Source organism: Neoarius graeffei, chromosome 25 (assembly GCF_027579695.1).
Source record: "Neoarius graeffei isolate fNeoGra1 chromosome 25, fNeoGra1.pri, whole genome shotgun sequence".
Taxonomy (NCBI): Eukaryota; Metazoa; Chordata; class Actinopteri; order Siluriformes; family Ariidae; genus Neoarius; species Neoarius graeffei.
Window position 1 is genome coordinate 21,611,390 of NC_083593.1, and position 279,360 is coordinate 21,890,749.

The 279,360-nt window shown below is 42.2% G+C and overlaps 2 protein-coding genes across 10 annotated transcripts in view; one reads left to right on the top strand and one right to left on the bottom strand.

Annotated features, from left to right (window-relative positions):
- nbeaa (neurobeachin a) overlaps window positions 1–72,069 on the top strand; it is a 460,126-nt gene extending 388,057 nt beyond the window's left edge. For 7 of the 9 annotated variants that reach the window (XM_060908447.1, XM_060908439.1, XM_060908441.1 and 4 more), the window contains 27 exons: window positions 2,804–2,930; window positions 3,577–3,696; window positions 12,839–12,966; window positions 17,051–17,112; window positions 23,609–23,673; window positions 23,930–24,038; window positions 25,493–25,659; window positions 26,105–26,229; window positions 30,495–30,641; window positions 31,164–31,300; window positions 31,418–31,535; window positions 40,146–40,248; window positions 40,445–40,560; window positions 42,121–42,233; window positions 42,410–42,550; window positions 43,059–43,178; window positions 43,304–43,456; window positions 45,828–45,995; window positions 46,631–46,720; window positions 49,731–49,923; window positions 53,695–53,766; window positions 53,967–54,122; window positions 55,948–56,118; window positions 60,411–60,512; window positions 62,256–62,452; window positions 62,539–62,690; window positions 70,848–72,069. In XM_060908447.1, coding sequence (XP_060764430.1) covers window positions 2,804–2,930; window positions 3,577–3,696; window positions 12,839–12,966; window positions 17,051–17,112; window positions 23,609–23,673; window positions 23,930–24,038; window positions 25,493–25,659; window positions 26,105–26,229; window positions 30,495–30,641; window positions 31,164–31,300; window positions 31,418–31,535; window positions 40,146–40,248; window positions 40,445–40,560; window positions 42,121–42,233; window positions 42,410–42,550; window positions 43,059–43,178; window positions 43,304–43,456; window positions 45,828–45,995; window positions 46,631–46,720; window positions 49,731–49,923; window positions 53,695–53,766; window positions 53,967–54,122; window positions 55,948–56,118; window positions 60,411–60,512; window positions 62,256–62,452; window positions 62,539–62,690; window positions 70,848–70,938 — 3,443 coding nt within the window. In that variant the 3' untranslated portion in view covers window positions 70,939–72,069. The remainder of the gene's footprint in view (window positions 1–2,803; window positions 2,931–3,576; window positions 3,697–12,838; window positions 12,967–17,050; window positions 17,113–23,608; window positions 23,674–23,929; window positions 24,039–25,492; window positions 25,660–26,104; window positions 26,230–30,494; window positions 30,642–31,163; window positions 31,301–31,417; window positions 31,536–40,145; window positions 40,249–40,444; window positions 40,561–42,120; window positions 42,234–42,409; window positions 42,551–43,058; window positions 43,179–43,303; window positions 43,457–45,827; window positions 45,996–46,630; window positions 46,721–49,730; window positions 49,924–53,694; window positions 53,767–53,966; window positions 54,123–55,947; window positions 56,119–60,410; window positions 60,513–62,255; window positions 62,453–62,538; window positions 62,691–70,847) is intronic. The other 2 variants (XM_060908440.1, XM_060908448.1) reach the window with 1 other exon arrangement.
- Window positions 72,070–78,386: 6,317 nt separating this feature from the next.
- Window positions 78,387–232,092, bottom strand: dclk1a (doublecortin-like kinase 1a). Its single transcript, XM_060908449.1, has 16 exons — window positions 231,735–232,092; window positions 218,964–219,310; window positions 160,164–160,263; window positions 144,850–144,948; window positions 100,564–100,652; window positions 94,113–94,197; window positions 93,567–93,742; window positions 91,885–92,004; window positions 91,155–91,301; window positions 87,876–88,009; window positions 86,157–86,234; window positions 85,623–85,719; window positions 85,278–85,358; window positions 84,867–84,980; window positions 79,917–79,990; window positions 78,387–78,616 (listed from the first exon to the last, which is right to left on the bottom strand). The coding sequence occupies exons 1-16, from the start codon at window positions 232,090–232,092 to the stop codon at window positions 78,559–78,561; spliced, it is 2,157 nt and encodes a 718-aa protein (XP_060764432.1). The 3' UTR covers window positions 78,387–78,558.
- Between the last annotated feature and the right edge of the window lie 47,268 nt (window positions 232,093–279,360).

The window sequence follows — 279,360 nt, forward strand, 5'->3', positions numbered from 1 at the left end:
CTCGCACAGGTCTCAACGAATCTCGTTTACGGCCATTGCTTTGACATATGGACTGATATATTCATCCATCCATTATCTCTAGCCGCTTTATCCTGTTCTACAGGGTCGCAGGCAAGCTGGAGCCTATCCCAGCTGACTACGGGCGAGAGGCGGGGTACACCCTGGACAAGTCGCCAGGTCATCACAGGGCTGACACATAGACACAGACAACCATTCACACTCACATTCACACCTACGGTCAATTTAGAGTCACCAGTTAACCTAACCTGCATGTCTTTGGACTGTGGGGGAAACCGGAGCACCCAGAGGAAACCCACGCGGACACGGGGAGAACATGCAAACTCCGCACAGAAAGGCCCTCGCCAGCCACGGGGCTCGAACTCAGAACCTTCTTGCTGTGAGGCAACAGTGCTAACCACTACACCACCGTGCTGCCCTGGACTGATGTACAGTATTACATAGCATATTTCAAACACTCATAACTTGCTATGACATAATATAGCAAAAATAGCTGTCAAAAATGCAGCTAATTAATAAAATGAGATAAATAGAATTTTGATAATAAAAAATTTGCCTTCAGTTCTCCTTTAAAGACTTTTTCTTTGAATGTAGAATTCAGCTTCTGGACTATTATGCACTCTTTATGGGAGTTTAAAAAAAAAAAACTTTTTTTTCCCCACATCAGTTATAAAGGTGTTCATTGTTAGGACTCTAGATTACCAATAATATTACATTTACATTTCCAGCGTTTGGCAGGCACCTTTATCCACAGCGACTTACAGAAGTGCTTTAAAGTCTCCATCGATATCGTGTTATTAACTTCCGCTTGTAATAACAAGGATGTGAGTTCAAATCTCAGTCCCAGCCATCACCAGTGGGCCCTTGAGCAAATTTGCTCCAATTTGTTCATTCAGACTGTTCGCTTTTGCCTGTAGTAACAGTGCAGACGTGTGTACACTGAGGACTGTGTGGCAGACGGAAGTCTACTGGTTATTCAGCTACTAAGGCAATGTGCAGTCCATGTCTTAAATTCAGTACCAGTCAAAAATTTGGACACCTTCGAATTCATTGATTTTTCTTTCTTTTTATTACTTACGAGCCACTTCATGTCTTAAAGTAATGATGGATGTCGTTTCTCTTTACTTACTTGAGCGATACTTGACATAATATGGATTACGACAGTTGTGGAATAGGGCTATTTACTGTATTTTTTGTTTACTGTTTGATCTCAAACACATTAAAAATGCAAAAAATTGCACTAATTACCTTTTGACGAGGCATAGCTGTTGATTGAAAAGCATTCCAGGTGACGACCTCATGAAGCTGGGTAAGATAATGCCAGCAGTGTACAAAGCGTCATCGAGGTAAACGCTGGATACTTTGAAGAATCTAAAATATGAAACATTTTGTTTTATTAGCACTTTTTTTTTTTGTCTACCACATACTGTAATTCCATCTGCATTCCAGATATTATTTCATAGTTTTGATGTCTTCAGTATCGTTCTACAATGTAGAAAATACAGAAAAAGCACTGAACGAGTAAGAAAGAAAGAAAGAAAGCCCAACTTTATTCATCACACACTTGTGAAATTTCTTCTCTGCATTTAACCCATCTGAAGCAGTGAACACACACGCACATGAGCAATGAGCACACACACATACCCAGAGCAGTGGGCAGCCATGCTAACAGCACCCGGGGAGCAGTTGGGAGTTAGGTGCCTCGCTCAAGGGCACCTCAGCCCAAGGCCGTCCCATATTAACCTAACCGCATGTCTTTGAACTGTGGGGGAAACCGGAGCACCCGGAGGAAACCCACGCAGACACGGGGAGAACATGCAAACTCCACACAGAAGCTTGCATGTTAGGGGTAGGGGTGTCCAAACTTTTGACTGATGCTGTGTATTTAAGCTGACCGTGAAAGTAAGCAGGTCAGCTCTTCACTGCATCAAGCCCAACAGGAGACGAATACGCTCTCCTGCTCTGTCTTTACGTTGGTGGTGATGGTGCCACTTTTGCTCCACATTTCTGACATCAGGAAGAGGCGTGCACTGACTTGTGAAAGAATAAGACAAAATCTGATTAAACTTGTCACAAGTCACATCTTTAACCCACATGATTAAAAAAAAAAAAAACTGTCAAATCGTTCCTGCTCAAATTAGATATGCCAAAAATGGAATGGAAAAAATGTCACAAGAGCAGTAAGTGCTCGAGCTCAAGAATTGTACAGCTTAATCTACAGCGTTACAAGTGGAAGTGAATAATGCAGTAACATTTCTAGTACTAATGTGCAATTACAGCGATAGAGAACACAACCATCAGAAACACTCTGATGGGCTCAGGGGGTCCGTTCATTAACATGAACGTGATCTTTTTAATATTTCCACAATAACCGAGTCTCCGGGTTGTTTATGAAGTTCATCAAGAAATGTGCTGTGAGCGAAGGTGTTACGTTTTAGACATATTCCCTTGTAGGTGCTGTTTAAATGGTAAAGATTACACTGCAAAAAAAATTGAAAACTGAATTTGAGGAGAAAGTTACTTAATACTACTGAACTGATCTTGGTGCATGGACAGACATTTTTACTTGATAAGACAAGTTGGTTGCAATCTAGAACTAGGTTTAATAATCTCAAAATCGGCGTCTTGTATTCTTCTAATAGGAAATGCTAGATCGTTTCAACTATTTTCACTTGCCAAGTGATTATTTTTTTGCAGCGTATGACGGTGTCGCTTGTCAGTGATGTCCTAGCCGTACGTCAGCGTTCGTCTAACCCAGTGTGTTTGGCTCCGTCGTGTCCTGCAGGTGCCACGGACTCGGCCTCGTCATCCTCTGCCTCGTCCTCCAGCTTTGTGAACGGTGCCACCAGTAAAAACCTGCCCGCTGTGCAGACTGTGGCACCCATGCCCGAGGACACCGTGGAGAACATGAGGTACGCCTCCCTGTTCCTCGTCTCTCCTCTTCATCTCCGCACACCTCCACTCATCCTCTCTTTGCTTTCACAACTCTTCCTGCTCTCCCTTTTGATGCACATTTGACTCCCTTGTCTCACTCACACACACCTCTGCTTGTTCATTTTCTCCTGTCGCTCTTTTCGTTTATCTTGATTTCAGCCTTTTTTTTTCTGTTTCTGATTCACTCAACTGCAAACGCTTCATGCAGTCACATTCTGATGAAAGCAAGACGGACACTTTGGCTGTGTGTGTCAGAAAGAAAGCCGTCAGACACTGTGGGCGTGTTGATGTTTTCTGCAAAGCGTAGCAGTCCGTCCTATCCTCCACTGGGTGGCGGACTTAACAACACCTCAGTAACGTGTGTGTGTGAGAGAGAGAGAGAGAGAGAGAGAGAGAGAAATTGTGTTGTGTGAATGGTTGTAAACTGTTTATAAAGTATATTTATAGTATAGCATATAATAATTATCTACATGTTGTAGAAAGCTGACTCCTCCTATATGGGCTCCATTACCCTTTAATTGATCAGAACAAAGCAAGCAGAGCTCATTAACCCCCTATTAATACGTAGTGTCTGACACTATAGCACCTGTAATTGCTGTGTGTTTGTGCCCGTTTGTATTGCAGTGCCTTTTGTGAGGTGGACCCATGTCCACTGCGAAGTGGGTTGACCCCTGCAGAGCTCAAATCCTTTAGCTCACTGGCAGGATTCCACACAGCCCCCAGAGATGAGGGACAGTTTCTTAGGCAAGGAAGCATCGACAACAAACCTAACAGTTTCCACCTCCTTCTCTTCCTCATTTTCTCATCCTCTCACTCTCTCGTATTCTCTCTGTCTCATACAGTAAGATCGAAGCTACACTACCCAGAACTGTTTTATATTTGTTGTTTAGTACAACTGCATATTAATACTTATTACTGAATAATGTACAGTACATATATTTTTTTTTTTTTACTCCTGATTCGAATATTTCAGATTGGAACTATTTGGGAGAAAGAAAAATGCATATCTGAATAAAACTCTTGTACAGGTACATTTTTATATCACAAACGATGTAAATTTATCCTCAAAATTACAATAGTTATATATTTATATAACGGGATTAACCCCTGAGGTCGTCTCACATGCCAGACGTGAAGCATTTGCTCGAGATTCTACAACGTTTCGTTAGAAGGACCTGCTTTTAAAGCAAGAAGCCATTCAACTGACGTTTTGACAGATGTTTCACCGCAGCTCCTGACGAACTAACTAACTAAAAGTCCATCATTTCAAAATAAGATGCTCTGAACATTTTGTCAATCCAGTGACTATATGTTTTTAGCATAAACACAGGTGATTATAGAAAATCGAGCGCGCCGATTGGTCGAGAAATTCAGACTATTTCTCGATAATCGCCTCGAGCGACTCGGCAAAATGGCGGCCGATCGCTTTGTCGCCGTAAGTGAGGAAGAATTACAAATGATGAAAGAAAACGCTGTTCCGAAAAGCACTAAAGATGCGACGAAGTTTGGTTTGAAACTATTCAAATGTAAGGTGGGATTGGGATTTATTTTATAGATTCCAAAACAGTATTTTCTGTGACTCGGCAACGATAAGGGGGACAAGTCTGCGCCACGCCTTTTATTATATTTGAATGCCACTTTTGAGGATTGAAATAAATGATTTTTTAAAAATAATCACTTGTGTATTTATACTAAAACAATTACCCGACTCAAGCTCAGTGAATAATAACCTCGACTTCTTCTCAGTTATTATTCACTGATATTCACTTCGCCTTCGGCAAGTAATTGTTAAATACTCTCGTTGTACATCGGTATTCAGAATGTTTTGATTTCCCACTTGAAACCACTGAACAGAAGGGTGCGTATGCACAGAAATGCAGAGATCCTGTATAAGTTAGCAACATTCATGATTCTGAAGCTTGTGGACAGAAAATTGTACAAGAGATAGAAGGCCCTGTGGGCTGAAGCTATGTTTTAGGATCCTATCCCACTGCCTAGCATATGTACAGAGCCCTATGTAATTATTCACCCCATTGAACCTTTCCACCATTTATAGTGTTAAAACCTGGAATTTTAAAATAGAATTTCCTTGAATTGAAATGGATTTAATTGGGATTGTCTTTACTATTTGATTAACAGAATATCTCTAACATTTTTCTCTAACGTCTGAAGGTGCATAAAAGTTTTTTTTTGTTTTTTAATTGAGACACAAAATGAATTGATTTAATTAATTTAACAAAAAAAGCAGACTATTCATAAATATTTATCCTCTGTCTGAGTAAGCACTTTTGGCTGCAGTTAGAGCTGCAGGTCTTCTTGGATGTGTCTCTATTAACTACACATATGAATCTGAATACAGTTTAATTTCATTTCAGTTTGCAGCACGACAAAATGTGGAAACTATCAAGAGAATGAATATTTATGCAGGGCACTGTACCTTACCTCTGGGCCACACCGGCTGCGTCACATGCACATGGCAATCGTGGTACATCTTGATTTTCATTTCGGCGCCCATGTTAATAAGTTAGAGCAGCCACACAGCCTGTGTGAGACATGGATCTCGGGCACGGCTCAAGCGTCAATGCAGCGGCACGTCATCTAGAGTTTTGGTGCAGCGCCTGTTTTTCCACACGTGTGGTAAATAGTACCTACTCGGGGAAAATACAGAGTAAAAAGATCCGTTTTTAGTCGTTTTGACATTATACCAGCAACATTACATAACTGACATCTTTTACGATACTTTCAGTGTCTCGGCTATATGTCACAGACATGGGGGGAAATATATACACATTTTTTTTCATACAAACTTTGTTATAGATTTCTATTTGATGACTTCTACATTTTAGAGTTCCAAATATTCATTTTCCAGCACAAAATTAAATGTAACAGAAAAAAGTTTGTATCAGAGCAGCATATTCCATAAGAGAGCACTTTTCAGATTAAAAAAGCAAACATAATGAAGGCTGCTGGGTTTTGGTGCAAAATTAAGAAGCGAGTGTGACAGTCAAAGTGTCCAGAAGAACTGTGGCTTGTTCTGTAAGATGCTCCGTAAAACCTACAGCTCATTTCCTTATCAAACTGCACTCATTGTACCTGAGACGACGATTTTTTTTTTTAAAGCAAAGGGTCGTCTCACACCAAATATTGACTTTGTTTCATTTATTATGCCTTACTGCTGTTTATAGTATTTTTTTTTTGAAACATTTCATTTCATTATTTTTAAAGCCATTTTTGGTCGACAGCATTTCTTTACATGTGCCTCAGAATTTTACACGGTACTCTCGGGGTGTGTAAGCGCCATTTGATTTACACAACATGCCTACAACTTTAAAGGTGAAAATTGTTGTTTTATTGTGACACAAACAATAATTAAGATGAAAAAACAGAAATCTGGAGAGTGCATAGGTATTCACCCCCTTTCGTATGAAACCCCTAAATAAGAGCTGGTCCAACCAATTCACTTCATAAGTCACATAATTAGTTGATTAAGATCCACTTGTGTGCAATCAAAGTGTCACATGATCTGTCACATGATGTATGTATAAATCAACCTGTTCTGGAAGGACCCTGACTCTGCAACACTACTAAACAAGCAACATGAAAACCAAGGAGCCTCCAAACAGGTCAGAGACAAAGTTGTGGAGAAGTATAGATCAGGGTTGGGTTATAAAAAATATCCCAAACTTTGAATATCCCAGGGAGCGCCATTAAATCCATTATAGCAAAATGGAAAGAATATGGCACCACTACAAACCTGACAAGAGAAGGCCGTCCACCGAAACTCTCAGACCGGGCAAGGAGGGCATTAATCAGAGATGCAACAAAGACACCAAAGATAACACTGAAGGAGCTGCAGAGATCCACAGTGGAGATGGGAGTATCTGTCCATAGGGCCACTTTAAGCCGTACACTCCACAGAGTGGGGCTTTATGGAAGAGTGGCCAGGAAAAAAATTAATGCTTAAAAAATCACGTTTGGAGTTTGCCCAACAGCATATGGCAGACTCCCCAAACACATGGAAGAAGATTCTCTGGTCAGATGGGACTAAAATTGAACTTTTTGGCCATCATGGGAAATGCCATGTGTGGTGCAAACCCAACACCCTGAGAACACCATTCCTACAGTGAAGCATGGTGGTGGCAGCATCATGCTGTGGGGATATTTTTCATCTGCAGGGACAGGAAAGCTGGTCAGGACTGAAGGAAAGATGGATGGTATTAAATACAGGGCAATTCTGGAGGAAAACCTGTTTGAGTCAGCCAGAGGTTTGAGACTGGGACGAAGGTTCATGGTCCAGCAGGACAATGACCCTAAACATTCTGCTAAAGCTACACTGGAGTGGTTAAAGGGAAACATTTAAATGTCTTGGAATGGCCTAATCAAAGCCCAGACCTCAATCCAATTGAGAATCTGTGGCATAACTTGAAGATTGCTGCACACCAACGCAACCCATCTAACTTGAAGGAGTTGGAGCAGTTTTGCCTTGAGGAATGGGCAAAAATCCCAGTGGCTAGATGTGCCAAGCTAATTGAGATATACCCCAAGAGACTTGCAGCAAAAAGTGGCTCTAAAAAGTATTGACTTTGGGGGTGAATATCTATGCACACACCAGATTTCTGTTTTTTGTTTTTTTCCATCTTAATTATTGTCTGTGTCTCAGTACAAAAACTATTTGCACCTTTAAAGTGGTAGGCATGTTGTGTAAATCAAATGGTGCTAACCCTCCAAAAATCCATTTTAATTCCAGCTTGTAATGCGACAAAACAGGACAAACACCAAGAGGGATGAATACTTTTGCAAAACTAAATATAAATTAAAATGATAATGAATTTAAACATTCTATTATTGATGGCCATTATCAAAGGCTAACTCAGTGTAGTGCTATGCTGGTGATGTGGACAAACGTACACATGAGTCGCAGCAGTTCAGCGACAAAGCCATCACGCACACGCAACGCAGCCAGTGTGGCCCAGGCCTTAAACACACTAATACGTTTATTGTGTGAGGAACTAATTTGTCATATTTTACACTTCCTAGCTAAAATGGTAAATAAAATTGTACTAGATCTAACAAATCACAGTGTATGATAATGAATCGGTAAATAATGGCCTCTGTGATATGCAAGATCTTTTTTTTTTTGTCCTATATTTAAAAAAAAATCATAATGCAATCTTATGTATTGTACTATTTGTCAAAAACAGTTCTTGGTAACTGATACACGTTATACATACACACTCTCAAAGATTCACACTACTTCCTTCTGCTCTGCACACTTTCTCTGTCCTGATCCTCTTGTGTGTCAGGGAGGTGGATGCTGATGGTGCAGTGCCACACTGTGCTGCCCTCTCATCTCTGAGGCAGTTCCACTCTCCAGTCCAGACAACACAACTCTACATGTTTGTGTAGAACAGGTGTAAACAACTCCAGTCTAGCATAACTGGGTGATTTTCCTGTCTGAACACACACACTCAATCTGGTCATTAAATGGTTAAGTTGAATGCAGTATATTTGTGTAAATGATTACTTCTGGACTCTGGCCCTCCAGGACTGGAGTTGTGCACACCTGACGTAGAAGAAACGATGAATTTTGAATTTTGTTGTGATATTTGTAGAAGATTATGTCACTCCAAATCGGGACTGGAGCATGTCTTTTCACTTCCTGCTTAATAGCAATGGCCACCTCTGTGCTCAGTAAGGATGCTCACTACCCCTGATGCTACTGACCCTTTCCTCAGCTTTGTGTCTCCTTAGAGCCCCTCAAGCCCCTGAGCCTCGTGCTGTGTGTATCCACTAGCTGTAGCATTAGCCTTAGTGTAGGTAAGCTTGTCGGGGTGTGAGTTCTGTTCTACGAGTTGAGTTATTGAAATATAGTCTCTGCAGAAATTGACTGGTCATCTAACTAAACCAGTTCTGATACTTTCTGCTCAGGGGACATATTTCAATAAAACTCGTGTTTTGCGTGTATAGCCTTTACCTCCTGTTGGTAATAGAAGCCAAGTCTGGTGCTTGTAAGCAGCATTAACACTACACCGACCCACTAACTCTCATTCTAACCAAATAGTAACGAAAGGTATGTGCTGTAGTTTTAATCATACAGTAGCATCCGAGACTCTGGCTCCACTCCCAAATGCTATTTTTATTTCTTATATGCACCGAATTATCCAAGACTAAGGCAAATCTGTGCACTGAACGACAACTAAATATCCTCAAACTATTCTCCTCTCTTCTTATCGTTAACTCGGTGACAAAAAGCAATTAATGGCAAGTCATTTCTGTAAGTTAGACCAATATTGATGTAGCCTCGTTGTCCAGTGCTGCTGATTTTCCCACATTGTGCCAATTTTTCTTGCTTTCTCCCAAAATTCAGCATCGAGCCTTGGAGCAATGGCAATTTGATCAATAGAGGACATTTTACATTAATTATCCTAAACTGTATCAAGCTAACACGCTATACTGACGCATTTTTTGTTTAAATTGTAGTATTCAACAAATTTGGAATATTCATGTTTCTAATGCATGCATTACCAAGGGTTATATTGTTACATAATAATCCGAATGACTTGCAGCTCCTCAGATGCTATCAATGCTAATGCTACTTAAAAAAATGTTAGAAATCCAGCTATATGAGTAAATATCAATAAATATTCATAAGTCCAAGCTTTTAATAAATATAGCAGCAGATTTTGTAAGGATCAAACATTGACGGAAAGTAAAATAATCAGTCGTTCTTTAAAGCTAGACGGCCTTTCGATTTCATAAAATCGGTGAAATTTAGTTCTGTCTGAAATTTGGTCACTGTGATATGTTTATTTCTGTAATATCTCAAGGGAAGTTATTTAATTTGAGGGGATTCCCTAGCAAATAATATGCATGAGGAAGACAGAGGAAGTCCGTGTGCACATGCGCATGTTTACCTTAGTTGCATTACTTCCATCTACAGGTTTGCAGTGACCGTTACATCATTCTGTCGCTAAATGAACAGCTGATCACGCCAAGGTTCTCGCTGACCGCCGATATTTATTAGTTTGGTCCTGCGTTTCCTTTCCTTCGCAGCATAACGTCTTTTCTTCTCGCTTTCCATTACTGTAGTCGCTCTTTCACGTTTCATTTGCGTCCTCCATTTTTCTCTCCTGTTTCAAATATGTATCCCACAATGCCTTGCGCGAACAGGGAAGGCCCACCCACCACGTGATACATAACGTAGTATCTTGAATTGCGTCATGGTGAAGCAGGAAAAAATAGCGGAGAATTTAGGGCCACGTGGCCTTAAATTCATTAATTGTTATATATATTTTTTTTAAATAAATAAAATTGGAAGTCTGTGATTCAAATTCAGTAGCTTTTGGTCCACTAAACAAAAATAATTAGCTGTCAGGGAATTTTTTTTTTTTTTATGACCAACTTGAAAAATCTGAAAGGCAGTCTACCTTTAAACTCCACACAAAACCGAACCTGTTATTGAAAGCTGCCACTTACCCAACTAAAGATGGGAAACAAATATGTAAGGAATAAAACATGACAGGGTTTTATTTTTTATGACAGCTAACACCCTGAAGCTCATTATTTTCCAATCATAAAGTGTGCTGTTCCTTTTATACCACAGCACTTTTGCAGTTTTTATCACGTCGTAGTTTTATTAATTTATATTTATGTTTACATTCGAGCTTGTCATGTTGGCAAGAAAGGTTAGAGAAGCAGCTTTGGGACCAAAAGGTCGCCGATTCGATTCTCTGGATCAGCAGGAATGGCTGAAGTGCCCTTGAGCAAGGCTCCTAACCCCCAACTGCTCCCTGTGGGTATGTTAGGGTCTTGTTGTACGTCACTCTGGGTAAGAACGTCTGTAACATAATGTAATAAAACCGTAAACTCCTTTGCCCTGAAGATTTCCCCGTGTCTGAAACCATGCAAAGCAATGACACTGGAGCCTCCATCCAAAAATCCTCTTCATAAAGATTCACCATATGAGCAGTCACGCACACATACACACAAGTCCCTGTGTAAGTTGTTGCTATATAAACAACCACCTATAAGGACGAGGATTAATATAAACCTTACAACCTAAAATGCAGAAAATGAATCAGCAATATCTGAACTAAGCATTCAGCAGTGCTGTGGTATAAGTGGAGATAAACCTTCTGGCGGTCTACATGATAAATCTAATGAGTGAGTGTGTGCGATTAAGGGTGTGGTTGATGGCCACAGTTACACAATTACATTGTAGAAATTATGGATACTGGTTCATACGAGTGAAGGTTTTTGTGTTATGTTTTGCATCAGATACCGTGTTCTTGTTATCAAAACCTTGGAATTATTAGGTTCTCGTGAACTTTTTGGCAAAAATGAGTTAACACTGCTTAACCAAAAAAACATTTACAGCCTAAATATCACTTAAGTATAGATATATTGCTGGGCTTCATGTGACGTCACATCCGCCTCATTAGTTATTCAGAACTTTAGCTGGTGGTCTACCAAAGCTCAGTTGACAAAGCGTTTGTACGGAGAAGGTGCATTGCTTGCATGAAAAATGCCTTATGCCTGTGTTGTTTTAGGTTGTTCAAATCGATCAAACCATGAAACTGATAAAAGTTTCTTCAGGGTTCCCCGTGAACTAATAAAAAAAAGGGTGAACGAACACAGGATTTCACAAAAAGACGTCGAAAAAGGTGGCTTTTGAACCTCTCGCTGAAATCGAAAGGAGCCAAGTCGAAGCATGCTCGAGTTTGCAGTGATCACTCCATGAAAGGTTTGTATATCCCTCTCAGCTATGTCCTTAGTGTTTTCCAAGTACTTTTCTTGCTGTGTTTTTTTTAGTCACAAAGCACTAAAGTCCCCAGCTGTTTCTTTGTTTACTCCTCACTCGATGTCCTCCATACTGAAAACAATGTGTGTCTCGCTTCCTTTAACAGGGTGTCCTAGCGGTCTTTTCAACGAGTCTTTCAGCACATGATCAAAACAACCACGGATAATAAAATCCATATGCATGAAGGCTGCAACAAAATTCTTACCCAGCCATACAGTTACAATGCGCCGTGATCACTTCTCCGTCTTGTTTAACTAAGATCCAGGTCTTTAAAGGGGTTTCTGATGATCTTTGTGAATGATTTACCTGAGAGATAAGAGCCAACACAAGTGAGAATCAAGCCAACTGTTGTTTGTTTCCACTTCAACTTGCAGCGCTTTGTTGTAAAGACGTGAATGAAAAGTTTTTAAAAAAAAGTACTTACACGGGCAAAAACAATACAGGATTCATTCGGCAGCGACTTGATACTGCGGTCCTTTACCCGGCCACATTCAAAAAAGTTGTAAGCCTCCATACTCTCCCACGCTTTCATCTGTTTTGCGGTGTAGAAGGATGTCTGCAACACCAGATAGTTCAAGATGTCGGGGAACTCGACTGAAGGGTAGTTTTAGAGATCGTATGACAAATCCTTCTTTCCCAGACTGTAGGGGTCGATTCCATTGCACATAGCAATCTTCTGAATATATCTAAAGTGAGCAGTGGCTTCTAGATTACGAGCATAATCTGAAAAGTTATCGCTAGTTGTTTGTACTACGGCAGCCGTTCAGACCACCAGCTATTTCACTTCCAGTAAAACCACTAAGAAAAGTCACGTGACTGAAACCCAGCAATAGGGGGTCAAAACTGTAAGTCTCAGTACCTGAAAAATTACAGAATTGTCAGATTGAGCCTTATTATACAAACCCATGGTCTTGTAATGAAAAACAACGTGATATAAATTTAAACAGTCGTTGATGGAGTGGACTCAGCGTTTCGGACCCGTCTGTATGTTTAGGCAAAGCTTACAGGATGCTTGTGTTTTCCTGAGTGTGCACCTTAACAACATTGCTGCCTCTCTGTCTGTCTTGCCCTCTGTTTCTCCTACAGTATAACCACTAAGTTAGAACGTGCGCTGGAGAAGGTGGCCCCACTCTTGAGGGAGATCTTTGTGGACTTTGCCCCCTTCCTGTCCCGGACCCTGCTCGGTAGCCATGGGCAGGAGTTGCTGATTGAAGGTACAGGTGCTGTATTGTGCTTCCTTTTTCCTCTCTAGCTGGCGTCTCTGTGGAGTCCCTCACTGTCTGCTGTCTGTGTGTGTACGTCTGCTGCCTCATACACACACAACCCCATGGGCCCAGGTATAAGGACAGGAGAGTTGCAGATGCAGGCTAGTGCTCTGTATCAAACAGAGAAAAATCTTTCATGAAGAGGGAGTTGAATACATTGTTAAATGTTGTATTCTTCACTGGGTTTTGGGGTTTTTTTTTTCCCCCCAGTTTATTTGTTTAAGCTGGTTTGAAATTGTATGATCCAAAATGAGGAGTTTATGATTAGAAAAAAGGACTAGGAAACAAGTGTGAGCCCATAACCTGCTATATCTATGTGTCTACAGGGCTGAACATTAACTTTTAAGCCCACTTGCCCTTGGGGGCAAGTGGGGGTTAATTTCCACTTGCCCCCCAGTATTAACACTCACCCCCCATTTTGCGAGTACTACTTTTTTTTTTTTTTTTTAGGAAAACCATAGAATAGTTGTGAATTGCAACATAAAATGAAGATCACACATCGAGTTGAAGTTTGGTTATTGATTAAGTTTATTATTAAGTTAGGTTATTGGTTACTTTTTACTTGTAACGGACAATAACAGTTTTAGCCAAAATAGTTTTTCCTGCCTTAGTTGATTTATTTCCATTTCGCATGCAGCTGTTGTAAAGTTCAGTGTGTTTGTGTAGAACTCTCTCAGGCTGTAGGTTCATTACTAGAAATCATAAAATAGAAATCTATAACAAAGTTTGTATGAAGAAAACAATAGGGTGCCAAGACTTTTGAACAGTACTGTGTTTGAGATATTTATATATCGGGGGGGTTGTTATATCATGCACCTCTAGGTTTAAAAAAAAAACGCGCTGCATGACAGACAGGATAATGTTGGAGTTTAAAATTATTTAGTGTGTAGATTGTGGATGTTTTATACAGACCTGGCAACCTGTAACTGAATCCGTGCAGCTGGTCTGTCATGACGCAGCGCGTTTTTTGTTTTGTTTTTTAAACCTGGAGGTGGATAATTTTTAAAAAATGATACCGTATATAAATATTTTGCACAGGACTGTGTTCCTCTGATAACAGAAACAAAGCTCCAGCTCTCTCTGCTCTTATTCTGTTCTGTTCTTTCAGGATTTATCGCGCATGTCACTCCTTGTTGAGTTTTTTATGCCCAAGTTGTTTGAAACCAATCTGGGTTTTCTGTGTCGAATAAGGAAGCGGCTTCACCTGTAAGAAAATCAAACACTTTCATGAAGAAGCTAACTCGAATGCAAGCAGAAAAAAATAAAACGAGATTCTTAAGCAAACTCTACTATACTCACTTCCGACTTTCTGTTTTTGTAAAATCCATTTTAAATACAATCGTGAATTTCTCTGGAGTTTTCAGGCTGAGCTCCTCTCTTCATATTCTTTAACCACTCATTTCCTCATTGTTCTTGAAGCATTTGCTTCTATTTGTTAACATTTTTCTTGATAGCGGGGAGACGGTAATGCCTTTTATCTATTTCTCTGTTTGAACAAGCAAAAACAGTGCAAAAATTAACCATATTGAAGACAGATTAAGCCTTGCTTGCATGAAAGACGGTGTCTGTCTGACCCCAGCTGTAATTATCACGTGATGCGTGGTGTCATGCACAAGGGGTCTATAAACAGTACGTGTACCATTCTACAACAGCGGGAATATATAAAATAACTTGCAAAGCAGTAAATGAAACTGAAACTAAGAAAACAGCCAAGACATATTGGCGGATACGTAGTGAGGGCTGTTTTTAGGAACTGAAATAAAAGACCAAAATCTAATTTTTGTTGTGCTTGTTTATAATACATGCTCATTCCAACTTGCCTGGTCGGGCATGTCGGGGACATATCCCACTTGCCTGAATGCATGTTTCACTTGCCCCGGGCAATCGGGCAGTCCTTAATGTCGAGCCCTGGTCTAAGTGCAGCTCTAAGATCAGCTTCACTGATCATTCCTATGTAAATAAATACACTAGTTAGTAAAAGGGGGACATATAGGTTTTAGATTAGCTCCTAGATAGGATTTGATCACAGGAAATTCAAGGAAGCTGGAGATCGCACATGTGTAGATCCCATTTGTTGTTTTCCCACTGTCCTTCGTCTTGATCACAATCTGTCTCTGTGTCCTCACACCTCCACCTCCTGCTTTCTGTTATCTTTCCTTTTTCTCTCTTTTTCTGCCTGTTTTTCACCATTATCAGAGTCCTCTCAGGCTGCAGTGTATGTGCTCCCATCCTGTTTGGAATGCCCCGTCCTGACTGTTTGTCTTTTATGGTGGTTTTTATGGTATATGTTACTGGAACACTGTTATAATATAAAACTATCTGTAGATCATAAGTAACAAACAATGCCCAGCTTTGTGTCCCAATACAGCATCAGAAATAATGGATAAAGTGGTGGCAAGTTAGTTATTCTGTGAGATCAAGACGCTTTGTTGGGCGTTGTCTGGTTTATACCATGGCCACTCGCCAGCGTGTAAAAAATAGAGGTTTTCTGGCCATTTTCAAAACCAAATAATATGAAAGTAGCAAAGTCATTATTTTATTTAGCTAATTTTCACACACCTTTTCCCATACAGTAGCCACAGGAAAAGGTTTTCATTGGACCAACACATCCTCCAACACATTTTGCAATCACATTAATGACCGAAGGAATGCAGCTACTGAAATGTATAACGCACAGCCGATACGCTCTGGAAAGGTGAGTGTGTATGTCAGTGTAGGTACACGAGTGTGTGTGAGGGATCAGGACACTTCATCCAGTGCCATTTCGTCCAATAGTTGAGACATTTCATCCAAAGCCTTTTTCATACGCACTATCTCGCGTCTGTCCCTTTGAGTTACATGTCAGTCCTGAGATCGAGATGCTGATCTCTTCTGCTCATCGGACCTGCCTGATCCATCCCGATGCCCTGTGTCTGGTCGGAGTCTCATCACAGCGCTCCTGTGGAGGACGGCCCCATATGGACAGTTGAAAGTCACACTTGGAAGATGCTCTGGACACTTACAGTAATGCTTTTATGGCTGAGGACTACAGTTGACTTGCTAACTTTAGGACTGCAGTTGTCATGAACAGTTTTGCACTCAAGTTTCCATCAATAAACAGTTTATAACATCAACGAAACAGACTTCATGTTAAAACTGTTAAAAATGTTATAATCACGTTGTCTGTTATCCCCCAAATGAGGATGGGTTCCCTTTTGAGTCTGGTTCCTCTCGAGGTTTCTTCCTCATGTCGTCTGAGGGAGTTTTTCCTTGCCACCGTCACCACAGGCTTGCTCACTGACTATTTCTGCCTACTTTTTTCAAACTTTCCTAATTGCTATCAAAACAAACAAAACTTCTGGCTTGATTACATCAGCATTCGAAAGAGGGCGCGCACGTCTTTTGACAACGTTGGCAGATGTTGGTCACTTTGATTTCCGCTGTATGTTTGTTTGCTACGACGTCTCGCACAGGTCTCAACGAATCTCGTTTACGGCCATCGCTTTGACATATGGACTGATATATTACATGGCATATTTCAAACACTCATAACTGGCTATAGCAGTGACAAAATAGCTATCAAAAATGCATTCTTATATTTAATAAAATGAGAGAAATAGAATTTTGATGATGATAAATTTGCCTTCAGTTCTCCTTTAAGACAGCTATCCTGGAGCTGCAACAACTCTCACAAAACTCTCATGATTTTATTACAACAATGGAAATTTGTCTGTGACCGTGAAATCACTTGCAAAAAATTGTTTGGTGTAAATGTAAACACAGGCTGAAGCCTAAATTGTCCCGTGTCCCCCCCCCTTGACACTATTGCAAGAACACTGATTAAAAACTGTCTTAATTTTTTGCTGGGATTTAGTGTTGTAAGTGTCCCAGTATAAGTAATTAATGTACACTTGTGAGTCAATCCAGAACTGGCACCTCTATGGCCATGGTATAGAAAAGAGTGTAATACTACTAATAACTTTTTCTAAAACAAATCTGTGTATCTACCGTGTGTGTGTGTTAAATTTCGTCTTTTTGTTCCTTTCCACCGCAGGTCTGGTGTGTATGAAGTCCAGCACGTCAGTAGTGGAGCTGGTGATGTTACTGTGTTCACAGGTAAGAGTGCAATCGCTATTGATCCCACTACCCATGACTTCACTGCTATTATTGCTCCACATCTAAAAATACAGCTTCTAGGATGCAAATAGCAAGTTTCCATCCTTCACGCACTATTATGGAGGAAGGCAATATTGTATAATTACCTCCGCCAAGGAGGATATGTTTTCGGTAGCGTTGGTTTGTTTGTTTGTTGGTTTGTCTGTTAGCAACATTACGGAAAAAGTTATGGACAGATTGCTCTGAAATTTTTTTCCAGAGGTGTGACTGGGCACAAGTAACAATCCATTAAATTTTGGCGGTGATCCAGATCACCTTCTGGATCCCGGATTTTTTTAAAGGATTCTTGGTGGAGGTCTGCGCTCTCCGAGTGCTTTTCTAGTTAATATTGCAACATTTCACACGTAAGAGTGATTTACACTGAATATCAGCACAGACGCATTCAGCTCAATAACTGCAAGCTTGCGAGTGCGATATTACTTTTATGCTACAGTTTCAAAAATAAGAAATTAATATCGAGTCACATTTTGGACACACTGTAACCAGATAATTTGTTTATTTTTTCTCCATGAACAGAAATAACTCCAGTAGAAGTCATACTCACTGATGGCTCGTCGGCCAGCTGGCTCGCTGCAATGACTTGCAAAAGTATTCATCCCCCTGGCGTTTGTCCTGATCTGTCGCATTACAAGCTGGAATTGAAATTCTTTTTTGGAGGGTTAGCACCATTTGATTTACACAACATGTCTGCCACTTTAAAGGTGCAAATTATTATTATTTTTTTATTATTGTGACAGAAACAATAATTTAAGATGGAAAAAATAAATCTGGAGTGTGCATAGGTATTCACCCCTTTTCGTATGAAACCCCTAAATAAGAGCTGGTCCAACCAATTCACTTCATAAGTCACATAATTAGTTGATAAAGATCCACCTGTGTGCAATCAAAGTGTCACATGATCTGTCACATGATGTTTGTATAAATCAACCTGTTCTGGAAGGACCCTGACTCTGCAACACTACTAAGCAAGCAACATGAAACCCAAGGAGCCTCCAAACAGGTCAGAGACAAAGTTGTGGAGAAGTATAGATCAGGGTTGGGTTATAAAAAAATATCCCAAACGTTGAATATCCCACAGAGCACCATTAAATCCATTATTGCAAAATGGAAAGAATATGGCACCACTACAAACCTGACAAGAGAAGGCCACCCACTAAAACTCACAGACTGGGCAAGGAGGGCATTAATCAGAGATGCAACAAAGACACCAAAGATAACACTGAAGGAGCTGCAGAGATCCACAGCGGAGATAGGAGTATCTGTCCATAGGGCCACTTTAAGCCGTACACTCCACAGAGTGGGGCTTTATGGAAGAGTGGCCAGAAAAAAGTCATTGCTTAAATAAAAAAAATCAGAAAACATGTTTGGAGTTTGCCCAACAGCATGTGACAGACTCCCCAAACACATGGAAGAAGATTCCCTGGTCAGATGAGACTAAAATTGAACTTTTTGGCCATCATGAGAAACACCATGTGGGGCGCAAACCCAACACCCTGAGAACACCATTCCTACAGTGAAGCATGGTGGTGGCAGCATCATGCTGTGGGGATGTTTTTCATCTGCAGGGACAGGAAAGCTGGTCAGGACTGAAGAAAAGATGGATGACACTAAATACAGGGCAGTTCTGGAGGAAAACCTGTTTGAGTCAGCCAGAGGTTTGAGACTGGGACGAAGGTTCACTTTCCAGCAGGACAATGACCCTAAACATACTGCTAAAGCTACACTGGAGTGGTTTAAAGGGAAACATTTAAATGTCTTGGAATGGCCTAATCAAAGCCCAGACCTCAATCCAATTGAGAATCTGTGGCATTGCTTGAAGATTGCTGCACGCCAACGCAACCCATCTAACTTGAAAGAGTTGGAGGAATGGGCAAAAATCCCAGTGGCTAGATGTGCTAAGCTAATAGAGACATACCCCACGAGACTTGCAGCTATAATTGTAGCAAAAGGTGGCTCTACAAAGTATTGACTTTGGGGAGTGAATACCTATGCACCCTCCAGATTTCTATTTTTTTTTCATCTTAATTATTGATGTGTCACAATAAAACAACAAATTTCCCCTTTAAAGTGGTAGGCATGTTGTGTAAATCAAATGGTGCTGACCCCTCAAAAATCCATTTTAATTCCAGCTTGTAATGCGATAAAACAGGACAAACACCCCTGGGGATGAATACTTTTGCAAGACACTGTAGCTCACAGTGATTTGTGCATTCCTGTTAAAGGTGCATCAGCTGAAATTAGCTTCGCTTCTTCCTTTACCACTTCATCTGGTCAGCTTTCATATTTTAAGTCCGTAGCTATATTCATGAAAAATGTCTCGTTTGCCATGTCCACTGATGATGCCACTAACTGGACTGTAGTAATAGTTTCAGTGGGATTTTTACTAGAAGTGGAATTTCATGTAGTGAACACAGACCAGTGGACTGATATGGTACAAACAGTGAAACATCCCAGTGTGGCAATACTAAAAATAAGCATTCTTGGAACACAGCTCATCCAGTTTCACCTTGGACAGTTTCAGAGGCACTTTTGTCTCAAATCTCTGTGGAAGATTTAAATATTACACAACTTGACTGACTCACACACACTACACACACTGCCATACACTGTCTGGTTTGGACAGAAATACTCCTGAATAATAATGAAGACACTAAGAATACAGCATACAGGGAATTATGTAGTGACCAAGAAAAGTGTTCAAAAAATGAAAACAGTTTTACATTCTAAAATATTAACAGTATTCTTGATGAAGCTTTGCACACACTTGGCATTTTGCCAACCGGCTTCATGAGGAGCTTCGCCCAGGAGCCTTTTCTTATGTTCTCAGACAGGCCGATCTTCTCGCTGTTTCTCATAAGTTCTAAATCCATACCACTTCTCTGGGACAAATAAATAAATAAATGAAGCTCTTTGAGTTAGAGAAGCCATGGCCTCATGGTGAGAGAAGCAGCTTTGGGACCAAAAGGTCACCAGTTCGATTCCCTGGACCGGCATGAATGGCTGAAGTGTCCTTGGGCAAGACACCTAACCTCCAACTGCTCCCTGGGCTGCTCTGGGTACGTTGTGCGTTGCTCTGGATAAAAGCATCTGCTAAATGCCGTAAGTGTAATAAGTTACTGTTGACTTCCTGTCAGCTGACCAGCCCAGCAGTCTGTTCATTCTCCTCTAATCTCTCACCAAAAAGGTGTTTCAGACTGTAAACATTCCACAAGCAAGATGTTTTTTGTTTTTTCGCACCATTCTGTATAAACTCTAGAGACTGTTGTGTGTGAAAACCCTGGGAGATCAGCAGTTTCTGAAATACTCAAACCAGCCCTTCTGGCACCATACCATACCACAATCGAAGGCTCAAAGATCACATTTTCCCTCATTCTCATGTCTGATGTGAACATTAACTGAAGCGCTTGCCCTGTACCTGCATGAGCACGTGTTCCTAATAAAGTGACCAGTGAGTGTGCGTCTATACACATATTTGAATAATGTAGAAGGACTGAATTTTACATCCATATACCAAGCACCTGAAGATTTGATAGGTTTAATGGGAACATTTCAGAAATGATGCAACGTTCCGGATTCCGAATGTGACGGTTATTTCCACTCGAGCCACAAATACAGCTGGAGATTTCCACATTCACACCCATTAGCACAATCTCTCCCAGTAACTTTAGTGGAACGAATTGGAAATTTATGTAGGTACAGAAGTGAGGAATGTAAATCTTTTGTGAATAATAATAAAACGTTTGCGTGTTCATAAGCAGCATAGATTCTTTTCTTACCTTGAACCGATGCCATCTTTCTCCCCGTTTAGCGCCTCGATCTATTCCTTAACTTAGACATGTTCTCGATAAAATCTTTACGAATACTACACCTCTATTTAAAGAAATGTGGAAAGTTATGCTTGTATAGCTGTGAACAAATCATAGCCTGAGATAGCCTTAAATAAATCCTAGCTCTCCAGTTCCCTCTCGGTTCTTGACTCTTGATTCTGCAGCAAGAGTTTAGAGCTATGATTCGTCCCATTACCATGTCCTCTCCCCTCCTCCCTTCTTTTCCCGTCATCCTTAATGCCTTCCTCTCCCCAGCAGATAGTGTTACACTGGTTCCACACTGGCCCTCCATTAGATTCTCTGGGGATGAAACTGAACCCAAAGTATTGATCAGCAGGAAGGGATGGTAACTAGAGCCTCTGATGTGTCCTTCTAGAACCATCAGCAGCCTGGGCTAAAAGCTTCCTGCCCTTTCCTGCCATTTCTCTGCGTCTGCTGCTAACCTGGCAAACAGCCATTCTGGACAGATTCTCAGTATGTCTGTTGTTTTACAGTGGTGCTTGAAAGTTTGTGAACCCTTTAGAATTTTCTATATTTCTGCATAAATATGACCTAAAACATCATCGGATTTTTACACAAGTCCTAAAAGTAGATAAAGAGAACCCAATTAAACAAATGAGACAAAAAAAATTATATTTCGTCATTTATTTATTGAGGAAATAGTAGTAGTAGTAGTAGTAGTAGTATCCAGTATTTGATTATACTGCTGTGGGGGTCCCTGACACAGGGGTAGGCAGCAGTTGGCTAGTCTTCACACCGCGTTTCCAGGCAGCTCTGTCCAGCGGATTCTTCACCGCTACATCCCTTCAAAGTGCCCACATTTAAAGAGCCAACCCTGAACTTCAACTTCACTGGGTGCTTGCATGATTTGCCTTGATGGCCGGACCCTGCCTTCCGCACCCGAAAGTCAGCCAAGCCCGAGACACGACCGGCGGCAAGTCCGTGACTGCTACCGGCACTGCCTATACTTTTATCTGTATGTCGACTTGCCATTTCAGTATATTGGATAAGGTTTTACAGCCAGAAAATGATCCAATATTACATGTCTGTGAGTGGCAAAAGTATGTGAACCTTTGCTTTCAGTATTTGGTGTGATCCCCTTGTGCAGCAATAACTGCAACGAAACATTTCCGGTAATTGTTGATCAGTCCTGCACACTGGCTTGGAGGAATTTTAGGCCATTCCTCCGTACAGAACAGCTTCAACTCTGGGATGGTGGTGGGTTTCCTCACATGAACTGCTCGCTTCAGGTCCTTCCACAACATTTCGATTGGATTAAGGTCAGGACTTTGACTTGGCCATTCTAAAACATTAACTTTATTCTTCTTTAACCATTCTTTCGTAATACAACTTCTATGCTTAGTGTCGTTGTCTTGCTGCATGACCCACCTTCTCTTGAGATTTAGTTCATGGACAGATGTCCTGACTTTTTTTTTTAGAATTCGCTGTTATAATTCAGAATTCATTGATCCATCAAAGATGGCAAGCCATCCTGGCCCAGATGCAGCAAAACAGGCCCAAACCATGATACTACCACCACCACCATGTTTCACAGATGGAATAAGGTTCTTATGCTGGAATGCAGTGTTTTCCTTTCTCTAAACATAATGCTAATCATTTAAACCAAAAAGTTCTATTTTGGTCTCATCCGTCCACAAAACATTTTTCTAGTAGCCTTCTGGCTTGTCCATGTGATCTTTAGCAAACTGCAGACAAGCAGCAATGTTCTTTTTGGAGAGCAGTGGCTTTCTCCTTGCAACCCTGCCATGCACACCATTGTTGTTCAGTGTTCTCCTGATGGTGGACTCATGAACATTAACATTTATTCCAATGGGAGCGAGGCCTTCAGTTGCTTAGAAGTTACCCTGTGGTCCTTTGTGACCTCGCCGACTATTACACGCCTTGCTCTTGGAGTGATTTTTGTTGGTCGACCACTCCTGGGGAGGGTAACAATGGTCTTGAATTTCCTCCATTTGTACACAATCTGTCTGACTGTGGATTGGTGGAGTCCAAAGTCTTTAGAGATGGTTTTGTAACCTTTTCCAGCCTGATGAGCATCAATAACACTTTTTCTGAGGTCCTCAGAAATCTCCTTTGTTCGTGCCATGATACACTTCCACAAACATGTGTTGTGAAGATCAGACTTTGATAGATCCCTGTTCTTTAAATAAAACAGGGTGCCCACTCACACCTGATTGTCATCCCATTGATTGAAAACACCTGACTCTAATTTCACCTTCAAATTAACTGCTAATCCTAGAGGTTCACATACTTTTGCCACTCACAGATATGGAATATTGGATCATTTTCCTCAATAAATAAATGACCAAGTATAATATTTTTGTCTCATTTGTTTAACTGGGTTCTCCTTATCGATTTGTAGGACTTGTGTGAAAATCTGATGTTTTAGGTCATATTTATGCAGAAATATAGAAAATTCTAAAGGGTTCACAAACTTTCAAGCACCACTGTACAGCACATTACTGAGGTCTTAGTCCAACTGTACTGCATGTGCATTGTTATAAGCAAAAGTAGTGCATAATAAAGTTTTTTTCCCGTATAATTAGCCAGTCTTTAAAAATGACCCCAAACTATCTCTTGTGTCTCAGGAGTGGCAGAACTCGATTCAGAAGAACGCAGGACTCGCCTTTATTGAGCTCATTAATGAGGGCAGGTGAGAGCACATGAACAGCGGAGGTTTTGTGATCAGTACCCAATGTAAAATCCTTTTTTTTCTTTTCACATGTATGTAGAAACCTTTTACAGTTGCTGTTTATTTTAGGATCTTCAGGCTGCCCATGGATTAATTTTGAAGATGATGAAATAATTATGCTGTTTTTTTTTGTTTGGATTTATTTACTCCTTAAATGTAAATACGAACCCTATGCTAGTTTCTTGTTCTTTCTATCTAACAGCATGTTTGTTTTCAGGCTCTTGTGCCATGCCATGAAGGACCACATTGTGCGAGTGGCCAATGAGGCGGAGTTTATCCTCAACAGGCAGAGGGCTGAGGACGTCCACAAGCATGCCGAGTTTGAGGTCAGCTGATGTGTGTGACTGTGTTTGTGCCTGTGTATATGAGTGTGTTGTGTCAATTTCTCAGTCTTGTTCTGCTATTGTGGGCTGTTGTAGTCAAGTCACTAAACCTCGAGTCCAGTCTCAAGTCCCCAGTGTTCAAGTCCAAGTCATTAAAGAAAATTTTGAGTCGAGTCCACTATTGATCCGAGTTGAGAGCAAGACTCCAACTCTACCATTTGATGGGGGCTGTTGCTGCCTTTATGTGAAAGCGTCTCTGCTACTATGTTGGACTAACGTTCCTGCTCGACTGCCCCATTTTAGTTAACAGGCTACAGATAAAAAGCTTGTTCATCGCTCAGCAAGCCCTGCCCACTATCAACAGGGCAAATAACATGAGAGAGGGTTAACACTAGCTAGTTCATCGCTCAGCAAGCAAGCCCCGCTATCAACAGAGCAACGAACACAGCATGTCACTTCCTTCTCTGGGTGGAGTCTTGCCAAATGACAATTGAAGTTCGAGGTTGTCTCCATCGTCTCCTCGATAGTTCTTCTACATATGGAACACATAGCAGTGCGTTTTTTCCACTGCACGAGAAGTCTATATGAGCAAAGCGAACAATCCTAGGGGCATTTTAGTGCCATTAACATTAGTTTGTTCCTGAACATGACTTATGAACAGGTGAATGTGCATTCTCTTTATCAGGGAGTGCAAAGTATTCTGTCAGAGATGGTTGAGAGATAGATGTAAGTGCAGAAAGTGTGTTTATTAATACAAGTGAAGACAGGTAAACAATCCAGAACGGCAGGCAAAATCGTAAAACGGGCAGTAGGTCGAGCGAGGCACAAACAGGCTATCGTAGAATCAAAGATGAGAAACAGGAAAACAAGCAAGGAAGGAAAAAAGGCTCGGTAATGTGTCAGCAACACAACTCAATACTTCGTAAAGTAAGTGTGCTTTCACAGTTTTTATACAGGTGCACCGATTGCACCTTAATCCTGTGCAGGTGCGAGGAGTTGTTTATGTCCAGAGCGTGCCCGAGAGTCTATCTGATGCACACGCCAAGGCACGCAGGTATGACATTCTTGCATGAAATTAGTACAAAATTAATGTCGATATAAATATCTTATGCCAAATTATTATGGCATGTTACAAAAAAATAAAGAAAAAAATCCGAGTCCTCGTCTCCAGTTTACAAGTCTGAATGCAGTTAATGCACGAGTCCAAGTCCGAGTCATCAGTGCTCGAGTCCAAGTCCGAGTCATCAGTGCTCGAGTCCAAGTCAAGTCACGAGTCCTTAAAATTAGAGCACGAGTCGGAATCAAGTACTACAAGCCTGTTGGGCATGCTGTACGTGCTTATCATTTGTGAACCGCAAAAAGAATCAGTTTGCAATGACATGTTTTCTAAGTCTTACAAAGAAAAAGGATCCTGAAGACCGATGCTGACACACCCTTCTTTGTCCTGCCTCCCTCAGTCCAACTGTGCTCAATATGCAGCAGATCGGAGAGAGGAAGAGAAGATGTGCGATCACCTGATCAGTGCCGCCAAGCACAGAGATCATGTGACCGCCAACCAGCTGAAACAGAAGATTCTCAACATTTTAACGAATAAACATGGAGCCTGGGGTACCATGGCACAAAGGTAGACATGAACACTGCTCATAGAAAAGGCTGGGGAAAGCAGCTGAGGAGATTTACTGCAAATGAACACAAGAATATTCATTATTCACACCAGTATTTAAAATATCCTTTCGAAAATGTTGAAACAAAGTAAAAGACAGACCCGGGGTGACATCAGACATCCACCACCATCGGCTTAGCCCAAGAAATTTACTGAATCAGTCATCTGGATTTCTTTGTTTCGTGCTATTATAAACACAGGGTGAAGCTCTTTGTAATAACGATGTTAACCATCTGCTTATAGACACACAACATGATCACACTTCTGGTATATTTGATATAGCAACGTTTGAAATGGTAAACTGTAAACAGACACACCAGGGAAGAGATGATTAAAAAAGACTTTATAACAAAAGGTTACTGAATCAAGTTCTATAACATGTATGCACTCTTTCCTGCCCTGGCAGCCATTTACTTGATTTCTGGCGTTTGGACTACTGGGAAGACGACCTGCGTAGGAGGCGGAGATTTGTTCGAAACGCATTTGGCTCCACACATGCTGATGTTTCACTCAAATCACTGGAGGACTATGGTCAGTGCCTTTATTTCACTGTTCCTACTTAACCTGTGCGTACTTTCCATAAATTACTTGACAATACATTTTGTGCGCAACTACCAGAAGTGGACAGTAACGAAGTACATTTACTTGAGTACTGTACTTAAGTGCACTTTTTGAGTATCTGTACTTTACTCGAGTATTTTTTTTTGGAAACTTATGACTTCACTACATTTGAAAGACAAATATCTTACTTTTCACTCCACTACATTTCTATCAAGGTCCTCGTTACCATGAAGCAGCTTTGAAAGTGGATGGTTTTTTCTTTTCTTTTCTTTTCTTTTCTTTTCTTTTCTTTTCTTTTCTTTTCTAAAACGTGATTGTTTTTTTCGCAGGTGGCACTGAGACAGCCTATCAGTAATCACTAGGGTCATGTCACGTCCATAGACTGTATAAAATCAAGCTCAGTGATTTCTCTGCAGCATTATTTGAACTCGATCAGTTGATGGCAGACCGGAAGGAGGCGGTTCTTCTGTGGAATGTACGCACCTGTGGCCCATGAACCCATGTTTCAGTTTTCTGAAAGGATTAAAGCTTAATTTCGTTTTAAACGTTTGCTTTGTTTGCCTAAAACGCACCAGATCACAGCCAACAAAAACTCGTCATCCAACCTGCAGAAGCATATTAAGATGCATTATTTTTTTCGCAGTCCAAATCCTGCGCTCTGATTAGCTGGCAAGCGAGTCCATATCCTACGGTACGGACCCCAGTTACGGACCCTGGTTACGGACCTCTGGCGACTCGCTCGTACACAACAACAAACATAGTAGCATTTTTTTTGTCAACATTTATCTTTTTTTTTATAAGATTTATTTATATTATCATCAAAAATGGGCGGCACGGTGGTGTAGTGGTTAGCGCCGTCGCCTCACAGCAAGAAGGTCTGGGTTTGAGCCCCGTGGCCAGCGAGGGCCTTTCTGTGCGGAGTTTGCATGTTCTCCCCGTGTCCGCGTGGGTTTCCTCCGGGTGCTCCGGTTTCCCCCACAGTCCAAAGACATGCAGGTTAGGTTAACTGGTGACTCTAAAGTGACCGTAGGTGCGAATGTGAGTGTGAATGGTTGTCTGTGTCTATGTGTCAGCCCTGTGATGACCTGGCGACTTGTCCAGGGTGTACCCCGCCTTTCGCCCGTAGTCAGCTGGGATAGGCTCCAGCTTGCCTGCAACCCTGTAGAACAGGATAAAGTGGCTACAGATAATGAGATGAGATGAGGTCATCAAAAATCTTATACATTTTTGCCAGCATTTCTCAGGAGAATAGCATTAATTTTACAGCATGGATAGTGATGACGACAGTGTTCACAGCGAAAGCGAGTTTTACTACCCTGAGGAAGAAGAAATAAAATAAAACATTTCAGGAGAAAGCTAAAACCTGTAATCTGCTAACACCGAACAAAAACATGGCTGAATCCTGAATGACTCAATTTTGTATACATAGAGGACTACATAGGCGGCAAAATGTTGCTCTTTAAATGTTGTTGTTTTTTTTTTCCTGCCATGGAAGTGCACTTCTATACTGAGGAGGAAGCAATTTGCATTACAGCCGTGAATGAGGATTCAAAATGGCGGCTGGGCTCGGTTTTCCCTTTCGGGCGCTCTCGGTTTCTGTTAGAATTTGGGAAAGAAAAAAATAAATATATTATTTACCAGCTTAAGGTCGGTCCGTATGGTGAATTACCGTGACCTCGGCCTTGAATACTGACCTCGGCCCAGAGGGCCTCGGTCATTACTTTCAAGACCTTGGTCACGGTATTTCACGATACAGACCTCCCAGCTGGTAAATAACATATATGTATGTAAACGTTTTATTCCAAGAGAAAGCTTGCAATGAAGCTGTCTGTGCTTTTAGAGCGAGCGATAACATTGCAATAGCTATGCAGTCTGGTTAGTCAACTGAATTTCTACAGATTTGCCCGCCAAGTTGCCCTAGCCGTGTCCATGGCTAACATTAACTTGAACACTGTTAGTTAGCATGTAAAAACGGAGTTATGCTAATGTCAAGTCAAGTCAAAGTCCTTCATAACGTTAATTTATCTGAAGTCCTTTCACAAATGTTTTAGCATAATCTTGCCAAATAAACAGAATGTAGAAATCTTTTCTAGTAACGTTAGATACCCAATATGATTTCAAGTTTGAAAAGAGTTTGCTAGCATGTCAGGTGGAGCTTCACTGACTAGCTAGCTTAACGGTAAACCACCATGATGGCACAGCATGCGTTCATTTTGTAAATCCAGTCGGTTGCTTCAGAGGCATTAGGTTTTGTAAGCATTGTAGCAATAATGCAACAATGCACTGACAAAAAATTTACTTTTAATACTTAAGTATTTTTAAAAACAAGTACTTCAGTACTTAAGTAAAAACTTGACTGGACAACTTTCACTTGTATCGGAGTGACATTTGACCAGTGGGATCTGTACTTTTGACTTAAGTAATGAAGTTGGGTACTTTGTCCACCTCTGGCAACTACCCTGGCTTTCTAGGGAACGTAAGTCTTGTTTTATCTGCGTATATAATGAACAGTGTATCATAGAGGTCTAGCACCTCTGCTGGTTCGTTGCAGTACAATTCTTAGCTCCGCCCATTCCCATGAGTTTCAGTGACAAAATAGCCTTTATTTCCATTTCTTTTCTCTTGTCTAAACTGTCTTTCCATCTACAGCGTCTGATTCAAACAATTACTTTTCCCTCTGCTGATATCTGCACATTTCTTATTTTCCCCCAGAAATGAAATGTTTTTAAAATGTTGCTCTATTATAAAGTAAGAAGGCATGGCTATACTTGACCGACACTGTTCCCGGAAGAGACCGGCTGCAGCTCAAGTATTGTGCTCTGTCTGTTTATTACATATACTTACTTATTTGAACTTTTCTGGACACATGCACTAATGCAAACTATTAGCAATTTCTATTAAAAAAAACTTTTGAAACATCAAGAGGCTTCGTAGGAAAATTGCGCGAGCTACCTAGCCATATTAAAGTAGAGTTCCCTCCCATGCCAGAACCTGGTCTTCCCAGGCAGTTTCCCATCCCGGTACTAACTAGGCCTTTAAGGCACATTGGGCGGTGCCAATCTCGGTTTGTATAGCCCTCAGCCTCTCGCTGATTACAGTGGGGGGCCAGTCCTCTGGTACCTACAAGAGTTTGACTCCCTGCTCACATCTGTTTTGTGGCCTGTCTCGCCAGATGGCAGCAGGTACCATTTTAATGATGGTCTTCGGTATGACCAGACCGCGAGTAGAACTACCTAGCCATATAGCGACCTTTATTTCAGTATTAACGACATCTGGCCAGCCAGCTATTGAAATTTGCACAAAAGCCATTTGTTTGTCACATACACTACCTACCAGTAACATTTGGATGGATTTTATACATAGGAGTTTAAAATAATGAGAGTAACTCACCCTGCACTGCCGACTGTGGTCTAATCCAGCTGCTCTTCCTGAAACCACAGTTAATCTGTCGGCAAATTTCCAGCTCATGTCCAAGTGATAAATATCCTTATTGGACGCATCTGTATTAATGAAATATCCATCCATTCATTATCTGTAGCCGCTTATCCTGTTCTACAGGGTCGCAGGCAACCTGGAGCCTATCCCAGCTGACTATGGGCGAGAGGCGGGGTACACCCTGGACAAGTCACCAGGTTATCGCAGGGCTGACACAGAGACACAAACAACCATTCACATTCACACCTACGGTCAATTTAGAGTCACCAGTTAGCCTAACTTGCATGTCTTTGGACTGTGGGGGAAACCGGAGTACCCGGAGGAAACCCACGCGGACACGGGCAGAACATGCAAACTCCGCACAGAAAGGCCCTCGCCGGCCACGGGGCTCGAACCCAGACCTTCTTGCTGTGAGGCGACAGCGCTAACCACTACACCACCGTGCCGCCCTAATGAAATATGTCTAATATAATAAAATAAAGAGAATGTGACCATTGTCTAATAATTTGTACCAGAGAAAGGGAAAGGAGCGATGTTGCCCCTCAGCTCTACTGTGTCGAATCTGACAACATGGCAGAGGGATTTCACCTTCATTTCTATAGAATGGGAAGCAATGGAGCCACGCCATCCATTCAGTATACAGCTGATGGTTACAGTTCACTTAGAATTAGTTAATTATTTAATTAAGAGCAACGTAGTTTATTGACAGAACGTTATTCAGACTTCACATAGCCCTGCTCTCAGCAGTATACATGAATGACAGACACGGAGGTCACAACTCCTGTTTCCTGTCTCTGCAGCCCCAGAGGAAGAGGAGGGCATGAAGTCGAAGAAGACGTTCAGGAGCCAGTCTGTGGTCAGTCAGAATCCTGAGATGGAGCTGATGCTGGAAGGAGACGATGATGCTGTCAGTCTGCTGCAGGAGAAGGAGATTGACAATCTCGCAGGTATCCGTCACACCCAGGAAAAGGGAAACAGATCGGAGTCCTGAATGGTGTTTTATGTATCCCTGATACAATTTGTGTGTTAATGTGTATAAATGTACTTTATTTCTAGTGCCTTTTCATCCTCGAGTATTTACCTCCAGAGGCAAGTTTCCTCTTAATTTATGGATAGTTTAACAAATCTGAGCAGCATTCGAACGGGGTTTCGGAAGGAAATCTTGAGTTCTTGCTGTCACAGCTGCAGAAACCTCCTGCTGATGAAACTCTTTGCATTTAAAGCCTGATTTACTAAATGAACTAATTAAAATCATCTAGATCCATCAACTCAATTGAACCACTGACTGTATAACATATTCAGCCCAATTTAGCTTCATTTGATCAAATTAATGAACTTCTGGATCTTTAATGTACAATATCGTTAACATAAGTGAAACACTTGATTTAGAAAATGACAGAATACAGGTAGCATAACTCACTGTGAGTACTGTGTGGAACTAATGTAGTAAATGGCTTGGTCTCTCTAAGGTCCTGTAGTTCTGAGCACGCCGGCCCAGCTGGTCGCCCCTGTGGTCGTTGCCAGGGGGACGCTCTCCATCACCACCACTGAGATTTACTTTGAAGTGGATGAAGATGATCAGGCTTTCAAGAAGATTGATGCAAAGGTGTGTGTTCTTCCTCCAAAAGCCGATTGTCTTGGTTTGTGAATGAGATGATAGAGGAATGTAGCTGATATCAACTCCATTGCTCTTATAGTGCTTCTAATGTGCGTGTGTGTTCAGGTGTTGGCGTATTCTGAGGGGCTGCATGGGAAATGGATGTTCAGTGAGATCAGAGCTGTGTTTGCCAGACGTTACCTGTTGCAGAACACTGGCTTGGAGGTCTTCATGGCCAACAGAAGTAAGAGCATGGTCCCATTTTATTAGAAATAGTACAGTTATGTCCATATATATTTAGACACTGACACAAATTTTGTTTTTTTACCTGTTTACAGAAACATATTGAAGTTGTAGTTATATAATGGACATGGACATAAAGTCCAGACTTTCAGCTTTCATTTGAGGGTATCCACATTAAAATTGAATGAAGGGTTTAAGAGTTTCAGCTCCTTAACATGCGCCACCCTGTTTTTAAAGGGACCAAAAGTAATTGGACAATTGACTCAAAGGCTATTTCATGGGCAGGTGTGGGCAATTCCTTCATTATGTCATTCTCAATTAAGCAGATAAAAGGCCTGGAATTGATTTGAGGTGTGGTTCTTGCATTTGGAAGATTTTGCTGTGAAGAAAACATGCGGTCAAAGGAGCTCTCCATGCAGGTGAAACAAGCCATCCTTAAGCTGCGAAAACAGAAAAAACCCATCCGAGAAATTGCTACAATATTAGGAGTGGCAAAATCTACAGTTTGGTACATCCTGAGAAAGAAAGAAAGAAAGAAAGAAAGAAAGAAAGAAAGAAAGAAAGAAAGAAAGAAAGAAAGAAAGAAAACTGGTGAACTCATCAATGCAAAAAGACCTGGACACCCACAGAAAACAACAGTGGTGGATGATCGCAGAATAATTTCCATGGTGAAGAGAAACCCCTTCACAACAGCCAACCAAGTGAACAACACCCTCCAGGAGGTAGGCGTATCAATATCCAAATCTACCATGAAGAGAAGACTGCATGAAAGTAAATACAGAGGGTTCACTGCACGGTGCAAGCCACTCATAAGCCTCAAGAATAAAAAGGCTAGATTATACTTTGCTAAAAAACATCTAAAAAAGCCAGCACAGTTCTGGAAGAACATTCATTGGACAGATGAAACCAAGATCAACCTCTACCAGAATGATGGCAAAAAAAAAGTATGGCGAAGGCGGGGTACCCCATACGAAAAAGAACAGTAAAGAACTTATAAGAGTTTACCACTGTATTAGTAGTAAATCCTTATAAATATAAGGATAAATCCTTAAGGATTTATAAATAAATATATATGCCATGTATGATTTACTCCTGAAAGTGGGCCATTTTGCATTTTCCTCATACAAATTTTTTATGAAAATCTAGTATGTATGAAGTGAACATTGTGCATGGTTTTTACAGATAATGTGTATGATGAATTACACCGTCTTTGTATGCTTCATGTAATGTTTGTAGTTTTAAATTATATTTTACAGTTTAAAATGTATATGCCTTTTATATGTAAATCCACATATGTTTGTGTTGGATTTACATATAAAAGACACAGAACAGAAGCAGCCGGATGAATTCTGTGGTATTCAGAGACGTACTGTGTGCTCAAATCCAGCCAAATGCAGCCAAATAATAATTGGCGTTTCATAATACAGATGGACAATGACCCAAAACATAAAGCCAAAGCAACCCAGGAGTTTATTAAAGCAAAGAAGTGGAATATTTTTGAATGGCCAAGTCAGTCACCTGATCTCAACCCAATTGAGCATGCATTTCACTTGTTAAAGACTAAACTTCAGACAGAAAGGCCCACAAACAAACAGCAACTGAAAACCGCTGCAGTAAAGGCCTGGCAGAGCATTAAAAAGGAGGAAACACAGCGTCTGGTGATGTCCATGAGTTCAAGACTTCAGGCAGTCATTGCCAACAAAGGGTTTTCAACCAAGTATTAGAAATGAACATTTTATTTACAATTATTTAATTTGTCCAATTACTTTTGAGCCCCTGAAATGAAGGGATTGTGTTTAAAAAAATGCTTTAGTTCCTCACATTTTTATGCAATCATTTTGTTCAACCCACTGAATTAAAGCTGAAAGTCTGAACTTCAACTGCATCTGAATTGTTTTGTTCAAAATTCATTGTGGTAATGGACAGAACCAAAATTAGAAAAATGTTGCCTCTGTCCAAATATTTATGAACCTAACTGTATATTTATATGATGAACATTGCTATAAATATGCCATGCATCCTGGAAAATATTTAAATGTAATGTCCCAGAGCTATGATTTCTGTGTATTATCCCTTCAAATTTCATTACCCTTTTTCAAAGGAAACTTGCCTGAATAAGTGAAAGTCTGAGTAGATTATTTGAATACAATTCTTGGTTATTACTTTGATCATTTGGTACACTGCCTTGCAAAAGTATTCATCCCCCTTGGTGTTTGTCCTGTTTTGTCGCATTACAAGCTGGAATTACAATGGAGTTTTGGAGGCTTGGCACCATTTGATATACACAACATGCCTACCACTTTAAAGGTGCAAATAGTTTTTGTATTGAGACACAGACAATAATTAAGATGAAAAAAACAGAAATCTGAAGTGTGCATAGGTATTCAGCCTCCAAAGTCAATACTTTGTAGAGTCACCTTTTGCTGCAATTACAGCTGCAAGTCTCTTGGGGTACGTCTCTATTAGCGTAGCACATCTAGCCACTGGGATTTTTGCCCATTCCTCAAGGCAAAACTGCTCCAACTCCTTCAAGTTAGATGGATTGCGTTGGTGTACAGCAATCTTCAAGTGATGCCACAGATTCTCAATTGGATTAAGATCTAGGCTTTGATTAGGCCATTCCAAGACATTTAAATGTTTCCCTTTAAACTACTCCAGTGTAGCTTTAGCAGTATGTTTAGGGTCATTGTCCTGATGGACCGTGAACCTCTGGCCAACTTCCTCCAGAATTGCTCTGTATTTAGTGCCATCCAGCTTTCCTTCAGTCCTGACCAGCTTTCCTGGCCCTGCAGATGAAAAACATCCCCACAGCATGATGCTGCCACCACCATCATGCTTCACTGTCGGAATGGTATTCTCAGGGTGTTGGGTTTGTGCCACATATGGCATTTCCCATGATGGCCAAAAACATAAATTTTAGTCTCATTTGACCATAGAATCTTCTTCCATGTGTTTGGGGAGTCTGCCACATGCTGTTGGGCAAACTCCAAACGTGTTTTCTGATTTTTTTTTCTTCAAGCAGTGGCTTTTTCTGGCCACCCTTCCATAAAGCCCCACTCTGTGGATTGTACGGCTTAAAGTGGTCCTATGGAAAGATACTCCCATCTCCGCTGTGGAGCTTTGCAGCTCCCTCAGTGTTATCTTTGGTGTTTTTGTTGCATCTCTGATTAATGCCCTCCTTGCCCGGTCTGTGAGTTTTGGTGGGTGGCCTTCTCTTTTCAGGTTTGTAGTGGTGCCATATTCTTTCCATTTTGCTATCATGGATTTAATGTTGCTCCCTGGGATATTCAAAGTTTGGGATTTTTTTTTTTTATAACCCAACCCTGATCTATACTTCTCCACAACTTTTGTCTCTGACCTGTTTGGAGTGCTCCTTGGTTTTTATGTTGCTTGCGTAGTAGTGTTGCAGAGTCAGGGTCCTTCCAGAACAGGTTGATTTATACAGACATCGTGACAGATCATGTGACACTTTGATTGCACACAGGTGGATCTTAATCAACTAATTATGTGACTTATGAAGTGAATTGGTTAGACCAGCTCTTATTTAAGGGTTTCATACGAAAGGGGGTGAATACCTATGCACACTCCAGATTTCTGTTTTTTCTATCTTAATTATTGTTTGTAATAATTAATAATAGAAAAAAAATTAATTATTGTTTGTTCTCCTGTGGGTTCACCACCCACAGAGGTAGCCGTAAGGGGCTGGTGCAGTGTGGATTGGGCGGCAGTCGAAGGCAGGGCCCTCGACGACCTGATCCCTGGACACAGCAGCTAGCTGTTGGGACATGGAATGTCACTTCGCTGGGGGGAAACAAGCCTGAGCTTGTGCGGGAGGTTGAGAGGTACTGGCTAGAGATAGTCCGGCTCACCTCCATGCACAGCTTGGGCTCCGGAACCCAGCTCCTCGAGAGGGGCTGGACTCTCCACTTCTCTGGAGTCGCCCATGGTGAACGGCGGCGGGCTGGTGTGGGCTTGCTTATAGCTCCCCAGCTCAGCCACCATGTGTTGGAGTTTACCCCAGTGAATGAGAGGGTCACCTCTCTGCACCTTCGGACTGGGGAGAAGGCTCTTGCTGTTGTTTGTGCCTACGGGCCGAATAGCAGTATAGAGTATCTGGCCTTCTTGGAGTCCCTGGGAGAGGTACTGAGAGGTGCTCAGACTGGGGACTCCATTGTTCTACTGGGGGACTTCAATGCTCACGTGGGTGACGACAGTGACACCTGGAGGGGCGTGATTGGGAGGAACGGCCTCCCCAATCTGAACTTGAGTGGTATTTTGTTATTGGACTTCTGTGCTAGTCACAGTTTGTCCATAACGAACACCATGTTCGAGCATAGGGGTGTCCATAAGTGCACGTGGCACCAGGACACCTTAGGTCAGAGGTCGATGATAGACTTTGTTGTCGTTTCATTGGATCTCTGGCCCTATGTCTTGGACACTCGGGTGAAGAGAGGGGTCGAGCTGTCAACTGATCACCACCTGGTGGTGAGTTGGATCCGTTGGCGGAGGAGGAAGCCGGACAGACCTGGCAGGCCCAAACGTATGGTGAGGGTCTGCTGGGAACTTCTGGCCAAGCACTCTGTCGGGGAGGTCTTTAACTCCCACCTCCGGGAGAGCTTCTCCCAGCTTCCGAGGGAGGCGGGGGACATTGAGTCTGAGTGGACCATGTTCTCTACCTCCATTGTAGATGCAGCTGTTCAAAGCTGTGGCCGCAAGGTAGAGCCCTGCACTCCCGCGGGAGTCCCGCGGGACCCGCCGCAAAGCAGTGTGGCGTGGGACAAATTTTGAAAGCTCATTGCGGGCACGGGCGGGACCGGAAGTGCACATATGCGGGTGCAGGCGGGAGCGGGAGTGCACATATGCGGCGCGGGCGGGAGCGGTGATAAGCTGCAGTCCCGCTAACTAAAAACATGTTTGAAATAAAATTTATAAATTATTAATTTACATCTATCATATATAATTTGTGCTGGATATTTTATTTGGCATTAATAAAAACATTTTAAGATGCCTAAATTTGCAGAGAGAGTCAGATTGCCAGATTGAGTGAGGAATGGCATCTTAAATTTGCCATTGATCACCCTAACGGGAAATCATTTGATCACTCTAATGACTCGCCGTTCACACCCAGCTAGCAAGAGAACCATGAGTGAAGTGATTTACTGCTTGAGTTAGTCTACAACTCTAATCAGAGAGACAGGTTACACAGTGACGGTAGGCTTGACTCAATGCTATCCCAGAAATCCTTCCTGTAATATGCAAATCTGGCCGCCTCTGATTGGACAGCCAAATTTGCATATTAATCAGAGGCGGCCAAATTTGCATATTACAGGAAGGATTTCTGGGATAGCATTGAGTCAAGCCTACCATCACTGTGTAACCTGTCTCTCTGATTAGAGTTGTTCACTCATGGTTCTCTTGCTAGCTCTGCTTTGCAATAAAAAAAAAAACATTGGGACAAAGCAAGCCCATTCACTTTTTTATGCTGATCGGAGAATTACAATGGTTTCTCATGTGACAAAAATGTGCGATTTGCTATTAAATATTTTAATCGCTTGACAGCACTAATTATTATTATTATTATTATTATTATTAGAGACACTACATGCTGAATTCAGAAACAAGGTAAATAATAACAAACGTGAACGTGAGCTGTAGATATTTATGCTCAAATCCACTCAAAGTAGGGGGCGGGGCACCATCACGCTGTGTCAAGACAAGAACTTTCCTGAGAAATAACATGAACGTCTGCATCATGCGGGATTTGCGGGCGGGAGCGGGACAAAATATGGCAGGCGCGGGCGGGAGCGGGACTGAAAATCATAATTCTTTGTGGGCGCGGCGGGAGCGGGACTGAAAATCATAATTCTTTGTGGGCGCGGGCGGAAGTGGGACTGCACAATGCCGGCGGGAGCGGGACTGAAAAATCCGACCCGCGCAGACCTCTACCGCAAGGTCTCCGGTGCCTGTCGTAGCGGCAATCCCGGAACCCGGTGGTGGACACCGAAAGTAAGGGATGCCGTCAAGCTGAAGAAGGAGTCCTATCAGGCCATGTTGGCCTCTGGGACTCCTGAGGCAGCTGACGGGTATCGGCAGACCAGGCATGCCGCAGCTCGGGCAGTTGCGGAGGCAAAAACTCAGAACTGGGAGGAGTTCAGTGAGGCCATGGAGGAGGACTATCGGTCGGCCTCGAAGAAATTCTGGCAAACCGTCCGGCGCCTCAGGAGGGGGAAGCAGTATTCTGCCAACACTGTTTACAGTGTGGGTGGGGAGCTGTTGACCTCGACTGGGGACATTGTCGGGCGGTGGAAGGAACACTTCGAGGATCTCCTCAATCCCACAGTCACGTCTTCCATTGAGGAAGTGGAGGCTGATGACTCAGGGGCGGACTCGTCCATTACACAAGCTGAAATCACTGAGGTGGTTAGCAAGCTCCTCTGTGGCAAGGCACCGGGGGTGGATGAGATCCGCCCCGAGTATCTCAAGTCTCTGGATGTTGTGGGGCTGTCTTGGCTGACACACCTCTGCAACATCGCGTGGCAGTCGGGGACAGTGCCTCTGGAGTGGCAGACTGGGGTGGTGGTCCCTCTTTTTAAGAAAGGGGACCGGAGAGTGTGCTCCAATTATAGGGGAATCACACTTCTCAGCCTCCCAGGGAAGGTTTACTCCAGGGTACTGGAGAGGAGAACTCGGCCGATAGTCGAACCTCGGATCCAGGAGGAACAATGCGGTTTTCAACCTGGTTGCGGAACACTGGACCAGCTCTATACCCTTCATAGGGTGCTCGAGGGTTCATGGGAGTTTGCCCAACCAGTCCCCATGTGCTTTGTGGATCTGGAGAAGGCATTCGACCGTGTCCCTCATGGTGTTCTGTGGAGGGTGCTTCGGGAGTATGGGGTTCGGGGCCCTTTGCTAAGGGCTGTCCGGTCCCTGTACGAACGGAGCAGGAGTCTGGTTCGCATTGCCGGCAGTAAGTCAGACCTGTTCCCAGTGCATGTTGGACTCCAGCAGGGCTGCCCTTTGTCACCGGTTCTGTTCATAATTTTTATGGACAGAATTTCTAGGTGCAGCCAGGGGCCGGAAGGAATCCTGTTTGGGAACCACAGGATTTCATCTCTGTTTTTTGCAGATGATGATGATGTCCTGTTGGCTTCTGCAAACCAGGACCTTCAGCATGCACTGGGGCGGTTTGCAGTCGAGTGTGAAGCGGCTGGGATGAGAATCAGCACCTCCAAGTCTGAGGCCATGGTTCTCGACCGGAAAAGGGTGGCTTGCCCTCTCCAGGTTGGTGGAGAAGTCCTGCCTCAAGTGGAGGAGTTTAAGTATCTTGGGATCTTGTTCACGAGTGAGGGAAGGATAGAGCGAGATCGACAGGCGGATCGGTACGGCCTCCGCAGTGATGCGGTCGCTTTACCAGTCCGTCATGGTGAAGAAGGAGCTGAGCCAAAAGGCGAAGCTCTCGATTTACCAGTCGATCTACGTTCCGACTCTCACCTATGGTCATGAGCTTTGGGTAATGACTGAAAGAACAAGATCACGGATACAAGCGGCCGAAATGAGTTTCCTTCGCAGGGTGGCTGGGCACTCCCTTAGAGATAGGGTGAGAAGTACAGTCACTCAGGAGGAGCTCGGAGTAGAGCCACTGCTCCTCCACATCGAGAGGAATCAGCTGAGGTGGCTCGGGCATCTCTTTCGGATGCCTCCTGGACGCCTCCCTGGGGAGGTGTTCCAGGCATGTCCCCCGGGAGGATGCCCCGGGGAAGACCCAGGACACACTGGAGGGACTATGTCTCTCGGCTGGCCTGGGAATGCCTCGGTGTTCTTCCCGAGGAGCTGGCCGAGGTGTCTGGGGAAAGGGAAGTTTGGGCTTCCATGCTCAGACTGCTGCCTCCGCGACCCGGCCCCGGATAAGCGGAAGAAGACGAGACAAGATGAGAATTATTGTTTGTGTCACAATAAAAAAGAATAATTTGCACCTTTAAAGTGGCAGGCATGTTGTGTAAATCAAATGGTGCTAACCCTCCAAAAATCAATTTTAATTCCAGCTCGTAATGTGACAAAACAGGACAAACACCAAGGGGGCTGAATACTTTTGCAAGACACTGTATATTCATTGATGGAGATAGTTGAATTAAATTAAACTTCTAAACTCAGTCACTGCTGTCTAACAGTGAGTGACTCTGTTTAATTCCACTCTTATATTTAAATAAGAAAATCATCATCAAGGTTCTATTGGTCTGTGTCTATGTGTCAGCCCTGTGATGACCTGGCGACTTGTCCAGGGTGTACCCCGCCTTTCGCCCATAGTCAGCTGGGATAGGCTCCAGCTTGCCTGCGACCCTGTAGAAAGATAAAGCGGCTAGAGATAATGAGATGAGATGAGATGAGGTTCTATTGTCGACTAATGTGAAGGAGATACATTATGAACTGTTCTAAGATGATCTAAGATAAACCTCCATGAGAAACACTGTTCATAAAAAAAATCTGCAGAATGGTTTCCTTAAAAGAGATCTGCCCTTATTTTAAATATTATTTTAAATATTTATTGTTTCATGCTTTGCTGTACAAATTATCCATTCCTTGTCTGTTAAATTTCGTGTTCTCCTCCCCATAGCATCCGTCATGTTTAACTTCCCGGACCAGGCAACTGTCAAAAAGGTGGTGTACAGTTTACCCCGAGTTGGAGTCGGCACCAGCTACGGCCTTCCTCAAGCAAGGTAAGACATGGTCAGATATTCATAAAGAATCTCCACATATCCTGTAGGTACTGATCTGAGAACAGATTCACCTTCATTCATGTGAATATATTCAGATCTAGGATAGGTACTTTAATTTTCTCACTTCTTTAGTGGCATTTGCTTTTGAGCAGTTTGCCCTAACTAGAGTGTGCAACTTTTATCATCTCATTTGCAGACGAATTTCTCTGGCCACCCCTCGACAGCTCTTCAAGTCCTCCAACATGACCCAGCGCTGGCAGAGGCGGGAGATCTCTAACTTTGAGTACCTCATGTTTCTCAACACAATTGCAGGTGAGAACAGACACCACATGTCAGGAGTGAAGGTTTATGATGGTTCAAGAGCTGGAAAAACATCACTTCCAGTGCTCACAGGCATTTTGGGCAGCTTTGTGACTACTAAATGACAAAAATCAGTGTTCTCCCCAGGATTAAAATAAAGCCCTAACTTTTGGGTGGCGCTTGGGGAGAGAGTATGGGGGGGGTTCCCCAGAAAATTTTGAAAAAAGGGAGCCCATTTGGTGGCATCTGATGACTTTTAGGAGCATTTTATGGGAGTACTGACATGGTCACTTTTTACTGTTAACATGGTTGAAAAGGTTGCTACAACAAGTGGAGGTCTGTGATTCTGTGGTTTGCAGCATGGGGTTCACATAAGCAATAAATAAAGTCATCATCTGACAACAATGTAGTATATAATAATGCTGTTATATTACCTGAACCACTGCCAGAACACCACTAACCAAAAGTTTAAATGAGTTCTGTTGCAGTTCGAAAAAAAAAATAATACCCCCTGCAGACTGCATTTACTGCACAAATGCCACAATCTTGAGTAGCACCTTTTATTACTTAATACCTTAAACACCTTTCAGCATCTTAACAAAAGCACCTTAGAATAAACAACATGTTTGAGCAATAATAATGCTACTAGTACACTTACAGACAGTGTAAACCATAAAGGACGGTTCTTGAAACAAGCACTAAATCTTGGGTAATTACAGGGTTAGTCAAAATGATGTTAACACCTCAGTGGTAGAAACCATTTATTCACAAAACATACATCATATGCGCAAGATGATTTACAGGACGGTCTCAACCTGTTCGCCATCGTGTTCAACACACAAAAACCAGCGAGCAACAGTACCATTTAATCTGTCACCCATGGCCTACGTCTATCTGCAGAAGAAAAATAATCCATTAGTGTTAACATAATTTTGACCAACCCTGTATACAATACTTGGAGGTGGTCGGACAGATCTACCGTGACAATAATGTCTTTGGTTTCACTTCTCTTTCTGGCTCTTCTGTTCTACTCTCAATTAGCTGTTGAAAATATGAATCTATGGGACGCTGAGCGCTATTCGCACCTATTTTCGGCATGATTGAAACGTGGAGATGTATGCCCACTACACAAAAACCATAAACCACGATCTCGCCCACGCACTGAAGCATCATGGTACCAGTGCAGCAGCAAAAGTGATTAAGGGCGTTTGTTGTGATTAGGGATTTCCCAGGGGTATTTCCGGTCTGCTGAGTGCATCATGGCAGCAAACCAGCCCAAAACACTGATTTTCCTTCAAAACATGCCCCAAACATTGCAAGGTAGGAATCTGATGTGATTTTTCAGCGAGTGTCGGAGCAAAAAAAAAAAAAAGCACGTAGGCAAATTTAAAGCATGTTGGCATGAAATTAAAGCATGTCGGGTCCAACATGCAAAAGCACTCTGGGGAGAACAATTAAAATATTGTTCTCTGAGCAATTTATAGAAGTAAAAAGTGCAAGTCTGCATAGACATTCATGTTGTGAATTCACATAATTCATGCTGAGGCATAGCATTTATTTGTGTGTGTTCAGGGAGAACATATAATGACCTTAACCAATACCCGGTCTTCCCGTGGGTCCTCACCAACTACGAGTCTGAGGAGCTGGATCTCACTCTGCCTGGCAACTTCAGGGACCTGTCGAAGGTAACGCTCTGACTCCTGATTTCCTACATTTAGCACAAATCAGCACAGAGATCAGTAACATTCAGCATTGCAAAGCAGGCTAACGAGAGTGGTCTGTTTTATCATTGGAAATCAGTATTTTGCATGTTTTGTAGCACTCACGCTTGCGTTTTTTTGTTTTGTTTTGTTTTTCTCAGCCAATTGGGGCACTGAATCCAAAGCGTGCAGCCTTTTACGCAGAGCGTTATGAGACATGGGAGGAGGATGGAACACCACCACATCACTACACATCTCTCTACTCCACTGCTGCTTCTACTCTGCTCTGGCTCCATAGAATAGTGAGCACTTTCACTCGACATCGTTCTACGCTGCATCCTTATACTCAAACACATTTATACCATCAAAGCATGGATTATAATTGATTATAAGTCAATTATTATAAGAATGGACATATGGCTGTTGTGTAAAATATAATTCATATTTTTAAACTGATGCGTAAATAGACTATAAGGCTACTGAAAATCTCTACATCATTATCCATGAATTAACAGTAGGCCTTACCCCACATTCTGAACAACACATATTAATGGTCATATATTGATTAGAGGCAAAAAAAAAAGTTTCTGGGGCAGCTTTAAACACTAATCTTCTTGCAGAATTATTTTTAAATTTAAAAAAACCCTAAAATTGTGCATAAAATTCTACTAATGCACCAGTTTTCTATCAGTTTTGTTTAAATTAGCCAGGTCAAAATGGCCAGAGTGTTACACATGGTCAACAATGCACAATATGGCTTTGTTATGCAAATCTTCTTTATAATTCCCTGTGTATTTTTGCATACATTAGGAACCCTTTACTACATTCTTTCTGAACGGAAATGACAATAAGTTTGACCATCCAGATCGAACGTTCTCCGGCATCATGCGCTCCTGGAGGAGCTGCCAGAGGGACACGTCTGACGTCAAGGTGAGACAGACTGATGGAGTGATGAGCAGTGACATCTGAACTTCTGTGTTTGAAAATTCATTTAAAAGAAATGATGGCATGTTTTGATCATTGTTTTCTAACTATGCTTTCTCTTTGTGGAACAGGAGTTGATCCCAGAGTTCTACTACCTGCCTGAGATGTTTGTGAACAGTAATGGTTATGATCTGGGTTTGAGGGAGGATCATACGCCGGTCTGTGATGTGGAGCTTCCTGCTTGGGCCAAGAAACCAGAAGACTTTGTTCGCATTAACAGAATGGTAAGTGTTATATAAATATGTTTACAGTGTTAGACACTTAGTTACCTGTACTTTGTAGAGTCTGTCTTTTCTCAGCTTCAAAATAGCTTGCTTTTCTCCCATGGACAGCTCTCTTGTCTTCATGTTGGTTTATCCTTTTTAACAACAAACACAGTCTTCACAGGTGATGCCCAGAGCTCAAACCAAGAGTAAAGTTTCAGAGCTATTAACTGTTTAAGCAATTAATCTAACAGGGCATAACTGGGGCAACAAGAAACACCTGACAGTCCTATTTTTGATCACTTGTAAAATGGGTGGGTTCAAACAAAAGGTGTCACGTTCGAAGTTGTTTAACACATCTAGATGTAAATATCAGGAAACGAAAGCTGAAATTCTGATCTGTTGTCTCATGCTCATCTTTCTCAAACCCAAAGGTCTTCAGTGTTTATCAAAAAAAAAAAAAAAACCCTGGCCTTGCTGTTCCAATAATTTTGGAGGGCACTGTTAATACATTCACATGGTAAAAATTTTGCTTGTTGAAAATTCTGAATAAACATCCAATACTTTTATGGTAAGACTAAAAAACAACATATGACAAGAAGTTACTAAATTACCTGGTAATCCAGATTGGTGGTGGTGGGGGGGGTTAGTCAAAGCTGTAAGCTCTGGCATGAGGTTCCACAGTATCCAGAGCAGAACAACCAGGTTCTGTAACAGCTTCTTCCCCCAAGCCATCAGACTCCTGAACTCTCAATAATCCCCTACCATACACATCTGGACAAGAACCTCACTATCCGGAATATGTGTGATATCCTACATGCTGCTATAAATCCTTTATTGTGCAATATCTGTATGTAGCATAGTTATTTTATTCAAGCTTTTTTTTTTAATTTAAAGTATCTAATCGTAAAATTTGATATTTTGTTTACCGGACTATGTGCAATAGTTATATCTTCTTCTTGTTCCTTTGGCTGCTCCCGATTAGGGGTCGCCACAGCGGATCTTTCGTCTTTATTGCTCCCTGTTTTCCGCATCCTTCTCTACCACACCTGCCACTTTCATGTCCTCTCTCATCACATCCATGTATCTCCTCTTTGGCCTTCCTTGTTTTCATGTGCCTGGCAACTCCATCCTCAACATTCTCCTTCCAAAATGCTCTGCATCTCTTCTCAGGATGTGCCCATACCATCTCAGTCTCATCTCTCTTAGCTTAATTCCCAAGCTCTCCACATGTGCTGTCCCTCTGATGTGCTCGTTCCTTATCCTGTCCAACTTTGTCACTCCCATTGCAAACCTTAACATCCTCAACTCCGCCACCTCCAACTTTGCCTCCTGTCTCTTCATTAAGGGTACGGTCTCCAATCCATCCATCACAGCTGATCTCACTACTGTCTTATACATCTTACCTTTCACTTTTGCTGGGACTTTCCTATCACAAATGACTCCTGAAATCCTTCTCCAACTGCTCCACCCTGCCTGCACTCTCTTTCTCACCTCACTATCGCAGCCCCCATTTTCCTGCACAGTTGACCCCAGGTACTTGAATTCACCAACTTTCTTTACTGTATGTCTACTCCTTGCATCTTCACTACACTCTCATCCCCATTCTCACTGATGCACATGTATTCTGTTTTGCTCCTGCTCACCTTCATTCCTCTTCGTTCCAATGTACACCTCCATCTCTCCAAACCCAACTCAGCCTCCTTTCTACTTTCACCACATATCACAATATCATCTGCAAACATCATGTTCCATGGTGACTCTTGCCTCACTTCATCCGTCAAGCTATCCATCACTATGGCAAACAAGAAAGGACTCAAAGCAGATACTTGATGAAGTCCCACCTTCACCTTGAACCATTCAGTCGTTCCAACTGCACACCTCACTGCTGTTTCACTGTTCTCATACACGTCTTGCACCACTCTTATATACTTCTCATTCACTCCACACACGTTATCCAGCCCCTGTATAAGCGTACTCTTGGTGCTGGTCCCAAGCCCGGATAAATTGGAGAGGGTTGCGTCAGGAAGGGCATCCGGCATAAAACTGTGCCAAATCTAACATGCGGAATGTGCAGCAACGAAATTTTGTTCAAATGTGCATTCTGAATGTACAGGTGAATGACAATAAAGCTGTCTGTCTAAGATGTAGGATTTCAACCTTTCTTGTAGTAAAACACTACTGAGAGCTGCATGCAGAAGAATGTGTTCTAATGTGCTTTGTGGTTCATCCTTCATCATGCGAATAAATCTCACAGCTGCAAGTCATGATGATGGCTGATACCACCGCACACTGAATCATACGCACTTATAAAACGAAGCACTTCTAGCACAAAAATCTGATATATTTAAGGAGCAGTCTTACTAACAACTCCGGCACCTTGACCTTTCAGGCTTTGGAGAGCGAGTTTGTATCATGCCAGCTGCACCAGTGGATCGATCTGATCTTCGGCTACAAGCAGCGAGGACCGGAGGCAGTGAGAGCTCTAAACGTGTTCCACTACATGTCCTATGAAGGCTCTGTTAATCTGGACACCATCACAGACTTGCAGCTCAGAGAGGTGAGTCACACACTGCACACTTTTTCCACTGCCTATATTCATTTACGGGTTTATGTTCATCTTCCAAGTGGATGAAATGTTTTGGTTCTGAGTCACTGCGCCACTTTTTATGAATGCGGCAATATCGTTTTAGTCCAGTTGAAGAACACCACAGAGGTCTTTTTTCCGTCATGGCCTTCATTCGTTCAGCCTCGCAGGCCATTAAGTACTGTGCAGAATGTGCTCTCGTGTTTGTCTGTACATTGGCTGTTATTTTTTGCTTCCTGTTGCTGTTTTGTTTTTGCCCATATATGGCCAGCTCTAAGCATTGCTCTAAGCAGTGTCTCATACTTCCTCTCTGGCCTTGAGTGACAGCTTGGTTTTGTGTTCACCTCATTAGGCAGACAAGACTAAAAAAACACCTGTGAACTGTTCAGCACTTCAGCTCTAGTGTCAATTTGAGCTGTCCACTTAGACAACTAACTGTCCCTCTCTCTCCCTCTGCCCCCCTCCCTCTTTCTCTGTCTTTCACACACTCACTCTATCGCTCATGCTCACACACACACACACACACACACACACACACACACACACACACACACACACACACACACACACACACACATTTTCACTCTCTCCTTTCTTTCTCTCTCTAGTCCATGGAGGCTCAGATCCAGACATTTGGTCAAGTTCCCTCCCAGCTGTTAATTGAGCCTCATCCTCCCCGCAGCTCGGCTATGCATCTGGTGAGACTGTCACAGCTCAGCATTTATTCTTTACAGCATTCACACAACATACCAGAGCTGAATGTGGAAAAATTGTGATGATCATTACAACCCCAATAACAAAAAATTTGGGGCCTTGTGTAAAATGTAAATTAAAACAGAATGTGATGATTTGCAATCAAGGAAACCCTATATTTCATTGAAAATAGTCCAAAGACAACATATCAAATGTTGAAACAGAAATTTTGTTTCTTGAAAAAATTATGCTCATTTTGAATTTAATGCCAGCAACACGTTTCAAAAACGTTAGGACAGGGGCAACAAAAGACTGGAAAGTTGTGTAATGTCTCGTCTCGTCTTCTTCCGCTTTATCTGGGACCGGGTCGCGGAGGCAGCAGTCTAAGCATGGAAGCCCAAACTTCCCTCTCCCCAGACACCTCGGTCAGCTCCTCGGGAAGAACACCGAGGCGTTCCCAGGCCAGCCAAGAGACATAGTCCCTCCAGCGTGTCCTGGGTCTTCCCCGGGGCCTCCTCCCGGGGGGACATGCCTGGAACACCTCCCCAGGGAGGCGTCCAGGAGGCATCTGAAAAAGATGCCCGAGCCACCTCAGCTGGTTCCTCTCGATGTGGAGGAGCAGCGGCTCTACTCCGAGCTCCTCCCGAGTGACTGTGAAGTTGTGTAATGTTTAAAAAAAATTGGTTAATTGGCAACACGTCAGTAACATGACTGGGTATAAAAAGAGCATCCCAGAGAGGCAGAGTCTCTCAGAAATAAAGATGGGGAGGGGTTCACCACTCTGTGAAAGACTTTTGGGCAAACAGTGCAACAGTTTAAAAATAATGTGCTTCAGTGTAAAACTGCAAAGAATTTGAGGATCACATCATATGTGGTACATAATATCATGAAAAGATTCAGAGAGTCTGGAGAAATCTCTGTATGCAAGAGACAAGGCTGAAAACTGACATTGGACTGACTCCGTAGACAAGGCTGAAAACTGACATTGGATGCCTGTGATCTTCAGGCCCTCGGGTGACACTGCATTAAAAGCAGACATGTGCCTGTAGTGGAAATCACTGTATGGGCTCAGGAACACTTCAGAAACCCATCGTGTGTGAAAACAGTTCATTACTGCATCCACAAATGCAAGTTAAAACCAGATATAAACAATATCCAGAAACACCGCCACCTTCTCTGGGCCTGAGCTCCTTTACGATGGACTGGGGTAGAGTGGAAAACTGTCCTGTAGTCTGATGAATAGAAATTTGGAATTCTTTTTAGAAATCATGGACACCACGTCCTCCAGGCTAAAGAGGAGAGGGACCATCCGGCTTGTTATCAGTGCACAGTTCAAAAACCAGCATCTGTGATGGTATTTGGTGTGCATAAGTGCACATCTAGGAAGGCACCATTAATTCTGAATGATGCATACAGATTTTGGAACAACATGCTGCCATCCAGACAATATCCTTGTTCCTTCCTTCTTTCAATGCCAAACAGCTTTCTGCACATATTACAACTGCATGACTCCGTAGTAAAAGAGTCCAGGTGCTAAACTGGCCTGCCTGCAGTCTAGACCTGTCTCCCATTTAAAACATTTGGCGTATTATGAAGTGCAAAATAAGACAAAGGAAACCCTGAACTGTTGAGCAACTGAAATTGTATATCAGGCAAGAATGGGACAACATTTCAGTTTCAAAACTACAGGTCTCCTCAGTTCCCAAACATTTACAGTGTTGTTAAAAGTAGAGGTGATGCAACACAGTGGTAAACATTCCCCTGTCATGCCACTTTTTTGAGATGTTTTGCTGACATCAAATTCAAACTGAGCATGGGGGAAAAAATGTTGCTTTCACACGTTTTCATTTTTTAGTTTCATTGAAACTGATTTTGATAAAATTGTTCTGCTTTACAGTACACATTCAGTAAGATAAAAGATGGTGGTTCATAGTGCGATAGGAAAATAATCAGTGAAGGGGTGGAGTGACAGAGGTGGCAACCTGAGGTTGATTGTTTTTCTATAACAGCAGATCACAAAGAGTTTTATTCCTCTTATACACAGCGAGTTGCCAACAATTGCTTTTTTATTAGTTAAATAATGATGTTGTATGTTTGTTTATAGTTGCTCTTTAGTTACTCATTAGTAATTAGTTGCTCTTTAGTTACTCATTACTCTTTATTGTCATTACTCTTTTCCATTGAAATTACTGCCATATATTTGAGATCATGTGATCACGTCCAGCACTTGGGGAAACTCCTACATGATTGAGGAGCATCTGTTTTTGTTCTGCAGAGGCTTAAACGGGATCTGATTGGCTGTTCCCAGCTAATAACATATGCAATGAAATTATCGACGATTGTGTTTTGGAGATGAGATAAAACTGTCTGTTGTAGCTATTAAATTATTGGTTACCTAATAGAGTATTAAAAACTGACTGGAGAATTGTACTGTTGAGCCATTTCTTAGTTGCTTTTTAAATAATCTGATGCTAAATCTTTACAGTATGGATAGACCTCACACTAGGAGGGTTGTGGTAGACTAGACGAGGTCTGGATTGATGAGAGTTTACCAGAATAACTGATTCATGTAATTTAAAGAGGCTCTCCCTGAAGCTTTACTATTCAGGACTGAGTCTCCAAAAGGTTGTTGTGGTATAACGACTCTCTCTAGAAAGCATCAGATTGAACACCAATCTCTCTACAAGTTCGGATTATTGTAATGCTTTTGGGAAACACAGCTCAGCTGGATCGGTGTTCAGATAGTGTTTGTGTTGAGAGAGCTGTTTCAAAAAGCCAGTCTCTGTTTTCCTGTGACCTGAAACAGACCTTATCTCTCATTCTCTGCATCACAGTGCCTTTCATCCCTCCTTACACTTCCTCCTGTGATCCTGATGGTTTCACTCTAACGCACCTCTCTCCCTCTTTTTCCTTCATCCTTCCTTCATTTTCCTTTCCTTCCCACCTCCTTTTGTTCTCCTCTTCCTCTCTGGCTGTGTCTGTCTCTGTCTTTCTTGCTATCTTTCTCTTCATCAGTGTTTCCTTCCTCAGAGTCCACTCATGTTTAAGGATCAGATGCAGCAGGACGTGATCATGGTGCTGAAATTTCCCTCCAACTCTCCGGTGACGCACGTGGCCGCCAACACGCTGCCCCACCTGAGCATGCCCGCTGCCGTAACGGTCACCTGCAGCCGCCTCTTCGCTGTCAACCGCTGGCACAACACTGTTGGTGAGCACTGACATGCTGCCTGACCTGATTCATCACCCATAATCACACACCCAACTGTGTCAGCCTTATACTTTAAAACAGAGGCGTTCATAAAAAACCTGTACCCAGTTCTGTTTCGGTTTTAATAACGGGGACGTTTTTGCAAGTCTGACTGTCTGACTTTTACATGAGACGGCAAAATGACGTGATTATGATTATTTCCTTGAAATGTATTTAAAGTATAAGGCATGTTTTTGAGGCAGTGTGGTGGTGTAGTGGTTAGCATTGTTGCTTCACAGCAAGAAGGTTCTGGATTCAAGCCCAGTGGCTGATGGGGGCCTTTTTGTGTGGAGTTTGCATGTTCTCCCCGTGTCCGCGTGGGTTTCCTCCGGGTGCTCCGGTTTCCCCCACAGTCCAGAGACATGCAAGTTAGATGCAGGTGGCTCTAAATTGACCGTAGGTGTGAATGTGAGTGTGAATGGTTGTTTGTCTCGATGTGTCAGCCCTGTGATGATCTGGCGACTTGTCCAGGGTGTACCCCGCCTCTCGCCCGTAGTCAGCTGGGATAGACTCCAGCTTGCCTGCGACCCTGCACAAGATAAGTGCTTGCCCGCGACCCTGCACAGGATAAGTGGTTATGGATGGTGGATGAATGGATGGCATGTTTTTGTCTTTCATTTAACAGGTGATGAAATTTATATAATTTTTTTTTTGGCATTACCCTACTTGTAATTGGCACAATTGCCTATCTTTTTACTGTAGGTTTTTTTTTTTTTTTTTGTAGTAGTAGTAGTGCTACCTTAACAGTTATGGGTATTGAATGAATGGTACCCTACCATTAGCCTGACAGAACCTGACCTTCAGGCCTGACAGAGAGTCTATGCTAAGAAATATTGTAAAATCTTCAGCACAATAAACAGTACTCAACACTGGAGCACAACAACTCTAAAGTGACAAAAACTAAACCAAATATGTTTTCATGCATTGTAACAAATAGCTGTCATTTTGATTCTTAGTTGGTTTTATTTTGTATACTCTAAATACAGGTAATGATCTTTCGGTAGGAGTGCTTTTATTGAACTTTTAGTTGAAGTTGTTCCCAGGACCTTATTTGTGTTCTTCATGTTAGAAAGAGACAAAGTTGTGATAGTTATCTTGTCTTAACCTGTACTGTGAGAGTATGTCTTCATGTATCATATCACATACACTCTGTGGACACCTGACCATCACAGCCATATGTGGTTCTTCCCGAAGGTGTCGCTACAAAGTTGGAAGCACACAGTAATAATAAATAGGTTAGATGTCTTTGTATGCTGTAACGTCACAGGTTCACTTCACTGGAACTAATTAGCACAAACGTGTTCCAACATGACAATGCACCTGTGCACAAAGCGAGGTCCATAAAGACAGGGTTTGCCAATATTGGAGTGGAAGAGCTTGAGTATCCTGCACAGAGCCCTGACCTCAACCCCAGTGAACACCGTTGGGATAAACTGTAACACTGACTGCACCCCAGGCTTCATCACCTGACATCAGTGCCTGAACTCTCTAATGCTCTTGTGGCTGAATGGATAAATTTCCAAAATCTAGTGGAAAGCCTTCCAAGGAGAAGAGAGTGGGAGCTTATTATAACAGCAAAAGGCGGTGTAATTCAGGAATGGGATGTTCAAAATGCACATATGGATGTGATGGTCAGGTGTCCACAAACTTTTAGACATGTAGTGTATTTTACCTTTATACAGTGGATATAAAGTGTACACAACCCGTTAAAATGAGAGGTTTTTCTGATGTAAAAAAATGAGACCACGATAAATAATTTCAAAACTTTTCCCACCTTTAATGTGACCTATAACCTGTTCAATTCAATTGAAAAACAAACAATCTGTTCGGGGGAAAAACATAAAAGAAATAAAAAATGTACAATAAGCTGGTTGCATAAGTGTGCACACCCTTAAACTAATACTTTGTTGAAGCACCTTTTGATTTAATTACAGGATTCAGTCTTTTTGGGTTCACGCCTGCGATCAATTAAAATGACTGATTAACCTCAAATAAAGTTCAGAGATTTACTCAGTCGCATCCTCCAGCAAAAGCCAGCGATCGCAGAGAGCTTACAAGGCATCAAAGGGATCTCATTGTTGAAAGGTATCAGTCAGGAGAAGGGTACAAAAACATTTCACGGCATTAGATATACCATGGAGCACAGTGAAGACAGTCATCAAGAAGTGGAGAAAATATGGAACAGTGACATTACCGAGAACTGGACGTCCCTCCAAAATTGATGAAAAGACAAGATGAAAACTGGTCAGGGAGGCTGCCAAGAGGCCTACAGCAACACTGAAGGAGCTGCAGGAATTTCTGGTAAGTACTGGTTGTGTACTACATGCGACAGCAATCTCCTGTATTCTCCATATGTCTAGACTACGGGGTAGGGTTGTAAGATGGAAACCTTTTCTTACAAAGAAAAACATCCAGGCCCGGCTAAATTTTGCCAAAAAAAAAAATACATCAACTCTCCCAAAAGCATGTGGGAAAATGCATTATGGTCTGATGAAACCAAGGTTGAACTTTTTGGCCACAATTCCAAAAGGTATGTTTGGCACAAAAACCACACTGCACATCACCAAAAGAACACCATACCCATGGTGAAGCATGGTGGTGGCAGCATCATGTCTTGGGGTTGTTTTTCTTCAGCTGGAACAGGGGCTTTAGTCAAGGTGGAGGGAATTATGAGCAGTTCTAAATACCGGTCAATTTTGGCCCAAAACCTTCAGGTGTCTGCTAGAAAGATGAAGATGAAGAGGAATTTCATCTTTCAGCATGACAATGACCCCAAAAAAAGTTTTGGAATGGCCCAGCCAGAGCCCAGATCTAAATCCAATTGAAAATCTGTGGGGTGACCTGAAGAGGGCTGTGCACAAGAGACGCCCTCGCAATCTGACAGATTTGGAGCGCTTTTGCAAGGAAGAGTGTGCAAATATTGCCAAGTCTAGATGTGGCAGGCTGACGGACTCCGACCCAAAAAGACTGAATCCTGTAATTAAATCAAAAGGTGCTTCAACAAAGTATTAGTTTAAGGGTGTGCACACTTATGCACTTATTGTATGTTTTTTATTTTTTATGTTTTTCCCTCTAACAGATTTGTTTGTTTTTCAACTGAATTGTACACGTTATAGGTCACATTAAAGGTGGGAAAAGTTTTGAAATTATTTATCGTGGTCTCATTTTTTACATCAAAAAGAAACTTATCATTTTAACAGGGTGTGTACACTTTTTATATCTACTGTACGTCCTTAGGTATGACTGTATGAATTTATTTGTATTTATTATACAAATAAAGGGGGGGATACTGGTTTACCTCTGTCCGTCCATCCGTATCTCTGTATCTCCGTCCATCCGAAACACCCTTTTTATCAGCAAGCACAAATCATAGCTACTTGGTACCAAGCTTCAGCTTGGGGTTCTATACCGTTTTCAGGTCTGTTGCACATCAACTTCCTGTTTACCGACTGAATGCATTTACGAAATATATAGGGTGGATTTTGACGCTATTTCAAGAAGCAAAATGCTGTTTCAAAATGACAGTTAACCAGGACGCTATTTGAAATCCCTGGGGAGAGACACTGCTCTTTACTTACTTGTTTCAGGGTTAATTATTTGTTGAAGTCAACATTCATAATAAGTGTCCTATTCCTTCGATTACTTGCATTCTGATATAAGGAAGAGCGGGGGGATACGCAATTTGCTCACAGTTGATCATCTTTTACCTTTTAAAACACGTGTGTCCTGCAGGTCTCAGGGGAGCCCCAGGCTACTCGCTGGAACAGGCTCATCACCTCCCAATAGAGATGGATCCTCTGATAGGTAACGATTTGTTAACTCGTACACAACAGTTACAACTACAATGCTATGGTAAAATAAGAAAATACAAGCATGAAACCTTATATACCACAGATCAGGTTAAAACACATTCATACAGGACATTTTTTGTTTTAAGGAGCAGCTTCACGTGTGTTTCTCCGTAAGTGTTCACTTGCCGTCATCTCTTCTTCTGTTCATCACAGCCAATAACTCTGGAGTGAATAAAAGGCAGATCACTGACCTGGTTGACCAAAGCATTCAGATCAACACACACTGTTTTGTAGTCACTGCTGACAATCGCTACATTCTGGTGTGTGGCTTCTGGGACAAGAGTTTCCGAGTCTACTCCACAGAAACGGGTCTGTCTCTCTACACGCACTTAGTACTGTGTCCTTATTTAAAGTGTAGGTGCATTTGGTAATTATTAAGTGATCAATCTCATTAAATCAGTCTCATTAATTAATACCATTAATTAATACCATTAATTTTGGTGCTTAATAACAAATTACCAAACAGCTAAATTATGGTATATTCCAAATTATTATGATCACTTACTGTATTACATAACTTGTATGCACCTTTTTAGAATTCTTTGGCGATTGGGCAACTTCAGAAATATTGGAACACAAATAAATACACAGTTTCAATAATAATGGAATTTATTATAACAAAGATAAAAATGGATAATAACAGTTGGAATCATTATATACAAATATGATATGGTGTGTGGGTGTGCGTATGTGTGTGAGAGGCCTTGTGTGTGTGTGGCCTACACAAAAGAATTAGCTTTGTGTGGCTAGCTAAGGAGGGTGTGTCACCACGTGGGGTTTGAGAACAAAGGATTTAGCTCTGGTTGGTAGCTAAAGGTGTGTTTGTGTGTGGCCACGTGGTGGAGGCCTAGATTAGCCTTGCGTTGCTAGCTAAGACAAAGGAAAGCTAGGTAAGGTGTGTTTGTGTGTGTAAGGCCTGGTGACCACGTGGTAAGGCCTATGGCCTTGCAAAAGAAAGGCTAGCGTGGGAAGCTAACTGAGGTGTGTTTGTGTGTGTCCACGTGTTTGTGGACGCCTAGATTAGCCTCGTGTGGCTAAACTAAGGCAAAGGAATGCTAGCTCATAACACTACTAAATCCACTGAAATCTTGATGAGGTCAAGATGTGTGATAAGGAGATTAAAGTGTTAGTGAGGAATAGAGAAGCATGCACAGCCTGTCTATTAAACAATTGAGAGATTAACACAAAACGGAACAATCAATTCAGTTCGACACGCTGCGTGTCTACAGTGTAAACAAACCGTTCCTGAGTTTAAATTCACACTACTTCAATAAAAGCTAATTCCTAAGACTAGGTTTTGCCCAAATGCCAAGTCTTACTCAGTATCTTGCCTCTAGCAAGATTATAGAGAAGATGTTCCGAGACTTTTGGAGTTTCGCCGTTGTGGAGCACGTGAGTCGCTTCCGTGAGGCGCAGAGAATTTCTTGGTCCGACGCGTGGTCACTCGTGATGAAACGAAAAGTCTCTGATCAAAATAATATGCACAGCTTTTGAGTTAAAAAGGATTCAATCGCTTCTTAACTTTAAATTAACTGCCTGGGCTGCAGTGTTGTACGTACTCATGAGGAATAACTGAAAACCGGTTGTAACTCAAGCTGAGTTTAAAATCACGCTATTCTGGATTTTTACCGTGGCCAGTGGTAAACAAAGAAATCGCGCTGAATCGTGGATCTTGCAAGAAAGAAAAGAAAAGACGTCTTATCTGGGTGCTTGGCGGAGCAAGCGATCCTCCTTGTGTCCGTGTTGGATTCACGGCACCGAAAGAGGAGGAGCTAGGAGTTTCCGGGTTACTTATGCCTTCCTGTAGGAAGTGACGTAGATGATCCCGCCCACGCGTGACGTAGATCAACGCGGAAGTTGGCTGATGGGAAATGTAGTTTCTTAAAGAGACGGGCTGTTGTAGTTCTTAGACGGACTATGTACCTACAAAAGACTAACCTCAAGTTTGTGTCTCTCCTTCTGCTTTGAGATGCCTAATTAAATACGTGAAAGAAAAAACAATCAATGCTCTATAGTGGTGTGTGTTCTGGTATACAGATGCTTACACACTGGCACCAGCAGAAATTAACAGTGCACCTGATTAGTTTACATTTTTGAATCCTGATGTTGACCCTGTGGTTCTGTGTGTTCTCAGGTAAACTGACTCAGATTGTGTTTGGTCACTGGGATGTAGTGACGTGTCTGGCTCGCTCCGAGTCCTACATCGGCGGAGACTGTTACATCGTCTCAGGCTCACGAGACGCCACGCTGCTGCTGTGGTACTGGAGTGGACGACATCATATCATCGGAGACAATCCCAACAATAGTGAGTTCATGCAATGCTGCGTTTATTAAAAGATCCTAATGAACGAACACAACAAGAAACAGATCCGATTCCTTCTTGTATTTCACCCACCAAAAGACCTTTGGGACAGAGGTCATGAACCCTGATGGGTAACTGGGGATGGATGGACGGATGGATGGATATAGGTTGTGTGTAAACTTGCTGTTGCGACATGTCTCGATGCTGTAACTGTAGAGTACGTTTATGAAGCCCACCATCTGCCGCACTACATACATTGTCCAAGGAGTGATCTGGTTGTCGGTAGCAATATTTTTACTAGGAGGATTAATTATTGTGCACAGATGCCAGACAATCTTTTCTGAATCAGGAACAGGTACGAAAACAAAGCAAGATAAAATCCGATATATAACTATCCTACTTACTTCATCATGTATTGAGAAAATAAAGACAATAAACGAACATGAATAATATATTCTATGCGTGTGGACAATCTCCGTGAAGTTGGCACGCCATATGATAAGAACGTGAATGAAAGTTTTTTTTTTTTTTAATTTCTGCATGCAAAATAAAAATTTGTGCTCAAATAGCTTTTGAGACATCAACCGTTAAATGTTTTAATGATGCTTTAATGATCAGCTGCTCATTAACACCCAAAGAACTCCAAACATGTCTGATTCATTTGTGCACATAAATTAAACATATGTGCTTCATTATTTAAGTTATTAAACGTTATTTTCTTGACGTGTGACATCAGTCAGCACCCCATTAATGAAGCACATGTTTATTTCCCGTGTGCAAATGAAACATTTTGAAAACGTTTAATGGTTAATTTCTCGAAAGTTGTTTAAGCACGTTTTATTTTGCGTGTACAAAGGAAATGAAATACTTTTTATTCACGTTCCCGTCATATGGGGTGCCAACTTCACAGAGGTGCACGAGCACCCTGTGTACACCACAGCTCATCATCACAATGTTGCACAACAAGTTGGTGACTTTTTGTCATGGATGCAAACACAATGGGACTATATTAGAAACTTTTCTTAAGGTAATGATTATATACTAGGCATGCAACGATTCACACCATTCGATTCAGGATATTGGGTTCACAATTTGATTCCCGCAATATTTTTGAAAGAAAAAAATGAAATGAAGAAAATTGTATGACCAAAAAACGCAACACTTATCTTCCTATACTTTATCAACTAAATATTCCTTTTGTTAAATTAAAAAAAAAAAAAACTTTAATTTTCTTACTAACCAACACTACCCACATTTTAAAAGGTTGGTGTAAAATAAAATAGCCTATTAACAAAAATATTCCTTTTATTAAAAATGAAAAAGTTAATAACAAATAGGCCTTTTCTTGATAGCTATTGATGAACATTCGTGAAGGCTGTAGTCAGTTTAAATACAGAACAACTACCTCTTATTATTTTTTTTTTCTTGAGCTTTTGGCATTTTCTTGCTGTATCTGTTTGTACAGTCAGTCGCACAGCAGCTCTTTCCCATTTTAGATCTTTTTTTTTGTTGTTGTTCTTGCAGCATTAGAGCTGTGTTACTTCCACTTACAGTGAAGTCACGTGTATTCCTGCTATTTTAGTGTGTTCAGCTGTCTGAGCAACACAGTTACAGCTGGGAAAAACTAATAGATTATGCAGCCTGATGATAATCGCAATTCATTTGTTATTTCATTGATTCGGATCATCATAAATTTGTATCACGATTGATCATCAGACGATATAACGTTACATGCCTATTATACACGTTTACAGTTGAACTCAAAATTATTAGCCCCCCTTAAATTTTGGAACATTTTCCCAAATATCCTCCAAATGTTTAAAGCATTGATAAAAATTGATATACACAAAGAATCACCAGTACTATTCATATGTTTGTGGTGCATTTTGGAATATGAAATTAGTTTTAGGCTGTCTTTATATGAAATATGGTAAAAATGAGTTGGTCAAAAATATTAGCCCCCATGTGGATTCTTGCTTTTAAAACACAGTTAATTAACCAATCAGCTTTTAAACAACACCTGTGCAATCAGTTGGCTTCCTAGCAACACCTGTAGTCAATTGGCTCCATTCAACAGTTTAAAAGGACTCCAAGGAACAGGGCATTTGAATGAATGAGGAGGATTACTATTTGTCACAATGCCGAAGACTAAAGAAATAAGTCTTGAACTCCGACAAAAGATTGTGGAGGCTCATGACAAGGGCCAAGGCTACACTGCCATTTCGAAGAGGTTTACAGTCTCCAGAACTGCAGTTTGGTGCATCATTGCCAAGTACAAGGAGACAAATTCGGTCAAGAACAAACCTGGTCGTGGACGCAAGTGTAAGATCTCAAGAACTCTGGAAAGAAAAATTGTCAGAGATGTCCGTAAAGAGCCCCGTACATCTGCAAAGGAAATTGTTGCTGACCTGGCCTCTTCTGGAGTTTGTGTGTCAAGGCACACTGTTGTGAGGGCTCTTCATCGGAATGGGCTTCGGGGCTATCGTCCCAGAAGAACCCCCTTACTAAAACATCGTCACATCAAAGCCCAACTAAAGTTTGCCTGTGAGTACTTGAAGAAGAAAGATGAGTTTTGGAAGTCTGTGCTTTGGTCAGATGAGACGAAATTGGAGCTGTTTGGGCATATGGACATTGCCTATGTATGGCGAAGAAAGGGAGAGGCCTCAACCCTGTGAACACAGTTCCCACAGTTAAACGTCGTTGGGCAGCATCATGCTGTGGGGCTGTTTTGCAGCCTCAGGTACAGGCAGTCTGGTTCGGGTGCATGGCACCATGAAAAAGGAAGAGTACCTAAAAATACTGAAGGAAAACATGCAGAAGTCTGCTCTCACTTTGCGCTTAGGTCGTCGTTGGGTCTTCCAGCAAGATAACGACCCAAAGCATACATCTAAAATAGTCCAGCAATACTTCAAGGATACCAAGACCAACGTCATACAGTGGCCTGCACAGAGCCCAGATCTCAATCCAATAGAAAACCTGTGGCAAGTGCTGAAAAAGAACGTCCATGCACGAAAACCATCCAATTTGGGCCAGTTGGAACAGTTTGCAATGGAGGAATGGGCCAAAATTCCTCAGGAGACCTGTGCCAACCTAGTGAAAAACTATTCCAAGAGGTTGTTGTCAGTTGTGGGTCAAAAAGGGTACACAATTGACTACTAATGGTCAGGGGGCTAATAATTTTGAACATCTCACTTTTGCTGTTTTTGGTTGAAACTCAGTGTGATAATAAGATATCGTAATGAAACTTGTTGGACAATGTCTTCATAGTGCATTTATTTCAAGAATAAAAACATTTGTTGTCAATGGTCATTTTCATGGAGAAATCAAGAATTATGTTCAATTCCACAAGGGGGGCTAATAATTTTGAGTTCAACTGTATTTCCCTAACTAGTAATGCACTAAATTACCAAACAATGTTGGCCTTATATATTGGCCCCATGGTGTGTATTCTAGTCTATGGATTGACTGTTAGCCTAGTAACTTCGGTTTCTGTGCGACTATGACATGAGAATTGGTAGCACTTTGGAACTTTTACTTGCCATGTGGGAAAGCTAATGAATTAGTGATTTCTCCACCCCTGAATGCATATTTCACCAATTTGCACTCTTTTAAGTGAATAAATAACGTACAAATAAATCCCAAAAACTCACACAAAGGTATCCCTCATGAAAGTGCAGCAAATATCAATAACAACAACTGAGCTCCAACAAAGACACCATAAACAAATAAAACATATAATCAGTAGTAATAAGCATCTCATCTCATCTCATTATCTCTAGCCGCTTTATCCTTCTACAGGGTCGCAGGCAAGCTGGAGCCTATCTCAGCTGACTACGAGCGAAAGGCGGGGTACACCCTGGACAAGTCGCCAGGTCATCACAGGGCTGACACATAGACACAGACAACCATTCACACTCACATTCACACCTACGGTCAATTTAGAGTCACCAGTTAACCTAACCTGCATGTCTTTGGACTGTGGGGGAAACCGGAGCACCCGGAGGAAACCCACGCGGACACGGGGAGAACATGCAAACTCCGCACAGAAGGGCCCTCGCCGGCCCCGGGGCTCGAACCCAGGACCTTCTTGCTGTGAGGCGACAGCGCTAACCACTACACCACCGTGCCGCCCAGTAATAAGCATCTTGTTTCTTATTTTGTTCCACATATGCCACATATGCCACGGTGATGAAGTGCAAAACTGTTTTGAATATTGACCAGTAAATACATCACAGCGATGAGCTGTTTGCTCTGTCAGGATCTGAGTGTGTGGTTTGTCTTGTGTCACGCTGTAGGTGATTATCCTGCACCGCGGGCCGTTCTAACGGGTCATGATCATGAGGTGGTGTGTGTGTCTGTGTGTGCTGAGCTGGGATTAGTCATCAGTGGAGCCAAAGGTCAGTACAAACCCCACTTCCTTCCAGTGTGTAAAAATAATAATAATAAAATGCGTTAATAAATATATACTTCTTTTGGTTTATTTATTAATCTGTGTGACAGAATGTGCGAAACAGTTGCACCACTCAGTAACAATAACAGAATTGCACGCCATCATATATTACCTTACTGAGGTCACCTCAAACAGAACTATCCCATCTGGAGTACCAGAGATGGGAATCTGGATGCATCTTTGACTTTATTTAGGGACGTCCTACTGTAGGAAGAAGGGGTTTATAGATGCTCAGGCATGTCAAGTTTATTTTTAGAGTGCTTTTAACAATAGATATTGTCGCAAAGCAGCTTTACAGAATTTTAGTGACTTTAAACCTGAGCTAATTTTATCCCTAATCTGTCCTCAATGAGTAAGCCTGTGGCGACGGTGGCAAGGGAAAAACTCCCTCGGACGACATGAGGAAGAAACCTCGAGAGGAACCAGACTCAAAAGGGAACCCATCCTCATTTGGGTGATGACAGATAGTGTGATTATAACATTTTAACAGTTTTAACATGAAATCTGTTTTGTTGAAGTTAGAAACTGTTCACTGATGGAAACTTGAGTGCAAAACTGTTCATGACAACTGCAGTCCTCAAGTTAGCAAGTCAACTGTAGTCCTCAGACATAGCTGCATTACTGTAAGCGTCCAGAGCATCTTCCAAGTGCGACTTTCGACTGTCCATATGGGGCTGTCCTCCGCAGGAGCGAGGTGATGAGACTTCAGCCAGATGTAGGGCATCAGGATGGATCAGGCAGATCCGAGGAGCAGAAGAGGTCAGCATCTCGATCTCAGGATTGGGTTGGGGACAGACTGGGTTGGGGGTAGAGAACATAGGTTGTTAGGTATACCCAATGTCACCTAATTAGTAAGAGCAGGATACATTTTGCACTGAGTGTAAGCAGGGACCAACTAAGACAGCATAACTAAAAGGGGAGAGCCAGAAGGTAACACAGACATGAGGGAGCCCCGGGACATAAAGCAGCCAGCCACTACACCATCAACAAACCCGAGTGAGTGGGGGGCCGACAGCATCCATGCATCCCAGTTTACCAAAACACACTATGCCTGAGGACCCTCCAGATCTACTCCTTTACTTCATAAACACTATTAACAAAAAGCTTGACTAAACAGATATGTTTCCAGCCTAGACTTAAACACTGAGACTGTGTCTGATTCCCCGAACACTACTTGGTGTGTATGGGCCTACACAGACTGTGGTTACCAGCTGTCTGATGTGATGTAACCAATCAGGACAAGATATATATATATTTTTTTTTAAAATGTCATATTCATATTTATAATCTTCACTGTTAACACAAACTAGATACCTGGCCCACATTAACGTGACCAGAGTTTTGAGAGGATTATTACTTACAGTATGTTCATTTTTACTGCTAACTTTGACCAAATAACTAGGATGCGCTAACATGACAGGATTGCTGAGGGGATTTCTAATTCATATTTATAAACGTTCATTATTTTCACTGTCAGTGTCAGCCAGCTAATGAGACTGAGCTAACCTGACAGGGTTTCTGAAAATACTGAGCCGTATTCATTGAGAGTGTGTGTGTGTGCTTGAGTCTGTGTCTGCAAAACTCAAAGACACACTCGCTGTTTTTAGGATCTGTAGGCAAAGTGACATGTCCTAATATATATATATATATATGTGTGTGTGTGTGTGTGTGTGTGTGTGTGTGTGTTCAGAGGGTCCATGCTTGGTACACACCATTACAGGGGATCTGTTACGGGCTCTGGAGGGTCCGGAGAACTGCCAGCAGCCACGGCTCATCTCCGTCTCCAGTGAGGGTCACTGCATTATATACTATGAGAGAGGCCGCTTCTGCAACTTTAGCATCAATGGCAAGCTTCTTGCTCAGATGGAGCTCAATGACTCCACCCGGGTAAGATCTCATACCATAAAGCTATTACTCATACACACTGATGCCTTAATTAGTTATAAAACTCAGCACTGATGTGTGTGTGTCAGGCTGTGCTGCTGAGCAGCGATGGACAGAATCTGGTGACTGGAGGAGATAACGGAGTGGTCGAGGTGTGGCAGGCCTGTGACTTTAAGCAGCTCTACATCTACCCAGGCTGTGACGCAGGCATCCGGGCCATGGATCTCTCTCATGACCAGAGGTGAGCTCACTCCTAATCCGTGTATTAATACAGCATTTAAATGTGCAGATTGATCACATGACTCCTTAGGATACTAGAGTCCTCCATAATAATGATCATAGTGACCGTGTACTCACAAGAAAAAGCTATAATAATGACCATAAAGACATAGCTTCATTGTTAACGGAGCAGTTCTTCCAAACAAAAACGTAACTAGTAATTTAAGCCAGTACTCACTGGGCTGCGACAGCTTGCGACAAATTGCGAACGTCATTCACGAGAGTGTTTCAAAAGTGTCTTGAAACATTCGCGGGGCTTCTCAATTTCTCCGCATGAGTCGCAAAGTGTCGCTCTTTCGTCGCTGAAATTTTGAACATGTTCAAAAAATTCGTGCGACAAAATTTCTCTCAAAATAGCCGCAAATGCGTCGCTGGTGTCGCAAAGCCATCGCAAACCCTTCTCAAGTCAGTTTCCGTGAGACAGGAAGTGCGAGTGTATGGGTAGTATCTCACTGGGCTGCGACAACCTGCAACTAGTTGGAGACACAACAATTACAATAAAATATGCGAATATCAATTCAGTGTGATTCCAAGTGAAAATTGTTGCTAATTCGCATATTTTATCACAATTGTTGTCTCCAACTAGTCGCAGGCTGTTGCAGCCCAGTGAGATACTACCCTTACTAACTTGCTTATTTTATTAATAATCAGAGATATATGTATAGTGGGGCCTGAAAGTTTGCCATTCACCGATATGTAATATTAGATCATTTTTCTCAGTCAGTTTATTTATTTCTTCTAGCAGTAACGACGGAATTACAAGGAATGCCAACAAGATACAAACAACCCCATTAAGAAAAATACACATTATATATACAGTAAATAGGGAAATTCAAATCGGGTGATATTAATCTGCTTTATATCTTGCCCTGTGTCCAAAATCACTCACTCGTTCACTACTCCCTACTCACTATATAGGGAATTACTATATAGAGGACTATATAATGAGCTCATTGATAAAATAGGAAAAAAAAAAACACTTTCAGACACTAGTGCTGATATTTACGTCATTACTGTCACACAATTAAAATGTGCCAGATCAGTCGGCTGGTGGGTTTTCATTCAAAATAATAAATGCATGCATGTATTTTTGTGATAAATCCATATTATACTGAACGTATTTCCCACATTAATCATTACAAAGTACTTTGTGTCCGCTGCATCTTTCAGTTCTTTTAAATCAAGGCTGAATACTTTCTTCTTTGCTGCTGCCTTTTATTAAATCAAATTTGAGACTTTTGATTTCTTTCAGCGTGACCGCAATGTATGATGGTATATATTACTTGGTTAGTGACCATTGGTTGTACACTACTTTTCATGGTGCATTGTGGGATACTTTGAGTGCACTATATAAGGTGTAATAATGCTCACTATACATTCAGACAGCACTACAAAATGGCGAACTCACTATATAGTCCACTATAAAGTGAGTAGTGAGTGATTTCAGACACAGGGATGGCATCTTGGTATACCCTAACCAGAAAGCGCTTTTGGTGGCGGATGGTAATCAAATGATTAAAACGCTTGGTTCTCGCTACCACTTCAACTACTTTTAAAGTGCCCTGACTTAAATAAGGTTGATGGAATTCCGGAGGGAAATAAGGTACTTTATGAGAGGGACCCCACTGCACTTCTTCATAAACTTAATATATAATTCCTCACGTCGATCTCTGAGAGGAGGTCATTTAGAAAGCTGTAAGGCTTCTTTATAGCTTGAACTTGGGAAAATAATATATAAAACTTTCTTTTGAACTGACTCAATAAAGTCAGAAAGATAATCGGGTAAGGCAGCTCAGACCGGGGACGCATATTCAAGAATGGACCAAGGGAGGGAGACCACTCTTCTTAAGCAATTTAATGACATAATGTTTTGTTGGCTTTCCTAACTATATACAGTTAGGTCCATAAATATTTGGACAGAGACAACATTTTTCTAATTTTAGTTCTGTACATTACCACAATGAATTTTGAACAAAACAATTCAGATGCAGTTGAAGTTCAGACTTTCAGCTTTAATTCAGTGGGTTGAACAAAATGATTGCATAAAAATGTGAGGAACTAAAGCATTTTTTAAACACAATCCCTTCATTTCAGGGGCTCAAAAGTAATTGGACAAATTAAATAATTGTAAATAAAATGTTCATTTCTAATACTTGGTTGAAAACCCTTTGTTGGCAATGGCTGCCTGAAGTCTTGAACTCATGGACATCACCAGGCAATGGCTTGCACCGTGCAGTGAACCCTCTGTATTTACTTTCATGCAGTCTTCTCTTCATGGTAGATTTGGATATTGATACGCCTACCTCCTGGACAGTGTTGTTCACTTGGTTGGCTGTTGTGAAGGGGTTTCTCTTCACCATAGAAATTATTCTGCGATCATCCACCACTGTTGTCTTCTGTGGGCGTCCAGGTCTTTTTGCATTGATGAGTTCACCAGTGCTTTCTTTCTTTCTTTCTTTCTTTCTTTCTCAGGATGTACCAAACTGTAGATTTTGCCACTCCTAATATTGTGGCAATTTCTCGGATGGGTTTTTTCTGTTTTCGCAGCTTAAGGATGGCTTGTTTCAACTGCATGGAGAGCTCCTTTGACCACATGTTTTCTTCATAGCAAAATCTTCCAAATGCAAGCACCACACCTCAAATCAACTACAGGCCTTTTATCTGCTTAATTGAGAATGACATAACGAAGGAATTGCCCACACCTGCCCATGAAATAGCCTTTGAGTCAATTGTCCAATTACTTTTGGTCCCTTTAAAAACAGGGTGGCACATGTTAAGGAGCTGAAACTCCTAAACCCTTCATCCAATTTTAATGTGGATACCCTCAAATGAAAGCTGAAAGTCTGGACTTTATGTCCATGTCCATTATATAACTATAACTTGAATATGTTTCAGTAAACAGGTAAAAAAACAAAATTTGTGTCAGTGTCCAAATATATATGGACCTAACTGTAGATCATTAGAAATCTACATGCCTAGTAACTTGTTCCAAAGGCACAGGGCCCATCAGTAAAGGGCTTGGTTCACGAGGCTTATAATGTAAAAAGTCAGTAAGCATGTCTTTGCATTTTTTTTAATTTAATTTCATGCCCCTTTCACTAGCATATCTTTCCATATTGTAGAGGTCAAAGAAAGTCCAAAAACTTTAGATGCTGTTTAGTTGTTACACGCTTATCTCAAACGCTGTGTTCGGCTGTTCCTCATACTTGTGTTCAGTGATGGCAGGAAGAGGGCAGGCGGTCAGGCAGGCAGTCAGGCAGGAAGAGGGCAGGCGGTCAGGTAGGAAGAGGGCAGGCGGTCAGGCAGGCGGTCAGGCAGGAAGAGGGCAGGTGATCAGGCAGGAAGAGGGCAGGCGATCAGGCAGGAAGAGGGCAGGTGGTCAGGTAGGAAGAGGGCAGGCGGTCAGGCAGGAAGAGGGCAGGCGGTCAGGCAGGAAGAGGGCAGGTGGTCAGGCAGGAAGAAGGCAGGCGGTCAGGCAGGAAGAAGGCAGGTGGTCAGGCAGGACGAGGGCAGGCGGTCAGGTAGGAAGAGGGCAGGCGGTCAGGTAGGAAGAGGGCAGGCGGTCAGGTAGGAAGAGGGCAGGCGGTCAGGTAGGAAGAGGGCAGGCGGTCAGGCAGGTGGTCAGGCAGGAAGAAGGCAGGCGGTCAGGTAGGAAGAGGGCAGGCAGGAAGAGGGCAGGCGGTCAGGTAGGAAGAGGGCAGGCGGTCAGGCAGGCGGTCAGGCAGGAAGAGGGCAGGTGATCAGGCAGAAAGAGGGCAGGCGATCAGGCAGGAAGAGGGCAGGCGGTCAGGCAGGAAGAGGGCAGGCGGTCAGGCAGGAAGAGGGCAGGCGGTCAGGCAGGAAGAGGGCAGGCGGTCAGGCAGGTGGTCAGGAAGGAAGAGGGCAGGCGGTCAGGTAGGAAGAGGGCAGGCGGTCAGGCAGGCAGTCAGGCAGGAAGAGGGCAGGCGGTCAGGCAGGCGATCAGGCAGGAAGAGGGCAGGCGGTCAGGCAGGAAGAGGGCAGGCGGTCAGGCAGGCGGTCAGGCAGGAAGAGGGCAGGCGGTCAGGCAGGAAGAGGTCAGGCAGGAAGAGGGCAGGCGGTCAGGTAGGAAGAGGGCAGGCGGTCAGGCAGGCGATCAGGCAGGAAGAGGGCAGGCGGTCAGGCAGGCGGTCAGGCAGGAAGAGGGCAGGTGATCAGGCAGGCGGTCAGGCAGGAAGAGGGCAGGCGATCAGGCAGGAAGAGGGCAGGTGGTCAGGCAGGAAGAGGGCAGGCGGTCAGGCAGGAAGAGGGCAGGCGGTCAGGCAGGAAGAGGGCAGGCGGTCAGGTAGGAAGAGGGCAGGCGGTCAGGTAGGAAGAGGGCAGGCGGTCAGGCAGGAAGAGGGCAGGCGGTCAGGTAGGAAGAGGGCAGGCGGTCAGGCAGGAAGAGGGCAGGCGGTCAGGTAGGAAGAGGGCAGGCGGTCAGGCAGGTGGTCAGGCAGGAAGAGGGCAGGCAGTCAGGTAGGAAGAGGGCAGGCGGTCAGGCAGGAAGAGGGCAGGCGGTCAGGCAGGCGATCAGGCAGGAAGAGGGCAGGCGGTCAGGCAGGAAGAGGGCAGGCGGTCAGGCAGGCAGTCAGGCAGGAAGAGGGCAGGCTGTCAGGCAGGAAGAGGGCAGACGATCAGGCAAGAAGTGGTCAGGCAGGAAGAGGGCAGGCGGTCAGGTAGGAAGAGGGCAGGCGGTCAGGCAGGCGATCAGGCAGGAAGAGGGCAGGCGGTCAGGCAGGAAGAGGGCAGGCGGTCAGGCAGGAAGAGGGCAGGCGGTCAGGCAGGAAGAGGTCAGGCAGGAAGAGGGCAGGCAGTCAGGTAGGAAGAGGGCAGGCGGTCAGGCAGGCGATCAGGCAGGAAGAGGGCAGGCGGTCAGGCAGGCGGTCAGGCAGGAAGAGGGCAGGTGATCAGGCAGGCGGTCAGGCAGGAAGAGGGCAGGCGATCAGGCAGGAAGAGGGCAGGTGGTCAGGTAGGAAGAGGGCAGGCAGTCAGGCAGGAAGAGGGCAGGCGGTCAGGCAGGAAGAGGGCAGGCGGTCAGGCAGGAAGAGGGCAGGCAGTCAGGCAGGAAGAGGGCAGGCGGTCAGGCAGGAAGAGGGCAGGCGGTCAGGTAGGAAGAGGGCAGGCGGTCAGGCAGGTGGTCAGGCAGGAAGAGGGCAGGCGGTCAGGTAGGAAGAGGGCAGGCGGTCAGGCAGGAAGAGGGCAGGCGGTCAGGCAGGCGATCAGGCAGGAAGAGGGCAGGCGGTCAGGCAGGAAGAGGGCAGGCGGTCAGGCAGGCGGTCAGGCAGGAAGAGGGCAGGCGGTCAGGCAGGAAGAGGGCAGGCGATCAGGCAGGAAGCGGTCAGGCAGGAAGAGGGCAGGCGGTCAGGCAGGAAGAGGGCAGGCGGTCAGACAGGCGGTCAGGCAGGAAGAGGGCAGACGATCAGGCAGGAAGAGGTCAGGCAGGAAGAGGGCAGGCGGTCAGGTAGGAAGAGGGCAGGCGGTCAGGCAGGCGATCAGGCAGGAAGAGGGCAGGCGGTCAGGCAGGAAGAGGGCAGGCGGTCAGGCAGGCGGTCAGGCAGGAAGAGGGCAGGCGGTCAGGCAGGAAGAGGGCAGGCGATCAGGCAGGAAGAGGGCAGGCGGTCAGGCAGGTGGTCAGGCAGGAAGAGGGCAGGCGGTCAGGTAGGAAGAGGGCAGGCGGTCAGGCAGGAAGAGGGCAGGCGGTCAGGCAGGCGGTCAGGCAGGGGGTCAGGCAGGAAGAGGGCAGGTGGTCAGGTAGGAAGAGGGCAGACGATCAGGCAGGAAGAGGTCAGGCAGGAAGAGGGCAGGCAGTCAGGTAGGAAGAGGGCAGGCAGTCAGGCAGGCGATCAGGCAGGAAGAGGGCAGGCGGTCAGGCAGGAAGAGGGCAGGCGGTCAGGCAGGCGGTCAGGCAGGAAGAGGGCAGGCGATCAGGCAGGAAGAGGGCAGGCGGTCAGGCAGGTGGTCAGGCAGGAAGAGGGCAGGCGGTCAGGTAGGAAGAGGGCAGGCGGTCAGGCAGGAAGAGGGCAGGCGGTCAGGCAGGAAGAGGGCATGCGATCAGGCAGGAAGAGGGCAGGTGGTCAGGCAAGCAATCAGATGAGTAGGCAAGCAAGGCAGGGATGGAGAGCGGTAGATAGCGGGGAGGCAAGCAGGTGGCACACAGTGGTGTAAAATCCAGTTGTTTGTAGAGATCCACAAAAGGGTTATTCCAAAGGTGTAAGTTCCAATGGGTGAAAGCAAAGTAATCTAAAAGTTAAATCTAATTGTTCAAGCATAGCTTTGAAACTTAATGTTCAAGCATATCTTGAAAACAGTAAAAAAAACAAAACAAAACAATTGGGTCACCAGCATCATCCATTGTCTAACTGAGACTAGATTGAGCGCATGGAAGACATCATCTTTACCCGAACAGGTGGCCTAAGGCTATTTCAAAATAAAAGTTCCAAGCTAAGTGCCAGTCAATCTAAAGCAAAAATGAGAGTCTCAAAACCAAAGCAAGTTTAAACTAAATCTGGGAGTGCTGGAGCGTAGATCATTAACAAGAACACAGAACAAAAGCAGAGTGAGCTCACTACCCTGTGGTATTCAACCATTAGAGCATACAGGAGGGTGAAGTATATTATCAGTCTTAACCCTCTGGGATTTGTTGTATACAAGGGAGGCTACCCACCTAATAAGAAAGGGGTTAATACAGAACTTATCTAACTCATGAAATAAAATACTGTGATCTACAAGGTCAGAACCCTTAGTAAAATCAGAGGAAAAAATTTCTAATATAACATTGTTCTCTATCCAGGCTTGTAGTACTCGAGTCCGACTCGTGCCCTAATTTTAAGGACTCGTGACTCGACTTGGACTTCAGTACTGATGACTCGGACTCGTGCATTAACTGCATTCGGACTCGTAAATTGGAGACGAGGACTCGGATTTTATCTTTATTTTTTGTAACTTGCCATAATAATTTGGCATAAGATATTTATATCGACATTCATTTTTGTACTAATTTCATGCAAGAGTGTCACACCTGCGCACCTTGGCGTGTGCATCAGATAGACTCTCGGGCGCGCTCCGGACAACGCATGCGCCAAGCGGACTCTCGCGCGCACCGTAAACAATTTGCACCTGCACAGGATTAAAGTGCAATCAATGTGCTGACATAAAAACTGAAAAGGCACTTACATTGCAAAGTACTGAGTTGCGTTGCTGATATGTTACCAAGCCTTATTTCCTTGTTTGGTTTCCTGATCCCTGATTTCCTGTTTCTCGTCTTTGATTTTGCCGAGTCTATGATAGCCTGTTTGTGCCTCGCTCGACCTATTGCCTGTTTCACCGTTTTACGATTTTGCCTGCCGTTCTGGATTGTTTACCCGTCTTCACTTGTATTAATAAACACTCCTTCTGCACTTGCATCCGTCTCCCAACCATCTCTGACAGAATACTTCGCACTCCCTGACAAAGAGAAGCACATTCACCTGTTCATACGTCATGTTCAGTAACAAACTAATGTTAATGGCGCTAAAACAGCCACCGTCAAATGGTCTTGTTCTCGGACTTGACTCGGATCAATAGTGGACCCGACTCGAAAATTTTTTAAATGACTTGGACTTGACTCAGACGTGAACACTGGGGACTCGAGACTGGACTTGGACTCGAGGTTTAGTGACTCGACGACAACACTGTCTCTATCTAATGTCTCTAAGACGACGTAGAAAAAAGGTTAATTCCTGTGTAGTTGATCTACCAACAAAAGCAAATTGCTTACTGTGAAGTTTATGAAATACAGACTTCAGCATGGAGTGAAGCGTGATGTCTCAAATGACCAAGATTGTCTCATTTGTTTAATCGGGTTCCCTTTATCTACTTTTAGGACTTGTGTGAAAATCTGTTGAGGTTTTAGTTCATATTTATATAGTAATATTAAATTCTAAAGGGTTCACAAACTTTCAAGCACTGAATAAGGAAAGAGACTTGAGTGTAAACTGTTTTCAGGAAGTGCAGTAGGCTCTCCAGGTGAGACCGTCCACAGCCACCAGAATAAGTGGGTCTCAGGGAATCTAGTGCATCATTAGAAGGGTGGTTTTTTTTTCCCCTTCCTGATTTATATTCTCACTCCATGTATTTACAGAACTTTAATTACTGGCATGGCATCAGGCAGCATCGTGGCATTCAACATTGATTTCAACCGCTGGCACTACGAGCATCAGAACAGATACTGAGAGCGGACACACGCGCACACAGAGGAGTGTGAGGAACGAGGAGGCCGACTGCAGGCTGTTGCCAGACTTCAGCTGGGAGAACTCCGACTAACTCATGACCTGTTCGAGGTTTCTGGAAACACCAAACCCGTCTCCGTTCTGGAATAGACTGGACCGTCAGACTTTGTGAAAAGATTACAAACATAAGACTTCGTTGTTGTAAGCTAGAATCTTTAGGATTGTTTTTCACACCCCACATAGGTCACGTAAAGTCGTCTTGTTTGCAGACTGTGAACATGATCAGAAGCCACAACTGCTGTGGACTCGAAAGTATCTCAACCTCAGAGGCTTCAGAGACGAACCACCAAATAATAAAATCAAAGAATGTTTTACTCTCATTTTAGTGGGTGGGTTAGAGAACCGGGGCTGACACACACACACACACACACACACACGCAGACACACACGCACGCGCGCGCGTAGCAGAATGTTGGTGAATATTAAACAGGTCTTTGCTCTAAGGGCGGAGCTTACATCCCTCAGTTTCCCCGTATGGACGGTTCCACCACCTTAAAATCGTTAATGACTTGCTGTATGTAAATTATTGTGTATTATTAATAAAATATTGGCGCTTTTGATGAGTTGATGGTGGCCTGAGATGAGAGCAGCCAGGTGTACATCCTGGTGATAATGTTCTATCAGAAGACGAGCTTCATTTTCTTCTTTGTATATTTGGTAATTGTTTTGTCATATATGTACATAACTCGGCAGCGTGGGCAGACAGGCATGTAAGAGGAGAAAAGAATTTAAAAAACACTGAGTTAAAAATAAAATGTAACCCTCTCACTCTCACACATTTTCTGATTATTTATGATTAAAAAAAAATGTTGAAGATTTTGTATTGGCACTTTGCACCAATAACATAATTTATTAGCGGAATGGTTTTATTTTTGGTTAGAAATCACCAGTTGTATGATTTGTGCATCGATGTTCATTGTATTTGTTCAATATTACAAACATGTGTAACGATTCTGTTGTACCACCGCAGTAAGCAATATCACACCTTCGTAGTTAGGAGAGAACTAGAAGTCATAAAGCTTTTGAGGAGGAAAGCTTGGTTTATATGAGTATTAAAATATGTAAACACTTCAATATGCAGCAGTTTCATTTTTTCCCCCTCAACCTCTTAAGAGTAAGAAGAATATTTTTGGATCTACCGTGAATTCAACCTTGTTTCCTTGCAAAGGTGTAAATAACAAAAAACTCAAACAAAAGAACAATAAATTATGCAAAAGGTTTGCAGATTTTGCCTTGTTATTGGCCGGGGACGTGTATGTGATTGAGACAGAGGTGCAGGAGTTAATGGTCACAGCTGTCTGGGATTAGACCACTGGTTAGTGCTGTACATTTGATTTTGATTTAATTTGTACATTTATTTGTTCTTTTATTTTTCCATGGTGGCTTGATTATTGCATATGTTTATAATTTATTGTTTTTGTTTATAGAGAGGAGAGGTACAGTTATTGGTGAAAAAGGAAAGAAAGAGCTTTTAATCTAACTTATGAACTCGAGCCCCATCTGCTGATTCATGCATTTACAGCAAGGTGAATAAGGCAGAAACTGACAGGAGGCGTCTCTTCAAATGTTCAAAGTTCATTCATGACAATATATAAAGATCAATAACTGTAAAATAACAATTGTTTTCTTTTTGTCGTATTTACAATAAAACCAACCGAAACGTGCCTGTCAGGTGTGTCTCCATTTTTGCAAGCTGCTGAGGCTCTGTATCTGAAAGACATGGCATCAAAATCAAACACAACTTGGTTATTCTTCGTGCGTGGCAAACTGCATAGTCTGTGCAGAACATTGTGCATACATTTCAACATTAAATATCCTGATTAAGTGCAAATTCAGTGTGCTTTTAGCCATCTGGTCCATCTCAAGTTCAAAGTAACATTACATTGCAGCTTTGCTTTGGGATTTTTAAAAATCAAAGCATATTTTAATATTTGTTGGAATATGTACATTTCAGACCCCCCCCCCCGAACACTAGTTTCAAAATGATCTAATGACAACCTATCTGAAGAACGTTTTACTTGTGTTTGGACACTTGCAACTTGGTGATTAAAAGAAAAACCTACACAGTGTTAGGCGTTAAGCCCCTGATGAACAGCTCCAATGCATCATGATGCGGATTCTAGTCTCAACACCATTTTTCTAAACAACGTGTTTTGATAAAGGTGGTAGAGAGCGCTGTCTAACACATCAGGCAATTGGGTTAAGATCTGGTGACTGTGAAGGCCATAACATGGCATTCACATCATTTTCATCCCCATTAAACTATTCAGTGAGTCCCTGTTCCCTGTGAATGGGGGTGGAGTCATCCTAAAAGAGACCAGTCCCATCAGGATCGAAAAGTTTCATTATAAGGTCTGAAGAACTCTGTAAAAGGAGAAGTAGACCCAAACCAAAATATGTTACAGTATTTTCTTGCACTAATGATTTTTGTGAGGGGAAATATACACCGATCGGCCATAACGCTATGACCGCTGACAGGTGAAGTGAATAACATTTGATTATCTCATTACAGTGGCACTTGTCAAAAGGTGAGATACATTAGGCAGCAAGAGAACATTCAGTTCATGAAGTTGATGTGTTGGAAGCAGGAAAAATGGGCAAGCGTAAGGATCTGAGCAACTTTGACAAGGGCCAAAGTGTGATGGCTAGATGACTGGGACTGAGCATCTCCCAAATGGCACATCTTGTAGGGTGTTCTCGGTATGCAGTGGTTATCCATCCATTATCTGTAGCCGCTTATCCTGTTCTACAGGGTCGCAGGCAAGCTGGAGCCTATCCCAGCTGACTACGGGCAAGAGGTGGGGTACACCCTGGACAAGTCGCCAGGTCATCACAGGGCTGACACATAGACACAGACAACCATTCACACCCACATTCACACCTACGCTCAATTTAGAGTCACCAGTTAACCTAACCTGCATGTCTTTGGACTGTGGGGGAAACCGGAGCACCCGGAGGAAACCCACGCGGACACGGGGAGAACATGCAAACTCCGCACAGAAAGGCCCTCATCAGCCACTGGGCTTGAACCCAGGACCTTCTTGCTGTGAGGCAACAGTGCTAACCACTACACCACCGTGCCACCTATGCAGTGATTAGTACCTACTAGAGGTCTGCGCGGGTCGGATTTTTCAGTCCCACTCCCGCAAAGAATTGTGATTTTCAGTCCCGCCCGCGCCCACAAAAAAATTATGATTTTCAGTCCCGCAAATCCCGCCCGCAAATCCCGCATGATGCAGACGTTCGCGTTATTTCTCAGGAAAGTTCTTGTCTTGACACAGCGTGATGGTGCCCCGCCCCCTACTTTGAGTGGATTTCAGAATAAATATCTACAGCTCATATTATTATTTACCTTGTTTCAGAATTCAGCATGTACTGTTTCTAATAACAATAATAAGTGCTGTCAAGCGATTAAAATACTCAATAACGAATCACACATTTTTATCATATGAGAAACCATTGTAATTCTCTGATCAGCATTAAAAAGTGAATGGACTTGCTTTGTATCAATGGGTTGCGGTTTTGTTCTTTAATACAAAGCAGAGCTAGTAAAAGAAGTAAATTGATTTATTGTTTAAGTTAGTCTACAACTTTAGTCAGAGAGACATGTTACACAGTGACGGTAGGCTTGACTCAATGCTATCCCAGAAATCCTTCCTGTAATATACAAATTTGGCCGCCTCTGATTGGACAGCCAATTTTGCATATTACAGGAAGGATTTCTGGGATAGCATTGAGTCAAGCCTACCGTCACTGTGTAACATGTCTCTCTGACTAAAGTTGTAGACTAACACAAACCGTAGATCACTTCACTCATAATTCTCTTGCTAGCTGGACATAAATTGCGAGTCATTAGAGTAATCAAAGGATTTCCCGTTAAGATGATCAATGGCAAATTTAAGATGCTATTCCTCACTTAATCTGTCTCTCTCTACAAATTTAGGTATCTTAAAATGTTTTTATTAATGCCAAATAAAATATCCAGCACAAATTATATATGATAGACGTAAATTAATAATTTATACATTTTATTTCAAACGCATTTTTAGTTAGTCGGACTGCAGCTTATCACCGCTCCCGCCTGCGCCACATATGTGCACTCCCGCTCGCGCGCGCATATGTGCACTTCCGGTCCCGCCCGCGCCCGCAATGAGCTTTCAAAATTTGTCCCGCGCCACACTGCTTTGCGGCGGGTCCCGCGAGACTTCCGCGGGACTCCCGCGGGAGTGCAGGGCTCTAGTACCTACCAAAAGTGGCCCAAGGAAGGACACCTGGTGTCATGGGTGTTGAAGGCTCACTGATAAACATGGGGCACGAAGGCTAGCCCATATGGTCCAATCCCACAGAAGAGCTATTGTAGCACAAACTGCTGAAAAACTGAATGCTGACACCTTTCTGTTTTAGCCAGCATTAAACACCAGTGGCTTGGAGGAGTATGGAGCACTTGCATGTGACGTCACAGCCGATCCAAATTGTGACAGACGCCATCTTGTCGGTCAAACACCATATTTCCGCCTTCTACTTCTACTTCTGGTTCTACTTCTGCTTTTACTTCTACCTTTTCTTCTGGAAAACCCTACTATATACAATTCTACTACAACGGCTGTGGCTACAAGCTCTCCCTACCTGTGCACGGTTTTTATGTTTTTTGTGTATATTTTTGCGTGTTGTTCGTCTGTACCGGACTTCAATATCCACTACAACCGTATGGACTTACTGGACATTGGTTTCCAGCAGAAAATGACGGTTTGTAGCGATTTCCATCACATGCACAACATTCCGGACGAGATAGCGAGACCAGCGGGGTCTCCGTGGATTGTTATCGGAAGCAAAGTGAAGGAGGCGGCGTCGGGAGCGGAAGCAAAAGCGAGGCTGCAGAGCCGGCCTGTTGACTAAGCTCAGAAAACAGCCACTCAAACCTCCACTGCTAAGCCTCTACCTCTCCAACGCCAGATCCATGGTAAACAAAACGGACGATTTGGAATTACAGCTGGAATTACCTTATTCTATTCTATAATCGGCTGGTCAGTGCTATACTCAATACTTAAGTGACTTACCCGTCCAATGAGGATTGTTATTTTCTTGTTTACAAGATGCCACATCTGAGTCGCTGACAAATCCTGAATTTCTGTAAAGAAAACTGTCCAGAGATTTATAAGCATGCAGTGCTTCACCACTGAACAGCGAGGGAAAGTTAATGAGGTAATTATACACGTCTAGGTATTCCGCTGGCAGTTCAAAATCCACTGACATGGTCGTGAAAACTACGTCCGGTAAGCCATAAGGGTCACTAATCGGTAGATCGTTTATTTTAGACATATATCTAGTTATCTATTCATTAGAAAAATGAGCCGTGTAATCCGTCGGTTGAAATTGATCCATTCTGTACACCAGCGCAGCAGTATTCAGCTGTGTTTTTTACCAACAAGATGGCGGCTGTGTACTTTCCGGTCACGTGACTGCAAGATCTCTATTCCCACTGATCTTGCTGGGTTCCCTGGCAATCCCACCTCTACATGATACCACATGGTGGTCCATCCTATACATCTGCATGACTCAGCCAACTCCACGTACTTGCTTATCTTTCTCTCATGGGCTTCCTCACAGTTTTCTTCCCATAGTATCGTTAAGTCATTCAATAATGATGAAAAAAGTCATTCTTACTAACTTTAAATGGTTGTGTTTTTGTAAAACATACATATGGGGAAGCCATGGCCTAATAGAGAAGCAGCTTTGAGACCAAAAGGTTGCCAGGTCGACTCCTTGGACCAACAGGAATGGCTGAAGTGCCCTTAAGCAAGGCATCAAACCCCCAACTGCTTCCCCGGCTGCTCTGGGTATGTTGTGCATCGCTCTAAATAAGAGCATCTGCTAAATGCCTGGAATGTAATGTAATGTAATGTAATGTAATATACAGCATATGCTTTAAAAAGCGACAGATCAATTCCGTTTAAGGAATCCATTCAGCTCTCAATGAAAACGGGATAAAAGAAAGAAAAACAAATACGCAAAATCACATTTTTTTTTCAGAAGTATTTTGTCTTTATTGATTTTTGGTGTGAACCAGGCACACAGTATAGCTGATTTCATCATGTCAGACAACGGTGCAAATTATGTAAATACAAGTAAAATCAGTCTAGCAGTGTCTGAAGTACACAAAACTAGGGATTTTTTGTATTAATAATATTGTTTCTCATTATGAGTAATGAACAGAAGCAGGTACGGTTCTTAAAGCCATGGCACTGTCGCTGGTGTAAAGGCAGGTTAGATGCATTTTTGTTGATTTGACAGACAGATTGGTGCTTCTCTCTTTCTCAGTTCAGTTTCTTTTCACTTTCTCATCGAGTCCTAACCAAATGCTCAGTTTTAATCAATCAAAAAAAAAAAAAGAGAGTGGTGCGAGAGTGTAATATATGGCTATTGGAATAAAGCTGTGATGATAACTGATTTCCATGCACTGATGCGACCGAGAGCTTCACTAACTCTATTCCCAATACAATTTATCACTAATATTTCAAATCAACTCTGCCATTCAAACCCAAAACTTCTGCCCCTGAAGCCTGAATCTCAGCTTCCTTAGACACTCCACTATCTCTATATTGATTTCTGTGATTGAGTTCCCACATAGGAACAGCGACGCACTGTATATCACGGACGCAAGCGCTTCTGAGGAAAGTTACAGACAGCTTTCCCACAAACTCACTGCTTTTGTGCTTGATACAGTTATGTGCAGTGAAATGATGACATATGCAATTGCTATACTTGCTAGTTACGTTAAAGAAATATAGTGTCAATATCAAAATAATTGAAATCATATTATTTACACCGATTACAAAAAAACCATTCCCCATCTCACGTGCGAGCCTGCTGTCTGTGCTAGGTAGCACCTTCAGCTGCACTTTCGGAGAGAAGGAGATCAAAGTGCTGAAATAATGACATGGTGTTATTGTGGTGAGGAAGAAAGAGTTTTTCACACAAAAGACATATGCTTAGCTTCCAGACTGCAGTGATCAGGTGGACAAAGTCAATGTGTTTGTGGCTCTGCAGCTTCACATAATTACTCATTAAAAATGACCAATTAACTGCTAATGAATTGCGAAGTAGCTGCTCCATCCACAAAATCACCTTGGAACATTCAGCAAGACTGGACCAAAGATACATTAAATCAGTGTAAGTGGGGGGGGAATCTGAATTAATGAAGTGATTCAATTCAAAGAATTCATTGCCAGTCCTGACAAACTGTATTCCCAATTCCTAGTTGGAAAACAAAGTCCACAGTTTACAAAATGGCTCAGATGAATTCCACACTGCCGCGTTCTGAATCCTCATAAACCCTTCTTCTCTTTCTGCACTCACCACCTTCACTCAAACCCAAGAAGGGGGAGCCGGGGGAGCAGACAGTCTCGCTGGTGCAGCCAGAAAAGTCTTCAGACTCAGGCGTGGATGTGGACGAGGTGGGTGTGGTGAGACTGAAGGGGGCCACTTGGAGAGCAAGACAGAGAACGGAGGACGAGAGTGGAAAGGGGAGGCTACAGAACGGCTAGGTGGTGCAAGGCTCTACGCTTACATTCTGGTTGCATCTTCGTCTGAGAATCTGCCTCTCCTTATCAAGAGCGGTGGCCTGGAGGAGGAACAGAGAGGGCATCTTAGTCATCAGAGCCTAACCATGGTATAGAACAAGGCTACAGCTTAAAAAAATTCATCAATAATCATAATGTGGTTTTACCAAACAGCATTAATGCTCATGCCTGAGAAACTGTGTAGAGCACCAAGAGTGATGCACTGATAATGAGAAGATCCAGAATACATAGTGTTTGGAAAGGTGATCGTTTATGGGTTGCTATATACAGTATATTGATCATTTGTGTGTGTTCTTTATAATTTAAAGGAGCAGTTGGTCATTTTAGAGCTGTGCTCAGCCTGCAAAGCAAATACCAATTTCCCTAATCTCATCTCATTATCTCTAGCCGCTTTATCCTGTTCTACAGGGTCGCAGGCAAGCTGGAGCCTATCCCAGCTGACTACGGGCGAAAGGCGGGGTACACCCTGGACAAGTCGCCAGGTCATCACAGGGCTAACACATAGACACAGACAACCATTCACACTCACATTCACACCTACGGTCAATTTAGAGTCACCAGTTAACCTAACCTGCATGTCTTTGGACTGTGGGGGAAACCGGAGCACCCGGAGGAAACCCACGTGGACACGGGGAGAACATGCAAACTCCGCACAGAAAGGCCCTCGCCGGCCACGGGGCTCGAACCCGGACCTTCTTGCTGTGAGGTGACAGCGCTAACCACTACACCACCGTGCCACCCAATTTCCCTAATAATAATAATAATAATAATAATAATATGTAGACAATCACTATACAAACTGCATCTGTAATGGGTTTTCCATAAATAAAAAATAAATATAAATTCTAAGATATATTGTATAAATTAATAAAAGTAATTCCAAATTATCTCGATACTAAAGTGTGCTAGTATTAAAAAAAAACAAAAAACAGTATATCAAACCCTCTCTAAAATGTGAACTCCCTGTTCATGGTTCTACACAGAACACTGAAGGGATTCCCCAGGGGGACAAATGTAAAAACTGTTTCTAAGTTTGATATTTTACCCTGCAGACAAAGAAAGGGAAAACGAGAAGGGCAGGACAAACAATGCCATAAAGCAAATATTTAGAGCATCATACTAAAATCATCATGAAGCAAATGTTAGCGAAATAAACTGATGGTGAATTATCCATGGAAGTGTGCTTAAATGACATGACACAGAACACAGGCAGTACACACACTGTGAAGCAGCCTCACAGTTACAGAGCTGATAGTTAAGCAAAGAAGTAAATGAGGTTCGGATGTTTGTGCTTTAGCAAAACAAACAGGTATGACAAGGGCTTCTGTTCTCAGTCTTTACCTTATCCAGTACATTCCTGGGTGTTGATAGAAGTCCAACGACCCTGATCTCTGGATACCAAAGTCATGGTTGAGCTACGCAGAGAGAAACCAGTACAACTCAGCACAAAGCCTTAAGACATGACTTTTATTTTAACTTAAGACAGGGCTAAAGTAATTTATGTTATATATATATATATATATATATATATATATATATATATATATATATATATATATATATATATATACACAGTGGTGCTTGAAAATTTGTGAACCCTTTAGAATTTTCTATATTTCTGCATAAATATGACCTAAAACATCATCAGATTTTCACACAAGTCCTAAAAGTAGATAAAGAGAACCCAGTTAAACAAATGAGACAAAAATATTATACTTGGTCATTTATTTATTGAAGAAAATGATCCAATATTACATATCTGTGAGTGACAAAAGTATGTGAACCTCTAGGATTAGCAGTTAATTTGAAGGCGAAATTAGAGTCAGGTGTTTTCAATCAATGGGATGACAATCAGGTGTGAGTGGGCACCCTGTTTTATTTAAAGAACAGGGATCTATCAAAGTCTGATCTTCACAACACATGTTTGTGGAAGTGTATCATGGCACGAACAAAGGAGATTTCTGAGGACCTCAGAAAAAGTGTTGTTGATGCTCATCAGGCTGGAAAAGGTTACAAAACCATCTCTAAAGAGTTTGGACTACACCAATCCACAGTCAGACAGACTGTGTCCAAATGGAGGAAATTCAAGACCATTGTTACCCTCCCAGGAGTGGTTGACCAACAAAGATCACTCCGAGAACAAGGCACGTAATAGTTGGCGAGGTCACAAAGGACCCCAGGGTAACTTCTAAGCAACTGAAGGCCTCTCTCACATTGGCTAATGTTAATGTTCATGAGTCCACCATCAGGAGAACACTGAACAACAATGGTGTGCATGACAGGGTTGGAAGGAGAAAGCCACTGCTCTCTAAAAAGAACATTGCTGCTCATCTGCAGTTTGCTAAAGATCACGTGGACAAGCCAGAAGGCTATTGGAAAAATGTTTTGTGGACAGATGAGACCAAAATAGAACTTTTTGGTTTAAATGAGAAGCGTTATGTTTGGGGAAAGGAAAACACTGCATTCCAGCATAAGAACCTTATCCCATCTGTGAAACATGGTGGTGGTGGTATCATGGTTTGGGCCTGTTTTGCTGCATCTGGGCCAGGACGGCTTGCCATCATTGATGGAACAATGAATTCTGAATTATACCAGTGAATTCTAAAGGAAAATGGTCAGGACATCTGTCCATGAACTGAATCTCAAGAGAAGGTGGGTCATGCAGCAAGACAACGACCCTAAGCACACAAGTCGTTCTACCAAAGAATGGTTAAAGAAGAATAAAGTTCATGTTTTGGAATGGCCAAGTCAAAGTCCTGACCTTAATCCAATCGAAATGTTGTGGAAGGACCTGAAGCGAGCAGTTCATGTGAGGAAACCCACCAAAATCCCAGAGTTGAAGCTCTTCTGTACGGAGGAACGGGCTAAAATTCCTCCAAGCCGGTGTGCAGGACTGATCAACAGTTACCAGAAACGTTTATTTGCAGTTATTGCTGCACAAGGGGATCACACCAGATACTGAAAGCAAAGGTTCACATACTTTTGCCACTCACAGATATGTAATATTGGATCATTTTCTTCAATAAATAAATGACCAAGTATAATATTTTTGTCTCATTTGTTTAACTGGGTTCTCTTTATCTACTTTTAGGACTTGTGTGAAAATCTGATGTTGTTTTAGGTCATATTTATGCAGAAATATAGAAAATTCTAAAGGGTTCACAAACTTTCAAGCACCACTGTATATATATATATATATATATATATATATATATATATATATATGTGTGTGTGTGTGTCCCAGATTTTCAGATTATGGATTTGGAGTTCTACCTCTGTACGCAGGAAATACAAACCAAAGTGAAATTGGACCAAAGGAAGTTACTGTAAATCTGACATTAAATCATGCGCGCAGCCCCAAATGGTCCATTTTCCAGGCAGAAAACCTTCAAAATATCCATGATGTACATGATGTTTCAGCTCGGTCTAAAGTATATTTCTGGGCCAGAATGACACTACTTTTACTTTGGATTTACAAAACAGCTAATCAATTTAATTTGATGCCTCACTGATTGGTTGGCACCATGCCAAATTCATTTTTGGCACTGTACCAATCATGTCAGACTATTAATTGCTGATATTCCTTTTCTAACATGGGACCAACTTTAACCTGTGCAAAATGTTACCAACAAAGCTAGAACTGTTGTTGATACAAGATAGTCAGTCATAAAATGTGTGTTTATTCTTTTGAACCTCTGAACATGCAGTGTTGAAAACATGGAGACCAGGACTCCGAATCAGTCAGTGCATGGACAATGAGCGGACGCTGTCGAGTCGAGTGTTAACTCATTTCCGGTTCTGGACAGTAACTAAACTACACGGTAGTCATTTAAAACGAGTCTCTGTCCCAAGTCCTCTCGAGCCAACCTCGGTCCAACACAGTCGTGGATGATGTTAAAAGTGGTAAATGTATCCTGTAGGGGCGCTATTGAGGTGATTATTCGTTACTGGATCAGCCAGCGAAAATGGTGCAAAATATTGCGTACTTTTCAACACCATTTCTCTGCATTCTGTAAACAAAGCATCTGGTTCAAAAACCCTGTGGCGTGACACACACACTTGTCTTTTTCATAAAATGAAACATGGAGAACCAAAACCGTGACATAAATCTCTATATGTAACTCATGAGGAAATCAATGAATTGTTTTGATAAATTTGGGTACTTTTTGTTTGTGAATGTGTCAATATAATAAAAAGAAAATCATACGTTGGTTTCAAGATATGATGTTTATCTTCTCGTGTTGAAAAACTCATATTTTTCATATGAAATACATCGCTGATCTGAGTGACATATTTCTCGATGTTTCACTCCGAGGATGTCACTCCCAGAGTTTTCGCGCTGACTTGATGCGCGTTTTCAAAATGGCAAACCGGTTCAAAATTAAAATTCTTTTGAATAACTTGCATATTTTTTTGTTGATGTGTCCATATAATCTAAAGGACATTACACAGTGGTGTGAAGATATGAAGTTTATTTTCTTGTGTTGAAAAATATAGCAGTCATTCGCTCACTCGTGAATATGTTCAACACTCATCTCATCTCATTATCTCTAGCCGCTTTATCCTTCTACAGGGTCGCAGGCAAGCTGGAGCCTATCCCAGCTGACTACGGGCGAAAGGCGGGGTACACCCTGGACAAGTCGCCAGGTCATCACAGGGCTGACACATAGACACAGACAACCATTCACACTCACATTCACACCTACGGTCAATTTAGAGTCACCAGTTAACCTAACCTGCATGTCTTTGGACTGTGGGGGAAACCGGAGCACCCGGAGGAAACCCACGCGGACACGGGGAGAACATGCAAACTCCACACAGAAAGGCCCTCGCCGGCCCCGGGGCTCGAACCCAGGACCTTCTTGCTGTGAGGCGACAGTGCTAACCACTACACCACCGTGCCGCCCTATGTTCAACACTCAAAGATAAATTTCATATCTTCACGCAACCATGCGACATCCTATATTTATTTATAAACCCATTTCCTGAATGCACTTAGCACTTTCCACAGTAATTCGTAAACACTAAATGACATAATACTGTAGCAGTACACGGTTTAGAGGTTTTGTTATTGACACCATTGATAGCAGGTGACTAAAACTAAGGGAAATGCAGTTTTCTATAAATTTCATTTTGTTTTCTTTTTTAACAACTTCTAGTATAATTTTAAGTAGCACACCACACAACATTTTGCTGTGGTATATTTTTTTGTCATTAATGCTAACAGTTTCTTCAGTATCATTTATTTATTGTATCATCATAGCTCTTACAACAGCTTTGAACGATCCTTTCCTCATCAGTCTCTGTTTTATTTTCTCTTGTCATGTTACCAAGAAACCGGAACGTGTTAAAGCGGAAGCGGAAGTGCTAACTCTAACCCTAACCATCCTGAAGACTTTGCCGTGGCGGAAAACATACTAACAGTTTTGATGCTGGATATTAAACAAACATCTCTTTCCAGAAAGCTTCACCATATGAATGATTTTGAATCGGTTTATTAGTCATCTTAGATTATGTGGAGCTCCACCATCGCCTCTTTTAATAAGTTACTATCGGAAACAGTAAACTACAGGGTGTTTCAAAAATTTTTTATATCATTTCGCAATCTAATAACTTTGCCAATTCTTGTTCAATTGACCTCAAATTTTAACAGCATGTGTGGAAACGGGTCAGGTTTTTATGTTGAATGTTTTTTGTGTTTATCTTTTTAGGTATAGAAATGCCAATCACTGGAAAAGAAAAGGCGTTTTGTGTGTTAGCATACGCTCGAACAAGACTGTGCAGCGTACATTTATGAGAGAATTCTCTAAAAATGCACTGTTACCAGAAAAGACTGTTACCAAAGACATGCTGCAGCGTGTTTGGCAGGAGCTGGACTACTGACTTGACGTGTGTTCGTGTCTCAGGTGGCATGAATATTGAAAATTTGTGAAATCGTTCATGGAATCCACATACCTTTGAATTTCTCATTCAAATTTTGAGGAATAAATCTTATATTGCTCAACATTAAGCCTGTTCAGTTTCATTTGCCTAGACTATGTAGTTTCTGGGATGTTTACATCTCAAATAATATCAAATTTTTTGAAACACCCTGTATTCGAATAAACATTAATGCGAACCTGTGGTTTGAATTACTGCTGGAATTACTGTCAGAATTGCTGTTATAGAAAATTAATTAACCCTCTTTCTAAAATCGAGGACAGTGCTATGGGATAATTACTGGTGTGACATAATATGATGTCTTCGTATGCCTATTTCAAGTCATCGAGCTGATGAGAGAGCAGTTCTCACCATGATGACGTTCATTTCTGACGTGCTGTCACTGGGCTTGGGGCTTGTGTTAAAGTGCTTCTTGATCTTTCCTGCCACTGACAGCTGGTGCTCGTTCTCTGATAAACCGTCATCCTGTGGATGCAATGCGCAATCTTGTAAATGTTGTCATGTAAAACAAAAGCTACTTGATATGTTACTAGTGTGGCTGAGTTTTATGAATGGACCCAAGTCAGTGCGTTTGTGCATTTTTCATATTTGTCACACAAGCTATAATAATGACATCTCTGATCTATTGGATGCTATTCACTGATTGAGTTCTGATGTATGTAAACTATTTTGAGGTAACTCAGGTACAGTGAATGTGATTTAGCGTTAATAAAGCTACTGGTTGTTTTCCTCTACAGAGCTGTATCATCATGAGGTACTCACAGTGACCCAGGGGTGTTCCAGCACCTGAAGAGCCGTGTATCTCTGATCCACTTCCACTTGCAGCATGGATATAATCAGCTCCTGCACACACACATACACACACAAAAGTGGTTAGTGCGTATCTAAAACATTTTTCAGGTTCCTGATCCGTTTGAATTTCCAACAACAATTCAGAAGTTTTTCAGACATTTCTAACTGCTAGCAACATAAAACTGAGCACAGCTATTATACTTATCTCATGCAGCATTGCATGTTTGACAGAACCCTATTTGCAGCTAACTAAAGTCCCAAAAAGAAAAAGTGATTGACTGATGAAAGTGATTAGTGATTGTTCCCATCACACACCTTGGCTGAATCTGACACATTGTCCCAGTATGGGAGAGGGAATTCTAACTGACCCAGCAGAATCTGGTCAAACAGTGATTCCTGGTCATCTGCACTCCTGTGAAAAAGAAACAAGTTGCAGAAAATCACAGTTCAAAAGGAAAAAGCAATGAACTGTAGTACATCCAGTAAGCATAAAGGGGCTGTGCTGCTCCTGCTGTCTTAAATAACTCACGTCTTAAATAACACATCACACATCATATTTAAAACTGAGGGCCCACAAAACAATTCAAAATAGTTCCGATAACCGGCGATGCACCACATTCGGCGCACGCCCTCAGCCTGGTTTGAATAGACGCAGCACAATGTACACATTCCCACATTTCAAATCAGTTTGTGTCAAAGGTGACGATATGGTGCCTTGTACAAGTCGAGCATAATCAGCATGATGATCCTGATATTATAAGTGATTAAACTATCAGTCCTGAGAACATTGAACGATATTATGAATAATTCATGATTGCGTTAACATAAAACAACACTCAATAAACTCACCCTCGGAACGGTGGGAAGCCGCACAGTAGGATGTATGTGATAACTCCAGCTGCCCAAATATCTACCTTAAGGCCATAGCTACAGTGAGAGAAGAAGAAGAGCTGAGTCTAAAAAGTAACAGTCGAAATAATAATGCTGTACAGCTAAATATGCTACACTATATGGCCAAAAGTTTGTGGACACCTGACCATCACACCCGTTCTTCCAGAAAACCAAACTGTTGCCACAATGTTGGAAGTGCACAATTGTAGAGAATGTCTTTATATGCTGTTGCTTTATAATTTCTGGAAACTAAGAGGCCCAAACGTGTTTCAGCATGACAATGCCCCTGTGCACAAAGTGAGCTCCAAAAGTTGGAGTGGAAGAAATCGAATGTCCTGCACCTCAACCCTACTGAACACCTTTAGGGATGAACAAGAACACTGACTGTGCCCCAGGCCTCCTCACTCAAAATCAGTTGCCTGACCTCACTAACGCTCTTGTGGCTGTATGGGTAAAAATACCCACAGCTATGCCCAAAGATGAACTAGTGCAAAGTGTGTAGTTTGTGTGTGTTGGTCAGGTGCCTGCAAGCTTTTGGCCATATAGTGTGTATACATACTATTAAGACTTTGTATTTATTTATTCATTCATTAACTTGGTAAAACATTAAATTTTCCTATAAAATACATGAATTCATATTTATTACTTAATTCATTATTAATAATAATTCTGTATAATGATAATATAGAATTTTGTATAAAGATATAGGAATTTAACACAAGATTTAAACAGTAAAAACAATACAGTGAAATAAATAAATAAATAAATAAATAAATAAAATAAAAAAAAAAAGACAGTGAGTTGGCCACTTAACAGGCCTTTTAAAGCTAGACCGCCTTTCAGATTTTTCAAGTGTAGGTCATAAAAAGAATCCCCCCCCGACACCCAGTTATTTTTGTTTAGTGGACCGAAAGCTACTGAATTTGAATCACAGACTTCCAATTTTATTCGCTTTTTTAATAGAACAATTAATGAATTTAGGTCCTACCACGTGGCTCTAAATTCTCCGCTATTTTTTCCTGCTTCACCATGATCCAATTCAAGATACTACATCATGTATCACGTGGTGGGCTTTCCCCGTTCACATAAGGCATTGTGGGATACAAATTTGAAACAGAAGAGAAAAATGGAGGACGTTGAGTGTGCGAATGAAACGTGAAAGAGCGACTACAGTAACAGAAAGCGAGAAGAAAAGACGTTATGTTGCAAAGGAAAGAAAATGCAGGACCAAACTAATAAATATTGGTGGTCAGCGAGCACCTCGGTGTGATCAGCTGTTCGTTTAGCGACAGAATGATGGAACTGTCAGTGCACGCTCAAAGCAAACCTGCGCATGCGCACACGGACTTCCTCTGTCTACTTGACTGCGCAAAGTGAGCAATTTCATGCACATTATTTGCTCAGGAATCCCCTCAAATTAAATAACTTCCCAGCCACAGAATGGCCTGATATTTTGTGAGATATTACAGAAATAAACATATATCACAATGACCAAATTTCAGAGGGAACTAAATTTCGCCGATTTTATGAAATCGAAAGGCCGTCTAGCTTTAATACATTTAAGAAATTTTGCTCGTAATATAGTAAATGTAGTATATCTTCAAAATGCTTGACTGAGAATTAAAAGCAAAGCCTAAGCTCAGATATGAGAAGCGTCATCAGTGAGCAGAGTCTTACCCGGTCTCTGCAATAATCTCAGGTGCTACATAAGTGGGAGTCCCGCAGACAGTGTAGAGCGGCCCATCTACCACTGTGGCCAGGCCGAAGTCTCCCAGCTTTAGAGACTTACTGCCATCCTGGTGCTCATACACCTGAATGAGAACAACACAGTGTTCATGTTTAGAGCAGACAGGTTTTAAACATCCACCATTTCTACACTGACAGAAATAGGGGTACAGTAGGAGTCAATTTCTGTCTCCTAAGGTACACTCTACACTAATATACCCCCTAGGGCTCATTATTGGACCTCAAGGTAAATACATGTACCTTTTTAAAGTCAAAAAGGTACATATCAGTATATAAATGGTACAAATAAGTACCTTAGAGGGTATCGCCCCAGTGACAAGCTGTTGTACCTCTAAAGGATGTACTTTATCTTCTGAGAATGTAATGAACTATTTCAAACAGGAATGTGACTTCAAAACACAAACCATCTGAGGCGATATTCAAGTGTTCTTATCAATAGTTGAATCGCTGCTGTCTTTTTAACCCCCACCCCTTTCATCTTCGTGTGTTTAGTGCAGTAATATGTGTTTTTGCTTTAGCTGGAGTTTGACTTATGGTAAAGTTAAAAAAAAAAAAAAAGACTGCTGCCACTAATACATCCCACTTTCTCTGTTCTGTTAGGTTACATAATGTCTGAAAGAGCAGCATTTTGGGGAAAAACCCATTTGGAGTGAGGATAGTAGCGAAGTACTGTATTTTAGTAATACATGCAATTACCACCAGTATGAGTGTTGAGGTGAGTGCCACTGACTCAGTGCCCATTTCACTTTGCACTGATTAAATTTCACAGCCCCAGTGAAGATGTGCCCACAATCACATATACCATGGAACTAGTGCATGGTTTAAATGTAATGACTATAATTCTCATCTTTTTAATTATAAAACCAAGCCATGTTTATCATTGTGGTAGAAAATTTGAGTCTAATATGCCCACGTACATTTCTCTGTGAATAATGTTGCAGCAGAATTGCACTTATTTATGGCCTTTCTCTCTCTTAATCATCGTTGGGTGCTGAGGCCAGGGTACACACACTCGCACACTGATTTGGTTTCAGAGTGACATGTGTTTGAAGCGATTTCGTCTTTGCGCAGGGTGCAGTATGACTGTCAGTCTGTGAGTCATGTCTCACTTCCTCCCCTGTGACAGTGAGATCACACACTCAGGCTCCAGGAGAAGGAGACAGGAAGGACGGCACTGACAGTCAACGAATCGTCCTCCTGCTTTCCTGCATTCCGTTATTCTTTTCCTTCATTCATCCACTCATCTATTCAACTATTAATTCAATTACTTTCACTCACATCTATCTACCTATCTACAGTTGTGGTCAGAAGTTTACATACAGTGACATGAATGTCATGGCAATATTTGGGCTTTCAGTAATTTCTTTGAACTGTTCTTTTTCTGTGGCAGAATGATTGTACAGCATACAGCTTTAATTAAAAAAAAACACTATAATTCAGTGCACAAGTTTTAATTTTCTTTGGGTTTTCTGAAATCAACACAGGGTCAAAATTATACATACAGGGTCAAATATTTACATATGCTCACTTAGATTATTAGTTCAGAGGTGCTGAAACTTCCAAAACGTCTCTTACCTTGCCAAGGCCGAGGTCTCTTAACTTCCTGTTAGTGATCATGATTGACTACAGCTGGTAGCTTCTTTGTGCCTTCATAAAAAGGGTTTGCTTACAAGCACTCACTGGATTGACCAACACACAGTAAAATGGGAAAGTCCAAGGAGCTCAGTGCAGATCTGAGAAAGAAGATCACAGACGTACACAACTCCGGAATGTCTCTTGGAGCCATTTCTAAACAACTGCAAATTCCAAGATCAGTTCAAACAATTGTATCCAAGTTATTGTGAGGTGTAGGTCACTTTGCCAAGCCACTTTGCTTCAAGAAAACCCAAACTGTCACCCTCAGCTGAAAGGAAATTGGTTTGGATGGTCAGGAACAATCTGGAAACCACCATGCCACAGCTCTGCCATGAACTGGAAGCTGATAGATCACTGTCTACAGTTCAGATCACCATGGACTAAGCGGCTGCTATCCAAGAAATAACCCCGTGCTCCCAAATTGACACCTTCAAGCTTAACTAAAGTTTGAAGCTGACCACATGGACAAAGAAAAAGCCTTCTGGAGGACAGCTGTATGGTCAGATGAGACAAAGATTGAGCTGTTTGGCCACAATGACCACCATGTACAGAGGGACGCTGTACCAGCTAGTGGTGGTGGTAGGATCATCATGCTCTGGGGCTGTTTTGCTGCCAGTGGAACTGGTTCATTGCACAAAGTGGATGGAATAATGAAGGAGGAGGACTACCTCAGAATTCTTTAGCATAAACCATCAGAAAATTGAACACGGCTTGGGACTTACAACAGGACAATGAACCCAAACACGCATCAGAGCTGGTTGTGGAAGATAAAGCAGGCTAATATTAAGCTTAAAACAAGTCCTGACTTCAACCCTATTGAAAATATATGGACTGTGCTTATAAGTCGAGTCCATGCCATTAAGAAAAAAAAATTTTAATTGAACTCTCCCAATTCTACCATGAAGAGTCCTGGAATACCCAACCAGAATTCTGCCAGAAGCTTGTTCATGGTAAACAAAAATGTTTGGTCAAGATGAATCTTGCGAAGACATTTTACCCAAATATTAGGTGTGCTGTATGTATATTTTTGACCCTGTATGTATCAGTTTGACGCTGTGTTGATTTCAGAAAACCCACAGAAAATTAAAACTTGTGCACCAAATTCTAGTGTTTTTTAATTAATTTTTTTTTATTAAAGCTGTATGCTGTACAATCATTCTGCCACAGGAAAAGAACAGTTCAAAGAAATTACTGAAAGCCCAAATATTGCCATGACATTCATCTCCAAGATGACATTCATGTCACTGTATGTAAACTTCTGACCACAACTCTATCTATCTATCTATCTATCTATCTATCTATCTATCTATCTATCTATCTATCTATCTATCTATCACTTTCATAGATAAGACTTGTGCTGCTCACAATATCTCACCACCGTGTATGCTGTTGTATAATCATGATTACAAAAGGACTTATATTGATATTGAAGTCAAATTTGCCAGTAAATGAAAGAATCACATGTTCAATTATCTACTGAATTAATAATTAACTGAATGCCATAATAAATGTATATGACTGGGTGTATAATACCACAGACTGGGTGTATAAGTAAAGTTCAAACGATCCTCTTACCAAAAGGTTCTCTGGTTTAATGTCTCTATGGACGATGTTAAGGCTGTGTAGATATTTAATGGCGTTGGCCAGGTTATACAGCATACCACTGGCATCCCTCTCTGTGTATCTGGTTGCAGAGGTAATAGCATCAAAGAGGTCGCCCCCCTGTGGACAAGCAACACACAACACCACCACCACCACAATAAATACCTGCAAAGTTTTAGACCAACAGGAAAGCCTCCATCTGGCCACCTTTTTTAAACCAGTTATAACCCAAAAGCCTTTCAAATACACACGTCAAGTCACTAGCTCATTAGTTTTGTACTTCACGTTAGCTTACTGTTGATAAATAACATGAGCAGAAAGTTTACAGTGGCCTGGTTTGCTGAAATCCACTCATAGAAGTAGAGCAGCAGCTTTATATAGAGCTGCACTGGACTGAGCCAGCTGTACTGTACGGCCCAACGAAACGAGACATCAAACACAAAAGGCCCTCCAAAATCTGTGTGCTCCTTTCTGTCCTGTTTCTCTAAATTTGTCGAGACGTGATGTTGGGATTTAGACTGAGGGAAGGTTACTGTATAGCCTTTTGTTGCCCTGAATTGCAACAAAAAAGTGAGTATTTCACTTAACTAACCCAAGTACTGTACTATGAACATGCAGGATCATATCTGACGTGCTCCTTGTGAATCGATCCTTTACTTTCTGAAAGTACCACTAAAAGGAGTACATCATATAATGTGCACACCTTGACAAGCTCCATAACAAGGTAGAGCTCGCTGTACGTGTCCATCTCCTCAATCAGCAGCACAATGTTGGGATGTTTAACTCTCCGCAGAATAGCCACCTCATTCTGGATCATTTGCTCCTGGAAGAGGGGGCACAGAGAAAAGCAATAGAGTGGCGGCTACAATTATCGACACCGTAACAATCTTTTGGCCATTGCAAAAGTTAAGACTTTCAATACGTAAATTGTGCATGAATAATTACTCAGACTTCCACTGGAAAAAAATGAGTTGATTCCCGATTACTGAGCGTATCAGATCACGTGACACCGTTCCACAATTATCGACATCTTTGTCCACAATTATCGACATCCAGATGATTATTTATAAAAAAAATAATCTGTATGTGGTACTAAGTTAACAAAACATAGACTTATATTTAGTACAAGATCTTTTTTATATAAATATATTGATGTCGGTGCTTACGTAAATTAGGAAGTAATTCTAATGTTTGTCAACAAATGAACTGATAATGTTTAACCTGTGTCAGAAAATCTTTTTGTTCCACTTTCTAAGTATTTCCGTAGATCACATTTTGTTAATCATTCGCTGTTGTTTGTATTAATTTCTAGTTTTGTAGTTTACCAGTAAATATCAACAGGCAATTGACATCGTAACCGCATAAAAATCCAGGTCAAAGTTTGCGTGTCATTCCTCGAACCAAAATATAAAATGTCTACTGATATTGTAATATGTGGTAGACAACAAACTGAAAAAAAAAAATCTGAATGAATAGAAAAATCTGAATATTTCAAACGTAATTTTTTTATATGTAGGAATTTAAATCTGGTCTAATTCTATTTCTTGCAATAGGATTCAAAATACTCTATAAACATTCCATTCTGTTATGGATCAGGAAAAAAATTACTATAACTCACAGCACTTTTTTTTTTTTAAAGTTCCTCATCGACTTCAACAATGTTACACAAAGATCGATCCATAACAGTTGTAAATGTCACTTAATTCCACAGGGTGTCGATAATGGTGGACACCAGTGAAAGTGATCACTATTATCGACAACTCACGTGACTTTTCAAACGCGCGTTTAGATACAAAATGGCGACTGTCAAATCAAAGAAAAAGAAACAAAGTAGGTTGAGACAAGAAGATCATGAAATATCGGTGAATTTGAGAAGTAAAAACATGTCCATGATCTTTCCACCATGCTTCCCTGCAATGAGAACATCCAGGTTTTCCTCAAATTATTGATTAATTTGTGCTGAAAAAAAAATCCATCTCAGGTAACGAGCTGCGTCATCAGATGACAAGCTCAAAGAGCAAGGCGGGTCTTCCGGTTGATTAATTAACCAATAATAACTGTTGTAACTGAAACTCACCTTTGTAAAAGTTTTTTTTTTATTGGTAAATCTGAAAGTGTGTCGATAATTATGAGCCATCGATAATTGCAGCCGCTGCTCTATTAAAAATTGACAGTATTAAAGCTTGACCCTGAACTTTGAAGAAGCTCTGCGATGAGAGGAAGAGCTCTCTAAAAGGAATTTCAGTCAGGGCCAGAGCTGAAGAGAATATGTCGTCTTGACTTACTGCTTGTAAATATTGTACCTGACGTGTCCTTATGATTAGGACATTAGTGCAGAACCTCTGTAAAAACAGTAATGATTTTCACTGTGATTTTTCTACTCACTTTTCCTCTGCATTTGCCTTTATTGATGATCTTCAGAGCATAGGCCCGGCCAGTAGAGCGCTCCACACACTCATGCACTACCGCAAAGTTGCCGTCGCCGATCATTCGGCCTACTGTGTATCGATCAGAGATGGACGCCGGGACTGCAGGAGCTGTGCTCTCCTCCACAGGCTCAGCTAATCAGAAAATAACCAGACACATGAAGACTCAAACTTTATTCATCTTACATGGAGAAGTGGCATTATGTCTAAATTATAAGCACCCTTCATAGCGGACAGGTGAGGTGATCTCACTGCATATCAAAGGCTTGCAAATTCTGACATTTGCCCTTAAAGCATACTGTCACTGCACAGCTGAAAGAACTGTATAAGTCGAGAAAAGATGACATAATAAAATAGCTCTTTTATATACGACAGATGAAATTACGCTTTGTTAAAGAATTCATTCCTTTTTTAAATCTCAGTTAGAATTCCGAATGACATTAATCTATATTATTATATGAACAGAGACGTGTTACAAATGATGCAGGATGTCAAAGCCTCGTACCATCACTGACAGCACCATCACCCTCATCCAGACTGCAGAGCTTGGTGGAGGCCAGCGAGGTGGAAGAGCCGTTCTCTTCAGAGCCCTGAGAGAAGCAGAGCGGTCATCATCTACATGTTCACTTCATCACAAATGGTGTTGCAAAATGCGAAAATGACATGAGTGATGATATACGTGGCAAGTTTAATGTCGAAAGCACTTTGCTGGCAGCTGTTTCACCTCAATATCTTTACAATTATTTCCTCCTCTTCCTTTGTCTGTTGTTCCTACCGCTGTGACACCACAGCTGTTCTCACCTTTAAATCTAAAACTCAACACTTGGCTGAGGTAAAACCCTTGGGTGGCTCAGCGGCTGGTTGTCATGACAGCAGTGAGTGAGCTTGAGAGAGACTGAGAACGAAAGAGCACATTGGAGGCAAAATTATTTTTTCTTCTCTCTCTAGGACCAGCTTTGGGTCAGTGCTGAAATGTAGCATGCTGGGACTGCTGGGAGAACCACAAGGCTGGGACTGGACCATGTGTGTGGAGGACAGTGACCAGTATGGGGCCTGAGAAATATGTGTGTGTGTGTGTGTGTGTGTGAGAGAGAAACAGACAGACAGAAAAACAGAGAGAGACAGAGAGAAACAGACAGACAGAAAAACAGACAGAGAGGGAGAGAAACAGACAGAAAGAGAGAGAAACACAGAGAGAGAAACAGAGAAAGACAGAGAGAAACACACAGACACACACACACACGAGAGAAACAGACAGACAGAGAAACAGACAGAAAAACACAGAGAGAGAAACAGACAGACAGAAAAACAGAGAGAGAGAGAAAAAGACAGAGAGAAACAGACAGAAAAACAGAGAGAGAAACAGAGAGAGAGAGAGAGAGAAACACAGACAGAGAAACAGAGAAAGACAGAAAGAAACAGACAGAGAAAGAGAGAAACACACACAAACACAGAAAGAGAGAAACAGACAGAGAGAAACAGAAAAACAGAGAGAGAGAGAAAAAGACAGAGAGAAACAGACAGAAAAACAGAGAGAAACAGAGACAGAGAGAAACACAGACAGAGAAACAGAGAAAGACAGAAAGAAACAGACAGAAAGAGAGAAACACACACACAGACAAACACAGAGAGAGAGAAACAGAGAGAAAGAGAGAAACTGACAGAGAGAAACAGAAAAACAGAGAGAGAGAAACAGACAGACAGAAAAACAGAGAGAGAAACAGACAGACAGAAAAACAGAGAAACAGAGAAACAGAGAGAAACAGAGAAAGACAGAAAGAAAGACAAAGAAAGAGAAACACAGACAAACACACACACAGAGAAACAGACAGAGAGAGGGAGCGAGAGAGACAGGCAGTGACATTGGAATGTAAACCCATAGAGAGTCTACAAAGTCTACTCACTGCCTAAGTTGTTACTGTTACTTAATTAAAGTAGGACAAGCAAGTTCTCGAAAAACTTGAGATGCAAATGAAAGCAAGTGTGTGTGTGTTGCGCTTATTATTGCATTCTGTAACATTTCATTGAGATCGCAGGCCATAGTAACAGCAATACAACTCTGTTGCCATGGAAACTGCAGGTCTGTCAGAGTGAGCAACAGTAATAGTAACAATCTGTGTGTGAGACAGAGTGCATGCCCATACAAAACAATTTCCTGCTTCCTGTCTCAGTTTGCCAAATATGATGATTTCCTGTGCCTCTGTAGACAGTTGTGAAAGAACACACTGATCCCATTCCAAGCGATACCTACTTTACTTACATTTTGATTGACAGAATAATTCACAAAGAATCTGCTAACATTTATAGCACAGCACTGCTGAATTCTCGATTCGGATTCAGGGGTTCTGAAATAAGAGGAGCTGCTGAAGGAGTGACTGGTATAAGTGGCAACATGAATAACCAGTTTCAGGGCTGTTCCTCAACATTAAACTTAACAACAAATAGATAACTAGTAGAACGCTGTACGTTAATTCATTTTAAAATGGTTAACTTTGCCTAATTGTTGTGGTATAACAAGAATGAAACACTTCAGGGGGTACGGTTTTTGGAAAATAATAAACCTTGAATTTTATTTTCCAAGCATATATTAATACCCTGAAGTTTCTTTTCCAATAACATCACATAATTCCTTACCTCAGTTTAACGTTAACGGTCAGTCTTCACAACAATACAGTTCAGGAACAAAGGACAGAAGAACACAAAACTTCTGCTTGTCTTTGTTTCTTCATTTCTATTCCTGAACCCAGAGATTATTTATTTTATTCCAGGCAGAACTTCCATTAATCCATTATTTCCATCTACTCTGAATGTAAAACTCAGCAAAATTTCAGACAGAATCTTAGTTAAACTCAGCAATGCCCATGATTTTACCGTAACAACAATAACAAAAAATCCGATTATTTTATTTAATACAGCAAATGTGGCGATTGTTGGCAGTTCAGGTTTTTGGATAAGCCACAATACCGGCGGTAGCTACAATAACACGGTACTGAGTAATTTGCCTGTGTGCTCTGGGAAAAACACATGAAGAACAGCTGAGGCTGAAGTAAAACATCTCACACTCGCAATATCATCAAATACATGATGCACACAATGTGCACATTCAATTTAATATATTCAACATGTTTACAAATACACACAGTGACGTCAAATTATTCAATAAGATTTATTTACACATACACACACACACACACACACACACACACACACACACACACACACAGAGATCAAAATACAAATGAACAGATTTGATCTTCCTCTGGCAGGAATGAAAGATGTGATAAAACAGACCACAAGTCAAATATAAATATATATACACACACACACACACACACACACACACACACTCAAGAAAACATTGGATAAACAGAATGGAAACAACTGCACAAAAACACACAAAATGAGCAGAAATTAAAATGAACAAACAGCCATCACATGTAATTCAGTTGTGTGAGAAAAAGAGGGGATGATCATCAGGATCCTGTAGGACTCACAAAACCAGAAAAACATGCATGACATGTACTGGGATGTTTACACAGATGACAGATACACATGTATTTTTAGAAAACACCAAAAAAATTTAATTAAGAATAAACAGATGACGATTTTCAAAACTGAAATGAATGACAAGAAAAAATGCAAAACATACACACAAATGAGAAGAGCATGCAACTCAGCGTGGTTTATAAAGCCAGACAATGACTGGACCGACACAATGAAGAGAATATAAAAGAAGGTTTATAGATGGAACGATGGATGCATCATTACTAAACTGATCAAACAAAAAGTGAAACATGAGCTGCCTGTTCAAACCTCAACTGCAAATACAAGTCACCTATTCCCTCTCAAATAAAAGTCTCTCTTTCTGCCTTTCTGTCCATCTGTCTGTCCCTCGCTCTCTCCCTCTCTCCCACTTTCCATCTGTCTGTCTGTCTCTCTGTCTGTCAGTCCCTCTTTCACGTTCCCTCTCTGTCTCTCTCTCCCACTGTCTGTCCATGTCTGTCTCTCGCTGTCTCCCCCACTTTCTTTGTCTGTATGTCTGTCTCTCTCTCTGTCCATCTGTCCCACTCTGTCTCTCTTGCACTCTTCGTCTGCCTGTCCATTTGTCTGTCTCTTTCTGTCTCCCTCTCTGACTCTCTCCCACTTTGTCTGTCTGTCCATGTCTGTCTATCTGTCTCTTTCTCGCTGTCTGTCCATCTCTCTCTCTTTCTTTCTGTCTGTCCATCCCTCAGCCTCTCTTGTGCGCTCTCTCTGTCTGTATGTCTCTCCCCCACTCTGTCCCTCTCTCTCCCACTTTCTGTCTGTCTCCCCCTCTTTCTGTCTGTCCATCTCTCTCAGAACCTTGTTTTGTTTCTGGCAGAACATCACTATGACTGGGACAGCTGCCAAACTGACACAGACCGTGAATTTATAGACACACTGTGCATATGGTTGCTCTGTGCATTGATTAATGCTTCACATGAAAGGAATATGCAGAGCCAAGGGGCACTGGAGAAAAATATAAGAGAAGGAAAACCCCCAAGGACTGAAACACTAAAACACACAATCCTATCGCACAGAGCAGCTGCCACTCTGGTGTAATTCTGAAAAGTAGGTCATACTATGTAGTATACTGCTCTACCATCTATAAAAGCACTGAAGTGAAAACTCTTTTCTAGAGTGACACCAGTCCATTAACCAGAATCCAGCAGTCGATTTGTAAACACTATTTTATATGAATTGGATTATATTCATTCATTAATATTCTAATTCTCCGTATGTTATGTCAGTCCTTCTTTACTCTGCATCACGCCATCCTACACTACCTGCCCTAGTGCCCTGCACTCTTCTCCACATATCTAATCTTCAGCTCATCTGATGTTGCTGTGGTAACAGCTTACACTTCATCCCTCTCTCCACCCTTCCCAATTATTTTTCAAATTCCTCTAATTATTTCACTTTTCAGTCCACAGCCACCAATATTCGCAGACGACTTCGGTCACATGCCACAGAATGTTCATCTCTCAATTGATCTGAGACTTCAAGAAAGCAGTAAGGTGTCGCTTCCATGATCAACATCGCCTATAAAAGTGTAGGGCCAGGGGAAAAAAAAACAAAACAAAAAAAACCCTGCACCTACCAGACAAATGCATTTTGGGAATTGCACTTAATCAATTAAAAAAAAAACCTGCTAGTGCAGCATCATATTAATACAATTTTTAATTATTTCTATGACTGAAAGCATTTACATATTTTTATCATTTGAAATGCATTTCATCTTTAAGCTTTGAGACAAAAATGTTTGTGCGTTCTTATCTCTTTATAGGAGTGATCACCCACGAGAAGCAGATGTGTATAAATAGTTCAGTGCTAAGCAAAAATTCATTGCTGGGTCAGATCATATTTAAAAAAAAAAAAAAGTGTGTATCGCTAATGAGGAGAAGTGGAGAATCAGTACTGTGCATGATGTAAGCAACGACAAAAGAATCACTGGAAATCATTTGCAGAGAGCCACATATTATTCAAGTAAAGAAGCAGAGGCTCTCCAAACAAGTAGAAGTGTTCAAACTAAGCGTACTGTAAATGCCAGAGGCCACACAACATTTAAGGCTCTTTTTTGCCATTTTCAGCTAGCTCAGATCAGTGTCTGACTGTCCAAAACAAAAAACAAAAACAAAAAAACCCTCACAGCTGGAGTGCCTCAACATTGCATTTATTATCCTTACCCCCATTCACAAAATGTGAACTTTTTATCATAGCATGACCTACTTATATGGCAGCTGGCTGTGAAGCCATCAAGCTTCTGCCTTGCTTGGAGCCGATCATCAGACTGCTCGAAATGGTCCTCTGGAGAGGGGGCAAGCAGAAAGAAGTGCAAAGCAATCCTCCTCAGCTCAAAGCACACTGAGATCATCCTGCTTTGAGCACTCTTTCAGTGATCACTGACTGGTGCGGAGAATATGAAACAGGGCGGGGTGAACTCAGACAGCACACAGTCATTTCTCTATCTCAGGGAATACACCGGCTCAGTTTTAGGACAATCTGATGTTAGTTAGTTCGGGGGGGTTAATCACTGAGCAACAGCTGTGCCACAAATTCTCCTGGATAATTTTTCCTACCATATCCAGGCAACTCAAAGAAAAACTGACCTCCAGACACCCTGCGGAACCAGCAATAGCCACTTTTAAGCCTACAGCACAAGACATCAGAGAAGTCTTTTATTCATCCTTCAGTCTAACACACTACTCGAGTTTGTTTACACCATCACATACTGGCACCACCAATCAAAAATTTAGTGAAAAGTGCTTTTAATAATAAAGGAATCAGAGCGAGAGAGAGACAGAAATGATTAATGAGTTAATTACATAATTACATAGTTGGCGACAGGTCTTGATTGAGCATGGACACACTATTAACTGATGCAGCAGGATTTGGAACGCCTCATTATTAATTTACACAAAGACCGGAGAAATGAGTGTGGCCGATAAAACCCCTAACTAACTCCCTTATCAGCCACTGAGTTGCATGCTCGTTCAAGGTTCAAGTTGTACACTCTAATACCACCAGTAGACAGCATGTCTACTTCATCATTAGAAAACTACTAGAAGGCAGAGGATGGTCTCCATGAACAAATCTGCTGGCCTTTCACACATGGCTCTGATGGCCAAATGAGTGTGAGTGTGAGAGTGTGTAACAGCGTTCAGGAGATTCCCCAGTGCTAGGTATCCCATTGCTATCTCCCCTCTGCATGAGTGTGTGGAGTTAGGCTGCACGTTTGGTGCCTGCCTTGTCTTTCTCCTGAGAACACATAAAGAGTGTGTTACCAAGGGCTGGAATGAGGAAGCCTGTCTAAAATCATGAATACGCCAATAATAAATATATAGGAATTGGAGATGAACATGAACATAAAATAGGATACTGAACACGAGTTGTATGACGGTGTGCAAGTGTATGTGAGGATGAGATCATGTACTTACCTTCTTGAGGCTCCCTGGACTAGCTGGAGTAGGACTGGGGGACTTCATACAGTTCACTGTAGATGGCTGACTGGCTGGAGTCCCGTTCACTAGGAGCAAAGGAAAAAAACAGTTGGTTTTATCAGCCAGTAAGGAAGATTCACTCGAAATTTGATCTGACTTGCTGACACTGACACAACGGAACACACTAAGAGTACAATAAGCATGTTGAATGTAAGTATTACTTATTAGAATCGTGAGATTATTTTGGTTACATAGAAAATTCAGTATGTAAAGACTATACTATACAACATTAACAAACATGTGCCACCTACTGGCACAGGAGATGGAGTAAACACCAGGTTACAGTGCATTAACACACACACACACAAAACCCCCCCAGGACAACTCTATTTTCACTGGACAACTTTTCTATACTATGCTGATGTACGCAGCCTTAGACTAAATGTCTCCAATAATACAGTATTTAGGCCTGAACCTGGCTCCAGAAAATAAGCCACATGTATCAGAAGTAATGGGATGAGGGACATCACCCACACAGTTTTGCCCACACTGATCCTTCCCACACTTGGACACAAATCCATCCCTCCCACGAACTATTCCCTTCTAAACACAGCAGGAAAACTATCAAGACAGAGCAGCCTCCGCATTTCACTCCATACACAGCCTACAATAATATCTGTCAGCATTCAGATTCATCAATGCCACACTGGACCAGAATTTTGCCTTTTGCCCCATGTACTGGTCTTCACAACAAAAGTGAATTTATACAATCAGTATCAGACCAGATCGGTACTTATATATATATACTTTTTTTAACCAATGCCATGAGGGTGTAATGTTGACTGGCATGACAGATCTTGCACGTGAATACTGGATGTAAATGGAAGCACACTGCCTGTCACATGACTTGGCAACAGAATCTTACTGAGAGTCGACTAAGAGGATGTGAGCATCAGGTCAGTGTTGGGTTTCAGACAACACACAAGCTCTGATATAGGCATTGCGTCAGCAGTGAGAAAAGTGGCAAAGAACAAAGAAATTAAGAGCAGGAAATCAAAGAGAGCAAGAAGCAGGGAGGGGCAACATCTAAGCGCAGGGATATGAGATGAGAGATCATATATCATGATAGATATAATTCATGTTTAATATTTTAAACACTTTTAAACAAAAAAAGCTAAATTGCCAGATTACTGTATTTTATTTTAAATTAAGAACCATGAAAGATCAGATGTGTGCAGCAGAGTGTGTACATTGAAGCAGTCTGGAAATGACACTGTTATTTCATACAGACTGTGTCAACGGATTGCCAGACAGGGATATAAATGTGTCTATAAAAAAAAACTCAGTACTAGAACAACTCCAGTGTGGAAATGATGTCAGTACTGTACAGGTAGTTCATTCCTACAGCCCACAGTGAAGATCCGAGCAGCGCTTCAAAAAACCCGTTCATAAAACACTGGAGAGTCCAAACGGCACCACAATCCGACCACAACACAACACTGACTGGCGTCCATCAGGAAATCCGCGTAGCGCCGCTAATCTCCTACCTTCGTATTGCAGCATGCTGGAGTCAGACACGGCGCGGTTAATCCGAGAGGCAGGCGGAAACGGCGCTCACTTTCTGAGCGCTCGAGCGCTTCGGCTGCAATTAGAATGAATGAACGAAAGGGGCGGAGCGCGCGCGCGCTCGTGGGCGACTGTAGGCGGCCGGTCTGCTAGCGTAGTCTCTGACGAGCAGCCGTGCGCATGCGCAACACACACCACCGTAGTGGGAGGCGCGGGCGGGGATGAGCTGCAGAACAGAGCCGAATTTTCTCACTGACAGACGGTCGGGGTGCTGAGGCGGTTAGCCGAAGAGGGAAAAAAAAACAACAACAAACAAACAAACGCTGCTGTAATTAACCACACGCAGGCGTTTGGTGTGTGTACACCGTATTTTTTTTTACTTGAAGTTGTAAATGCATTACGAAGCTGTAATTCACGTCAGTATGAAATGAGTTTGTGTCAGTGTTTTCTTCGTCCAGTGTAAAAGCATGAAGGCGCCGAGTGAGAGTTGTGCTGAAAGCGAACAGCGCCATGCTGGGATTACACTGCGCTCACCGCACACTCAGGATCCTGCATGGAAAGTTTGGGCAGGGTCAAAGTCCACTTAATCCTTTCATACATAAGTTATTTATAGCCTACACATATCCAGATTCTTTTATATTTTCTTTCTTTTCTACTTAAAATTACATGGTTTATTTTTTTCGCGGTCCAAATCCTGCGCTCTGATTGGCTGGCGAGCGGGTCTGTATCATCCTACGGTACGGACCCCGGTTACGGACCTCTGGTGACTCGCTCGTTCACAACAACAACAAACATAGTAGCATTTTCTTGTCAACATTTATCTTTTTTTTTAAATAAGATTTATTTATAAGATTATCAAAAATCTTGTAAATTTTTGCCAACATTTCTCAGGAGAATAGCATTAATTTTACAGCATGGATAGCGATAACGACAGTGTTCACAGCGAAAGCGAGTTTTACTCCCCTGAGGAAGAAGAAATAAAAGAAAACATTTCAGGTGTAGTGGTTAGCGCTGTCGCCTCACAGCAAGAAGGTCCGGGTTCGAGCCCCGTGGCCGGCGAGGGCCTTTCTGTGTGGAGTTTGCATGTTCTCCCCGTGTCCGCGTGGGTTTCCTCCGGGTGCTCCGGTTTCCCCCACAGTCCAAAGACATGCAGGTTAGGTTAACTGGTGACTCTAAATTGAGCGTAGGTGTGAATGTGAGTGTGAATGGTTGTCTGTGTCTATGTGTCAGCCCTGTGATGACCTGGCGACTTGTCCAGGGTGTACCCCGCCTTTCGCCCGTAGTCAGCTGGGATAGGCTCCAGCTTGCCTGCGACCCTGTAGAAGGATAAAGCGTCTAGAGATAATGAGATGAGCTAAAAACCTGTAATCTGCTAACGCCGAGCAAAAACATGGCTGAATCCTGAATGACTCAACTTTGTATAAATAGGGGACTACATAGGCGGCAAAATGTAGTTTCTTTCCTGCCATGGAAGTGCACATGTATACCGAGGAGGAAGCAATTTGCATTACAGCCGTGAATGAGGATTCAAAATGGCGGCTCGGCTCAGTTTTCCCTTTCGGCCGCTCATGTTTTCTGTTAGAATTTGGTAAAGAAAAAAATAAACATATTATTTCCCAGCTTAAGGTCGGTCTGTATGGTGAAATACCGACCTCGGCCTTGAATACTGACCTCGGGCCAGAGGGCCTCGCTCAGTACTTTCAAGACCTCGGTCACGGTATTTCACCATACGGACCGACCTTAAGCTGGTAAATAACATAATTTTGATGCTATCTAAACCAGTGTTTCTCAATTTTTTTTTCCAAGTCGAAGCCAATTTTTGTGTCTACTGCCTCATATTAGATTAGATTAGATTAACTTAGATTAGATAGAACTTTATTGATCCCTTTGGGAGGGTTCCCTCAGGGAAATTAAGATTCCAGCAGCATCATTACAGGATAAACAGAGAATAGAAAATAGAGAAAAAACTTCTAGATAAATTAAATTAAGTATTTACATATACAAATATAAAACGAATACGATATGGGGAAGAGAGGAGGGAGGGGCCAGCAGGAGCACTTTATATTGCACATTATATTGCACATTGTCCAGTATTGTTTATTGTTAGGCTAGGCTACTGCTCCTTCCCATCCTCTGTCCTCCTGTTCCCCCCCCCCAGAGGAGTTGTACAGTCTGATGGCGTGAGGGACAAAGGAGTTTTTAAGTCTGTTCGTCCTGCACTTGGGAAGGAGCATTCTGTCACTGAACAGACTCCTCTGGTTGCTGATGACGGTGTGCAGAGGGTGACTGGCATCGTCCATGATGTTCAATAGTTTATCCATAGTCCTTTTCTCTGCCACCATCACCAGAGTCTCCAGCTTCACGCCGACCATAGAGCTGGCCCACCTGATCAGTTTGTCCAGCCTGGATGTGCAGAGGTGCTCTAGCCACTTTCGTTACCTCCAAGTTGGATTATTGTAACGCCTTACTGTCTGGATGCTCCAATAAGTGCATAAACAAGCTCCAGTTCAAACTGCAGCAGCAAGAGTCCTTACTAGAACTAGAAGATATGACCACATCACCCCTGTCTTATCCACACTGCATTGGCTCCCAATCAAATTTCATATTGATTATAAAGTACTACTATTGACCTTTAAAGCACTGAATGGTCTCGCACCACAGTACCTGAGTGAACTTCTGCTCCTCTATGACCTGCCATGCCTATTTAGATCAAAAGGTGCAGGCTATCTGCTGGTACCTCGTATAGTGAGGACGCAGAGCCTTTTCTTACAAAACCCCACAGTTATGGAACAGCCTTCCAAGTAGTATTTGGGAATCAGACACAGTCTCAGTGTTTAAGTCTAGGCTGAAAACATATCTGTTTAGTCAAGCCTTTTGTTAATGGTGTTTATGAGGTAAAGGTGTAGATCTGGAGGGTCCTCAGACATATGTCTGTGAAGATTCTCAGTCATCCAGGGGTCTAAGACATAATTTATCAGCCACCTACAATGCAGTCCTTGGCACACTTCCCAGACAACTGAATGCACACCAAAACCCAGCTGTTTTCAGTGACTCACAGGAGGACAGAGAGAATCAGCATTCCATTGATCACCCTAACGGGCAATCCATTGATCATCCTAACGACTCTCGAGGCCGTTCACAACCAGCCCCCAGTTGACCCACACCAACAGGATGACTCAATGGCACCTTATATGAGCTTTTCATCCATGAGAGAATAAATACCTGATGCTCCCTACCAGTCAGACAGAACTGAAGAAGCCTTTCGGATGAGAGGTGAAACGTCTTCAAGAATCTTCAAGCAAGTCCAGTTGCTCTCTTTTACCACCCACAGTCCTCAGACATAGAGTGTTTTGGTAAACTGGGATGTATGGATGCTGTCAGTCCCCACTCGCTTGCTCACTCAAGTTTGTTGACGGTGTAGTGGCTGGCTGCTTTATGTCCCGGGGCTCCCTCATGCCTGTGTTACCTTCTGGCTCTCCCCTTTTAGTTATGCTGTCATAGTTAGTTGCCGGAGTCCCTGCTTGTACTCAGTGCAATATGTATACTGTTCCTACTTATTCAGGTGACACTGGGTATACCCAACAACCTGTGGTTTTTTTTCTCTCTCTCATCCCCCCCAAATCTGTCCGTCTGAATTACATGTCGGTTCTGGGATTGAGATGCTGACCTCTTCTGCTCCTCAGACCTGCCTGATCCATCCTGGTGCCCTGTGTCTGGTTGGAGTCCCATCGCATCGCTCCTGTGGAGGACGGCCCCATGTGGACAGTTGGGGGGTCGCGCGGTTGTCGTGAATGGTTTTGCGCTCGGGTTTCCGTCGGTGGGGGTTTATAGCATTAACGAAGCTGACTTTATGTTAGGACTGTTAATGTTATAGTCATGTTGTCTGTTGTTGCCCAAATGAGGATGGGTTCCCTTTTGAGTCTGGTTCCTCTTGAGGTTTCTTCCTCATGTCGTCTGAGGGAGTTTTTCCTTGCCACCGTCGCCGCAGGCTTGCTCACTGGGGATAGATTAGGGATAAAATTAGCTCATATTTTAAGTCGTTCAAATTCTGTAAAGCTGCTTTGCGACAATGTTTATTGTTAAAAGCACTATACAAATAAACTTGATTTGACTATGCTATCGTGCTGTAAGTGTAACAGTCGCTCACTGCGCATGCGCATACACGTGTTCAGATTAAACTGGCTGGTGAGTGTATACAATTTGGTTCACCATTCGAAATAAATGGACTAGACTAAAGAAATCGCTTCCAGACATGTTTATGCTCATTACCGAGGGGAAAGTGCGTTCATATTTCAAAATATACTCCAGGTTGTTCGCCTTCTTTGGCCGGTGGTCCCATGCGTGATGGAGATGTGACACACTTCCGAGTTGTTACAGGAAGTTGTCGAAACGAGTACTGAGACCACTGAGCTCTAGCCCCGGGCCTGTACCCAGAAATAAGAGTTTGGGTCATGGCAACAACGTGTGTATGTCAGCCTCAGTTAGGAGGTTTCAGTTTCGAAAACTGTAAGAGGCAAGAGTAGAATAATATAAAGTACAGACACTTGGTATATTTTACTTCTGTGATTTTTAAATTGTTCACTTTTGGATCACGCTTCATTTTTGTGGCTACTGCCTCATAGAGTAAATATATATATATATATATATATATATATATATATATATATATATATATATATATGCTATATTTACTGTATGAACATGGTATCAGAAAACAATTTTATTTATAAGCAGTAGCCACATGTACCTATAGGGTACCTATTTTTACTTGTAGTAGGGTACGATTGCTGGGTTGCATCCGACATCACATCCACCTCATTAAGCTACGGTCACACTACATCTCGCGATGCTTTGCAATGGGTTATGATGAAAATGAGGCATTTTGGTGGTGATATACACGTGAGCTAAACGTTATAGTCACACGGCAGGTGAACACTCGATTGTCGTGCTGGAGTCTGGCACGGCTCGAGCGGCCGCGCATGCTCACAGACCGTGTTGTGCCTGCGCTTGGGACCCATTCCTTATGGGAAACAACTGATACTGATTTGAGCGCAATCAGCACAAGCAGATACAGATGCTGTTTTCACAGAGGCTTTACGAAGTATCGTCATTATCACTGTCATGTTTATTTCTAGCCATGTTTATAATGCTGTTTAAATACTCTGCTTTGCTTTCGTTTTTGGAAATATCACGCCTGCTAATAAACACTCTTCCTGCACTTAGATCCGTCTACTGGCGTTTATTTTCTAGTGTCCTGATCACCAGATCTTTAACCTAGCCCTGTATAAAAAGTTGTACGCCTCCATGCTCTTCATCTGTTTGTCCGTGTAGAATGATGTCTGCAGCACCAGGTAGTTTGAGATGTCGGGGAACTCAACAGATGGATAATTTTCCAACTCGTAGGAAAAATCCTTCTTTGTTAGCGTGTAAGGATCTAATCCCATTGAGTGGTTTCTATATCCACTTCTTTTGAGTGGACTTCTTGGTTTTAATAACTTGCTTGTTTGCTGAACACAAACATGGCAATAAGTTCTTGTGTTAATGGACCAGACACCACTTTTGGATCATTAATCCCTTCTGAGAATGCTCTGCATGCATGTTGGCTTTTAGCACATCCATACAGTTTTAAAAATAAAACCTACAATTAAAAACTTTGTTTTTATTGCATTTATTTAATTCCTGGGCTCCTATCTGTATTAATCTTGCATCCCATTAATACATTTTACAGTAAATTATTAGATTCAAATAGAATAGATGAGCCAAAATAACTGTGGATCTTTTTTAATGGGCCCTGACTCGTTTCAAGTATGAATAGGTGGGCCTCAAAGCAGAGAAGGCTGAGAAACCCTGATCTAAACTATACTTACATTAAAAAGTAAATGACTATCCATGAGTAAAAAAAGAAAGGCTAAAACAGTATGCATGGAATAATTTTTATAAATATAAATTAAATCTTCCAATGTAAAAAAAAAATCTCCAGTTAAATTTATTTATAGAAAGTAAAGCCTGAGGATAACAAATAGTCTACAGAGCTACAGAAGTGTACGCTAATTTACAGTCATGCTCTCAAGTGATTTGATGGTGATTTAACATCTCATCTCATCTCATTATCTCTAGCCGCTTTATCCTGTTCTACAGGGTTGCAGGACTACGGGCGAAAGGCGAGGTACACCCTGGACAAGTCGCCAGGTCATCGCAGGGCTGACACATAGACACAGACAACCATTCACACTCACATTCACACCTATGCTCAATTTAGAATCACCAGTTAACCTAACCTGCATGTCTTTGGACTGTGGGGGAAACCGGAGCACCCGGAGGAAAGCCACGCGGACACGGGGAGAACATGCAAACTCCGCACAGAAAGGCCCTCGCCGGCCATGGGGCTCGAACCCGGACCTTCTTACTGTGAGGCGACAGCGCTAACCACTACACCACCGTGCCGCCGTGATTTAACATATGATATTTAATTAAGCCAGGTGGCATGGTGGTGCATTGTGTTAGCACCTTGACCTCACAGCAAGAAGGTTCTGGTTCAAGCCCAGTTGCTGGCAGGGGCGTTTCTGTGTGGAGTTTGCATGTTCTTCTCATTGTCTGTGTGGGTTTCCCCCAAAGACATGCAGTTAAGTTAATTGGCTACTCTAAATATTCATAGGTGTGAATGTGCAGAAAGGAACTAGCCATCCTACTGTTGCAATTCTGGCCAAGTCAACAAAACATGGTTTGTAGTTTAAGCCCAGATCAGGTTTGGCAGTGACGACGATGTTGATTTAATTGAAATACAAAAAAGAGCCTTGTCCATGAGTGCGGACACTATGCATGAGATATTTAAAGACAATTCAGTTGTAAATAATTTGCATGCTGGTCCCTAATGCATATTACATTTCAAGTTTTTGCTTTTCGTGATGGAGTTAATGATCTTTAAATATCTCATCTCATCTCATTATCTCTAGCCGCTTTATCCTTCTACAGGGTCGCAGGCAAGCTGGAGCCTATCCCAGCTGACTACGGGCGAAAGGCGGGGTACACCCTGGACAAGTCGCCAGGTCATCACAGGGCTGACACATAGACACAGACAACCATTCACACCTACGGTCAATTTAGAGTCACCGGTTAACCTAACCTGCATGTCTTTGGACTGTGGGGGAAACCGGAGCACCCGGAGGAAACCCACGCGGACACGGGGAGAACATGCAAACTCCACACAGAAAGGCCCTCGCCGGCCCCGGGGCTCGAACCCAGGACCTTCTTGCTGTGAGGCGACAGCGCTAACCACTACACCACCGTGCCGCCATCTTTAAATATTAGCAAGAAAAAAAAAAGCGGAACATAAGTACAGGAAAAAGGGTCTCAGAAAGGTCTGTTCATGAAGAAAGGCCAAGAACCCTATTTAGCTGTGTATTTTTGTCATTTTAGTTAGTTTCCTATAGATAGACTAAATCATCCAAGATTTTTAATGCTATATTATTCATTCATATAACATACACTTTAAAGGGGCCAGCTCACCCTTCCCAGAATCCAATGTGTCATTTTTGTTTACACGCCGGCCACTGTGTGTGCACGCTGCAGCAAAACCTCTGCAAATTCACTGTTAGTGATCCCTTCAAAACCCATCTCAAACTGTTTCTTCATTCATGTGTCATACAGGAAAGTTTTGAACACTGACATTCCCTTGAATACCTGATGTTTTCTTTCCTTCATGGCTGCCCATGAGACAGCCGAGGCTGGTTCTGGTCCAGTGCAATGGAATTACTATACAAAAATGGAATGGATTGGTTGAAAGAATTTACGATATAACTATTTTGGCTAAATATCTTCAATTTCCCATTACAATGTATGATCTACCGCGTAGGATGTCACAGCATTGTTGTGGATTTTTTTGTTTTTGCACATTGTTGTGGCATCGAAAATAGTGATTCGCTACTTAGAGCAGAGGCTTCTGGGAAGGATGAGCTGACCCCTTTAATTGAATTGTTATCATTTAGGGAATTGTGGATTAGTTAATGAGGTAAGACTATGTTATTATTGTTAATTATTATATAAAGTATTAATAATATTTTATTAATTTAATAATAATAATAATAATAATGTCTGTTGCCATCTCAAGGATGGCAATACACACTGCCTGGCCAAAAAAAATGTCGCAAACACTCTAATATTTTGTTGGGCTGCCAACTTGTGTTGAGATCTTGTGTTGATGATAGACAGTCGAAGGACTCTGTAAATTCTTCAACAGCACATCCAAAAGACTTTCAATGGGGTTAAGGTCAGGACTCTGGGGTGACCAATTCATGTGTGAAAATGATTCCTCATGCTTCCTGAACCACTCTTTCACAATTTCAGCCATAAATTTATGCCATGCCATCAGGGGACATGGGCAGCACCAGGGAGGGACTTGGGGGTGCTGTAGCTACCCCCAGGATAGCCATAACTCCCCCAAGAAAGTTCTTTCATTTATTTATTTAAATTTTTAATTTGTGAATGCGATAATTGTATACACACACACACACATATATATATATATATATATATATATATATATATATATATATATATATATATATACACACACAGTGGTGCTTGAAAGTTTGTGAACCCTTTAGAATTTTCTATATTACTGCATAAATATGACCTAAAACATCATCAGATTTTCACACAAGTCCTAAAAGTAGATAAAGAGAACCCAGTTAAACAAATGAGACAAAAATATTATACTTGGTCATCTATTTATTGAGGAAAATGATCCAGTATTACATATCTGTGAGTGGCAAAAGTATGTGAACTTCTAGGATTAGAAGTTAATTTGAAGGTGAAATTAGAGTCAGGTGTTTTCAATCAATGGGATGGCAATCAGGTGTGAGTGGGCACCCTGTTTTATTTAAAGAACAGGGATCTATCAAAGTCTGATCTTCACAACACGTTTGTGGAAGTGTATCATGGCATGAACAAAGGAGATTTCTGAGGACCTCAGAAAAAGTGTTGTTGATGCTCATCAGGCTGGAAAAAGTTACAAAACCATCTCTAAAGAGTTTGGACTCCACCAATCCACAGTAAGACAGACTGTATACAAATGGAGGAAATTCAAGACCATTGTTACCCTCCCCAAGAGTGGTCGACCAACAAAGATCACTCCAAGAGCAAGGCGTGTAATAGTCGGCAAGGTCACAAAGGACCCCAGGGTAATTTCTAAGCAGCTGAAGGCCTCTCTCACATTGGCTAATGGTAATGTTCATGAGTCCATCATCAGGAGAACACTGAACAACAATGGTGTGCATGGCAGGGTTGCAAGGAGAAAGCCACTGCTCTCCAAAAAGAACATTGCTGCTCGTCTGCAGTTTGCTAAAGATCATGTGGACAAGCCAGAAGCCTATTGGAAAAATGTTTTATGGATGGGTGAGACCAAAATAGAACTTTTTGGTTTAAATGAGAAGGTTATATTTGGAGAAAGGAAAACACTGCATTCCAGCATAAGAACCTTATCCCATCTGTGAAACATGGTGGTGGTAGTATCATGGTTTGGGCCTGTTTTGCTGCATCTGGGCCAGGATGGCTTGCCGTCATTGATGGAACAATGAATTCTGAATTATACCAGCGAATTCTAAAGGAAAATATCAGGACATCTGTCCATGAACTGAATCTCAAGAGAAGGTGGGTCATGCAGCAAGACAACGACCCTAAGCACACAAGTCGTTCTACCAAAGAATGGTTAAAGAAGAATAAAGTGAATGTTTTGGAATGGCCAAGTTAAAGTCCTGACCTTAATCCAATCGAAATGTTGTGGAAGGACCTGAAGCAAGCAGTTCATGTGAGGAAACCCACCAACATCCCAGAGTTGAAGCTGTTCTGTATGGAGGAATGGGCTAAAATTCCTCCAAGCCGGTGTGCAGGACTGATCAACAGTTACCAGAAACGTTTAGTTGCAGTTATTGCTGCACAAGGGGGTCACACCAGATACTGAAAGCAAAGGTTCACATACTTTTGCCACTCACACATATGTAATATTGGATCATTTTCCTCAATAAATAAATGACCAAGTATAATATTTTTGTCTCATTTGTTTAACTGGGTTCTCTTTATCTACTTTTAGGACTTCTGTGAAAATCTGATGATGTTTTAGGTCATATTTATGCAGAAATATAGAAAATTCAAAAGGGTTCACAAATTTTCAAGCACCACTGTGTATATATATATATATATATATATATATATATATATATATATATATATATATACACAACCCCGATTGCAAAAAAGTTGGGACAAAGTACAAATTGTAAATAAAAACGGAATGCAATGATGTGGAAGTTTCAAAATTCCATATTTTATTCAGAATAGAACATAGATGACATATCAAATGTTTAAACTGAGAAAATGTATCATTTAAAGAGAAAAATTAGGTGATTTTAAATTTCATGACAACAACACATCTCAAAAAAGTTGGGACAAGGCCATGTTTACCACTGTGAGACATCCCCTTTTCTCTTTACAATAGTCTGTAAACGTCTGGGGACTGAGGAGACAAGTTGCTCAGGTTTAGGGATAGGAATGTTAACCCATTCTTGTCTAATGTAGGATTCTAGTTGCTCAACTGTCTGACGTCTTTTTTGTCGCATCTTCCGTTTTATGATGCACCAAATGTTTTCTGTGGGTGAAAGATCTGGACTGCAGGCTGGCCAGTTCAGTACCCGGACCCTTCTTCTACGCAGCCATGATGCTGTAATTGATGCAGTATGTGGTTTGGCATTGTCATGTTGGAAAATGCAAGGTCTTCCCTGAAAGAGACGTCGTCTGGATGGGAGCATATGTTACTCTAGAACCTGGATATACCTTTCAGCATTGATGGTGTCTTTCCAGATGTGTACAGTGCCTTGCAAAAGTATTCATACCCCTTGAACTTTTTCACATTTTTCCACCTTACAACCACAAACTTAAAAGTTTTTTACTGAGATTTTATGTGATAGACCAACACAGAGTAACACATAATTGTAAAGTGAAACGAAAATGATAAATGGTCTTCAAAATTTTAAACAAATAAAAATCTGAAAAATGTGATGTGCATTAGTATTCAGCCCCCCTGTGTCAATACTTTCTAGAGCCACCTTTTGCTGCAATTACAGCTGCAAGTCTTTTGTGGTATGTCTCTACCAGCTCTGCACATCTAGACACTGAAATTTTTGCCCATTCTTCTTTGCAAAATAGCTCAGCCAGATTGGATGGAGAGTGTCTGTGAACAGCAATTTTCAAGTCTTGCCACAGATGCTCAGTGGGATTTAGGTCTGGACTTTGACTGGGCCATTCTAACACATTAATATTCTTTGATCTAAACCATTCCATTGTAGCTCTGGCTGTATGTTTAGGGTCATTGTCTTGCTGGAAGGTGAATCTCCTTCCCAGTCTCAAGTCTTTTGCAGCCTCCAACAGGTTTTCTTCCAGGATTGCCCTGTATTTAGCTCCATCCATCTTCCCATCAACTCTGACCAGCTTCCCTGTCTCTGCTGAAGAAAAGCATCCCCATAGCATGATGCTGCCACCACCATGTTTCACAGTGGGGATGGTGTGTGCAGGGTGATGAGCAGTGTTAGTTTTCTGCCACACATAGCGCTTTGCATTTAGGCCAAAAAGTTCAACTTTGGTCTCATCTGACCAAAGCACCTTCTTCCACATGTTTGCTGTGTCCCCTACATGGCTTCTTATGCCTGTCTTTCAACAATGGCTTTCTTCTTGCCACTCTTCCAAAAAGGCCAGATTTGTGGAGTGTACGACTTATAGTTGTCCTGTGCACAGATTCTCCCACCTGAGCTGTGGATTTCTGCAGCTCCTCCAGAGTGATCATGGGCCTCTTGGCTGCTTCTCTGACCAGTGCTCTCCTTGCTCGCTCTGTCAGTTTAGGTGGACGGCCATGTCCTGGTAGGTTTGCAGTTGTTCCATACTTTTTCCATTTTTGAATGATGGATTGAACAGTGCTTCTTGAGATGTTCAGAGCTTGGGATTTTTTTTTTACCTAACCCTGCTTTAAACTTCTCCAGAACTTTATCCCTGACCTGTCTGGTGAGTTCTTTGGTCTTACATGATGCTGTTTGTTCTTCAGTGTTCTCTAATAAACCACTGAGGCCTTCACAGAACAAGTGTATTTATGCTGAGAGTAAATTACACACAGTAGGACTCTATTAACTAATTAGATGACTTCTGAAGGCAATTGATTGCACTGGATTGTATTTAGAGGCATCAGAGTACAGGGGGCTGAATACTAATGCACACCACATTTTTCAGATTTTTATTTGTTTAAAATTTTGAAGACCATTTATCATTTTCATTTCACTTCACAATTATGTGCTACTCTGTGTTGGTCTATCACATAAAATCTCAATAAAAAACTTTTAAGTTTGTGGTTGTAAGGTGGAAAAATGTGAAAAAGTTCAAGGGGTATGAATACTTTTGAAGGCACTGTAAGCTGCCCATGCCACACACACTAATGCAACCCCGTACCATCAGAGATGCAGGCTTCTGAACTGAGCACTGATAACACCTTGGGTCGTCCTTCTCCTCTTTAGTCCGAATGACATGGCGTCCCTGATTTCCATAAAGAACTTCAAATTTTGATTCGTCTGACCACAGAACAGTTTTCCACTTTGCCACAGTCCATTTTAAATGAGCCTTGGCCCAGAGAAGACGTCTGCGCTTCTGGATCGTGTTTAGATACGGCTTCTTCTTTGAACTATAGAGTTTTAGCTGGCAACGGCGGATGGCACGGTGAATTGTGTTCACAGATAATGTTCTCTGGAAATATTCCTGAGCCCATTTTGTGATTTCCAATACAGAAGCATGTCTGTATGTGATGCAGTGCCGTCTAAGGGCCCGAAGATCACGGGCACCCAGTATGGTTTTCCGGCCTTGACCCTTACGCACAGAGATTCTTCCAGATTCTCTGAATCTTTTGATGATATTATGTACTGTAGATGATGATATGTTCAAACTCTTTGCAATTTTACACTGTCGAACTCCTTTCTGATATTGCTCCACTATTTGTCGGTGCAGAATTAGGGGGATTGGTGATCCTCTTCCTATCTTTACTTCTGAGAGCCGCTGCCACTCCAAGATGCTCTTTTTATACCCAGTCATGTTAATGACCTATTGCCAATTGACCTAATGAGTTGCAATTTGGTCCTCCAGCTGTTCCTTTTTTGTACCTTTAACTTTTCCAGCCTCTTATTGCCCCGTCCCAACTTTTTTGAGATGTGTTGCTGTCATGAAATTTCAAATGAGCCAATATTTGGCATGAAATTTCAAAATGTCTCACTTTCGACATTTGATATGTTGTCTATTGTGAATACAATATCAGTTTTTGAGATTTGTAAATTATTGCATTCCGTTTTTATTTACAATTTGTTCTTTGTCCCAACTTTTTTGGAATTGGGGTTGTATATCCATCCATCCATCCATCCATCCATCCATCCATCATCTGTAGCCACTTATCCTACTCTACAGGGTCATGGACAAGCTGGAGACTATCCCAGCTGACTATGGGAGAGAGGTGGGGTACACCCCGGACAAGTCGCCAGGTTATCACAGGGCTGACATACGGAGACAAACAACCATTCATATTCACACCTACGGTCAGTTTAGAGCCACCAATTAGCCTAACTTGCATGTCTTTGGACTGTGGGGGAAACTAGAGCACCCGGAGGAAACCCACGCGGACACGGGGAGAACATACAAACTCCACACAGAAAGGTCCTCGCCGGCTGCTGGGCATGAACCCAGGACCTTCTTGCTGTGAGGCGACAGTGCTAACCACTACACCACCGTGCCACCCTTATATATATATATATATATATATATATATATATATATATATATATATATATAAATTAGTGCTGTCAAAGTTAACGTGATAATAACGCGTTAACGCGATCTCAATTTATCGCGATTTAAAAAAAATAGTCCCGTTAACGCAAATTCTAATTTGGCCCTGCGAGTCACCCGTAGTTCCTGTTGAGGCTTGTCGCGCGCTGCTTCAATAAGAGTACATGTGAGTGATGGAGAAAGGCATAGACATATAAACATCCTCGCTGCCATATTGGATGGGGCAAAGTGGAGATTCTTCAACCGTCTCTGGTATAGCGTCTAGACAGTAGCTGAGAATAAAAATGCCTCATTCATGTGCTGCGTTTAACTGTACCAACAGGTTTACCGTCCAAACGAGATCACATGGGATTACCTTTCACAGGTGAGACTGGAAAAATACTTTTCAATACTGTCCCTTCAGTCTTCAGTTTCCCAGCTCAGCTCCACCGGGTAGGTGTAGAGTTATAAGCAGTGAGAATTAGATAATACAGTGCCACACTATGATGAAAGTTTTTGAACGTATGATGAATGTTTTTATTTTTGTTATCTGTTTTTTTCTTTTTATGGCAAATACTTCTCTTCAAAAGAAACTAATGAAGAGTAAAATAAAACATTTTTTTATTTTCACAGTGATATGCACTTTATTTTTCATCCCTTGGTTTTCTCATCTAATATGGAAGTTATGGATGTCAGTGGCTGTGACAAGACGTGTTATGCTCTGCAATAAAAAAAAACAAAAAAACATTGGTACAAAGCAAGCCCATTCACTTTTTTATGCTGATAAGAGAATTACAATGATTTTTCATGTGACAAAAATGTGCGATTAAATTGCGATTAATCGCGAGTTAACTATGACAGTCGCGACATTAATCGCGATTAAATATTTTAATCGCTTGACAGCACTAATATATACATATACATATATATATATATATATATATATATATATATATATATATATATATATATAAAACAAATAAAACTGATTGTTTTTGACTAAAAATACAGTGGAGATCAAAATTAGAGAACAACCTCTCATCTCATCTCATTATCTCTAGCTGCTTTATCCTGTCCTACAGGGTCGCAGGCAAGCTGGAGCCTATCCCAGCTGACTACGGGCGAGAGGCGGGGTACACCCTGGACAAGTCGCCAGGTCATCACAGGGCTGACACATAGACACAGACAACCATTCACACTCACACCTACGGTCAATTTAGAGTCACCAGTTAACCCAACCTGCATGTCTTTGCACTGTGGGGGAAACCGGAGCACCTGGAGGAAACCCATGCGGACACGGGGAGAACATGCAAACTCCACACAGAAAGGCCCTCGCCGGCCACGGGGCTCGAACCCGGACCTTCTTGCTGTGAGACGACAGTGCTAACCACTACACCACCGTGCCACCATATATATTATATATATAAAACTGATTGTTTTTTACTAAAATACAGTGGAGATCAAAATTAGAGAACAACCTATAATTTGCTAAATTTTAAAGTCACTGCTTATACATATTTGAAGTCATCCTAACAGGAATAGAAGGGCAGGGTTTTGAGCATATTTCATAATTTAAGTATATTCTGGGGCACAGTATAATAACCTTAAATGAGAAATTTAAAGAACAAATCTGATCAAAATTACAGAACACTTTCAGATACCTCCCAGTTCTTGGTGTTAATCTGGCACCTGGTGACAATTTTCTTAATTATCTGACAATCCCTATTTATCTGGCAGCCCTCCTAGTTACTTTGCAAGATGGCAAGCCGCTCTAAAGTGACAAACCCTGCGACAGCAGATTGTGCAGATGAAGGCCAAAGGGATGACCCTCTCAGCCATTGCAAGAGAAGCTGGACGTTCTAAGTCTGTGATTTCTAGAATATCAAAGCTTTACAATGACACTAGTTCATTCAAGTCCCCCAAAAAGGCCGGTTGTCCATATAAGACAAATGCACGAGAGGACAGGATAATGCGGAGACTCTCAATGGGGAATCAGTTCAACACTGTAGCTGGAATTGCTCACCAGTTCAGTGCTGAACATGGCAAGGATCTGTCTCGGCGTATAGTGTCTCTGTCATTTAAGACAAGTTGGACTGAAAGCCCACTCTGCAGTGACCAAACCTCTCATAAGTAGAAAGAACAGATGAGCCTTTGCTGAGGAGCATGTTGTGTAGACAGAGGAGAACTGGTCCAAAGTTCACTTCAGTGATGAGACCAAGTTCACTTTATTTGGGTCTGATGGGAAACTTTATGTTCGGCGTTGAACTGGGGAAAGACTAAACCCAAAGTGTGTAAAGAAGTCAGTTAAATTTGGAGAAGGAAGCGTCATGGTTTTGGGGATGTTTTCTGCAGCAGGAGTTGGGCCTCTTGTACAGCTACATGGCAGGGTGAATGCAAATGTTTATCAGAACCTGATTCGGCAACATGCAGTTCCTTCACTACAAGTGTCTCCCAATCAGCCTGCAATTTTCATGTAAGACAATGCCCCTTGTCACACTGCAAAACAGGTAAAGCAGTTCCTTGAAGCTAAGAACACTGAAACAATGAAATGGCCAGACCAGAGTCCAGATCTAAATCCTATAGAGAATCTCTGGAAAATCCTTGGTGACAAAGTAATGTCTAAGAAACCCACTACAGTTACCGAACTGTGGAAGAGACCGCAAGAAGAATGGACCAAGGTCAAACCAGAGCAGTGTGAGAAACTAGTGATGTCCTGTGGGCGCAGATGTGCTTAAAGTGCATATTCTGGACCAATTTAGTTTTTTTTTTAATATGAAAGTATGTCCCTTTACACACTCATCCAGAAGGGTAATTTTGCACAAGGCCATCTGTCTACAGCAGAAAAAAATAAAACAACAAAACGCGTCTGGAAAAATCCCAAGGGAGTCTGGGGCCAGATTTGTGACGTTACCTGCGGAAGCGCCAGCAGGCTGCACTAGACCCCGAAGCCGCCGCCAGGCGCCGCTAAAACCGCCATTTAGAATTTGAGCCGCCGCCAGCCAATAATTTTGTAAGCCAATTTGAGCTGCTATCTAATAAAATTTGGCTGAGCCACTAAGAATTGTGTACATCAAATAATGGGTTTATCCACATCATGAGCTACAAGAAAAGTGACACAAACATGATCAACTGTACACACTAGTAGTAACACAATAGAGACGTATAGGCATACACTGTAGAGATTTAGAACTGATATCACAGCACAGAGAGCCACCACAAGCTTGCCGTTGTGACTACCTGTCTGGCTTCCCGCCCCTCACACCGTTACCACGATACACTGGGGAACCCGGGAACCCACCCAGAGCATCAATCGACTCCGATATCGATGAGATGGCTGCATTCTTTGCCGCTGCTGAGGGAAAGTGTAAAGGTATTTTTTTTTGTTTGTTTGTTTGTTTCACATACTTCGAGATTGATAAAAAAAAAAGTACTCCACCACTCTACTTTCATCATAGTAAGATAGCTGCCAGTCCTTCACTGGTCATTGCTAGTGAGAGTAGATAGCTAGATGCCTTCCTCGAACAATCCAGATTAGCTTATTATTAGCATTGAACTACAATCTTGCTAGATTTATATTTACAATGAAGTAAGAGACCAGGGTACCTGTGGTAATTTGCTATTTATTCCCCCCATTTGTTTGATCCGTTCGCCCGGATATATGCCACACAGTGACGTCCAGTATCAGCCATTTGTAGCCATAAACATTTTGGTGGCTGCAGCAGCCATTAAGGTTTTGGCTGAGTCAGCTAGCCAGCCAATAATTTCATCAGCCAGCCATTATCCTGAAAACAAACGGCTTCGGGGTCTAGGCTGCACAAGCTTTGCACGGTTTAAGTGCACAGCCTGTGTAGACCAAGCGCTCCCATTTCTCTCTCATTGTCCAGTCTTTTGGAAAACGATGAGTACTAATCCCATCAAGATTGGTGTTGCTACACCCTCCTATGATACATCTGTTAACCATTTTAATAATTACATGATAACATTGAAGAAATTTGCAGAAAACCACCAGGTCGTTTTCTCATAAACAAACCAGCGCTGACGTAGGATTCAGAGGGAGGCGTCCTGCACGTGACGTCACGAAAATCAATGTTTCCCGGGAAATCCAAATGCCAAGTTTTTTCAGAGGCGGACCAATTTGCCTCAAATGGCTTGATTTCAACTGAAATTTTTCTGGTATTGCGCAAGGTAAAAAAATTGCAGAGAATGCAGAATGATACAGACCAAAGTTTAATATAAAATAGGAGAATTACATTGATCTTGCTCCTGAATTTACCCGTGATATGCACTTTAAGTCATTCAAAGCAAGGGCCTCTATACTTCCTATTAAGTTTTGAATGTAGCCCTCAAAAAAATTTAGTTTTAATCTTCTCTTCTGTTACAATGGTTACTGTTCTCTAATTTTGATCACCGTGTTTCACACAAAATAAAGGTTTTTGTTGAAGTGCCTTGGTTATTTAAAAAAAGAAAACAAAAAAACAACATGCTAATACAACAGTGGTATAACCATAGCTGAGATTCCTTCAAATTCTGAGCAATGAAGATTAACAATATCTCAGAATAAATCTAGTATTTATAAATTGTTCTCTAATTTTGCTCTCCACTGCACAGAAAGCCAATACAAGTGATCTGATTCAGCCAGTGGGCACAGCATGCACTGAACTTTTGACCTTACTTTCACATCCTGTTAGCCAGAGCACTATATTTATTTATTTATTTAGGTAAATTAACGGTTGCAAAGCATTAGCGATATCATCATGGACCTTTTTTGACCTTACTTTCACATCCTGTTAGCCAGAGCACTATATTTATTTATTTATTTAGGTAAATTAACGGTTGCAAAGCATTAGCGATATCATCATGGACCTTTTTTACTTCATAAACATCCATGTCTGGAGACTCCATCAACAGGCGCATGGTTTTGTGATGAAAATATCCAGTGGTAAGTCAAAAGTCAAAGTCAAAATCCCTCCTGTGTCAGAACCAGGCAGTCTCCCGTCCCTCCAATGGTAAGTGCATGATTTATTTTCCTCTGTTGCCAATTACATGTAAGAAATGTAAGAAACTATCAGCAGGGGTCAAGGGGGCTGCAAGCCCTTTGCGGGGTGCAGGGGCAGCGCCCCTGCTGGGGGTACAGGGGGTGAAGCCCCCTGAAGCTGTTGAGATTTTAACATTTAAAGATGCTATAGAACACATTTTTTACATAGATTTAACATAGAAAAGCAACAGAATTTAACAATAATGTGTATCAATTTGATGCCATATTTTGTAATCAATGACATAAGTGGCAAAAAAAAATTTTATTTATAAAAATTAGACGAAAATGTAGCTTTGAAGAATATACTTCTTCTAACCCAGACACTGTTCCGCTATCTCTTTTATGGAGGATATCTTTTTTCCACGACATATTGAATTAAGTTCAACACATTAGAAACAAAAGCACAAACGGAGTTAAAACACATTTTCTAGCAAATGGGCGCAGCCATATTGTTTTCTCGTTCTATCGCGCGAATGTCAACGAGAACAAACGAAGCCGACGAAAACATCGCTAAACAAGCAAACCAAATCAGAACATATTCTGCTGGTCATTTTACTTAAACATATTTTAACGGATATACAAGAGATTTTTTTAAAAAACCAACACTTTGGCTAGAAAAATAGCAGAATTCTGCTAAATAGCGAACGTCTGGGATCCCCGCAGTTACAAATTTAATGCATTTGGTGATTGAGGAACAAATTCTGACTCCTTAACAGTTATTACACAAAATCAAGTCATACATGAGCTGAGAGCTGACTCTGTGCTATGCCATGTATGACGAGTATGACGAAATTTCATGGAATAACTGTTTTATTCTGTCCACATTCACTGGATTTTGAGAAACAGCATTTTTTTTTTTTTGCAAATTCAATAAATAAAAACTTTATACAAAACGTCCAACAAAATAATTTCCGCTTATAATGTAAACAAACTGGTTAAATGACGGTAGCAGTTTGTGGAAAATGCTATAATAATAATTCTTGAAAAATAAAAAAAAAGATACGTTGTTACCATCAAATACTTTTATTCCATATTTTGTTGCTTTTTTGTATTTTTTGGGATTTTGTTTTCGAGTAGAGTTTTTATTTCGTCCTCAGTTGGTTCAGCGGGGCGGCACGGTGGTGTAGTGGTTAGCGCTGTCGCCTCACAGCAAGAAGGTCCTGGGTTCGAGCCCTGGGGCCGGCGAGGGCCTTTCTGTGTGGAGTTTGCATGTTCTCCCCGTGTCCGCGTGGGTTTCCTCCGGGTGCTCCGGTTTCCCCCACAGTCCAAAGACATGCAGGTTAGGTTAACTGGTGACTCTAAATTGACCGTAGGTGTGAATGTGAGTGTGAATGGTTGTCTGTGTCTATGTGTCAGCCCTGTGATGACCTGGCCACTTGTCCAGGGTGTACCCCGCCTTTCGCCCATAGTCAGCTGGGATAGGCTCCAGCTTGCCTGCGACCCTGTAGAAGGATAAAGCGACTAGAGATAATGAGATGAGATGAGTTGGTTCAGCAGCACGCACTGCTATTTTGATTTTCTCTACTCATGGTATATGAGCTGACAGCCTAGTAGTAGAGTAGCCAATCAGAGTGCGCGATTGCTCATATCCAGTGAATGTGGATAGAATAATTATAGGTATCTTTATGAGATGCTCATTCTTATAACATTAGGTCTATGGAGCGGGATACTGTTGATTCATTAGTCATGGTGTTGGTAACTGACAGAATGAGTTTGTGGTCTCAGAAATGTGCATAAACCTCTGTGTCTATTTATTGCTGTTTGTGTACAAACCCTGGCCATGGCATAATTGTGTGAAATTTTATATTCAGGGGTGTGTTTATGTAGGCTGACTTATGAACATTACATCTATATCTCATGAGTTGAATATCTCGCCTTGTGTTTATCACAGAATGGCACTGTAACTGTCGCAGAGTGGGTATTACGTGTGTGTGTGTGTGTCTCAAGGTTGTTGCAATAGAAATTAGAAAGGCAGTCAAAGAGCTCAGACCTCCACCAAAGCCAAATGCCACAACGTTAGCGAAAGTGAAACTAAATTCATTGAGCCACTCTGTGAGTTGGCTCCACGCCAAAATTTAATGGGCTTGTCCTTGGTCCATGCCACACCTTTCCACTTTTGCGTAATTCTGGCAAACAAACAAACAAACAAACAAACAAACCGTAAAGCATAACCTCCTTGGCAGAAGTATTTAAACTGTGGTGGCACATTAACTTTATTAAAGAACACACCCTAATTAAACTAATTAACACACCCTAACTTTCAGAGCACCCTCACTGAAAAGTCAGGCACCGGTAAAAGAAAATCTCTGGCACCCACCCCTGTTAGGGAAGAAAAAATCCATTGATGTGATAACCTGGTCATTCAGTACATTCAAGTCGTCAGCTGACTTCATTTTATTGCCACATAACATTGCTAAGCCCTGACCTGACCAACTGAAGCAACCACAGATCATAACACTGGCTTGTACAGCAGCTGCTATACATGATGGGGGCATCGTTTCATGCACTTCTCTTCTTACCCTGACATACCTGTCACTCAGGAATAGGGTGAATCTGGACTTATCAGACCACATGACCTTTTTTCATTGCTCCAGAGCCCAGTCTTTATGCTCCCTAGCAAACTGAAGCCTTTACTTCTGATTAACCTCATTAACAAATGGTTTTCTTATGACCACACAACTGTTTAGTCCCAATCCGCTGAGTTATTGTGAAAACATTACACTGTTACATTAAATGTGGAAATGCTCTTACTTTCACTATTAAACAAAGCCGTGAGTTCTACTGTCCATTTTTGATGATGCGACTTCACCAAGCATTTAAGTGCTCACCAATCACAATCAGTTACGTTTATTTTTCCCCCTGACCACATTACTTCCAGGTTCACCACTATCCTTCCAGGTTTTAATAATGCATTGGACATTTCTTAACACAATTCCAGTCATTTCAGTAATCTCCTTCATTGTTTTCTTTGCTTGATACAGGCCAATAATTTGATTCTTTTGAAATACAGTAACATCTTTTCCATGACCACAGGATATATCTTCCGACATGGTTGTTTAAGAAATGAGAAGCTACTCACTGCATCAGTTAGGGTTAAAAGTATTGTTGCCAGCTAAAACACATTAATCACAGCAGTAATTATCCAATCAAAGGCTCTTAAGTATTTGCTTATTTAAATCCAAATGGAAACTTTTTTTGGCCAGGCAAAAACTGAATGTTGTTGACTGGGTTACAGTTTTTGAGTTTGTAGTTGATGATAAAGTATTCGAATGCCTTTGAGGTGAAGTTATAATGTTGTGGCTTTCAGCCTCCATAGAGGTCCTAATTTTAAATGGTGTGTGTGTGTGTGTGTGTGTGTGTGTGTGTGTGTGTGTGTGTGTGTGTGTGTGTGTGTGTAAACACAAAGAGAGATGGGGGGTGAAGTACACTCATGGGCACCATCTGTGGTACCATGTTAATGTGATGCGAGTGATGCATTCACAGTCAGGCTTCACCATGTTATTTTGGGTCAGTGCTTCAGCATTTTCTCAAAGCATCTTGTCATGAAAGCCTATAAAAGAGCTAATCTCCGTCACCCCCTTCCCCCCCACAGAATGAGTCGTATGTGGCCCCCACACAGCCGCAGAACTCCACGGCCATCTGGAGTGTGTTCCAGGGAAGCCCAAGCCACAATCAGGTTTAAAAGTTAATTGGTTTCAAAAGTACAAAAAAATATTGACAAACTTCTAAAAGCGCATAAAGCTTAGTAACTACAGCTGAAGTACATCTGACTGGTTGGAACAAAAATTTGGCTCTCTCATAATTTGAAGTGATGCGCTGGCTGAAGACAAATTATTGGTCAACAAGTTCAAATGAGTTATTGGTTGAGGCAAAAACCTAGAAGAATTCATTGTGAGCTATATATTGAAGGCAAACACTTTAAGTATAAAGTGTAGATGTTTTTCCAAAGATCAGATCCATTGCTAATTTCGGATTATTTTATACCTCAAAATTGCTGTTTAGAGTTTCAGAATGTGTTAAGATTTCTGTTTTGCTGGCCTCGGTCATCTTTGTGCCAGGCTCTGTGTGTGTCAGCAGGTCAGGTTGTGGAATGTATCTTTGTTAGCCAGTTTAGAAAGTTAGTATTCATTTATTTCAATATTTTAAGGGCATGATACACACAACTGCATTAGCCTGCTACAAATATTTTCCGAAAATCATGGAGAATTTATGTTGTATTACTTAGCCTGAATTTATGATATTCTATAGGCGGTTTCTGACACTTGGCTCCATGAAGCTGAACCTAGGAACAATTTATGAGTTCAAATGTTTAGAGGATCTTGTGTGTCACCATATTGTGTTTCTTCACCACTGATTATCATTGTAAAAGCACTTAGTGTGTTAAACACACAATCGCCATTGTGTAGTTAAATTCTTAAAACATCATATGGTGAGAAATACGAGCGGGTCTGTTTTATAGTAAGTTCAGCCAAAGGTATGCTTTAGCCAATGAGAAGCCTGCATTGGGCAGCCAATCAGAAGTTTGTGTTCAAACAAAGAAAAGTCCTTTTACAATTATTTTAATAGGAGCCGCCATTTTGTTTTGGAGCTTTTCTAGGGTGGGCCTTGTAGTGGGTCAGAGTTTAAAACTACTGGTAGAAGTTCAGATTTTCAGTGCATATCCCGGGTATCACTCAGTGCTTGAATTGTTAATGCAATAAAAGTAATTCAAGGTGACTTCTTTCGTGTAAGTGTATGTTTGACTATTTTTGAGGTCAGACTTCCATGACACTATAAAATCCACCCATTTTCCCTGCTGAACTGTGAGTACTTACACCTATAAGCACAAATCCTCACACAGTTCTTCACATTCTTTTACTTAGCACACGTACAGCATTTAAGTCTATACGAAGCATTTGGGCATTAGTTAAAAGGTACAGTGTCTTGCAGAAGTATTCATCACCCTTGGTGTTTGTCCTGTTTTGTCTCATTACAAGCTGGAATTAAAATGGATTTTTGGAGAGTTAGCACCATTTGATTTACACAACATGCCTACCACGTTAAAGGTGAAAATTATTGTTTTACTGTGACACAAACAATAATTAAGATGAAAAAACAGAAATCTGGAGTGTGCATAGGTATTCACCCCCAAAGTCAATACTTTGTAGAGCCACCTTTTGCTGCAATTACAGCTGCAAGTCTCTTGGGGTATGTCTCTATTAGCGTAGCACATCTAACCACTGGGATTTCTGCCCATTATTCAAGGCAAAACTGCTCCAACTCCTTCAAGTTAGATGGGTTGCATTGGTGTACAGCAATCTTCAAGTTATGCCACAGATTCTCAATTGGATTGAGGTCTGTGCTTTGTTTAGGCCATTCCAAGACATTTAAATGTTTCCCTTTAAACCACTCCAGTGTAGCTTTAGCAGTATGTTTAAGGTCATTGTCCTGCTCGAACATGAACCTTCATCCCAGTCTCAAACCTCTGGCCGACTCAAACAGGTTTTCCTCCAGAATTGCCCTGTATTTAGTGCCATCCATCTTTCCTTCAGTCCTGACCTGCTTTCCTGTCCCTGCAGATGAAAAATATCCCACAGCATGATGCTGCCACCACCATGCTTCACTGTAGGAATGGTGTTCTCAGGGTGTTGGGTTTGCACCACACATGGTGTTTCCCATGATGGCCAAAAAGATCAGTTTTAGCCTCATTTGACCAGAGAATCTTCTTCCATGTGTTTGGGGAGTCTGCCACATGCTGTTGGGCAAGCTTCAAACATGTTTTCTTAAGCAATGAGTTTTTTTCTGGCCACTCTTCCATAAAGCCCCACTCTGTGGAGTGTACGGCTTAAAGTGGTCCTATGGACAGATACTCTCATCTCCACTGTGGATTTTTGCAGCTCCTTCAGTGTTATCTTTGGTGTCTTTGTTGCATCTCTGATTAGAAGAAGAAGAAGAGGAAGAAACCTTTATTCGTCACATGCACACTTCAAGCACAGTGAAATTCATCCTCTGTATTTAACCCATCTGAAGCACGCACGCACTCAGAGCAGTGGGCAGCCACACCAGAGTGCCCGGGGAGCAGTACCTTGCTCAAGGGCACCTCAGCCCAAGGCTGCCCCACGTCAACCTAACTGCATGTCTTTGGATTGTGGGGGAAACCGGAGCACCCGGAGGAAAACCACGCAGACACAGGGAGAACATGCAAACTCCACACAGAAAGGCCCTCGCCGGCCGCTGGGTTCAAACGCGGAACCTTCTTGCTGTGAGGCAACCGTGCTAACCACTACACCACCGTGCCGCCCAAGGATTAATGCAAGTGCCCTCCTTGCTCAGTCTGTGAGTTTTGGTGGGTGGCCTTCTCTTGTCAGGTTTGTAGTGGTGACATATTCTTTCCATTTTGCTATAATGGATTTAATGATGCTCCCTGGGATATTCAAAGTTTGGGATATTTTTTATAACCCAACCCTGATCTATACTTCTCCACAACTTTGTCTCTGACCTGTTTGGAGGCTCCTTGGGTTTCATGTTGCTTGCTTAGTAGTGTTGCAGAGTCAGGGTCCTTCCAGAACAGGTTGAGTCATAGAGACATCATGTGACACTTTGATTGCACACAGGTGGATCTTAATCAACTAATTATGTGAGTTATGAAGTGAATTGGTTGGACCAGCTCTTATTTAGGGGTTTCATACGAAAGGGGGTGAATCTGGGTGCACACTCCAGATTTCTGCTTTTTTCATCTTAATGATTGTGTCACAATAAAACAACAATTTGCACCTTTAACGTTGTAGGCATGTTGTGTAAATCAAATGGTGCTAACCCTCCAAAAATCCATTTTAATTCCAGCTTGTAATGCAACAAAACAGGACAAACACCAAGGGGGATGAATACTTTTGCAAGACATTGTACTGTAAATGTCAGAGAGAACGGTCGTATTTTATGTATGGCTTCAAAGAGAAAGTTTGCTATACAAAATCTATTTAAGCAGCTGAAATCTAACAGTTGGTGGAAACATCTTGTTTAACAAGCCAGTTATAGAGCAGAGTGTCTGGTGATAAGTACGCTGTATCTCTCTGCACAAGGTCCATTTCAATGTGCTGTTTGTGTTCGTCCACTCTGTACTCCAGTGAGAGTGTGGGCACAGGAGTAGAAACAACCACTGAAAGAGTCCACAGTGCTCTCCAACTCCATGCTCCCTTTATCCTCACTCACTTACTGCAACTGAACAAGGACCAACAGTAAAGCCTCCTTTATATTCATATTCCTAAAATCCTACTGCAACCATAAACTGAGTTCAATAAGTGTTAAATAGGAGAGATGAACATGCCATCATGTGATTAAAAGGCATCCACACTGGCATTATTTTGTACATACTACATAAAACAAACTCTACAATTACTGATACCCTTCGTCAAAATGAGCAGAAATGAATTACAGCAAGTGACATTTTTAGTTGCATAGTTATCTCATCTCATTATCTCTAGCTGCTTTATCCTGTTCTACAGGGTCACAGGCAAGCTGGAGCCTATCCCAGCTGACTACGGGCGAGAGGCGGGGTACACCCTGGACAAGTCGCCAGGTCATCACAGGGCTGACACATAGACACAGACAACCATTCACACTCACATTCACACCTACGGTCAATGTCACCAGTTAACCTAACCTGCATGTCTTTGGACTGTGGGGGAAACCGGAGCACCCGGAGGAAACCCACGCGAACATGGGGAGAACATGCAAACTCTGCACAGACCCGGACCTTCTTGCTGTGAGGCGACAGCGCTAACGACTACACCACCGTGCCGCCTTGCATGGTTATATTTCAACAAAATAGTTTATTTCCAGGAGATATTCGTTTATTTCCAGGTGTTATTCTGCAAGGTTTTCATTCATTATATTGTTGAAAGATGTATATAGAGGATATTACATGATTACACGAAGATATGAAGTTTATCTTCGAGTGTTGAACATATTCACAAGTGACCAGAGTGAACGAGGGAAAATATTTTTTCAACACGAGAAGGTAAACTTCATATCTTCACACCACCATGTGATGTTCTATATATTATATGGACATATCCACAAAAATTAAAAAAGCAAAACAAACAAACAAAAACCCACACACAAGTTAATCAAAAGAATTAAAATTTTGAACCAGTTCACCGTTTTGACAACAACATCAAGTAAGAGGGAAAACACTGGGAGTGAAATATCGGGAATTATTATATATACAGGACACTTTTTCAATGTAATAAAAACATGTATTCTATTCCCTTTTAGCGGGGTTCATTAATTTGGTTTGATAGCATGCAATATTATTATCATATCGCTTATCCTACATGTATTGCATCACTCTACCCAGTGGAGAATAAGTGTTGAATATGGTTTACGATATTGCATAGTTGTCAAGACAACATGGCACATGTCGGAGCTAATGCGAATACCCAATGACAGTTTTCTGCTGTTCATGTGCACAAGCATTTCTTTATTCACCGGGAAAGAGAAAGACGCATTGAACACCTGAAAGGCTACCAAAACTTCATTAGATAGTGATCACACATAATTACAAGAGAAAAACACACCAACGGACATTGAAAAACTGGAAAAGAGAGTGTGTACCGTATGTCAGTGGCAAACTGCTACTATTAGAGATGGGATTTCAGCTCAACCAAACCTTAGCCAAATACACCAAAAAAGCAACAGGGCAAAGGATTTTGCAAGGGATTAGTGGCAGGCTGCCAGGTAGCTCTGTTGTGTGTAGTTGTCAATGTTGATTTTAAAAGTAACTAAGTAAATTACATAGGGAAATGAATACTTAAGTATGAGTGAAAAATACTCTGCCGAGCGTTCGTGGAAGAAGAGTCTGGAGACAGAAATTTTAGTTTCTCGGTCGTTAGCTTGTGCTACTTGCTCTCAATAGCACTGGCTTGACCACTTTATTAGTATTCGCTAACACTACTGATGAACGCTACACCGGCTGGAAGGTGACTTCACTGCTGCGCTGACAGTGCTGACTCGCGGTTAAGCTCACATTGGCCTTTGAGAATGTCTAGCTCTTTACCCCTTAAAGCAGTTGCTACAGCCACCCTTGTATATGTATATACTGTTCACTCTTAGAACATATTTACAAGAAAAAAAAGTCTAAAGACAAGGTTTTGACAAGGTTTTAGACAAGGCGTCATATGTCGTCATTATGGGACATACACGGGGTTGTCATATGTCGTCATTAAGGGGTAAAGAGCTAGGGCGATAAGTTTTTGGTCTTTCCGACTATAAATCAAAATCTGATTGGTTAATTAATTTGTCACTTCCTACATAAACATACACTGCCATGACCGTCTGTCATGCAATGAAGTCCTAACCAATGAGTGAGCAGCTCTAAACTCTTCTCAGCCTAGAGAAAACAAACAAAAAAATCTCATTGGATAACTCGATTTTAATCTTTTCAGGATAGTAACCCTTTCATTTCTGAAGCAAATTTGATAGAAAAGCAGGCCGAATTAGAAGAGAAAAATTATAATGAAATTATGAAAGCAATTAAAGAATGAAAGAAATTAAATATAACATTTGAAATGTTGATATGTTTGGGCTTTCTCTGAAGGCCTAGAAAGCCCTGATGATTCCCCTCTGTTTACAAGAGAAAAATATACCAACAGACATCGAAAAACTGGAAGAGTGTATTATAATAATAATAATAATAATAATAATAATAATATTGGCTGGCTTTTTTCATGATATATCAGATATATTCCATTCAGCTAGCATATTGAACTCGTCTTCGACTCGTTCAGTATCATGCTAGCTGAATAGAATATAGCTGACAGCCCACTCAAAGCCAGCCACTATTATTTAAACACAGTACCAGTCAAAAGTTTGGAAACACCTTCAAATTCGATGTTTTTTCTTTATTTTAATTAACTAAAAGACACTTTGTGTCTTAAAGTAATGACTGACTGTTATTTCTCTTTACTTAATTGGGTGGTTCTTGACATAATATGGATTACTACAGTTGTCGAACAGGGCTATTTACTGTATTTTTATTATTTACTCTTTACTGGTTGATGGTGTCAAATGCATTAAGAAGGCAAGAAATTCCATTTTTGACAAGACACACCTGTTAATTGAGAAGCATTCCAGGTGACGACCTCATGAAGCTGGTTCAGATAATGCCAATAGTGTGCAAAGCTGTTATCAAGGTAAATAGTGATGACTTTGAAGAATCTAAAAGATGAAAAGTTGTTTTTTTAACACTTTTTTGTTTACCATATAATTCCAGGTGGCACGGTGGTGTAGTGGTTAGCGCTGTCGCCTCACAGCAAGAAGGTCCGGGTTCGAGGCCCGTGGCTGGCGAAGGCCTTTCTGTGCGGAGTTTGCATGTTCTCCCCGTGTCCGCGTGGGTTTCCTCCGGGTGCTCCGGTTTCCCCCACAGTCCAAAGACATGCAGGTTAGGTTAACTGGTGGCTCTAAATTGACCGTAGGTGTGAATGTGAGTGTGAATGGTTGTCTGTGTCTATGTGTCAGCCCTGTGATGACCTGGCGACTTGTCCAGGGTGTACCCCGCCTTTCGCCCGTAGTCAGCTGGGATAGGCTCCAGCTCGCCTGTGACCCTGTAGAACAGGATAAAGCGGCTAGAGATAATGAGATGAGATATACCATATAATTCCATGTGTTATTTCATAGTTTTGATGAGTTCAGTATTGTTCTACAATGGAGGAAAAATAAAAAATAAAAACATCGAATTTGAAGGTGTTTCCAAACTTTTGACTGGTATTGTATGTCACTCAGATCCACGATGTATTTCGGATGAAAATTTTCATTTTTTTCAACACGAGACAATAAACTTCATATCCTTCAGCCAGTGTGTGATTTTCTTTTTATTATAGACAAACATTCACAAACAAAAAGTACCCAAATTTATCAAAACAATTCATCGATTTCTTCACAAGTGACATGTAGAGATTTATGTTACGGTTTTGATTCTCTGTGTCCCGACTGTAGCTTATATGACAAATATGAGTGGCGTATTTCCCAGTAAAACACTGAGAAGGAGGTTCGCGGGTGAGCTGGAGCCCCCAACCCAGCTGAGTGAGAGGTGGGGTACACCCTGGACAGGTCACCAGTCTATCACCAGGCTAACACAGAGAGACAGACAGCCATTCACACTCACATTCATTCACTCTAGTCTTGTCTTAACCTCAAAGCATTAAGTCTCTTTATCTTTCTCTGCACTAAGAGGACTTAGGAAACATTATAATGCCATCCTTTGTGCAACAAAGAACTCATTAAAGTTGTATACGACTGAAACCTTTTTTCATTATGGCTCTATTATGGTGCTGAATGCTATTTTTAACTCCATGCGCATTTTTAGATCCATTAGCTGCATGTGGATCAACCATCAACTGCCTCTTTTATGTAGAAAACACCTTTATTCATGGTAATGGATGGAATTTGTGTGTGCACCCTCATTTGCTCAAAACCATAAAGTTCCAAACATTAAGTTGCTGAATACCATCCATCCATCCATTATCTATAAGCGATTATCCTGTGCAGTGTCGTGGGCAAGCTGGAACATATCCCAGCTGACTACGGGCAGGGTACACCCTGGATAAGTCACCAGATCATCACAGGGATGTTCCTGAATACTAAAAGGATAATTTAAAAAAAAATTTCAAAGATAATAATTAGAATATTCTTGAGAGATGCCAATAATTTTGTAGCACATGCTTTGAGAGAAACAAAAATGATAAATAAAAAAAAAGCCGGGAATGCTTTTTATCAGAGAAAAGGTAAGTAGTTTCTTTTTTAAAAATATTTTAGTAAAAGAAAACTTATTGTGTGACTGTTTTAAGTAAGTGCAGTAATTTTGGAGTTGACTGTATTTTATACATGTAATGTATTTTAGCACTTTCCTATCCTGCCATACTAAGCTGGCATTTTATATATATATGTGATCATAGAGAGGAGTGAGATTCTCCACCAGCTGATCCGTGTCATGGTGGATTTCGCATCTAATGAAATTTCTATTTGGGGAGCATCTGTGTGACACACAGCAGAGTTCTGGAGGAAAGTGCACTGTTACCAAGTGGATTTGTGCAGAAGCATAAGACAGGACTGGTGGAAGAAATGTAAAAAGGGTAAGAAATGCAGGAAAAGTAGATGCCTTTAAAAGGAACGATAGAATAATCATGGATTTTATGAGATCATAAACCAGAACACAACATCAAGAAGGAAGCATAAATAAACCGGGCTTGGTTTAAAGCAGATTTCCCCTTTCATTTATTAAAACAGGCCTAAATATATTCATATTCACATTCAACAGCATTTCCTATCATTTTCATATTCAGAAACGTAGGTAAGGCTATGCAACCATATGACAAGCCAACACAGGAAGATGAGCGTGAGAAAAATTTCAGGGTCAGAATAAATAAAATGAAGGATTATTTTACGGGGGAAGTCAAATCCAAAGCCAAGGTCTAAAATTGATGCATCCCTCCTTCAAGGCATGGAAAGACTGTCTGTCTGCTCCAGTCTGTAATAAACTGTGTGACTTAGCAGGGGTGGATTAGAATGCAGGGCAGCATGGTGGTGTAGTGATTAGCACTGTTGCCTCACAGCAAGAAGGTTCTAGGTTCGAACCCAGTGGCCGGCGAGGGCCTTTCTGTGTGGAGTTTGCATGTTCTCCCCATGTCTGTGTGGGTTTCCTCCGGGTGCTCCAGTTTCCCCCACAGTCCAAAGACATGCAGGTTAGGCTAATTGGTGGCTCTAAATTGACCGTAGGTGTGAATGGTTGTCTGTCTCTGTGTCAGCCCTGCGATGACCTGGCAACTTGTCCATGGTGTACTCCACCTCTCGCCCATAGTCAACTGGGATAGGCTCCAGCTTGCCTGTGACCCTGTAGAGCAGGATAAGCGGCTATGGATGGATAGAATGAATGAAGCTCCTGGCTCACCTGTGTGGCAGAATCATTCCATAATGAATTTTACTGCGTGCTCAACACAAACCAATCCCAAGTAGAACAGGTGGACTAATTAAAGCTCCACATTCTATCTGAAGTGCTCTGGATCACTAAAAAGCTCATTGACAAAGCTGTAATTAGGGTCAATGATAGCTCAGTGGGTGGTGGTTAGCTCTGTCACCTCATTGCAAGAAGGTTTTTGGTTTGAGTCTCATGGCTGACTGGGGCCTTTCTTTTCAGAGTTTACATGTTCTTCCCGTTCCTGTGTGAGTTTCCTTTGGGAGCCTTGGTTTCTTCCCACAGTACAAAGACATGAGGATGAGTTCAACTGGCTACTCTAAATTGCCCAGAGGTGTGAATGTGAGTGTGAATGGTTGTTCATCTCTGTGTTAGATTGGTAACCTGCCCATGGTGTACCCCGCCCCTTGCCCGAAGTCAGCTGGGATTGGCTCCAGTTTCCCCTGCGATCCTGACAGATAAGCAGTATAGATACTAGATGGAAGGAAAGACGAATGGATAGCTCAGTATTTAAAATTCTCAGCCAATGATCAGACGAGTTTAAATCAGAAGATGGACAGAAGACGACTGTTGCTCCTTTGAACGAAACCATTATTCCTAACTGTTAAATCCTATGATAGGATCGTATTTTTGTCACAGCTGTAAGTTTCTTTGGACAAAGGAGTCTGCCAAATGAGTAAAAAATTAAAAAATGGACCATTGTGTTAAGCTCAGCTATTTAATTTATTGTGAAATCAGACAGTGGTTCCCAGGAAAGACTGGATTTCATATAAAAGGCTGGTGTTTGTGCCTATGAGAGGACATAACACCTGCTTCTGAGACGGAATTTAATGAGCGAGGTGAAGGGGTTGAAAGCTGCAGATGAGAAATAGACAGCCGGCAATCATTTATATCCAGAGAGCACTTATGAGTGTCTGCAAACAGCTGTGGAATTTTTAGACATCATCAGTAAAGTAAGTGTTTATGTTGTATGTGGGGAGGGGGAGCTGGCTGCTCTGCTTCATACACCATCCTGCTAAACTTAGCCTGATTATAGAAACATCACTGACGGAGTTGGTTATATAAACCGTTCTCTCTCACTCTAGGCATTTGAGCTTTTTAAAGCAGTATAAACACATCTGTATTGTATCTTTATCAGCTGCTAAGTTTTAATCAGCTAAATCTTTAGCTGCTAAAAATTCACTCTGTTCTCCCTGCAAATGAAATCTACATGTGCAGATGTTAAAATGCAGCAAGACAAATTTAAAACAGAAATAGAGCATTTCAAGACATAAAAGATGTGTTTCATAGAATTCCAAATTTAACTCTATCTAGTTGTCAACTCCCCCCCCCCCCCCCCAAACTCCCCACTCACACATTACACTGAAAACGAGACAGACAGAAAAAAAACCTAAAAACTAAAATGCTTTGAATTTTTTTTTCATCTGCTGCAAAACGTCTACTGCATATGATAATCAAGCATTTCAAAGCTCTGGCAAAGTGTGCAAAATACACATAATAGAATAGAAATGTTATTTCTTCAAGCACCGTTCCCACCCAGAGGGGAGAATGTTGCTTTAGGAACATTTTCTTCTCATCTTTTTCCCCACATTAACATTCTGCAATTGTGCTTTTGGTACGCCGAGGCTTTTAGCACAACACCAAGTGTGTGCTTCACTCATGCTGGGTGTCTGTAAAAGCATGATTTGTCTGAGGGGACAAACCAATCTGATAAGCATGCGATGAGCAGCGTTCGGTAAACTGAGCCTGCTTCCGGCTCGCCTGCCAAACAGAAAGTTGTGTCCATATATGGGCTTCACTACTGTCTCCAAGGCATCAGCTTCCTTGGCCTGCATCACCATGGCAACCCCCTGGCCAGACTAAGCCTCTTCAGCTGGCATAGTTTAAACCAATCATATTACAGTCGTCTCCAGCAGTGGAGAGCAAATAAAGAAAACACACCTTCCTTCTAGATCTCTCGGTTTCTCACACACACAGTACAAAAGAGATTATATATATATATATATATATATATATATATATATATTGCTCTATTCAGTGCAGAAGTTCTCTGCAAGATTGAGTCACTGCCCCTCCTTTTTATATTCTCTCTCTCTCTCTCTCTGCATGTGTGTCTGAGTCACTGTCTACCACTGTCTACCGTTCCTCTTCTACACGTGTTCCCAGTCTTTAATCTTCTTCTTTAATTCTCTTCTTCCTCCCTTACGTTCTCATTTCTTGTGAATAAATCATAAACTGATGCAACCCTGTCCAGAGACACCTGCAGCCATGCTGCACAAGTTACCAGACACCATAAGCTCCTTATTTGTTACAATATTTATGCATTATTATTGAGCAATATGTATTAATCAGCATAAGGTGCATGTGACAGTAAGGGTATGAATCATCATCTTAGCAGAGAATCAGTCCCAAGGAGGTGGGGGGATTTTTACCCCATATGCTTCCAGTTTATTCATATCCAGTAACTGCTTTATCCTGGCCCTGGAACACTGGGTGCAAGGAACGAATACACCCTTGAGACAGCAGTCCATCAGAGGCCACCATACACACATTCACACTCTCCTTCACGCCTTAGGACAATTAAACTTCCCAATCCCTTCCCAAGTGGTTTTGGGAGGTCGGAGGAAACCAAAGAACTCGAATGAAACCTGTACACGGAGAACATGCAGAACTCCACACAGACAAGCTTCACATCACACAAGGGACTCTGGAGCTGTGAGGCTGCAATGCTGCCTGCTGCAGCACATTGCAACCCTGCCCAATTTAGTTACTCCCAATTTCCTTTCACTTCTCTGTTGCACAACAGCTACCAAAAAAAGGAGGCCAAAGGCTAATACATGCATCCTCTAATATCATAATGTTGCTCATGTAACTTCAGTGAGCAGCTGGATGTGCTTTGCAGCACTAATGGTCCTCTTCCAAATACCTGAGCCAACACTGAGGCACTCATGTTTGGTTAGCGTTACTCTGATAGACAGAGGAAAGAGAAATAACACCCTTCCCACTCAGAGAGCACGGCCAATCAGTATATCCTCTTAGACTGTCAGCTGTGGCTGGCTATGGTACACTGTAAAAAAGAATAGTTGAGAATACTTGAAATTTCAAGGCAACAGTCTGCATTAATAATTTTATGTTTTGCCAACGATGTGCCCATGATAATCCAAACTATGATAACACTGTTATCTTTATTAAGAATTCTTAATTAAGTCAATTTTCAATTCCTCATTCTGCCAACATAGATTTCTCTTTTTGCTGAACAGTGGCATTCACAGTAGTACAAAAAGGCAATTGAGGTTATCACAATTTTTTGGGGGGCTTTTTTCATCTTTATTTGGATAGGACAGTGTAGAGATAGGAAATGAGCAGGAGAGAGAGATCAGGAAATGACCTCAGGTCGGAATCAAACCCAGGCCCCCAGATTTATGGTATGGTGCCTTAGCCACCTGAGCCACGACAACATGATCTTCAACTGGAGAGAGAACCACATTGCCCAGCCCTTGCATTTGGGAGAGGAAACCACGTGTCTTGGTCATTCAGAGCATGCGCTGAATAAACACCTGTGACAATTATGTATTTTCAATTCAGATTATTCACTATTGTATATTTACACATCATTGAGGTGCACTCTATCAGTTTGATGTGGATTTTTCTTGATGTGGATAATTCTAAAAAATAGAATTATGCTTTGTTCAAGTAATTCCATATTCACAATTGAATGGACAAGAAAATATGAATAATTATTAACGAACAGAAAAATCCACATCAAACTGATAGGGTGCACCTCAATGATGTGTAAATATGCAATAGTGAATAATCTGAATTGAAAATACATAATTGCCACAGGTGTTTATTCAGCACATGCTCTGAATGACCAAGACACGGGGTTTCCTCTCCCAAATGCAAGGGCTGGGCAATGTGGTTCTCTCTCCAGTTGAAGATCATGTTGTCGTGGCTCAGGTGGATAAGGTGCCATACCATAAGTCTGGGGACCCGGGTTCGATTCCGACCTGAGGTCATTTCCCGATCCGTCTCCCGCTCATTTCCTGTCTCTACACTGTCCTATCCAAATAAAGGTAAAAAAAGCCCCCCCCCAAAAAAAAAAAAAAATTGTGAGAACCTCAATTGCCTTTTTGTACTACTGTGAATGCCACTGTTCAGCAAAAAGAGAAATCTATGTTGGCAGAATGAGGAATTGAAAATTGACTTAATTAAGAATTCTTAATAAAGATAACAGTGTTATCATAGTTTGGATTATCATGGGCACATCGTTGGCAAAACATAAAATTCTTAATGCAGACTGTTGCCTTGAAATTTCAAGTATTCTCGACTATTCTTTTTTTACAGTGTATCTGTGGGATTTGAACACTGAATTTCCCAGCTATAGGGTGAACATTTTTACATGTGAATTTTGCATGTTGTAACTGCTGCAGTCTGTTATTGAGTGGTTGCAATATGAGGATAAAGTTGAGGATTAGCTTCTCTCCAAATATATGAAAGCGGTCACTGGATCTTTTTGAACTGCAGCATTTGTGTGCATCTATATTCTTGAAGAAGAAGAGCATTACCTTCAGCTGATGAAGAAATGCCCAAAGCATTCTGTTTATCATGTCAAGTAGATACACTCACCAGCCACTTTATCAGAAACACCTATCAACCTGCTGTTTGATGCAGTTCTCTAATCAGCCGATCCCTTGACAGCAGCACAGTGCATAAAATAATGCAGATACAAATCAAGAGCTTCAGTTAATGTTCACGTCTTCAAACATCAGAATGGGAAAAATTGTGATCTCAAAGTGTGACTTTCACTCTGGCATGGGTGTTGGTTTGAGCCAGATGGACTGGTTTGAGTATTTCAGAAACTGCTGATCTCCTGGGGTTTTCACACACAACAGTCTCTAGAGTTTACACAGAATGGTGTGAAAAACAAAAAAACATTCGGTGAGCGACAGTTCTGTGGGTGGAAACAAATGTCTTGTTGATGAGAGAGGTCAGAGGAAAATGGCCAGATTGGTTCGAGCTACCAGGAAAGATATAGTAACTCATAGCAATTCTTTACAACCGTGGTGAGCAGAAAAGCATCTCAGCATACCAGCAGGCCACACTGGGTTTCAGTCCTGCAGCCAAGAACAGGACTCTTAGAATCAAGAACAAGTTCCTATTAAAGTGGCCGGTGAGTGTATTTATTGTCATCACAGTGTGCAGCACACAGGGAGATGAAATAACATTTTTCCTGGACCCATGGTGGAAGATACGTATATGACATACATAGTTCTGACAGGACTTATGGTATCAGTCAAAAGTTTATACACCCCTACTCATCCATAGGTTTTATCTGTATTGTGACGAATTTCTACATTGTAGAACAATATTGAAGACATCAAATCTATGAAATAACAAATGGACCATGTATGGAATTATGTGGTAAACAAAAAAAAGTGTTAAAAAAACAAAAACAAAATATGTTTCATATTTTAGATTCTTCAAAGCAGCCATTTTGATGACGCTTTGTACACTATTGGCATTATCTTAACCAGCTTCATGAAGCAGTCGCCTGGAATACTTTTCAATTACCAGTTTCGTCAAAAGATAATTAGTGCAATTTCTTTCCTTCTTAATGTGTTTGAGATCAAATAGTAAATAATAAAAATACAGTAAATAGCCCTATTCCACAACTGTAGTAATCCATATTATGTCAAGAACCGCTCAACTAAGTAAAGAGAAATGACGTCCATCATTACTTTAAGACATGAAGAGTCTTTTAATTAATCAAAAATAAAGAAAAAACACTGAATTCAAAGGTGTGTCCAAACTTTGCCTGGTACTGTAAATAAAATGCAACAGGGTTAAGAAACATGCAAGGCGGGGGGTATGGGAAACACGTGGGGGTGAGTGAGTGAGTGAGTGAGTGAGTGAGTGAGTGAGTGAGTACACAAAGGGGCAACAGAGGATAAATATTCCAAGCACAGCAAACATTTATCAATCTTATGAGAAAAGGCAAACCCTACATACGGTAGATGTTGTTGAAATCTATACTTTAATGGTTGACCATATGGTTTGAGAGAAAGAGCATCATTGAGAATAATTCATATTAGTCTGCAGTAAACTAATTTAATTCAGTCATTTCTTTAGTTGATACTGAAATTATAGAAATCTTTCATTAGTGAGAGATTACCCTTCATTTAAGATGGAATCATAGAGTGAATATAAGTACACACACACACACACACACACACACACACACACGTTAAACTTGTAGCTGTTACTAATATAAAAAATGAAACCAAGAAGAATTATGTCAGATCTTTTTCCACCTTTAATGTCATTTAGTATAAATACACAGGTGATTATAGAAAATCGCGCGTGCTGATTGATCGAGAAATTCAGACTATTTCTCGATAATCACCTCAAGCGACTCGGCAAAATGGCGGCCCATCGCCTTGTCACCGTAAGTGAGGAAGAATTACAAATTGTGAAAGAAAAAGCTGTTCCTAAAAGCACTAAAGAGGCTACGAAATTTGGTCTAAAACTATTCAAAGGTAAGGTGGAATTGTGATTAATTTTATCGATTTCAAAACAAAGTATTTTATGTGACTCAGCATAGATAAGTGACAAGTCTGTGCGCCTTTACTGTATGACATTTGCATGCTGCTTTGGAAGTTTGAATTAAATTTTTTTTTTTAATACGATTTAAAAAAAAATCACCTGTATATTTATATTAAAACAATTGTCTGCTTCAGGGTCAGTGAATATCAGTGAATAATAAAAATACAGTAAATAGCCCTATTCCACAACTGTAGTAATCCATATTATGTCAAGAACCGCTCAACTTCGTCTTGGTTATTATTCACCGATATTCACTTCACCTTCAGTGAATAATTGTTAAATATCAAGCAACAAAGTTCAAGTAAAGCATTAGTACAGCTTGATGTTAATGTCGCTGACCGGAATGCCTCTGCCACCAAGAAGTCTAATCCTTGCTACTAATTTGTATGCCAGAAATACCCTTAAAGTGCATATCACAGGTAAATTCAGGAGCAAGATCAATGTAATTCTCCTATTTTATATTAAAGTTTGGTCAAATATCTGTAATATTTTGCATTTTGTGCAATTTTTTTACCTTGCGCAATACCAGAAAAATTCAGTTGAAATCAAGCCATTTGAGGCGAATTGGTCCACCTCTGAAAAAACTTTGCATTTGGATTTCCCGGCAAACATTGATTTTCGTGACGTCGCGTGCGGGACGCCTCCCTCTGAATCCTACGTCAGCGTTGGTTTGTTTATGAGAAAACGACCTGGTGGTTTTCTGCAAATATCTTCAACGTTATCACGTAATTATTAAAATGGTTAACAGATGTATCGTAGGAGGGTGTAGCAACACCAATCTTGATGGGATTAGTACTCATCGTTTTCCAAAAGACCGGACAATGAGAGAGAAATGGGAGCGCTTGGTCTACACAGGCTGTGCACTGAAACTGTGCAAAGCTCTCGCAGCCTGCTGGCGCTTCCGCAGGTAACGTCACGAATTTGGCTCCAGACTCCCTTGGGATTTTTCCAGACGCGTTTTGTTATTTTATTTTTTTCTGCTGTAGTCAGATGGCCTTGTGCAAAATTACCCTTCTGGATGAGTGTGCAAAGGGACATACTTTCATATAAAAAAAAATAAATTGGTCCAGAATATGCCCTTTAAAATATATTTCAAACAAGGAAAAAAAAAACCTATTGAAGAAAAACTGTTTCAGATATTTTGACTTTCCTGTGACCTCAACCCAGTTCAGATCAATTCCAAAACCAAATCAGCTCCAAAATCAACTGGTTACAATAATAATCTCCCAAAAAAACCATATATTTTTGAATTATGCCTAAAAAGTTCTACCTTGGTCTCAGACCATGACAGATGTGGCAAGCATGGCTTGGATGTGTGTTTTGTTTGTTTAATGAGAAAGGGCTTCAGTCTAGCCACCAGGCTCCATAGCCCAGACATGTGAAGAATACAAGAGATATCCCTGTCACATGCAGGCAGTGACCACTGGTACTTGTCAAATATTCCCACAGCTCCTTTAATGCAGCTGTAAGTCTCTTGGTAGCCTCCCTGATAAGTTTTCTTCTTGTCCTTTCATCAGTTTTAGAGGGACATCCTGTTCTTGGTAATGTCACTGGGATGCCCCTTTTTGTCCACTTCTTGATGACAGCCTTTATGGTGTTTAATGGTACGTGTAATGTTTTGGAAATCCATTTATACTCCTTTCCTGATCAGCAGCTTTCAACAATGAGATCCCCTACATGCTTTTGTAAGCTCTTTGAGGACCATGGCTTCAGCAGTCAGATGAAACCAAGAAAATGTCAAGGAAATCCTACAGAAATAATTATTCTTTATCACTTCATTAATACTGTGAGTTGGCCTAGTGGTTAATGTGTCCGCCTCTTGATCGCGAGTTCTACTCACGGTTGGGTCATACCAAAGACCATTATAAAAATGTCTGGCAAGGTATGCTGCAATACAGATGCAAGTGGGGAGTCAAACTCTTGCGGTTACCAGAGGACTAGCCCCCCACTGTAACCCTAGCTACAGTGGCATGCAAAAGTTTGGGCACCCTTGCTGAAAATGTCTGTTACTGTGAATAGTTAAGTGAGCAGAAGATTAACTGATCACCAAAAGGCATAAAAGGTAAAGACGAGACATTTCAGCATTTTATGCAAGATTTGTGTTATTTTTGTTTTGTACAATTGGAGAGTGGAAAAAAGAAAAGGAACACCATGCGAAAGTTTGGGCACCCCAATATATTTGAGTTCTCAGGTAACTTTTACCAAGCTTCCAGACCTTAATTAGCTTATTGAGCTTTGGGTTCAAATTCTTTGTTAGGAAAGGTCAGATGATACAGATTTCAAAGCTGGTAAAATTCTCTATCTCCTCAAATTTGTCCCTAAAATCAACAGCCATGGGCTCCTCTAAGCAACTCCCTAACATTCTGAAAAATAAAATAATTGATGCTCACAAAGCAGGAGAAGTCTACGGTACAAGAACATAGCAAAGTGTTTTCAGATAGCTGTTTCCTCAGATCATAATGTTATTAAGAAATGGCAGTGAACAGAAACAGTGGAGATCAAGGTGAGGTCTGGAAGATGAAGAAAACTTTCTGAAAGAACTGCTCATTGGATTGCTAGAAAGGCAAATAAAAACCCTGTTTGACTGCAAAAGACCTTCAGAAAGATTTAGCAGACACTGCGGTGGTGGTGCACTGTTCTACTATGCAGTGACACCTGAACAAATATGACCTTCATGGAAGAGTCATCAGAAGAAAACCTTTCCTGCGTCCTAGCCACAAAATTCAGCGTCTGAAGTTTGCAAATGAACATCGAAATAAGCCTGATGCATTTTGGAAACAAGTCCTGTGGACTGATGAAATCAAAATAGAACTTTTTGGCCACAATGTGCAAAGGTATGTTTGGAGAATAAAGGGTGCCAAATTCCAGGAAAAGAACACCTCTCCAACTCTTAAGCATGGGTGTGGATCGATCATGCTTTGGGGTTGTGTTGCAGCCAGTGGCACAGGGCACATTTCATTGGTCAAGGGAAGCATGGATTCGAATAAATACCAGCAAACTCTGGAAGCAAACATCATGCCATCTGTAAAAAATTTGAAGTTAAAAAGAGGATGGGTCCTACATTAAGACGATGATCCAAAACACACCTCAAAATCTACAATGGAATACCTCAAGAGGCACAAGCTGAAGGTTTTTCCCTGGCCCTCACAGTCCCCTGACCTAAACATCATTGAAAATCTGTGGCTAGATCTCAAAAGAGCAATGCATGCAAGACAGCCCAAGAAACTTGTAGAACTGGAAGCCTTTTGCAAGGACGAATGCGCGAAAATCCCCAAGGTAAGAACTGAAAGATTATTAGCTGGCTACAAAAAAAGTGTTATAAGCTGTGATACTTGCCAAAGGGGGGTGTTACTAAGTACTGACCATGTCAGGTGCCCAAACTTTTGCTTCAGGTCCTTTTCATTTTTTGGTATTTTACGCCTGTAAATGATGGAAATAAAAATGTACTCTTGCAGAAAATATTAAAGAAATGTGTCATCTTTACCTTTATGCCTTTTGGTGATCAGTTAACCTTCTGCTCACTTAACTATTCACAGTAACAGACATTTTCAGCAAGGGTGCCCAAACTTTTGCATGCCACAGTATGTAATAGTCAAGAGGCCGAGGGAAACGGAGATTGGCGCTGCCCTATGCGCCACATGGCGTGGGAAGGGACTTTGATCACTTCATTAATAACAGGTGTGATCATTTTTGGACATGAGTTTTTACGCGATTGGATTGTTCTGAGCACAGTCACGTGCCCCATTATAAAATAGTGTGCTAACTTGTGCAACCAGGTTATTGTAATCTTTTTCAGGTGGAAAATAAACCTGACGTGATTTATATTGGTTTCATTTTTTACATCCCAAAAGCCTGCAATTTTAACAAGGTGTGTAGACTTTTTATATCCATGTATGATGAGATGCAGAGAATGAGCAAGGATGATGAAAAGGCACCATGCCTCCCGCAGTGCTGATAAACTCTCAGATGGCATATTCGTGCCTGGAATACATAAGCTTTCTTCTGCTCTCGTAGGCAAGAACTGAAACCTAGCTTCTAAAATTAGCATGAGGTTGCTTGGGTGTTTATTGAAGACGTTACATGAAGGTGAAAACTGACCAGACAGAGCCAAAAGTCTACTTGTTTCTAAAAAACGTAATTCATTCTACTCTTACAATGCCAGCACAGATGAAACTTCAAACTCCTCACAGCAGAACTGATGCAAAACACCTCAACTTGATACAAATAAAGAAACTACACAGGAACAGTTGCATATATACAATAAATGTATACATAGATAGCCACATGTTACCTGAGGGTGACTTGCTGCGTCTGGCGGGTGTCATATTCCTGGGAGATGCTCGACTTAGAAGACTCTTTCCATAGGAGGATAATTTCATCAGCCTGCATTCTGTTCCCCAAGAAGAGACAAAACAAACAGCAAAAAAGTACACAATTATTATGCTGTTTTTATACACAGATGAGTTACAAAAGAAAAGCTAACGTGTTAGTAAGGTATTTGGACACAGCGAGTGACCAGAGCAACTCCAATATGCATTGTACAAGTCTCTAGAACTGTACTGAAGGAATAAAACTCATTCTTTCAAATGATATTCCCTCAGTTGATGTACTGATGATGGTGGTGGAGAGTGCCGTCTAACATTCAGTCCAAAATCCCACAGCTACTTAACTACACTGAGATCAAGTGAATCTGAAGGCCAGAACACATTATCTACATAATTTTCATCCTCATCCTCACCAACGTTCAGTGAGCTCTTGTGTTCTGTAGAAGAGACCACTCAAAACAGGATTGAAATGTTCATCATAGGATAAAAATCAGAATAATCTTGCACTGATTTGTAGTGACCCTTAGGAGAGTATGCTCTTCCGGTTCCGGGTCACTGCTCTTGCGGTCAACCGGTCGGAGCGCTGAGCGGTTTTCCTCATCTCATCTCATCTCATCTCATCTCATCTCATCTCATCTCATCTCATTATCTCTAGCCGCTTTATCCTGTTCTACAGGGTCACAGGCAAGCTGGAGCCTATCCCAGCTGACTACGGGCGAAAGGCGGGGTACACCCTGGACAAGTCGCCAGGTCATCGCAGGGCTGACACATACAGTGGTGCTTGAAAGTTTGTGAACCCTTTAGAATTTTCTATATATCTGAATAAATATGACCTAAAACATCATCAGATTTTCACACAAGTCCTAAAAGTAGATAAAGAGAGCCCAGTTAAACAAATGAGACAAAAATATTATACTTGGTCATTTATTTATTGAATGAAAATGATCCAATATTACATATCTGTGAGTGGCAAAAGTATGTGAACCTTTGCTTTCAGTATCTGGTGTGACCCCCTTGTGCAGCAATAACTGCAACTGAACGTTTGTGGTAACTGTTGATCAGTCCTGCACACCGTCTTGGAGGGATTTTAGCCCATTCCTCCATACACAGCAGCTTCATCTCTTGGATGTTGGCGGGTTTCCTCACATGAACTGCTCGCTTCAGGTCCTTCCACAACATTTCGATTGGATTAAGGTCAGGACTTTGACTTGGCCATTCCAAAACATTAACTTTATTCTTCTTTAACCATTCTTTGGTAGAATGACTTGTGTGCTTAGGGTAATTGTCTTGCTGCATGACCCACCTTCTCTTGAGATTCAGTTCCTGGACAGATGTCCTGACATTTTTCTTGAGAATTCACTGGTATAATTCAGAATTCATTGTTCCATCAATGATGGCAAGCTGTCCTGGCCCAGATGCAGCAAAACAGGCCCAAACCATGATACTACCACCACCATGTTTCACAGATGGGATAAGGTTCTTATGCTGGAATGCAGTGTTTTCCTTTCTCCAAACATAACGCTTCTCATTTAAACCAAAAAGTTCTATTTTGGTCTCATCTGTCCACAAAACATTTTTCCAATAGCCTTCTGGCTTGTCCACGTGATCTTTAGCAAACTGCAGATGAGCAGCAATGTTCTTTTTGGAGAGCAGTGGCTTTCTCCTTGCAACCCTGCCATGCACACCATTGTTGTTCAGTGTTCTCCTGATGGTGGACTCATGAACATTAACATTAGCCAATGTGCGAGAAGCCTTCAGTTGCTTAGAAGTAACCCTGGGGTCCTTTGTGACCTCGCCGACTATTACACGCCTTGCTCTTGGAGTGATCTTTGTTGGTCAACCACTCCTGGGGAGGGTAATAATGGTCTTGAATTTCCTCCATTTGTACACAATCTGTCTGACTGTGGATTGGTGGAGTCCAAACTCTTTAGAGATGGTTTTGTAACCTTTTCCAGCCTGATGAGCATCAACAACGCTTTTTCTGAGGTCCTCAGAAATCTCCTTTGTTCGTGCCATGATGCACTTCCACAAACATGTGTTGTGAAGATCAGACTTTGATAGATCCCTGTTCTTTAAGTAAAACAGGGTGCCCACTCACACCTGATTGTCATCCCATTGATAGAGTCAGGTGTTTTCAAATTTCACCTTCAAATTAACTGCTAATCCTAGAAGTTCACATACTTTTGGCACTCACAGATATGTAATACTGGATCATTTTCCTCAATAAATAGATGACCAAGTATAATATTTTTGTCTCATTTGTTTAACTGGGTTCTCTTTATCTACTTTTAGGACTTGTGTGAAAATCTGATGATGTTTTAGGTCATATTTATGCAGAAATATAGAAAATTCTATAGGGTTCACAAACTTTCAAGCACCACTGTAGACACAGACAACCATTCACACTCACTTTAGAGTCACCAGTTAGCCTAACCTGCATGTCTTTGGGGGAAACCGGAGCACCCAGAGGAAACCCACGTGGAGAACATGCAAACTCCATACAGAAAGGCCCTCGCCAGCCACGGGGCTCGAACCCAGACCTTCTTGCTGTGAGGCGACAGCGCTAACCACTACACCACCGTGCTGAGTGGTTTTCCTATTTTTATTTTTTCTATTGTGTTTTGTTTTGTTTGTGTTTTTGGTTTGTTTGTTTTATTACACTGTTGGAATGTATTTTTCCGGAACTATTTACACGCTGGCAGTTTTACACATGTTGGTTTATTCGATCGCTGCTTCACCCTCGGAGACAAACAGGATTACATACTCGCGGGAGCTGTTGCTGCGTCTCAACCTCAGTCCAGTTCCGTTCTCCCCCGATACTCTTCCTGAGGAGATTCAGAAACGAACATCCGAGGCGGATCAGTCCAACTCCAAACAGAGACTTCACAAGACGACCATACGGGGAAAAAAGAAGGGAGGTATCAGAGCGCGACTTCGGCGAGCAACAGGTAAACAGCTGACACTGCTGGCAGTCATCCTCCCCAATGTCCGCTCACTAAGGAATAAAACGGACGAACTTCAGACTAATGTGAACCATCTGCATGAGTACAGGAATGCTTCTATTCTGGTGTTTACTGAAACTTGGCTCAACCATGGCGATGACAACAAAGCGCTGTACATCAATGGATTTGGCACCCCCATCAGGCTCGACCGTGACAGTGATGTCACCGGTAAACAACATGGTGGTGGTGTGTGTTTCTATATCAACCCCCGGTGGTGCTCCACTGTCCATGTCAGAGAGAAGCTGAGCACTCCAGACATTGAGCTCCTGGCTCTGTCTCTTCGTCCCTTTTACCTTCCCAGAGAGTTCCCTCAAGTCTTCTTCGTCCTGGTTTACATACACCCCAAAGCTAACTCCACTTCAGCAACTGACCTCATCAAAAGCTCCCTGGACAAATTTGAACATTTATCCCCTGATTCCCCCAAATTAATTCTTGGAGATTTTAATCACTGCAATCCTGGAAAATCTTTGAAAGGCTTTGAACAATACATCCATTGCTCCACTCGTCCAGGAAAGACACTTGATAGATGCTATGGTTCTGTCCCAGATGCCTACAGAGCTGTCACTCTTCTTCCCTTCGGCTCTGCTGATCACCTCACCATCCTGCTCACTCCTGCCTACATCCCAGTCATCAGGAAAATTAAGAAGGTTACCAGGACTATCAAGCAGTGGACTAACGAGAGTATAGCAATCCTCCAGGGTTGCTTTGAGTCTACTAACTGGACTAACCTCCTTTCCTCTCCTGATGACATAAACGAACAGGTGGATGTCGTCTCATCATACATCAACTTCTGTGAGGAAAACATTATACCCTCCAAGACTGTTACCATCTTCCCTAACAATAAACCCTGGGTTACCAAGGAGCTAAAAACCATCATCAATAAGAAGAAACGGATCTTCTTCTCTGGGTCAGAGATGGAGAAAAAGGAGGTTAATAAAGAGGTCAAGAGGGCTATTAAGATTGCCAAGCTGAACTACAAAGTGGAAGGAAAGTTTTCTCATGGAAACCTCCGCTCAGCTTGGCAGGGCCTGAAGAGAATGGCGGCTGTTAACCTTCCTATCGGTAACAACTCTGTTAACATCCCTGGCAGTTCACCAGCAGATCTCCCCAATGACCTTACTTCCTTCTTCTCCAGATTTGAGATCAACAACTCCACCCAGTTAGAAGACATCAGATCCAACCTCATACCTGATGACCTTTGCATCTCTTTCCCCATCACTGACGTAGTGAGGGCCCTTAAGAGGTCTAAGGTTAACAGTGCACCTGGAGCCGATAACGTCAGTGGCCGGGTCCTTAGATACTGTGAGGACCAGTTAGGGAGTGTTTTCCAGAAACTGTTTCAGACCTCCATCGACACTGTAACTGTCCCCAAATATTGGAAACACTCAACAATTGTCCCCATTCCCAAGAGAAGCCCCCCCCATGGCCCTGAACGATCTGCGCCCAGTGGCCCTCACCTCCCAGGTGATGAAGGCTATGGAGAGGCTTGTCAGGCAATACATTCTCACTCTGACCAATTCACAACTTGATCCGCTCCAATTTGCATATCAAAGCCATAAAGGTGTCAACGATGCCAAAGCCTTCATCATTGACACTATCCACAGACACCTGGAGCTTCCCAATACCTCCGCCAGACTCCTGTTTGCAGATTTCTCCTTGGCCTTTAATACCCTGCAACCGCATATTCTGGCAGAGAGATTCCACCGGAACTTCAACATGAGCAGCCAGCTCATCCTCTGGATCCTGGACTTTCTAACCAACCGAACCCAGCGGATTAACAATAACCTGTCTGATCTCCTCACCACCTCCACTGGCTCCCCACAAGGCTGTGTGCTTTCTCCGCTGCTCTTCATTCTGTACACTGATGAGTGCAGATCAACATACCCCAACTGTCACCTGGTTAAGTTTGCTGATGACACAGTTCTCCTGTCCCTCCTGTCCGGCCCTTCCCTCCATCATGGACCCGCTCTTCAGCAGTTCGTAGAGTGGTGTGACTCTTCCTGCCTGGAGTTGAATGTTAGTAAAACTAAGGAGATGGTGGTGACCTTCTCCAGCAGCCAAAGGGAATTGGCGGCGGCTGTCACCACTATGGTCCACGGTTTTCCGGTTGAGACAATTGAGGAATATAAATACCTGGGAACCATTCTGGACTGCCAACTGAGGTTCTCTTCCAACACAGAAGGGATCCTGAGGAAGTGCCACCAGAGGATGTACCTACTAAGGAAACTGAACTCTTTTTCTGTCAGTCAGAACATCTTGTTGACATTCTATTATACATTCATTGAAAGTGTTTTAGCTTTTTCTATATGCTGTTGGTATTACTCCATTACTGTACAGGATAGGAACCGCCTGCATAATATTGTCAAGGTGTGTTCTAAAATTATTGGACTTCCTGCTCGCCACCTGAATACTGCGTACGAGCAGCAGGCTAGCGGCCTGGCTCGTCAAATTCTTAAGGACTCGACTCATGCTTTGTTCCTGGCATTTGAGCAGCTGCCATCTGGTCGCAGGTTCCGCTGTCCGGCCTGTAAGACCCAGAGGAGGAGAGCAACCTTTGTTCCAAGTGTTATTCTCCTCCTGAACTCTAAGAAGTCTAAGACAGTTACAATAACTTAAGTCTTCTGTACAATACTCTAGTGCAATATCACATGTCCTGATGTGCAATATTACAATATCACCTTGTCACTTTAACTACAATGTCACTCTTATCATATTGTCATTTTAATTTTAATTTTATCCACACGTCATTTTATTTATTTGCCATATTTTATCTGCTGCCTTTTTTTTTTACTTTGTTACTGGCAACAGGCCTCCCATTGTATATTGTAAATAAAACGCTGTTTTTTTTGTTTTGTTTTTGCCCACCCATTTTTGTAATTTTTATTCTTTTTGTGATTTTATTTTCTTGCTCTTTTAATGTACCGCTCTTCGCCCTTCTAATTGCCCTTCGAGGATAAATAAAGTTTTGTCTAAGTCTAAGTCTATGCTGGTGCAGCCGGTAACATTGTTTCCCCAGTTCAATCCTTACATTACATAATTCTTCCCCGTGTTAACATGTTTCCTCCTTCCACCTCCCAAAAACATGTAAGTGTCTTGGCTATTCTAAATTGCCCCAGGTATGAATGAGCGTGTGAATGTGCATGTGCATGGTGTCCTGTGATGGACTCAAGTCCTATCCAGGGTGTATTCCTGCTTCATGTTTAGTGTTCCTGTGATAGGCTCTGGACTGTCCTATAAATTACTCACTGAAGATGAAAGAATGAATAAATAAATATTTATTTATTTTCAGAACATTTCTTACATATCATTACCAAGGGTGCCAATTATTCTGGAGATGACTGTGTGTGTGTGGTGTGTGTGTGTGTTCATATTCTGCATATAATGCTATATATACACATGCATGGCATTTTCTGTTTCCATTTCCGGTTGAGAGTATGCCTGTGCGTGTTTTGGCTGTCGCTTCTCACCGGAGCGCTTTTATTTTTCTTCCCCGCCCCCTTTTGTTTTTCTTTTTGTGGTTGTATGGTTTGATGTTTGTTCTTTGTTTGAATGTTTTGTCCGCTGGTTGTGGCGTAGCTCCAGACCCAGTTTTGGGTGTTGGTTTCCTTCAGGCCTTGGTCCGTCATGGGTGATGCCTATGCTGCTCACTATGGATTGCAGTGAGCTCATTGCTCTCTTTAAAGGAATAGAAAATGCAAAGTAAATACATGCATGGGTTGGTAGCTTGTAATATTGAGATCCTGTAAGAAAAGTTTCAGGCATGTTTGACCATTTATAAGAAAGTTATGCGTTTTTGTATCGCAGCTCTAATGCCACCAGGAGGCTGCCATGTTGCCTGTTGGAATGGCGATGCGTGACGTCATTTGGGCGCAAGGCTGAGTGTATACTTCAGTACTGAAGGGGCAAAGTGAAAGGTCTACTAAGGTGACAATGTCGATTTTTTCACTATACATCTGAAATAGTGTATAATGAGCTTCAACCCTGACTTATAGACAATCCTGAACTCTTTACCTGTAAAACGAGGCTGAAACTATGCATTATACCACTCGCTAGCATGCTCTCGACTCATTCATGAAAAACATTCTCATCAAGACGTCCCCAGGCTAGCCTACCGTAATTACCATAGTAGGCAGTCCAACCTCCGCGGCAACGTCCAGAGCATGCTAAGCGTGCTAACGAGTGCTTATGCTCCCAGGAACATGGAAAAACTCGTGCACTTGCCTCTTCAACAGATTCAAGTACAACCCCGATTCCAAAAAAGTTGGGACAAAGTACAAATTGTAAATAAAAACGGAATGCAATAATTTACAAATCTCAAAAACTGATATTGTATTCACAATAGAACATAGACAACATATCAAATGTCGAAAGTGAGACATTTTGAAATTTCATGCCAAATATTGGCTCATTTGAAATTTTATGACAGCAACACATCTCAAAAAAGTTGGGACAGGGGCAATAAGAGGCTGGAAAAGTTAAAGGTACAAAAAAGGAACAGCTGGAGGACCAAATTGCAACTCATTAGGTCAACTGGCAATAGGTCATTAACATGACTGGGTATAAAAAGAGTATCTTGGAGTGGCAGCAGCTCTCAGAAGTAAAGATGGGAAGAGGATCACCAATCCCCCTAATTCTGCGCCGACAAATAGTGGAGCAATATCAGAAAGGAGTTCGACAGTGTAAAATTGCAAAGAGTTTGAACATATCATCTACAGTGCATAACATCATCAAAGGATTCAGAGAATCTGGAAGAATCTCTGTGCGTAAGGGTCAAGCCCGGAAAACCATACTGGGTGCCCATGATCTTCGGGCCCTTAGACGGCACTGCATCACATACAGGCATGCTTCTATATTGGAAATCACAAAATGGGCTCAGGAATATTTCCAGAGAACATTATCTGTGAACACAATTCACCGTGCCATCCGCCGTTGCCAGCTAAAACTCTATAGGTCAAAGAAGAAGCCGTATCTAAACATGATCCAGAAGCGCAGACATCTTCTCTGGGCCAAGGCTCATTTAAAATGGACTGTGGCAAAGTGGAAAACTGTTCTGTGGTCAGATGAATCAAAATTTGAAGTTCTTTATGGAAATCAGGGACGCCGTGTCATTCAGACTAAAGAGGAGAAGGACGACCCAAGTTGTTATCAGCGCTCAGTTCAGAAGCCTGCATCTCTGATGGTATGGGGTTGCATTAGTGTGTGTGGCATGGGCAGCTTACACATCTGGAAAGACACCATCAATGCTGAAAGGTATATCCAGGTTCTAGAGCAACATATGCTCCCATCCAGACGACGTCTCTTTCAGGGAAGACCTTGCATTTTCCAACATGACAATGCCAAACCACAGACTGCATCAATTACAGCATCATGGCCACGTAGAAGAAGGGTCCGGGTACTGAACTGGCCAGCCTGCAGTCCAGATCTTTCACCCATAGAAAACATTTGGCGCATCATAAAACGGAAGATATGACAAAACAGATCTAAGACAGTTGAGCAACTAGAATCCTACATTAGACAAGAATGGGTTAACATTCCTATCCCTAAACTTGAGCAACTTGTCTCCTCAGTCCCCAGACGTTTACAGACTGTTGTAAAGAGAAAAGGGGATGTCTCACAGTGGTAAACATGGCCTTGTCCCAACTTTTTTGAGATGTGTTGTTGTCATGAAATTTAAAATCACCTAATTTTTCTCTTTAAATGATACATTTTCTCAGTTTAAACATTTGATATGTCATCTATGTTCTATTCTGAATAAAGTATGGAATTTTGAAACTTCCACATCATTGCATTCCATTTTTATTTACAATTTGTACTTTGTCCCAACTTTTTTGGAATCAGGGTTGTAAGTCAGATTATATGCAGATCTGTTCGTGGGTAGTCTAGCAAGATTACAGTCCACAGAATGAGGCTGTCATGGCAGCACTACTTGAACCGGGGATATAAATATGAAAAGTAACCTTCCCCATTCAATGACACAGGAGTACAGTGGTGCTTGAAAGTTTGTGAACCCTTTGGAATTTTCTATATTTCTGCATAAATATGACCTAAAACATCATCAGATTTTCCCACAAGTCCTAAAAGTAGATAAAGAGAACCCAGTTAAACAAATGAGACAAAAATATTAGACTTGGTCATTTATTTATTGAGGAAAATGATCCAATATTACATATCTGTGAGTGGCAAAAGTATGTGAACCTTTGCTTTCAGTATCTGGTGTGACCCCCTTGTGCAGCAATAACTGCAACTAAACATTTCTGGTAACTGTTGATTAGTCCTGCACACCGGCTTGGATGAATTTTGTCCCATTCCTCCGTACAGAACAGCTTCAACTCTGGGATGTTGGTGGGTTTCCTCACATGAACTGCTCGCTTCAGGTCCTTCCACAACATTTTGGTTGGATTAAGGTCAGGACTTTGACTTGGCCATTCCAAAACATTTACTTTATTCTTCTTTAACCATTCTTTGGTAGAACGACTTGTGTGCTTAGGGTCGTTGTCTTGCTGCATGACCCACCTTCTCTTGAGATTCAGTTCATGGACAGATGTCCTGACATTTTCCTTTAGAATTCGCTGGTATAATTCAGAATTCATTGTTCCATCAATGAGGGAAAGCCGACCTGGCCCAGATGCAGCAAAACAGGCCCAAACCATGATACTACCACCACCATGTTTCACAGATGGGATAAGGTTCTTATGCTGGAATGCAGTGTTTTCCTTTCTCCAAACATAACACTTCTTATTTAAACCAAAAAGTTCTATTTTGGTCTCATCTATCCACAAAACATTTTTCCAATAGCCTTCTGGCTTGTCCACGTGATCTTTAGCAAACTGCAGACGAGCAGCAATGTTCTTTTTGGAGAGCAGTGGCTTTCTCCTTGCAACCTTGCCATGCACACCATTGTTGTTCAGTGTTCTCCTGATGGTGGACTCATGAACATTAACATTAGCCAATGTGAGAGAGGCCTTCAGTTGCTTAGAAGTTACCCTGGGGTCCTTTGTGACCTCACCGACTATTACATGCCTTGTTCTTGGAGTGATCTTTGTTGGTCGACCACTCCTGGGGAGGGTAACAATGGTCTTGAATTTCCTCCATTTGTACACAATCTGTCTGACTGTAGACTGGTGGAGTCCAAACTCTTTAGAGATGGTTTTGTAACCTTTTCCAGCCTGGTGAGCATCAACAATGCTTTTTCTGAGGTCCTCAGAAATCTCCTTTGTTTGTGCCATGATACACTTCCACAAACATGTGTTGTGAAGATCAGACTTTGATAGATCCCTGTTCTTTAAATAAAACAGGGTGCCCACTCACACCTGATTGTCATCCCATTGATTGAAAACACCTGACTCTAATTTCACCTTCAAATTAACTGCTAATCCTAGAGGTTCACATACTTTTGCCACTCACAGATATGTAATATTGGATCATTTTCCTCAATAAATAAATGACCAAGTCTCATATTTTTGTCTCATTTGTTTAACTGGGTTCTCTTTATCTACTTTTAGGACTTGTGTGAAAATCTGATGATGTTTTAGGTCATATTTATGCAGAAATATAGAAAATTCCAAACGGTTCACAAACTTTCAAGCACCACTGTCGATCAGCTGTTCACTATTCCCTCACTGTTTATCAGTGACATCAGTATTATCTTTCCCCCTCTACTTTTTTGTTAGAGAAATGGAAACTCAATTTTTTTTTCATATAAACTTTTAATGAAACTAGACAGGGACACTCTAACGAGTGCAAACCCCGCCTTTTCCCTATTAAAATACATTGGGCGAAAATTTCGAAGTTCTGCCATGACCTTGACCTTTGACCTCCAAAATTTAATGGTTTCCTTCCTGGGTGATTGGCAACACATGTACAAAATTTGGTCCAAATCGATCCATTGGTTCTTGAGATATCTTGCAGACACACAGACAGACAGACAGACAGACAGACAGACAGACAGATACACACACACACACACACAGACTGACGCAGGTGAAAATAATAACCCCTCCGACTACTGTCGGCGGGGTTAATAATCTCCAGCCAGGGGCAGCTCCAAGTCTTACTCACTATGTGGAGCTTCCGTGTCTTGCGCCCAAATGATGTCAGAGCACTGCCGGAAACGATCAGCGGGATTTTTCTGATTAGTTAAAATATTTTCAATGGCGGCCTCCATGAAATCATCCTTTCTGCATTGAAACTGACTTTTGGAGATGGATATCTTAGTTGTGTGAGCTCCTTATTTTCAATTATTCACGTGAATCGTTAGTTTATATCATAATCTATCTTCATAACTGTATTTTAAAAATGGGTTTTCTTTTCTATTAACATCGGGGTTGTCCAGCGCTCTATGCGGCGGTGCTTTTGTGCTCACTTTCTGGATCCATGGTGCGGTGCTCCAAGTGATGTTGCCTGGTGGCGTTGCGGTGGCTATGCAGTCAGTGTGGGACATACATCCAAGTGCATTTTGGTGGGATTGTGGGCAGCTACACCACTCGAATTACATCCTAACCCCTCTCCCCCTTTTTTTTTTTTGTAATTGTAAAGCGACCTTGGGTATGAGGAAGGCACTATACAAGTTGAACAACTTATTATTATTATTATTATTATTATTATTATTATTATTATTATTATATACATATGTATAAATCATGCTGTAATATTTATATTTAGTAAATATGCAGGCAATTATAGAAAATCGTGTGCACTGATTGGTCGAGAAATTCAATAATCATCTTGGGCGACTCCGCAAATTGGTGGCCAATCGCTTTCACCGTAAGTGAGGAAGAATTACAAATTATGAAAGAAAATGCTGTTCCTAAAAGCACTAAAGATGTTATGAAATTTGGTCTAAAACTATTCAAAGATAAGGTGGAATTGGGATTTATTTTATCTATTTCAAAACAAAGTATTTTATGTGAGTGGGTGTACACCGACTCACATAAAATACTTTATTTTGAAATAGATAAAATAAATCCCAATTCCACCTTACCTTTGAATAGTTTTAGACCAAACTTCATAAAATCTTACACACACACACACACACACACACACACACACACACACCGATCAGCCATAACATTATTACCACTGACAGGTGAAGGGAATATGTCAGGTGTGAGGTATGACGCAGATGTAAGTGCAGAAACATAAAATAGCGCAAACACACAGGCAAACAGTCCCAAATCGACAGGCAAACTCATAAACGTGAAGACATGCAAAAGGTCAGGCGAGGCACAAACAGGATGTCACAGGCAAAGAGAAAAATGTAAACTAGGAACAGGAATAGAATTCAGATAACCAGGAAACCAATCACAGAATTAAGGCTCAGTAATGTGTTTCAATGAATTCAATACTTCGCACCAGGCGTGCGTCTAAGCAGTCCTTATATAGGTGCACATATTGCTCCTCAATCATGTGCAGGTGCGCATCGTTAATGGCACACGTGTGAGACGTCGCTCGACACGTGCGCAGTCCGGAATGCGCCAGAGTGTTTTTCAGGTGCGCGCGCCAGACCCCCCCCCCCAAGAGCTCCCTCTGGGAGCGAAAATCCATCTTTCTTGGCTCCGATGGGGGCTTGGGCTCAGGCTAAGACTTGTACTCCTGACTTGAACTGGGCTTGGGCTCTGGCGATGACTCTGGCTCTGGACTGGACTCGGGCTCGAGCTCTGGACTAGACTTGGGCTGTGGACTGGACTCAATCTCTGGAGATGACTCTGGCTCTGGGCTGAACTTGGGCTCGAGCTGTAGACTAAACTTGGGCTGTGGACTGGACGCAAGCTCTGGAGATGACTCTGGCTCTGGGCTGAACTTGGGCTCAAGCTCTGAACTGGACTTTGGCTCGAGCTGTGGAGATGATTTGATCTCTGGATTGGATATGAACTCTGGAAATGACTTGAGCTCTGAGCAGGAAGCACGCTCAGACCCTGGACTTGGCTCGGATTCAGGACTGGAAGCGGGCTCGAGCTCTGGGGTGGACTCGAGCTCTGGACTTGACTTGGGCTCTGGACTGGACTCAAGCTCTGGAGATGACTTGGGTTCTGGGCAGGAAGCGAGCTCAGACTCTGGACTTGACTCGGACTCAGGACTGGAAGTGGGCTCGAGCTCTGTTGGCACATTGCTTCGGCCCTTGTTAGGACCCGGCGGAGGTCGCTCAACGCATGTGCACTCCAGAATACACCAGAGAGTTCTTCAGGTGCGCATGCTAAAGCACGCCGGACTGACAGAATAATATTGATTATCTCATTGGAATGGCACCTGCCAAGTGGTGGGATACATTAGGCAACAACAGAACAGTCAGTTTTTGAAGTTGATGTGTTGGAAGCAGGAAAAATGGGCAAGCATAAGGATCTGAGTGACTTTGACAAGGGCCAAATTGTGATGGCTAGATGACTGGGTCTAAGCATCTCCAAAATGGCACATCTTGTGGGGTATTCCCGGTATGCAGTGGTTAGTACCTACCAAAAGTGGTCCAAAGAAGGACAACCGGTGAACTGGCAACAGAGTCATGGGTGTTGAAGGCTCACTTATTCACATGGGGCACGAAGGCTAGTCCATATGGTTCAATCCCACCAAAGAGTTACTGGAGCTCATCGGTACATATATAATAACATATATATAGCTGATCGGTGTATATATATAACATAACCCAGTCCAAGGTATCTGAGTTGTTAATGTTATTAGTATTGTTGTTAACAATATTAATGGTGTTGAATTCTTTTTAAAAATGTCTACAGCCAGATTTATATATGATCTGTACATGTCCATTCTTTTTCTTTGTATTTGATTTCCAAACAGCAGCTCTGCATACAGTACAATATATACAATTTCTATTTGATAATAGCACTCTCACTATGTCTATGTTCATAATTTATTCAAATATCATCCCACTTTACATCAATTTTAGCTTTGTTTATTGCAGCTAATTTGTTTTTTTTCCCCACTTGGCATTTGCAGCAATCATTTGGCAAAAAGTGATTAATTCAGACGAGCATGCATTAAGTTTCTGACACTGTGTAAGACAGCAAATGTCACAGTCAATTAGGATAGCATTGAGTCATTCCACATCTCCCAGATGTAACTGCAGACTTCTGATTTAACTCTTCACTGACCAGCACTGCTGCTTTAACTTACCTCATGTTGTTCAGGAGGTGATTCATATCCAAAACCTGTGTTTAAAGTATGTCACACTGACATTCATCAACTTCGATATGCTTCCAAATCCTCAAGTGCTTTAACGGATGATTACTCTAATAAAATAATTCCATAATTCAAACACAGTCCAGTGTGCAAAATGCAATAAGATCTTGGACCCAGGATCTTTAGGGAAATGTTCATCTTTACAGGGTGCCATTTTGGCTTCATCAGTCTTGCCTTCAGCGTGTCTCATATGTTGTATGATGTTCCTCATCAGAGCCCTATGCTAATGCTTTATTAATTAAATTCCACTTGATTGATTTTTCTGCCCCTATCAGACTCGCCGTGATAGAGCATCTGGCACTTACTAAAGGTCCACTTTCATAATTGAACAGAGTCGTGCCACGCATCAGAAAGAAAACCTGCTTTTCTGCAAATACTTCAGTAAAAGGAAAGCAGATAAGGTAAGGTATATATTCTAGAAATATATATTCTAGAAAAGTCTAAAATGTTGGGAGAGAGGAGTTTAATTTATTAACTTCTTTAGCCAAATTTTAAATTAAAGAAATAATCTGACCCTTCTTTGAGGTGGAATCGTATTGTATATAATGAACAGGAATTGGAATTGTACAAGACTGTATAGAAAATACAAGGAGAAAAGAAGAAGACACTTTGAGATTTGGCGAGAGGAAAGTTGAAGATGGGAGAAAGCAGGAAGAAGGGAGAGGAGAAGAAATGAGAAGATGGAGAGGTAGGAGAAATGAGAGAGGAGAGTAGCAGTAAAAAAAAAAAGAGTTGATGGGGAATATAATGAGGGAGAACACACTTGGGATGAGGGCTGGTTAATGGACCTACACAACTTAGGGTAAGGAACTAATTAGAAACAGGCTTTCATTATGTTTCTGAAAGGGATGGTGTGGGTGCAGGAGAGGGCAGATACAGAAGAAGAGGAAAAGATAAAAGAGGACAAAGAGATCTGACACGGGGGAGATGGAAGCTTTAACCCACACATGCTCTTTATGCAAGTGTGCTTGAAGCTTTTTGAAATGAAGCCAAAGAGAATGACTTGAGAAGAGCTCTGATTTACTGTTTTAACAAAGAACATCCTCAATCAGGGAAAAACCATCAAAAACAATTACATAAATGTTCCTTACCGCTCTCATCCAGTAGGAAGTCATCGCGGTAGCGGAACTTCTCAGGCCCACATGCAACGAAGATGTCTTCATCTCCAAAGAAGTCCTGAAGGCATGTGACCTGTGGTGACAGACAAGCTTGTGATTTATCACAAACACACACAAAACAACTCCTCACAGAACACTGTAAACAGCAGTGAAACTTTCCACAGACCATGTCACCAGACAAGTCAAATCAGTCTACGGTAACTGTCATCCCATTTGACTCCACTTACACAGTGGAGTCAAACTGTGTGCCTTCAGCATTGTGGTACAATGTGTATAGGTAATACAGGGGTTTCAAGACAATACAATCAATTGTTGTACATTGTACAACAAATTACTGTACAGAACTACAGAATGCATCTTCACACTGCTTACCTATCCATCCACCCATTATCTGTAGCCGTTTATCCTGTTCTACAGGGTCGCAGGCAAGCTGGAGCCTATCCCAGCTGACTATGGGCGAGAGGCAGGGTACACCCTGGACAAGTCGCCAGGTTATTGCAGGGCTGACACAGAGACAAACAACCATTCACACTCACATTCACACCTACGGTCAACTTAGAGCCACCGATTAACCTAACCTGCATGTCTTTGGACTGTGGGGGAAACCGGAGCACCCGGAGAAAACCTACGCAGACACGGGGAGAACATGCAAACTCCACACAGAAAGGTCCCTGTTGGCCACTGGGCTCGAACCCAGAACCTTCTTGCTGTGAGGCGACAGTGCTAACCACTACACCACCGTGCCGCCCACACTGCTTATCTACTTCATCATATCTACTTTATCTACAGGAGCGGTGTGAGGATGAATTGGACAGCACAAAGCTGAACAGATGGACTGTGTAAACTGGGTGTAATTTTAAACCATCATTAGCAACATATGAAACTGTAAGAGCACATAATTAAACATTGTGAATAAACAGAACATCTGCTGTGAAGCTAAATTGCAGGCTGTGACTAGGTTGATCCACTTGCAGAAGGTTGCTTGGCTTTAAAAATGAACATCGACACATACATACATACAGTACTGTGCAAAAGTTTTAGTCACCCTCTTTACATGGGCCTAAGACTTTTGCACAGTACTGTATTCTAAACCTTCATTTGTATACATTTAGCTCTAAATCTATAACATTGTTCCTTTCAGAGATGGGACTACTATTTGTCAGTGGGAATACTTTGTGGTTGTGTTAATAGTGGATATGACAGACCTTCAGGGAGGACATAAGTAACCGAAACTACTTTATACTCTAATGATCCAGGGATAGAAAGTTAAAGATGATAAAAATCCAGAAAAATAGTTTTTTTTTAAGATCTTCTCTCTTGTCAGTCTTCATTGAAAGAATAGAAATAAAAACTACGACCATTCATAATGTGTATAATGTAACAACTGCCCTCAAATTTCCAATAGAACAGTTATTCTGGTTGTTTTTTTATTCCCCCCCAGTATGAGCAGATATGTAGGCCTGATGATCCAGTTGAGAATCTGTGGCATAACTTGAAAATTGCTGCACACCAACACAATCCATCTAACTTGAAGGAGTTGGAGCAGTTTTACCTTGAGGAATGGGCAGAAATCCCAGTGGCTAGATGTGTTAAGCTAATAGAAACGTACCCCAAGAGACTTGCAGCTGTAATTGCAGCAAAAGGTGGTACTACAAAGTATTGACTTTGGGAGGCGAATACCTATACACACTCCAGATTTCTGGGGTTTTTTTCCCCCCGTCTTAATTATTGTTCGTGTCACAGTAAAGAAACAGTTTGCACCTTTAAAGTGGTAGGCATGTTGTGTAAATCAAATGGTGCTAACCCCCCCAAAATCCATTTTAATTCCTGCTTGTAATGCGACAAAACAGGACAAACACCAAGGGGGATGAATACTTTTGCAAGATACTGTACTTATCAAACTGCTCTGTGGATGGGGACACTGTCATCCTGGAGAGGAGCATTCCCATCAGGATGTCACGGATGGGTTGGAGGCTGAGTGCTAAAAAAACGTGACTTCAATACTAGTCCTCATTGTGCATAAACGTGGTTCATGTGCTCATGATCATGTGACTTGGTTCAGGATATGAACATGTGGACTGCAGTGGCTGATGGTTGCTGTAGTCCTACGTCATTATCGATGCTAAACTGACACAGGATAGAAACGATCAGTGATCATTCAGAAGAAGTTTGGTCAACATTGCCAGCAAAATGCTCTCCACAGTTTAAGATGGCTGGTTGTCTTTTAATTTGTTGCTCCTCTGTATCTATTGATACTGTTAACTTTTCAACTTTTGCAAAATTTTCAACTATCTTCGTTCTACTTTTAAGTAATAAAAGTTTGGTATAAAACTTTCACATCCATTCGGCAGTGTGTAAATAACATTGATTCAAGTGTTGGACAAAACACTTTCCACTTTCACCCAATTTGTGAACCATCCTACCAGAGAGGGAAGAACAATAGACCTGCTGTATGCTAATGTTAAAGAGGCTTACAGCTCTTCCCCCCTCCCCCCACTGGGCAGGTCAGACCACAACCTGATTTACCTCTTCCCCTGCTATGTGCCTCTGGTGAAGAGACTGCCCACCACATCAAAGATAGTGAGGAGATGGACAGATGAGGCCAACGAGACACTGCAGGGATGCTTCGAGGTGACAGACTGGCAGACACTGTGTGAGCCCCATGGAGACGACATTGATGGGCTCACAGAGTGCATCATGGGATACATCAACTTCTGTGTGGACACCATTGTCCCAACTAGGACTGTCAGCTGTTACCTCGACAACAAGCCGTGGGTAACGAAGGACATCAAAGCCCTCTTAAATGAGACGAAGAGGGCTTTCAGAGCCAGCAACAAGGAGGAGGTGCGAGGAGTACAGTGTGAACTGAGAGCAACGATCAGGGAGGCCAAGGAAAAGTACAGGAGGAAGTTGGAGTGGAAACTCCAACAGAACAACATGAAAGAGGTGTGGAGTGGAATGAAGACCATCACTGGTTACAAGCCAACCAACAGTGAAGGAGTGGATGGCAATGTAGAAAGGGCGAAGGAGCTGAATCTCTACTTCAACAGATTCAATGGCGTGACCCCAACCCACCACCACCACCACTCTTCTGCGGGATGGCTACAACCACACACTTCACATTCTCTCCCCTCCCCCGCCTCTTCTTGCCCAACCTCATCCCCATTTCAGGACCTCGCTCGCACCTCCTCAACAGACCCCCTGGCTGAGCACACACCCCCAAGAAACACCTTCATCCCTCCCCCACCCGTCACCTCCACACAGATCATCAGTGAGGAGCAAGTGAAAAGACAGCTAAAGAGACTCCATGCAGGAAAATCAGCAGGCCCGGATGGTGTTAGCCCCAGGGCCCTGAAGACCTGTGCCCTCTAGCTAAGTGGAGTACTTCAGCATGTCTTCAACATGAGCCTGGGTCTTCAGAGGGTCCCCGTGCTGTGGAAGATGTCATGCCTCGTCCCTGTACCGAAGAAGCCACGTCCCAGTGACCTCAAAGACTACAGGCCCGTGGCATTGACATCACACATCATGAAGACCCTTGAGAGACTCATCTGGGAGCAGATCCGGCCTATGGTCCAACCACTTCTTGACCCCCTTCAGTTCACCTACCAGCCCGGTCTTGGAGTAGAGGGCGCAATCATCTACCTGCTCAACAAAGTCTACGGCCACCTGGACAAGCCAGCCGGCACTGTGAGGATCATGTTTTTTGATTTCTCCAGTGCTTTTGACACCATCCGGCCGGCTTTGCTGGGTGAGAAGTTGACAACGATGCAGATGGATGCCCCACTGGTGTCCTGGATTGTGGATTATTTGACTGGCAGACCACAGTACGTGCGCTTGCAGTGCTGTGTGTCGGACAGAGTGATCAGCAACACCGGGGCTCCACAAGGGACTGTCCTTTCTCCCTTCCTTTTCACTCTCTACACCACTGATTTCAACTACTGCACGGAGACCTGCCACCTCCAGAAATTTTCTGATGACTCTGCAGTGGTTGGACATATTACCGGTGGTGATGAGAGCGAGCACAGGACGGTGGTGGACAACTTTGTGACATGGAGCAGGAAGAACCACCTACAGCTCAACGTGACGAAGACGAAAGAACTGGTGGTCGATCTGAAGAGAATCAGGGCTCCAGTGAACCCTGTTAACATCCAAGGGGTCAGTGTGGACATGGTGGAGAAATAAGTACCTGGGGGTGTACTTGGATAATAAACTGGACTGGTCCAAAAACGTGGACACTGTATACAAAAAGGGCCAGAGCCGTCTCTATTTTCTGAGACGGCTGAGGTCCTTCAACATTTGCCGAACGATGCTACGGATGTTCTATGAGTCTGTGGTGGCCAGTGCCATCCTGTACGCTGTCGTCTGCTGGGGCAGTGACTTGAAGGTGAAGGACACTAACAGACTCAATAAGATTATCAGGAAGGCCGGCCATGTTGTAGGCGTGGAACTGGACTCTCTGACAGTGGTGTTGGAGAAGAGGACACTGTCCAAAATAAAAACAATCTTAGACTGTCCTTCCCACCCTCTACATGAGGAGCTGATCAGCCACAGGAGCACATTCAGTAAACGGCTGATTCTTCCACGCTGCACAACTGAGAGACACAGGAAATCATTCCTATCTGTTGCAGTCAAGCTGTACAATGCCACTATATAACTGTGGTACACTGTCTTACCATGTATACTGTATCCTTAACTCAGGTGCAATATATGTATATAGGAATCATTGTATATAAAATCACTTCATTTTGCTTTTACTTTAAGTTATTGAACTTATTTTAATTTATTTTATTTTTATTTATTCTTTTTTCAGACGACTTTATCTTATATTTTTAGACATGTTTACTTCTTCTTTGATTCAGGAGCTTGGTAGCAAATTTGAATTTCCCTCCGGGGATTAATAAAGTAATTCTGATTCTGATTCGTTTTTGACAAAACATTTGATAGAATTTTATAATTCTATGGTCTTGATTTGTTACATGCAAGTGCAGACATTTATGACAGGTTACTCTTCATGATACAAAAATAAACTAACAAACCTTAGGTTTTAATTTATCAGCCTTAAGAAACTTGGGTAAACGTTTATAATGACTGTAAATGATGCAGTAAGGGCACAACTGATCTGAAATGGCTCGTTGGAATAGGGCTTACGGTGCATTTTATGCAGAGAACTTAATGATCAAAGAAACGTTATATGGAAGAGGCAAGTTGTACTCACAGCTTGAGGCCTGAACTAAAGAGAATGAGAGAGAGCTCTTTCTGCCAAAAGGATGTAGACACTGCTTTAATGAAGTCCTACTTTAATGTGTTCTTGAAGAGATCCACAGCACAGCATCCTTCTTGACATAAGTTTAATCTAGCCATAGATACTCATCACTCTAGTCCTGCAGTTGTCTTCAGGCATGTCACTGCACAAAATTTACAGCTCAGTAATTATCGGCTATAAAAAGAGTGGTGAACGGGTTCTGTATGGCGAGGTTATTTGAGGGGACAGGATACTTTTGAGGGGTTTTTTTCTTCAGATGAAATTACTCATAACAGTTTTAGTAACAGTACCATACAATTATAATGAGTGCCAGTAGAGCGACTGCTGAAAAACAGTGAATTCATTTTCTATCAATGATCATAATACAATCTGCTTCATTCCTACATAACGAACGGTCAACAAACCAAGTGATTCGTGATGCGCTCTTCTGTGTCCTGGAAATCCGTCTTCGGTGCCCTAAGCTAATCTCTATTCTTAAAGCCTTGTACACCGGTACAAAGGTATGCATAAAGGGAGCCAAACACTATTTCAACACCTATGTAGGCTGCTGTCGAGGAGCACCTGAGAGCCCAAGCATCTTTAATGTGTACATGGATTTCGTCATGCGATGTGCCAATTATGAGATCCTAAATGAAGTCCCTCAGACAGGAGCACGTATCGAATTTGTAATACTGAATGAAGTTTCTCCCCATGAACTCCGTACCAGGACTTCGTATGATGTGTCAAGAATAACAGAGCTCATGTACGCTGACGACATTGTAGTCTTCTCTGAGAACTTAAACGACCTGAAGAAAATCCTAGAGATCTATGACAATACTTTCTCAAGATTTGGTCTGCAGATGTCGTACAAAAAGATGGAGATGATGGCTTTCAATGTAGACAAGACTATTCAAGCGAGAAGTAGTCTTCTGACAGTCAACAACACAGAAATTAAGAATGTGAGGCAGTTCTGCTATCTCGGCCATCTAATCACCAACACTGGGAAGTCATCGACGTTTCTACATCACAGGATCGCATCAGCCTTTGAAAAGTGGAACGAGCTGAAACATGTACTCATTGGCCATGAAATCCACCTCAATACACGGATGAAAATCTTGACAGCATGTGTACGGTCTCGGCTATTGTATAGTGTCCAGACATGGGAACTAACAAGTGTCGAACTGCAATAGTTTAATGCTGTGTGGAATGGCTTCTTAAGAAAGATGATAGCCGGGGGCTATGCGAGGAAGAACGCTCCCCCCACAAACCAACGCAAGAGAGGGGTTGACCCTTCATCCCTAGTAGAAGGGGAACTGGACTGGGGGTTCAAGATCTCTAATGCAAACCTGTATGAAATAACCCAGTCACAGTCAATTGAGGATACATGTCACATACAGTACCTCAAATACATCGCACACGTCTGCAGAATGCCTAATGATGCCTTACAAAAAATTGTGCTGTTCGATAAAAGGAGGAGTTGGAAGAAGGTGGAAAATCTTTTAGGGGTCGACAGACAGCAGGCCCTCAAGATGACAAAAAGACGACTTTATGCAGCTGCTGGAGAGCAGATTTACAGGCCTAAAACAGCTGCACCCCAAGGCCGATCATGTGCCAAGAGGGAAGACATCATGATGATGAAGATTGTGGACCAATAATAGTACTGAAACCATTAAACACTGCTTTGCACTGACTGAATTATTTTTCCCCCCTTGATTATAACTTGGTATTACAAATAACCTCTGCTTCTGGCCAGAATAGTGTTAGTGACTGAGCATCAGCACATATTGGTTTGTGTGGGTGCAGGGGAGCAGTATAAATGATGGCACCAGTCATATTATACATTTGGTCTTTCAGCATATTAAAGACTCCTTAATGCATCTTAAAGTGCCCTACACAAAAATACCATTTGGTGATTTTAGTTCACCATTTAACATTCTGCAGCTACACATAACTCAGAAACTGATATATTTATTTGAATCTTTTGTAACCTTTTGTAATCACAGAGTATGCATGACCCGTACATCTAACTTTTATGATACAGGGAAACTGATCCTGCCTTATAAGTCTGCAAAGCTACATTTGACTCTCTGGAAGCATGCATACAGGTCCCCCCCAACATGACTCACTGGTGAAATAAATGTCTCTTGCTAGTGAGGTGCTTTTTACTTCATATGAAGCATTCAGTAGATGCAGTAACTATGCCATCTAGAGCACTAAACCTGCCATATACTGCAGTTTGCTGGATTGGACATGACTTTTTCTTTTGTAAATTTGTCTTCAGTAAATGCTTTGTTGTGGTAGATATGGAGTCTAAGTCAGGAACACTGGACAAAAAGCAGTGATAGATAGATAGATAGATAGATAGATAGATAGATAGATAGATAGATAGATAGATAGATAGATAGATAGATAGATAGATAGATAGATAGATAGATAGATAGAATTCACAAATTACAGCAGGACAGAGAGTTAGAATTATTAATTATAATTAACATCCATCCATTATCAGTACTACTTAACCATCAGGGTTGCAGGGAAAGCTGGAATCAATCCCTGCTGAGTTTGGGCAAGAGGCGGGGTACACCATGGGCAGGTTGCCAATCTACTGCAGGTCTAACAGTACATGAGGCTTGCTCATTGGGAATAGATTAGGGATAAAATTAGCTCATGTTTAAAGTCATTAAAATTCTGTAAAGCTGCTTTGCGACAATGTCTATTGTTAAAAGTGCTATAAAAAATAAACTTGACTTGAAACTTGACTAACACAGAGACAAACAACAATTCACACCTCTGGGAAATTTAGAGTAGGCAGCTGACCTAAGCCTCATGTCTTTGTACTGTGGGAAGAAACCGAAGCACCCGGAGGAAACCCACACAGGCACAGGGAGAACGTGTAAACTCTGTACAGAAAGGAAAGGCCCCAGTCAGTCATGAGATTCAAACCCAGACCCACAGACCCATGCCTCTGGGCAATATAGAACTTGTCTTCTACTGAAATTTACTTGGGCAATATACTGGAATTGTTAGTAGTAATTTTACATTACTGCATTACTGCTGTTAATATGTAAAAAAACAAACAAACAAGCAAACAAAAAACCCCACAACACTATATTAAAATGCAATTTGTAGATGAACTTAAGGACTGGGTGGTGTATTGGTTAGCGCTGTCGCCTCACAGCAAGAAGGTCCTGGGTTCGAGCCCCGGGGCCGGCGAGGGCCTTTCTGTGCGGAGTTTGCATGTTCTCCCCGTGTCCGCGTGGGTTTCCTCCGGGTGCTCCGGTTTCCCCCACAGTCCAAAGACATGCAGGTTAGGTTAACTGGTGACTCTAAATTGACCGTAGGTGTGAATGTGAGTGTGAATGGTTGTCTGTGTCTATGTGTCAGCCCTGTGATGACCTGGCGACTTGTCCAGGGTGTACCCCGCCTTTCACCCGTAGTCAGCTGGGATAGGCTCCAGCTTGCCTGCGACCCTGTAGAAGGATAAAGCGGCTAGAGATAATGAGATGAGAACTTAAGGACTTGTATTCTACAACCCCGATTCCAAAAAAGTTGGGACAAAGTACAAATTGTAAATAAAAACGGAATGCAATGATGTGGAAGTTTCAAAATTCCATATTTTATTCAGAATAGAACATAGATGACACATCAAATGTTTAAACTGAGAAAATGTATCATTTAAAGAGAAAAATTAGGTGATTTTAAATTTCATGACAACAACACATCTCAAAAAAGTTGGGACAAGGCCATGTTTACCACTGTGAGACATCCCCTTTTCTCTTTACAACAGTCTGTAAACGTCTGGGGACTGAGGAGACAAGTTGCTCAAGTTTAGGGATAGGAATGTTAACCCATTCTTGTCTAATGTAGGATTCTAGTTGCTCAACTGTCTTAGGTCTGTTTTGTCGTATCTTCCGTTTTATGATGCGCCAAATGTTTTCTATGGGTGAAAGATCTGGACTGCAGGCTGGCCAGTTCAGTACCCGGACCCTTCTTCTATGCGGCCATGATGCTGTAATTGATGCAGTATGTGGTTTGGCATTGTCATGTTGGAAAATGCAAGGTTTTCCCTGAAAGAGATGTCGTCTGGATGGGAGCATATGTTGCTCTAGAACCTGGATATACCTTTCAGCATTGATGGTGTCTTTCCAAATGTGTCAGCTGCCCATGCCACACACACTAATGCAACCTCATACCATCAGAGATGCAGGCTTCTGAACTGAGCGCTGATAACAACTTGGGTCGTCCTTCTCCTCTTTAGTCCGAATGACACGGCGTCCCTGATTTCCATAAAGAACTTCAAATTTTGATTCATCTGACCACAGAACAGTTTTCCACTTTGCCACAGTCCATTTTAAATGAGCCTTGGCCCAGAGAAGACGTCTGCGCTTCTGGATCATGTTTAGATACGGCTTCTTCTTTGAACTATAGAGTTTTAGCTGGCAACGGCGGATGGCACGGTGAATTGTGTTCACAGATAATGTTCTCTGGAAATATTCCTGAGCCCATTTTGTGATTTCCAATACAGAAGCATGCCTGTATGTGATGCAGTGCCGTCTAAGGGCCCGAAGATCACGGGCACCCAGTATGGTTTTCCGGGCTTGACCCTTACGCACAGAGATTCTTCCAGATTCTCTGAATCTTTTGATGATATTATGCACTGTAGATGATATGTTCAAACTCTTTGCAATTTTACACTGTCGAACTCCTTTCTGATATTGCTCCACTATTTGTCGGCGCAGAATTAGGGGGATTGGTGATCCTCTTCCCATCTTTACTTCTGAGAGCTGCTGCCACTCCAAGATGCTCTTTTTATACCCAGTCATGTTAATGACCTATTGCCAGTTGACCTAATGAGTTGCAATTTGGTCCTCCAGCTGTTCCTTTTTTGTACCTTTAACTTTTCCAGCCTCTTATTGCCCCTGTCCCAACTTTTTTGAGATGTGTTGCTGTCATGAAATTTCAAATGAGCCGACATTTGGCATGAAATTTCAAAATGTCTCACTTACGACATTTGATATGTTGTCTATCTTCTATTGTGAATACAATATCAGTTTTTGAGATTTGTAAATTATTGCATTTCGTTTTTATTTACAATTTGTACTTTGTCCCAACTTTTTTGGAATCGGGGTTGTAGTTCCTAATTTTTACAATATGCTGACTAAGAACTGATTTAGCCATACAATATACACAACCATTCAACAGAATTAATGTATTCTTCTGAAAAAAAGACAAAAATTTCCAATGTCAGTGTTCAAATAATTCAAAAATATAATAATAATAATAATAATAATAATAATAATAATAATTTCAATTCAATTTTATTTGTATAGCACATTGTTACAAAGCTTTACAGAAACAAATTCCTGATATAAGTTTTACATATATTATTATTATTATTATTATTATTATTATTATTATTATTAAATTTTTTTTTTTTTTACACCACAGATTCCTTATATCTTGGTATCCTGTGTTGTAATGATGAGATACCACTTATATCCAGTAGGCGGCAGTAGGATGCGTTTCAGGATAAATTTAGCCTCTGAAATGACCAGAACCAACATGTTCATTGATGATAAATACAATTAATATGTCAAAGTGCTAATATTTGCCATGTTAACATTGTAAGCAATAATGAGCTACATGTTTTAACCCCCAAAGTCTTCCATTGTGATGGAACATACAAACGCCCATCATAAAGCCATCTAAATTGTCATAGATTTACAATCAAATTGGTGAACAAAAATTAATTGATATACACGATCCGAATGATGAACAATGCAATACACTTATTCCTCAAAATGTAACTTGTACTTGTACCAACATGTTTCTTAACTGGTACATACTCTTATTCTCTGGATGAAATCAAAACAGAGAGTTCTGTTGGAAATAGGATAGAAAGCAGACTAGCAATGTTCCTTGAATTTATCACATGACAGTGTTTACCTGCACTGTTAAGCTGGTATTAAGATGTATATGTACATCTGTATAGAGAATATAGAGCTTAATTACATATCAGAAAATATTTTTAAATGTATCATATTATACAGTGTCTTGCAAAAGTATTCATCCCCCTTGGTGTCTGTCCTGTTTTGTTGCATTACACGCTAGAATTAAAATGGATTTTTGGAGGGTTAACACCATTTGATTTACACAACATGCCTACCACTTTAAAGGTGCAAATTGTTGTTTTATTGTGACACAAACAATAATTAACATGAAAAAACAGAAATCTGGAGTGTGCATAGGTATTCACCCCGTTTCGTATGAAACTCCTAAATAAGAGCTGGTCCAAACCAATTCACTTCATAAGTCACATAATTAGTTGATTGAGAGCCACTTTTGTACAGTCAAAGTGTCACATGATCTGTCACATGACATCTGTATAAAATCAACCTGTTCTGGAAGGACCCTGACTCTGCAACACTACTAAGCAAACAACATGAAAACCAAGGAGCCTCCAAACAGGTCAGAGACAAAGTTGTGGAGAAGTATAGATCAGGGTTGGGTGATAAAAAATATCCCAAACTTTGAATATCCCAGGGAGCACCATTAAATCCATTATAGCAAAATGGAAAGAATATGGCACCACTACAAACCTGACAAGAGAAGGCCACCCACCAAAACTCACAGACTGGGCAAGAAGGGCATTAATCAGAGATGCAACAAAGACACCAAAGATAACACTGAAGGAGCTGCAAAGACCCACAGTGAAGATGGGAGTATCTGTCCATAGGACCCCTTTAAGCCATACACTCCATAGAGTGGGGCTTTATGGAAGAGTGGCCAGAAAAAAGCCATTGCTTAAGAAAACGCGTTTTGGAGTTTGCCCAACATCATGTGGCAGACTCCCCAAACACATGGAAGAAGATTCTCTGGTCAAATGAGACTAAAATTGATCTTTTTGGCCATCATGGGAAATGCCATGTGTGGCGCAAACCCAACACCCTGAGAACACCATTCCTACAGTGAAGCATGGTGGTGGCAGCATCATGCTGTGGGGATGTTTTTCATCTGCAGGGACAGGAAAGCAGGTCAGGACTGAAGGAAAGATGGATGGCACTAAATACAGGGCAGTTCTGGAGGAAAACCTGTTTGAGACTGGGACGAAGGTTCATGTTCCATCAGGACAATGACCCTAAATATACTGCTAAAGCTACACTGGTGTGGTTTAAAGGGAAACATTTAAATGTCTTGGAATGGCCTAGTCAAAGCCCAGACCTCAATCCAATTGAGAATCTGTGGCATAACTTGAAGATTGCTGCACACCAACACAACCCATCTAACTTGAAGGAGTTGGAGCAGTTTTGCCTTGAGGAATGGGCAAAAATCCCAGTGGCTAGATGTACTAAGCTAATAGAGACATACCCCAAGAGACTTGCAGCTGTAATTGCAGCAAAAGTATTGACTTTGGGGGGTGAATACCTATGCACACTCCAGATTTTTTTCAATCTTAATTATTGTTTGTGTCACATGTTGGCATGTTGTGTAAATCAAATGGCACTACCCCCCCCCCCCCCCCCCCCAAAAAAAAAATCCCTTTTAATTCCATCTTGTAATGCGACAATACAGGACAAACAACAAGGGAGATGAATACTTTTGCTAGATACTGTACCTAGCATTTATAATGTTAGGTATGTGCTAAGAAGAATGGTTCTTCATCCTCACTATAATTTGATTGGGAAATTATTGATAAAGATGATTGGGAAGCTGAGACAATGATAAAAATCAGGAAAAAGGTTTATTTAATCTTTTTTTTTTAATCTACTAGTGGTAATTTTTGCAAAACCTGCACAAAACACTACAATATAAAGCCAAGAAATTGTAAACTTTTCAGCTGTTTTGGTCTTAAGCAGCTCATATTAAGGTTGTGTTGTGAACATGCTTAAATGTGCATGTATTTATGATGACAGTAATGATGGGTCTTAAGCTGTTATACTAAACAACTCGGGGGGGGAATCAACAATGATAATTTGCCATGTGGGCTTTGATGGAGCTGGATGCACGTCACTGAATTAAGACATACAATGACTACTGAATATACAAACATGTAGAACCCTTAAAATCCTAGAATGCTCATATTGCAGTTAATCCATAATTCATAGTTACTGAACAATATACTTTCATGTAATTTACTGAATAATAAGTTGAGTTGAAGGGGCTGTGTATCTGTGTGTCTACAATCTCTCTCTCTCTCTCTCTCTCTCTCTCTCACACACACACACACACACACACACACACACACACACACACACACACACACACACAAAAACAACAACAACAACAACAACAACAACAACAACAACAACCCTGCAGCACCCTGACTAATCAGTAATTAGTGAGTCAGAAGTACAAGAAAGTGGAGCTAGAGTAACATTCAGGTGACTAGGTGAGACCTACCTTAACCCCTTTGGAAATAATGTGTACAATTGTACACATGAAGTTCCATAGCATGGAGTTCCATAGCATTTTTCCTTGTGTCCAAAGGGGTTATTGGAAAACAAAAAACAGTACTACTACAGTTTAACAGCATGCTTTTGAGTACTTTCAATTCCAACAGCATTAATAGGAGCCTGCTCTTAATTTCCTTTTTGTCTATATATTTTGAACAGATTTTTGATGTACCTCACTCCCTTTAATCAACACTATAACATATGTGCATTCACTCATACAATCCTGTTTCCAAAAAAGTTGAGTCATTGTGTAAAATGTAAATAAAATAAGAATGTGATGATTTGCAAATAATGTCCTATTACAACTGCATGGCTCCATAGTAAAAGAGTCTGGGTGCTAAACTGGCCTGCCTGCAGTCTAGATCGGTCTCCCATTGAAAACATTTGGCACATTACGAAGCACAAAACATGACAAAGGAGACTCCGAACTATTAAGCAACTGAAACTGAATATCAGGCAAGAATGGGACAATATTTCACTTTCAAAACTACAGCAATTGGTCTCCTCAGTTCCCAACGTTTATAGAGTGTTGTTAAAAGTAGAGGTGATGTAACACAGTGATAAACATGCCCCTATCCCAACTTTTTTTGAAATGTGTTGCTGGTATCAAATTTAAAATGAACATATATATTTTTCAAAAAACAAAATTTATCAGTTTCAACATTTGATACATTGTCTTTATACTATTTTCAATGGAATACAGGGTTTTCATGATTTGCAACTCAACACATTCTGTTTTTATTTGTATTTTACACAGCATCCCAACTTTTTTTTTAGAAATGGTGTTGTACGGTACTTATGGCAAGTTGAGTTCTATTTCACCTCTCCTAACCACCACCAGGGGTGGTGTTTTACACATGGATATTCTCTTGGGCATGTGTGCAAATGTCAGCACCTCTCTATAGTAAGTACTAAGTCACTATGATCATATGATGATGACAGTGACTTAGTACTTACTATAAGCACCCAACATAACATCACTATGGCTCTTTTTCGCTACTCACCCGTGCCGGGACCACATGTAGAGTTTGGAACTATCCTGTGCAGCTTATGACTTCAGAGATGCAAGGTTTCTGTCTTCTGAAGCTGTGCTTAGCCATTCCTTTCTCTGTTGCAATGCTGGCTGTGAATTGCTAACTAGAATTCCTACTGCTTGCTTAGCTAGTTAGCTTACACTTTGTGGTTTCTAAGATAATCAGGCTTGCTAGAGACTCAGTCTGTCTCACCCTCAGCACTATCTGCCACTGTTTCTCATCATACCATCTAGTAAAAGAGCCAGTTCAGCATCCAGCAGCTTCAACAAGCCTCCAGTTAGCCGTGATATGGGTCAGGAACCATGGGCCTCGTGGCCACCTGAATGCATTTCTACCTTTTTCTGAGATTATTCATGGTCCCAATGTGGCCAGTAGAACCCTGGTTCCTACTGTTATTCTCATTAGTGAGAGAAAGGAAAAAGATAACCACAGAGATGTGGCTTCCCCATCCAGACCAGGGGGTTTGGCCCCTTGGAGCAGCAAACAATTTGATGTGTAGCAGTCCAAGAAACTATCAGGATCACTGGAGGCCCTAGTACACAGACTTTGTGTGCTGTCAGGAGAATTCTGGAAATGGTGTGCCAACCACTAGTGGACCCATTACATTGCACAGAATTTAATGTGCTAACCTTGTTACAGGGACTGCTGAAAGATGGCAAATTCCTGTCTACAGTAAAGTGTATGTATGTATGTATGTATGTATGTATGTATGTATGTATGTATGTGGCAGCCATTTCAGGCTATCATGACACACCGGATGGCACCTCATTAGGAGCTCATAAGCTAATATCAGCATTTCTTTTTTAAAAGACGCCTCCACCCACCACACTCCCCCAGAAACACAGCATGGATGTCCCCCTCATACTGGAGTCCCTTAAGTCCTCCAAGTGCATTCATTTGGCTGATCTGAAGAATGTATCATTTAAAAGCTGCCTGTTTTGAACCAGGCAATTAACCACGCAACATTCTCCAAAGGTCAACCTGCAGAATGATCCGTTCTGTGTCCACTATGTAGTTTTAGTGTTATCTGAATTGCATGGCAGCTATTCACTTGTCAGACCAGCTATTTATCTGTCATGATATAAAGGCACAGAGTGCTCCTCTGTCCAGGAAACACTGGCCATTGAATGATGGAAGTCATCACTTTGGCCTATGAACAGGTGGTGCAAAAGCCCTAACCATGACATGCCATTCTACAAGGAGTGTTTCAATCATGGGGACAACTGATAGGTGTGCTGCTCAAGGCCCTTTCCAAGCAGCCATATATGAATTAGTTCCTAATGACCTTGTGGCATAGGAGGATCTGGATAACCACCCCTCATGGCTAGAGGGGTTGAAACAGCATGCTCATTACAAATATAACTACAGTGCTATGAACCCTAGATAACCTCCAGGATTCCTTGTCATTTGGAACCGTGATCAACCCAGTACTAAATGAGTAGAACTGTAGTGATGGTATGTTCGGTACTTATCGTAAGTACTATGTCATTGTCATCATATGAATTTGTGGTAAACGGCTCAGCATACACTCACTCCATAATGTGAAACGCAACACATACACATCAGGACTGTGCACCTTACACACAACACATACACCTCAGGACTGTGCACCTAACACACAGCACATATACCTCAAGTCTGTGCACCTTACCTTACCTTGCAATACTTCATAATGTGTAATTTTATTTTATAATGTGACTCTCTCGTGCAATAATTTATAATGTGCAATACTTTATAATGTGACTCTCTCTGTGCAATACTTTATAATGTGCAATGAGCAATACCTCACTCCATAATGTGTAACACAACACATACACCTCAGGACTGTGCACCTTACCCCCTTACCCACCCTTTTTTCCCTTCCTCTCTCTCTCTCTCTCTACATGCTGTTTGCACTGTTATTGGAGATGCTTTAATCTCATTGTACATGTGTATAGTGACAATAAAGGGATTCTATTCTATTCTAAGTGTATGAAATATCCAGCAGTTTATAAACTACAGTTATATTAGTAACTCACAGTTTACTTCTATGAAATCAGAACTTTCTACAGGTATTGACAACAAATAGCACATGCAAAAGTTTTCTCATCTCATCTCATTATCTCTAGCCGCTTTATCCTGTTCTACAGGGTCACAGGCAAGCTGGAGCCTATCCCAGCTGACTACGGGCGAAAGGCGGGGTACACCCTGGACAAGTCGCCAGGTCATCACAGGGCTGACACATAGACACAGACAACCATTCACACTCACATTCACACCTACGGTCAATTTAGAGTCACCAGTTAACCTAACCTGCATGTCTTTGGACTGTGGGGGAAACCGGAGCACCCGGAGGAAACCCACGCGGACACGGGGAGAACATGCAAACTCCACACAGAAAGGCCCTTGCCGGCCACGGGGCTCGAACCCGGACCTTCTTGCTGTGAGGCGACAGCGCTAACCACTACACCACCGTGCCGCCCCCGCAAAAGTTTTATTTAAATATTTTACCTTCCTATATTTTGTATCACACCAACAAATTTATCACATTGTACACAAAAATTAACTCAGAGTGTGTGATTATGAATGTTGGTTTGGTAATTTTAGCAGTGTGAATGTTGTGTATAGGCAGGATATTTGGAGTGTGTCCTTTTTCCCTAACCCTCTGTTTAACCAACTTTTTATGCATAGGTCTAACACTAGATCTAGTGTCAAAGTGTGGAGCTTAATCTGATTAGACAGATATCCCAAAGCCTTATCACATTATGTTTATGCATATTAACTAGAGATGGATGTAAGCAGAGTCTTATTCATGATTAAGGCATAGCCATTGTTGATCCAGTAATCCAGAGCAGTGATGAGATCACTGGCAAATACATGAAGCAGTGCAAATCAATATTTTCACATATTGCACAATCATGATTTAAAGTGGCATGCTCTGGTCAGGGTCAGACGCTAGCCCAAACACAAACAAAAGCATGTTAGTGACAGCATAATTTTAAATAGTCAAGATCTACCATGTTGTCTTTTTTATTCATTTTCAGTCCATAAAAACACAAAATCAAAGCAAATTCTATTTAGTGTTTATGTACTGGCATGCAGAGATTAAGTAGATGCTAAGTCAGCAGTATCACATTAGATATTTTAAGATTCATCCATCCAATACCGGTTATCCTGTGCAGAGTCACATGCAAGCTGGAGTCTATCCCAGCTGACTAGGCGGGGTACAGCCTGGACAAGTCACCAAATCATCGCAGGGCTGACACATAGAGACAAACAACCATTCACACCCATGTTCAATTTAGAGCCACCAATTAACCTAACCTGCATGTCTTTGGACTGTGGGGGAAACTGGAGCACCCGGAGGAAAACCACACAGACACAGGGAGAACATGCAAACTCCACACAGAAAGGCCCCTGTCAGCCACTGGGCTCGAACCCAGAACCTTCTTTCTGTGAGGCGACAGTGCTAACCACTCCACCACCATGCCGCCTAGTTTAAGATCCTCATTTTTAAACACTGTTAATACATTCATTCTTGTTCCAACATTGAATATTTTAAATCCTGTTAGGGAACCCGTCTTTTTTCTTTTGCCCTTTGGATCTACACAGAATCTGTAGATGAATGTAGATCACATTCGATGCGAGATGTAACAGAATGCAAATGCATTACTGGAATGAACAAATAATGTTTTCTAAACACATCGAAACAGGAGGCACACTATTCATAGTTTTTTACTTTCATGTGAACATAATGGTATGGTTAAAGGTTCTGACTGCAAAGTTGAATTCTGGTTACAAATGTTCTATTTCTATTGCTGCAGGAGTTTCAAGATGCTTCGCGGTGATTTGAAGTTGAGTTGAGTTGAAATTGAGGAGTTGTGCTGCTGCACACACCGTGTATCTTATGTGTGAATGTTTTGCTGAGCTAAAATGTGTTTCGCATTTTACAATTCCGGATATTGCCAAAGCAAGTGAGCAGCAATATCATGTGACCACCATGGGGCATGTTTGACCTACTTTTCACCAAAACAAATCAGCGTGGGCAAACATGGCGGACTCCGCTCTCCCACTAACTAAAATCCAGTGGAAAAGAAAAGGAAAATATGAAAGTGAATCAGCTAGAAAACATGCCAGAAAAGTGATGAAAACCAAAAGGTTGTCCACAAGAATTTTCGTGAAGAGACCAACTGACCACTGGAATTGACTGAAGGATGAAACAGGCGTGAAACCTGATGAAGAATATATTCACCTTTTGTTTCACGGATCTATTTATGAACGTCAACCACAAATTCCGTACCTGTGACTCAAAACTCTCCAAGGTCGATGCAGAGTCATGATGTTTTCTACACGTCGCCATCTTGGTGTGACCCAGTTCCATAATTATGCTAATTAGTTCAAGCTCCTCGCGTTTGGCTATTTCTGTAGGGCCATACTGTTTACCTCAAGAGAGAGGATATTTGGTCCCAAAATGGAGGAAAGCAATCTTCAGCACATCAAAATGATCACATTTCGCCCACATGATATTGTTCTTGAAGGACGCAGGAAAATGCCATGCACAAAAAAAAAAAATAAAATAAATAAATAAATAAATATTTCAGATAACTTTGCAGTCAGCAGCTTTAAAAAAAAAAAGGCCAGAACAAAATTCTCCTGGTTTCAGCCTCCCTCATTTCAGGATTAAATCCAAATATATAGAGAGAGATGGAACTTGGTGGCACTGAACAAATAAAAATGCAGATAGTGGCACTGAGTTACACCCATAGTTTGCATCCTTTGTAGTACATGGTCATTTACTGTACAGAACTTGTTTTACATATACTATATGGGCAAAATTATGTGGACACCTGACTATCACATCCATATGTGCCCAGTCCATGTGCAATCACGTGCTTTCCATTACATTTTCATTCATGCTACTCCTGAGATATCAGTGATTCTGACCCCTTATGCCCTCTCGGCCTGCCTGATTCATCCTGATGCCCTATTTCTGTTTGGAGTTCTCACCATCTGAAAATCACTCGCTGCTGCTAAGGATGGCCCCATATGAACAGCCTAAAGATCACCATGAGATTACCGTGGATGTTACCTCTTAGAAACCATAAAGATGTCTGTGGATACTCTTCCTTTGATAGCCTTAGGACTGCAATTGCTACGAACAGTTTTGCACTTGAGTCTCCATCATTGAAGTTGATAACTTCAACATAATAGACTTCAAGGTAAAACTATAATGAATTCAGAAATGGCTAGACAAGTGCTGTAGTGAGGTCAGGCACTGATGTCAAGCGAGAAGGCCTGGTATTCAGCTGCATTCCAATTCATCCCAAAGGTGTTCACTGGAATTGAGGTCAAGGTTTGGGCAACTCAAGTCCTTCCATATCAACCTTGGCAATCCATGGTCTATGTGTTGCACACAGGGGCATTGTCATACTTGAACATGTCTAGGCCCCTTAGTTCCAGTGAAGGGAATCATAATGCTACAGCATATAAAGACATTCTAGACAACTGAGCGCTTCCAACTTTGTGGCAACAGTTTGGGGAAGAGCCACATATGGGTGTGATGGTCAGGTGTCCACATACTTTTAGCAATACAGCATATATATTTTTAAAGGCCTTTCTATGTTTTCTAATATGTAGTTCTCATACATTTATATGTAGATCTTTTATTGTACAACCCCAATTCCATAAATTTGTGACACTGTGTAAAACGTAAATAAAAAATAAATAAATAAACAGAATATGACGATTTGCAAATCTTGGAAACGCTATATTTCATTGAAAATAGTACAAAGACAACATATCAAATGTTGAAACAGAAATTTTATTGTCTTTTGAAAAATATATGCTCATTTTGAGTTTGATATCAACAACACATTTCAGAAAAGTTGGGACGGGGCAACAAAAGACTGAAAAAGTTGTGTAATGCTAAAAAAATGATTTTGGTTAATTGGCAACAGGTCAGTAACATGATTGGGTGTAAAAAGAGCATCCCAGAGAGGCGGAGTCTCTCAGAAGTAAAGATGGGGAGGAGTTCACCGCTCTGTGAAAGACTGCATGGGCAAACAGTGCAGCAATTTAAGAATAACGTTCCTCGATGTAAAATTGCAAAGAATTTGGGGATCACATCATCCATGGTACATAATATCATTAAAAGATTCAGAGAATCTGGAGAAATATGCAAGAGACAAGGCCAAAAACCAACATTGGACGCCTGTGATCTTCAGGCCCTCAGGCGACACTGCATTAAAAGCAGACGCGTGTCTGTATTGGAAATCACTGTATGGACTTAGGAACACTTCAGAAAACCATCATCTGTGAAAACAGTTCATTACTGCATCCACAAATGCAAGTTAAAACCAGATATAAACAATATCCAGAAACACCGCCACCTTCTCTGGGCCTGAGCTCTTTTACGATGGACTGAGGCAAAATAGAAAATTGTCCCGAGGTCTGACAAATCAAAAGAAGAAATTCTTTTTAGAAATCATGGACACCACATCGTCCAGGCTAAAGAGGAGAGGGACTATCCGGCTTGTTATCAGTGCACGGTTCAAAAGCCAGCATCTGTGATGGTATGAGGGTGTGTTAGTGCACATGACATGGGTGGCTTGTACATCTGGGAAGGCATCATTAATTCTGAATGATATATACACATTTCAGAGCAATATGCTGCCATCTAGACAAAATCTTTTTCAGGGAAGGCCTTCCTTCTTTCAGCAAGACAATGCTAAACCGCTTTCTGTCCATATTAAAACTGCATGGCTCAGTAGCAAAAGAGTCCAGGTGCTAAACTGGCCTGCCTGAAGTCCACACCTGTCTCCCATTTAAAACATTTGGTACATTATGAAGTGCAAAATATGACAAAGGAGACCCCAAACTGTTAAGCAAATGAAACTGTATATCAGGCAAGAATGGGACAACATTTCACTTTCAAAATTACAGCAATTGGTCTCCTCAGTTCCCAAATGTTTACAATGTTGTTAAAAGTAGAGGTGATGCAACACAGTGGTAAACATGCCAGTGTCCCAACTTTTTTGAAACGTGTTGCTGATATCAATTTCAAAATGAGTGTATATTTTTAAAAAAAGAAAGAATTTCTCCGTTTCAACATTTGATATGTTGTCCTTGTACTATTTTGAACAAACTATAGGGTTTCCAAGATTTGCAAAGCATCATCTCATCTCATCTCATCTCATTATCTCTAGCCGCTTTATCCTGTTCTACAGGGTCGCAGGCAAGCTGGAGCCTATCCCAGCTGACTACGGGCGAAAGGCAGGGTACACCCTGGACAAGTCGCCAGGTCATCACAGGGCTGACACATAGACACAGACAACCATTCACACTCACATTCACACCTACGGTCAATTTAGAGTCACCAGTTAACCTAACCTGCATGTCTTTGGACTGTGGGGGAAACCGGAGCACCCGGAGGAAACCCACGCGGACACGGGGAGAACATGCAAACTCCACACAGAAAGGCCCTCGCCGGCCACAGGGCTCGAACCCGGACCTTCTTGCTGTGAGGCGACGGCGCTAACCACTACACCACCGTGCCGCCTGCAAAGCATCATATTCTGGTTTTTTTAATTTACGTTTTACACAGTGTCCCAAATTTATGGAATTGGGGTTCTATATTGTACATTGCTTTTATGAGGACACTTAATCTGACTTTATCATTTATTTTCCTTTGCTTAACATAGGTATGTTGTGAAATGCAATTTATAAATAACTCAACTTATCCATAAATGTACCTGCTTTTAAACCGAAATCAGGGGCACCTTGTTCTGAAAGATGAATGTTGCTATGCAGCGGATGCTCTTCTAAAAATACCTCTTCTAAAAATTCAGAGGTTGTCTTGTTTTAGCTTACAGTTCTGCTCATTCAGCAAGTTAAAAAAAAAAATCTTGGTATTTACGTCAGCTCAAAGTCAGTGCTAGTGACTCAGAATACACTTGCAGCAAAAATGCCTTGAAAAAGTTCATTGAGGGATGAGTCAAGATCCTGGAGAGCTTACTCGAATGTTACCAGATTAGCTGTTAGGAGCTGAATATGGAAGGGTTAGTTTAAAATTAGCTTCATGTAAATCAGCCTAAATCACATCCACTTGGAAACACATTGTAGTGGTGGAGTGTTGATTGTGGAAAACTGGAAGCTCCAGACCGGAAAATGATCTTGTGTAAACAACCTGACAACAGATTACAATGAGAAAAAACAATACTGATCATCTTTCCTTCATATCTGTCTCTGGCCTCAGTGTCCTAATCTAACCTAACTACAAGCACAACTTCTAAGGCAACTTCTAAGGTCAATGAAAGAAGACCAACCTCATTATGCCAGATGAATGATGTGGCAGCAGTAGGCAGAGCATCAGAAAATGGACAGATATAACTTATGTCACAATAATGTAAAAATTAAAAAGTATAAATATTATGGATGGTTTATGGAGATACTAGCATGGAAATATTACCTAGCGATCCATGAGAAAATACTAAAATGGATGAAAAATAGAGCAGATAAGCACTTGTAAAGTGCTCAGAGTCTTGCTAACACAATATATGTCATTAACTGAAAAGTTACATTTCTATCCATATTTAAAGCAGAAACAGTAAAAATACTTTGGGCATATGGTAAAAGCCTTTTTTGAAATATTTTGCAAAAAAGATCAGTAAAAGGGTTAGAAAAAAATCCACCTTTTGGTGAAGTCGCTTCATCTCACACTGAAAAAAAATGAGAAAAATCCAATCTTTAATTGAAAAATTTATTCAGAGAAAAACAAATCCTTCATCAAGAAATAATTATTTTCAACAAAAACACTTGTGCCACTATTATTGGCACCCCTGGAAATGATGGTGAACACAATGTAACTGAAGCATGTTTCCCATTTAAATCGTACATTTTTTAGTTGACTGGAGTGTGTAGGAACTTTCAAGCTGTAATCCATGACTTCCTGATTAACTGGGGAACAAATATGAGGTGACACAGAGGTCAAATTCCCTTAGTCATCCATCAACATCGGAAAGAAAAGCGAACACAAACCACATGAGGGAGAAGTGTGTTAACCTTCATAAGTCACAACCCCCCCACACACACACACATGTACAGTGATGATGATTGTAAGAGAGGCAAAAAATCCCCAAGAATCAGTGTTGGTTAATTACAAGAAAAAGTCAAATCTTAGGGATTCCAAGTCTCCAAAACCACCATCACCTCAGTGCCAACAGATTATTTGGAAGGTACACCAGAAAAAAGCCTTTTCTGTCAGTTAACCACAAACATAGCCGCCTGAAGTTTGCGAAATGCTACTACAACTTTGACTGAAACTGTGTTCTTTGGTCTGATGAAATAAAAATGGAGCTTTTTGGTAATAAACACTCAAGGTGGGTTTGGTGTAAAAAGAAGGATGGTTATAATGAAAAGAACCCTATCCCAATTTTTTTCTATCCATTTCTAGTAATCTTTACAAGAGGTGCCAATAATTGTGGTGAGCACTGTATACTTGGTACAGAAAGCATCTTGGCTGGAACTCTGGGTTTTTGACTGAGCTCTCCATGGTGCTGAATCCCCAGCACCTAAATGCAAAAGCATCAGCACATTACAGTGGGTACAGTCAGTCTGTCATAACTGTGAAAAAAATAAATCCTTGGCTATTAATCCCAATCACTACTTTCAGGTGAGAAAATGGTGCTCAGTACCACAAACCAACCTCTTTACATTTTTGATAATGAGATGATAGTTATGAGCTACAACTGCTGCAGATTTATTTCGAGTACTCAGGATGCTCTCCTTGATTCATTACTTCCGGTCATCATTGGTACTAATTAGGCAGTTAATGATTCACCAAATTTATGCTTCAATTCAGTTCACGATATTGGGTTCATTATTCAATTTTTCCATGATATGTTTAAAAAAATTAAATGAAGAAAATGTTATGACCAAAAAAAAATGCAATATGTATTTTCCTATTCTTTATAAACTGAAATATTCCTTTTGTTAAATTAAAAAAACCCTTTTGTTTAATTGTATTTATAACCAACAATAATTGTTTCCCCACATTTGTAAAACTGGAGTAAAAATATCGTGGTGTTCATATTTTTGTTACTCAGCCAGTGTTTGTGGGTCTGGTGGATCCGTTGCATTTTGGTGTTTTAAATTCAACACAATCAAACAATTTTACATTAAATACTTAACAGATGTTTACTTTACCCCAATTACAAGCAATATATGAGCAGCATATATGGTTAAAAAAATGAAAACAGGTCCCACAGACCCGAACCCTATACAAGGGTTAACTAAAATATTCCTTTTATTAAAAATGAAAAAAAGTTAATAACAAGTGTTGCCAGGCAAAACAAACCTTACCTGGTAGCATTTATTTTAGTGCTATAACAACTGATTCAATCTCACAAGTGTGGTCTCTGAAGTACATAAAAATTGAAGAAAAAAGGGTAAACTACGTCACTACAACATATTACTACGTCAGTACAACGTATTACTGAAGTACCTAAAAGTTGAAGAAAAAAGTTAAACTATGTCAGTACAATGTATTACTACATCAGTACAACATTGTTGACCTTTTTTCCTTCAACTTTTTTGTACTTCAGTCACAATGAAACTCAAGTTAGATATATGTCTTCCTATATGTTGATAATGATAAACATCTCTCTATCTCTAACCATTTTCAAGTTCTAATGGAAAATATGCAAATTTTAGCAATGACCTTGACCCTCCTGACATTTGACCCCCAATTGCTAAGAAAACTATCAGAGATACCCCATCATGTAGCATATCAATGGAAGCAGAATTGAAAGATGAACATTATGGAATTGGTTTGAAGTAAATATGATGAATATGAAGGAAGATATCGTGAAAAAAACAAACTATTTTGACCCTTTTGATGACCTTGACCGGATGACCCTCAAAATGTTGGAGGTTCTATTTGAGACCAATGCCCATATCTCCTGAAAGTTTCATGAAGATTGATCCAGCCATTTTCCTGTAATGTTGCTAACAAAAAACAAAGAAACCCCACCAAAAACAATACCTCGCCCCCTGGTGGACTCTGTCCCGGGCGAGGTAACAAACAGGCCTTTTCTTAATAAACTTTTATGAACATTTACCTCCATTTTGCTTCTCTTTTCTTCTTTTTTCTTTCAGCAGTCTGCAAAAATACAGTTCCGATTTCTTATTAAATGTATCTGTACAGTCAATTGCACAACACCTCTTTCCCATTTTAGATCTGCACTTTTTTTTTCTGTATTAATAGCCCAAGAGCATTAGCTCAAAATTGAGTCCAACCCGGAACAAATTAGTAACAAGCTGAATTTTTCAGAATATGTTCAGAATACCCTTAGGAATAACATACTAAAAGTCCCCGGGAATCCACCTTGTGCTCTCTGAGAAATTCAAGATGGCGTCCAAAATGGCCGCCGATTGGAGATTTTTCAATATCTCAGGGATAAAACATAATATAAATGCAATTAAAATGTTAAATTATATGTTCTCTCATACAAGCAATGCAAATTCACCATTGTCACACTGTTAAAATTAAAATTAACCAAGATTACAAGGTCATTAATGTGGAAATTACATGGAATTTGATGGTTGACATGATTGACAGATTAGCTTAGTAGGCTACCTACATACATGAACATAATGTAAGACAACAATTAGACATCAATTTCCTTAATATTTAGTGCATCTTTAAGCTTTGATAAAATATTAAAGGGAAATTAAATTTGAGAACTCTATCTTCTAAAACTACAATGGCAAGCTGTTTCAGTACACTTCTTCAACATTCCGGCGACTTTCATGACAAAAAGGTCTGCCTCAATAAAAGCTCTTGCTTATAAACAATGAGTAGACTTAAACACTTCTCAGTGCCTCAGTTGTAATGCTTGGACCTTTGTTGTACCATCAGTGAAGTAGGGAATTTATTCAAGCTTGTTTAAGGGTGGAAAAAAATTAATCTTTGAGTTTCTAGCGCCAGTCTTTACTACTAGCAATGCCAGTGTGTTCGGACAAAAAATGACTAAACTCAGCATGACCTTTTAAAAATGACTGAACTCAGCATGACCTTTTAACATGCCATTTTTCATTTTACACCACCAATTTACTTTAATTAATATTAATGAAAATAAGTGCTCCAACCCCTAGTAATTGTGTTTGTTGTTTTGTGAACAGAATAGGATGATACGGAGTGAACGAGTAACCAATGGATCCACACTCTATAATCGGTAGTGTACAATAACATTAAATAGCACATGTATAGATTTACAATTATAAGTCTGTAATTATTAGTCCTAAACATTAAGAACTGAAGCCATTTCAAAAACATATGAGATATCTTCATGATACCATAACGATTATTTTGTCATAACAGTCATTGTTATTTCTTCTTGGATGTGAATTTATGGGCCAGGGCGTTTCAAGATTGATACTTGATTCAAGGATCGGACTGGATGAAACCTACACACATTCATAGTACTGTGCACATTCATAAATGTGAACTGGTGAAGTACTGTGTTTGATAGGAACCACGGATAAGAATGTTCTAGGTCTATGAATATTAAATGTAGTTCGATGTTTTTGGTTTTAGTGAAACTCCCAGTGCCAAAAATATGACAATCTAACCAGACATGGCAAGCGAACACATTATACACAAATATACTGTTATAATAATGTGTACATTGTTATTATATAATGTTAATACACAATGTAATTAATACACACATGTTGGAATTTACTCTCCTACCCTACAAAACATATATTCTGACCTTTTAATTGCATTAATATTTTGTTTTGGGCCTGAGATATGGGCAGATCTCCATTTGGCGGCCATTTTGGACGCCATCTTGAATTTCTCAGAGAGCACAAGGGGGATTTCCAGGGACTTTTAGTATGTTATTCCTAAAGGTATTCTGAACATATTCTGAAATTTCCAGCTTGTTACTAATTTGTTCTGGGTATAACCCTATTACTCCTGGGCTATAAAGCATTACAGATGTTACTTCCTCCCACGGTAAAGTCACGTGCATTCCCATGATTGAAAGTTATTGTACGTTACTCTGCTGACTAGAAAATGCGATTACAGTTTGGAAAAACTAAGAGATTACACAGGCTGATAATAATAACAGTTCATTTTTCATATCAATCTGAATAGTCATAAATTTGTATGGTGATTTATCGTTGCACGATACATCATTACATGCCAAGTACTAATACTAGTTAGGTACCTGTGCTTTCACTTGTATGTCATTTGGGGTAAAAGCATCCAATAAATGAACACTTCTAATGGTAAATGCAATGTAACAGAGGGCTCAACAGCCTGCTCATAAGTCCAAAGAACAAGCAGGAACAGAAGACAGCTGCATTAAATTCACAAAAGGAAGCAAACTAGTCAATGAACTGAAAGTTACACTGACGAATGATTTATAATGGAAATAAGACACGTCTGTCTCTTTCATTCTATTTGATGCAATCAAGCTTCATTGTTCATCCTCCCATGCAATACTATATTAATAATCACTGGTTCATCTGAAATAAAAATGACTTGATTTTATGGTAACATCTAGTCCACAACTGAGCAGTTTGGAATTCAAGAGCACGATCAATAGGCTCATGCCTCTCTGGCTTATGTTCCACATCTTGAATTACAAGGCTATCATATAAGCTGGTCAAAGCCCAGGTGAGTCCTCTCAGGTTGGCCTTGTTGGAAGGACGGGGATGAAATTGGCATGATGAAGAGAGGTTTGACAGTCACACACAGCAGACTCATGCATGCCAAGACATACTCATCCACCAGCCCACGACCATGTGGAGTCCCACTAGCAGCTTTGTATGTTTGTAGGCACATGTGTAGGTGTAGGGACTGCATTGACGTAAGTGGGTTATATATTGCGCCAAATAAAATGCGCTTTTGTTTGTGTGTGTGTGTGTGTGTGTGTGTGTGTGTGTGTGTGTGTGTGTGTGTGTGTGTGTGTGTGTCAGTGAGTGAGTGAGTGAGTGAGTGAGTGAGTGAGTGAGTGAATGTGTAAAGTGGATCATAAATCATAAATGTAGGTGGATGCTTCATAAGCAAATGGGAAGAATCAGCCAGAAAGACAGTTTGCACTACTGCCTACTTTTAAGTGTTAAACCCATCCATACACACTCAGTGTAGTGCTCATCTTAGACATTATCCACAAGTTTTTTACTAAACATCAAGATCAAAGCATCAAATTCAAAATGAGCATATGTTTTTCCAAAAAAAACCCAACATAATTTCTCAGTTTCAACATTTTGATATGTTGTCTTTGTACTATTTTCAATGAAGTATTGGGTTTTCATGATTTGCAAATTAACGCAATCTGTTTTCATTTACCGTTTATGCAGCGCCCCAACTTTTTTGGAATTGGGGTGGCAAAAATAACATTACATGGCAGCACGAAGGTATGAAGTTTATCTTCTCATGCTGAAAAATATTTCATTCATAAAATATACATTCACCACTCAAAGATAAACTTCATATCTTTGTGCCAACCTGTAATATCCCCTCTCTCTTGCATGCGGCCGGCAAGGGCCTTTCTGTGTGGAGTTTGCATGTTCTCCCTGTGTCTGCGTGGGTTTCCTCCAGGTGCTCCGGTTTCCCCCCATAGTCCAAAGAAATTCAGGTCAAGTTAATTGGTGGCTCTAAATTGACCGTAGGCGTGAATGTGAGTGTGAATGGTTGTTTGTCTCTGTGTGTCAGCCCTGCGATGACCTGGTGACTTGTCCAGGGTGTACCCCGCCTTTCGCCCACAGTCAGCTGGGATAGGCTCCGGCTTGTCTGCGACCCTGTAGAACAGGATACGCAGCTATGGATGGATGGATGGATATACACACACATATATATATATATATATATATATATATATATATATATATATATATATATATATATACACAGTGGTGCTTGAAAGTTTGTGAACCCTTTAGAATTTTCTATATTTCTGCATAAATATGACCTAAAACATCATCAGATTTTCACACAAGTCCTAAAAGTAGATAAAGAGAACCCAGTTAAACGAATGAGACAAAAATATTATACTTGGTCATTTATTTATTGAGGAAAATGATCCAATATTACATATCTGTGAGTGGCAAAAGTATGTGAACCTTTACTTTCGGAATCTGGTGTGACCCCCTTGTGCAGCAATAACTGCAACTAAACGTTTCCGGTAACTGTTGATCAGTCCTGCACACCGGCTTGGAGGGATTTTAGCCCATTCCTCCGTACAGAACAGCTTCAACTCTGGGATGTTGGTGGGTTTCCTCACATGAACTGCTTGCTTCAGGTCCTTCCACAACATTTCGATTGGATTAAGGTCAGGACTTTGACTTGGCCATTCCAAAACATTAACTTTATTCTTCTTTAACAATTCTTTGGTAGAACGACTTGTGCGCTTAGGGTCGTTGTCTTGCTGCATGACCCACCTTCTCTTGAGATTCAGTTCATGGACAGATGTCCTGCCATTTTCCTTTAGAATTCGCTGGTATAATTCAGAATTCATTGCTCTATCAATGATGGCAAGCCGTCCTGGCCCAGATGCAGCAAAGCAGGCCCAAACCATAATACCACCACCACCACGTTTCACAGATGGGATAAGGTTCTTATGCTGGAATGCAGTGTTCTCCTTTCTCCAAACATAACGCTTCTCATTTAAACCAAAAAGTTCTATTTTGGTCTCATCCATCCACAAAACATTTTTCCAGTAGTCTTCTGGCTTGTCCACATGATCTTTAGCAAAATGCAGATGAGCAGCAAAGTTTCTTTTTAGAGAGCAGTGGCTTTCTCCTTGCAACCCTGCCATGCACACCATTGTTGTTCAGTGTTCTCCTGATGGTGGACTCATGAACATTAACATTACCCAATGTGAGAGAGGCCTTCAGTTGCTTACAAGTTACCCTGGGGTCCTTTGTGACCTCGCCGACTATTACATGCCTTGTTCTTGGAGTGCTCTTTGTTGGTCGACCACTCCTGGGGAGGGTAACAATGGTCTTGAATTTCCTCCATTTGTATACAATCTGTCTGACTGTGCATTGGTGGAGTCCAAACTCTTTAGAGATGGTTTTGTAACCTTTTCCAGCCTGATGAGCATCAACAACACTTTTTCTGAGGTCCTCAGAAATCTCCTTTGTTCGTGCCATGATACACTTCCACAAACGTGTTGTGAAGATCAGACTTTGATAGATCCCTGTTCTTTAAATAAAACAGGGTGCCCACTCACACCTGATTGTCATCCCATTGATTGAAAACACCTGACTCTAATTTCACCTTCAAATTAACTGCGAATCCTAGAGGTTCACATACTTTTGCCACTCACAGATATGTAATATCGGACCATTTTCCTCAATAAATAAATGACCAAGTATAATATTTTTGTCTCATTTGTTTAACTGGATTCTCTTTATCTACTTTTAGGACTTGTATAAAATTCTGATGATGTTTTAGGTCATATTTATGCAGAAATAGAAAATTCTAAAGGGTTCACAAACTTTCAAGTGACACTGTATATATCTCATCTCATCTCATTATCTCTAGCCGCTTTATCCTTCTACAGGGTCGCAGGCAAGCTGGAGCCCATCCCAGCTGACTACGGGCGAAAGGGGGGGCACACCCTGGACAAGTCGCCAGGTCATCACAGGGCTGACACATAGACACAGACAACCATTCACACCTACGGTCAATTTAGAGTCACCAGTTAACCTAACCTGCATGTCTTTGGACTGTGGGGGAAACCGGAGCACCCGGAGGAAACCCACGCGGACACGGGGAGAACATGCAAACTCCACACAGAAAGGCCCTCGCCGGCCCCGGGGCTCGAACCCAGGACCTTCTTGCTGTGAAGCGACAGCGCTAACCACTACACCACCGTGCTGCCGCACTGTATATATATATATATATATCTCATCTCATCTCATTACCTCTAGCCGCTTTATCCTGTTCTACAGGGTCGCAGGCAAGCTGGAGCCTATCCCAGCTGACTATGGGCGAAAGGCGGGGTACACCCTGGACAAGTCGCCAGGTCATCACAGGGCTGACACATAGACACACACAACCATTCACACTCACACCTACGGTCAATTTAGAGTCACCAGTTAACCTAACCTGCATGTCTTTGGACTGTGGGGGAAACCGGAGCACCTGGAGGAAACCCATGCGGACACGGGGAGAACATGCAAACTCCGCACAGGAAAGCCCTCGCCGGCCACAGGGCTCAAACCCAGACCTTCTTGCTGTGAGGCAACAGCGCTAACCACTACATCATTCTGCCGCCCATATAAGATGACCCTCTTGACTCAGAGGAGTACCCCAATAGTACTCAAGTTAAAGACAAACCCAGAACCCTAGATCAAGTGTCAGATTTTACAAATGTTTACATAAACAAAAGATCGGTAGCCCACATTAAGAGCCTGATAGACAAAGTGAACATGGGACTAGAGAATAAAACATGCTAAAGGCAACAAATTTTTATAAAAGAAACTGGACACTTACATGTCCACTAACAGATGAAATGTGGCGATCCATCATGTAATGTCACTACTATCTTTACAGTCTAATGTAGGCCTGATAGACACCAAACAGATTAGAAGATTAGTTGCATAACATCTCAATTACATAAGGCAAGTTCCTTTTTCGTCATTACAGTGATGTTACTGCAGTGAAGAAAGACTGGCCCATGGAGACAAAAAAAAAAAACACCCCTCATGACGCTCTACTGCTCTCACTTGCATCCTTTTCTTCCTCTCTCTCCTTCTCTTTGATATTCCCATGTTATCTCACACATTCATTCTCTCTCTATCCTAGTTTCACTCTGCTCATGAATGTAGAATTCATAGCAATCAGTAGGGATGTGTTAATATTTGATGAAGCACTTAATTAGACATCATTATGAGAAGAACCACATGTTATAAAACATTCAGAGGCAACATCAGAATGGCCTACAAATTATATATATTATATAAAATCAGGACAATGAAATGATTGAAAAATTGTATTTTAGCAAAGCTTGGGATATTGAGACATGCACACTAATCTGCATTTTGGAGATGTGTTTCGGGGTGTGTTTGTGTGTGCTCCAGCTCTAACCTCAACCCACCCACTCAGCATCATCTCTATGAATTTATAGTCACTATTTATAGTCACTATCGTCCATGAATGCACTGAGAAATGTTCTTAGTGTTGCTGAGTTCATAGTTCATATATTCTGCTTAGGAATTTGTTGAAGCGGGTTCGGAAGTCGATCTGAATCAAGCTTTATATGGCGCCTATACAATCTCAGTGTCACTGGCTTACGAATTCTTGCAAAGTTTGAGTGATTTAACATTATAACCTCATAAAAAAGCTCAACTCTGTGTGGTGTGCTGAACTCTGACTCGATTAATAAAATGAGCCAAACTGAGCCAATAATGCACACAGGTTGCACCCACATATGACACAAACCCCTTCCCTGCTTTCCATGCAAATATACATTATTAGTTTTAAATCATCAATAATTTTTTTTAATTCATTTTTCATTATTCTACCATGTCATCCCTTCTCCAAATTCACAACATACCAAGGAACTGGGCGATTTTAAAAATGTGTCTGTGGACACAAAACCCACTAGGAAAGGCTTAGCCCCTTTCCATAAATGTCTAGTGACTCCCTTGCCAGTGACAATATAAAAATAAATGTGTAGTCACATTTCTCAACCTTTTTTTTTTTTGACAGTTCCCTTTCTTGGTTTATGATGCTGGCTGTCCCCATATTAACCCCTTAGATTAACTCCTAAGATGCAGTATGTCTTTTTTTTCCGCGAGTGTTGGCATTAATTACTAATCTTTTTTTTTTTTACTTTTTTCTACAAATAATTTTCCAGCATCCTCTTCATTTTTATTGTACTGTCGCTTTCCTTTCTGTTCTTTCCACTTTCGCTTTCCTTTCTCCATTTTTTCTTTTCTCCCTCTTTTTTCAGAAGAACGCCGAGACCGGAAGCTTTCTTTTTCTTTCTCCTCCTGTGTAAAGACCACAAGCGGAGGCCATCTACATCGGATCTGCTTTAATATCAACAGATCTTCAATTAAGGTACATGAATCTTTTCATCATGGCACACCTTCAGCCTGTTCAGTGTGCTGAGTGCAGGATGTTTAGTCATTTTTCCTCCGTTGCTAGTGATTGCTTTATTTGTGATAAGTGCAGATTAGTTAGCTCTCTGACGGAGAAGATTACAGTGCTAGAAGCGCGTGTCCAGGCTTTAGAGAAGGCCAGTGAGAATGAGAACAGTGTAGTTTCTGTAGGGGAAAGTCTGGATGCCCTAGGTGGAGTTAGTAATCCCCCAACTCTGGCATTAGAGCCCTTACAGCGGGGCGAATGGGTGATGACTCAGCAGCATAAGCGTAGAGCCAAAGCTACCGCTGAGGCTCGCCCACGGGAGCACCATTCCTCTCCGCGTCATGTGTCAAACAGGTTTGCTCTCCTTAGTGATGCACCCGCTGAGAAACCTGAAAGAGCTCTGGTTATAGGGGACTCTATCATACGGCATGTGAAATTAGCTCAGCCTTTAGGGGGACCAGCAGCTTTAGTCAGGTGTATACCGGGAGCCAGGGCACCGGACATAGCAGGTAATCTTAGGGTCCTAGGCAAGCACAGGTTCTCAAAGATAGTTATCCATGCAGGAGCTAATGATATACGCCTTCGTCAGTCTGAGGTTACTAAGAGTAACTTTGTAGAGGTGTTTAAATTAGCGAAGGCGATGTCCGATGCTGTAGTATGCTCTGGCCCCATCCCAATGCGGCGTGGCGATGTAGCTTACAGCAGGTTATGGTTGCTGAACTGCTGGTTGTCCAGGGGGTGCTCTGAAAACAGTGTGGGCTTTATAGATAATTGGGCTAATTTTGAGGGCACTGCTGGCCTGTTAGGGCGGGACGGTATCCATCCCACTCAGGAAGGTGCTGCTCTCATTTCCTGCAGCATAGCTCATAGTCTTAGAACAGGCCTAGTTAACTTCTGACAATCCAGAGCCAAGGCCAGGGAGCAGACGAACAGGCGAAACCGACTGTCTGCTAGCTGCACAGAGTCGTCACTCAGAGTCCACTACATCGAGACTGTGTCTGTTCCCCGAGCTAAACAAAAAGGTAGAAATATTCAGAGAGTTTGTTCCAGGAACCTAATCAATATAAAATTAGATCATACTGACTGTACAGCCACTGCCAGCACCTTTGATCTAAAGGTGGGGCTATTAAATATTAGATCTCTTACATCTAAAGTGCTAATGGTTAATGAACTCATTACTGATCAGGAGTTTAATGTACTTTGTTTAACTGGAACATGAATTAAGCCAAATGAATATATAGCATTAAATGAAATGAGTCCTCCTGGATACAGTTATATACACCAGCCTCGTCTAACTGGCAGAGGAGGAGGCGTTGCGGTTATTTATAATGATTATCTAGGTGTAACACAAAAACCTGGTTATAAATTTAATACATTTGAAGTTCTTCATACTCATATAATGTATGTAGCCTCGAAAAATAAGTCTACCCAGTTAATCCCATTACTTATTATTTACAGGCCCCCGGGGCCATATTCTGAGTTTCTTTCTGAATTTGCAGATTTTATCTCAGATCTGGTTATTTCCTTAGACAAAGCTTTAGTTGTCGGAGATTTTAATATTCACTTTGATAACCCAGAAGACCCTTTGAAAACAGCATTTGTGTCTATTTTAGATTCAGTAGGGATTAATCAGAATGTCACAGGACATTTATGGTGGTCACACCCTCAATCTAAAACTAACATTTGGGTTAAACATAGAAAATATAGTCATACTTCCACAGTCTGAAGTTATCTCAGATAATTATCTCATCTCATTCAAAATATGTCTGAGTAATAATATATGCACCTCACCACGCTACTGTATTAAACGTACATTCACGTCAACTACTGCACAGAGCTTTATAAATGATCTCCCAGTTATCAACTTTGATTGGGTCACTGTCAGCCCCTGCAGAACTTGATCAGGCAACTGAATGCTTAGAGTCAACATTCCGCCATACCTTAGATAATGTAGCTCCTCTTAAAAGGAAAATGGTCACAGACAAAAAATTAGCACCTTGGTATAATGATAACACTCGCACATTAAAACAGACCACTCGAAAATTGGAACGTAAATGGCGTCAAACAAAATTGGTAGTGTTCAAATTAGCATGGAAGGAGAGCTTCCTGAAGTATAGAAAAGCTCTCAGTGCTGCTAGATCAACATATCTCTCCTCCCTAATAGAAGATGATAAAAATAATCCTAGATTCCTATTTAATACTGTAGCAAAATTAACCAAGGATAAGTCCACTATAGACACATGCATACCTGTAGTATGTGGTAGCAACGATTTCATGAATTTTTTTAATGACAAAATTGAGAATATCCGACAAAAAATTCAAACTACTAATTTAAGGTCAGACAATGTAAGGCTACGTTCACACTGCAGGCTGAAGTGACTCAAATCCGATCTTTTCGCCCATATGTAACCTGTATCCGATCTTTTATTGACAATATGAACGACACAGATCCGATTTTTTCAAATCCGACCCAGGCCGTTTGGATATGTGGTCCTAATTCCGATTCCTATCCGCTCTTTCATATGCGACTTCAGTCTGAACCGCCAGGTCGCATTCATCCGACTTACACGTCATCAACAAGCCACAAACGTCACTATTCTGCGCTGAAGTAGGCGGCGGGTCTCTCAGAAAAAGTTACAACAACATGGCGCATAATCACGGGCGCAGATAGAGGGTGGGACTCGTCCCACCCAGATTTAAATTCACCTCGCTCGGTCCCCCCCACTTATAGGGAGGAAAAAACGTCTATGCTGTCTTTCTTTGCATAAGGCAAACCTCACGGAAAAATCAAAAGACTAATTACCATTCGGTTTATTGAGGTGCACAGCAGTGTATACATAGTTGCAACAACTCACATAAAACAAAACAAAGACTGATATTCGGTTGGTTGAGCTGCGCAGACTGCACAGGTTGCGAGCTCGAGCTTGGTTGCTATGGTAACCCACAACAAGTTTAACAGGCATATCGGGGTTGGGGTTGGTTTGCTGGCAGCTTTGTCCCCCCCAGTTTTTTGTCCCCCCAGTTTTTTGTCCCCCCCAGTTCAAAAAACATATCTGCGCCCCTGCGCATGACATCAATGCGAGGGACGCTTTGGGCTGTGAAGGTTCTGAATCTTCTCAATGGAAGGACGCAGAGGTTAGGGAGCTGATTTCCATTTGGGGGGATACAGCTATTCAAGCTAGATTGGATGGGTCATACCGCAACCGGGCGGTTTTACTTTCATAAACACTGGCCATGCTCACTGCGTGTGACGTCGTCGTATCCTGCAATGCGCATGCGGAACACTTTTAGGTCGCTTTTCGTTCATACTGAGGATCACATACAAGTCGCATATATTTGTTAATGTGAACGACCTCACAAAAAAATCGGATTTCACAAAAAAATCGGAATTGAGCATTAAGCCTTGCAGTGTGAACGTAGCGTAAGTGACCCTGTAGTTAACAATATAACTGTATCAGATCATAAATTAGAAATGTTTTACTCCCCTAAAAGAAACTGAATTACTTTCATTAATCTCAGCATCAAAAGCCTCAACTTGTGTATTAGATCCCTTACCTATATGTCTATTCAAACAGATACCGTAATACCTGAAGTAATTGAACTGCTTCTAAAAATAATAAATTCTTCTCTTACGATTGGCTATGTACCCAAATCCTTTAAACTTGCAGTTATCAAACCCCTGATTAAAAAACCTGACCTCAATCCCTGTCAGCTGTCCAATTATCGGCCAATATCAAACCTCCCCTTTATCTCCAAGATCCTAGAAAAAGCTGTGGCACAGCAGTTATATTCATATCTACATAGGAATAACATCCATGAAATGTATCAGTCAGGATTTAGACCTCATCATAGCACAGAGGCAGCACTGGTGAAAGTAGTAAATGACCTACTGATGGCATCTGATCAGGGTTGTGTCTCGCTGCTTGTGTTGCTTGACCTTAGTGCAGCATTTGATACCACTGATCATTCCATTCTTCTGGATAGACTAGAAAATGTTGTGGGAGTTAAGGGAACGGCCCTCTCCTGGCTCAGCTCTTATTTAACTGATCGCTATCAGTATGTTGATATAAATGGTGATATTTCTAGACGTACTGAGTTAAAGTTTGGTGTTCCACAAGGTTCTGTCTTGGGTCAACTGCTTTTTTTCTTTATATATATATATATATATATATATATATATATATATATATATATATATATATATATATATATATATATATATGTTACCTCTGGGTGATATTATTTGTAAACATTGTATTAGTTTCCACTGTTATGCTGATGACACACAGTTGTATGTTTCTGCAAAACCTGATGAGAGACACCAACTTAATAGAATTGAGGAATGTGTAAAGGACATTAGTCACTGGATGCTTATTAACTTCCTTCTGCTTAACTCTGACAAGACTGAAGTACTTGTACTAGGACCACATGCAGCTAGAAGTAAGTTTTATGATTACACAGTAACTCTGGATGGCCTTTCTGTTTCTTCACGTGCAGCAGTAAAATACTTCGGAGTGATTATTGACCCCAGTCTTTCATTCGAAACTCACATTGATAACATTATACAGATAGATTTATTTCATCTCAGAAATATTGCTGGCGGCATGGTGGTGTAGTGGTTAGCGCTGTCGCCTCACAGCAAGAAGGTCCAGGTTCGAGCCCCGTGGCCAGCGAGGGAGGGCCTTTCTGTGCAGAGTTTGCATGTTCTCCCCGTGTCCGCGTGGGTTTCCTCCAGGTGCTCCGGTTTCCCACACAGTCCAAAGACATGCAGGTTAGGTTAACTGGTGACTCTAAATTGACTGTAGGTGTGAATGGTTGTCTGTGTCTATGTGTCAGCCCTGCGATGACCTGGCGACTTGTCCAGGGTGTACCCCGCCTTTTGCCCATAGTCAGCTGGGATAGGCTCCAGCTTGCCTGCGACCCTGTAGAACAGGATAAAGTGGCTACAGATAATGAGATGAGATGAGAAATATTGCTAAGACTAGACAGGGACACTCTAACGAGTGCAAACCCCGCCTTTTCCCTATTAAAATACATTGGGCGAAAATTTCGAAGTTCTGCCATGACCTTGACCTTTGACCTCCAAAATTTAATGGTTTCCTTCCTGGGTGATTGGCAACACATGTACAAAATTTGGTCCAAATCGATCCATTGGTTCTTGAGATATCTTGCAGACACACAGACAGACAGACAGATACACACACACACAGACTGACACAGGTGAAAATAATAACCCCTCCGACTACTGTCGGCGGGGTTAATAAGAAATTTAATGTTACTACATGACATGGAAAAACTAGTTCATGCTTTCGTTACCTCCAGGTTGGATTATTGTAATGCCTTACTGTCTGGATGTTCCAATAAGTGCATAAACAAGCTCCAGTTAGTTCAAAATGCAGCAGCAAGAGTCCTTACTAGAACTAGAAAATATGACCACATCACCCCTGTCTTATCCACACTGCATTGGCTCCCAATCAAATTTCGTATTGATCATAAAATACTACTATTGACCTTGGGCAGCATGGTGGTGTAGTGGTTAGTGCTGTTGCCTCACAACAAGAAGGTCCTGGGTTCGAGCCCCATGGCCGGTGAGGGCCTTTCTGTGTGGAGTTTGCATGTTCTCCCCGTGTCCGCATGGGTTTCCTCCGGGTGCTCCGGTTTCCCCCACAGTCCAAAGACATGCAGGTTAGGTTAACTGGTGACTCTAAATTGACCGTAGGTGTGAGTGTGAATGGTTGTGTGTGTCTATGTGTCAGCCCTGTGATGACCTGGCGACTTGTCCAGGGTGTACCCCGCCTTTTGCCCGTAGTCAGCTGGGATAGGCTCCAGCTTGCCTGCGACCCTGTAGAACAGGATAAAGCGGCTACAGATAATGAGATGAGATGAGACTATTGACCTTTAAAGCACAGAATGGTCTCGCACCACAGTAACTGAGTGAACTTCTGCTCCTCTGTGACCCGCCACACCTATTTAGATCAAAAGGTGCAGGCTATCTGCTGGTACCTCGTATAGTGAAGGCTACATCGGGGGCAGAGCCTTTTCTTACAAAGCCCCACAGTTATGGAACAGCCTTCCAAGTAGTGTTTGGGAATCAGACACAGTCTCAGTGTTTAAGTCTAGGCTGAAAACATATCTGTTTAGTCAAGCCTTTTGTTAATGGTGTTTACGAGGTAAAGGTGTAGATCTGGAGGGTCCTCAGACATAGAGTGTTTTGGTAAACTGGGATGTATGGATGCTGTCAGTCCCCACTCGCTTGCTCACTCGAGTTTGTTGATGGTGTAGTGGCTGGCTGCTTTATGTCCCGGGGCTCCCTCATGTCTGTGTTACCTTCTGGCTCTCCCCTTTTAGTTATGCTGTCATAGTTAGTTGCCGGAGTTCCTGCTTGTACTCAGTGCAATATGTATACTGTTCCTACTTATTCAGGTGACATTGGGCATACCTAACAACCTGTGTTTTCTCTCCTCCCCCCCCCCCCAAATCTGTCCCTCTGAGTTACATGTTAGTCCTGGGATCGAGATGCTGACCTCTTCTGCTCCTCACACCTGCCTGATCCATCCTGGTGCCCTGTGTCTGGTTGGAGTCTCATCGCATTGCTCCTGTGGAGGGCGGCCCCATGTGGACAGTTGGGGGGTCGCGCCTGGAGGACACTCTGGACTCTTGCAGTGGTGCTTTTGTGGCTGGGGACTGCAGTTGACTTGCTGACTTTGGGACTACAGTTGTCGTGAACGTTTTTGCGCTCGGGTTTCCGTCAGTGGGGGTTTTATAGCATCAACGAAGCTGACTTTGTTAGGACTGTTAATGTTATAGTCATGTTGTCTGTTGTTGCCTGGATGGGGATGAGTTCCCTCTTGAGGTTTCTTCCTCATGTCGTCTGAGGGAGTTTTTCCTTGCCACTGTCGCCACAGGCTTACTCATTGGGAATAGATTAGGGATAAAATTAGCTCATATTTTAAGTCATTCAAATTCTGTAAAGCTGCTTTGCGACAATGTTTATTGTTAAAAGCGCTATACAAATAAACTTGACTTGACTTGTAGTGGTTAACACTGTCACCTCACAACAAGAAGGTCCTGGGTTCGAGCCCAGTGGCCAGCAGGGGCCTCTGTGTGTGAAGTTTGCATGTTCTCCCCATGTCTGTGTGGGTTTCCCCCATAGTCCAAAGACATGTAGCTTAGGTTAACTGGCTACTCTAAATTGCCCATCGTGAATGTGTGCAGAAAGGAACTAGCCACCCTACTGCTGTAATTCTGGCCAAGTCAATCGTTCGCCTCAAGCCCGGATCAGGTTTGGCAGTGACGACTTCATTATCGAGTCAGTATAAAAACATTTTAGAGTTCCAAATGTTCATTTTCCAACACAAAACTAAATGTTACAGAAAAAAAGTGTTTGTATCTGAGCAGCATATTACATAAGAGACCACTTTTCAGATTAAGAAAGAAAACATAATGAAGGCTGCTGGGTTTTGTTGCAAAATTAAGAAGCGAGTGTGACGGTCAAAGTGTTCAGAGGAACTGTGGCTGGTTCTGCAAGATGCTCAGTAAAACCTACAGCTCATTTCCTTATAAAACTACACTAATTGTGTCTGAGACTACTGTTTTTTTTTAAAGCAAAGTGTCGTCTCACACCAAATATTGACTTTGTTTCATTTTTTCTGGATTACTGTTGTTTATAGTTTATTTTCATAAATGTTGAAACATTTCATTATTTTTATGCCATTTTTGGTCTACAGCATTTCTTTACACACACATATTTTATATATATTTTCATTCGATGGAGATCCTAATTTTGAATTTTTGTACACTGTTTTTCAGTAACTTGGTTTGCTAGGAGAGCACATCTATACACACACAACCTCAAACACTCTCTGTAGAGAATGCAAGAGAGAAATTCACTCACTCGCCCCCACCTGGCAGCAATGACTCAGCTAAACAATAGAAGCAGGTTGTTCATGGCCTGCTTAGAATCAGACAGCCATCTGGAGTCAGACAATATTCTCGCTCAGTGCACTAGACTGCATTTTAAAACACTACACAAGACAAACCTAACTGTAATCTTTCAGCTCATGTCAAAATGTTTCACTGTTGCAAAGTGACCAAGTGACTGGTTGAGGCGTTCGTCATTCTCTAAACTACATAAACAACTTTCAATTACCTCATCTCATCTCATTATCTCTAGCCGCTTTATCCTTCTACAGGGTCGCAGGCAAGCTGGAGCCTATCCCAGCTGACTACAGGCGAAAGGCGGGGTACACCCTGGACAAGTCGCCAGGTCATCACAGGGCTGACACATAGACACAGACGACCATTCACACTCACGGTCAATTTAGAGTCACCAGTTAACCTAACCTGCATGTCTTTGGACTGTGGGGGAAACCGGAGCACCTGGAGGAAACCCATGCGGACACGGGGAGAACATGCAAACTCCGCACAGAAAGGCCCTCGCCGGCCACGGGGCTCGAACCCGGACCTTCTTGCTGTGAGGCGACAGCGCTAACCACTACACCACCGTGCCGCCCCAACTTTCAATTATATTCCAGCATTTTTTTTCAACCTAACCCATCTTTAGCATATGCAAGCTTACCACAGACATGAATTTCAATAAATTTTTATATTTTGTGGAATGGAAAGCCTGTTTGTAATGGAAATCTAAAGATAACACGTCCTATTTTTGGCACAAAGAACATGTAGCCTATATCACAAAATTCTTTTATTTCTATTTTTTTTATATTAAACTGGATGCACAACTTCATGTGAAAATAAGATACAAAATTTATATTTCATTAATTCAGAACGTTTTCACATCAATCACATTTTCATGGTTTCATCATGAATTATGCTATTTTTTTATGAAGCTATAATTGAATTAATTATTTTTGTTAATGATTGGGTTAATCTGCACATTTCTAAAAAAACATGGCCACCATTTAAGGGACAAGCTGTCCAGTCACATACTTTGGTTCCAGTTCACTTTATAAAGTTCTAAATTCAGTCTTTGAGATGAGAATGGGCCTCAGATTAAGATGCCATTTTTGCCAATTTCCCCCATTTGCACCAAACACAAACAAACAAACAAAACAACAAAAAAAGTAGCCTATACAGGGATTATTCATAGGATTAAGTAATTCATCATGCCATATGTTTAATATTGCTCTCCAATACCTTTCCACAAATTTCTGAGTGTATAAACATGTCTAAAATGTGTTTATAATAATTTGGTCCAGTTGTACTGGACTTATTACAGATTTTTACTTGAGCTGATACTGTATCTGAATATCGATCTGTATAATTTCAGTATTACCTCCTCACTACTCTGAATACGGCCTTAAAAATGTATAATTTACTCTTTGTAAGAGGGAACTACATTTTCAGAAGAAGTTGTGCTCATGTTTTACAACACAGACACATGAACACAGTTTATAGTTGTGGTTTTGAATGTGTTAGAGTGTTGTATGTTGAAAATGTATTTAACAATGTAAAAGTTTTCAGATGATGTTTTCAGTTTATAGATGATGCAGAAAGACATTAGCCTGACACTGAGGTAATCCTTTCACTTGTGGTAAAAAGCTTTTTTATAATCCTAATCTCAGGAATTAAAACCCCAGGATATAAACTGGTAGGATATCTGCTTACCTAAAAGATCTAAGAAGAATGGGCTGCCATGTTTGAGGTTAGTGAGAACTTGTCCAGAGCTCTGATTAAACAAGGGACAATGTTAATCTTAGGCGAATGGACAGGTGATGGACACAGCAGGCCACTGAAGGGAAGATGCGTTTTACATAAACAACAGGACAGCAGATTAGTTTCTGTCTTGCAGTCAGTTGTGTGTTCAAGACAAGTGAGTGGAGACCATCAACCATCAATCAGCATTTACTGTGAAGTTTTTTTTTTGTTTTTTTGTGTGTGTGTGTGTGTGTGTGTGTGTGTGTGTGAGAGAGAGAGAGTAAGAGAGAGAGAGAGAGAGAGAGAGAGAGAGAGAGAGAGAGAGAGAGATCAGCATGATGTACGTAAACAGAGGCTTAGCGGATAAGAACAGACATGTCATAGCTTCGGTGTAAGCCACTTGCCCCATTTTTATCTCACCCCAAGTTGACACAACCACACACACACACACACACACACACACACACACACACACACACACACACACCACTGCCCCAGTGATCTCATCAAGGATCAGCCCTGTTCCTAAGCAACTGGATCACACCGTCACAGAGCCTGTAGGAGATGGTGTATCAATTTCAGAGATCATAAGGGAACAGTATAGAGTGCTAAAATTAGTTTCTGAAATAACATCTGATAGAGAAGCCTGACTGTGAGCAGGCTGATCACGCTTGTTCTCAGCCTGTCACGTGTGTAGATGAGCTTTGAGTTATCAGAAAATTGTGTCCCCACTAGGTCAAATGCTTGATGTGTGTCAGTAGTGTTATATTGTGTGTGTGTGTGTGTGTGAGAGAGAGAGAGAGAGAGAGAGAGAGAGAGAGAGGAGTGTTTCAACACTTGCGGCGTAGCTGTTCCAGTAGAATGCTTTATTGGGTTTTAATGTAGCTTAAACCAACCTGACACATTTTCATTATTCATTTGAGCGCTGTGCTCTTTCTGTCCCTGTCTGGAACAGGAGAGGGGTCAGTGAATCCATCTGCTCAGTCTGCTCTGACACCACTGTGCTACTCAACAAGCTGAACAACGTCACAAGCAATCTGAGTCCAGCACACCTCGGATTTAGTCCTAAACCACAAACAGTTCTGAAAATAGTGTGAGGTAAACACAAATGTGAGAACAAACATCTCAGAGAAATGTGAACAAAACAGGATTTTGGTTTTAAAAATAAAATAAAAATACAGAAATTCTGGATTCAGTTATTGTTAATCAAAAAATTGTCACCATAAAAGTTTATATCACCATAACAATTAAAAGCAGGAACGTATGTTTCAGTAATGAAGGCAGTTGGTTGGATGTAATTGCAGAAAGAGTTGATTCACAAGCATTCAAAAAATACAAAACCATAAGACAAGGGCAGGGTTGAGAATCAGACAAGGGTCGTATGATGCATAAACAGAATAATGCAGGCAATCATAAATCAGAGTAGAGGTAAACAGAAAATAGAGCTCATAGCCAGAGAAGCACAAAATAATACAAGGCTTGGTAAATGTGAGATACTTGGTACAACGTGTCTACTTTGCAAAGTCTGTGTGCTTGTGGAGTCCTTATAAGCGTGTGCCGTGATTGTGCTCTAATCAGAAACAGGTACAGAGTAATTAGTCCTTGCGGCACGCACTACACGTGGTATTCTTGAGCACGCTGAATGTTCAGAGCGCAAATGCATGTGGACGTGACAGAAATCACCCTCCAGGAGCTAAAAAAACTCCTTGGTCAGTCCCAGGGATGAGGACCTGGCGCTGGATGAAGTTCCCTCTGAGCTCCGCTCTGACTTGGGAAGGATGTGGCACTGGAACATGGGCTTAGGTGGAGGCTTGGGTTCCATTTGGGCCTTGAATGAGAGCATAAACGCAGGTGGAGGCTTTGGTTCCATCTTGGACTTGGACATGGACATGAGGATGGTCAAGGGCTCAGGACATAGGCATGAGCTTGAGGTTGGGTATAGACATGGGCTCAAGCATAGACTCAGACGTGGACCTGGGCTCAGGCATGGACCTGAAGATGGTCATGGACATGGACTCAGGTGTGGACCTGGGCTTGAGCATAGGCATGGACCTGAACATGGACTCAGGCATTGGTATGAGCATGGACCTGAGCATGGGCATTGACATGGGCATGGACGTGGGCTTGAGCATGGACCCTGGTGTCAGCATGGGCATGGACCTGAACATACAGTAGGCATGGACTTAGATGTCAGCATGATCATGGACTCAGACATGGACGTGGGCTTGAGCATGCACATGGACCCTGGAGTCAGCATGGGCATGGACTGAGGCATGGACCTAGGCTTGAGCATGGGCATGGACTCTAGCGTTGGCATGGGTATGGACTTGAACATGAGCATGGATTCAGGCATGGTTGTGGGTTTGAACTCTGGTTGAGACTCTGACCTTGGCATGGACTCAGACATGGACATGGACTCTGACCTTGGCATAGGCTCTGACATTACCATAGGCATGTACTTGGACTCAGGCATGGTCATGGTTTTGTGCTCTGACATGGGCTCAGAGACAGGCATAGGCTTTGGCATTGGCATGGACTCTGGCATGGATCTCAGCTTGGGCATGGACTCTGTCATTAGCATGGGCATGGACTTGAACATGGTCATGGATTCTGGCATTCTGGCACAGGCAAAATGGGCACAGGACAAGACATGGTTATGCATGTCAATGAGCATATGGGGCTACCAGTATTTTGGCCCTGAGGAGCTGGTAAGTGCCCTTAATGCCTGAGTGGCCCATGGAAGGTGAGATGTGAGCGCATGCGATAACCTGGTCTCTGAGGCATGGTGGAACATGCCTGAGGTGAGCCAGGCAGTTAGCAGGAATGCGATATAGCAGGGTGTGAGCAATGGTCTCATCCTCACTGGAGCTAGGAGGCAGAGCAACAGTCTTGGCTCCAGTGAGGACAGGCAATAGAGCAACAGTCTTGTCCTTGCTGGAGCCAGGCGCCAGAGCAACGGTCTCATCCTCACTGATGCCTGACGTGAAGGTCTCCCCATCTGCTACTGTGTCTGCCTTATATGTCTAAGCCCCCCCCAAAAAAATTTTTAGGGGTCGTTCCCTCTCTGTCTCTGGCATGGCATAGGATTGGGCAGCGTGCCTGCTCTCCTCCACTACAGACATAGTTATGGCAAAGCACTCTGTCAGTAATGGAAGCGGTTGGATGGATGTAATTGCAGGAAGAGTTTATTTACAAGCATGCAAGCAATGCAAAACCATATGACAAGGGCATGGTCAAGAATCAAGCAAGGGTTGTGTGAGGCACAAACAGAGTAATGGAGGCAATCATAAATCAGAGTAGAGGTAAACAGAAAATAGAGTCGATTGCCAGAGAAGCACAAAACAATACAAGGCTTGGTAAATGTGAGACTCTGGGTACAATGTGTATACTTTGCAAAGTTTGTGTGCTTGCAGAGTCCTTATAAGCACCCGCCATGATCATGCTCTGATCAGGAACAGGTCAATTAGTCCTTGCAGCACAGATTGCACATGGTACTCTTGGGTGTGTGCTGCACATTCAGAGCACAAATGCACATGGATGTGACAGTATGTTGACTGTCTAGATTTTCAGCTGCTGTGTTGCTTTATAACGAAGTTGACACCTCAATAAGTTAAATCTTTTTGCTCACTAAACTTTATTTTGCTCGCTAAAAAATACACAGCAAGACACCATCCTGATCACAAAGCTTTGTTCATGCTCAAAACTGTATTTGCGCATACACAATTGTACTAAATACTGAAAAATGTCCAGTAAATTAGAACCAGTTACAGTGGTGCTTGAAAGTTTGTGAACCCTTTAGAATTTTCTATATTTCTGCATAAATATGACCTAAAACATCATCAGATTTTCACACAAGTCCTAAAAGTAGATAAAGAGAACCCAGTTAAACAAATGAGACAAAAATATTATACTTGGTCATTTATTTATTAAGGAAAATGATCCAATATTACATATCTGTGAGTGGCAAAAGTATGTGAACCTTTACTTTCAGTATCTGGTGTGACCCCCTTGTGCAGCAATAACTGCAACTAAACGTTTCCGGTAACTGTTGATCAGTTCTGCACACCAGCTTGGAGGGATTTTAGCCCATTCCTCCGTACAGAACAGCTTCAACTCTGGGATGTTGGTGGGTTTCCTCACATGAACTGCTCGCTTCAGGTCCTTCCACAATATTTCGATTGGATTAAGGTCAGGACTTTGACTTGGCCATTCCAAAACATTAACTTTATTCTTCTTTAACAATTCTTTGGTAGAACGACTTGTGCGCTTAGGGTCGTTGTCTTGCTGCATGACCCACCTTCTCTTGAGATTCAGTTCATGGACAGATGTCCTGCCATTTTCCTTTAGAATTCACTGGTACAATTCAGAATTCATTGCTCTATCAATGATGGCAAGCCGTCCTGGCCCAGATGCAGCAAAGCAGGCCCAAACCATAATACCACCACCACCACGTTTCACAGATGGGATAAGGTTCTTATGCTGGAATGCAGTGTTCTCCTTTCTCCAAACATAACGCTTCTCATTTAAACCAAAAAGTTCTATTTTGGTCTCATCCATCCACAAAACATTTTTCCAGTAGTCTTCTGGCTTGTCCACATGATCTTTAGCAAAATGCAGATGAGCAGCAATGTTCTTTTTGGAGAGCAGTGGCTTTCTCCTTGCAACCCTGCCATGCACACCATTGTTGTTCAGTGTTCTCCTGATGGTGCACTCATGAACATTAACATTACCCAATGTGAGAGAGGCCTTCAGTTGCTTAGAAGTTACCCTGGGGTCCTTTGTGACCTCGCCGACTATTACATGCCTTGTTCTTGGAGTGATCTTTGTTGGTCGACCACTCCTGGGGAGGGTAACAATGGTCTTGAATTTCCTCCATTTGTACACAATCTGTCTGACTGTGGATTGGTGGAGTCCAAACTCTTTAGAGATGGTTTCATAACCTTTTCCGGCCTGATGAGCATCAACAACACTTTTTCTGAGGTCCTCAGAAATCTCCTTTGTTCGTGCCATGATACACTTCCACAAACATGTGTTGTGAAGATCAGACTTTGATAGATCCCTGTTCTTTAAATAAAACAGGGTGCCCACTCACACCTGATTGTCATCCCATTGATTGAAAACACCTGACTCTAATTTCACCGTCAAATTAACTACGAATCCTAGAGGTTCACATACTTTTGCCACTCACAGATATGTAATATCGGACCATTTTCCTCAATAAATAAATGACCAAGTATAATATTTTTGTCTCATTTGTTTAACTGGATTCTCTTTATCTACTTTTAGGACTTGTATAAAATTCTGATGATGTTTTAGGTCATGTTTATGCAGAAATATAGAAAATTCTAAAGGGTTCACAAACTTTCAAGTGCCACTGTATGTGAGCAGTCTCCCCTTAATTGTAATATTTGTAGTCTTCCTGTGGTATAAGATCATTCAATGTCATCCCCTTACAAAATGTTTAACTACAGGCCAAATCCATCCATCCATCCATCCATTATCCATAACCGCTTATCCTGTGCAGGGTCGCAGGCAAGCTGGAGCCTATCCCAGCTGACTATGGGTGAGAGATGGGGTACACCCTGAACAAGTCACCAGATCATCACAGGGCTGACACATTGAGACAAACAACCATTCACGCTCACATTTATGGTCAATTTAGAGCCACCAATTAGCCTAACCTGCATATCTTTGGACTGTGGGGGAAACCGGAGCACCCGGAGGAAACCCACGCAGACACAGGGAGAACATGCAAACTCCAGAAAGAAAGGCCCCCGTCAGCCACTGGGCTCAAACCCAGAACCTTTTTACTGTGAGGCAACAGTGCTAACCACTGTACCGCCCCAGGCAAAATACGAAAATTCCTAATTGTTGGGTTGCACCACAAATTCATATTAACAGATTTTATACAAATGGATTCTAGTACTCTAGTGCAGAAACAACTCTTTTTACTGTGATTACTGTATGCTACTGAATACATTTAAAAATACTGGTTTTCTGGTAAGTCTCCCCTGAATTGGTTCACAGTGCAACAGGACAGGACAGCATAAAGCCTTGATTGACTCATTGCATACCTTATTATGCAGGTGAACAACATGGCAACTCAAGAGACTGAGATCTACTGCAAGACCCAGAAACCCAGTTCTGCCTCTGACTGACAAGATTTGTGGCTGGGACATACTGTCACCCCACACAGTGTCAGACATGACGTGTATACAGAAATAAAAACTTAAATACAGTAAAAATACTTTGTAGACTAAAGCATGTTGCTCTTGATCACAAATATCAACATAAATTCATTTCTGTTCATTTGAATAACCTCTCAAACCCAAAACAGTAGTGTATAAAAATGAATAAACTGAATCAGAAAGACAGGTGTATTGACCAACAGGAACAATTGGGCTGAGCCTACCTTATAGTCTCTCCCTATCTTATAGTCTCTCCCTCATCTTCCTATAGAGAGCATGCACGTGACGTCACGAGGTCACGTGATATTTGTTTATCTGCCATCTTGGACGGCATGGCCGCGCATAGAACTTAGACGAACCCGTTCTAATTATCAAGTGTGTGGGAGTAGATCTTTCAAGAATGGTTATATCTTGTTCAGCATTTGGTTGTACCAATAGACAGGGCCAAAAGTAGGGCCTGTCATTTTATAGATTCCCCGCAGACGAGGAGAGACGCTGTTTTTAGTCACTGCACACTTTATTGGACCATTGGGGTCTTTTCAAAATATTAGTTAGAACTTGCTGTATAATTGTAGTATACTGCACCACCTATCACCAAGTTGTGATCAAAAAAATATAACTGGTTTTCACATGGACGTGTAATATTAATGTTCTTAATAAAATATGTATACAAATGCATAACTTGTTTATAAAGTTCTTCCTATCAGATTGTGTAAAGTACTGAAAAAGAATATGTATGTTATTTTAGGCACATAGAGGTGCAAGAAAATATTTTTTTAATTTGTTTGAATATAGAAGCTGGACATATCTGTGACCCCTATACATTTATATCTGATATTGAATAATAATTCTGCACAGATAAAGATAGCGGTGATTTGTGATTTTTTTTTTCAGACAAAAACATACATATTTACAACCCTGTCATTATCTGGAACTGAGTTTAGATTTCGAACATGCTTACGATAAAACGTCCTGCATAGTCTCTTTATGATAAACGTCTTAATGCCACTTACCCATGAGGTTATCAAGTAGATATTCTTCTTCGGAACCTTCCAGAGGTATAGTTGGGATACCCATCCCGCAACAAAATATTTATAAGCTTCCACGCTCTTGTAAGCTTTGAGGGCTTTGCCAGTGTAACACGATTAACAAGAAAATTGTAAATGTCGTGGTAGGCCAGATCAGGCAAATCGCCAGCACCACAGCTCCGAATTTCCCTGAACAAGGATTGCGGCAAGTTGTACGGATCTGCAATCCCCAACCTGGAACACTTTTCCACGTAACACTGCCTCACGTCACCTTCAAGATGCTGAACAAACTTAGACAAGTCATCGCGCGATGTAGATGGGGTATTTTCCGAATTTTCTTGGGCATTACTCCCTGGATCCATTACACTCGTGCAAGGTAAACAATCATGAAGCCATCCAATATCGCGGAGTAAACACAGACGGGTCACGTGACTGCACATCCTCTATTGCAGATGGATTTCACTGTTTGTCTCAAATTCCCAAAGACTTTTCCTGAACAAAGATCATACTCCAAGCATTACAGGATCTGTCTAGAAGCCTCTTATAAGTATAAACCTCTCACACATTATGCATGCATAGTATTTAAACCTCCATCTGATATAAGGCATTAACATACCAATACCCAACCAGCCAATCACAAGGCAGCCGCTTTATCATGGCCGGACTTATGCAGGGGCCACAGGGCAAAAGTAGGCTTAAAATTAATCAAAAACTATAAATTAATATTTATGTTTTCAGTCCCACAATCAGAATTTTTTAAAGGAATACTGTTGCTTGCTTTTCCTAGTTCAATACTTGACACTTTGAACATCCCATTTCAAATTTAAATGCATTTAGCTGTTATATTAACCTCCACTCTTCTGGAAAGGCTTTGCAGTAGATTTTGGAGTGTGGCTGTGGGATTTGTCCATTCAGCCACAAGGTCAGGCTTGTGGTCAGGCACTTATGTCAGGTGAGGAAATCTGGGGAATAATCAGCATTCCAGCTCATCCCAAAGGTGTTCAGTGTTCTTCCATGGCTTGGTAAACCATGTCTTCATGAACCTTGCTTTATGTCCAGGGGCAGTGTCATACTGGAACAGGTCTGGGCCCTGAAAGAAAATCTTAACGCTGTCGCATACAAAAACATTCTAGAAAACTGGGTGCTTCTAACTTTGTGGCAACAGTTTAAGGAAAAACCACATATACCGTAGGTGTGATGGTCAGGTGTCCACAAACCTTTAGGTGTGTCGTGTAGCTGCTTTGATCATATGATTTGTAGTTGTATGCTGATCATATCTGGCTTTTTTATTGATTTAAATTGATAGTGGAAGGGAATTTAGGTTCAGTTATATGGGATTTTGATAAAAGCTACCCAACTATCACGAACAATTTGGAGAATGGATTTTACTGAGGTGGATTTTTCAAGGACTTTGCTAAAATAGATCCTACGAATGTGCCCTGACATAACCTTTGTATTATTTTTAGGGATTTCATTTAGACTAGCTTCATCATGGCTCTTCTTCAATGGGGCACATTGCTGTCTGTTAACAATCCATATTAAAGGGCATGAACAGTAAGCAGTACAAAAAGAATAATAGCGCATCTAATCATTTTACACATCTATTGTTCAATATCTCCTGAAGCCATGAATGGTTTCTGATTGTCGCAGGAATAAAAAGCAAGCAAACAGCAATTTTTAAAGTACTTCCCAATTATAATTACCATCAGCATTATTTATAAAATATAGCCACTAGGAGGTGGGTAAATTGTGGCCATGAAGGGATGCACATGGTCAGCAGCAATACTCAATCGCATTCAAGGTTGGGTCCATGGATTCAGTGTTGGCACCAAATTCTGACCCTATCATCTCTGTGCCTCCACAGAAATCAAGATTCATCAGACCAGGCTACATTTTTCCAGTCTTCAACAGTTTTGGTGATCCTGTAACCACTGCAGCCTCAGTTTTCTGTTCTTGGCTGACAGAAGTGGAACCCAACATGGTTTTCTGCTGTTGTAGTCCATCTGCCTCAAGGTTTAGCGTGGTGTGTATTCTGAGATGCTTTTGTGCTCAACACAATTGTACAGAGTAGTTATCTGAGGTACTGTAGCCTCTCTTTTAGCTCACACCAGTCAGGCCATTCTCCAGTTACCTTTCTCATCAACAAGGCATTTCCATGTGCAGAAATGATGCTCACTGGATGTTTTTTTTTTTTCCTGTGCATGAAAATCCCAGGAGATCAGCAGTTATGGAAATACTGGAGCCAGCCCATCCAGTACCAACAATCAGGTCAAAAAGCACTGACATCACATTTTTCACAATTTTGATAATTGATGTGAATATTACCCAAAGCTGGTGGCCTGTACCTACACGATTTTATGCTTTGCACTGTTGCCACATGATTAGCTGAACAGATAATAGCATGAATGATTAGGTGCACAAGTGTTCCTAATAAAGTGCTCAGTGAGTATAAGCCTGGCCATGCCCTCTACCTTTCTGCCCTCAGAGCCACAGGCAATACGATCGATCATCAAACAGTAATAGTTAGGGGTCACAACAGGACAATGGCATATTACACACAATCTCACAAGCCTAAACGACACTTTACAACCATGGTGAACAGAAAAGAATTTCAGAATGCACACCATGTCAAACCTTGAAGAGGGTGAGTTACAACAGCCGAAGATTGTATTCCTATTACAAGTGTTCTTGTTAAAGTGACTGTTGTGTGTACATGTTATACAAGTTACTCTGCACCTCTAGTCTAGCTAACTCTTTCACACTTTCACTCTCATTTTTGTTCATACCGTAATTGTATAATCAGAGGGAATTCTAAGCAGAGCCAATATTACAATGCAATAACAATTTTTCATTTCCCTCAAATGCAGCTGATCTGTTAAGTCATGTTTTATGTCTTATTTGCTAATAAAGCTGACAAATAATGGAAGCGAGAAACCAAGTGGCATCATGCAAACCTCATTCTGAAAATCACCATTCATAACACCACATCCCCAGTACAAAGCTAAGGAACTAAACATTTCTGTAACTATATCTGAAATAAATAGAAAATGTCAGAGGTGGGGTGGCACAGTGGTGTAGTGGTCAGCGCTGTCGCCTCATAGCAAGAAGGTCCGGGTTCGAGCCCCGTGGCCGATGAGGGCCTTTCTGCACGGAGTTTCCATGTTGTCCGCGTGGGTTTCCCCCACAGTCCAAAGACAAGCATGTTAGGTTAACTGGTGACTCTAAATTGACCGTAGGTGTGAATGTGAATGGTTGCCTGTGTCTATGTGTCAGCCCTGTGATGACCTGGCGACTTGTCCAGGGTGTACCCCGCCTTTCGCCTGTAGTCAGCTGGGATAGGCTCCAGCTTGCCTGCGACCCTGTAGAACAGGATAAAGTGGCTAGAGATAATGAGATGAGATGTCAGAGGTGGACAAAGTACCCAACTTCATTACTTAAGTCAAAGTACAGATACCACTGGTCAAATGTTACTCTGATACAAGTGAAAGTTGTCCAGTCAAATTTTTACTTAAGTTAAAGTATATTTCATACTTGCCCAGTCCTAACCATTGCTGGGCATGTGAGACAATAGTCACAGTTGTGCTACACAAAATGGACAAATGCTAATTTTAGAAATAATCTATGTCTAAAATTGTGTACATCCTGTAAGTCAAGTGTTGTTATCTCGCCCAGGACGGAGTCCACCAGGGAGCAAGATATTGTTTTCGGTGGGGTGGGTTTGTTTTTGTTTGTTTATGATATTATTGGGGCGGCACGGTGGTGTAGTGGTTAGCGCTGTCGCCTCACAGCAAGAAGGTCCTGGGTTCGAGCCCCGGGTCCGGCGAGGGCCTTTCTGTGTGGAGTTTGCATGTTCTCCCCGTGTCCGCGTGGGTTTCCTCCGGGTGCTCCGGTTTCCCCCACAGTCCAAAGACATGCAGGTTAGGTTAACTGGTGACTCTAAATTGACCGTAGGTGTGAATGTGAGTGTGAATGGTTGTCTGTGTCTATGTGTCAGCCCTGTGATGACCTGGCGACTTGTCCAGGGTGTACCCCGCCTTTCGCCCGTAGTCAGCTGGGATAGGCTCCAGCTTGCCTGCGACCCTGTAGAAGGATAAAGCGGCTAGAGATAATGAGATGAGATGAGATATTATGGGAAAATGGCTGGACCAATCTTCTTGAAACTTTCAGGACAGATGGGCATTGGTCTCAAATACAACCCCAATTCCAAAAAAGTTGGGACAAAGTACAAATTGTAAATAAAAATGGAATGCAATGATGTGGAAGTTTCAAAATTCCATATTTTATTCAGAATAGAACATAGATGACATATCAAATGTTTAAACTGAGAAAATGCATCATTTAAAGAGAAAAATTAGGTGATTTTAAATTTCATGACAGCAACACATCTCAAAAAAGTTGGGACAAGGCCATGTTTACCACTGTGAGACATCCCCTTTTCTCTTTACAACAGTCTGTAAATGTCTGGGGACTGAGGAGACAAGTTGCTCAAGTTTAGGGATAGGAATGTTAACCCATTCTTGTCTAATGTAGGATTCTAGTTGCTCAACTGTCTTAGGTCTTTTTTGTCGTATCTTCCGTTTTATGATGCGCCAAATGTTTTCTATGGGTGAAAGATCTGGACTGCAGGCTGGCCAGTTCAGTACCCGGACCCTTCTTCTACGCAGCCATGATGCTGTAATTGATGCAGTATGTGGTTTGGCATTGTCATGTTGGAAAATGCAAGGTCTTCCCTGAAAGAGACGTCGTCTGGATGGGAGCATATGTTGCTCTAGAACCTGGATATACCTTTCAGCATTGATGGTGTCTTTCCAGATGTGTAAGCTGCCCATGCCACACGCACTAATGCAACCCCATACCATCAGAGATGCAGGCTTCTGAACTGAGCGCTGATAACAACTTGGGTCGTTCTTCTCCTCTTTAGTCTGAATGACATGGCGTCCCTGATTTCCATAAAGAACTTCAAATTTTGATTTGTCTGACCACAGAACAGTTTTCCACTTTGCCACAGGCCATTTTAAATGAGCCTTGGCCCAGAGAAGGCGTCTGCGCTTCTGGATCATGTTTAGATACGGCTTCTTCTTTGAACTATAGAGTTTTAGCTGGCAACGGCGGATGGCACGGTGAATTGTGTTCACAGATAATGTTCTCTGGAAATATTCCCGAGCCCATTTTGTGATTTCCAATACAGAAGCATGCCTGTATGTGATGCAGTGCCGTCTAAGGGCCTGAAGATCACGAGCACCCAGTATGGTTTTCCGGCCTTGACCCTTACGCACAGAGATTCTTCCAGATTCTCTGAATCTTTTGATGATATTATGCACTGTAGATGATGATATGTTCAAACTCTTTGCAATTTTACACTGTCAAACTCCTCTGATATTGCTCCACTATTTGTCGGTGCAGAATTAGGGGGATTGGTGATCCTCTTCCCATCTTTACTTCTGAGAGCCGCTGCCACTCCAAGATACTCTTTTTATACCCAGTCATGTTAATGACCTATTGCCAATTGACATAATGAGTTGCAATTTGGTCCTCCAGCTGTCCCTTTTTTGTACCTTTAACTTTTCCAGCCTCTTATTGCCCCTGTCCCAACTTTTTTGAGATGTGTTGCTGTCATGAAATTTCAAATGAGCCAATATTTGGCATGAAATTTCAAAATGTCTCACTTTCGACATTTGATATGTTGTCTATGTTCTATTGTGAATACAATATCAGTTTTTGAGATTTGTAAATTATTGCATTCTGTTTTTATTTACAATTTGTACTTTGTCCCAACTTTTTTGGAATTGGGGTTGTAGAACCGCCAACATTTTGAGGGTCATCCGGTCAAGGTCAAGGTCAACAAAAAGGTCAAAATCGTTTTTTCGCGATATCTTCCTTCATATTCATCATAAGTGCTACCGGGCGAGGTTTGTTTTGCCTGGCAACACTTGTTAAGAAATGTTTTTCCTCTCTGACTGAATAACTGAACAATTTCACAAATGTTGGCAGTGCAGCATCAGTTAGTGAAAAAGACATCAAAGACCGACCACATCTGTGCACAAACTAATTGGTGTTTGATGAAATTTCTCCAGATGGTAAGAGCTCCCTTCCACATTTACCTGCCTGAACAGATATGCATGCTGAGAGTGAGGGAGAGAAAATTGGCAGTAAAAGACAGCGACAGACAATCAGAAAAAGACAGAGACTGAGGTGGGGTTTACATTAGACCGTATCAGCGGATCATCAGATTAACGTTTTTAAAAACGATTAGCGTGCACACAGCAACGCCAATACACGATTCGCGTGCACACAGCAACGCCAATACACGGATACGCTAATCACATGACTAATTCGGCACGTAAGTTGAAATGTGTCAGTGCGGCTCATCGCTTCCTCCTCAGCGGCTGCGCTCCAAATCACTCCGCCCTGAACAGCGAGTGCCCTCTGGAGGGTGCGCACTCCGGCCCTGCGCAGCTCACAGAGCGCGCGAGTGAAGAACACGAGCAGTGATTCGGGACTGAGCCGCTGTGCGCAAGTCACTTACCACTTGCAAGTGAAAGGATGGCAAGCCTAAAGACAATCATAACTACACAATGGGCAGTATTTGCATCAGTATTTGCAGTATTTTCATACTTTTATACTCTTTAATGAAAGGTGATACAAGGCGGAAGTCCGCGCCATTTTTCAGCAGTCGCGTCACATGACCAACGCCAGCGAATCAGGAAGGTGGATGTCACAGTGACGTTGTCCAGTGACGATGCCAGCTAGAGCTCAGCACAGCGTATCCGCGTATTCTCAATGTTTACACAGCACCGGACCAGACACGATCTGGATTGAATACGTGGACCCTGGCGGATTCCCGTTTCCCGGCGTTTCCAGGCGGTTTAATGTAAACGGACAGTGCATCCGCGAAGAAAACGAGACAGATACGGTCTAATGTAAACTTGGCCTCAGAGTGTGAAAATGAGTCATTGTGTGTGTGTGTGTGTGTGTGTGTGTGTGTGTGTGTGTGTGTGTGTTCACAGATGTGTGAAGGTAGAGAGGGGTGGGTGGAATTTAAAGGAGCACAAATTTGGAGCTATTTCTGTCTGTATGGAGCAAACGGATGGTGGATTTGGAGGTTGTGTGGGCACAAGCACAAGTTTCCATTCATGTTTACTATTAGAGAGGCCTTGAGGTTAATGGCTGGCTTTTTCTGCACTTTTTCACCCACTTGGCAGTGCTTTTCATAGATTTTTCATTCATCAGTAACCGCTTTATCCTCGTCAGGGCTGCAGTGGATCCAGAACAGAGACCCTGGACACGAACACATGTTGGATGGGATGCCAGTGCATTGCAGTGCACCATGCAAAGCCTCACTCACATCTAGGGGTAATTTAGAGTAGCCAATCCACCTACCAGTATGTTTTTGGAGGGTGGGAGGAAAGAGGAGAACCCGAAGGAAATCCACCCAAACAGAGGGAGAACAAGCAAAACTCCACACAGACAGTAACCTTACCTCAGGATCAAAAGGGGGACACTGAAGCTGTGGGGCAGCAACTCTACCTTCTGTGTCACCATATGTCCTGCTTTTAATACTATTAAGTCAATCGAATGAGGTATGTTAAATGAATGCTACACTCTGCAAAGCTGTAGTCCTCTAGAAATCAAGCATTGCTATTCTAAATACTTATTTTGATACATATTGTGGACATTACCCATGTCCTGGATTATACAGCAATTTATAGACTTTTGGTCGAGGATTATTTTTAATCTGCATCTGTGTAGAAGAGAAGGTAACTCTATTTTGTAGGACATGAAAAGATAGACAGCTGAAGATGTGTCTGGTTAATACTAGTAAGTGGTTAAATTGTTTGTTTGACATAGATAGCCATGCACAATGACGCAATGATTAAATGTATAAACATCTACTGATGTAATTATGTAGAATGTTGATCTGGTCTTAACTCTGATTGAGGTAGTTCATATAAAACATTGCCTTGCCACTTGAGATAACAATACTTGCACGCTGTTGCAAAGAATATCCATGCTATTAGCTATCAGAGCTTGTATGTTTTGTCAAAAGCAAGGCAATTACAGAATGGAGGAGTTTGTCATACCTGCTTTCCTTCAACAGTGTAAATCCTCTTGACAACACCAGAGTCAAGCTTGATGGCGTCTGTGATATCACTGAGGACATGCTCAAACGAATGGGCTGTCTTCTTGTTAAGCAGAATGCGAACAGCCTTGCGTGGCTTCACACCACTGCGTATGATGGTGACCAGCTTAGGCCTGATGAAGTCCTTACTCTCTTTGGATTCATGGGGCCCCAGTTTAGAGCTGGAGAGAGAGGGGATGTGTCTAGTCGATGCAGAGGCCTTCACATTTACAGACCAGTTGGGGTTGATGTTCTTCATATAATCAAGCTTCTTGAAAGTCTCCGTGGATCCACATACATAACTCTCTCCTGAAAGCACAAATCAAGCAAAATTCCAGTCTGTAATTTAGAGTAACAGTGAACGTGGAATGAAATTTCAATTATATGCTTTAAATGAGGCTTATAAGGAAAAGGAGCTGAGGTAATAAGCAGTGTGTGTCAGAATTAACTGATGTGATATCAAATTAAATATACTAATTTGTTGCAGGCATTTCTTCACTGTCAAAATTAGGTGGGGCTGTTAAATCAGATTGGCTACACTTGTGATATATCTGAATATATTGTTGTCTAACCATTACATGGTCCTGTGTTGCAAGGGTTAAAACTGAGTACCAGTGATCTTAGTTCTAGCAGTTTACTATGCGCAATCTTCAGATGCATGACGAATTAAAGGAAAACCCAACAAGTTTCTTGGTAAAGTGTTAAGTCACCATGAGTCACTGAGTGCGTTTACATGCACATAGAGAAAATCGAATTTCTGACGTTGCTCGACTGAAATCGAAGTTCTAAATGCCATGGATACACCTTAGCTAGGCTGAAATTGAACCGAACTTGATTTCTCGTAATTGAGCTACACGACCTAGATTATGCGATTTTTGCCGAGCTACTTAGTGCATGTATACCCTGTCGAGCTACGTAGTCGAGCTACTTACTTCAGCACTGCCCCTTCCGGAAGTGATGAGTGACGAGACCACAAGCGGGAAACACGACAGCCTCGGTCGGCATGACAACAGTAGTAGCGAGCAGCAGAAGAGGTCAGGAGGAACAAACGAAGAAGAGAAAATGGCGAGCAGAAACGTGCACTTCTGGAGCAATGAGGAGACAGAGTTCATGCTCATTCAGCTTAAGGAGTTGAATATATTAAAATTCATGGACGGGAGAAAAACGCGCAATGGAGAACACGGAACTGATAACTTTGTTTACACTCTTGAATAGCTCTTCTTCATGACGACAACCGGAAGTGTACCAACACGATGGGGCGTGTAGCGCCACCTGTGGCTCGGGTGCACAATGTACCTCACACAATAGCTCGATTTCCTTGTGTGCATGTAGGATTGGATTTCTCTGGCACCCCTGCTGGGACCCTTTGCTTGATTACCGACAGCAGCTCGATTTGGATGTGCATGTAAACATACTGACTAAATCAGCTTCAATGTGCCATGCCACTGATTTTAACCATAGTGGAGGGATGAACACTATTCTTCCAAAAGATTCTCTCAGTTGTTGTTTAATGGTTGTGATCAAGAACACTGTCTAACATGTGGATCTAAAATCTCCTATCAGTGTTCAGTTAGGTTGAAATCCAGTGATCTGTTCTAAATTAGATCGAATATCATTAACCAGGGTTGCTAGGTTTCAGGAAATTTCAGGATCAAATACATCTCAAAAACCAAACAAAAAACCTGAAATGAGATGATATAATTCAGCCATTGTAAAAGGGAGACACATTTAAATACACTGTTTACAGTTACACTTTAAGGGATATTTGGGGGATATTTAATTAGATTTAACTGCCTATAAAACAAAGTCTTGGTGGTCACAGAGTATTCTTAAACTTGCCCAATCTGGCAACACCATTACCTCTCCAGTCCATTGCTCTTCCTCTCCAAAAATGTTCAGAGAGTAACCATGGGGCAGCATAATTCCTGGCCTAGTTATTAGCACTTGTTGTAGTTCCCATTTTTGACCAGTAAGTTCAACATGTTTTGCCAGGCAAAACAGACCTTGCCCGGCAGCACTTATTTTATACCTATATGTTGATAATGGTAATATTTCTCAATCATCAGCTGTCAGGTTATAGTCCGATGAAAATCCATGACCTTAAGTTTGACATTTCAGAGTCATTCAAGGTCAAAGGTCATGGCGGCAACTGAAAGCCCATATGGGACTTCTTATATGTTGATAATGGTAAACATCTGGCTATCATGAACCATTTTAAACTTATAGCCCTTTGAAAATCCATGACCTTCAATTTGACCTTTCAAGGTCACTCAAGGTCAAAGATCATGGTGCCAAATGAAAGCCCATATGGCACTTCGTATAAGTTGATAATAGCAAATATATCTGTCTACCATCAACCATTTTCAAGTTACAGCCCTCTGAAAATCCGTGACCTTGAGTTTGACCTTTCAAGGTCAAAGATCATGGTGCTAAATGAAAGGCCATATGGGAGTTCCTATATGCTCATAACAGTAAACATCTGTCTATTGGCAACCATTTGAGTTATAATGGAAAATGTTATTTTGAACAAAAGGTTGACCTTTCCGGTGACCTTCACCTTCCCCTTCACCCAATTACCCCCAAAATGTAATCAGGTAATCTACAGACCATTGCCCACCTACCCTGAAAATTTGAAGTCAATCAGTGCAATCATCTAGACGCTAAATTGTTAACAGACAGACCCACACAAACAAACAAAAAGTCGTGCAGAGCATGATACTCGCGAAAATCAAAGAAACGGAAGTTATGGCCGATTAGGTGTTTTTACAAGATTTGACCTTGGTGACCTTGACCTTTGACCCACCAAAAACTAATGATGTCTTTGTGTGACCCTAGTGAGTTGTCCTGTGCATTTTGGTGTAGATTGGTCAAGAAATGACAACGCTAGAGCACCAACAAACAAACAAAGACAGACAAACAGACAGATCAGCATACCTGCAAAAATCTCAGATTTTCGCAAGTAACAAACCGCACTGATTACAATACCTCGCCCCACTTACTCCATCGTGGGCAAGGTAATAATAACAACTCTATGGAAGTTTCATGGCTCAGTGTGCACACTTCCCCATGATTTTGCTGCATCTAAAAAGCAAATCAAAGCAGCATAAGTTTCTTCTTAATCTTATATCTTTTCCCACTTCTGTATAGGGTCAAGGTGATAGGTTGAGCTGACAGGGTGAGGGGCCTTTCCCAAGGGCCCAACAGTGAAAGCTTGGCAGTTTGGAGGCTCAAACCCCTGGCCAATCCATTGAGCTGCCACTGCGCCAAAGTAACTTCAGTTGTTTGTCACTCAAAGAACGTAATTAGTACAGTTGTGGTCAGAAGTTTACATACAGTGACATGAATGTCATCTTGGATATGAATTTCATGGCAATATTTGGTCTTTCAGTCATTTCTTTGAACTGTTCTTTTTCTGTGGCAGAATGTACAGCATACATATTTTATAAATTTAAAAAAACACACTAGAATTTGGTGCACAACTTTTAATTTTCTTTGGGTTTTCTGAAATCAACACAGGGTCAAAATTATACATACAGGGTCAAAAATTTACATATGCTCACTTAGATTATTAATTCAGAGGTGCTGAAACTTCCAAAATGTCTCTTATCTTGCCAAGGTCGAGGTCTCTTAACTTCCTGTTAGTGATCATGATTGACTACAGCTGGTAGCTTCTCTGTGCCTTCATAAAAAGGGTTTGTTTACAGCACTCACTGGATTGACCAACACAGAGTAAAATGGGAAAGTCCAAGGAGCTCAGTGCAGATCTGAGAAAGATGATCACATATGTACACAACTCCGGAATGTCTCTTGGAGCCATTTCTAAACAACTGCAAATTCCAAGATCAGTTCAAACAATTGTATCCAAGTTATTGTGAGGTGTAGGCCACTTTGCTTCAAGAAAACCCAAACGGTCACCCTCAGCTGAAATGAAATTGGTTTGGATGGTCAGGAACAATCTGGGAACCACCATGAAACAGCCCTGCCATGAACTGGAAGCTGATGGATCACTGTCTACGGTTCAGATCACCATGGACTAAGAGGCTGCTATCCAAGAAATAACCCCCTGCTCCCAAATTGACACCTTCAAGCTTAGAGCAATTCCAGCGTTATGGACGTGACACTTGAACTCAAAATGGCAACAAATGACCCAGTGCATGTTTTATTGTCTCCCAGTATTTAAACAGGTGTTGCATATTTTAAGGCTGTACCATACTGGAGAAGTGATAGAACAAGAACAATTCCCATAGTACATCTAGGGCATGCCAGAAAATGCCAATAAAAGATGCGTTATGGATGTGACAGAAAAAGTATCACTTTTCTTGGGTGACTGTACATTTTTATCAAACTCTGTGAAATCGTAAACCTAATGTCGAAATGGAGATATCCATTTGATAGAGGGGTCCAAGGTGAATATTAAAAAATCTTTGTTTAAAATATTTTGTATTTCATGCAGAGTTTCGGAAGGAAAAGTCAGCATTATGGATGTGACGAAATTCCGTTATGGATGTGACGCGTCTGAAATAGACATGGCATATGTTTAGAAAATCAGCAATTTAACCACCATAACCCTTTGAAAAACTCTCTAAATATCAGCTAAAACTATCAAAGTTCTTAAATAATATTTAGGATGGCTATTGTTTTGCTGTTTTGTGGATTTTAGCATACATTTCTGTGGCTTGTGGCAATAATATAGAATTTTACATGATCAAAGTTGATTTTAGCTTGGGTTTTACATTATAAGAAAGAAAGACTGACTGTGACATATTAGGTTGGTTACAAATTGGTTCAACTTATTCACATCTGTAAAATACAGGCCTAGGTGATATCTCTGGGAGTGGTTTTGATGTATTACATGTTGCTTTATTTTTGCATGGTGAGGTTGACATTTACATGGAATTGCCCCTTAACTAAAGTTTGAAGCTGACCACACAGACAAAGAAAAAGCCTTCTGGAGGATAGCTGTATGATCAGATGAAACAAAGATTGAGTTGTTTGGCCACAATGACCACCATGTACAGAGGGACGCTGTACCAGCTGGTGGTGGTGGTAGGATCATCATGCTCTAGGGCTGTTTTTCTGCCAGTGGAACTGGTTCATTGCACAAAGTGGATGGAATAATGAAGGAGGAGGACTACCTCAGAATTCTTCAGCATAAACCATCAGAAACTTGAACATGACTTGGGACTTACAACAGGACAATGAACCCAAACACGCATCAGAGCTGGTTGTAGAGGATAAAGCAGGCTAACATTAAGCTTAACAAGTCCTGACTTCAACCCTATTGAAAATATATGAACTCTGCTTATAAGTCAAGTCCATGCCAAGAAAAAAAAATTTAATTGAACTCTACCAATTCTACCATGAAAAGTCCTGAAATATCCAACCAGAATTCTGCCAGAAGCTTGTTCATGGTAAACAAAAATGTTTAGTCAAGGTGAATCTTGCGAAGAGACAATCATTCTGCCACAGAAAAAGAAGAGTTCAAAGAAATTACTGAAAGCCATGACATTCATATCCAAGATGACATGTCACTGTATGTAAACTTCTGACCACAACTGTATTTCAATATCATTAAAATGTATGGCGTTGTAAGTGAAGTAGTTACCTGGAATGTTTTTCAATTAACCCTCAGGGGGTCGAGAGCTTCGCCGGTGAAGCCCAGCAGGTTTAGAATGAGTAGGTCATGTATTTAGATTAATATCTTCACGAGTTTTTATCATACAAACATGATAAACATATTGACAGAAACTTTATACTTTCCTATGTGCCCACTGCCAAATAATATATTTTTTAAATTACCTAAATTAGATAAAACATGAAACTTGTCACCTTACTCAGTCACACTGACATTCATAAAAGACTATTCACATGGTAACGGAATGATAATCATTTTCACTCTTTTGGTTGGTTTCTCTTTTGTGGTGGGAACACCCACCGTAAACAGGATAAAATCTGTCAGCCATAGTTTAGGCTACCTGTTTGGAGGTCAAACTTATTGCGAGGTGGCACGGCGATTTGATGCTCAGGAGGCGCTTCGAATGATTTAGGACAGCAATTCAATTTCAGCAGTTCATCAGATCCTGAGAATTGTGACAGTGATGAGTGGTCTTATTTTGAACCTCGACTCGATCCAGCCGAAGATCAACTTGGGTAAGTGTAAATATTTCTTCTATTTCTACGGTTGATACGCATGCGGTGTAGTGCATAATCTTTGCATGCTTCTTGAGTCAGTAAAACATGTACTGTCACTGAGTAAATAAAACGTGCACTGTCACTGAGTAAATAAAACGCGTACTAGCGCTTGTTTGGTCTCTTTTCTCCTTTGTCATTTTCTGGCACTCTAATGATTTTGGCATGCTCTGATGATGTCGGTTTCAATAAATCTAAGTAGTATTTTCAGTCATATGACTTTTGTATTCAGCGCAAGTTCAGCTCCAATAATATCTATGTAATATGTACAGGGGGTTGCAAAAGTAGGTATACAGTAATGAAAAACAAAACGTTATTTTATTGACTCTACAAACATATCAATAATAAACATATTAATCCCTCAAATGTTCAAACTGTTTGTCCCCGGCATTCACGCACTCCATTAGTCGAGTGTGGACACCCATGCACACTCTGGCACAAAGGTCTTTATCAGTATCAATTTCCTGGCAAGCCTCCCGTATGAACTGAATCATGGCATCAACAGAACATGGCTTGCGTGTGAAAACCCCATCTTTTACTCATACCCAGAAAAAGAAGTCCGTGGGGTGAGATCTGGCGAACATGGTGGCCAGTCAATGGCTCCCCGACATCCAATCCACCTGTTGGGAAATTCTTTGTCCAGTAGCACACGCACATTGAGTGCGAAGTGCAGTGGCACCCCATCCTGCTGAAAGTAGAAGTCATCCTACTGCTGTTGTTCACGTATAATCCTATAAGTATACCTACTTTTGCAGTCCCCTGTATATCATGATTATACTTTTTAAAAAATAACAAATAAATGAAGATGTTGTAAAAAGCAGTTGTAGAACTGTGTTGGAACGTGTGAAAAAACATGACCTTGCCTATTGTGACGAACCGTTTTGATCACTTGACCTGATGGGATTAAGAGTTAGCAGTGGGAGGGGTTTTCACTCTTCTTACTGAATTTTACTCTTCTCATTGAATACCCCTCCTACTGCCAATTCTTTATCCCAAAACAACAGGACACACATTTTTTGATGGCCAGTTAATTGTCCAAATCAATAGAGCAGATTTAAGTTTTTGTGCTTGATACATTCCTAAGACTGCACAGAATCACCTCAAGTAACCAAAACAGTTCATCACAATGGGTAAGGTCATGTTTTTTCACACATTCCAACACAATTCTGAAACTGCTTTTTATGTCTTCATTTATCTGTAATTTTTTTTAAAAAAGCACATATATACATACTACATAGATATTATTGTAGCTGAACTTGTGCTGAATACAAAATAAGTCATATGACTGAAAATACTGCTTAGATTTGTTGAAATTGACATCACCAGAGCATGCCAAAATCATTAGAATGCCAGAAAATACCCTCAGACCCCAGAGAGTTAACAGGTGTGCCTTTTCAAAAGTTAATTAGTGGAATTTCTTGTCCTTTTAATGCGTTTGAGACCATCAATACAATCCCAAATCAGAAAACTGTATGTTGAAATTAAAACTGGAAACAATGATTTGTAAATAATATTTGAGATGTATTGCACTCGGGCGGCACGGTGGTGTAGTGGTTAGCGCTGTCGCCTCACAGCAAGAAGGTCCGGGTTCGAGCCCCGTGGCCGGCGAGGGCCTTTCTGTGCGGAGTTTGCATGTTCTCCCCGTGTCCGCGTGGGTTTCCTCCGGGTGCTCCGGTTTCCCCCACAGTCCAAAGACATGCAGGTTAGGTTAACTGGTGACTCTAAATTGACCGTAGGTGTGAGTGTGAATGGTTGTCTGTGTCTATGTGTCAGCCCTGTGATGACCTGGCGACTTGTCCAGGGTGTACCCTGCCTTTCGCTTGTAGTCAGCTGGGATAGGCTCCAGCTTGCCTGCAACCCTGTAGAACAGGATAAAGTGGCTAGAGATAATGAGATGAGACTTCTCAATTTTGAGTCTTGCAATACATTTCAAAAAAAGTTGTGACAGTGAAGCATTTACCATTTTGTATAGTTGTCATTCCTTCTCACAACATTTAAAAGATGTTTAGGGATTGAAGACACCAAGAGATAGGAAGCATTTCAGTTGTCATTTTGTTGCATTCTCCCTGCAAACAGATCTTAAGGTGTGCAACAGTATGGGATCGTTGTCATATTTTTTGTTTCAAAATTCTCCACACATTCTCTATTGGAGACAGAGAGGAAAGGCACCCTCTTCTTCCACAGCCATGCCTTTGTAATGTGTGCAGAATGTGGTTTTGCATTGTCTTGTTGAAATATCCCTAGAAAAGATGTTGCCTTGAAGGCATCATATGTTGCTCCAAAATCTCAATGTACTTTTATGCATGAATGTTGCCATCACAGAAGTGTACATTACCTTTGCCAAGGGCACGGACACAATCCTATAACAGACCCTGGCTTTTGGACCTGTTGCTGGTAACAATCTGGATGGTCCTTTTCGTCTTTGGTCTGGAGCATATGGTGTCCATTTCTTACAAAAAAAGACCCAGAATACTGATTTGTCGGACCACAATACATGTTTCCACTGTGTGATGGTCTATCCCAGATGCCTCCAAGCCCAGAGAAGTCAACGGCACTTCCAGACACAGTTAATATAAGGCTCCCTTTTTGCACAGTCAAGTTTTAACTGGCATTTGTATTGTAGTGTTTGACAAAGTCTTGCCAAAGTACACCCAAGCCCATGTGGTTGTATAAGCTAGAGATGAGTGACAGTTCTTGATGTAGTGCTGTCTGAGGGATCAAAGATCACAGGTTTAGGCTTGCGCCCTTGCCCTTTATGCACCAAAATTCCTCCAAATTCCTTGAATCATTTAATGATATTATGCACCATAGAGGGTGAAATATCCAAATCCCTTCAAGTCTTTCTTTGAGGAACATTGTTTTTAAACATTTCAATAATTTTCTCATGCAATTGTTGACAAACTGGAGCTCCTTGGCCCATCTTTGCTCCTCAAAGACTAGGCCTTTCCTGATACTGATTTTATACCAAATAATGATTACAATCACCTGTTGATATCACATCATTATTTAATTGTTCTACCTCATTACTAGCCCTAAATTAGAAGACTCTTACTAGCCCTAGAGTGGAAGATTCTTCACAGAGTGAATCCATGAATAGAACCAGGCCCTGACAACATACCTGGCTAGGTGCTCAGGGAATGTGCTGATCAGCTTGCAGACATCTTCACAGATATCTTCAACACATCCCTAAGCACAGCTGTGGTACCTGCATGCCTCAAAACCACAAAAATCATCCTGGTGCCAAAGAAATCTACTGTGTCCTTTCCCAACGACTACCAGCCTGTAGCACTCACACCCATCATCATGAAGTGCTTCGAGAGGCTGGTATTGAGGCACATGAAAACACTGCCATAGGAATTAGACCCCCTACAGTTTGCTTACCACCGAAAGAGTACCACAGACAACACCATTTTAACTGCCCTCCACCTGACCCTCTCACACCTGGACAAAAAGGACAGTTATGTCAGAATGCTGTTTATTGACTTCAGTTCACCATTCAACACAATCATCCCACAGACAGTGGTACAGAAGTTGGATCTGCTGGGCATGAACACCTCGCTTTGTAATAGAATCCTGGACTTTCTGACTAACAGGCCTCAGTCGGTCTGTATAGGACACAACATCTCTGGGATCCTCAGATTGAGCACAGGCACCCCCCAGGGCTGTGTGCTCAGCCTGCTGCTGTTTATTTTTCTAATGCATGACTGTGCTGCCCAGCACAGCTCAAATTACATCAAGTTTGCAGACAACACAACAGTAATGGGTCTCATCAGTAACAATGATGACTCTGCATACAGAGCAGAGATCAAAGACCTGGTGGAATGGTGTCAGGACAACAACCTGACTCTTAATGTCGAGAAGACTAAAGATTAAAATGGTTGTTGACTTTAGAAAGAATCCTCAACTCACCTTTACCCCTGAAGAACTGACAGCTTTCTCATCCATTTCTGATCCATTTGCACCACACTGTCCATTTGCACACACATGCACAACACTCACTTTGCACTTGTCTTGTTGTAATATCCTGATAAAACTTGAACTCTTCAAACTGAACTGCATTCTCTTGTATTTTTCACTAAAATGAGCATTTGCACACAAATGCACAATGCCATCATTGTTATAAACATATACTAACCATACATGTTTAGCTAGATAAATATGTCTACTTAGATAGCTATTTATATATCTTTTTTGTAGTCTTCTATTTTCTTTATGAATGCACCATGGGGAGCCTGAGGGAAACGGTATTTTAATGCACTGTATACGGACATATTGACAATAAAGCTCTGTTGAATACTGAAGCTAAATTGCCCCATCCCAAATTTTTTGGAATGTGTCGTAGGCCTGAAATGCTGGAATGGATATATATATGAACAAATGTCTTAAAGTAATGATGGCTCTTTACTTAGTTGAACAGTTATTGACATATGGATAACTACAGTTGTGAAATAGGGCTATTTACTGTATTTTTATTATTTAATATTTGTTTGATCTCAGATGCATTAAGAAGGCAAAAAAAGTCACGCATAAACTATTGACAAGGCACACCTGTTAATTGAAATGCATTTTATATACATGAGAGAGAGAAAGAGAGAGAGAGAGACACAGTGGTGTAGTGGTTAGCACGGTCACCTCACAGCAAGAAGGTTCTGGGTTTGAGCCCAGTGGCCAACAGGGGCCTTTCTGTGTGGAGTTTGCATGTTCTCCCTGTGTCTGCATAGGTTTCCTCTGGGTGCTCCGGTCTCCCCGCAGTCCAAAGACATGCAGGTTGGGTTAATTGGTGGCTCTAAGTTGACCGTAGGTGTGAACGTGAGTGTGAATGGTTGTTTGTCAATATGCGTCAGCCCTGTGATGACCTGGAGACTTGTCTAGGGTGTACCCCATCTCTCACCCATAGTCAGCTGGGATAGGCTCCAGCTTGCCTGCGACCCTGCACAGGATAAGCGGTTACGGATAATGGATGGATGGAGAGAGAGTCCCAGTGAAAAGTTTGTATATACCTACTCATATTATATATGTTTTGTTTGTTTGTTTATTTATTCATAGTTTGTGACTTTGGCCCACCTGCCCCCCAGGACAAGTCACCACTACCTTGCACGAAGGTAGATCTCTAGATCTCAGACCCAAGATTGGTTTTTTATCCATCCTCTGTTTATTAAGTATACCAAGCTTAAAGGGCATATTCTGGACCACTTTCGTGTTTTTTTATATGAAAGTATGTCCCTTTACACACTCATCCAGAAGGGTAATTTTGCACAAGGCCATCTGTCTACAGCAGAAAATAAATAAATAAATAAATAAATAAATAATAAAACGCGTCTGGAAAAAATCCCAAGGGAGTCTGGGGCCAGATTCGTGACGTTATCTGCAGAAGCGCGAGCAGGCTGCGTGAGCTTTGCATGGTTTAAGTGCACAGCCTGTGTAGACCAAGCGCTCCCATTTCTCTCTCATTGTCCGGTCTTTTGGAAAACGATGAGTACTAATCCCATCAAGATTGGTGTTGCTACACCGTCCTACAATACATCTGTTAACCATTTTAATAATTACGTGATAACTTTGAAGAAATTTGCAGAAAACCACCAGGTCGTTTTCTCATAAACAAACCAACGCTGACGTAGGATTCAGAGGGAGGCGTCCCGCACGTGACGTCACGAAAATCAATGTTTCCTGGGAAATCCAAATGCCAAGTTTTTTCAGAGGCGGACCAATTTGCCTCAAATGGCTTGATTTCAACTGAATTTTTCTGTTATTGCGCAAGGTAAAATAAAAAATTGCAGAGAATGCAGAATGTTACAGATATTTGACCAAAGTTTAATATAAAATAGGAGAATTACATTGATCTTGCTTCTGAATTTACCCGTGATATGCAGTTTAAAACCTACATAAATTTGCCATTTTATTAGGCACACTTAACAAATCGGTGACAAATTAAAGGAAAAACCACCACCATGGGCGGCACGGTGGTGTAGTGGTTAGTGCTGTCGCCTCACAGCAAGAAGGTCTGGGTTTGAGCCCCATGGCCGGCGAGGGCCTTTCTGTGCGGAGTTTGCATGTTCTCCCCATGTCTGCGTGGGTTTCCTCCGGGTGCTCCGGTTTCCCCCACAGTCCAAAGACATGCAGGTTAGGTTAACTGGTGACTCTAAATTGACCGTAGGTGTGAATGTGAGTGTGAATGGTTGTCTGTGTCTATGTGTCAGCCCTGTGATGACCTGGCGACTTGTCCAGGGTGTACCCCGCCTTTCACCCGTAGTCAGCTGGGATAGGCTCCAGCTCGCCTGCGACCCTGTAGAACAGGATAAAGCGGCTAGAGATAATGAGATGAGATGAGCACCACCAGTGTGATGGTGAGAATGATCCGCTACTCAGATAAAGTGTTAGTTCTGTGGGGTAGATGGGGCGGAAATTGTGTGTCCAGTCGTTTCCATATATAAAGTTGGTGTACTTCATAAACTGGCAACATCATGTTTTTCAAAAGTGTTGGTCATCTGTTCTGAGCAGTAATCAGTGGGGTTTATTAAAGAGCCAGCCCTGTCCCTTCCCTCACCTTCCTGCAGCTGGTCGATGCTGGTGATTTTCTTCGAGCCGTCGATGACGTAGATGGCACGCACGCCCTGAGACAGGTGCACGGTGTCTGTGAGCGCGCGCGTCAGCTCGGCCAGCAGTGCGTCCAGTGTGCGGAAGCGCTCGGAGGAAACTGCGCACACCAGGCCGGGGAAGTACCGGTCTCCGTTCCGGTAGAAGCGAACCTTTTTGGCTCGCTTCTCCAAACTGAGCGCCTTGAGCGTGCGCGTGCGGTACAGGCTGCAGTGCGCGCTGTGGGCGGGGCTTGGGACGCCGTCGGCTCGCGAGCCGCCCCGGTCCTTCCTCTCCACTTTGTCGCGTGCGTCGAAGTGCTCATCCATTTCCGCCGGCGAGAGATGAAGCCTGTAGAGGAGAATCGAGGAAACGACAATGACTGGACAGAAACGGGACACCGTCACGACTGCGTGCGTTTAACAGCAGCCTCATCGGTGTGACTCCTGACTGACTGGGGCGGAAAATTACTTTAACAACTGCTTTAGAGGCAACAGTAAAGGCTTTAAACCTCATGAACGGAATTCTGTCATTGGTATCACATTAAATTCGGCTACAAAAGTCAATAAAATATCCGTTTCGACAAAAGTAGGTTAGTTGTATTGTAGCAGATCCTGCATATTGCGACTGATTCTCGCCTCGGTTTTGGTCAAACACTGACTAACACTTTGTTCAGTAGTTGGAAAGCAGGCCAGCTGTAGTTTACATGCTATCATACAGTCCGAGCAGCACAGTGTAGCATTAGCCAGGTAAAGCTATCAGGGTTTAAACTCATAACCATAGTGACTGAAGGAGACAGAGCGATCAGTCCTGCAGGATCACGTTTCTTTTTAATGTGTTTTTATTCCAAAAGACAAAGCATGCTTACTTACTGAAATACGCGGCGCAGTAAAGACGAAAATTTCTTCTAAAATTCAGGTCGCAGTTATGAGTCGTGTGAAGGTGTTTTGTACCGATGTGCAGCGCGTTTTTTCCCCTCTTGTCCCGAGTGTGTGTTGTCCTGTGTGTGAGGAGGAGGCTCGTCTCTCTCTCTCTCTCTCTCTCTCTCTCCCTCTCTCCTCCGTGACGTGAGATCGGTCTCATTCAGATGCAGTACCTCACCGGGAGGAGCGCCACCTCCCCTCCTCCCCCACACAACACTAACCTCCACAACAGCAGAGATAACAAACACAAATATCAGTATTATTAATGAATAGTATCGTTAATATAGAATAGCATCATTATTTTTCATAGATAATATGAAAAAAAATCATAAAATGTGAACATTTTCATGATTCTTTCATTCATTTTATACTCTGCTTGGTCCGAAAGAATAGAACACATCAGTTTTTCATCTCATCTCATCTCATCTCATCTCATCTCATCTCATCTCATCTCATTATCTCTAGCTGCTTTATCCTGTTCTACAGGGTCGCAGGCAAGCTGGAGCCTATCCCAGCTGACTACGGGCGAAAGGCGGGGTACACCCTGGACAAGTCGCCAGGTCATCACAGGGCTGACACATGGACACAGACAACCATTCACACTCACATTCACACCTATGGTCAATTTAGAGTCACCAGTTAACCTAACCTGCATGTCTTTGGAATGTGGGGGAAACCGGAGCACCCGGAGGAAACCCATACAGACACGGGGAGAACATGCAAACTCCGCATAGAATGGCCCTCGCCAGCCACAGGGCTCGAACCCAGACCTTCTTGCTGTGAGGCGACAGCGCTAACCACTACACCACCATGCCGCCCGGAATTATATATCATCCAGATAAACAAAAAGTTAAGGTAGTTCCTCAGGACATCGTTAACGAGGGCCTGGGAAACCGCAGGAGCATTAGTCAGGCCGAACGGAACCATGAGATATTTGCAGTGGCCCATGGGGGTGTTAAACACTGTCTTCCATTTGTCCCCTTCCCTGATCCTCACGAGGTGGTAAGCATTACGCAGGTCTAGCTTGGTGAAAATCTGGGCTCCCTAGAGTAACTCAAACGCCATAGACATGAGAGGTAGGGGGTAACGGTTCTTGATGGTGAAGTCATTTAGCCCACGGTAATCAATGCAAGTGCGCAAGGATTTGTCCTTCTCCACAAAAAAGAATCCTGCCCCTGCAGAAGAAGAGGAGGGATGAATAATTCCAGCTGCTAAGGACTCGGTGATGTATTTATCCATGGCTTGCCTTTCAGAAGGAGAGAGAGAAAGTAAAGTCGCCCCTTAGGTTGTGCAGTCCTAGGGAGAAGGTCAATTCCACAGTCATAGGGCCTATGGGGAGGAAGGGAAACAGCTTGAGACTTGCTGAACACAGGTTTTAAGTCATTATATTCAGGAGGCACATTAGAGAGGTCAGGATATTCACCAATGGTGGGCTGGAGCAGCTTGGCGTGAGGGAGGGCAGATCTCAGGCATGAAGATAAACAGAATTGACTCCATCCTAAAATGGTGTTAGTCCAGTTGACATGGGGGTTATGTAGAGTTAGCCAGGACAGACCAAGAACTAGGGGCACATGGGGATTACTCATGACAAAAAAACTGGATGGATTCAGAGTGGTTGCCAGAAATTCTTAAGGTGACCGGGGCTGTTCTTTGGGTGATGGTCAGACCAGTAACGTTAAGGGTCAGGACAGTGAGAGACGGGTTCAGAGCCAGTAGTGGAATCCCCAGGCACTTGGTGGTGGTCGAGCAGAATCAGGTTTCTGTCAGCCCCTGAATCAATGAGTGCCTGGAAGTCGTGGGGCTGATTGCCATGGATAATGACCACTGGGAGTAGCGGTCAATCAGTAGGGGGCTGATCCTGGACATTGCCCACCAGGGCCCCTAAACTCACTGGTGGGCTCTTCCTTTTAAAGGGCAAGATTGGCAGAAATGCCCCAGCTGTCCACAATAAAAACATGCCCTCATATCCCAACAGCACTGTCATTCCTTAGGTGAGATGCGGACTTGGTCTACCTGCATTGGCTCAGCGGAAGGAATGGGAGGCTGAGGGGGAGCAAGACTAGTCAGAGTTCTCTCTTTCACCTGCAATCTGATCCGGGAGTCAATACAACTGGTGAGGTCCATGAAACCAGGGAGATCAGGTGGCAGTTCTCGTGAGACCAGCTCATCTTTGATGGAGTCTGACAGCCCATTCAAAAATGCATCAAACAAGGCACTCATTCCAGCCGCAAGATGCCGCCAAAGTGCGAAACTCAATTGCATAGTCAAAAGCGGACCGGGCACCCTGCCACAGCCCCATGATTTCTCTTGCTGCCTCTCTGCCAGACAGAGAGCGATCAAAGGTTTGCCTCATCTTCTCTGTGAAATCCTTGAAGCTGGCGCAGCATGGTGCATTGGCGTCCCACATAGCTGTTCCCCACTCCTTAGCTTTGTCAGTGAGGAGAGTGATGGTGTAGGCCACTTGGGAATGCTCTGTAGGGAAGGCCAGTGGTTGAAGCTCAAGCGTTAGTGAGCATTGAGATAAAAATGATCTGCAGGTACCTGGTTCTCCATCATATGACTGTGGGGCAGGAAGTCTCGGCTCTCTGAAGAGGGCTGGAGCAGGAGGAGCAGTAAGTGGAGGGGGTTGTGTAGGAGCAGATGTTACTTGAAGCTGTTGTAGCTGAGTGGCAAGAAGATTGAGAGTGTCAGAGATGGCAACAAGGTTTTGATTCACCTGTTGGATGTCTTGTTGGTGGGTCCCAAGGAGAGCTCCGTGTTTCTGCACTGCTGCTCTGAGCTGGGCAAAATCTGCTGGGTCCATGTTGGCCACACTGTGCTGTCACGAGTGGCGAGCTGAGGTGAAGGGAGGACCCAAGAGCAGACTCAGAAAACAGGCAGTGTAAAGAGAAAACGTCTTTAATGAACATTTTTGGAGCCGGCATGGAAGTCCCACAATCTAAGGCATGGATGGACTGGACTGGACTGTGACAGGCACATTCTTAAAAAAAACAGTTAGTTAGCTGTTAGTAAGCACTTAGTTTGCAGACTAACATTTAACCTAATTCCAAAGTGCAAAAACAAAAATGCTCATCCACTCACTAATCTAATTAATCAATAATAATAATTATTATTCAGTAGATTACCACAGGGTGGCACGGTGGTGTAGTGGTTAGCACTGTCACCTCACAGCAAGAAGGTCCTGGGTTCGAGCTCAGCAGCTGGCGAGGGCCTTTCTGTGTGGAGTTTGCATGTTCTCCCCGTGTCTGCGTGGGTTTCCTCCAGGTGCTCCGGTTTCCCCCACAGTCCAAAGACATGCAGGTTAGGCTAAATGGTGGCTCTAAATTGACCATAGGTGTGAATGTGAGTGCGAATGGTTGTTTGTCTCTATGTGTCAGCCCTGCGATAACCTGGCGACTTGTCCAGGGTGTACCCCGCCTCTCGCCCATAGTCAGCTGGGATAGGCTCCAGCTTGCCCGCGACCCTGTAGAACAGGATAAGCAGCTATAGATAATGGATGGATAGATTACCACAATGTAAATGTAGCAAGCTTTAGTAATAACATAGTAAGCAATGTCCTTCCCCCCCCCCCCCCCCCCCCCTCTTGTGCATTTTCTCTATTGGCTGATATGATTATGAAATACACTGTCTGGCCAAAAAAAAAAAAAAGACATTCTACAATTTCATTGGATCACCTTTAGCAATGATTACAGTGAGCATTCGCTGTGGCATTGTTTTGACAACTTTATGCAATGTCACAACATTTATTTCCATCCAGAGTTGCAGTAATTTTTCATCAAGATCTTGTATTAATAACAGGAGAGTCCAACCACATGCCAAAGACTTGCAATGCAGTTAGGGTCAGGACTCTGTGGTAGTGAATTCATGTGTTAAAATGATTCCTGATGTTTCCTGAACCACTCTTTCATGATTTGAAACTGATTAATCATGGCATTGATGTCCTGGAATATGCCTGTGCCATCAAAGATGAAAAACCAATCCACTGATGGGACAAACTGGTATAACAGATTTATTATATCCACATTCACTGGATATGAGCAATCGCACGCTCTGATTGGCTACTCTACTACTCAGTTATCAGCTAATATACTGTGAGTAGAGAAAAACCAAATGGCAGAGCATTTTGCTGAACCAACCGAGGACAAAATAAAAACTCTATTCGAAAACAAAACCCCCCAAAATACAAAAAAAAGCAACAAAATATGGAATGAAAGTATTTGATGGTAAGAACATATATATATATATTTTTTTATTTTTCAAGAATTATTATTATTATTATTATTATTATTATTATTATTATTATTATTATAGCATTTTTCACAAATTGCTACTGTCATTTCGCCGGTTTGTTTACGTTTTTCATCTTTAAGCATTACAATTTGTTGAATTTTTTTAGACTGGTTCAAAAGCTCAAAGAAGTTTGAAAATTACGTAACTGAAATGTTCAAGGAAGAATTAAATAAATGTTGAAAGCTATTCTATACCTCGGTACAACAGCAAGACGGCACTTTCTAAAAAAAAATCACTACTAAAGTCAATTTGTGCAGCCATCAATAGGTTTTTAAGAAGTCCGGCTAAGCAGAAGTGATTTTGTTAGATGTTTTGTATAAAGTTTTTATTTATTGAATTTGAAAAAAAAAAAACACAAAAAAAACTCTCTGTTTCTCTGATGTTATGACATCACGGACTGGGATGTGCTGCTTAGCCCACACTGTAAGGACATAGAAGGGCTGACACACCGACGGATTACTTTAACTTCTGTGCAGACGTGGTCTCCCCCGCTAAGACTGTACGGTGTTACCCTAATAACAAGCCATGGGTAACACAGGAAGTCAAAGCTGTCCTCAACAGGAAGAAGGCCGCCTTCAGGAGCAGGGATAGGGAGGCAATGAAAGCAGCACAGCAGGAGGTAAAATGTTGCATGAGGGAAGCTAAGGACAGCTACAGGAGAAAGGTGGAGCAGAAGCTGAAGGAGAACAGCATGAGGGAGGTCTGGGAAGGTGTGAAAACCATCACAGGCCACAATACAAAGACCAGAGTCATTGAGGGGACAGTGGAGAGGGCGAATGAGTTGAATGACTTTTTCAATTGGTTCAACCAGCCCACGTCCCCCCCACCCTCTCCCTCACTGCAGCCATCTCTCCTTCTTCCCTCAACACACCTCCCCCCAATCATCACAGCAGCCCCCTCCTCCCCCACCTCAACACAGACTCCTCCATGCATTACTGCAGACCGGGTCAGAGGTCAACTGAGGAAGCTTCACCCCAGGAAAGCAGCAGGCCTGGACAAGGTGTGTCCCCGACTACTGAAGACCTGTGCTGCTGAACTGGGTGAACCACTCCAACGCATCTTCAACCTTAGCCTGCAGCTGGGGAGCGTGCCCACCCTCTGGAAGACATCATGTATCATTCCAGTTCCCAAAAAGAATCGGCCCAGTGAGCTGAACGACTTCCGACCGGTGGCACTCACTTCACATCTGATGAAGACGTTGGAGCGGCTCTTCCTCAGCCTCCTCAGACCCCAGGTACAACATGCCCAGGACTGTCTGCAGTTTGTGTACCGGGCAGGTGTCAGTGTGGAAGACGCCATCCTCTACCTGCTACACCGAGCCGACTCGCATCTGGATAAGGGAAATGGCACAGTGAGGATCCTCTTCTTAGACTTCTTGAGTGCCTTCAACACCATCCAGCCCCTATTGCTTCAGGACAAACTGAACAGGATGCAAGTGGACCCCTGCCTGGTCACCTGGATCTCCAGCTACCTCACTGACAGGCCGCAGTACGTCAGGCTGAAGGACATCACGTCTGACACTGTGATTAGCAGCACCAGAGCACCCCAGGGCACGGTGCTGGCCCCTCTTCTCTTCACCCTGTACACCGCGGACTTCTGCTACAACTCGGAGCTGTGTCACATTCAGAAGTTTGCCAATGACACAGTCATCGTTGGGTGTATCAGTGACAACAGAGAGGAGGAGTATAGGAGCCTGGTGAGGGACTTTGCTGTGTGGTGCAACAGGAACCATCTGCAGCTCAACACCTCGAAGACCAAGGAGCTGGTCATTGACTTTGGGAGGTCCAGACCAAGGTCATGACCAGTTCTGATCGAGGGAGTCGAGGTGGAGGCTATGGATTCCTACAAGTACCTCAGGCTGTGGCTGGACAGCAAGCTGGAGTGGACTTGCAAAACCAAACACTTATACAAGAAGGGACAGAGCAGGCTATACTTCCTTAGGAGGCTGCGGTCCTTTAACATCTGCAGGAAACTCCTGTGGATGTTCTATCAGTCTGTGGTCGCCAGTGTCCTGTTTTACACCATGGTGTGCTGGGGGGGCAGCACATCCAAGAAGGACACATCCAGGCTGGACAAACTGATCAGGCGTGCCGGCTCTGTGGTCAGCATGAAGCTGGACTCTCTGGTAACGGTGGCAGAGAAGAGGTCTATGGACAAACTATTGAACATCATGGACGATGCTGGTCACCCTCTGCACACCGTCATCAGCAACCAGAGGAGCCTCTTCAGTGACAGAATGCTCCTTCCCAAGTGCAGGATGAACAGACTTAAAAACTCCTTTGTCCCTCACGCCATCAGACTGTACAACTCCTCTCTGGGGGGGAGGAGGGGTAACAGGAGGACAGAGGATGGGAAGGAGCAGTAGCCTAGCCTAACAATAAGCAATACCGGACAATGTGCAATATAATGTGCAATATAAAGTGCAATATCTTTCCTGCAGCCGCCGCCCCCCCTTCTCCCCACCTTTTTTTTTCTTTTTCCCCCCTCCTCCCCCCTCCCCTTCCTCTCTTCCCCATATCTTATTCTTTTTATATTTGTATATGTAAATACTTAATTTATTTTAATTTATCTAGAAGTTTTCTCTATTTCTTTTCTCTGTTTATCTGTAATGATGCTGCTGCTGGAATCTTAATTTCCCGCCCAAAGGGATCAATAAAGTTTTATCTAATCTAATCTAATCTAATCTAATCTAATCTAATCTAATCTAATCTAATCTAATCTAATTCCACTGAATGTGGATATAATAAAACAATTATTCCACTCAGTCTCATCGTACATGGCTTATAGCCAACTCAGCGCTACGTGCCTCATCAGCTATCAGCTCATGTACGACTCAGTTTCGTAGAATAATTGTTAACTGTGCTGGGGCAATGAGAAACTGGGAGACAGGTGTGACAGTTCAAGGTCCGTTTTACAGTGTACTTTTCAGGGCTTTCACACACACACACACACACACACACACACACACACACACACACACAAAACCACATGTTGGGGAACACAGCTGTCCCTCTCTTGTTACTGGCCATCTGAAAGACACACAGACACACATTAAAAGACAGCCAGTAATTTGACACTGGTGTAACTCGTCACCTGTTACCTGCTGGTTCAACCTGACTCCTTATCGTTCACTGCCGATGCTCGACCACACCCTCGCTGCCACACCTGGTCATTCAGTACATTCAGGGAGTCTACTGACTTTATTGTATTGCCACATAATGCTGAGCCTCGACCTGACCAACTGAAGAAACCCCAGATCAAAACACAGCCTCCAGAGGCTTGTACATTGTGTATGATGGGTGCATCACTTCATGCACTTCCCTTCTTACCCTGATACACCCATTGCTTTAGAATAAGGTAAATCTGGACTCATCAGACCACATGACCTTTTTTTCCATTGCTCCAGAGTCCAATCTTTATGCTCCCTAGCATTTTTAAGCCTTTTCTTCCAATTAGCCTCACTAACAAGCGTTTTTTTTATGGCCACACAGCTGTTTAGTCTCAATCCTGTGAGTTCTTGTTGCATAGTGTATGTGGAAATGCTCTTACATTCATTGTTAAACATAGCCATGAGTTCTACTGACAATTTTTAACTATTCAACTTCACCAAGTGTTTAAGGGTTCTCTGATTATATTCAGTCAAGTTTTTTTTAAATAACCACATTTTTTCCATGAAGTTGATGGTTCACCATGATCCTTCTATGCTTTAATAATGCACTGGATAGTTCCTAACTCAATTCCAGTAATTTCAGCAATTTCATTACTTGCTTTTTTTGCTTGATGCAGGCCAATAATTTGACCCTTCTGAAATACAGTAATCTTTTCCATGACCAGGGATACATCTTCTGACATGGTTGTTTAAGTAATGAGAAGCTATTCACTGTATCAGTTAGGGTTAAAAGAATAGTTGCCAGCTAAAATATATTAAAGGTGCCACAGAAGGGAAATTTGTATTTACCTTGGCATGGTTAAAAAAAGAAGGAGTTCAGTACATGGAACTGACAGAGCATGAAACTCAAACACTGTTGTCTCCTTTTTCAAATGCAAATCATCTCACCTCATTATCTCTAGCCGCTTTATCCTTCTACAGGGTCACAGGTGAGCTGGAGCCTATCCCAGCTGACTACAGGCGAAAGGCGGGGTACACCCTGGACAAGTCGCCAGGTCATCACAGGGCTGACACATAGACACAGACAACCATTCACACTCACATTCACACCTACGGTCAATTTAGAGTCACCAGTTAACCTAACCTGCATGTCTTTGGACTGTGGGGGAAACCGGAGCACTCGGAGGAAACCCACGCAGACACGGGGAGAACATGCAAACTCCACACAGAGAGGCCCTCGCTGGCCACGGGGCTCAAACCTGGACCTTCTTGCTGTGAGGTGACAGCGCTAACCACTACACCACCGTGCCGCCCCAAATGCAAATCATGCATATGCAAAAGAGGGCGGTAAAATGGGCCAATTCTAAAATCCTAGAGTGTTTCATCAGTCCAGGTTCATTAATATTTATACACCAAAATTTGCATACACCAGCCCATGTTTTAGCCCAGGCAATAGTACTTGAACTTCTGGCACCAATGACTACCTAGCCAGTAGCTCCATCTTAAATTTCCTTCAGGATCAGTAAAGTATCTATCGATCAATAAAGTATTTTTCTACCTATGATGAAACTGAACAGCTGAAACTTCAACAGTTCTGCAGGTATTGTGAAAAATGAAACAATGACAAACTCACCAGGGGGATTAACCAGCCATCCCCCTGGAATAAAGCAACTCTCTCTAAATGAACTCGAGAGCTCATGGAAGATGCTGCGGAGTACTCACATGAGCTTTGAAAATATGGCTTTTGACTGGAATGAGCTCCTATCCATCTCACCAAGGGCCAGCTCACCCTTTCCAAAATCCAATTCATGGTTTTTATTTTGAAAGCATGTGACTGCTACTTGCTAGCTCTCTGTGCTGCAAAACCTCTGTAAATTCACTGTTACTGATCCCTTCAAAACCCATCTTGAACTTTTTCTTCATCTCTGTGCCTGGAACCTTTGAACAAAATATGCTGTAACGGTTCTCTATGGTTGGACAATGAGGAACTGGGTAGCAGGCTTCAAAACATCCATCCATTATCCATAACCGCTTATCCTGTGCAGGGTCTCGGGCAAGCTGGAGCCTATCCCAGCTGACTATGGGTGAGAGGCGGGGTACACCCTGGACAAGTCACCATGTCATCACAGGGCTGACACACAGAGACAAACAACCATTCACATTCACACCTACAGTCAATTTAGGTGGGGTTTACATTAGACCGTATCAGCGGATCATCAGATTAACATTTTTAAAATGATTAGCGTGCACACAGCAACGCCAATACACGATTCGCGTGCACACAGCAACGCCAATACACAGATACGCTCGGCTCCGCAGGCATCCTGTGCTCCAAATCACTCCGCCCTGAACAGCAAGTGCCCTCTGGAGGGTGCGCACTCCAGCCCTGTGCAGCTCACAGAGCGCGTGAGTGAAGTGCACGAGCAGTGATTCGGGACTGAGCCGCTGTGTGTGTGATCCTAGTGCATATCGGGCATGCGCGTCACTTACCACTTGCAAGTGGAAGGATGGCAAGCCTAAAGACAATCATAACTACACAATGGGCAGTATTTGCATCAGTATTTGCAGTATTTTCATACTTTTATACTCTTTAATGAAAGGTGATACAAGGCGGAAGTCCGCGCCGTTTTTCAGCAGTCGCGTCACATGACCAACGCCAGCGAATCAGGAAGGTGGATGTCACAGTGACATTGTCCAATGACGACGCCAGCTAGAGCTCAGCACAGCGTATCCGCGTATTCTCAATGTTTACACAGCACCGGACCAGACACGATCTGGATTGAATACGTGGACCCTGGCGGATTCCCGTTTCCCGGCATTTTAATGTAAACGGACAGTGCATCCGCGAAAAAAACGAGACAGATATGGTCTAATGTAAACTTGGCCTTAGAGCCACCAATTAACCTAAGCTGCATGTCTTTGGACTGTGGGGGGAAACTGGAGCACCCATAGGAAACCCACACAGACATGGGGAGAACATGCAAACTCCACACAGAAAGGCCCTTGCTGGTTGCTGGTCTCGAACCCAGGGCCTTCTTGCTGTGAGGCTACAGTGCTAACCACTACACCGCCATGCCGCCTGGCTTCAAAACAGGTGTGTTTATTCTCAACTTTCAATTTTCAGTGATTTAGTATGCACACTACACACAGACACACGTGGGGTGACACAGCTCTCTCTATCTCATTACTGGCCATCCCTGAAAGCCACACAGAGACACACATTAACAGCAGCCAGTAATTAGAAACAGGTGTAACTCATCACGTGTTACCTGCTAGTTCATCCTGACTCCTTGCCATTCACAGCTAACGCTTAACCACACCCTTGCTGCCACATATGCCTTATCTTTTCTTTCCTTTGCCGGTGCCCTCAAGACAGTCGAGGCTGGTTCGGGTCCATTAGAATGGAATAACTATACAAAAACAGATTGGCTCTGTCAGAAGAATTTAAAATATAGATACTTTGCAATATATATCTTCAATTTCCCATAGTTTAAGATCTTTTCAACTGCTTTCTGCTTCAGTGAGATGTGGTTAAATGAAACTACTCCCAGTGTTGCAGTGGAGCTCCCTGGCTTTCACTGCAAAGAGTGGACCATGACCCCAATCTCAGTCAGAAAACCAAAGGCATAGGTAAGTAGCTAGTCATGCTGTGTGACTTTATCCACTTTTTGATGGATGAAGTGAGATAATCTTAAATGTTCATAGTTAGCTAACAACTTAAATTTACTTTGTAATGTTGTCAAGATTAAAACCAAGTAACTAGTATAGGTAACGTTAGCTACAAGCAAGCTGCAAGTAATTTGTGTAGTTAACAGTAGCTTATGTACCTGGAAGATCATTTTATTTTCCTGCGTGTATCCCATTCACATAAAGGCCATATAATTTTCTGTCATGTCAGTGCCAGACGGCACTTCCAAACAGCGCTTCCTGGTTACGTTTCCATACTGTATTTCACAGAGCGCTCCACAGTCCATGGACACAGCTGCCATGGATGATCATGCCCTAGTGATACACTCTAGCTGCAAAACAGCCAATCAGAGTAGAGCTCTTCAGTATATTAATGAGCCCACGAAAAAAGGGAATATGGCTTGTGTCATTCTAGGGCCAAATCAGAGGGCTGTAAATAGGCGTGTAAAACCACATCTGGGCAGGTTTTTATTGATTGATTGATTGATTGATTGATTGATTGATTGATTGATTGATTGAGTGCCCTGACCAATGTCACATACCTTTTATTTATACAACCCCGATTCCAAAAAAGTTGGGACAAAGCACAAATTGTAAATAAAAATGGAATGCAATAATTTACAAATCTCAAAAACTGATATTTTACTCACAATAGAACATAGACAACATATCAAATGTCGAAAGTGAGACATTTTGAAATTTCATGCCAAATATTGGCTCATTTGAAATTTCATGACAGCAACACATCTCAAAAAAGTTGGGACGGGGCAATAAGAGGCTGGAAAAGTTAAAGGTACAAAAAAGGAACAGCTGGAGGACCAAATTGCAACTCATTCGGTCAACTGGCAATAGGTCATTAACATGACTGGGTATAAAAAGGGCATCTTGGAGTGGCAGCGGCTCTCAGAAGTAAAGATGGGAAGAGGATCACCTATCCCCCTAATTCTGCGCCAACAAATAGTGGAGCAATATCAGAAAGGAGTTCGACAGTGTAAAATTGCAAAGAGTTTGAACATATCATCATCTACAGTGCATAATATCATCAAAAGATTCAGAGAATCTGGAAGAATCTCTGTGCGTAAGGGTCAAGGCCGGAAAACCATACTGGGTGCCCGTGATCTTCGGGCCCTTAGACGGCACTGCATCACATACAGGCATGCTTCTGTATTGGAAATCACAAAATGGGCTCAGGAATATTTCCAGAGAACATTATCTGTGAACACAATTCACCGTGCCATCCGCCGTTGCCAGCTAAAGCTCTATAGTTCAAAGAAGAAGCCGTATCTAAACGTGATCCAGAAGCGCAGACGTCTTCTCTGGGCCAAGGCTCATTTAAAATGGACTATGGCAAAGTGGAAAACTGTTCTGTGGTCAGATGAATCAAAATTTGAAGTTCTTTATGGAACTCAGGGATGCTGTGTCATTTGGACTAAAGAGGAGAAGGACGATCCAAGTTGTTATCAGCACTCAGTTCAGAAGCCTGCATCTCTGATGGTATGGGGTTGCATTAGTGTGTGTGGCATGGGCAGCTTACACATCTGGAAAGACACCATCAATGCTGAAAGGTATATCCAGGTTCTAGAGCAACATATGCTCCCATCCAGACGACGTCTCTTTCAGGGAAGACCTTGCATTTTCCAACATGACAATGCCAAACCACAGACTGCATCAATTACAGCATCATGGCTGCGTAGAAGAAGGGTCCGGGTACTGAACTGGCCAGCCTGAAGTCCAGATCTTTCACCCATAGAAAACATTTGGCGCATCATAAAACGGAAGATATGACAAAAAAGACGTCAGACAGTTGAGCAACTAGAATCCTACATTAGACAAGAATGGGTTAACATTCCTATCCCTAAACTTGAGCAACTTGTCTCCTCAGTCCCCAGACGTTTACAGACTGTTGTAAAGAGAAAAGGGGATGTCTCACAGTGGTAAACATGGCCTTGTCCCAACTTTTTTGAGATGTGTTGTTGTCATGAAATTTAAGATCACCTAATTTTTCTCTTTAAATGATACATTTTCTCAGTTTAAACATTTGATATGTCATCTATTGTTAGGACTGGGACTGTTTTGGCCTCTAGAGGCCACTGTTATTTCCTTTTCTGGCCATGTTTGTTTTGGGCCTCTAGAGGTCACCACTGTGTTCTGTGTTTTGTTTTCGTCTTATTGCCTGTTTCCTGCCCCGCCCTGTCCTTAATTAATTTGTGTATTTATACCCCTGAGTTCAGTCCTCTTGTCACGGAGTCTTTGTGCTATGTTTAGCTCCAGTAACCTCTGTTCCGATTTCCTTGCCCGTGTCTTTGTGGTTTTTGTACTTTGCTTTCTTTTGGACTTTTTGGACTTTGTGTTTACCATTTTGGATCCTCTGAGCGTTTGTATTTTTGCCTCTTCTTTTCTGTTTTTTTGGCTCTTTGTTTCTTTGAACTTTTGTTTTTTTTTCCCTGGTTATGTTCTGAGCATTTGGATTATACTTTTGTTTTTGCCTTGGATTGTAAATAGTGTAAATCTTGTAAATAAACCTTTTGATACTTTTTCTACTTCTGCCTCACGCCTCTGCATTTGAGTCATCCCCCTGGTGGCCTAGTGGGGGTTTGCTGGATTATCACACCAGCGAACCAGGTTCGAATCCCAGCAAAACCCTAACAGAAAGACTCCGTCATGACTCAGCAGAGGCTTCTTCATCTGTCTACCCAGCCAACCTTCAGGGAATGATGGCTGCGTTAACATGCCTCGGATCCATCATGGACACTCATGGATGGACTCTCGCAAGCCAACGTGAGACTGTACCGCCACGAGGTACTGCTTCAGCAGATTGGGAGAACCCTGGCATAGCTGACTTCTCTGCCCCCATCTCCTCCACCATCCGCTCCTGCTCCAGTGCCTCCTGCCATGCTGCCTTCTTCACCTCGCGAACCCAGCCTTCCTGCACCACAGAGGTATGACGGCAAGCACAGTGAGTGTCGAGAGTTCCTTACCCACTGTCAACTCACCTTTGAGCTTCAGCCTACCACCTACACTACGGATCACCGCAAGATTGCCTTTGTGATAACCTTGTTAGCTGGTAAGGCGCGAGCCTGAGCTACTGCTATCTGGCAGAGACAGGGACCTGAGTGCTCTGATTTCCAGCTGTTTACTGAGGAGATGCTGCGTGTCTTCGATCAAGCAGACATCAGTGAAGATGCAGCCAGAAAGCTCATGTCCATCCGGCAAGGGGGAAGCGTCGCAGACTACGCCATCTCGTTCCGGACGCTCGCAGCAGTAAGTGGATGGAACGAGACTGCCCTGGTGTCAGCCTTCCACCATGGTCTGTCTGACCCCATCAAAGACGGTCTGGCTTCTATCGGATGCCCAAGTGACCTCGAAACACTGATCTCACATTCTACTCGTCTGGACAACAGGATGAGAGAACGCCTCCCCGGCCTCCCTGCCTCTACCTGGAGCCCGTCTACCTCCTCCAGTGACTGTCCAGAACCCATGCAAGTGGGTCGTACTCACCTCTCCGCATCTGAGAGGGAGCGCAGAAGGAGGGACTGCATCTACTGTGGCAAGCCTGGTCACTTCCGAGCATCATGTCCCGAACTCTCGGGAAAAGGACCGCCCCGTCCAGCCGAGGGAGGGTTGTGACTGGGCCTACCCTCTCTCCCGGACTCCCTGGCCAAGGAATCTACATCCCGGTCTCCATCTCCTGGGGTGAGTCCATCCACTCTTGTCAGGCCTTGTTAGACTCCGGGGCGGCTGGAAACTTTATGGATATTCACTTCGCCCAAAGTATCAATGTCCCGACTGCACCTCTTGAAGTCCCACTGTCTGTGTCTGCCCTGGATGGCCAAGCCTTAGGTGATGGAAGAGTCACCCAAGTAACTTCTCCAGTCTTCCTCCAGTCTCAAGGTCACAAGGAAGAAATATCCCTGCACCTGATTCCTTCACCTGAGTTCCCAGTTATTCTAGGTCTCCCTTGGCTTACCCGCCACAACTCTCATATAGACTGGGTCACTAGCCAGGTTGTGGAATGGGGCCCTGCATGCCATGCCTCTTGTCTGCTCTCTAGCTCTCCTGTGTCTCCTGCCGAGCCCCCTGATCTCACCGAGTTATCTCAAGTTCCCACAGAGTACTGGGATCTCACGGAGGTCTTCAGCAAGAGCAGGGCCGCCGTTCTTCCTCCATACCACGCCTATGACTGTGCCATCGACTTGCTCCCTGGGACTACTCCTCCTCGGGGCCATCTGTTCTCCCTCTCTCAGCCAGAACGCAAGGCCATGGAGGAGTACATCAAGGAAGCCTTGGCCTCTGGGTTCATTCAACCCTCCACCTCACCCGCTGCTGCCGGCTTCTTCTTTGTCGGCAAGAAGGATGGGGGGCTCCGACCATGTATTGACTACAGGGGCCTGAACAAGATCACTGTGCACAACCGATATCCCCTTCTGCTGATGTCCACAGCATTCGACCTGCTCCAAGGCGCCACCGTCTTCACCAAGTTGGACCTACGGAACGCATACCACCTCATCCGTATCTGACAGGGAGACGAGTGGAAGACTGCCTTTAACACCCCGTCTGGGCACTATGAATACCAGGTGATGCCCTTCGGACTCACCAACACACCAGCTGTTTTTCAGGCCCTAATCAACGACGTCTTGAGGGACATGATTAATCTATACGTTTTTGTCTACCTCAACAACATTCTTATATTCTCCAAGACCTTACAGGAACACCGCCACCATGTCCGCCAAGTCCTCCAGAGACTCTTGCAGAATAATCTGTTTGCTAAAGCCCAGAAATGCGAGTTTCATGTCCCCGAGGTCTCCTTCCTGGGATTTATCATACGAACGGGGCAACTCCAAATGGACCCAGCCAAGACCCTGGCCGTCCGGGACTGGCCTACTCCCAAGTCCGTTAAGGAGGTTCAGCGGTTCTTAGGATTCGCTAACTTCTACCGCAAGTTCATCAGGAACTTCAGTTCCATAGCTGCACCTATGTCGGACCTCACCAAAAGGACTGGTGGCTCCTTTGTCTGGTCCCCTCAGGTGGAAGAGGCGTTTAATGACCTAAAACACCGCTTTTGCATGGCACCCATTCTGGTTCTCCCGGACACCTCCCAACCATTCATCGTGGAGGTGGATGCCTCGGACAGTGGTGTCAGCGCGGTGCTCTCTCAATGCTCGGAAGGGAAGCTGCACCCCTGCGCTTACTTCTCCCACCGCCTGAGCCCTGCGGAGTCCCGCTATGATGTGGGGCATCGGGAACTGCTAGCGGTCAAACGAGCCCTTGAGGAGTGGAGGCACCGGCTGGAGGGAGCGCAACATCCATTCCTGGTGTGGACGGACCATAAGAACCTGGAGTACCTCCAGCAAGCCAAGAGGCTGAACCCACGACAGGCTAGGTGGGCTTTGTTTTTCAGCTGTTTCAGCTTCACCCTATCATACCGCCCGGGCTCTAAGAACACCAAACCGGACGCGTTCTCCAGGCTGTTCTTGCCCAACAACAGGGAGAGTGAAGTTGGGCCTATCATCCCTATATCCCGGATTGTGGCTCCTGTCCACTGGGGTATTGAGGAGACCGTTCGACAAGCTCAATGCCAGGACCCTGATCCTGGGACGGGGCCACTGGGCCTCCTGTACGTCCCTCGTCAAGCCCGGGCCAAGGTTCTCCAGTGGGGTCACTCTTTCCCTCTCACCGCCCACCTGGGAGCTCAGAGGACCCTGGACTTCCTGAAAAGACGCTTCTGGTGGCCTAACATGGAGAAGGAAGTGAGGTCATTCGTCCTGTCCTGTGAGGTCTGCACCAGAACCAAGAACCCGCGACAGCGTCCCCAGGGTCTCCTGCATCCTCTGCCTATTCCCCGGCGTCCCTGGTCCCACGTGGCAGTCGACTTCATCACGGGTCTCCCTGAGTCTCAAGGTAACACTGTCATATTGGTCATAGTGGACAGATTCTCCAAGGCCTGCCGCTTTATTCCACTGTGCAAACTCCCCTCTGCCCTTGACACTGCTAAATTGTTGTTCACTCATGTCTTCCGAGTTTTTGGTCTCCCTCAGGACATCGTCTCTGACCGGGGGCCCCAGTTGTCCTCCCGAGTATGGCACGGCTTCTGCAAGAGCATCGGGGCCACTGCCAGCCTCTCCTCTGGGTTCCACCCCCAGTCCAACGGCCAGACGGAGAGGCTCAACCAGGACCTGGAAACCACCCTGCGAGGCCTGGCTATGGATAACCCGACATCGTGGAGCACCTGGCTGCCATGGGCAGAGTACGCCCACAACACCCTGCAGTCATCGGCCACCAAGCTGTCACCGTTCCAGTGCCAATTCAGGTTCCAGCCACCTCTGTTCCCGGACCAGGAGGAGGACACTGGGGTGCCCTCGTTCAACCATTATGTGAGACGGTGTCGCAAGACCTGGAGCAAGGTCAGGAGGACACTCATCCAGACCTCCAGTACCAACCAGACTCAGGCCAACCGCCATAGGAGACCTGCCCACACATTCCGCCCTGGGCAGCGGGTTTGGCTGTCCACCAAGGACTTTCCACTGCGGGTGGAGAACCGCAAGCTTGCTCCTCGCTACATTGGCCCCTTCAAGGTTGTACGCAGAGTTAACCCTGTCTCCTACCGGCTCCAGTTACCACGTACGCTAAGGATCAACCCCACATTCCATGTTTCCCTGTTGCGGCCCGTACTGACGTCCACGTATGCCCCTGCCCCTAGGAACCCCCCGCCCCCAGCATCTTCCAGGGTCAGACTGTGTTCACCGTGCGCCGCCTGCTGGACTCCCGCCAGGTTCGCGGGGGCCTCCAATATCTTGTGGACTGGGAGGGCTATGGCCCTGAGGAGCGCTGCTGGGTCCCAGCTCGGGACATACTTGATAAAGAACTTTGTCGGGACTTCCATTCGGGCCATCCTGATCATCCTGGGAACATCAGGAGACGCTCCTGGGGGGGGGGGGGGGGGTCCTGTTAGGACTGGGACTGTTTTGGCCTCTAGAGGCCACTGTTATTTCCTTTTCTGGCCATGTTTGTTTTGGGCCTCTAGAGGTCACCACTGTGTTCTGTGTTTTTTTTTTGTCTTATTGCCTGTTTCCTGCCCTGCCCTGTCCTTAATTAGTTTGTGTATTTATACCCCTGAGTTCAGTCCTCTTGTCACGGAGTCTTTGTGCTGTTATGTTTAGCTTCAGTAACCTCTGTTCCGATTTCCTCGTCCGTGTCTTTGTGGTTTTTGTACTTTGCTTTCTTTTGGACTTTTTGGACTTTGTGTTTACCATTTTGGATCCTCTGAGCGTTTGTATTTTTGCCTCTTCTTTTCTGTTTTTTTGGCTCTTTGTTTCTTTGAACTTATGTTTTTTTCCCTGGTTATCTTCTGAGCGTTTGGATTATACTTTTGTTTTTGCCTTGGATTGTAAATAGTGTAAATCTTGTAAATAAACCTTTTGATACTTTTTCTACTTCTGCCTCCCGCCTCTGCATTTGAGTCATCGGCCTAGTGGGGGTTTGCTGGATTATCACACCAGCGAACCAGGTTCGAATCCCAGCAAAACCCTAACAATCTATGTTCTATTTTGAATAAAATATGGAATTTTGAAACTTCCACATCATTGCATTCCGTTTTTATTTACAATTTGTACTTTGTCCCAACTTTTTTAGAATCGGGGTTGTACATCAGAAAACAAAAATACTGTTAAAGCTAATAAAATACTGAATAAATGTATTCTGTGGCACCTTTAATCACTGCACTAATTATCCCATCAAAGGCTCTTAAATATTTGATAATTTAAATCCAAACTTTTTTTTGTTGGTCAGGCAGTGTGCTTTGGTACTTCGTTGTACCTATAGTCACATATGCATCATTTGCATGTGGTAGATCTTTGAGGGCATATTTACAATTTTTGGGAGCAAGTATCTTTTCCTCTGATGGATATAAAATTATTTGAGAAGAGTCAGAAAATAGGCAATGTCTATAAAATGTTTTCACCACCACTATCAGAACAGCCAACAAGAAAAACAAAATTCTCATTCTACCTCTATTTCAAGGACAAACCTTGCTGATGATACTCACATAGCTGATGATATCATAACTCTTGCTATTCTCCAACATATCTGAACATTTGTAATTATATATTCATGCTGGTATCCTAGTAAGGGACAGTACACACAATACTACATTCAGGTATAGGCTATGTTAAAAGGGGGTATGTCTTTGTCACTTATGCAGAGAAGGATTGACTGCAGCCAAGAGAAGTCTAATGATTGCTTGAATTCTCAGAATTAGCTGTGTTAAGTGTCAGATTTCTGTTTCGTTTTTAAAAATGAACAAGCGCCTCCTTTGCATGCTTGCAATTATTTGTTAGTTCATTCATTCATTCATCTATCCTGGGTAGAGTTGCAGAGGACCAACATGGCAAAATGATTTCACTTGCTGTCATTTTTTGTAGTGCAGGAACACTGGTCATGAGGAAAACTCTCTGAATGTGCATGTTCCACATATAGGGCCACACATGGGGGGATTTAGAATAGCCAATTCAAGGTACTAGAATGTTTTTAGGAAGTAAGAGGAAACTGGAGAACCCAAAGAAAATCTGGACAGACACAGGGTGTGTTCTATGCACCATATTATGTTACAGGGGATTTTTTTTTCTGCCTCATTTTTATATCCAAATTATGTCATTAAATTAAATTGTCATTAAGCAGCATTAGTGTTGCAATTTATGCAGCAAACTGTCAGGAAGCAGAGACAATTGCAGGTGATATTTATTAAACTACAGACAGACAGTCTGAAAACATGAGGCAAAAACAAGCTCAAGAGATCCAGGCAAACAGCAAGTCCCATGGACTAGGCAAAATCCAGAAATTGCGAAACCAGATTTAAAAACAAACAAACAAACAAACAAACAAAAAACCCAAAGTCAAAATAACAGAATAGCAAGATATGTATCAAAACTTGATTAGTCAGGCAAGAATACACTTAACATTACTTTCCAACATTGTAGAGTATTCTATGTGCTTATATGGTGTACTAATAGTCATTAAGTCCAGGTGTGTGTAATCAGTAATCTGATGACTGTGAACATGACATGCGGTACAAATCGATTTGGCCAGGGATCCGCGCTGATGTCCACAAGTGGTGTGTGGCATGTCATGAATGCCAGCTGGTAAATCCAGTGACCACACCAAAAGTGCCATTGCACCCATTGCCACTAATGGAGATCCTCTTTGAAAGAATTGGCATGGATCTCATTGGGCCATGAGATCAATCTGCACATGGGTATCGCTTTGTATTAGTCATTGTGGATTATGCAATGCGATAACCGGAAGCAGTGACTCTCTGCAATATCTCAGCATTCAGTGTTGCGGATGCACTCTTCCGCATTATCTCCTGCATCAGGATTCTGAAAGAAATCCTGACTGATCAAGGCACTACGTTTGTCACACATGCTGTGTGAATTATACAAATTATTGGGGATTAAATCAATTTGTACTAGTGTTTCATCTCATCTCATCTCATTATCTCTAACCGCTTTATCCTTCTACAGGGTCGCAGGCAAGCTGGAGCCTATCCCAGCTGACTACGGGCGAAAGGCGGGGTACACCCTGGACAAGTCGCCAGGTCATCACAGGGCTGACACATAGACACAGACAACCATTCACACTCACATTCACACCTACGGTCAATTTAGAGTCACCAGTTAACCTAACCTGCATGTCTTTGGACTGTGGGGGAAACCGGAGCACCCGGAGGAAACCCACGCGGACACGGGGAGAACATGCAAACTCCACACAGAAAGGCCCTCGCCAGCCCCGGGGCTCGAACCCAGGACCTTCTTGCTGTGAGGCGACAGTGCTAACCACTACACCACCGTGCCGCCTGTACTAGTGTTTATCATCCACAAATGGACAGGCTGGTCAAACAATTTAGCCAAACACTTAAGAACATGATTCGTAAATTCATTCATGGGGATGCTAAAAATTGGGACAGGTGGCTCAACCCTTTGTTGTTTACAGTGCACAAGATCCCACAATCCTCCACCGGGTTTTCCCCATTTGAATTGCTGTATCATCCATTCCACCGAATCGGTGCCATTTCCGTCCCTAGAAAATTATATGTATAAATGCACATAAAAATGTACTTTAAAATACATTTCCTTATTACGCAGAATGTCCTGCACATTGATCTGATTTCAAATTTAAGATATATAATTGTAAGGATTAATAAAAACTACCTAAAACACTGAAAAATAGCATGTGTTACCTGCCCCTGCACTCTAACTTTATACTTAACTATGAAATATTATGATTAAAATCCTTCAGAAACAGTATTTCTTTTGCACTGTTGTGTGACTTCATATCCTATCCATGGTTTAAATATATTTTTTTCATAAGAAATCCACAATAACTTAGTTAAAATACACATTTTAGTCGTATCCTTGGGTTTTCACTCAGTCCTGTTACCCAAACATATTACTCCATCTGCCAAATTTGGAACATTCCATAAATCACATGCTCAACAGGAAGTTACATCAGTTGTGTCTTCTGAAGGCCATGGGAAGACCAAAAGTTAGTTCTCTCATTTACTTTTCTGTATACTTGATGATTTTTTAACTTTGACTGATAAGGTCAATGTCAATATACTGTCCTGTTACTTAAATTATTTCTTAGATGATATTTGTTTATTTTAAAAATACAGATTTTTGGTAAATCACTAGAATGTGCTAAGTGTGGTCATGCTATTAGCGATGACGCCATGTGGCTTAATTCCATGTATTAGCTAATCCTAGGATAAAACTCAGTCCTGTTGCTTTCAGAGTTTTGGTAACAGGACTGAAAAAATGCAGCCATCTTTGACTTCCAAACCTTGTAACGTAGCCTGAGGTTGACCAATACACATTTTGAATAGTTAAATATGTGTTATTATAATCAGTGTTGAAAAGATATAACAAATTAAGTTTAATTTGGGAGTGGTACAACAAGCAAATGGCACCCATTCGGTGGAATGAGTCATATGGGTGCAAGCCCCGTGGTGTCTTTGACATCATGAAAGAAAATTGGAAGGAGGGGCCTTCTCAAAGTTAAAATGAAATTCAGTACGTTCTTGACCTGAGAGCAAAACTCCATGCACTGAGTCACATAACCCAGGAGAATTTGCTACAGGCCTAAGAATGTCAAGCTCTCCTGTACAACAGAGGGGCATGGCTAAGGAAACTTGCACCGGGAGATAAAGTCCTCATTTTACTGCTCACCTCAAGCTCAAAATTGCCCACCAAGTGGCAAGGGTCCTTTGAGATCATATGGTGAATTGGGGAGGTTGACTATGAGGTCAAATGGCCAAATGGGGGGGACACTTGTCAAATTTACCACCTCAATCTCCTGAAACCATGGCAAGAGGAGGTTCCTGTGGCTCTGGCAATGGTAGCTCTGGAGAGGGCGGAGCTGGGACTAAAGGTAAGTCCAAAAAGTGCGGCCCAATTCACCCTGGTCCCCTGTGGAGACCACCTCTCACCATCCCAGAGAGCACAGGTAATTGTAGGTTGCAGGATGAATTCTCCGATGTGTTCTGGCCCCTCCATGGTTGCACTAACCTCATAGAACACCACATTGAGACTCCCCCAGGAGTGGTGGTGCGCAGCCGCCCGTATCAGCTCCCCTAACACAAGAAAAATGTAGTTCAGGATGAACTTCAGGCTATGCTTAAAATGAGAGCAATTCAGGAGTCACACAGTGCACGGAGCAGCCCGGTGGTCTTGGTTCCCAAGACCGATGGGTCGGTCCAGTTCTGTCTGGACTATAGAAAAGTCAACGCAGTGTCTAAATTTGACGCATATCCAATGCCCCGCATTGATGAACTGCTTGATCGGTTAGGCGCAGCTTGCTTTTACTCGACATTGGATTTGACAAAGGGATATTGGCAGATCCCCTTGACTCCATTATCCCGTGAGCAAACAGCCTTTTCCACTCCCTTTGGCTTACACCATTTTTTCACCCTTCCTTTCGGGTTGTTTGAGGCTCTGGTGACGTTTCAGCATCTCGGGGACCGAATTCTCCATCCCCACAATGTGTATGTGGCAGCCTACTTGAATGATATAATCATTTATAGTAATGATTGGGAGCAGCACCTACAACATCTGAGGGCAGTTTTGAGGTCTCTGAGGCACGCTGGGCTCACAGCAAACCTGAAAAAAGTGTACAATTGTATGGGTGGAAGTACAGTATCTGGGCTTCCACTTAGGTCATGGCAGGTGCATCACCAAATTGATAAGATTGCAGCGATTGCGGCTTGCCCGTGACCTAAGACCAAAAAAAGGTGAGGCAGGTCCTGGGGCTGGCTGGCTATTATAGGCGGTTTGTGCCTAACTTTTTGGATGTCACCAGCTTGCTGACTGACCTCATTAAAAAGGGGGTGCCAGATCCGGTCCAGTGGATGGAGCCGTGCGAACAGGCTTTTGCTCAGGTAAAGGCAGTTTTGTGTGGGGGCCCACAGTTGCATTCTCCTGACTTTTCTCTCCCTTTTGTTTTACAGACCAATGCATCAGACAGAGGGCTGGGGGCCATTTTGTCCCAGGTGGTGGAGGAGGAGGAGCATTCAGTGCTGTACATCAGCCGCAAGCTCTCCATGCAAGAGTCAAAGTACAGCACCATAGAAAAAGGAGTGTTTGGCCATCAAGTGGGCAGTCCTCACTCTCCACTACTACCTGCTAGGACGCCCATTCACCCTCTGTTCCGCCCATGCCCTGCTCCAGTGGCTCCACCGCATGAAGGATGCCAACACGTGGATCACTCGTTGGTATCTGGCCCTTCAGTCCTTTAAATTCGAGGTGGTCCACAGGCCGGGGGCACAGATGGTGGTGGCAAATTACCAATCCCACCAGGAAGGGGGAGTCAGCTGCAGGCCAGATGGCTCCCCGGCCTGAGTCGGGCAGTGGGGGTATGTGGCAGAGGGGGCATGGTCGAGCGTCGGCTGTGAACGGTGAGGAGGCAGGTTGAACCAGCAGGTAACATGTGATGAGGTGCACCTGTGTGCAAAAAATAAACAAAAATAAAAGAACTCACCTGTTCTGAAGCCTGCTTCCCCTTCCTCTGTTTCCCAAAGTCAGAGATCAGTTACACACACTATGTAGCTTATGGATCAGATGATATGCACCAAGTCCCTCTATACTGAATTTATATATAATAAAATCAGAAATGGAATTAAAATTCACACAAAACTGATGATAAATTGATAATAAAATCATCCTAAATCAGAATAAAATGGCTCATAAAAAGGCAGGTATTTCTTAAACATAACAGCGGCCTTTTGAAAATGGAAAGAACACACACCATCAGTGGTGAACTATTACTATTAGAGCTGGGACTTCAGCTCAGCCAAAACTTAGCCAGACACACCAAAAAAGTAACAGGGCAAAGGAGTTTGAAAGGGATTAGTGGCAGGATGCCAAGTACCTCCATTGTGTCTAGCTGTTGATGTTGATTTTAAAAGTAACTAAGTAAATTACATAGGGAAATTAATACTTAAGTATGAGTGAAAAATGTGGCAGCGTGTGTGGAAGAAGAGTCTGGAGACAGAAATCTTAGTTTCTCAGTCATTAGCTTGTGCTACTTGTTCTTGATAGTACTGGCTTGACTGCTTTATTAGCATTCACTAACACTACGGATGAACACAACACCAGCTGGAAGGTGACTTCACTGCTGCACTGCGTCAACTCACAGTTAATGTGGCATTGGCCTTCGAGGAGGCCTAGGGTGATAAATTTTTGGTCCCTCCCGCTATAAATCAAAATCTGGGGTAGGTTTCCCGATAACGTTGCCCTTTAGGGCTAAACAGCAAGTTGAGAGATGCTCTGAAGCAATGAACATTGTCATTGTATGTGGTTTTCCTGAACTCATTCATCAGAAGGAGTCTGAAGAGCAACATTACGAAGAGCTTCTTTGCAATGCACATCCGTGATATAGGCATTAGTAGTTGCTAAATCCAGTCGATGGGGTCACATGGCGTTCATTTTTTACCAAAAAACAATGAAATATAAAGTGTTTAAAATCTGTTAATATATTGTATCATCATTATTAAGCATTATATACGTAATGTGGTAATTAATAATTGAAACTATTTTACATTTTTGGGCAATTTTTTTTTTATTCCAAGCGTGTTTTTTTTTTTATTAAATGAATAAACGTTCACACGAAAGAATGAGCAAATAATAAACTAAATTATTAAGTAAATGTGTTCCCCGTGCCCGCTCATTTCACTGTTACCCAAACATGCAGTTAGGATTATTTCAACTCTTATCCACAATGCCAAGTTGATAATGTTCCCCCTTATATGTGCACATGCAGAGAGAGAGAGACAGACAGACAGGGGTTTTGATCTATTTCTACCGAAGGAGGTTGAATTGACCTCGTGTGTGTGTGTGTGTGTGTGTGTGTGTGTGTGTGTGTGTACAGTTGAGGTCAGAAGTTTACATACAATGACATGTCATCTTGGATATGAATGTCATGGCAATATTTGGCCTTTCAGTAATTTATTTTTGAACTGTTCTGTCACAGAATTATTGTACAGCATACATCTTTAATAAAAAAAAAAACACAGACAAAGAAAAAGCCTTCTGGAGGATAGCTGTATACACACACACACACACCTTAGGTAGAGACAGATCAAAACCTCTCTCGCGCGCACACACACACACACACACACGTTACAGGTGCAGAAATGTGTCTCATTTATGACACTAAATGAGAATCACTTGCCTAATGGAGTTAAATTTAATTAAAATGTGGCAGTATCAATGTGACATTTCGATATCCATTCGTGACTCCTTAACATATTGAAAAATATTGAGAATGTTTTGCATATATTTATTTAATAATTAACTCAATGTACTTGCAATGTACAAGAAAAATAATTGAACACTGGCAGCAGATTCAGTACCAGTTTCTGTCGTTGACTGTGAGAGTGTCAGTAGGAGCGCTGAAACCAACAGCGCTAACCAAACTATAAACATGACCGCCGAAGACTACAACGGCCAAGATTCACAGCGCCCCCTGTCACCGGAGCACTGAGCTCAGCTGTTTATCATTAGGTTAATTACCACCAGGCTACTTAAGCCCCTCTCAAACTCTGCCCCATTGCAAAGTATCATTCTGCTTTCCCAGTCCACAACGAGCCTTTGTATTCTCTGCCTGATCTCTTGTTATTTTGACTTTTCCTATCCTTCTCACGTTTCTTTGTCCTGGTTTTGTCTACGTTAAAAAGTTTGCTGATCGACCGACCCTTGCCCGCCTACTGACTACAATTTCTGCTCTACAATTTGGCTCTACGCTGTTGGTTCGTTGCTCCTTCCTGCTATTACTGTACATCTGTTAGTGCCTGCACCCTGACAGGATACTTCACCATCATATGGATGTAGCAGAAGAAGCCAAACAGACTGCTCTGAATGCTCAGGCAAGATTGTTAGAAGAACATCAACAGATGCTCACTGATCTCAACATGCTGATGACACAACTTGCAACTGTGATGTCGCAGGCCCTCCTTCCACACCCTGAGACAGCTATGAATGTTGTGCTACAACTTCCTGTTCCCAAGAAGTATGCTGGAGACACCACTGCCTGTAAGGGGTTTCTGCTTCAGTGTTCACTGTATTTCTCCACTATGCCCTGTCTCTTGGATGAACGCAAGATTGCCAAGTTTTTGTCCTTCCTCACTGGTAAGGCACTACAATGGGCCAATGCTGTATATAGAAGCTATAGAATTTCTATATATTGCACCAAACATACATCTTTTAGAATTATGCCCAGAATGTTCTACCGTGGTCTCATCAGAGCATATTCCTGCAGCTCATTTAATGTTGCTGTAGGTCTCTTGGCAGCCTCCCTGATCAGTTATCATCTTGTCAGTATTCTTCCTTTCATTATTTTTGGAGGGTTGCTCTGTTCTTAGTAATGTCAGTGGTGCCCCATTTTCTCCAATTGTTGATGATGGCCTTCACAGTGCTCTATGGTATATCATGAATTGGATATTTTTTTAACCCTCTCCTGATTGATACCTTTCAACAATGACCTCCAGTATGCCCTTTTTAAGTTCTTTGCAGACCATGGCTTCAGCAGTCAGATGAAACACAATCCTGCAGAAACAGGTAATCCTTATTTGGGGTTAAAGAGAAACACTTCATTGGTGACAGTAGCATAATACAGTGATACTTGAAAGTTTGTGAACCCTTTAGAATTTTCTAGATTTCTGCATAAATATGACCTAAAACATCAGATTTTCACACAAGTCCTAAAAGTAGATAAAGAGAACCCAGTTAAACAAATGAGACAAAAATATTATACTTGGTCATTTATTTGAGGAAAACGATCAAATATTACATATCTGTGAGTGGCAAAAGTATGTGAACCTTTGCTTTCAGTATCTGCTGTGATACCCCCCATGCAGGAATAACTGCAACTAAATGTTTCTGGTAACTGTCGATCAGTCCTGCACACCAGTTTGGAGGAATTTTAGCCCATTCCTCCATACAGAACAGCTTCAACTCTGGGATGTTGGTGGGTTTCCTCACATGAACTGCTCGCTTCAGGTCCTTCCACAACATTTTGATGGGATTAAGGTCAGGACTTTGACTTGGCCATTCCAAAACATTAACTTTATTCTTCTTTAACCATTCTTTGGTAGAACAACTTGTGTGCTTAGGGTCATTGTCTTGCTGCATGACCCACCTTCTCTTGAGACTCAGTTCATGGACAGATGTCCTGACATTTTCCTTTAGAATTCGCTGGTATAATTCAGAATTCATTGTTCCATCAATGATGGCAAGCCGTCCTGGCCCAGATGCAGCAAAACAGGCCCAAACCATGATACTACCACCACCATGTTTCACAGATGGGATAAGGTTCTTATGCTGGAATGCAGTGCTTTCCTTTCTCCAAACATAATGCTTCTCATTTAAACCAAAAAGTTCTATTTTGGTCTCATCCGTCCACAAAACATTTTTCCAATAGCTTTCTGGCTTGTCCACATGATCTTTAGCAAACTGCAGACGAGCAGCAATGTTCTTTTTGGAGAGCAGTGGTTTTCTCCTTGCAACCCTGCCATGCACACCACTGTTGTTCAGTATTCTCCTGATGGTGCACTCATGAACATTGACTAATGTTAATGTGAGAGAGGCCTTTAGTTGCTTAGAAGTTACCCTGGGGTCCTTTGTGACCTCGCCGACTATTATATACTTTGCCCTTGGAGTGATCTTTGTTGGTCGACCACTCCTGGGGCAGGTAACAGTGGTCTTGAATTTCCTCCATTTGTACACAATCTGTCTCACTGGGGATTGGTGGAGTCCAAACTCTTTAGAGATGGTTTTGTAACCTTTTCCAGCCTGAAGAGCATCAACAATGCTTTTTCTGAGGTCCTCAGAAATCTCCTTTGTTCGTGCCATGATACACTTCCACAAACGTGTTGTGAAGATCAGATTTTGATAGATCCCTGTTCTTTAAATAAAACAGGGTGCCCGCTCACATTTGATTGTCATCCCATTGATTGAAAACACCTGACTCTAATTTCACCTTCAAATTAATTGCTAATCCCAGAGGTTCACATACTTTTGCCACTCACAGATATGTAATATTGGATCATTTCTCAATAAATAAATGACCAAGTATAATATTTTTGTCTCATTTGTTTATCTGGGTTCTCTTCATCTACTTTTAGGACTTGTGTGAAAATTTGATGATGTTTTAGGTAATTTATGCAGAAATATAGAAAATTCTAAAGGGTTCACAAACTTTCAAGCACCACTGTAAATGTTTTTGAACATCAGTTGGAATTTTCTTTCCCCAGTGTCCCCCCCCACCAACACCACCACCAACACCCTTTTCACTTGAATTTTGTTGGTTGCTATATCATATTAAAGGTGCAAAAAGATCCAACATTATTTATCTTGGGTGCATTTTTCAAAATCCTGCAATTTAATCAGAAGCGTATAGACTGTCAAGTTTATCTTTAGAGTGCTTTTAACAATAGACATTGTTGTAAAGCAGTTTTACAGAATTTGTGACTTTAAACATGAGCTAATTTTATCCCTAGTCTATCTCCAATGAGTAAGCCTGTGGCGATTGTGGCAAGGAAAAACTCCCTCAGATGACATGAGGAAGAAACCTCAAGAGGAGCCAGACTCAAAAGGGAACCCATCCTCATTTAGGTGATAACAGACAATGTGATAACATTAACAGTTTTAACATGAAGTCTGTTTCATTGATGTTATAACTCTTCATTGATGGAAACTTGAGTGCAAAGCTGTTCATGACAACTACAGTCCTAAAGTTAGCAAGTTCATAAAAGCATTACTGTAAGTGTACAGAGCGTCTTCCAAGTGTGACTTTCAACTGTCCATATGGGGCCGTCCTCCACAGGAGTGATGTGATGAGACTCCAGCCAGACATAGGGCATCAGGATGGATCAGGCAGGTCCGAGGAGCAGAAGAGGTCAGCATCTCGATCTCAGTATTGACATGTAACTCAGAGGGACAGATGGGGGGGGCATTAAATTTCTTATCTTAGCAATATTTTTGAGATGAAAGAAAGCTATCTGGGTAGTGTTATAGATATGAGTTTCAAATGAAAGACTGGAGTCAATGATCACCCTGAGGTCTTTTACTGTTGCACGTGAAAACAGAAAGGCCTCCTAGAACTGCCACCTTATTGTGGTGGAGGGGTTTGTGTGCTTGAATGATCCTAGGAGCTATGTTGTCGGGGGCATTATGCCCCTGTTAGGGTTTCCCAAGGCAGACAGGTCCTAGGTGACAGGCCAGACCAAGAGCAGTTCACCAAAAAACCCCTATGGAGAAAAAATCCAGGACCGTGACGTCGCCCGGTAGGACGCAGCCGGGGCCCCACCCTGGAGCCAGGCCCGGGGTTGGGGCTCGTATGCGAGCGCTTGGTGGTCGGGCCTTTGCCCATGGGGCCCGGCCGGGCTCAGCCCGAAGAGGCGACGTGGGCCCGACCTCCTGTGGGTTCACCACCCACAGAGGTAGCAGTAGGGGTTTGGTGCAGTGTGGATTGGGTGGCAGTCGAAGGCAGGGGCCTCGACGACCTGACCCCCGGACACAGCGGCTGGCTGTTGGGACATGGAATGTCACTTCGCTGGGGGGGAAGGAGCCTGAGCTTGTGCGGGAGGTTGAGAGGTACCGGCTAGAGATAGTCGGGCTCACCTCCACGCACAGCTTGGGCTCTGGAACCCAGCTCCTCGAGAGGGGCTGGACTTTCCACTTCTCTGGAGTCGCCCATGGTGAGCGGCGGCGGGCTGGTGTGGGCTTCCTTATAGCTCCCCAGCTCAGCCGCCATGTGTTGGAGTTTACCCCAGTGAACGAGAGGGTCGCCTCTCTGCGCCTTCGGATTGGGGAGAGGGCTCTTGCTGTTGTTTGTGCCTACGGGCCAAATAGCAGTATAGAGTATCCGGCCTTCTTGGAGTCCCTGGGAGAGGTACTGAGGGGTGCTCAGACTGGGGACTCCATTGTGCTACTGGGGGACTTCAATGCTCACGTGGGCGATGACAGTGACACCTGGAGGGGCGTGGTTGGGAGGAACGGCCTCCCCGATCTGAACCCGAGTGGTGTTTTGTTATTGGACTTCTGTGCTAGTCACAGTTTGTCCATAACGAACACCATGTTCGAGCATAGGGGTGTCCATAAGTGCACGTGGCACCAGGACACCTTAGGTCGGAGGTCGATGATCGACTTTGTAGTCGTGTCATCTGATCTCCGACCCTATGTCTTGGACACTCGGGTGAAGAGAGGGGCTGAGTTGTCAACTGATCACCACCTGGTGGTGAGTTGGATCCGCTGGCGGAGGAGGAAGCTGGACAGACCTGGCAGGCCCAAACGTATGGTGAGGGTCTGCTGGGAACGTCTGGCCGAGCACTCTGTTGGGGAGGTCTTTAACTCCCACCTCCGGGAGAGCTTTTCCCAGCTTCCGAGGGAGGCGGGGGACATTGAGTCTGAGTGGACCATGTTCTCTACCTCCATTGTGGACGCAGCTGTTCGGAGCTGTGGCCGCAAGGTCTCCGGTGCCTGTCGTGGCGGCAATCCCCGAACCCGGTGGTGGACACCGGAAGTAAGGGATGCCGTCAAGCTGAAGAAGGAGTCCTATCGGGCCATGTTGACCTCCGGGACTCCTGAGGCAGCCGACGGGTATCGGCAGGCCAGGCGTGCTGCAGCTCGGGCAGTTGCGGAGGCAAAAACTCGGAACTGGGAGGAGTTCGGGGAGGCCATGGAGAAGGACTATCGGTCGGCCTCGAAGAAATTCTGGCAAACCGTCCGGCGCCTCAGGAGGGGGAAGCAGTACTCTGCCAACACTGTTTACAGTGCGGGTGGGGAGCTGTTGACCTCGACTGGGGACATTGTCGGGCGGTGGAAGGAATACTTTGAGGATCTCCTCAATCCCACCGTCATGTCTTCCACTGAGGAGACTGAGGCTGATGACTCAGAGGTGGACTCGTCCATTACCCAAGCCGAAGTCACTGAGGTGGTTTGCAAGCTCCTCGGTGGCAAGGCACCGGGGGTGGATGAGATCCGCCCTGAGTATCTCAAGTCTCTGGATGTTGTGGGGCTGTCTTGGTTGACACGCCTCTGCAACATCGCGTGGCGGTCGGGGACAGTGCCTCTGGAGTGGCAGACTGGGGTGGTGGTCCCTCTTTTTAAGAAAGGGGACCGGAGAGTGTGCTCCAATTATAGGGGAATCACACTTCTCAGCCTCCCAGGGAAAGTTTACTCCAGGGTACTGGAGAGGAGAATTCGACCGATAGTCGAACCTCGGATCCAGGAGGAACAATGCGGTTTTCGTCCTGGTCGCGGAACACTGGACCAGCTCTATACCCTTCATAGGGTGCTCGAGGGTTCATGGGAGTTTGCCCAACCAGTCCACATGTGCTTTGTGGATCTGGAGAAGGCATTCGACCGTGTCCCCCGTGGTATTCTGTGGGGGGTGCTTCGGGAGTATGGGGTTCGGGGCTCTTTGCTAAGGGCTGTCCGGTCCCTGTACGAACGGAGCAGGAGTCTGGTTCGCATTGCCGGCAGTAAGTCAGACCTGTTCCCAGTGCATGTTGGACTCCGTCAGGGCTGCCCTTTGTCACCGGTTCTGTTCATAATTTTTATGGACAGAATTTCTAGGCGCAGCCAGGGGCCGGAAGGAATCCTGTTTGGGAACCACAGGATTTCATCTCTGCTTTTTGCGGATGATGTTGTCCTGTTGGCTTCTTCAAACCAGGACCTTCAGCATGCACTGGGGCGGTTTGCAGTCGAGTGTGAAGCGGCTGGGATGAGAATCAGCACCTCCAAGTCCGAGGCCATGGTTCTCGACCGGAAAAGGGTGGCTTGCCCTCTCCAGGTTGGTGGAGAAGTCCTGCCTCAAGTGGAGGAGTTTAAGTATCTCGGGATCTTGTTCACGAGTGAGGGAAGGATGGAGCGTGAGATCGACAGGCGGATCGGTGCAGCCTCCGCAGTGATGCGGTCGCTTTACCGGTCCGTCGTGGTGAAGAAGGAGCTGAGCCAAAAGGCGAAGCTCTCAATTTACCGGTCGATCTACGTTCCGACTCTCACCTATGGTCATGAGCTTTGGGTAATGACAGAAAGAACAAGATCGCGGATACAAGCGGCTGAAATGAGTTTCCTTCGCAGGGTGGCTGGGCGCTCCCTTAGAGATAGGGTGAGAAGCACAGTCACTCGGGAGGAGCTCGGAGTAGAGCCGCTGCTCCTCCACATCGAGAGGAACCAGCTGAGGTGGCTCGGGCATCTTTTTCGGATGCCTCCTGGACGCCTCCCTGGGGAGGTGTTCCAGGCATGTCCCCCCGGGAGGAGGCCCCGGGGAAGACCCAGGACACGCTGGAGGGACTATGTCTCTCGGCTGGCCTGGGAACGCCTCGGTGTTCTTCCCGAGGAGCTGGCCGAGGTGTCTGGGGAAAGGGAAGTTTGGGCTTCCATGCTTAGACTGCTGCCTCCGCGACCCGGTCCTGGATAAGCGGAAGAAGACGAGACGAGACGAGAAAGCTATCTGGGTAGTGTTATAGATATGAGTTTCAAATGAAAGACTGGAGTCAATGATCACCCTGAGGTCTTTTACTGTTGCACGTGAAAACAGAAAGGCCATCCAGAGTTACTGTGTAATCAGAAAACCTACATCTACTGTAGCTGCATGTGGTCCTAGTACAAGTACTTCTGTTTTGTCAGAGTTAAGCAGAAGGAAGTTAATAAGCATCCAGTGTCATTCCTCAATTCTATTAAGCTGGTGTCACTCATCTGGTTTTGCAGAAACATACAACTGTGTGTCATCAGCATAACAGTGGAAACTAATACCATGCTTACGAATAATATCACCCAGACGTAACATGTATAAAGAAAAAAGCAATGGGCCTAAAACAGAACCTTGTGGAACATCAAACTTTACTTCAGTATGTCGAGAAAAATCACCATTTACATCAACATACTGATCGCGATCAGTTAAATAGACCCCTTCGCAGTGAACGTCATTCATACGTAAGAGGAAATTGCGCGCGCAGCCTGGACTCAAAAAAGACTCAGCGATGCCTAGTTGTTGTGTTGTCGGGTGTCAGAATCGTAGCAGTGATGGGGTTAAAATGTACAGAATTCCAGCAGGATCTCACCCATTCCAAAAAAATTGCCGACGTCTATGGCTACAAGCCATCAAACGTGTAGACTGGGATGAAAGCACCATCAAAAATGCACGGGTTTGCAGCGCCCACTTCATCACAGGTAAGATCAGGCTATTTATTAAATCTTTCTTTTTTATTCTTTCTAGTCTTCGTTTATTGATGTAGCAAAATACTTTGGTAACGTTTGTCTGATTAGCTGGGTCATAGTTACACAATGTAATGAATATTGTTAGCATGTTAACTTAGCTTTGCATGCAATTTTGTTTGTAGGAGAGGTCTCGCTTGACTCAAGCAGTCCAGATTTTGTGCCATCATTATTTGTGTATGCCGAAAATCACAATTTTAAAGCAAGGATGGAAAGGTAAAATTGTGTGCCCTCGCTCTAAATGCCAACTTACGTTGACTGCTCTAACCTAGCTCCCGCCCCGTTCAGTTTCATTTCTGGTCTCTGCCTCTCGCTTTTTACGCAGCTCTGATTTCTCTTAGCTGCACTCTTTACACTATCATTCCTTTCATGCCATTACCTCCTGCAAATTGCTGTTTAGTGTTGGCATTTGCTGTTGTAGCTAAAGCCATATTGCCATCACATCACTGGCATAATTTGATTAAAACAAAATGAATATGAATGTCCCATTGTTAATCAAGTTGTACATGCCTGCACATAACAATCATATGCGTCTAAAGACTTGTAGGCACGAAGTTTTTCGTGGGTGTACACTGAAGTCTTGTCAATAAGGTACGAGTATATATCTGGCCATTGTATACCAGGGAACTTACTAACATCGTCCATCCACTCTTTAATTAAATACGGATCCGGTAGGCAATGTCCACTTGTTAGAGTTAACTTATTTATGTAGCATTCTCGATCTTGTAACGACAATTGTTTTGCATAATCTGACAGCTCATAATGCCGGTCTATGGGCAGCGCCATTGTTTCTGAGTCCAGGCTGCGCGCGCATCCTGGCAACGGTCGGTTTGTTTACAAACATGCGAAGGGGTCTATAAGAACTGAGCCAGGAGAGGGCTGTTCGCTTAACTCCCACAACATTTTCTAGTCTATCCAAGAGAATGGAATGATCAATGGTATCAAATGCTGCACTAAGGTCAAGCAATACAAGCAGCGAGACACAACCCTGATCAGATACCAACAGTAGGTCATTTACTACTTTAACCAGTGCTGCCTCTGTGCTATGATGAGGTCTAAATCCTGACTGATACATTTCATGGATGTTATTCCTATGTAGATATGAACATAACTGCTGTGTGACAGCTTTTTCTAGGATCTTGGAGATAAAGGGGAGGTTTGATATTGGCCGATAATTGGACAGCTGACAGGGATCAAGGTCAGGTTTTTTAATCAGGGGTTTGATAACTGCAAGTTTAAAGGATTTGGGTACATAGCCAATCTTAAGAATAGAATTTATTATTTTTAGAAGCAGTTCAGTTATTTCAGGTATTATCTGTTTGAATAGCTGTGTAGGTAAGGGATCTAGTACACAAGTTGAGGATTTTGATGCGGAGATTAATGAAATTAGTTCGATTTCTCTAAAGAGCTACATTATCTAAAGTATAGCGGAACGTTGACTCTAAACATTCAGTTGCCTGATCAAGTTCTGCAGGGGCTGACAGTGACCCAATCAAAGTTAATAACTCTGGGAGATTATTTATAAAACTCTGTGTGGTAGTTGACATGAATGTACGTTTAATACAGCAGCATGGTGAGGTGCATATATTATTATGCAGACATATTTTGAATAAGATGAGATAATGATCTGAGATACTTCAGACTGCAGAAGTGTGACAATATTTTCTACAGTATATTTAACCCGAATGTTAGTATTAGATCGAGAGTGTGACCACCATTATGGGTATGTCCTATGACATTCTGATTAACCCCTACTGAACCTAAAATGGACATGAATGCTGTTTTCAAAGGCTCTTCTGGGTTATCGAAGTGAATATTAAAATTTCCAACAACTAAAGGTCTGAGATAAAATCTGCAAATTCAGAAAGAAACTCAGAATATGGCCCCGGGGGCCTGTAAATAATAAGTAACAGAATTAACTGGGTAGACTTATTTTTCGAGGCTACATACATTATATGAATATGAAGAACTTCAAATGTATTAAATTTATAATCAGGTTTTTGTATTACACCTAGATAATCATTATAAATAACCACGAGGTCTCCTCCTCTGCCAGTTAGACGAGGCTGGTGTATATAACTGTGTCCAGGAGGACTCACTTCATTTAATGCTATACATTCATAAGGCTTAATCCATGTTTCTGTTAAATACAGTACATTAAACTCCTGATCAGTAATAAGTTCATTAACAATTAGTGCTTTAGATGTAAGAGAGCTAATATTTAATAGCCCCACCTTTAGATCAAAGGTGCTGGCAGTGGCTGTACAGTCAGTATGATCTAATTTTATATTGATTAGGTTACTGGAACAAACTCTGAGTATTTCTACTTTTTTGTTTAGCTCAGGGGAACAGACACAGTCTCGATGTAGTGGAACCTGAGTGACGACTCTGTGCAGCTAGCAGACAGTTGGTTTAGCCTGTTTGTCTGCTCCCTGACCTTGGCTCTGGATTGTCAGAAGTTAACTAGGCCTGTTCTGAGACACTGAACTATGCTGCAAGAAATGAAAGCAGCACCTTCCTGAGTGGGATGGATACTGCCCCGCCCTAACAGGCCAGCAGTGCCCTCCAAAATTAGTCCAATTATCTATAAAGCCCACACTGTTTTCAGAGCACCACCTGGACAACCACCAGTTCAGCGACCATAACCTGCTGTAAGCTATATCGCCACACTGCATTGGGATGGGGCCAGAGTACTACAACATCGGACATTGCCTTCGCCAATTTAAACCCCTCTACAAAGTTACTCTTAGTAACCTCAGACTGATGAAGGCATCTATCATTAGCTCCTACATGGATAATTATCTTTGAGAACCTGTGCTTGCCTAGGACCCTAAGATTACCTGCTATTTCCGGCGCTCTGGCTCCCGGTATACACCTGACTAAAGCTGCTGGCGCCCCTAAAGGCTGAGCTAATTTCATGTGCCATATGATAGAGTCCCCTATAACCAGAGCTCTTTCAGGTTTTTCAGTGGGTGCATCACTGAGGAGAGCGAACCTGTTTGACACGTGACGCGGAGAGGAGTGGTGCTCCTGTGGGTGAGCCTCAGCGGTAGCTTTGGCTCTACGCTTATGCCACCGAGTCATCACCCATTTTCCCGGCTGTGAGGACTCTAATGCTGGAGTTGGGGGATTGCTAACTCCACCTAGGGCATCCAGACTTTTCCCTGTGGAAACTACACTGTTCTCATTCTCACTAACCCTCTCTAAAGCCTGGATATGCACCTCCAAAGTTACAGTCTTCTCCGTCAGAGAGCTAACTAATCTGCACTAATCAAAAATAAAGTTATCACTAGCTATGGAGGAAGAATGACTAAACATCCTGCACTCAGCACACTGAACAAGCTGAAGGTGTGCCATGATGAAAGGATTCATGTACCTTAATCGATGATCTGTTGATATTAAAGCAGATCTGATGTTCATTTTGTTCATGAAGCGTATTCTTTATCTGGCAGGTCTGCACAAGCAGCTGAACTTGTTGCTCTTATATGTGCTTACACCCTATTTGCAGGTCAGACTGTGACTATTTATACAGATTCTCGTTACGCCTTTGGGGTAGCTCATGATTTTAGGAAAGTTTGGCACTCACAGCTTTAAGGCCGCTGATGGTAAACCGATATCAAACACCTCTTGTTGCAGATCTTTTGGAAGCAGGTTCCCTATCTACGCAATTGTCCATCAAAACCAAAGGTCATGACCCCGGTGACTCCACTGAGGACAGTAGTAACCACTTAGCAGACCAAATTGCTATGTGGGTGGCCAAAGAGGGCACACCTTACCCATATGTTTCTGAATCACCTATTTACTTGATGTTTTCTAATTTTTCTTTGTCTTGTGACAGCTTAGACATAGCTTTCTTATAGACCCAGGCTACTGAGGCCGACCTGACATGCTGGCTTTCTCAGCCATGCTCTCCTGGACCTGACGGCATCATCTGAGCCTCTGATGAATGCATCACCCTACCTAGGTCTGTACTTCCTTTCCTGGTGTTTCCTGGGGATAGATTAGGGATAAAATTAGCTCATGTTTTAAGTCGTTCAAATTCTGTAAAGCTGCTTTGCGACAATGTTTATTGTTAAAAGCGCTGTACAAATAAACTTGATTTGATTTGATTTGATTTGGTGTGACATTATCATGGTATTTGACATGCCACACAAAAGGAAGTAACTAAGCAGATCATCAAGCAATTTTGCATTGTTGATGTTCGCAAAACTGTGAAATTGATGTTGTATTCCTGTCTGAACATTTGTCAAGGCAAATGTTCAAGGTAAAAGACCCAAGCATAATGCTCTGCTGCCACCTACTGGCTATTTTCAATATTTGCAAATTGATTTCACTCAGATGCCAACAGTGAGAAATTTGAAGTGTTTGCTTGTGGGCAAGTTTTTGAAATGGGTTGAAGCTTTTCCATGCACTAAAGAAAGTAATACCATGGTTAAGATCCTAGCAAAAGAAAACATTCCTAGATATGGCATTCCTCTTTCAATCGATAGTAAGGATTGATTGACGAAAGCCATGATGGAGACTAGTAAAAATTGGGTTGACCTTCTACCATCCATCCTTTGTGAAATTAGAATGACTCCCAATTTGAGATCCAAAATGTCTCCTTTTGAGCTAATAATGGGCTGACCATTTCCAACCCCTTGGACCAAAGGTAACCCCAGTGTTTCATTTACAGGTGATCTGGACGTGACTGAGAGCGATCATACTCAAACTTTTATTTAAAAATTAAACCGTATACATGGTGATATCTCTGTGTCTCTTTCTCTGCCCGCAGAAAAGCCTACTCACACATTTCTTCCAGGTGATCCAGTACTAGTGTGCAATCTAAATCCTAGGACAGCTGGAGAGGCTGCATATGGTCTGCCATGCACTGTGCTTGCAGTGACAAAAATAGCTGTCCTCACTAATTCCCAGCTACAGTGGATACATGCCATACATGCCTCTTCCTGTGTGATAGTGCATGTAACTTCTCAATACTGATACTGACATATGTCCTACATTACTGTACTTATTTTCTGTGCTGCATTACTGGTCACCAAATAGCCTTTGCAGTTGTGGGTTGATATCCTCTTGTCATATAGGTGAAATTATTCATCCCTCTTTGCCTGAGTTCTCCCCTCTCACTGGTCCTGTGATATGTCATCCAGTCCATGCTAGACGGTGAAGTAACATTGTCAGAGTAGAAAAGGAACCAAGTGGTTTGGATTCTCTTGACGATTGTAAGCTAAAAGGAGGTGTATGTAAGGTTCTCAATACCTCCTACTGTTTCTATATTCCTGATAACTTTCAAAATATTTTAAATCTCATCAAAGACATGCGTCATGCTTACTGTGGGTGTGCCTGTGCTTTGTGTCCAGCTACTGGTGTGTGTGTGTGTGTGTGTATCCCGTATGTTATTCGGTGTTTGCAATTACTTATAAACCATGCAATGGCACATAGTATACTTCAACAAAATAGTTTTCATGTTAAAATTATAATGAATTTATAATCATGCTATCTGTTATCACCCAAATGAGGATAGGTTCCCTTTTGAGTCTGGTTCCTCTCAAGGTTTCTTCCTCATGTCGTCTGAGGGAGTTTTTCCTTGCCACCATCACCATGGGCTTGCTCATCAGGGATAAATGAGTTTTATTGGGAATGGAATTTAGCTTGTGTGTTTGGGGTCTTTATTTTTCTGTAAAGCTGCTTTGTGACTATGTCTGTTGTTAAAAGCACTATAGCCGTAACATTGCAAGAACTCAAACTTAAAGGTGAGGAAAGTCCAGTGTGAGCAAGCATACATCAGATCCTTTCAGGATCTAAGAGGGCATTGATAGTGATATTTGTTGGGCATGCTTGGAACTGGTACAGGCTGGTCTGATTGCTACTTGTTCTTGACACTGAAACAAGCAGGCTGTTCTGATTGCTACTTGTTTTGGTTAGTTAAATCCTTAGTAAAATCAAGCCTATGGTGATGGTGGCAAGGAAGAAACCTTGAGAGGAACCAGACTCAAAAGGGAACCCATCCTCATTTGGGTTCATTAAATCCTTGAGATTTAACTTCACTAGCACATTCTGATCTCTGCTTAATGAAGGTTCTGTTGACCAGTAATGTCTTTCTTCATTTCGTAAGACTATGATCCTGATGGGTGATGTAATGGTACATAATCTGTCTCTCCTTTCATACAGTAATGTAGTCCAAACCAGTGATGTAATGCTTCATCACCCATTTACGTTATGCATAGATAACTTGGCTTCGTCAATTAAATCATCATCATCTAATCACATAGCTACAACATACTCTTGAATCTGAAATATACAGTTGTGTTCAAAATAATAGCAGTGTGTTTAAAAACGTGAGTAAAGCTCAAAATTCTTATAATAGTTTTTATTTCCATGCATTGGGAACAATGCACATTATATTCTACATCAAAACATGAAGAAAAATGTATCAATATTTTAATTACTTTACAGAAAATGAAGAAAAATGAACATTGGGCTGTTCAAAAAAATAGCAGTGTCTGCATTTTTCATTACAAACTCCAAATATTTACTGTATAAACTGAAAAAATCTTAAGGATTTAGTATTCCTGTGAATCACTAAACTAATATTTAGTTGTATAACCACAGTTTCTGAGAATTTCTGGCACCTGTGAACAGGTATTCCAGCCCAGGATGATTTGACAACATTCCACAATTCCTCTGCATTTCTTGGTTTTGCCTCAGAAACAGCATTTTTGATGTCACCCCACAAGTTTTCTATCGGATTAAGGTCCGGGGATTGGGCTGGCCACTCCATAACTTTCATTTTGTTGGTCTTGAACCCTGATGCTGCTCGCTTACTGGTGTGTTTGGGGTCGTTATCTTGTTGAAACACCCATTTCAAGGGCATTTCCTCTTCAGCATAAGGCAACATGACCACAAGTATTTTGATATAAGCAAACTGATCCATGATCCCTGATATGCGATAAATGGGCCCAACATCATAGTAAGAGAAACATTCCCATATCATGATGCTTGCACCACCATGCTTCACTGTCTTCAGAGTGTACTGTGGCTTGAAATCAGTGTTTGGGGGTCGTCTGAAAAACTGTCTGCGGCTCTTGGACCCAAAAAGAACAATTTTACTTTCATCAGTCCACAAAATGTTTTTCCATTTCTCTTTAGGCCAGTCGATGTGTTCTTTGGCAAATTGTATCCTCTTCAGCACGTCTTTTTTTTAACAGTGGAACTTTGCGGGAGCTTCTTGCCGATAGATTAGCTTCACACAGACATCTTCTAATTGTCACAGTACTCACAGGTAACTTCAGACCGTCTTTGATCACCCTGGAGCTGATCATTGGCTGAGTCTTTGCCATTCTGGCTATTCTTCGATCCATTCGAATGGTAGTCTTCTGTTTTCTTCCACGTCTCTCTGGCTTTGCTGTCCATTTTAAAGCACTGGAGATCATTTTAGCTGAGCAGCCCATCATTTTCTGCACTTCTTTACAGTATACGTTTTACCTCTCCAATCAATGTTTTAATCAAAGCACACTGTTCTTCTGAACAATGTCTGGAACGACCCATGTTTCTCAGGTTTTCAGAGAGAAATGGATGTACAACATGTGCTGGCTTCATCCTTAAATTAGGGCCACCTGACTGACATCTGTTTTTTCACAGAATGAATGATCTCACTAATTCAACTCCACACTGCTATTATTTTGAACACGTCCCTTTCACTTAATTATTCGATTACACAGACTCAGGAGCATGCATATCATGAATGTTGGGTCTGTTGGTTTTCTATGACTCTACTACACCTACTGGTAAATTATTTGCCATGTAGTAATATAATTTCCACCAAAAACAGTGATTGATCTGGTTAGTCGTGTTGGACTGCTATTATTTTGAACACAAGTGTGTGTGTGTATATATATATATATATATATATATATATATATATATATATATATATATATACTCATGTTTGTCTGACAATAAACTGAGAAACATCTCTGAGCAGCTGTGTCAGTGACTGTTTTGCTCCCAGATCAATCTGTGAGGCAGAATCTCTTAGGTGGCAGAAGTCTACATTCCTTTGTGAATTCAACCTCCTTCAGTACAGACAGATCAAAACCTAACAATACTTTTACAATATAAAACACACATACATACATTTTACACACAACTGTATGTAGATCGGTGTATAGTTAAATAAAAGCATACAAAAATAAATGCAGACAAAAAAAAAATTATCAGCAATCTACAACCCCAATTCTAAAAAAAAAAAAAAGTTGGGATTCTGTGTAAAAGAGAAAACAATGTCATTTATTTGCAAATCATGGAAACCCTCTATTTCATTGAAAATAGTACAAAGACAACATATCAAATGTTGAAACCAGTGGCGGCTGGTAGTCTTTCAAACAGGGGAGGCTGGTCGGTTACGATATTTCCAGATTTTAAAAGAAAAAACACATCAATTTTGCCCATACTCTTGCCTCTGATCTGGCTGATTGTTGGCAGGGTCACAAACTGTGAAATAACAGGTTCTTTTGGCCCATTAGCCTACTGTCCAATATACATGATGGTGGTGTTGGGGGGGGGGGGTATATTTTAACATTTTATATTTTAAAATTGTGGCATGTTGTTTAAAAATTGATCATTATTGAAAGCAGCTCTTTGTCAGGAACCTCAGCAGTAGGGCTGGGTGCCACACATTTCATTCAATGACACTTTCCCTATATTTTACTTATTTTGACTGAGAAATGTTTTATTGACAATTTTGATAACCCTTCACTTTTAATCCAGGTCTGTAGTGTGAAATGTTCTCGGCTGTGTTTTTGTTTAAAAATGTTTTCCAAATTGTAGCTGTGTTTAATTCATCTCATCTCATCCCATTATCTCTAGCCGCTTTATCCTTCTACAGGGTCGCAGGCAAGCTGGAGCCTAACCCAGCTGACTACGGGCGAAAGGCAGGGTACACCCTGGACAAGTCGCCAGGTCATCACAGGGCTGACACATAGACACAAACAACCATTCACACTCACATTCACACCTATGGTCAATTTTAGAGTCACCAGTTAACCTAACCTGCATGTCTTTGGACTGTGGGGGAAACCGGAGCACCCGGAGGAAACCCACGCGGACACGGGGAGAACATGCAAACTCCACACAGAAAGGCCCTCGCCAGCCCCGGGGCTCGAACCCAGGACCTTCTTGCTGTGAGGCGACAGCGCTAACCACTACACCACCGTGCCGCCCCATGTTTAAGTCATATCCAGAAAAATATATATTCCAATATAATATACTCAGCATAAACATTTTAAATAGATTCTATATTTTTGGTCCATCCATGACATATTACTAAAGTAGCCTATTTACTGTTGTTGATGTGGGTCACTTGCTGTTAGCCAATTCACTTTCTCGTACCAGGAGAGCTGAAAGGAACGAGTATTATTCCCTACCTTTTTCACCAAGTCAATTTGAGGCATTGGTCTACCCTGCTCTTTAATTTTAATTTTTTCCTCGAAAGGAAGACTGGCAAATGGCTTCGCCAAAATTAAATCAGCAATGCTTGGCGTCCGTGCGCAGCTTTCTTGCTAGCTGACTAGCCCCCTCAAGTTCAGTCACTCAAATTTCTGGAACTAAGATAGCAAACGAAATTTCTGGAACTAAGATAGCAAACTTGACAACACTATTTACAATGAAAATATATACAAACTAAAAAAGCTGGTAGAAACCGTATGTAATGAATGAAATCGAAATGTAAGCCGATCTCTTACAATACACCACAGCACTTGCGAATCCGCATGGGACTGAACTGAGATTCACCGCTGCCTGTCTATATTTGAAACGAGCTGTCAATCAAAGAAAATATCCGGCCGCTTTCACCAATCACCAGTCTCCTCGCGGAAAGCTTTGCCATGTCCCTCCCACTGTGAGTCTGTGGGGCGGGCGTTTTCGCAGTATTTGTCCAATAATCGTCTTGCATTTTGAGTTTGAAAAGCGCATAGCTCCCAAATGCCATTGAAGTGCACTGAGGCTGGGAGTCCGTGAGACTCCGTGGGCGGGCGTTTTCGCAGTATTTGTCCAATAATCGTCTTGCATTTTGATATTGAAAAGCGCATAGCTCCCAAATGCCACTGAAGTCCACTGAGGCTGGGAGTCCGTGGGGCGGGCATTTTCGCAGTATTTGTCCAATAATCGTCTTGCATTTTGATATTGAAAGCGCATAGCTCCCAAATGCCATTGAAGTCCACTGAGGCTGGGCTGCATCGCGTTGTCACGAGGGGGAAAAACTCATGCACACATTAGGTGAACTGGGGAAAGTTATAACGGAATGATTTCGCACTGTAGTTGGGTTGAGCACATATATTTCTATGATTCTGGATCTGAAATAGCAATGTTATAAGGTCGACTATAACATAAGCCTAGCGCAATTCATCCTACACAATGTTCGTCATTTTTAGAGGAGGCTGAGCCTCCCTCGTTGTCTTAGAGCAATCGCCCGTGGTTGAAACTGAGAAATGTTATTTGAAAAATATATGCTCAATTTTAATTTTATGCCAGCAAAATGTTTCAAAAAAGTTGGGACAGGGGCATGTTTATCACTGTGTTGCATCACCCCTACTTTTAACAACACTCTGTAAATGTTTGGGAACTGAGGAGTCCAGTTGCTGTAGCTTTGAAAGTGAAATGTTGTCCCATTCTTGCCTGATTAACAATTTCAATTGCTCAACAATTTGGGGTCTCCTTTGACAAATTTTGCACTTCATAATGCACTAAATGTTTTCAATGCAAGACAGGTCTGGACTGCAGGCAAGCCAGTTTAGCACCTGGACTCTTTTACTATGGAGACACGCAGTGGTAATACATGCAGAATATGGTTTGGCATTGTCTTGCTGAAATAAACAAGGCCTTCACTGAAAAAGTTGTCATCTGGATGGCAGGATGTTGCTCCATCTTTAAATCAGACTAAAACTCAAACTCCCATCAACATTTGCAAAGCCACACGCTGACTCTTCAGCCATAAATATGGAAATAGAGTGTACTATTCTGGGAGAGTGTGGCATCGCTGCAGTTCATTCTGTTCAGAACCGGAAATAACACCGCAATCAAAATATTAAGTCTGAGCTTAAAAAGTATGTCGCAAATTTAAAAAATGCAAGAAATGCAAGTTGCATATTCAGACATTCGGGAATTTCCAAGAGCACTTTCTCTGAATGGGCGGCACGGTGGTGTAGTGGTTAGCGCTGTCGCCTCACAGCAAGAAGGTCCTGGGTTCGAGCCCCGGGGCCGGCGAGGGCCTTTCTGTGTGGAGTTTGCATGTTCTCCCCGTGTCCGCGTGGGTTTCCTCCGGGTGCTCCGGTTTCCCCCACAGTCCAAAGACATGCAGGTTAGGTTAACTGGTGACTCTAAATTGACCGTAGGTGTGAATGTGAGTGTGAATGGTTGTCTGTGTCTATGTGTCAGCCCTGTGATGACCTGGCGACTTGTCCAGGGTGTACCCCGCCTTTCGCCCGTAGTCAGTTGGGATAGGCTCCAGCTTGCCTGCGACCCTGTAGAAGGATAAAGCGGCTAGAGATAATGAGATGAGATGAGACTTTCTCTGAATATACTAGCTCGTACTAAGATGAAAATAGTTTTAGGTCGGATATTCGATAGACCTTCAATTGCGATCCAGTGGCGTCTTCCTCCTCAGTTTCACCAATTGTCAGCATTGAGAGGACGTATAGATCACTACCGAGCCCTCGCTCTAAAACACACCCGTTTCACTTTGGGGCCATCAGTAAATTACTGTATCAGTGTCAAATAAACAAAAGCTTCCAGGTCATGTGACTCAGCAACTCCAAACTAATGTAGAACTGATCTCACAGAATGAGACACACCTTAGCCTTTTCCAGCCAACCTTTTCAGCAATGATTTTCCGTGGCTTATCCTCCTTGGGGACGGTGATGATCATTTTCTGGACAACTGTCAAGTGAACAGTCTTCCCCAAACTTTTTTTCAAATTTCAAGTCACCAGTCTTCAAATTGTTTGAGATTCAAGTCAAGTCATTTTATTTATATAGCACATTTAAATACAACAAAATTGGCCCCAAAGTGCTTCACAACATAACACAAGATTTGGAACATTTACAGGGAAACAGAATAAATAAAGAAATTGGACTAGATTAAAACCCAAGCTAGCAAAAAAAAAAATGTAGAAAAATAGCATAAATATGTAAAATATAAGGATAAATGAACAAAACAATTTATAAAAGTAATTAAAATAATTAAAAGGGGTAGACTTGACATCACTAATTAAAATTGAAAATAAAATTAAAAATGAAAATAGAATTTACTACCTCAGATTGTGCCAAAAGCAAGGGAGAAAAAATGCGTCTTTAAATTGGATTTAAAACAATCAATGGTGGGAGAGGATCTGACATATATAGGAAGACTGCTCCAGAGCTTAGGGGCAGCAACAGAGAAGGCTCTGTCACCTTTGGTTTTTAGGCGTGTGCGGGGCACTGAAAAAAGAAGTTGTGATGACCTGAGGGATATGGGAGCAGAACAAGGTATGAGGAGATCAGAAATGTACTGAGGGGCCAAACCATTTAGGGCTTTAAAAACAAACAACAATACTTTAAAATCAATTCTGTACCTCACAGGTAACCAGTGTAGCTGTGCTAGGATGGGAGTGATGTGTTGCCTTTTCTTTGTACCAGTAAGGAGCCTAGCTGCAGCGTTTTGGACCATCTGTAAGCGTGTGAGGGTGGAATGAAGCAAGCCCAGATAAAGTGCATTGCAGTAGTCTAGCCTAGAAGTAATAAAAGCATGAATAACTGTTTCTAGGTCTTTTGAAGCTAATATTGGTTTTAG

Coding starts and splice junctions, on each gene's coding strand:
- dclk1a (XM_060908449.1), bottom strand. CDS start 232,092: ATGGATGAGCACTTCGACGCACGCGACAAAGTGGAGAGGAAGGACCGG. Junction 144,949..160,163: donor CTTCCTACTGGATGAGAGCG/GTAAGGAACATT, acceptor CTTGGGGAACAG/AATGCAGGCTGATGAAATTA. Junction 92,005..93,566: donor AAGGCAAATGCAGAGGAAAA/GTGAGTAGAAAA, acceptor CCCCTCTTCCAG/GAGCAAATGATCCAGAATGA.